This window comes from Orbicella faveolata, unplaced genomic scaffold (genome assembly GCF_042242905.1).
Source record: "Orbicella faveolata isolate gen_17 unplaced genomic scaffold, um_ofav_v1 contig_4, whole genome shotgun sequence".
NCBI classification, from domain to species: Eukaryota; Metazoa; Cnidaria; class Anthozoa; order Scleractinia; family Merulinidae; genus Orbicella; species Orbicella faveolata.
In genome coordinates this window covers 11,343,105-11,567,500 of record NW_028301569.1, presented here as the reverse complement: position 1 = coordinate 11,567,500, position 224,396 = coordinate 11,343,105, and the positions used below count along the sequence as shown (strand labels likewise).

The following is a 224,396-nucleotide window of genomic DNA, read 5'->3' as shown; positions in this document are numbered from 1 at the left end:
GGTACCCGAGTTGGCAAATTTCTAGGGGACGTAAGGCATCCTCCCAGACACCCCTAGAAGCCGAGGGATATCAACTGTGGCCCTAAATAGTCTAAACATTATTCCATATTTTCCATCTTATGGGTTGGAATCTCAACATGTTTAAAATAAACCTTGAATAATCTTGGGAAAGGGATAAGTAGCAGGAATCAGCAATCACAAGGAGACACTGCTAGATAAGAGTATTCTATCACATATGCAATTCATGCATTTGTGTGTGTGTTGTAACGTTGTCGAATTACCATAAAAAATAGAACCAACAATCAATCATGGTAACCTAACCCAAGATTCAACTATGAAGCCCATTTCTTCGCTTGGCTCTTGTTCTGGAGTCAATCAGACCCTGTTTCGACAGACGTCACAATAATTACTGCAGTCTAACTACGCTGCAACCCAGCATGGTAAATAACAATTACAGACAGTTGATATGAACACTACAGAAAATATACATGCTAAAGAGAAAGCATAGCATGGTCTATAAATAGATTCAGGGGTTTCAATAAGCAGGAAGACAATTGGTTTTTGCAAGTAGCTATAGACAACACTTTTTAAACTTGACTTCTTATTAAGAAAAACGTTTCGCTATATGGTCAAACCAGGCAGGCAAAATCGACCTCACAGTCTTCGCCTGGTACCTGGCCCTGAAACCCCAGACAGCATGACAAGGTATCTGTATGATGATACGGAAGTGGGTGTCCCTATAACAGGATTAGTCTGCAATTTAAACTAGAACTTTAATCATTTATGATACGTATGTCACAAAAGACAAGACATTTTCAGTTACGTAATTAACCAGTGCAAAGATCAGAGTAAGTATTTTAATTAGAAAGGGCTGATCATCACCTGGTCATACTCTTTTTGGTAATTCTAAATAATGGTTTTAAATGATTGAACAACAGAAAACACACAAAAAGCCATAGAGGAACGTTATTAGGTTTTGTTACTCAGATCAATTAGCCTTAAGCTCGTTTACACTATGTAGCTGGCGTACGGAAGCTTGAGAGATACGCAAACAGCTTTAAGGGTGCAGAGGCGCAGAATGGATCAATAACCAAATATGAACTTAAAAGATATTCTAATGCAGAGTACGAATTGCAAATCATACCTTTGTCGAATGAAATCAAGTGCACATAGATTTCAAATCAGCATAATGAGGTCTAATTATCCTTTGTTAATATGTAACTGTGATTTCACTATTGAATACATTTTTTTCAAAATCATCAATTTGGAACCCACAAGTAAAGAACTCAAGATAAGATCATGGATCCACAATCTTGAATGGAATTTAAAAAAAAATACTCAGGGGGTGGAGGGCAGGGCAGTAGATGCACCCCATCCCCCATATCCTATTTCCTACGTAGTCGTGCCCTTCAAGATGGCCGCTTTGACTTCTTCCTAATGGTCTAGTTGGAGAGACACTGGGGAGGGGGTGGGGGGGGGGGGGAGGGGGTATTTTGATGACATCCAGTCATTAGTGCTGGTGACCGACTGCCAGCAGTCATGAATGACTCCGCTTGCCACCCTGTTGATAGCTTAGCTTAGCCAGGAGTCAAAAATTCATGTGACGGACTGAAGTCCCACAACTTCACAGTTTTGTCATATGACCCTGAGACTATGCTGTAGTCATTAAACTGTAGACACGTCACGCCATCTGTGTGACAGCGTAGAGTCAGCAAACGCTGCCCACTTTCCAAGCTCCACATCTGTTTCAAATTAATAGCAAAATAACAAAAAAAAATTAGGGATTAGGATCACTCTTAAATTATTCATACTTTGGGAAATTTATTATGGGTATTCAGCCCATGAAAGCAGCAGAGTTCTAATAATTTTTTTTAGGGGGGATGGGAGAATTTGTCTTTGAAAGTCCTGTCAAGTCCAATTACGGACTTCATGAAAAAAATCAAACTTTGACAAGGATCATTTACTTTTTACTATTACTACTTCTAGGACTGGTTCTTGCTAACGATACGCAGTAAATCTTACAACCAATAAATCTAACCAATAATGACAGTCTGAGGCATTGAAAGTAAAGCTTACTTAAATTAGTCTTGAAGACTTTGTTCTGCACACAGATGGGGGGAGGGGGGCACCAGTAAATAATGGGGTTGAAACTCTAGGGGAAAGGGCAGAGAGTACGATTTTTAAGATGTTGAAGGATGGAAAGAAGGGAGATCAGGACTGGGATCTAGAAGCGTTCAGGTGCTGCAGGTAACTAACTTTTTCCTTTTGGCAACTAGAAAAACTTAGTAGTTTCTTTCATATAAGCTTAAAGGAGCTCAGTCACGGTTTGCACATTTTGAAAAGTTTAGCCTAAATTTTTCAAATTCGTTGTTTGCAATCCGTGTCAATTTTCGCCATCCTCAACCATCCTTGTTCCTTTATGGTTTATTGTTATCTCTTTGTGTTTTTCTATCTTAGTAAACTATTATTTTCAGGTTTCCTTCCATTTAAAGGATATTTTGTACGTGGCCGAAAAAAAAAGAAAAAACACCGTGGGCATCCAGGATTTCATGGTGAGGAACCTTTGTGCTCTCTTAATTTTTCTTACACCAAGGCATTGGAGATTTTTTCAACATTTCATACATTTTACAATAGACAAAGCATTAAGAGGTAGGAAACTCTAAGTAAGAGGCAAAAGCTAGAAATGAAATGCTTGTGGTGTGAGAATTAAACAACCTCACTGATGACCCCCATGTAATGATAGGTCTTGAGACCTTGCATAAATTATTTCTTAAGCCTACGTGCTTAGGAGGGTAGGTCACATTGGAGATAGTCATTCATGTTGTGCACTTGTTCTGTTGTGTTCAATACAACTTGGAGAACTTTATCTGAATTGTGTTGTCAAGTCATTTGCACTACACCTACAATCAGCCTAACTTAACACCCCAGTAATCTTACCTTGAGTGTCTTGTCATCTCCAGCACTCACTATCCTCCAGCTGTCTGTCTGAAGACATCTGACAAGTGAACACAAACATACTTGCATTTTATTTTGGTGCATATTTTTTTCTTTATTCAGAACAATATCGCAAATAACATGAGAAACAAGAACAAGCTAAACACATGGTATTTACTTACCTGATGACACCAGTATGACCCTCAGATCTGATCCAATCTAATGTACCAATGCACTAGAACAAATCACAAGTTGCACTTAGTCAAGAGAGATCAATACCTCCCAACTCAAACGTGTGAAAAATCACAAAGTTTTTAGGAAAACAACAACTTGAACTTTCAGCTCGCAAGTGATCAGGTTGTGCACCTTGAAACCGCAGATACTCTGTGCACCAGCCAGTGTCAAGCAACTCTTTTTTCTAACAGATTGTTTTATTTTTGAATTTGAAGGTATAGCAAAACACTTAATGAGTGGCCCTGGGAGAAACAACAAGTTTTGTTTCCCTTCAACCCTCAATGTTCCCCAAGGTGAAGCTCATTGCAGTAGAGAGCTAGTTTCAAAACAAATAAGCAGCATGTTAGTCTGTACTTACCTTTCCATTTAACAGATCCCAGAATTTCAGATTATGATCCAGAGAGCCACTAATGACTTTTCTGCTATCAAATGTTAAATTCAAACAGGTGACAGCGTCATGATGGCCTGTCAGTGTCATCAAACATGATCCCTCTGTCAGACTCCACACCTGTTTTACAGAATACCACAATGTCATATTGAGTAAAAAATAAACAAAAGCTTGTTCAAAAGCTTTGTCATCAATTTAGCTAATTGATCTCAGTTTTTCATGTAATATATCAAACATGAAAGACCGTGTTTGACCACATTTCCAAACATTTCCAAACACCGAGAAGAAAGTTGAAAATACAACACGCAACGAAAAGGCAGAAGGGACAAAATTATAAATTTGTGTTTCTGTTCCCTTAATGACAATGAAAATTAGCCAGTGAGTGTGCCGGAATTTCTGTAGTTATTGCCAAAATGGAATTTTTCCCATACAACATCACAAATCTCTTGAGCTGAGGAATGAATGTACATTAAGACTTGTCAGTAATCTTGTACAAATAGCTTGCAACCAACTTTCTTATTCACTATCATTTAGTGTCATGTTATCTGGTTACCTTAATAGTCTTGTCATATGACCCAGAGACAATTTTTCTATCATCAAACTGAACACACAGGACAGCAGCATTATGGCCCCTAAATAATTATGATAATTGACAAATTTAATATATTGTGTTGTTTTGGAAAATATCCATACCCCTCCCATAGAAGGTTTTTAAATTTGAACTCCCCCCCAACCCCTCTGGAAATTATGGCTTATCAACATACTTTCTATTAAAAATTTGGGTTTTTAAAACCCACCTCCCCCTTGGAATTTCCATTCACCTTCACTGGGATGGGTATGGATATTTCCTGGAACTGTACATATTAACATCTTTTTGATCTGAACAACTTGCAACACCATTGACTGACAAACACTGTCTACTTGACTCTGAAGATGACTCAGGTTGTCAAAACTTCAGTCAGCAACAACATTTTTGGTCAGAACTACCCTCACCCAGACCTTAACACTACACAAACTTCTGTATACATAAATAAACTCTATGCACAATACTATAAGTGGTGAATAGGAGGGTGAAACATTTGAAAACAGATATCGAAATATAATTGTAAAATTTCAATAATACATAATATCATTATTGAAGGTTACTAAAAATTTCTGGAATACCTGAGAGTTAGCTGACAATTCCCAGTTTTGATGTCCCAGACTTTGAGGGTTTTATCATAAGATCCACTAACTACCTTCTTGTCATCAACCTTTAAGTACAAAATAATGAGGTATAAATATTGTTATTTATACCAATGTCTTCCTTTGCTAAAACTAAAGAACTGCTGCATTAGATAATATTGAACTAGACCATAGTTTACCTGGAGACAGCGTACTGTGTGCATATGGCCCACCATGGTGACCTTACATGAAGCGCCACTCCAATACGACTCAAATGATAAGTCCCACACCTGAAAAACAACTCCGTAATTAAAACGACATGTACTGACATAGACTCAATCACTCAATCTTGATCTTTTTTCCAATTTACATTACTTATTACAGTTATACTGGCCTGCAAATAGCTAGTGCTAGTCTAGGTGGGCCAGTCTATGAAGATCTTATTACAACTGTTTTTATTAATAAATTATAATAGAAAATTGGGTGGGAAAAGAATGAAAAACGAAGTGACAGGTTATCAGATTAATTAGATAATAGAGGATGGACCCTAGAAGTAAAAAGGTCAAATGCAAGTCAGGAGGAAGGAAAGTGCAACCAAAACAAGAACTGTTTTTATTTTTTTAATTTTGTGCCTTTTTTAGCACTGTAAATAGTTATCATTTTTTACCAATGAATATAGTTGTCACTTCTGTTGAAAAATTTTGGAGGGGGAGGAAATTTTAATCTTTAAATTTTAGTTTGAGCTTATTATAATAACAAAATATTATTACTTTATTTAATTTTACTGAAGTCGAATTTTGTGTCCTTACTTAGAGGAAACCATTGTTTTAACATGACACTCAAATACTACACATACCTTTATTGATCGATCCACAGAACCACTAACCAGTCGATTGCCGTTCAGATTGAGACATCGCACTGTACCAGAGTGGCCAGCTAGAGTCAGCACGGCATCACAGTCCCCACTCCTAATATCCCACACTCGTATAGTCTTGTCATATGAACCACTCGCAATCCTTGTATCATCAAACTGAACACATGAGATACCTGAAGAATAACGTTTGTTATCATTTAAACACATGAAAAGGAAGAGTTAGGTGGGGGAGGGGGGAAGACTTTTCTCTGTTTTAGTGTCAGGAGCCCCAAAATTTAAGTACAGTAGGCCCAGTCATTTGCCTGACAGCTTACTGACAGAGCTGCTGACCATCAACCATTGACTTTTAGAAAACAGTCCTAGGAAAATACGCGCACTGATTGGTTAAAAATCGTGTTTCTATAACTCAGTGGAAACACAGAACTAGCACGAGCTGTTGATGTAATGATGGCATGTGCACAGAGAATTAACATTTTGATGAACAAAGTAAACAAGTTGTTTTCCTTTTTTCGTCGTGGTGTTTTCTAAAAGAAATAGAAAACATGTTCTCCATGTTTCTATCGAGTTATAGAAACACTCGTGAAAGTTTGGCAGAACTTGAAAAAGCTGTTGAAACACTCGCCTGTGGCACGTGTTCCCACAGCATTTCTCGTTCTCCCAAACTTCCACTTGTGTTTCTATAACTCGATAGAAACATGGTACATGTTTTCTATTTCTTAAATGATACAGTCCAACTTTCCAAAGAGTCTTTCACTCCTATGATGCTCACAAGTTGAGGATGGGAAGTACTGTATGTTAAGGAGACTGAAGTAGTTTTAAATTAAAACTCTGAAAAAATATTTACCTTGCGTGTGCCCTTCAAATGTTCTCACATCACATTTTCCTTTCAACCAGTTCTGATGCAAAAGGAATCTTGATGCAAACATCCTCTTCCACTGAAAATATAATGATATGTTTGCTCAACAAGTAATACAATACATGCACACCACCAAGTAATAGGTATTTTCAGTGCAATTTTCACTAGTTGCACAAACTAATAAAAGCTAAACATATGGTAATGATTCTAATTTTTACCTTGTGAAGCATTATAGACTGACACAAAGATGAAGGCAATTAGGATTTGCATTTTCAGTAGGAGGTCAACTGGGTTTTACAGCAGGGCAAAAAAATTTGAACTGAACTTCTTTAAAAGAAGAATTTTCCTCAATGTGGTCACACCAGGTGGGCAAAGTCATCCTCACAGCTGGTCAATTTGTCTGGTGCCCAGCCCTTATTAAAACAATAGATTTGTAAGGTATGCGGAAGAGACAGTATATAAGGTTGCAAAATGTTATCTAGAAAATCATGAGTTTTGCATACATTTAATCAGATTTTGAAATCTTATAATCCTTTGTGACAAGTCATGAAGTCACACTTTTATGTTTTTGTTTCTGTCTCATTTAAGTTGCAGTCTCAGATTTTACCGAGTCTCAGATTCTCACCTTTTGTCACCCCTACTGTTTAGCTATTCTTAATCTGGGCCAGATCGTTCAAAAACTGGTTTCTTGCATAAAAGTTTTTCACAACTTATGTTTTGTGTAGTTTGAGAAATCTATTCAAATTTAAAACTGAAGGACACACAAAATAAACAGAAAACTTCATTGAAAAATTAAAAACTGCAAAACTGACAATCTTGGGTTAGCTTAATCAGGCTTTGAATGACCTGGCGCAGAGGATTTGATGAAAATTCCTTTCACACCTGCACTGTTCCATCTTCCAAAGTGTACTTCTTTCTTTCCTTCTCCTCTCCAATTCTTGACAATTGCCAGTTAGGGCGTCTGATCATCAAGAAGAAAAAAATTACTCATTGGAAAGTTTTATGCCATCTTGTAGTTTACTCAGGGAAGCGGGGATGGCACAGTGTATAGAGGGCTCGCCTTCCACCAAAGTGGCCTGGGTTGAATCCTGGACTCAGCGTTATAAGTGGGTTGTGTTTATTGTTGGTTCTCATATTGCTCCGAGGCTTCCTCTCCAAGTTCTCTGATTTTCATCCCTCTTCAAAAACTAACACCTCTTAAGTCCAGTTCCACATTGATGAAGAGCTTTTCCATGTAATGTGGCACTGCAGATTCCTATTTCAGTCTCTATATTTATTATTGTAGTACTATTTTATTTATTTTCTAACTCTTTGTAATTTGTAAGAGAAAATGAACTTTGGTTTGGCCAGGTTTTGATTTAAAAGTTACTGGCTTAGCTGGTACCTAGTAGATTTGCCTCTTTATAGAATGTAATTCAACCTACACCTTGCCCTAAAGGTGTCATCCTGGACAAATGTTTTAATATTAGCTCTAGATCACCATTTGACAAGAATCAAGATAAGTTTGGGTTGTGTGGGTCAATATAAGTTAAACAAGTCTCATAACTTGCCTTGCATAACACCACCATGAATAAAAGCACTTTTGTAGTACCAATTTACAGTACCTACCTGCAGAGATTCTGCCACAAGGAAGTACTGTTAGCTAGATTGTTCCATGTCTGATTGACTTGACTACAGCGGCACAAACTCACTGAAAGGAACAGAATCATAAATGGAACAAGCTTTGTATCTTGCCTATATGGTGGAAATTATGAATAAACATTGTATGTTGTACCCGAATCAAGAAAGGACAGAACATGTAACGCAACATGGTTTGGTAACCACGCTAACATATCCTGGCAGTTTGGCGGACAGCTTTTGTGAAGCACGGGTTCCATTGCAACAGACAGCATATGCATCTGGGGTAACTCACATTCATCCTGTAATTGCAATGGAAACAAACACTTTAACAACTCAACATATACAAAGTGTTCTGGAAAAGATTGGCTAAAAGAATTAGAAAACAGCCCCCCAAAAATGCACATGCTAATTGGTTAACTAATTGGAACTTGCATGAGCTGTTGACCAAATGATGGCATGAGCAAAGAGAATTTACATTTTGATGATCAAAGTATATGGCTAGTTTTCTTTTCTTTTTGTCGCGGAATTTCCTGTGTTTCTATCGAGTTACAGAAACACTTGTAAAAGTTCAGGAGATCTTAAAAAAGCTGTAGAAACCCTCACCCATTGGCTCATGTTCCACAGGATTTCTCGTTCTCCCAAACTTCCACTCGTGTTTCTATAATGCGATAGAAACATGATACATGTTTTCTTTTTTAACTAATAAATACGTGGGCTTCTTTCATGCTGACATGGCTAAGTTTAATGTTGGATTGGAACTTACACAGATTTATACTGGCTTATTAATCCCAATAAGAGCAGCAGTTTTGGTTTTTTCTGCAAAGTAACTCAAAACTCCAAAAATCTTGACCACCACAGATCACCTAGTGAGCTTGCTACCTGTACTGTTCATAATAAATATTTTTGTTTTGAGTTCTATTTTTGTTGTTGCTGAAAACAATAATTGGTGTTGACTATAACTGTTAACTATAACTGTTTATTTGTTTCTATTTTTCACATGCATGGCTAGTTAATTGCATTTACATACAATAAAAACAGTCAAGCGGTAATAAAATATAAATAAATTTAATACACGTGTACTACTATAATTAGATTTACAGGCCATGTAATCAATCAGTCACAAGTAATTAAGTACAAATAAATATAATATTACATAGCCTAAAATTATATTTTCTCTAGCTGTAAAAAAAGAAACAGCTACCCTGTGGCAAACAACATAAGGATAAAGTAAAAAACAAAATTGACTTAACACTGTGACAGTGGGACATTTTAGGTATGTCAACAAGATCTAACTGTTTGAATTCTTATACATAAATTTTTCAGTCTGAGCTATTACACTGTTAATTAATTTGAGCTAAGTAAATGAACAGATTTAGCAGTTCATTACATTTTCACACAAACAGCAAAAATGCAAATAAAAAAAAAAGCTATATCTATGTACAGGACGTGCAATCTGTTACAAGTAAGTACACACAAATCAATTATTGTATTACATAACCTACAATAACATATTTTTTTAACATACAAAAAAACAACAATATTGTAGCAAAAAATAGTGAGAAAGTAAAAAAATATATTTTGTACTTATCACTGTTCATGATAAACAGATTACAGGCCATACAAACTTTCACAAGAAATATCATAAAAATAATCCGATGGCCCAAAATCACAATTATTTTTTCAAGTAAAAAAGAACAACACCAGAAAACAATAACAGGGCAAAGTAAAATAATATTAGTACTAATAATCTCTGATTAACACTGTCAGGTCATAAACAGATGAAAGTTATGATGGGAGAAAGTAGGTCAATTTTTAATGATAATCTGATCTACATGTGTTAAGCTGACATTATTGCTAATTAGCCATATTAACATATGATAGAAACAGTTATTAGCAATAATTACATTAGCAATTCAAATTAATTCTCATTACACTCACAGGCCATACAATCTATCACAAACATTCCACACACCAATTCACTACAACAATAACAAGACAAAGTGGACAAATATATTCAAGTAATTGGACCAATCACTTCCTTATGATAAACAGATTAACATTTACAGTGACACAAATAACATCCACAAGGTCTTACATTTTATTTGAATTATGTTAAATAATCTCTGGTTTTAAGCTGGTATAATTAGCTGTTAATGGAATGTACCTACAAATCACATGTATACAAAGTAATTAATAAAATCTAATTTAACTGTCTAGCATTGTTAGATTAGCCTGCACCGCAGATGGAAATTTCCTCATTTTGGTTGTTGGTAGCATCTGCAACGCAGGCCATGTTAGATCTGAAAGCCATTCAAGCTACAACTACAAATTATTACGTACAAATTATAACATTGTGGCATAAAATTACATCAAACATCAAACAACAACATGAGGACACTGCAAAAAATAGATTGTTTTAACACTACTCATGATGAACACTCATTTACAGTCTTGTGGTAAAAGGTATATCAACATCCTTTATCTGATTGAGTTCCAATTAATGTTAATTAAATGTAAGCTATTTTAAGCTTGCATTGAATTGTTTCATAATTTGCTCACCAGAAGTCGTCTGATTAATATGTTCCTTTGTTCATCATTGAACTCCCTAAACCAGTGCAAAATATCCTATAAACAGAACATCAAGTAGAGAAAACTGAAATTCTAAACACACAAAACATAAATAATTTATTGCTTCAAGAAGTCCTCAAAGAGGGCTTTAATTTTTTCTGTCCAAAATTCAAAATTTTCATTTGTCTGTCTCAAGACAAAATTATTTTAATTAATAATATTGGTGTTTCACTTTCAATACTCTTAGCTGCTGCATTGTGATATTGTTCTATTCTTTCAGAGATATATTTAATTCAATGTTTTTTTTCCTTTCCTGTTTGTCCCTATTCAAAGACTTAAAAATTCTCATTTGAAATATTGGAGTCTTGATTTACACACTATGATTGACAAATATTTTTACTTAGCTTATACAAAGAGATACTGTAGGGATGCTGAAAGGGCCCAACACCAGGGCTCCCAATACTCTCATATCAAAGGTAATAATTTTTTTGGTTAGCACCAAGAAATATGGCCTTTAGCCCATTCCAATCAGTCTGATCAGTCTTAAGAGAATGATAAGTTTACAACAAATTTGCCTACTTCATTTAATAAGGAAAAATATCATTGAGATCCCAATGGAGTTACAATGCCAATTTTCCTTACTCAGAACAAAATTCCCAGACTTTTCCATGGCCTTGAAGATTTTTCCCCTGAGCATTTCCTGGCCTGGGAAAACCTTGCAAAGATTCCATCACATTCCCCAAAAGCTACCATTATTCCCAAAGCAATGAATTTAAAAAACAAAGTAAAACACAGCAGTTAGCTTTTACCTCAGTGTGCTTTTTAAACTGTGTTCCATTGACCTTCGGCTTTCTCTGCCAAATCATGTCATTTCCTGTCAGCAAAGTTTGCAGGTTGTCATTGGTACTGAGAATTGAAGGTGTGACATCAACTTTACTGAGTTCTAAATCATCCACTGATGGTAAGCTGCATGACGAAAGAGCCACAGTTCTTGGCATGTTACACTGAGTTGTACCAAAAATGGCCACATTTATTTTGTCATCAGTTGATGCCACTTCAGAAACATTTGCAGAGTGAGAGCTTTCCTGGTAACTATCTGATGGATGTATTGCACTTTCATTACTCTGGAAGTCAGGAACTTTGTCATAACATTCTGGAATGTCCATAGCTTCAACAGATCCATTGCTGGTTCTCCTTATGGGCCCATCCTCACAAGTTGTCGTTGACTTCAGCATGGTATAAGTAATGTTACTATCTCTCGTGAGAATATTTTCTTCTGTACAATGGACTGAAGTCATGTCTTTAGGAGCACTGGATGAGAGTAATGGCTTCTCCTTGACTAAATCCTCATCAGAAGAATCAACTGGACTGGTTGTTATACAGCTACTTGAACATTCTCCCTCTAACAGAAAAGCAGAGATGGTAGCATTTTGCATGTCGCTGTTTTTGACATGGAAAGAAATGCAGTTATTCGTACAATTGCTACTAACACTGGCACTGTCAATCTGTTCCTTGCAAGTCAAGTTACTTTCAAAGTTGTGTTCACTTGAGAAACTACAGTTGGAATGAACATTTGCCTCATGTTTTTCAGTTGTTTCTGGAATTTCGCAGGTAATCTTGTCAGATTCTCTGGATAGTAAGGTAGATAGTTCTCCATCCTTTTCCCCAACCGACCCATGAGTTAAGCAGTAGACACCTGTTGCAGACTCACCATCTGTTTGTTTTGGCTGTGTCCTTCTTTGGAAAAGTTTTAGAGCTGTGTCATCTTTTTGAAAAATAGCTGGACTTTTGTAGAAATGAATAGCACCGATAGTTAGACCATTCTGATTCCTGATTTGGCCTCCTTGTGGTAAATGAGGGGTGCTTTTAACCCCTTTAAACCGTGACAAATAAGAATTTTTTACATTTATTTTTGAAGAGTCAAATCCATTGAACGATGCCCTTTTCCTTATCGCAGACACGCATTTCTGCTTCATAGGGGGTGATAGGAGTTCCACTGAACTTTTCAAATATGTTCGCTTTTTCCTTGGCCAGCTGTTGTAAGCTGGCCCGGAGAAACTTACACTCCTTCTCACGCGAGGAAAGCTTGGAGATAAACTGTCAGAAATTGGACCCTCGTTTAATGACAAGTCATCTAACGGTAGTGATAACACGCTTTTAACATTTTCTTTGACTTTTTGCTGTGACGAATTCATCCCTCTTGCGATCTCATTCAGCAGGCTGTTGTTGCTTGTTGTTCTTTCGTGGCGGGATATTCGTCGTTCGGACTTAAAATCATGAAAGGTCCCTGTTGCTGTACCGCAATCCTGTAAGTTAACGTCTTCTTCGACTGCTACTGAGCACAAGTCGTCTCCAAATTGCCTTACTTTTCGTCGTTTCAGATACTTGAAACTTCGTGTCTTTCGCACTTTTTGCTTGCAATCGGATTTTCCTACTCCAAGCGTTTTACAGTCACCACAGTTCGTCCTAGTATTATTATTATTGCTCTTTTGCACTTCAGGAGAGCTATTTTTACTGTCTTTTGCTCCCTTTGCCTTTCTGGTAAACCAAACAACCTTTTCCCAGACACGAGAACGAGAGGACCTCTTCTCCGAACCACAGCTTGTTGATGGCTCTTGTACCTCTCGAAATAGATTGTTTTCGTTTGGTTCCATCGTAGCCAATTAGTTGTAGGGACAATTATTTTTGAAAAGAGAAGAGCGGCTAATTTGGTCCCACATGAAAGGTTTCAGGTAATCCGTAAACCGACCAGAGACCAAAACAAGAATATTCGAAAGAACGCCATTTTCCTTCCATGTTTGCAAGTGTTGCTGGGAAACTGAATAACTCCACTTGAAAAGGAACAATGCTAGCTTGACGCAAAGTCTCGCTTGATGCGTTGAAAAGTTCCTTCTTAAAAATGAAATGATTCATTTTAAAGAATCGGATATAAAAAAGTAATCAAATATTGTTCAGCTATGTCTTTAATTACTCTGAGTTCCGAGAACGTCAGAGCCACTGCAAGTACCGCATGCCCGTCCAAGGGTGACTAAGTGCTTTGTTCTACTACCCGGTCAGTGCCAAAAATAGCTGATTGAAAGCGAGGCTATATAAGACAGTTTTTGTCCGGCAGTGACGTACACACCCGTTTGTATTGCTCCGAGGTAGCGAAGGAGCGTCCCAGCTTGTGTATATTGTATTCTTCTGAAAAATCGACCGCAACTACAGCGTTTTAAAGGTAACATAACGTCCTTAAACAGTCGTACTTTTCTCTGTTCGTTGCGATTTCTGTTGATATGTCGATGGCATGCGAACTGTTGCCAGTTGTAGACTTGCAACCTTTCGCTATGGCGTTGTCTTGTCTAATGCATGTTCATGTTGCCGTAGGTGTCGAAGTTAAGTCTCTTACCCAAGATGCGTGAATACAAGCTCGTTGTTCTTGGTTCTGGAGGAGTTGGCAAGAGTGCTTTGGTAATTATAGCGTTATTTAGCTCCTTTCACTTTAAAAGTTGGTGAAACGAAAAATGATTTTGTATATTGATTTCTCTCGGTCGGAAAAAGAGGAACGCAGCAATATTTTGAACTACAACATTCGCTTCGATCTCATCGTTTTCTCATCTTTATTTATTTCTTGTTTTCTTATCCAGACTGTCCAGTTTGTGCAAGGAATTTTCGTCGAGAAATATGACCCAACGATCGAAGATTCGTATCGAAAAGTGAGTTTAACCTGTCGAAGTTTCTTCCAAGACCGGCGCCCTATTTGCTCACTCGAACATTCTTTCAAATTTCTCATGACGTTATATCTTTTATTTCCTTTAGCAAGTAGAAGTCGACGGGCAGCAGTGTATGCTGGAGATATTGGACACAGCAGGAACGGTAAGTTGCACCACTATTTTGGGTAAACTGGGTGGGAAAAATCCTATATCATTTTCACGAACTGGTTTTCCTGCTCATGTTTTATATGTAGATTTTCTTGTCAAATGAACAGCTCGCTATACCAAAGTTATTACAACTTTCTATTTCACCTATTACTATTTATCACTTCTTCAGGGTTAAGCAATCAAATAGCAACTTTTTGGAATTGACTAATTTTCTGTTAATCGTAGTATAATATTGTTGGCTATTAATGTTGCTCGACTTTGACAAATCTCGATTTTATTTACTTTTCGGTTTGGTTTAAAAAATTGAATATTTAATTCACTGTCAGAAATTTCACCCAGCCGCTGATAATTTTTCTTCTTCTGGGCCATAGCCATTAATTAGCGTATGGTTGTTGTTTTTTTTTTACGAGAAGATTTACGTGTGAAGTAATTATAGGAACTAATTGAGAATTAGAAAACTAATCTTTGTTCTGTATTATTCATGATCTGTGGTCTAATTACCTAATTCTGAGTGTCTTCTGAAAAATAAATATTTATATATTTGGATACATCAAAGTGATGCTAAAATAATATTTCTCCCAATTATTTGTTTCATTTTCTGTTTCATGTTGTCTCTCAATCTCCATTCTCACTGTCCTGGCAGTCATTTGCAGAATGCACACACCAAAACAAAACAAAAACTATTCCAGATTTGATGTCGCAAGTGGGAAAATCTGCTTGTTAAAAGGAACCAACCCAGGCAGTAAACCTTGAGCATAAACAACTGAAATATATTTCTGTTTTCTTTTTCTTTTTTTTTGAAATATACTGTTTGTCTAGGCACGTAGTAACTTGAGCCTTACGTTGAGAACAGTTGAGGTTATGATTGGCTCATCACAGTGAAATTTACTAGGTTGTGGTTTGTTTTACCTAAAAAATATCACGTATTTGTATTGGAATTGTAAATGAAACATGTAATATTAGGAACCAGAAATAAAAACATATACCATTTAAAAGCAATCTCAAATAGAATCTCTTTTGTTTTAATTTTCAATCAAAGCTTTAGGCAACACCTCTCTGTAGGAAGGTCTTATCAGGTTGAAGGTCTTATCAGGTTTAACGTCACTGCACTCAAATAATGTTCTGTTGATCAAGAGATTTAAATAAAATTTGAAGCTACAATCAAAATGCTTGTCATGTGCCAATTTTGAAATTCCAAACATAACCAGCTGTTTGTCACCTTCTAAAATGTTTGATATCTACTTTCAAGCAGAGATTTTATCAATATTATTGTTCATGTATAATATTTCAGGCACAGTTGGTGCCCATACTCCTCCAAAATGTACTTCATTACTATCAGTATCTTAGCAACAGCATGTTAAACATGCAGAAGCATTGTGAAACCAGCATTGTCAGAACATTCTAGAACAGGTTGCAATAATTAGTTCAGAATGACATAATAATTACATATAATTCTGAAATAATAATTATTGTAACCCTGTCCTAGAATGTTCTGAAATTGCACAACTGTAAGGCAACTGAGAAACTGTATTTCCTCTATGTCATGAAAGTTTATTTAGAGTTGGATGCTGACATTCCAGGACCAGATTGTTTGAAAACCAGTTAATGCTAACCCAGGGTTACAAGTTAACCGAAACATTATAATTTTTCTTGTATAAAAGTGTTTTTCACTGCTTATATTTGTGTAGTTTGAGGTTATTCAAGTTCAAAACTGAAGGACAAACAATATAAACAGAAAACCTCACCAAAAAGTTACAAAAGTGAAATAAAAATTCTTGCTTATCCCAGGTTAATTTTACTTAAGGTCCTGAATGGTAACAGGAAACTAATTTGGTGCTCTGGGGTGCTCTGTGTTCCTAGTTTGCCCTTTGATGTACTTAATGAACTCTAAATATTTTATTGTTTTTCAATCTACAGGAACAGTTTACAGCAATGCGTGATTTATACATGAAAAATGGCCAAGGCTTTGTTTTGGTTTACTCAATCACAGCACAGTCCACCTTCAATGACCTCCAGGACTTGAGGGATCAAATTTTAAGAGTGAAGGACACAGAGGATGTAAGTGATCGTAGTCTTACAATAGAACCTCTCCATAAGGACCACCCTGGGGACAGAGGAAAGTCGTTGTTGTAGAGAGGTGGTCATTATGGGGAGGTAGGGGTGTAATATGACAACTGGTTTCTTTTGTGAAGGTGAATTAATCAACATGACGTGAGCGTGGGACAAAGAAAAATTCTGAGTCCCCGACAGGAATCGAACCCATGACCTCCCGAACACCGGGCGGGCGCTCTATCCACTGAGCTACGAGAACTCATGGAGAGCAAGGTCATTTAACTGAGTTCATATATGATAGGTGTCCTGCATACTGCTAGGATCAATGCTATCGAATTCATCGTGGGTAGTGATAAGTTAATAAAGATGGTGAATTTTTTTTTGAATTAACTTATCACTACCCACGATGAATTCGATAGCGTTGATCCTAGCAGCATGCAGGACACCTATCATATATGAACTCAGTTAAATGACCTTGCTCTCCATGAGTTCTCGTAGCTCAGTGGATAGAGCGCCCGCCCGGTGTTCGGGAGGTCATGGGTTCGATTCCTGTCGGGGACTCAGAATTTTTCTTTGTCCCACGCTCGTGTCATGTTGATTAATTCACCTTCACATTTCATTACCGAGCTTAAAAATTCACCATCTTTATTAACTTATCATGGTTTCTTTTGTTTTTGTATTGTTGTTTTTTCTGAGGTTGCAACATGTTTATTTTTGAAAAATGCTTATTGTAGCATACAACTAAGTAAAGCAATCAAGATATATCAATAAAACAGAAACAGAGACTAACAACACAGTACTGATCAAGTTTCATAACCTTTAAATAAATAAATAGTAACAACTTTATTTAAGTGTCAAATGTATTTAGCACTATTAAATGTGCTAACTGGGGACACTGTAAATAAATAAACAAATATTTCAAATATAACATAAACTATTAAGAATCCCAACTGGTTGGAGCCTGACCAGTTGGTTATTTACACTACGCAGTTGAGGAGTTGAACTCGGGGCTACCGAGAACAAATGCAGATAGTGGTAGTGTGGAGGATTTGAACCAGCAACCTCCAGATTTCAAATCCAGCACCCTAAACCACTCGGCCACGCCGCCTCTACTCCTTTTCCAATAAAAAGGGGGTTTTGTAGAGAGGTGGCCACCATAGAGGTGGCTGCTGGTACAGGTTTGACTGTATTTTTCCCTAGATTATCAACACAATGTGCCTCACACAGGTATTGAGAACAAAGAAAGTCACCTGTATGTACTAGGGGATATTTTCTTGATAAAAATCGCCAGACTTTCAGAACTGACATTGAAAGAAATTCTTTATTCAGGCTTTTAGCCAGGATTTGAAAAGTGGGTGGCCAAAATGTGCTATAGGGTCTGCTTAAATGAACTATTTATAAGACAACATACCAAAATTAAAACAATTTTGTTTAGTAAGTGGCCGTCCACAGGACACCTGGACACCCATCTGGCTAAACCAGTCGATATTACTTTGGGACTGAAAGGGTTAATTGTGTACGTTCATCATCAGGTGCCGATGGTTCTTGTTGGGAACAAATGCGACTTGGAAGACGAAAGAGTTGTTGGAAAAGACCAAGGACAAAATTTAGCGAAACAATTCAGTAACTGGTGAGCCTCCTTTTAAAAGTGATGCTGATTTTTATTAAATTAACAAGTTCCAGTAGAATGCACTCCCCAAACATTCAGTAGTGTTCTTTTTTTTCCCTGCATTTTTTCCATTGTTTCCAAAAAGACACACTAAGGACAATACAAGTTTGCCTCATTTGACAAGTTCACGACAGGTGCACAGCACAAATAGTGTTGTGAACATCAAACCTACAACTTTGTTTTCATGAAACAGTTCATGTCATACACTTGCTGTTAGCTTGTCACACATGGTAAAGTTGTACTGTTTAAATCAACAATTGAAAAGGGAAGGAGGAGGACCAAAAATGTTTAGGCCCATCAACCAGCCCTACATTCTTTCAACAAACGATGGGTGTGGACAGTGATAAAGATAATGCTGATCTAATTAAATAACCAACACCAAGTTTATGGAGCTCTCCATATTATAGAGTTAGAGATTACATGTACATGAATTTGTTTCTCTGCGGCCAATTTCACTGCTTGTAGTATTGAGGTGTTCAGTGTGAGGAGCTGTTCACATAATAGAGGGTTCTATGTTGATGTTAATGTTATCCAGTAATATTAAGTTATTTGGGTAATGATAGTGGTGATATTAATTAGAATCATAATAGTGTTGGTAGTTGTAATGGTTACTGCAGTAATTGTGGTAGTGGTGTGAATTATGTTTAAGGTAAAAATAGAATATTGTAATAGGTATGGTGAAGGTAATGGTGTTAAATATGTAATGGTAATGATTGGTAAGGTTAATGGTAATGATTACAGTAACTGTAATGGAAAAATTAATGGCAAAGGTTAAAGGTAATGATGGCATTAACTATGTTTAGAGGTAATGGTGATGGTAGTGATTATGGTAAAGATAATGGTAATGGTATAAATTATGGTAAAGGTAATGGTATTAATGTTTATGGTAGGGTAATGGTAATAGTATAAATCGTGGTATTGAAGGAAAGGTAATGGGATTAATTATGATAATTAATGATAATAGTATTGATTATGGTTAAAGTAATAGTAATGGTAATGATTGTGTTAAGGTAATGGTATTGATCTGCTTATGGTAATATTATTTCTTGGATATGTAAATCTGTGATTCTTGCTATGTAAAAGAAATATAGCCTGACTGAAGTATTACATGTAAGTTTACAATGTATCAACAAATGGAATGAAAATCAAATTTTCAATGAATTCAAACAACAGCTTCATTGTGCTACATGTAGTTACTCTTGAAGTGTTGCAACATTTTGAAAAATTTACAGCAACATTGCACAAAAAATTGTGTTAATAGACCGTGTTGATTTTACTTGTCTAATCGGTGGGTGGTATTTATTTCAGTGCTTTCCTGGAAACATCAGCGAAATCAAAGATCAACGTCAATGAAATCTTTTACGACTTGGTCAGGCAAATAAACAGAAAAACACCAGAAGCGAAGAAACCACAAAATGACAGTTGTTGCTCATGTGTTCTATTGTAATGATGCCACTAGAACATTTAACATCAAAGACTGAATATACTCTACTGATGTTTGTACCTGAATGTTACCATCATTCAAAGGACAAAACATCAAAAATTATTTGTAAATTATTTCAGCACCACTGGCAGATAAGAAGAAAGAGAGCCCACACAGCTCGAGTTAACCAGCTCAAAAAGGATAGATAAACAATATTTCTTAATTGCTTCGCAGAGTGATTTTTTAGAATGTCTTGGGGACCTACTTTTACTTTAATCTAGAATATTTTTTTTATGTTGTACATTAATGTATATGATATCTGAAAACATAACATAGGGTGTCATTCATAACAGCAATTACCAGCAGCTTTTGGAGAATAAAATGTAGAGTGACCGCCAAATAAGCAGAGTCTTATTCATGAAGTCTACACCTTTCTGTTATGTACAGTGTTCTGTGCACCCCTGTTGGCTTATAGTGAGGATAAACAGTTTGTCAGCCTCTTGAGATTCACCATCTTCCAATATGAATGGCTCAAGGTGTGTTTGTGCAATGAGATGAAGCAGCTATTGTGAACCTAGTCCTAACAGTTATTGCCAACCTCTCTACATATGCATATGGAAGAGTTTGAAGAACAAGCTGTTATAGCATACTGTGCATCATAAACTTTAGTACTATGTAGATGATGTTGTTTCTATCTTGAGTCGAAGTAATGTGCTTACAGCAACTTCATGATCAACAACTGACCAGTGACTTTACCATCAAAGTTGAGTAAGACAGTGTGATCATATCACCTTCTTCAAAGTTTGTAACATTGGATTCTGGAAGCTGCCTTATGAGTGCATTAAAATCTATGCGACAGATTGGAGATCTATTTAATGCAAGGGTAAAGGAATTTTGAAAATGATGGTGGCATATTTTTGGCTTGCTTGTACTCAGACCCATGCTGTTTCAGTGCATGCTAATGAAACCAGGCATTACCCTCTCTGGGAAAAGGTTACATTTACTGACCAGATGCAATTTTCAGACCCGTGCAGGTCTCAAAAAAAAAAAAAATAAATTCCAGCTTGCCCTTAGGACACATCTCTTTTGAATTTTGCTTGCCCTGGGCAAGTCTCAGTTTGAATTTTAATGATTTATTTGGCAGACGACCGCCTGATCCCTTGCCCATTGGGCAAGTGAGAATGAAAAGGTACTTGCCCAGAAGGAGAATCTACTTGTCCTGGACAACTGGACAGCACTTTGTTCGAGCCCTGCCATGGAGGGCTGAAGAGGCCATTCACATAAAGCTTCACACTAGCAACATAAACCAGTGCAATGGAATTGAAATTCCCAAGTATGGATACCTTTAATCAAGCATTTAGCATCACTCATTGAAAGCTGACCTATATGGAAACAGTTCAAAGTTGTAACAGCAAGGATCTAAATACACCAATCACTGACAATCAGGGTCAAACAACCATTACAGTTAAACTTAAGATGAAGACCAGAAGTAAACAGTCAAGAGATTATCATTCAGTTCCTATCATTTTGAAGAGTGATTTTCAACCACATCTTTCATACAATGGTTTAACGTCACAAGTGTTCTCCCAAACAAAAACACCAATAACTTTTCAGGATTTTCAAGATTGTCACATCAATAATAATATTACAATGATTACAATAGTTTGTGATCTGTGTTTCTTGGTAGTTTACAATGGTTAATGGCATGATAATATACATTTAATGATAGTCCAAGAATTGAAAATTTGATTCTTCATTCCATTTCATTTATAGATACATGTACATTGTGAACCATTCTTTCATTGTAATCAGGAAAATTCATCATGAAATTACATGAAATTTGATCTGTGTTTCTTGGTAGTTTACAATGGTTAATGGCATGATGATATACATTTAATGATAGTCCAAGAATTGAAAATTTGATTCTTCATTCCATTTCATTTATAGATACATGTACATTGTGAACCATTCTTTCATTGTAATCAGGAAAATTCATCATGAAATTACATGAAATTTAGCGTGGAATCTAAGATTGGTACATCAGAAGGTTTTGGACTCAATTCAGGCAGGCTGTGAATTTAAACCTGCCTAATTGTTATTAACCCTGTCTAATTATTATCATTAGTAAAAATAGAAATTTGCATTGTGCAAATTTTATTACTATCAGTGATCAAACGCACTTCACTAAATATGGTTAAAAAGTAAAAACTTTTTGTTATTTGAAATAGGAACATCTATCCACACTGTAGATTGAAATAAAAGTAACTAATAATCATTGGGTGGTATTTATTTCAGTGCCTTCCTGGAAACATCAGCAAAATCAAAGATCAACGTCAATGAAATCTTTTACGACTTGGTCAGGCAAATAAACAGAAAAACACCAGAAGCAAAAAAGAAAGGGAAAAAGGGAAAATGTGTGCTCTTGTAATAATGCCACAAGAATATTTTAAGTTACAGACTGATGCACTTCAGATGTGTGCCTGAATTTTGTCATCGTTTGACGGACAGAACATCAAATATTATTTGTAAATTATTGGCGAGCACTGACAGAGAACAAGAAAGGGATGATAGTTTGTAACATATAGTAACCCAGAGGTGGTAAAGTTATTAATATACAGATGTTCAGGTTGTTTTGCATAGTACTTTGTAGGACATATGGACCTATTTTGATATATAGCATTGTACACATCAAGTCATTTTTTTTATGTTGTACATTTTAATTAATACCTTTGTTTGAGAGTCATTGATAACAGCAACATTGACTCATAGAAGCAGTTTTTGGAACATAAAATGTGGAATGAAGTTGAGTAAGTTTTAAGCTCTTGTTGTCCACAACTTCTACTACCTGTGTGTTTACCTCTTGCATTGCACATTCACAACATCCAGGCGGTATTGCAGTTCATTTGTTTGTTTTACAACATAACAAGAAACAATTGTAGAATAAGAATGGTTAAAAAATCACTTCAAGACCCAGTATTGACCATTATGCTTTTCGTGCATCTGTTATGATCTGTTTTGTTTTAAATGATAACAAGGTTGCTATTGTTTTCCATGCAGCACAGTGTGTAAAGCATCATGGCCAAAACTGGGTTTTAAGTAGAGCTTAACTTATGCTTACAATCACAGCATTGAAATGATGTTGACTACTGCACAATTGTTGATGAGTTAACCTACGCCATAGGTTATTGCACAAGTTTACAGACTGCCATCTATACAAAGAGTGAAGACAACATTCAAGTTGTTTCACAGCATTTAATTTATGCATATTACTAGAATTTTGAACCCAATAGGTTATTTCCGAGTTACCTTGTGCCTCTGTTTCAAAATGAGTCCTTGCATAAAACCTTTCTTATGAAAATTAGTTTGATTTGCATGAAAATGAACCTGTAGGCAGAACACATTTTCATATGAATGGTTTTGCACAAAGACTCATTTTGACACAGAGGCAAAAGGCAATTCGGAAATAGCCTATAGTGAGAACTCTGTGTGTGTGTGTTGATGCCTTCACTCCCTGAGCCAAAGTTTCAAGGCAAAAATATTAATTTGGCTCTAACTGTTAAATATTGAGAGCGTATGTTAAATGGTATATATGCTCGTTGCTTTTTAACAGATTGTGCAACATGATTTAGTCTCCTTTGCAGTCAGTATTTTTTCATCATGCATTGCTTCTCCCTTCTGTCAGTTGCTTAAACTCTAATGACATTCGATTCCATAGTTTAACCAATCACAGCTTCACTCATTTAATCAACTGCCACTTATGCCAAAAAGGTGTCAAAAGTGACTTGCCAAAACAAAACGAAAAATGTATGTCAGTGGGGCGAAGCAATGCACACATGGAAATTGGCTGCGAAAGAGATTACCAAATGGTAGTTTGATATAGATTTGGTTTAATTTGTTCAATCATTTTTAATTACAAATAACGCAAATAAGTGGTGCAAATAAAATTCACTCATTAAGAGAAATGTGAGCTTTTTATGTCCTTTATTTATCATAGTAATTTTTGGAAGGTTGCTTTAAACAAATTTTTCAAAAGAAAAAATTATCAATTGAAAGCGACCGAACAAGGTTGGGATTTAAAGGTGAAACAAGTTCTTTTACTCTTTGATATTTAAAAAACTTTTACTACCAGCAATATTAAATATATGTCATCGAACTTGCATGAGGTCTGTGTTGGAGAAATATTGGTCAAGTTATGGACTGAGCCGCAGACGAGGTAAATAGATTCTTTTCATAAATGGCTGCCAATATAAATTCTTCTGTAAGTAATAACTAAAATTAGCCATACTAACCTTGTTTTTGATTTGATAATGAAAAAAAAAATTTAAGTGGGCTAATTTAATTGCATACAAAAGAATTTTTAATTGGCAGCCATTTATGACAGGGGTAAAAAAACTTGCGAAAAAATACAAGACCAATATTCCCCAATATGGACCAAACAAGCTAGTTCCAAAAAGTATTTATTGCAATGGTTCTTTTGAAATTCTGCTGATAAATTAAGCTTAATGTGGTAAGAAAAAAGATAAACATGTTGAATGAACTTTCCTGACCTTTCCTATGGTCCCTTCTCAAGAGATATCTGTAGCCCGTTGGTTAAACTATTTGGAATAAAGACGACTAAGAAATACTCAACCATAACTAAAGTTATACTTGCCAACTGGGACGTAAAGACACTTCGAAAGAACATTGAACTCTGAACTCCTAATTCCTTTAGAGCACTTCCTATGTCTTGTAATCTGGCATGTGCATTCACTGTTCCGCGTCACGTGGTACGTTCGTTTTGCCAAGAGGCCACTCCGACCACGTGACCCTACACGATTGACCGCGACGAAATATCGAGGCCTAGGAACTGGGCAACGTGCCTTTATGGTTTAGGACGGTTTAGACAGGTTGTGGTTAATCCATGAACCTACCTACCAACTCCCAGAGTACAAAAACCTGGAGACGGCTAGAAATCTTTGCATTGTAAGAATATAATTGTCGACAATGTCTGAATACTCTCCGACAATCACCCAAAGGCCTTCCGAACGTTCCCGACGTCTTGAAAATAACAAAATTAATGAAAAAAAAAATTAACAAGAGCCACAGTAGGTAGTTCCCGGGAGATTTGGTGCTCTAACCGGGAGACCGGGAGATTTGATGAAAAACTTGGAGACTCCCGGGAAAACCGGGAGAGTTGGCAGGTCTGCATGAACTATCTTCCCTTCAGCCCCATTTTATTTCCTCTTGAACAATCCAAGCCTGCCAATCGAGTGGCTTCCAAGGTGTGCCTATCGAGATCTTAATGTTAAGAAACCACCAACGTACTAAACAGCCCATTACTCATTTTTCCATGTATGTGGTCGGCTTCGCAGCGACCCAGGTAACGGCCGCGAAACAGACAGAGTGTGTAAGTACGACGCATGAGGGAGTTGAGAAACCCTTCGACCGTGACTCGATCCAAACTTGGTTTCCCTTGAGACTATTTGAAAAAAAAAACAGTCAGCAGGTGTTATACGGATGTTAGACATATAGTGAGACACCAGGGCTAGGCTGACAGGCTTTTGGGCTTTTTCCGGACCAACTAATGTTATTCTGTAAAAACCGGACCTATCATACAAGCACATAGAACTGTTTTCTGCGTAAGGGCGTGCGTGGAGTCGCGGGTCACGGATGTAATCAGAAATTTGGCACTTGTCTTTCTTATTCTCTATTGATTTTCGATGATGACGGTTTCCAAAAATTATCTTCAGTGGTGCAACACAGATATTTTTTGTGGACCAAGTCAGTGCTTTGGCACTGTTACCATGATTATCAGTTGAGTACTTTGGTGACGAGATTTTGGACAAAAAATTACGGTGTTGCCACGGGCAACTTTCCTCGTTTCCAATGGTAACAATATTAACAGCCGTGCGCCCGTCGCCTTTAATTTCGCGCGCTTTACTGTGACGTCAAAGACCAGCAAGTTGCCACTAGAAATGGAGACAGTTGCCCGTGACAACAACACGATTTTAACGTTAAAACTCGGTTACCAAACTTCCGTCGCGCCTTATTCAACTGATAATCGTATTGAGTTTCATCAAAAGTTATAAGAAGCTAAAAATCTTAATATGTGAAAGACTGAGTGTTTTCAATTAAGGTAGCAAAGTGACGCTTGTAAAGATCACGCAGCTGAAGTTATAATAAAAAAAGATATTGCACACTGGCAAGGAGATTAGTATAGATAATCGTATGAATGCGAGTGCAATGAAGGATTTACACTACGAATGATATTTGAAAATTCTCTCAAGATTGCACGATCCTTCAGGCGAGAGCAATTTTAAAAAATTTTCAAATATCACGAGTAGTGTAAATCCTTAATTGCTCGAGCTTTCATACGATTACTCATTTATCATATGACTGAGAAAACTGCGAACGCGTGCGCGTTAATTCGCACTGCATTGCAAATTAAATATTGACGATAAGTTGGCCTGCTCTAAGCCAATCACAATGAAGTAATTTTCTCAGTCATATAATACAGTCAGTTATTTTCTAAGTGGGAGGGCCGGAAGAAATGTTTTTAACTGGAAAGTTCGGCCCTTCTACTAAGTCAACAAATCACATCGCCAATGCTTGATTTGAGAAATCTTGGGTAAATACAAAAAACGTGATCAGCTGCAAGACGATAAGTATATATCTTGTGTGGTTGTTCGCGTAGCCGTACGAGCTGGGGGCGGGGAGGGGGGCTCAGACCCCAGCTACGGAAATTATGTAATTTTTCGGGCAAAAATTGGCAAAAAATCGGACAAAAATTGAGACTGTTAATTGAGGTCATTGAGTATGCAAGCTTTCAATATACCTATCTTTGGAATTATAGCAGTTTCATTAGATGTGAGAATTGTGAACGTTTTTGTCTTTTTATGCAATTTGAGTGCGTTTGCATTCCGATGTCTACTCTCACACATTCGGACATTGCGTAATTTTTTCGGGCAAGAAGGTCACCGCCCCCGCCCAAGTCCGAGGGTGTTCGTACGCCTATGGTTGTTCGTGGACAATCTTACAGTTATTCAGAGCACGCTTAACTTTGTTGCATAGTCATGAGCGCAATGAAGTGTTTCTAATGCTGTCGTTTCACCATTTTCCGTCGTCTTGGCAGTTTTTGTCAACATCATGACAGCTCATCAACCTAGGGACGCTACGGACGTGTGTAAATATCAAGTCAAAATTATCTCATTACAGGAACGGAGGAAACATTAAGACCATATTTTCCCATTCTTGAAGAAATATTGTTTCTGTAAACTGTGTTCGTATAAGTTATACTTCCTTTAAAAGTGAGCTTTTCATCTTCAGACCACGACCAAAATTCTTTTCTTGTTGTTATGTTGAACAACAAAGAGAAGGCTCGGGTTGACGAAAGAAATATATCCGGATATTGCTAGCGGACGTAGTTCTTAGTCAAACACTTTCGGCCCTTTTTTGTGACGACATCGGCTGCACGGTTGTAAAACACGTGACTTGTTTCCTACCAAATTAGAAGTTGTCGTTTTAACCAATCACCGAACTTCATCCAACCAAACATGCATGGCTTAGCGGGCGAGACCCTTTTGGCACCTTTCCTTGTTATATGTTTTTATCACTACCGTAGTTTCGCTAGGTGAATTACAGTTTTGTGTCATTTTTGCATTTGTTTCTTATTATTAGTAAAAATTACCTTGAATAAACGCGCTAACATTTCGGTTAAATTGTGTCCTTACCCGCTTCAAAAAACACAAGGTTTCAAACTACATATCCCACCTTGGTACAGTCTGCTTAATTACTTGATCTATGCGGCATAAGGCCAAGGAAAAGTTCTAAACGACATTTTTAATGCAAGTATTCCCCAGTAAATTACATTGGAACTGGTAAATTGCCCGTAATGATCCAAAATTGCCTCAAAAAAGAAATTATTTAACACAGAACCATAATTACGCCTAAAATGACAAAGTAATTTTTCTTAAGAAATGTAATTACTGCCAAAAGAGAAAAACGGCCTGTCAAACGTTCAGGTAAAAAAAATAGACTTCTTGTGGCACTGATTGCATCTTTTGATAAAATACAACTCCGACAACCAATGATAAAACTAAGATTTTAAGTCACTTTACTCCACCCAAGTTGATTAATACTTTTTGTTTAGACATTGGCTTGCGAATTTGCCAAAGGAAACGAGTTTACGAGCTATTTATAGCTCGCTTATAGGAATATTTTCCACCTGACAGCTGCTGAAGTGTCCGTGTTACAGATCACAAGGAAACGCAGTAAAAATGGGCTCAAAGACTGACATTATAAAATTAACAGGCCGCATTCAGTGCCAGAAGATTACTAGTTTTTGAAGCTTATATTAATTTTTTTCTTTCTTAGAGTCTATTTCGCCCAAAAGTCTCTTGGACTAACAATAAGAATTAAAAAAAATTAAAAAATTCTTCTTCTAAGAATCTTACTGTTCAAGTTAATAAAAACCGAAAAAGAAAAAAGAAATCGCCAATTTACAGAAGTAATTTGACAACTGGTCATCTTGTCAATTATGAAGCTTACGAGTCATCGGCAGATGGTGTCAAAAACCTCATAAAACTAATGTGTTTTTATCCTGAGATACCAAAAAAGTCACCTGACTTGTTACAATACATTAAGGGTCAGTAAAACAGGAGATTATTCTGTGCTGTACAGCGAGTAACAAAAGGCGCGCCTATCTCAACACCGGCCTTATATTGTATTGGGTTTCACTTGAAGAAGGCCGATTTCAGGTAGGTTTATTGTACTGGTTTTGCTGTTACTTTTTGATATTTTACATTGAAAGTAAATAGAAATGTAATCAGATAACTTAGACATAATACTCCCCTTCTTTTGTTGGGAAAAACAGCGTGAGCTTAAGGTGTACTTACAAATATTGAAATCAGTCGAGAAAGGCAAGAAAAGTTCCAGATTATCTTTAGCAGCTACACATGCTAGTCAGTCGTCATGAAAGAAAAGTTTGGTTTTGTAATAAATAGAAAATGTACACTGAGGACAGAGGAAAATATCACGCCATTTACTTTATCAGCGGATACGTAGGTAAAATGCGTCATAAGGCAAATTATTTTGTTTGATTTTAAACTGTTAACAGGGTTTGTTGGGCGGAAATGTCTAATTTCACGAGCCCATTCGGTCGCGGTTTACTTACGGTAAACTCATGCGGGTTTCATTTTACAATCTCGAGTTTTTATGATTAGGGAGAGGCTAGTGATTACACCCAACTTGGAAAACAACAGTAATAATAAACCTTTTTTTTTTTAGGTTTCGCTTCAGATTTTCGCCAAAATTTCTTGCGGTTTTAAAATGTAGCGTTATTGTTGAAGAATCTAGAGCCTCGTAAAATACAACGAAAATTAGACAGGACGCCGACGATTTTTTTTTTCTGCACAAAACGTTATCTTGGCATCAAACCGACTACGTTGCACTGGCTAAAATTTTTTCCGTGTCCGGAAATCGAAGCGAAGTTCTATTTTAATATTCTACATAAACTCCGCTTGGACGTCCACAGGCCAGCTGAGTGTTTTTGAACGGTTTCAAAGTAAACAAATGGCCTTTTTTGGCATATCTACACGGCGTGAATGCAAACACAACAGTATTGCACGAAATTGAATTTTGAGACTTTTGGTAAATAAATTTGTAATTCAATTTTTTTTTGTGCGGAAAGTATGTACGATAATACTAGTAAAACCAATGATAATGATGATTACAAGCCTTACAGTTGAAGAATTTCTACGCATGCGCAAACGACTATCAGCTTTGCGTTAAATGAGCAAAGAAATATAACCAGGGGTAAGAGGAGAATCTAGAAGCTAAAAATATCTCTGTGTTCTTTCAGACAAAGCACAACACTGGAACACTCAACACAAGCTTGACAGTCAAGCAAATGTTTGACGACCTCCTCAATCAAATTCATCACTCCTTATGAGGTTGTTGGCGGATGACGCAAAGACGACGAAAATAAGCAAGGAAACGTGTGTTCAAGCAGAAAAAAAAAGGATTTAAAATTTTTGCCATCGCCAGCAGCTGGAATATCGAAATATGAAGATGGTGGCCGTGGCTTTGTTCTCAATTCTCGATGCGGTCGCGGCTTTGAGCAATTTCGCTGTTCTGTGCCTCATTCTAACAAGAACGTCCATGCGAACAGTCAGCAATTTATTCCTCGTTGGTTTGACATTGACACAGCTTTTCATGACAGCCTTGGTTATTCCATTCTCGATTGTCACTTTCTCGCAACAGTCGTGGCAGTTTAGCGACGGATTTTGTCAATTTCAGGGGTTTTTAACCATTTTTCTTTCAATTTCATCTGCTACCTTCATTTCTGTTATTTCAGTGGACAGATTCTTTTCCTTAGCAAACCCGATGAGTCATGCAGCAAATATCACAGCAAGACATGTCCTTTTCGCGTCTATATTCAACTGGTTACACTCTTTATTTTGGGCCGCGTTTCCTCTCTTCGGACTTGAAGGACTTAAATATAACTACGTTCCTGCGAAAAATGGCTGCCGATTCCGCTGGGATCTAAAAGGCTCCTACTTCATTTATTATTATTTCGTCGCCATGGAAAGCTTTCTCCTCACATTCTTCACGATGTGTTTAATGTACTTCAAAAGTTTCCAAACTGCTCGAAAAAGCGCGCTGCAGGTCCGACCGGGCAATATTCAAATCCAGGTCTTACAGAACGGCGAGTTCACCTCCGTAGCGCAAACAAACAACAACTTTCAAAGTTTGAAAGCAAACTTAACCTTAACGTTGATCATTGGGTCGTTTATGATCTCTAGAGGTCCACTGGCGATTTTTAACATTGTAACCAGCTTTACCAGTGAAGGATATTTTTCAACACTGACAGAGACAATTGTGTCGTTCATGCTGTTTCTTGGTCCATTGTTCGACGCGCTCGTTTACGTTTTTTTAAATCGAAAGCTTCGTAAAGAGGTTTTTCTAATTCTGCGGAAATGTTTCAAGAAAATTGATGAAGAAGAAGAGCCTAAAGATATTGTGGACTACTTGAGGACGCTCACAGATAATTACGTATCTAAGCGAAATTCATCGACAGACATCGAGGAGCATTGACAGGAAAATTCTGAACACTTTATATTCACGACGAAAATAACGATTACGCAAAAAGGCAAGATGACGAGGTGAATTCATCTCGTTTGACGAAAAAAAAAATGTATATTCTTCTGTAAATTTTTCTGATTAGCATGGCTATTACGGATAAACTGAAAAACAGCCGATGAGATATAATTCTATTACCATGATAAGGGACAAAATAGAGTAGGATTACTGTCGATTCTTGATATGTTTGTAATAATATTTCTCAATACCAGAATATAACTAATTTCCATCTTTTTCTCGTAATCATAATTCCTTCGAATTTTTATTTCAAAAGGGGTGAAAATCCACTTTTGTAAAGAGTATTGTAATTATGGTAAAATTAAAATCCTGTCTTCAAATGCGGGAAGGCGTCATACTCCAAAATATGCATATTATGTAAAAATTCGACTTACTATTTCAAGACTATTACCGAGAAAATCTATGTTCATAAATATTTGCATTTTTTAGTTTCTTCCTGGAATAAAATAGCAACTAAAAATAACGAAGTTTTCAATTCTATACCTTACTTCTGAAATCTTGAAGGCAAAATATAGATCGAAGAAAAAGAATAAAAAGTACAAGTTTTTCAGTGCGTGGGGTTTTCTAAGTTGATAATTCCGCCTTTTAGTCTAAAACAAAAATAAAACAAACAGCTGGGCATGACTTGTTTTATTTGGGAAAATTACGAATAAATCTTGAATTTTCAAGACGCTGGCATATTCCAGTTCAAATCACTAATATTTTCTCGGCAAACCGAGAATTTTTTTTCATTTTTTATTTTTATTTTAGACTATTCCAACTGTTTGTCAAATCTATACTTGAGGATTCTTAGACCGCAAAAATTTTCACAAGAAACATTCACAGAGATACCTGGGGTAGATGTTTGTACATGTATTCGACGGTTTAATTAAAAGCCAACAAAATGTTGCAGAAAAGCGCCAAATGTAAACAGTCACTTATTTCAAGATGTATGGAACAAATGATCGCATACCAATTATTAGAACAGGTAATCGCCAATGTGTCGTGGTGTGTTCACCGATCTTAAGGTTACCTTGGACCTTCGCGGGTGTCCTTACTAAAAAAAATTGTCAGATGTTGCTTCCAGCGAATTGTCGGGTATCGATTTTGGCCATACAAAAAAATTAATTTCAACTCGCTGGGGCTCTATTCTTAGTGGTTGCTTTGCTCTGTCAAATTAAGTTATCAAAAATTTACTGATGCGAGTTATACGTCAAAGGCCCCTTGCGGGAGATCGTTTGCAAAAAACGAAAATCCCTCACAAGGTTTTTTTCAAGATGTCTTAGCAATCCTCTGGCGTAATTTTGTGGCAATCCGTCATATTTGCATACTCCATAAATTCAGTCATAGAGGAGACCCTCGCGTAAAAACAATGTCCGTCCTTTTTTTTCTTTGCTTCAAAATGTTTATGAACATTTCTCTGACCGCACGAGCAATTTGTTGCTTAGTTACTCAGGACACCCATAAGTTGATTGTCGAAAATATGACGGATAATTTTATACGCAATCTGCTAATGGCGTGAGAATCTTGCATCTGGAAATGCAAATTCCAGTCTCTTCTTTAACGAAATAACTGCAACAGAAAAGCTATATTCAAATGTGTATTCCATGAAGTTTTCAAGAAACGCCTCGTTTGGTTTACAATGCACAAAGTATACTTCTTGTCATGATAAAAAACGTTTATGGAGGAAATCGGGTGTAATGAAGCTGTCATTTTTTTTTTTTTTTGCAATTTGCTAAAAATTGCTCCCAGTTGGGTCAAAATAAACCAGAAAGCATAAAGAAATCGTTTAAAAGAAAGAGCCGGCTGGCAAAGATACTTGAGCCTGATTCGCTGTCACTAACATGCGATCAGACGTTCTTTATTATCGGGCGAACGTTCGCCCGAAAAAGAACACCTGATCGAAGGCTAAACTGCCAAGCGCATCGTTCTCATAAAACAGAGAAATTAAACCTTTGCCAAACGATTACCTTTATGATAAGGTACTGCGGCGTAATCTGTTGCTCGACAAATACGCCGAAGTGAAACAACAAACGTTTTCCATGGGAATAGCGAACTGTTTCCTTGGAAGAATCGGCGCTGAACATTGTCTAAGGGAGGCTGGGACAGAGTTTTTCATTCCGACCTTTTCAAATCTTGAACTTCTTGTAAATATGTATTTTTGACAACTTGGTAACATTTTGTCAAATCATTAAAATATGAGAGTAGAAAATTTTATTTTCAGTAAGTCTGCGCTTGCTACGGCAATTAATATTGTTAATATTGTAAGAGGAAGTATGTCTTTGCTTTGAACTGCATACGTTTGGTCTGTCCCTAACCTACGTGGGAACCAATATAAGATGGAGTTAAAAATGAATCTTATAGGTTACGTAATATATCAAACACGAAAGACCGTGTTTGACCACATTTCCAAACACCGAGAGGAGAGTTGAAAATACGACGCGTAGCGGAGTATTTTTGATGAATTTCGAGGTGTTTGGAAATGTGGTCAAACACGGTCTTCATTGTTTGATATATCTTCTCAATTGAAACCAAAACGAAGGAGAAAACGGAGAAATAAAATCGTAAAAATCTATGCTAATTAAGATCAGATATCCAAACACCGTCACGGTCATGATTTCCTTTGTTTTAACATTATGAATAAATTAATGAGTTTGAGAAGTGATTTCAAACGAACTTGACTGTGTTTTCCTTTGTTCTAGATCAGGAGCCATAATCGGTATCTAGATTTATTAACATAAAACTAGGAAAAGAAAGCCAGACATGAGCCCAATTCCATCTCATTTTGAATAAAAATCATTTTAAAACACGTGTTAACCCATAAGAGCCTCTCAAGGATTTTGTAGTACAAGGTAATATGATCATTTGTTTCAAGCAAACAAAACATATATTTTGGATTAATTTCCCTAGGGAACAAGAATATCTCCTATAAGCTGTATTATTATATGGCCAGCTCCACGAGCGGGCAAGATAAATCAAATCCTGCGCAGTGATTGGCTACGCGAGCGGGCAAGTGGGGCTATCTAGCCCGCTCGGGACTACCCGCCGTGTCCCGCAAGAAATTTTCTCCGAAAGCCATATAATAAATCCTTTATCAACGGGAGCTTCGACGAGAAACTTAAGGGAACAACGGAAACTATGAAAAGAGCTTCGTCACGGTTCGCGCATCTTGAAAAGTTTAGCCTAATTTTTTCAAGTTCGCCATTTGTAATCCGTGTTAATCTTCTCTATTCTTAACCATCCTTGTTCCTTTATAGTTTATTATTGTCCCTTTGGTGTTTTTCTATCCTAGTAAACTATTATTTCAGGTTTCCTTCACTTTAAAGGTAATTTTGTACGCGGCAAAAATACCATGACTGAGCTCCTTAAACGGAATCTTCCACGAAAAATTTAAGGGGAAAATGGTAATTTTTAATAGGCAAAGGGAGGAAAAAAAACGAAATTTTCAAGGGCCAGTGAAACATGGGAAGCCTTCATTCGTGCAACAGAAGTTTCGCTGAAATTTCTCCTCGCGCCATGCAGCATGAAATCGCAATAACTGATAGATTTTGATAATAAAATGTGTATTTATTCAGTGAAATCTCGTACAATCTCGAATTTAAGAAGTGTTTAAATACAATATGTATATACTTTTTGTAACCTTTACAAAATTTGGTCAGCGATCTAAGCAGAACCATGTTCTGAACACAACCAAACATTGTGTCTTCGTGCAATCAACCATCAATCGTCCTATGTACATGTTTCGTGAGGTCTGTGAAAGTGGGGAGCTTCACCTTAAGCTCTGCGCTATACTCAAGCTTCTTAACCGCATCATAACACAAGGAATTCACCGTGAGCGTAGTAGACTGCGAGCGGTCTCTCTTTTCCTCGAAAAACCGCAGCAAAAATCGGGGAAGAACGCAAACGAACAGCGAGCAGCGAAGCTGCGAGCCGCGTGTAGCGCGCGCGTTTCTCGTCTTACGACGCCCGCACTACTCGCGGCTCGCGGTTTCAACGCTCACCTCTGGTTCTGGTTTGCGTTCTTCCCTCGCCGATCTTCGAGCCAAAGAGCGACTGCTCCCAGACTGAGAGAGTTGTAGTTCCTTCTCGATCCCGCACTGGGTGATTAACTTTTGTTTTGATCACATTGAATTACTCGCCAACAATAGCTCCCCAAACATCCCAGTTACGACAAAAAAAATCCCAGTTGGCAATGTGCCAAATAGGAACGCATCTTTCAGCGTGAAAAACTATCGCAAGAAAAGAAAAGTACCCTACGGAGATGGATTTTTTTGCATATCCTACGCTACTGTAACGAAACAAGTAACAGGCAGCGATAGTTACGTTGCAGGATCAGGGCCGTAGCCAGAGGAAAAAAAAAACTTATGACTGAGGCAATACCCATCACAAAAGTACGACAGAGGCAATGTCCATAGTTAAATTTTCTTCCTAGGTGTTTAGGATGTTTACGATGACCAAGAACAACAAAAACGAAAAACAATGACTGAGGCAAGCGCCTCGGCTTGCCTCTTACTAGCTACGGCCCTGAGGATATTTTCCTTTCGATAGATTGTATTCACCAAAGCCGGCAATATTGGTTTTCATATTATGCTGATTAAGCAGTGATTTCCGTGGGGGAAAATAAGTAGAAAATCGACAAATTTCAACTGGTTTCCTATTATTTCTGATACTTTTAACATAACCATGCTATGCTTTCAGTACACTAGAATAAAATTCTCTAAACTTTTAGCCATTCTCAGTGCATTTCTAGAAAACAAATGGCTTGCAAAGTTGTCAAGTGAAGATATTAATTAGCTAATCCAAAGTAACCATATATTATTATGAAATCAATATTCCATAATTTGGCTCTCAAAAAAAAAAAATAGTAATTTTCGCACAAATGATTCACTGCTGGAATGAGTTAGTCTCCTTCACAGCCGTTATTAGGGTCGTCACGTCAAGCAACGCTTCTTCCAACTAAGTAGAGATAAAGCGTTGCGTGACGACCCTAATAACGGCTGCGAAGGAGACTAGGGACAAGTTTTCAAAGGACTGTCCTCTTTCCAATGTTTGTCCCCTGTAAGACCATGCACCTAATTTGCATCATAAATGAAAACCCATCAAGAAAACTATCAGAAACAGCACCAGTGGCTATTGGGAGTAAAGTCTATTGGGGCATCCTCGATTTGTAACTCACAATGTCCTACACAAAACCTACCGGAATTTAAATTTCTACTAGTCTTCCACCTGCAGTCTCTCTTTTTCTGTCGAATGGCAGAGCTCATGTGAAGCACCCAATGTTTTCCATACTTTTTTTCCAACTTTCTTAGCTAATCAAAAGGCGAACTATTAAAGTGAATTTCCTGGAAATTGTTCATCTGGACAGACCCATCACCTGACTTGCCATAACAAAGTAACTTCCCGTCCAAGGTTCTAAACTATTCCACGTCGAATAGTCCAAAAAAATGTTTTCTGTTTTTAAGTTTGTTTCAACTTGTAACATCCGTACCGCACCGCAAAAGGTCAGCCTCTAGATTTCTCTTTGGACCTCGTTCAGTCTTTACCACTCTCCCCCTGAGGGAAAAAGACTGCTGTGGAGTGCTTTTACCGTGGGAGGGATGAGTAAAGTTGATCCGGATCAGTTGTCAACACTTGTACCACGAGAGGGGTGGGTGATGATTGTACATCAGTTTTTCTCCTCTTGAACTGAATCGCTAGGTTGATTCGAAGCGGTTGAAACCTCCTCCTCTATGGGAGGGGTGCTTGAAGTTTGCACCTCTGTTGGGCTCTTAGCCAGTAGTGTTCTCAACGTGGAATTTTCAGCGGCACTCGCGTTATTCGACGGAATGTTATCCGCACTAGCAACCTTCTCGTCAGTTGATTCACCTTCAGTGTCTACAGCCTGGGTGCTTTCTTTAGGGCTTGCCTGGTGACCATGAACATTCAGAGCCTGGGAACCATGTGCGTTCCCTTGTTTTAAGAGCAAGTCAATGAATCCAGGAGAAATATTGGGAAACGCATTGCGAGCCATCCTAAACAAGTCATTGTTTGAATGCGATTGGTGCGTCTGATGTGAAAATGGTTCTTGCATTGGCTTTGTAGGTGATGGCAACTCGTCCAAGTCTATCATAACCACATCATCTTTAGACGAGGTCGCCTGCTGATTCCCCCGCGACTGCGCACACGTGGTTGTCGACGAAGTGCTGGGGACAGACTGGGTACCCTGTGTACCTCCCTGAAGTGACGGCACAGCAACACCAGCGCGTATCAAGGAAGCGAGCGGCAGATGCAGGACAGAGTTAGGGAGATGTAGAGGGGTTTGGTGATGAGTGCAGTTCGCAGCTGAGCTATACGGTTGTTTCGCAACTGATCCATCTGGATAAACCGGTTTGGGCACGAAGGGTTGTTGTGTCCTGAAAAATCAAACCAGGCGTATTTATTACTATTTTATTTCTTTTTGTTTTGGAAAAGTAAGTGACGTCTTTACAAAGATATAGACATGTCTAAAATAGCTCCGAAGGTTACCTGCCAATCCTTACAAGATAACCCAGCTATCGTGCAGAAACCTATACCATTACCTAGACGGGAAATCTGTAGCTATCGCCAAGGTCTTGCAGCTATCGTAAGCTTTGATTTTACTTGTCGTCAGAGTGTAGCAGCTGTTATTTTTTTAAGCGGGCTGGAGGCATTGCTGCTGCTGTTTGTTCTAATGTTCTCTCGATGGGTATCGCGACATTCATGTGAGACCTTGAGAGAGCTGCTACCAAACTTTCGAAAAACTATAGCTGTTACACCTGTTTAACCAGTGACACCTGTTATACATACCTGTTATAAACTGGTTGAATCACACCAGGACAGTACCGGTTACCCTGCATTGCAGCTCTTTTCTCCATTTCATAACCTGCAAGAACACAAGCAAGCACAACGTTGAAACTACCACACAGAAGTCTCGGTAAATATATGTTACGTTTTAAACCCTTATAGTCCTACTTTTCCAATTCTCATTTGTTTCTTTTAATGTTTGTCCACAACATACGGGTGAGTACCATTGTCAAGTGGCTGTCACGTAACTATGTGTTTTGTGTTTGGTTAGCGTTTGCCAAGCTCAGAGATTGGTTACATGGGTCTATGGCTATGTTCACACTTGGTACCCAAGCACGGTGCCCGAGCACGATCCTCGCTGGGCACTAATGTGAACGCAACTTTTTTCCAAGTACTCGCACCAGAATGTCCCGGGTAGGACCTTGTACTTGGGCACACCAGAATGCCCCGGCTAGGACCTTGTACCAGGGCACTAGATGGTACCATGGTACTTCGAATACCCAGTGTCTGAACGCAACACTATTTTGTACTGGGTGGCCAGGCACCAGTGCTCCGGTACAAAGCGCAAACACAGCCTATGAACTGTTTCACGAGTTTCATCATTGAAACAGAGGATCGATATAAGTACCTCTCTTTGCTTCTCTCTTTTCTGCCTTGGTCAGCTTTAATTCTTTCTTATCCACTAGCAACGAGTCGTGTTTGAACGGAACCTACAGGACATCAAATATTAAGCAAGCAAAAGCAAACACAATAAGCTATTGCAACAAACTGTGACGCTGCAAAATGTTGTGCCTCTCTGAGAATAAGCCGCTAAAGCGTGTTACACAAGAATACAACCCAGACGGACTGAATTTATAATGAAACAATACTCAACTGGTCCTGCCGCGCGTACATAACTAACAATTAAAATGATATTAACAAATAAAAGGTGGCCTCCCCTATAAGTGTTTCTTGTGTTCTCCTCGCCTATTTAAGTTGATGTTAATATTACTTTTTCATAGAGCGGTTTTCAATTGAGTGTTGTAAAACCAAAGCCAAAACAATTACTTACCAATTAGACTACTCAGCCAATCTCAAACCACAGTAAAACCAAAACCAAAACCAAACTAATTGCCTGATTACTTTCGACACTCAATTGAAAACCGCTCTAAGGCAGATAAAACATGACGATATGTCACAGCTCACCAATATCTGCTCCTAATAATGGTTTTGTAGTATTATTTAGTGATACATCAAAGGCAATCAAAACAAAGTGACTAGATGACTAACCTTGGATATCCACGGAGTGCTCTGCCTACACAACCTGACCAACACAGGGTCACTGAACTGGTCAGCGGCTGCTGCCAAATCTGGCGCAGGCGACGCTGCTTCCTACAAAATCAAATAAATCACGTGACAATTTGCCTAGTTTCCAGGGCTCCCTTTTCTCTGCACGAACAATTCGCTACCGGTCACATGTTGCAATGACAGAAGAAACAACGTCCAGGCATAGTTAGTGGGGAGTCCCCTCCACTAACTATGGTCCAGGTATCAAGATTAAAGTAGTTCAGTCACGGCATTTTGAGCAATTTGGTCGCGAACAAAACTCCTTTTAAATTGAAGGAAACCTCAAAATGATGGTTTTCTAAGATAGAAAAACATCAAAGAGATAATGATAAACCATAAAGGAACAAGGATTGCTACGGAAGGAGAAGATTAACACGGATTACAAACGAGTTAAGGCTTGGGAAAATGTGATACAGAAACAAAGCAAAGTGACAATGAGTGATAAGCAGTTCAAAGACGGAGACACAGCTGGTCTAAAGTAAACGTACCTTTTCACAAATAAGTTTCATTATTTCTTGCTTGGTGAAATTAGCTTCTGGGTTGAGTTCGTCCACAATTCGATCTGTAAAAGAAATTGGTTTAGTTTAGTTCACACTGAAATGATAATCACTTTGAGTCACTGACCCATGACTAACCTGCGTAGCAAGCATTCCCCAACGAAGAACCTTTATCCGCATTCTGGCCGCGCGCAAATGGGAGCGAGAGCAAAAAATCGACGAAGCAGGGGGTGGTGGGGCGAACCAGCGAGCGAGCGAGCGATTTTAAACTCTCGCTCCAATTTGCGCGCGGCCAGCTCTTCGCACGGAATCCGAATGTTTGCCACGAAGGCTAACCAATGACTAACTCACATACAGTCGATACCAAGAGCAGGAAACGTATAACCAAAGAGAAGCGCGGAAAGAGACGTTACAACCAAGAGCAAAGGCGAAAATGACTTCCAATAGATTGGTACGTCGCACATCTTTTCTGGAGAGGTCCCAATAATATAACAGCCTATCATAAACCTTCACACACTAAAAATCTTGTGACATAAGAGCAATTACAGAATTGCTTACTCGCCATGCCCTGCTTGGAGATCTGTCGATCATAAATCTTCTTTTCCATCGTCCCTGTACTTATTAGACGGTAAATATGAACTGGCTTCACTTGGCCATAACGATAAACCCTGCAATACATGACATAAAAGTACATCCATTAACTCGCAAGAGTGATCAGATTATAAATTATCCTTACCATATCAGAGCGTTACAAGCAGACAAGTGACGAGAATTAAGAAAATTATCAACTTGGGGATACTGTCTTGATGTAACGTCGAATTCGAAGGAAAATATATAAGAGAAATCTCTGGTAATCAGTAAAAAAAATAGTCTTTCATGGCTGGGAATAAAAAGGTTAAGACTCGTTGTCGCCTTTCTCCGATCCATGGTGGTCACAAGGCAGTCCTCTATTACAAAAGCATGTTATACATAAAGACACAAAGGATTGAACATGGCAGCCAAATTAGATCGGTACCAGACTTCCTCTCTCTCTCTATCGTGTGATAAAAAATGGCAAAAAGGACTTATTATCTCAGACAGTCAATTTATGCAGATGCTTAAAAATTTTGCAGGACCCCTGAAATTTTGAAGCTGAGGGGCTCAGGACGCTGTTCTTGCAATACTTTGTGCGAACACTGGTTGTTCATATAAAACACTAATCCAAGAACTGATTTATTTATAAACAATTATGACTAGGGGGAGTGGGTTTGACGAATGTTACACATTGTAACTAAAGAAATACTGTCTTCAATGGATGGCAGACAAACTAGTTTACTTTTAACATAAAGGAATAAAAAAGCCTAGAATACTCTGTAACAAGTAACAACGTCCAAAGAACTAATAAGTATTTACAACTTGTCACAACAGTGTCTGCAGCCGTTCCCGCTTAAGAGTTTGATGCCTGCAGTTAGTTACAAAGTTCACTTGTGAATGCAATCTGTCATGCAATGAATCCAGTTTCGCTGAAAACCTCACATGAAAAGGACTAAGAAAACTGTGATGGTCTGGTTGCTTCATAAGAAAAAGCCACAGTTGATGAAAGTGTACACATTATTGTACCTGCAAACTGCTTGCACGTCGTGACAAGGATTCCACGAGGCATCAAACACAACAACACGGCTTGCACCGACCAGGTTAATACCAAGACACCCCGCCCTAAGAGAAACAATTTGTTGAAAATTAGACCTTTTTTTCTATTTTGGCCACACAGGCCGATCTGCCATCGGGCATTCATCTACCAATGCAAATGAAAGATTGCCTGATCACAGCTTACATGCGAGCTGGCAAAGCATTTAAGAGTGTCAGAACCTTTGTCAGAACTCAGGTTTCTTTTTTGTACAGGGTAAAAAAAGGTTAAGTCTGTATATGAACCACGTGGTTCATCAGGCTGGAGCTTATCCCAGTTACCATAGCATGAAGCGACTAGGAGTATTTCTACTCCCCCCTGGATGGGATGCTACTCCATCACATGGTTACACCGAGCATTAAGTTTGCCGGTACCCATTTATACACCTGTGTGGAGAGAGGCACTGTAAGAGTAGAGTGTCTGGCCCAAGAACACAACACAATGTCCCTGGCCAGGGCTTGAACCCAGAACACTTGATCCAGAGTCAAGCGCACTAACCATGGGGCCATAGCACTGCACAATTTTTTGTGCAGCTAGGTGGTTAATACCCAGACCAGTGTAACTAAGGTAACTACTTTGATCATTTGAGCAGACACGCTAGCCACAAAACTGTCAGCAGGTCCACTGCTAGCACATTTTATTTCTGGCACAATGCAAGTTTCTTTTACTTTTAATTCTTCTGTTGTCTTTTCATTCCTTTGGTAGATACAATTTATGTGAAATTTGGCGAGCAAACTACCAAAATAGTTATGAAGATATTGCATACCTTGTTGATAACATAAATAACAAGACCTCAGTGTTTTCTGGAGCATTAAAGCGATTGATAAGTCTTTCTCTTTCTTGGGCAGACGTGTTTCCATCTAGCCCTGCAGATAGAACAAGTACATATCACTACAACAACACATACTTCCCAGTAATTATCTACCATATTCTAAATATATAGCACAATCTGGTTAAAGTTGTCTGACTGACTTGTACATGTATATAACATTTAGATCTACAGTCAAACCTCCCATAAGTGACCACCCAAAATATCAAGCCTAGGTGGTTGCTTACGGGAGGTGGCAAAAGAAAACATTAGTACCACAAGAAGAATCTTGGAAGCTTTAATAAATAGACAGAGGTTCAGATGGAAATCTGTAACAGGAATAAACACACAGTTTTGGGTCTTGAGTGTTGGGGAACAGGAAAGGAATGGTGCATTGGTGAGAGCAGAATTCAGGCAAATGAAATGAATTAGAAGAACGAACACAAACCTGCCAAATTGATTGTTCTATATCGACGCCAAAGTTCCTTAAATGCGCTGTGCCTCAAGGCACAATTCTAGGCCCGCTTTTATTCTTACTCTATATTAATGATTCACTGCAGAGCCTTCATTTTTCCCATCCTCAAATGTATGCTGACAATACCAGCATTACTTATGCAGGCAAAGATTTAAACGAAATTAATGGTTGTCTCAACAAAGATTTAAAATCTGTCAACACCTGGTCGTCTTCTAATAAGCTCACATTGAACCTAAGACCGAATTCTTAATATTAACCCCAAGGCAAAAGCAAGTTTACTAGTCAGACAATCCATCTCTTACCATTAATAATTTTCCCATTGAGCAGGTGTCTTCAACAAAATCTCTTGGTGTATACATCGATGAAAACTTAAGCTGGAATACCCACATTGAAAGTGTTTGTAAGAAAATTTCTTCAGCTTTAGGCTTAATTAAGCGCATTAGAAATTTTGTACCACTATACACTCTTTTTTGAACATCTTCAATGGTTTGGTAATGCCCCAGTTTGACTACTGCAGCTTAGTATGGGGATGCTGTAGTACAAGTTGCGCCGAAAAACTTCAGAAGCTGCAAAACCGTGCGTATATTGTTGTCTGCCCCTTATGATTCTAGTGCTACAGACCTGTTCCGAAGACTTAGTTGGAAAAACTTAAGGAATCAGAGGCTTTTTACCAAAGCCACTATGATGTTCAAAGCTTTAAATGGAGAGACACCTGATTATTTATCAAATAAATTCATATTTCATAATGATACAACTAGTTAGATGAAGAAATATAGTGAAATGAGGCTGGCTCTTCCTCAACCTTGCACCAACTATGTTCGTGGAAGTTTCTCTTATGGCGGTGTCGCGTGGAGTAGCCTTCCAACTGATATTAGAGTATCTAAAACATTAGGTGAATTTAAGACAAAGCTAAGTAACTTCAGTTTTGAGTGAATTAATGACACGGCATCACTGAAAAGCAGTACTTTTGTTTTCATTTACATCTATTGAAATAGGTAGTTAGCTCAGTTTGTTTAGATTAGGCTAGTTTCTTTAGATTAGGCTTTTATTCTTTGTGATTACTTTTATAAGGATTATATTGTTTAATTTTTACATTTGTAGATATTTTTGCTTGTATGCAATTGAGTGGAATTTACTGTGTATAAATAAAGTGATCTATCTATCTACCCTTATACCCTTATACCCATTATACCCTTATACACCTTATACCCTTATACACCTTATACCATTATACCTTTATACCCTCATATCCCTTATACCCTTATACCCCTTATACCCTTTACACACCTTATACCCTTATACCCTTATACCCCTTACACCATTACACCCCATATACCCTTATACATCTTATACCCCTTATACCCTTACTTTATTTAATGTGGAGTTAGGTTTAGCTAGTCAGCTAGTTTATAGGTAATCCACGGCCCTAGTTTATTCTAAAAATTAAAACTAAGAATGTACAATAATTGATCGTATAAAACTATGAAGACCTATAAAAGCAGAGAATTAAAAATCTAAAGAATCAAATCACAATAAATTCCAACATCAGTTGAACTTGAGCGATCAAATTTTGTTGTTCACTTAATTAGTGCCTACTTTAGTTTTAATATCACTTTTTTGTTAGCTCGTTCCATTTCTGCATGTAGAATTGTAGGATTCCATTTCCGCATGTAGAATTGTAAGTGTTGCACGGAAATTTGACCATGTCACACCCATACTAAAAGAATTAGAATGGCTGCCAGTATCAAGCCAGCTTTACTATCGAAGTGCCACTTTAGCCTTCAAGTGCATGACGGGCTGTGCTCCCGACTATTTGACCTCTATTTTAATCAAACGTGCAGATATAAGCACGCGTACCACTAGGGAGCTCTCAACAATTAAACATTCCTCTATTCAGAACTGCCACTGGCCAAAGAACATTTTATTATAGGACAACTACCATCTGGAACTCATTGGACCTTACTTTAAAACTCAGTAGAACTATTTCAATTTTTAAAAAAGCATTGAAACATAAATTAATTGTAGAGTTTTTAAATTCGTGATTATCTAAATTAGAATGTAATATTATTAATTTTAGTATATTAGTATTTAATTGCAGTATTTACCATGTTGTCTTCGAAAAGCCCCCATGGGGAAAGATAATAAAGGTGTATGTATGTATGTATGTATTTCTATGCGGCAAAATATCTCCATGATTTGAGACCACATTTAGTTGTGTTAATTTCCGCAAAGAAAGGATATAGTCATGCCGAAGGTTATCCTTGGATGAGCGTAAGGTGATAAGATCTCTAATTGTGGATGGAGCTTTGTCCAATATACAATTGTTTATTGTCAACAGCATGTCCTGGATTCTTCGAGTTTCCATGAATGGGAGTCTGATTCTCTGCAAGAGATCTTGATAAGATGCACTTTTGTTTTTGAAGACGTTTCTTAAAGCCCTTTTGTTGACTTTCTCGATTTTAGCAGTGTTTCTTTTTCCACAGTGGTGCCAGACGTGGTTACAATAGTTAACATATGGTAGTATAAATGCACGGTATAGCGATTCCTTAGTATTAGGTGGTAAAATATTCTTCAGTCTGTTCAGAGCACTTATCTGGGCACTAACTTTGCCCCTAATAGCCCTAAGATCACTAATACCTTTAATATCCTTAATACCCCTGCTTACTAGTAATACCCCTCATACCCATAATAACCCCTATTACCCCTAATACCCCTAATACTCCTGATTACCCCTAATACCCCTAATACTTTTAATATCCCTAATACCCCTACTACCCCTAATAAAGTGATCTATCTATCTTTCTGCCCAGAATACTCGGGTTCACCTCTGGAGGTGGTCCACTTATTTCGGTCAGAAAATTGTGACCGAAATTTCGCCGTTCCATTTTTGACAAACTGGTTATTTGCCCTAATTAGGGAATTCGGGAAAGGAATGAAAAATGGCAAGGGCCATTCTCATTGGTCAGAGTTTAATTGGAAAATGTCATTCCTTTTTCCTCAGGCATTTCCACTGATCGCTGACTGGTCGGTTTGGCATAATGAAAGCACCCCAGGTTCTCACTTTTAAATTCCAATTTGATCTTGAAACAGAGGACAAAGAACATTTCTGTGGTACATGTATGTGCCTTTGCAAATTTCTAATATATACTTTATTATATATATATTATATAGATAATATATTATTATATATAATAATATATTACTATTTAATATATATATTACTATTTAATATATATATTACTATTTAATATATATATTATTTACTATATATATATTTTATTTTAGTTTTTTTCCTTACTAAAATAGCTCTTGTTCTTGGCCCATCTAACTGGCTTCAGTGGATCAGCGACCCGCCCAGGATAGAATGGTATATCACACTTTGAAAGGAATTCCTCTATCACACTCAAGGTGGACAAGCTTTGACTGGAAAACAATAAAAACCGATTCAAAAAAAAATCTCTAAGATTAAGAACAGTAGGTCTGAAACAACTGTAGAACATTGATTAAAAGAGAACAAGCGCTGGCTTTAGCAAATGTTTTCTATGTGGAGGTACTGGCGACAGGAACTTCATTATGGTCTGAGCATCAGGCAAAATTGACTGGCTGTGAAGATGGTTTTGTCCACCTAGTATGACCATTTGGAGGAAAGTTTTTTCCCTATAAAGAAGTTTAGTTCGAAACAATCAGCTTGCCTGTGAAAACCAATTGCCATCCTGAAACCCCCATGGAGAGTTAACAAGATTTACCTTGCACTAAAACTAACTTATCATGGCTGTTAGTTTGTCAAATATTTACTAAGAAGGGTTTGTGAATGTTTGCACACCATGATGCAGTTAAAATTTGAAACATCTGTTACACATTTTGTGTAACATCTCTGCTAGTCTCACCTAAATATGAGGATTTTCTCTCCTTGTTTTAAACTCTCCTCAATGATCTCCATAAGCACAACAAGCTTGCCACCATTTTTCATCACTCCAGGTTGATAATCCTTGAACACATTCTTGGCCTGAACATCAAGAAATTACAGAGCTTATTTCAAAGAAAGCCTTGCTTTCTTGAACAGCTTTTCATTTGCATTGAGTGTTAAACATTTAGAATCAAATGTATTCCGAAATTGCTCAACTGATAAAGTGATCAACTCACCCATGCCATATCTTCAACAAAAGCAGAACTGCGGTCAGCCGGCATGACCACTTGTTGAGTGACAAGTGCAGGACAATCACTTGTGCTTGTGGTAGCTTGCGTTGTTGTTGTTGACATGGTTACAGTCTGTCCTGCGAGTTGATAGGACACCATTTGCTGTAACTGCATCGTCGACCTCACCACTGCCTGGGTAGCAAGTTGGGAACATGCAGGTACAGGTTGTACATTTGCCGTCTGTGTATTTGTTGATGATGGAAAGTAAGGAGATCGCTGGGATGCAGAAGACTGATTCTGTGAGATGACGGCAGTTGCACTTGAAGGAGAACCACCTCTGTCAGCTGATATGGAATTTTGTGTTGTTCCATTTGAGTCATCAGTGATTGTCTGAAGGAAATCAGTAATAAGCTGTTTAGACAATTTTCAAGATTGGCTAAGATTCCTTTATGGACTCCAATATTTTGCTCTTTGTCCATAACATTGTGAAGGTTGGAAACATGACAGTTATATGTGAGAAACATGTAACCATTAAACACATAAGATGGACAGCTGTAAAACATGTTCTCACCTAACCTGTCCTTCCATAAAAACACAAAGAATTTTGTTTCAATTTATAGAATAAAAGGGACATTCAGTCGGAATACAGATACTGTACAGGATTGAGTGCAAGCATGCTTCTTGAATTTCAAACCAGTGACGTTTCCAGAGCCCTCACTGTTCATGTTGGTTTTAGGAAGAGTGGGTACATGTAGCTCATGGGATGAGATGGGTATGATGTGATAATGTGACTCATGCAGACTAGAGCTGAAGAGTTGTTCTCTTACTCAATCTTGTACCCAAACTCAAAGCTTAAATCCAGTAAAAACTTATTGAAAACTACAGGATAATTTGTCAAAGCAGTGAAGTCATCTTATTGAAGATATATTTTGTAACGTTTCGCTAATTACACTGGAGTATGTTCATTATGTATGGTTCGTGTTAACTGTAGAAGTACTTTAGGCGTGAATCCCTAAGGGGCTAGTAGGCTATTTAAGAATTTGTAAGTTATGCAAGAGCCACTCGAAGGCATCTCTTTCAACTTTGCTTTTGTTGTTATGTTGTCGGATACTGAACGAGCGAGCGTTCCCGCTTCGATCGCGCAATCCTTCACTGAGGGAGATCCTGTTCATAAGACTGCTTCACGAACATTGTTTCCTCGTCTTTTGGACGTTACGTTTGATCAGAGGTTCGCTGCATTCAAACGTGATCTCGACGAGAAACAAGCCGCCACTCAGTCTCAACTGTAGAAGCTAAAAACGGTATCCAAAGCTTCGAGTTCTTTCAACTCTAAAGTACAATACGAGTCTAGCAACTCTCTGCTTGATGCAACAGATGGGACCATCAAGACCATCTCAAAAGGAAACCTTTCAGCAGCCAAGTTATTTCGTTCCGTGGACAAGAACCCCGCTGTTTGGGCAGCAGTGCAAGTACGAGTCGGACGAACTCGCCGAAGATTCAGAGGAAGAGAAAAAGCTCTGATCAGCCGAAAGACGAGCGCTAGCCAAGATCCGGGAGAAAAAGCGGAAAAATGCGTCTAGCTGGCCAACTCTACAGCTACCCGCTCTACATCCAGTGAAGCTCCATGTACTCATGCTCTGTCCACTGGCAATTGTTTCTTCTAATCAGCCTTTTTGTTTTTTCCGCATGCAGTCCTTTCGTGGACGTCAGCCTCAACTAGCAGACAAGTGTTTCAGCTGCGGCCAAAGAAGCCTCTGAGCAAATCCATCTTCCTGCCCAAGCCGTTTTAGAGGAGCCGCTGCAGCCCCTCCAAGCAGTAAAAATACATACTTATGGCAAATACCAAGCTACATTGAAGAGAATGGGATAAGATGAGTATATAATTTATTCAATATAATCAAATGATTGGGAGACTTTGACCCAGTTGAACTTATTGATAATTTTGTTGAACCATGTGATTCAAGGTTTTTTGGAAGTCTTGGAAAGACAATTTACTCTAAGGGGCTGAAAAATTTCTGTAGCTGTTCATTTATCGTTCGCGTAAATTTTGGATATGTCAACTGCGTCCATTACTTTTGACTTTGTCATGACAACCACAAACTTCGTATAGGTTTGGACAAAAATCAACTTTTTCGACATACTTGTGTATTTTTTTTTCAGCTTTGTTCATCATTTTGCTAATTTTACCAAATTGTACATTTCATAAGCATTCTAGGTTATTTTTTGACTTTTTTAAGAAAATAGTAAAATCCAAGATGACGGATCCAAAATGGCGGGTCAAATGACATCATGCTACTTCACAGCCAAAAATTATCTCATTATTTTATAGAGCAAGCTCAGGGCTTTCTATTTAATGAATGTAAATTTATTTTCTGTGCCTTAATAGAACGAAAACCCAAGGAGGGGGTTTCATCCCCCTTGTACCATGATGGGGGCATTAGTCCGAGGGTTAAAGATTGTATTAGCCCTGATGACTGAATGAATGAATAAAAGACTGATTATCAGGACGGAACGCATTATATTTAAGTTAAAGGCAACCTTAAGGTTAATGTAGAGTTTTGAAATCATATAAGTGCTTCTTGCTTTATTCGCGATACTATTTTTGTTGGGTATCAGATTCTCTTTATTTACATTCTACCCTCAGCTAAGTTTTCTAATAATCACTCAGCCATCCAGTCCAGTATAGTGATTTGTCGAGCAGGTTATTTCTGATCTTCTGGCCACAGGTTTAGTGGTCGAGTGCGCGTGTGCTCCTGCTGTTGTTAACCCGTTGTCAGTTTCCATACAGTTAGAGTTCTGGAAGAATAATGTTTCTTATCTCAATTCAAGTGTTTTGCAGACGTTGCGTGCAGACTATCTCGTATTGTATACTCGGATGTTAGCGCTATTGGATTGGCTGCTTTCATTGCCATTGGTAACATGCCTGTTTTCGCGCAAAAACTGAGATTCTATGTAGACGAATACCAGATCGAGTACCACGTGGAGAGAACTCCACTGTGTTTGTTCTGCTTTGAAAAGTTTGCAAATCTTCTTTCAGGGTGCTCTGGTAAGTGGTTTACTGACAACCAAACTGTACCTTTGATCGTCGATTCTGGTAGTATGAAACTGTGTTCGCTTCAACTCGCCGGTGATATATTTGATACCGCCAAAGAAAGTAATATCAAAATCGAGGCTGAGTTGATACCTCGTTCAGCTGATTACTTATGCAAGATCGTCGATTGATGACTGGTCAGTTAAAGATAGCTATTTTCATGAAGTAACCCCTCATTGGGGTCCCTGTTCAATTGATTACTTTCCCAGTTAAAAAAAAAAAAAAAAGATTCAAGTTTTCCCAGTTTCTATTCGAATATTCCCTGGCATTTAGTTGGGTAGGAGAAACCTGTTGGCTGGTGCCACCTGTTTCGTTAGTTAAAAATGTCATCCGCCACATATGTTTTTGTCAATAGAACTGGTTACTCCTTATTGGCCTTTCAGCTCCCTTTTGGCCTTTTTTGGTGGATCGTAGGTGGGGTTTCAGATCTTTTGTTATTGATTTTCTCTTCGTTGAGAACGGTAAAGATGTTTATCTCCATGGGGCAAATAACAGTTCCCTTTTGGCTCGGAGAATTTTAGTTGCTTGTCGGGGCTGCACAGTACAGTATCCAGTAGAACCTGTCTATGGAGAAGTCATGCCGCGCGGTCACGATTACGCTGTTTTAGGCCGTTGGGCCATGTCATCTTTGTGCGGGACTGCCCGTTTATCATGTGTTAATCTTAGGTGATTGCACTGTTTTAGGCCATTGGGCCATGTCATTTTTGTACGGGACTGCCCATTTATCATGTGTTGATCTTAGGTGATTGCACTGTTTTAGGCCATTGGGCCATGTCATTTTTGTACGGGACTGCCCGTTTATCATGTGTTGATCTTAGGTGATTGCACTGTTTTAGGCCGTTGGACCATGTCATCTTTGTGCGGGACCGCCCGTTTATCACGTGTTGATCTTAGGTGATTACATTGTTTAAGGCCGTTGAGCCATGCCGTTTTTGTGCAGAACTGCCAGTATATAATGTGCTGAATGCAAGATTTAGGCCTCTCGGCCTTCCTTATGTTCTGATCTGCGTGTTGTTGCTTTTTTGTTTTTTCTAATTGTTCTCACATTTCTTTTGTTATCTTTCAAGTCTACAAAGTGGATGTGTGTTTACTTCAAAGGTTGCCCACTCAAGAGATCCAGACGGCTTCGCAAGTCAACGGAAGGTCTTCCCTTGCGTTCCTCTAAAGCAAAGGCCCCTTCAACAACAGAGCGTTACTCAAGTGACTTTCAAACCTTTAGAGAATGGTCTTCGCGCTTTGAGGAAGTCGCTTGTTTGCCGTCTGATGAGACGTCATTTGCTCCTTATTTGGAGTATTTTGCTGCAGCAGAGTTCCCTCTACTCCACACTTGAGTCTGTCTGTTATGGCATAAATTGGGCACACCATCGGTATGGCTTTCTGATTTGTGATTTGACTTGTGATAGAAGTGTTCTCGAGGCGGCTAAAATTGAGCTTGCAAAACCTGTTTCCATAAAAAGGGGGGCGCTGTTACTCCTGAGATGATTTTGAGGACATATAATAGGTTTGCGCGCCCCAAGGCTAATCCCTCTAATCATCGCTTAGCTGCAATTTGCGTGACTGCCTAATCGGCTTTTCTCCGCGTCAACGAGTTAGCTAGCCTTCGTTGTTGTGACGTTAGTTTTTGCGATGCATTTGTCAGAATTTATACATGTGAGAGCAAAACAGATGTTTATTATATGTAATTTTTAGTTTTAATTTTATGAATTTATTTTCTTCAAAGATAGAGCATATTTTGCTCTCAAAAAATTCGTAGTAAAATAAAGTTTTAGACTTGGCATGCGTTTGCGGAACTAGGATATCTTATACACTTGTTTGATCTACATAGCTTAAGAACAGGGGCCGCTAAGGAGCAGGCATCAGTAATCTACACTCTTTATGTCACGGCAGATGGGAGACTGATCGAGCCAAGGACGGCTAGCTACGGCTATGTTACGATAAGTTAGAATCTTTACTTTCAGTTTCTTGAAGTTTGCACACTTAGATTCCTTTGTTCTCTTTCTTTATTTTCGAAAGCGGGCATCAATAAACGAGATGCCCGCCCCTGATGCTGTGTTTGTGTTTATTAAGATTAGTTACAAAATATTTTATAATCGTTTCAGGGTGATTAGAGTATAAAAAAGGTTTTTCTTGGGGTTGGGGTTATTTTTTCATACACAAAAGACATTCTTACCAATGGTGACTCATTCCTGTCACTATTTTTCATATTCAAAGAGTGATAAAAAATGTCAGGATGGTTCCAGATCTGTAAAGGAATGGAAAAGATACAAAGTGTATGATAAATATATGTTGTCTCCTGGGCATAATAGACACCAGACAAAACAAAAATGACATAACAGTGTAATAAAATACCGCGTCTTTTTACAAGTGACAATGAGTCTAGACTCAAACTGGCTACAACTAAGAAAAGCTAAACATAAGGCTGAAAAAAAAGCTCTTGAAACTGTCAAATAGTTAGCCTAAACTAGACATTTTGGGCTTTTCAGTTTTTTGTCATAATGTCACACATCACCTGAGTTTTTTGCTCATTTCTACAACTAGAAAAACTGTTTAAAAGAAACTGACGCACCTTGGTACATGTGTGGAAACCCTTTATAGGGTTGATGTAACCGACTGAGCCCAACAGCCGTTCAACAAATGTGTTGTAGAGTTCTCTCTGAATAGGAGACATGTTCACTAAAATGATATGCTCTTCTTTGGATGGAAGGCACTTCTTCAGGACCACTTGACTGCGTCTAAATTGATACAAACAAAGAGGTTTTCAATACAGACATTCCACCACAAGCAGGTAAAGGTAAGGTAAGGTAAAGTCTGCATATGAGCCAAGTGGCCCATCAGACTGGTGCTTATCACAGTTTCTGTAGCATGAAGTGACTAGGAGTATTTCTACCCCCCCCCCCCCCCCCACCCCACATGGATGGTATGCTAGTCCATTGCATGTTTACCACCAGCATTAAATTCACTGATACCCATTTGTACACCTAGGTGGAGAGAGGCATTGTGACGGTGAAGTGTCTTGCCAAAGAACACAACACAATGCCCCTGGCCATGGCTTGCACCCAGACCACTAAGATGAAGCCACCACCCCTCCAAATGCAGACACCTTTGTTATCGCTTGTGAATAAGACAATAAACTGAATAATTTCTACCTACAGTGTACTCTACATATAATGACAATAGTCATAAAGCAACTACTGAATAGTGTCTGTTACAGTCTAACTCACCTCTGTACAAAACCTTCTAGCAAGCTGTGAAGTACATGGGCTCTATATCTCATCACCCTCACATCCTAAACAGGATGAAAACAAGTACAATTGTAGGTAGGTGGCTGTATTGTTGGAGTAGACAGGAGTTTCATTGACATTTTCAGCAAGAGGGCAACTGGCTTTCACAGATGGGAAAAACTGTTTGAACTGAACTTCTTTGTAAGAAAAACTTTCCTCTAGATAGGTTAAACCAAGTGGGCAAAATCATTCCTACAGCCAGTCAGTTTGCCCAGTGCCTGGCCCTTAGTGAAACCATGAGTACAGCTGTAGGTGACTCATTCTGCAGAGTGAGCACTTCCCTCCAGGCATAGATTTCTTGGTAAAATTGGGGTGCCTTATTTCCATGAATTTGCAAGTTAGAAAATAAATTCTTATGAAACTTTGCATGCCAGTATTTACTAAATTTGGCATGACAAATTGAGTAGTGAGGCTTAATTCTTGCTTGAATGAAAACGATCTGAAAAGGATGACATCGTGGAAATGGTCCAGGGAAAAATGTTCAATTAAGATATTTCTTTGGTTAAAGCTTTTACATGAATGGTCATCCACAGATTACATAAAAAGAAAAATATTAATTTACATAATTTTTGACTCTGGAAGTAAGCTAAATGACGAAAATTATTCACAGAGTAAAACAATGCTTTTTTTACTTACAGACGGTGTGCTGTCAGAGCACTGTCCATTGAGTATTGGCCTTTCAAACATGTTGCAAAACTCCTGTTTGGTTCCTAGAAAGTTGGGTCGCACAAAGTCAACCATGCACCAGTACTCTTGAAGGTTGTTTTGTAGAGGGTAACCAGTTAACACCACTCGACGTCTGGAAAAAAAAAAATCATACAGTTATGCAGTTGATGAGGATCACACTGTAAACATTTTAGCATTCTGGCACATGAAGTAAGTTCGTACCTTGTATGGATTTTTTTCAAGGCCTGTGAAATATTTGCCTGGTCATTTTTAATCCTATGCCCTTCATCACAAATGACAAGATCAGCTCCTGGTCTGCAAAGAGCCTTCTGGACTCCTGAGGAAACAAACAATGAAGTTAAGGGGAAAGAGCCACAGGGCTAATGTCACTGCTATTTCCATGAGATTTCTGACTTGTATTTATCATAAAGTACTATTCAAATGACTTTGAGTTTACAAGGCTTAGTCAAGAGATGGGATGGGGAAAAAATAGCAATTATTAACAAGAATTATGTGAATTCATCACACTTGTATGCAGTACATAATTTTCTACAACATATTATTTTGAAATAAAGGTTAAAGGGTTAAAGGGGAAAGGTGATAAGAGTAAAGAAAACCATCAAGTAAGTAATTATATTGTCTTGATAGGTCACCAAATTCTCAGTAGTGACATTAAAAGAACTGTATGGCTGTCAGCAAGGAGAATTGATACACTGATCTACCATCTTCGTCAGAATAAAATAAGAAATAAAACCACCCCTCCCCCCAATCAATGATGCAGAGCTCGAAAAACACGTGAGTACCAGCATGCCCTTAATCTAAGCAGCTCATGAATTTTGCTTGCCCTGGGCAAGACTTAGTTTATGTTGTTATTATTTACTTGGCAGATGATTTGCCTCAGCCCTTGCCCATCGGGCAAGTGAGAATGAAAAGTTACTTGCCCGGGAGGAAATTCTACTTGTCCGGGATGACTGCACAGCAGTTTTTCGAGCCCTGTGATGAACTGGCACTAAACCCAAAACCATCATTGAAATGGGGGGAGGGGTAGTCTTAATTTTTCATTTAAATTGTCCAAAATTGTAGGGAATGTAAGGACTAATAAAATCATTTCCTTCTCCCATGAACATTTCATCAGTAAAATACTAACCAATTAACAGTTCCATGTGCTTTTCCTCTTCATCCAGATCAATCACTTCTGGTTCACCATTCATTTTGTCAGGTGCTGGTGATTTCTTCTTTTTAGTCGGCATGCTCTTGATGCTGGACATGGAAGGCGTCACGGTGGAGAGAAGCCGGTAAAGCTCGTAACCCATAAGAAGGACACCACCATTTTGATTCCACTCACCTAAAGGTTTACAGTCAAGTCAGTTGATCTTCATTTAAAGATGAAATTGTACATTATCATATTTACATGTACATGGTCTTCCTAGGAGTCATATTAATTCACCTGGAATACATTAACTACAGAACTATGAAACTAGAAAAAATAAAATGCAATAAAAACTTATATGATCAAGGTTTTTAATAATCTATGAATAATGTGTTCAAAATAATCTTTCCGCCACAATGTAGTTATATATTACTGTTCAAATCAGGCCAATGTCTGATCCCTAAGGAGATCTCGTTCAACAGAACAGATCCCTTGTAGCATATGCTATCTATCTTACAAATCAGACATTCAGTCAATAGAGAACAAAGACAATCAAATGGAAACAAGAGGCTGCAGGTTACAAAAATCCGGACTAGACTGAAAAAAAAAAAAAAAAAAAAATTACCAAATCAGTACTTCAAGACTTCCTTAGCCTTGCCAAAACGCGAGACTGCGTGACAGCTTTGTGAAAAAATTGACACTGTGATACACACATAACTGCTAAAAAAAATCGAGACTGTGAGACCTGTCAAATTCAAAACAAACTTTGTGAGACCCATGGTTTTTGAAGCACCATTTGCCATCTCTACTTAAGTAAAAGAAAGACCAAAGGCAATATTCCCCCAGTACAGGATATATGTACTGCATTGCCTTGATGCATTACCAGATTCTCAAAACTAACATTAAAGAAATGTCTGCCAATCAGTAAGGAGACTTATTTACTATGGTTGGCGAAATGGTGCAAAATTCACAAAGTTTATATTCATTCACATTTAATGTTGTTATTATTATTCACGAATATATTTATTCACATTCAACAACTAAATTTATATTCAAGAAATATATTAATTCACATTTAACGACGTATTTCGTATTCAGGAATATATTTACTCACATTTACGGGATGTATTCATTCACATTCACGATCGAAATATTGGTTCAACATGGTGCAATATTCATTCAACATTTTCTGCGCACCGCCTTCGCGCATCATTAGGTCCCAGCTCACGCTCTATAATTTCCGAACGCAATATGGCAGACGAAGGAAGCCTTATTATATGAACGGGTAGAACAAAGACCCAAGACCCCAAACACAAATGTTACATTGGCAGGAGCTTTCGATCTCCTACAAGAGTGCGAACGGGAATGGAACACCGCGGAAGTAGGATTGAGAGAGAACATCCAAATAAGGCTCGAGTGTAGCTCTCCAGCAATTACTACCTTTTGTCAGTATCACTGCGCAGTACTGAATGAAATAGTGGGAAATATATGTCTTTTACATGGAGAATGGATACGACACGACTCATCAAACTGCACAAACCTTGCAGTGTATTCTGTGACCAGCCCTGAGGTCTTCTTAACTCGATATTCAATATCAGAGGTAGTTCTTGGGGAGCGGGGATGGCGCAGTGGTGAGAGCCCTCGCCTACCACCAGTTTGACCCGGAGATGAGTTTGTTGTTGGTTCTCGCCGTGCTCCGAGGGTTTTCCTCCGGGTTCTCCAGTTTTCCTCCCCCCACAAAAAAACAGCATCTCCAAATACCAATTCAACCAGGATAGAGGGTCTGAATGAAAACCCGCTCTTTCTCTCTAAGTAATTTATTTCTAATTTTTATTTTTCCTTCTGCAACAAAGATTGTCGGGTTTCACGTGGACAAAAAAAGTTCAAATACTTCTTGAAACGTCGTATTGTGGAGTACGGGCTTCTCGTTGATTTCGGATGAGCAACTAGACAATCTTGTAGAACGTTTCATGATGAGTGATCAGTCAACGGGATGAGAGAGGGAGAGTATTGGCCACGTTGACCGTGGAGACTCTAGGATCAGCTGGGCTGTCGTAAGACACCCTCACATTTTCACCCCTATGATCACTTCGCACCCTTGATGGCCACTAAAACCTTTGCGTTGCTGAGGGGAGCAAATCTAGGACAATACTACAGTTCTGTTATTAGTAGAACATTTAAACAAAAAAAACAACAACAACGTTAATATAGTTTTTTTACATTGTTTTAGGAGTACCTTTTTAAAGATTAAAGATTAAAGGAAAATCATCAATACCCCCGTGCATGACAGTAACCAGGCTATGGTGTCCGTCAATATGCCACAAGCTATTTGGAGCAGCCACAGAATACGCTCTCCTAGAAATTACGACAGCCTAGCGGATTCTAGAGTTTCCAGGGTCAACGCGGTCAATACTCTCCCTGATTCCTTCCCGTTGAACTCTGAGACCTATAATGATCGAAGATGTCCGGTCACCAAGGAATACCCGAACAAAGTCCCATGATCACTCATAAAACGTTGTACGAGATTATCTACTTACTCATCCGAAATCATCGAGCAGTCTGTTATCTCCTCTAGCCCATGTAATGTTTATGTTCAGTTGTGTATGTTTGGGGTCTTTTGTCTTTGTTCTACCCCTTCATATAATAGGCCCTCCTTCGTTCAGAATAGAGCGGGAGCTGGGACCTAATGATGCGTGAAGGCGGTGCGCAGAAAATGTTGAATGAATATTGCACCGTGTTGAGCCAATATTTCGATCATGAATGTGAATGAATATAAACCGTTGAATGTGAATGAATACATCCCTTAAATGTGAGTAAATATATTCGTGAATACGAAATACGTCGTTAAATGTGAATTAATATATTTCTTGAATATAAATTTAGTCGTTGAATGTGAATAAATATATTCATGAATAATAATAACAACATTAAATGTGAATGAATATAAACTTTGTGAATTTTGCACCATTTCGCCAACCATAATTTACAACCTTGGATATAAAAAAGGTCCATTTGATACTACTTACCTATAACCTTAGCTCGTGCCATTGTAGTTTTGTGATTGTCACTTAACAAGTGCACTTTAAAATCCCTGTAACGAACTGTACTTGAATCTGATGCTTCCACAACAATGCCATTACTATCTGTGATAAGATCAGGCTTAGATGGCAACCACATGTTAAACTCTGCTAGCCAGTTTTGTATCGTATTAATTGGTACAATACACAAGACTTTCTTAGCTGTGGTATATCTCAGGAGGATATCAACAAAGCTAGCCACTTGAAGAGTTTTTCCAAGGCCCATTGAGTGGGCCAGGATACATCCAAATCCTGTGCTGACTTTGTAACGGTTAAGTGTCTCTACAAGGTTATCATAAAGGAACCTTATTCCTCCGATCTGTTAAAAAAATAAATAAATAAAATTGTACAATGAACTTATCAGCAGTGCTGCTACTAAACAGAAAGACATGAACTGCCGAAATGATTTTGTTTGGCACGCTATATCTGATAAGTGCCATATCCAATATTACAGTAAATGCCCCATTTAAAGAAGCACTCATATAGAAGCAAATACATTCTAGTTATGCAATGCTTTCGATTGATATACCATGGAATATCCCACTGGTCACTTGAATTTTTTCGGCACACACATGAGCCTTTAGGCGAGTGTCTATACCAAGAAAATACAAGTGACAAGTAAGACTTATTTCTTGGTACATCATAAGAGAGCGTTGCATAACTATTTTATACCATGCCATAGAAAAATACAATAGCCAACACAATCATAGACTGTTCACAGTCCCCCATTTTTCAGTGAGATCGTAGATGTTGATCGTTGAATTTGACAGGCCGCCATCTTAGTCTCTTGATGCAACCGAAACTGGGGAGAGTACCAAATGCCGATGGGTAGAGGCGGGCATTTTGTATTTTACTCTCCCCAGTTTCGCTCACATCAAGAGACCAAGATGGCTGCCCATCGAACTCAACAATCGACATCTATGATGTATACAAAAATAGGGGACTGTGAACAGTCTAACACAATCATTGTGACATAGTAACATATGGCACATGATGGGAAGCTTGGATGCAATAAATGCTGTCAAATATACTACAGCTTTAGTATATCATGATTGCCTTTGTTTTCTATGGCATGGTATAAATATGCCTCATTCCAATACACAAAAAGACCCCTATTACAAAGGAAGTGCCCTGTTTCTAATAAAATGCTCCTCATAGAGCTAACATAATTTTAGTATCTCTGGTGTTAAATCAAACTGTTTTAGTATAAGCATTCATCGTACCTGATGTGCCTTGATAACTTTGGCAATCTGCGGAGCAAGGAAAATGTCCTCTTCATCAAGGGGATGATTAACATTAACAAGAACCCGCCCCTGCGGATCAACTTGATTGGCACTGTCATCGGCATGTAAGCCACTATTGTCATAGTCAACATCATTGTGTTTACAAGCATCAAGACCACTACTCCCATCATCATCGTCATCATCACTATCGTCTACTTCAACCTCAGAATCAGAACTGATGATTTCAATTAAATCCCCATTTAAATTTTCAGCGGAATTTTGTGAATCACACTGACAGTAGTTAACAGTTGAACAGTGAGATTCCGTGTCACCTTCATCATCACTGTCAATGACAATAATATGTGGTTCATTATCCTTTTTCTCTCGGACATCAACAGCAACTGGGGAAGACGGTTTTGAGGTACTAACTGGCGACTCAGACCTCAAATTTTCGACGACTTTTGAGCTTGGTAGTGAACTAGAAGCTGCGGCTGCTAAGCTTTTTTGGAGCTCAAGGCGCCGCAAACGTTCTCGTTCTTCTTTCTGCGCCGAAATCGTTACGTCAGTCAGTTCATCTTCACGAAGAATTCGCCGAATACGTTTTCGTTTGCTAGGATCAATCTTTTTTCTTTTCCTTTTAGCTGGAACTTCTCCATTACTTTTTGAAGTCGCATTGGAAGTCGTTGGCTCGCCAATGTCAACATCTTCGTCGTCTCCTTCGAAATCGTCCTCAAAACCTAGAAGACTATCCTCGTCACTGTCCAAAACATGGTTTGACGAGTTACCAGTGACTGAAATGTCGTCTTCACCATCGCTTGGCACGTGAACATCTGCCATAGTTTACTAAACAAGATATTGACACAAACTACGATATCAAACCTCTGATTAAGCCGTTAACTTTTTTCGCAGAAGTAGAAGAACAATCATCAGCCTGCCAACGAGGATCTGTGAGAACACTGCCACCCAAGCTGAGTAAGCATAAATCTTCGCTTGAATTTTCCTGTCGGGACCGCTTAATTTAAATTCGTCAGTTGCTGAAACCGAAAAAAGCGACATATGGTGCTTAATTGACCTAATGAAGCGTGCGATGAGTCTTTAGGGTAAGTACTTGCACCGTTTCGTTCCCATCCAAGGTCTCTGAAGCGATAAAAGCGAAATACTCGTTCTGGTTCTGCTCTTCACCCCGCGAAAATCATCCGCCATATTTGTACCGGAACAATGGGGAATGGCAACCAGGCCACCCGCGCTTTTCTGTGTTGTTGTTCTCGGGGCCGGGTGGGTTGGTGTCAATCGGAAATAACAATAATAATAGACCAATTTCGATATATTAAAATTCAGCCTAAAACAATGGACCTCAGCACGAGGCTCTGGGGAATAAACCCCACAAACTCTGTAGTTATTCCCCAGAGCCTCGTACTGAGGTCTATTGTTTAAGGCTGAATTTTAATGTACGAAATTGGTCTATTCTGTCTACTTTTTGGCTTTTTGCCACCATGACCCAAATCGAGTAAAAAAAAACGTCTGAAAAATTCCCAAAGAAAGATCAATATAAAGAAAGATGTAATAATTTCAGTTATGTTGCGTTATTTACAGGTAATTTTTGAATTAAAAATACAGGTGAATAGCTGGTTTTCACATGACGTCACTAAAATTCGAACTACAAAACTATTGATCTTCCTGAGATTTTACTTAAATGATGTATAAGAGCAGCTGGAAACTAATATTCATACAAATTTTCACTCCGAATGGGTTCTTGGTTTTGTGATACACTATGCTTGAATTTCTAAGCTTTTGCGTGACGCGGCATTTACATGACTGCCTGGAGACCTGTCATGATGGTTAAAAAAGTGACTTATTTCGGGGAACTTGGCTATCTGAACAGTTCAGGTCTTAGAAAAAGTATTACTTTCATGTTTTAGAGTTCCTCGAGGGATAAATTCACGCTTTTGTAGCAAAACTCAGTGACAGATGTTTCTGTTGGTTTCCAGCCGCCATGTTGGTGCCCATACGGATGGACACCAGCATGGCGACTCCATACAAATCTCTATAAATTTGGGTAAAAAATTTATCCGCATATCTCACATAAGAAAAATTGCTCTGACCAGAATTTTGGTGAGAGTCTTTGCATATTTACCTTCTTTCATTTCCCAGATTCTGGACTTTATCTATTGACCGGATTTGATTTTTATTTTGATCTATTTTGAATTGCGTGACACTGAAAACCAGGAATTACATGCTAACAGACCCTGGGAAGTAGCCAGAAAAAATATTACAGAGGCAATGTTCATAGTTAGATTCTCTTTCTAGGTGTTTAGGGTGTTTATGGTAATGATAACCAACAAAAGCCCCCCCAAAAAAAAGACTAAAGCAAGCACCTCAGTTTGCCTGTTTCTATCTAGGGCCATGAAAACCTCCTGTAGTAGGGAGACACCTCCAGCAGCCCCTGCGGTCACATACATAAGGATACTCTCAGCCATAAATGGTCCCAGTCACAAACAAACAGTTCATTTACAACCTCCCATTCCCAGAAGCAAAACCATTCTAAATGAAATTATCTTTTCTCAGGTGTTGTGTGTATCCAGTTACTAGAAGTTCTACTGGATTCATTTTAAGTTTCATACACTTGCCAGGAAAACCTACTCCCATTCAAGTTAAAAGAAATTATAATGATAAAATGTTGTAGCTGATAGTAACAAACATTTAGATAATTAAACCTACTACCACTTGATTAAAAAAAATAGTCTACTTGTTTGAGCATAATTTATATCGTGATTGTGTTGAATCCTTTGAGCCCCATGTAGCAATGTCATTACCCAGGCTGTTTCTCTTTCAGAAAGTACCAAAATGATTGATACACAGTAAAAATAATAGATGAAAAAATTGCACAAAGTTAAGCCGTGAAGAAGAAATACATAGAACAAGTTCTTCCCCCCTCCCTCTGAAATATGTCTTTGCACAAATCTGAAGTTGGACAGAAAAATTCCCCAACCCCATTAACTTGGTTCTACCCCTAGCTGAAAAATATTATAGTCCCTCTTTTACAACCACCAGTTCTATAAAACAGCAAGAGTCTAGTCCAAATAACTGCAAGGAAATTTATTTTTTCCTTCAGGGTTATCACTTTGACAGGCTGGACAAATATAAATAAATTACAATATTTAGAGAGGACGCCACACATCAGCTTTAGCTGGTTTTCAAATGGGTACTCTATCCTGTTCAAATTGGAAATTTGGAATGTTCTTTTTTTGTAGGCAGGAAAACCAGAGAACCCAGAGAAAAACCCTCGGAGCAAGGCGAGAACCAACAGCAAACTCAACCCACATATGGCACCAGGCCAGAATGGAACCATGACCACATTGGTGAGAGGTGAGTGCTCTCACCACTGCACCATCTCTACTCCCCAAGAGTGATTGGAAAAAAAAGCGCAAAAATAAGTTTGCTTCACTTATTTTTTCTTGTACAGTTGTAGGGCCTCGTAGGTAAAGTCTGCATATGAGCCAAGTGGCCCACCTAGGCTGGAGCTTACATCCCAGTTTCAGTAGCGTGAAGCAACTAAGAGTATTTCTACTCCTGACTGGATGGGATGCTAGTCCATCACAGGGTTAACCCCAGCATTATATTTGCCGGTACCCATTTATATACTTGGGTGGAGTGAGGCACTGTGAGAGTAAAGTGTCTTGCCCAAGAACACAACACAATGTCCCCGGCCAGGGCTCGAGCCCGGACCACTCGATCTGGAGACGAGCACACTAACCATGAGTGCCACTGCGCCTCCGTAGGGTCTCGTAGGGTGGATCAGAAATCAGGCTTATTCCAATCATGGTACAATCTTGTGACAAACCACTTCATCATTTCCACATAGTTCTGAAACTATCATGGCACCACTCAGATGCTCTAGTCTCATTTCTCGTCATCTCACAACACTTTTAAGTGCCGTGATCAAATAAGAACAAGTGTATCTTGTAAAATCCTAAAACTATCACATAAAGTATGAATGACACACAAACAACAACACATTTAGACATGGAAAGACAGAAACAGCTATAACACCGACATTTTGATTTCACTAGTTAACAACTCACCCACAGTCACAGTACAAAACATAAACATAACATGGGTAACTTTACAAAATGACTGAAGTACAGCACAATTACACGCGAAGACAACCATTACAACCAAACCAACAGACACACGCTGAACGAGACGCCAGACACAAAGAGAAATCCCGGATGATTAACACCGAGTGGATACTGGGGAGAGCGTCTACCATCGTAAAAAGACTGGACACTAGTATTTGACGAAATCAAAATGGCGGATGAGTCGGCAGAAACGAACGAAGAAATTTCGTCCAAAAAGCGTACTTGCGCTTTCTTTAAGAAGGCAAACAAGAACAGAAATGTTCGTGAGAGAAAAGTAGAAAAGTCAGACAGCGAAGATGAGGATGTCATAACGGTGATTAAGAAGGAAAATAAGTCCATTTCCAACCCATTGTTCCAGAAGACAGAGGGATTCGATCGATTCCAAGTCAAAACACAAAGTAGAAGAGGATGAATTCGACGCTTCATTTAAATCAACGCGTTTTGCTATGCGAGCTGGTCCAGAAGACCTCGGAGCAACAGCAACTGTAGAGATCGATACAGAGTTCGATCGAGATGCACAAGCTTTGTTTGAAAAGAGTTTGTAAACCAACGAAGAGCTGAAAAACATGGAGAAAGATGATAAGCAGTATAAAGAATTAAACAATTACATGACGTTCTACGAGAAAAAAGGAAATGCGTAAGGAAATGCTGCTAGTGGAATGGTCAGGTAACTGATTTATAACTGGTGAACTATGTCAACTATACTGTGGGCTAGACATTCAGGAGAGGGGTCAGGTTTGTTACCTTTCTTCTTGGAATGTAGTCAAACAAACACAGTGAAACCGAATTTCGACATGAAAAACATGATCCAGTTTGGAAATTTGGCTTTAGCTGAATAGACCTTTTTCGACTGGGTGGTTTGTTGCCCCATTTCAGACCATGCGATGATGCTCTTGAGAATTCTTCCTTTCAAATTTTCAGATAGTCATGTGCACATGAATAAATAATTTTAAGATGGATAAAAGAACAATTCTGTGGAGAATATCACATGGTCTGTAATGGGAAAACAAACTACCCAAGCGAAAAAGGTCAATTGGACATACCTGGGTGCAAAAATATTTGTTATAACTAAAGCCTGTTCCTCACTCATTAGTATAAAAGAAGCTTATGTGCTAGTGGGTACAGTCGGACATATGCATAAGCATAAGCATAAGAATATCAAACCTTGCAATTGTCTTATGCTTATGTCGCTGTTATGTCCAGAGGGGACATGATTGGCATAAGTATAAGCATTAGCATAAGCAAAAGACTTTCAGCCAATCAGCGGGTGCTTTATACCTATGCTGACCTTGTCCTCACTGGGCATAACAGCGATATAAGCATAGGCAGAAGGCTGATGCTTACGTTGCACCTGTTCCCACTAGCGCATATGCATTTTATGTTTATGCTTGTGCTTGTGCTTATGCCTGTGTTGCAAGTGAGGACCTGGCTTAACTAACTAACTGACTGGCCAACCAACCAACTGACCGACCGACTGAACTAATAACTAAAGTTGTCACCCAAAACTTAATGAATTTTTTTTTAGGTTGTATCTGTAGATGGGATTTAAAGCTAAAAAGCTTGTGGGGTCATTTTTACTACAACTAACTATTTATAAAAAATTTAGCAGTAAGAAATCTACACTAAGAATTTAAAATCATGTATATATGAATTCAAGTCTAAAGTTGACTATGAAGGAAAGTGACCAGATACCAATAGGCTGTCGCTTAGATACTTGACAATAGTTCTGTAACTTGAGAAAGCTGTGCTTGGTCACGCATGATATTTTGACAACCTGTGTAATACTTTTGTTTCAGTGTATGAGACCAAACTTTGAAGAAAATCTGTGATTTTGGAAGGAATCTCTAATTTTTTTACACTTTGCTTTTAGACAAGGACCTACCAGGTTGTCAGCTAATCTGCGTGCAACAATTCAGTGGGATTACCAACCAGACATATGCAAGGACTACAAGGAAACTGGTTTTTGCGGCTTTGGAGATAGCTGCAAATTTTTTGCATGATCGCAGTGATTACAAGCATGGATGGCAGCTGGAGCATAAACTGAAAGAAGGAAACTACAGCAAACAAGATCCACATGCATATGAAATAGACAGTCACAATGACGATGACCTTCCATTTGCCTGTTTTATTTGCCGGGAATCATTTAAGAATCCGGTTGTTACCAAGTGTAAACATTACTTTGGGGAAGCATGTGCTCTAGAACATTACAAAAAAAGCAAAAGGTGTCTGTCTTTCTGAACAAAAAAAAAAATGATAAGTAAGCGAAAAAGTATGAATGTATCCACCCCATCTCGTTCTTTGAACTGGTGTGTGTAATGGACTCTAGAAAATGTCTGTTTCTCTTTATTTTTACAATGGCGAGTTAATCGTCCAAACAAAAAAATCTGCGATAGAAGAAAAGTTATAAAGTTATGAAAAAACAAAACAAAACAAAACTTTACTGAATCCGACATTTCGATGTTAGCTCAATAAACGTCTTGTACAACCCGCCATTGAAATGGTGGGGTTTCGAAATAACCGGGTTTCAGCAGCTTTATTTTATAAAATGTATCTATTTGTTGAAAGGGAGAGAGGGAGCCTTGTGTTCTGAAACAGCTGGAGGTCCAGCGTGAAGTGCTGATGAGGCCATCCCCTTATATTTTCGTTCAGCGTCGAATGCGTTTCCTGACATTGGGTCGGTCGGTCGGATTGAAAAAAAAACCTAAAAAAAAGAACCCAAAATCAATATGGTGGAAAATTTGGTTGATGTTATTGTAAAATTAAGACAACGTGGGACTAATTTTAGACAGCCGTTTTTCTCTATGCTGTTACTTTGCTCGTTTTTCTGACTAAAAGAATTATTTAAAATGAACAATGGTTTGACTACGTCGTTAACTTTCTTTTTTGAAAATGCCAAAAATTTGGGTCGGTCGGACGACGCCAAACGGAGAAAAAAAGAGGATGGCCTGAAAGAAATTCTGATACCTTTTTAAGCCTATGCGTTGAAATTGTACGAGTTTGTTAGCATCGCGAAGAAGACTAACGTACTAAACGTTTCCTCTATCCAGCTGGCTGCTGCCACTTCAAAGGTTTAAATGGAAATTCTACATCTAAATCCTCTTCACAGACACTTGGGAAACGCCAAGAAGCGGCCGACATTTTGTTAACAAGCGCATACTGCTACGCTACTCACTATCTATCACAGAATAGATAGTGTGTAGCGTAGCCAATCAGAGAACAGCATTCGCGATAGAACGCAGGTAGATTTATACTAAAACTCGATAGAAACACGGACAACATGTTTCCTATTTCTTAAATATTACCCTTTCTATTTAGACACCCCTCTCCACCTTCCTAATGACCCTCTGTCACAAATCTGTTTCCAAGAGGATTAGTAGGATTGGAAAATAAAGAAAGGTTTATTCATTAACTGCTGCTCATAGTGAGAACTATCCCTTAACTAAACATGTATACATTCGGAAAACGTAGTGACACAGTTTATCTTGATTATTTTACGACTCGGTTTTGCACACGACGCCTGGTGAGATCTTCTGCTTTCTACCCATCGCCGATAATTGCCGTTGTATTTCTTCATCGGCCCATATTTCAACTAGACATTTGGCCTCATAATAGCCCCAATTTTGGTTCTTTTGGGCACTCGCCTCCTCTCCGCATCCATCCGCCATTTTGAACGTGTTTGGTCTGATCATGATCAGAATAATGTTTCAACCATGATTCGGGCAATGCACTGTCTGATGTAAACAATTGTCATAACAAAACATGTTTCATTCGTGATCAGACTATTCATGTTTCGGCCTAGTGTGAACACAAGTTATGTTGATTAAACAAACAGTTTTGCCGAAGAAATGACGCTTTTTGAGTTATTTTTTTGTAAAAAAAATACCTCTTAGTCGGCGCGTCGGGTATGTTATGGACGGGTCAATGGGTGAGTGAGTGAGTGAGTGAGTGAGAGATGTATGTATGTCACACCAATCAGATTGGATCTACTATGAACAGCCAATCAAATTTCTTGTTGTAACGGTAAATGCTTCGTGAGAAACACAAGGTATGTATAAACACAAGGACTTTGGTAATTGAAAAATAAAGAGTGACGTGTATGTTGCCGGTTTGTGATTTTTAGTCCGGTTTGGAGGGGAGTGTGACAGTTACACACGTACATTGGGTTGTTTTAGAGTGCATAATTTTCAGTGTAATGGTGGCTAGTTATGAACGAGATGAGTCTCGAGTTTTGAAGCAGTTCATGATTAGTAGGCAAATGACACGAGATATTTTTATTTTTAATTACAAAGGGTAACTTGATACTTTTGTTTTTCACAAGGAGTTAATTCAATTAGAGGTCACGAATCGTCGGTTCTAGTTCTTAAGACATGTTTTAGAGGAGACGAGACTATTTAGATTTGAAGCAGTTCTAACGTTTACAATAGTAAGTGCAGGTAACGATTGTTTTGTTCTTATTGCATGCAAATGTAACGAGATATTTTTATTTTTTAGTTACAATGGGTAATTTGACACTCTTGTTTTTCACAAGGTAGTAAAGTCAATTAGAGCTGACGAATCGTCACCACTTGTTCCCACGAGATGTTTGTTATTTTTAGTTACAAATGGTAACTAGACACTTTTGTTTTTCATATGGGAGTAAATTCAATTAGAGCTTACAAGTTATGTTTTTCACAAGGAGTAAATTCAATTAGAGGTCACGAATCGTCGGTTCTAGCTCTTAGGGGATGTTTTAGAGGAGACGAGACTATTTAGATTTGAAACAGTTCTAACGTTTACGATAGTAAGTGCAGGTAGTGATTGTTTTGTTTTTATTGCATGCAAATATAGCGATATATTTTTATTTTTCAGTTACAAAGTGTAATTTGACACTCTTGTTTTTCACAAGGAGTAAATTCAATTAGAGGTCACGAATCGTCGGTTCTAGTTCTTAGGGGATGTTTTAGAGGAGACGAGAATATTTAGATTTGAAACAGTTCTAACGTTTACGATAGTAAGTGCAGGTAGTGATTGTTTTGTTTTTATTGCATGCAAATATAGCGATATATTTTTATTTTTCAGTTACAAAGTGTAATTTGACACTCTTGTTTTTCACAAGGTAGTAAATTCAATTAGAGCTGACGAATCGTCACCACTTGTTCCCACGAGATGTTTGCTATTTTTAGTTACAAATGGTAACTCGACACTTGTTTTTCATATGGGAGTAAATTCAATTAGAGCTTACAAGTTATCGGCTATTGTTTCCAGGATATTAAACAAAAAAGAAGCTTTCATTTCTAGAGTGTTTTTACGTGTGTGCAACAGTAGTTTAATAGTTTTATTTGATGACGTTCATTTTAGTCTGATATTTTTAAAGGTAAAATGTATGAAAACTGTTCAAATGTTCTTTGAAGACTTCGTGGCGTCAAGTTAAAGTGCATTTAATTAAATCAGACTTTCAACGTGTCAGAGAGGTTTTTTCTTTCTTTCTATTTTTGGTGAAGTAGTGTTGTTGCGTTGTGTTGTGTAAAAAGGGTAAACTTACGACTCGTCTAAAATGCGAAAAGTTCTCTTGAGTATTTTTGAGCAAAAGTTCCCCTTAGGGGTTGGAAGGGCTATGTGATCGGTGAGAAAGGGAGTTATGCATGTGCTCGTGTCACACGAATCACAGTGTGGGTTGTATCAAAGAACGAATCAAATTGTCTGTTAGAAAGTAGGATGATATCTACATTAATCTGGAGACGTGTCAGATTACATTAGTATGTTCAGTCGAACATTTTACATGTCAATCGATTTAGCTTTATGGAGGGAGAATTACATAAGGAAAGTATTTTCTGTGACGCTCAGCTGCTTACAACGCACACGCTGTCAGCAAAAGGCCAACACTAAATTGTGATTCGAGCGTTTGTTTTGGACGGGCTAGTTTTGTTGACCGAAGTAAAAATTGTAGGACGGATATTGTTGTTATGAAGTTGTTTGTGTGGTTATTACAAAGAGTTGCAGAAATGTTAAGAAATCTCGTTGTGATTGCGTCATGGCCTACTTTGCGTCGAAGGTGGCTGGGAATATTTCGTATAGTAAGTGTGGTGTCATTGAAAATTTTTGCTATGATAGTCACACTGTGTAAGAAACAGGAACAGAGAGAAACAATTGTAGACGATCAGCGAGACATGGATATCAGTAAAGCTGCAGATCCTGTCGTCGAAAGTGAGTATGTGCGCGGAGAGTTATCAATAAAGACTTTAAGCGTTAGTTCCTTGAAATTTAGAGAAAGAACACTGTGTACTAAATGTAAAACGAGTGAAGGATTGCGCGCAAAAGCTAGGGATTTCAAGCTTATGTGTTGGATCGATGGCAATAATTATTTGGAGGGAACGAGTGCTCTGAAAACGATTTAAAAAGTGTAAGATCGAGATATTGTATTTTCGAGTGTAGCGGAGGATACAAAAGCGTGACTGGAAGACGTAAGTTTAGATGTCGAGAACCTTCAAGAATTAGTTCCAGGGTTAAGATTGGTATGCAAAAAAATAGAAAGATAAGATGCTTATTTAAGAGAAAAGTACTGGGAGCTGTTCCAAGGTCGTCTATACTTTACAAGTTCAGAAAAAGCAGCATTCGAAAGGAGCACGTCTGTTTCAAGTATTTCTTTGGGATATCAGCTAAAAAGGAGAGAAAGAAGAAGAAACAAAAGGCACATAGTATGCTTAATAAGGGTAGGAAAAGAGTTGTTCTTAAAAATTGTTGCGAAGTATTTACGGATAAAAATCATCAAAGTTTGTACAAGAGTATTAAACTCTATAATGACATTGAAAGTAATCCTGGACCAGTATACATGAATGAGTTACGTACAGTAACAGGAAGTTTTCATCAAGGTAACGAGGAGTTATTTGGGATAAATGCTGGGAAACAATGTGTTGTAAATAGTCTGGTAGCGATTATATTTAATGCAACTGCTAGCTGTTTTACAGAAGCATGGAACAGTACAAAAATGGTCAATATTCTTAGTGTGGGAAATGGCCTTTACTCATATATTCATTTGTCAATAAAAGAAGATTTGCTTTTACTAAGTGAAATACCCAGTGCATTGTCCTTGGATGACGAAACATACAGATTATCTTATAGTGAAAGCATTGTCGGTGATGTGAACATGTTAGAGTCAAGAGGCTGCTATTTTTCTTTGTTGGAAGCATTACGTTTTTTGAAAAGGCGATATAATGCTTGTCTGCTAACAATATTTTGTAACACTGTGGCGATATTTTTTGCTGAAGATAAAATAAAATTGTTTGATGCTCATTCTAGAGATAAGTGGGGCAATGCATGCAGTGAAGGAACTTCCGTTTTGCTTGAGTTTTCAAGGTTAGAAAAATTAATCGACTATTTGCAAAGGTTTTATTCATGTAATAAAGTCGTACCTTTTGAAGTGATAGGTGTACATGTTACCAAGTTAATGTTTGAAGAATGTGATGTGAATATTATTAATAGTAAAAAAATGGAGGGTAATTTTAGTGAAAGTACAAAAGTCCATAATAGAGTGCCGGTCATAGAAAAGGATTCAGCGGGTCATAGCAAAACAAGGAGGCTGGATAAGATGCGAGAGCAGAGGCGTCGAGAGAGAAAAATGGAAACATGTGAACAAAGAGTTTTGAGGCTTCAGAAGATGAGAGAAAGGAACAAAGCAAAAAGGCAAAATGAATCTGAAGGTGAAAAGAAGATGAGGCTGGACAAAGCTAAAGAAAGAAATCGAAAGGCAAGAAATATTGAGACGGAAGAAAGTAGAAAATCAAGATTAGAGAAATCGAAAAAATGTAGAGAGCAAAGGAAAGATCGGGAGACAATCGAACAAAGGAAGATTAAATTAAAAAAATTGAAAGAAAGTTTTAAGCAAAGGAAAAATCAAGAAACATTTGAGCAAAGGGAGGTTAGATTAAAGAAATTGAAAGAGGGTTTTCAGCAAAGAAAAAACCAAGAAACAGTTGAGCAAAGGGAGGTTAGATTAAAGAAATTGAAAGAGGGTTTTCAGCAAAGAAAAAACCAAGAAACAGTTGCGCAAAGGGAGGTTAGATTAAAGAAATTGAAAGAGGGTTTTCAGCAAAGAAAAAATCAAGAAACAGTTGCGCAAAGGGAGGTTAGAAAAAAGAAATTAAAAGAGGGTTTTCAGCAAAGACAAAATCAAGAAACGGTTGAGCAAAGGGAGGTTAGATTAAAGAAATTGAAAGAGGGTTTTCAGCAAAGAAAAAACCAAGAAACAGTTGAGCAAAGGGAGGTTAGATTAAAGAAATTGAATAAGGGTTTTCAGCAAAGAAAAAATCAAGAAACAGTTGCGCAAAGGGAGGTTAGATTAAAGAAATTGAAAGAGGGTTTTCAGCAAAGAAAAAATCAAGAAACAGCTGAGCAAAGGGAGGTTAGATTAAAGAAATTGAAAGAGGGTTTTCAGCAGAGGAAAAATCAGGAAACGGTTGAACAAAGAGAGACGAGATTAAAAAAGAGAAGAGATAGTTTTACGCAGATAAAACGACAGGAAACATTTGAGGAAAGGGAGGTTAGATTAAAGAGATGGAAAGAGGGTTTTAAACAAAGGAAAAATCAAGAAACGGTTGCAAAAAGGGAAACAAGATTAAAAAAGAGAAGAGATAGTCTTAAGCAAAGAAAACAACAGGAAACAGTTGAAGAAAGGGATGTTAGATTAAAAAGAAAGAAAGACAGTTTTCAGCTAAGGAAAACACAGGAAACAGTGGAGCAAAGAACGTCTAGATTACTCAAAGTAAGGAGAAGTATGCAAGTTAAAAGAAGTAGTGAAAAAAAGGGAGAGAGAAGATTACTTAGATTGGAAACTATAAGAAAGAGGATGGAGCGTAAGAGAAAAAGTGAGACAGAAGTTGATAGAGTTGCGAGGCTTAAAAGAAAGAAACAGAGAAAAAGTGAAACTAACGGCTCAATAGGTGAATTAAGGTTACCGTATACCTTCAGGGGTGTCTCGCATCCAAGCGATGTAGCGCGTCCAGTTTAAGCTGTAGATACCTAAGCCCCATATCAAATTAAAGCTTATAGAGCTGGCTATCAAACCATACCAAAAATTTTTAAATAAAATGAATTGCCAATTTTTTCACGGTCACCAAATGCAAGCGTCCTAATCACCTTTTGGAAGCTACAAGTCAAAGCGAATTTTGTTTTTCGCCAATTTATTTTTTTCCTCGGTTTCAGGACAAAAAGCGCTAAAAAAGCGTGTCTGCGTTTTTCCATATTCAATTGTAGTAAAAAGTTACAGAACATTTTCGAAATAGGATTAAAAAAATGTGAAGTGATCGTACAAAAATCGCTCTCGGAGAAAAAATATTTCGAAATAAACAATTCGCAGACACGTTTTTGTTTTTCATATGTTAATCTAGCTACTGTCCAAATTTGAGGGCAAACAAACAAATTCCGTTTGAGTTGTAACTCTTTAAAGTGGCTGCTTCAAGTGAAAAAATTTATCCGAGAAAACAGCGCTAAGAAAAATATCTTACTTCGCAAACAAACTCCACCCACAAACGCCTTCAACTGGGTTCTCAGATCACTGAGCCAATCAGCGCTTGGAAAATTTACTACCATTAACTCGTGGTGAAATTTACGCGTGAATCTGCAAAAAAAACCTTGCGTTTCGCAATGCGCTCAAGGCGGAGAGATAATTTTTCTGCAGCTGGGTTTTTCGTGAAGCTGGTTTGGCAAAATGGGGAAGACGAAAAAGGATACGAACGTTAGAGTAGCTGGGCGACGAGAACAAACAAAAGAAAGCGCGGCAGAGCAAATGTGCATGGATAATATTACAATGGATCTCAATGAGTTGGACGATTCATCGGTATCGAACTCAACAAAAGAGTCACTGTAAACATCACTGTTATCGCTGTCGAGTTCCCAAATTTTACACAACCTTTCTCTTCTCTTGACTCGATCTTTTTGCCCGCTTGATACGTCCGTAGCTTCATCCGCGAGGTCAACTTTCGCTTCTTCACTCATTGATGTATTTTTATCCATTCTTCGCTCTTTCGAACTGGTAAACGGAGTTTTCCGTGGTCCATGTTTACTTATAACTTAATAGAATTACATCTTACACGAAAAATGCTTGGATTAACAATGCTGATTAAACTGAGTAGCCAGCCAATTCGTGGTATCAACATCGGTAATATTCCCGCGAAAGTAGTCTCGGTTGATTGCATACACGTTATAGGGCTGTCAATCAAGAGGGAACTTTTACTTCCGGCCATAACGTAAAACATCCCTTTCTCCGCCAATATTAGGTTTTTTTCAATTTTGTTTTCAGAAATTAGAGATTACTCTTCGACCATTAGTTTGAACCAAAAATCCAAATTTGAAGAAAATTGCCGATCTGAAGGTATACTGTAACCTTAATTTCAAAATTCCACCAGGTCATTGCAGAGGGGCCGACATTTGTGTGCATTTGTTGAGTTATTTTTTTGTAAAAAAAATACCTCTTAGTCGGCGCGTCGGGTATGTTATGGACGGGTCAATGGGTGAGTGAGTAAGTGAGTGAGTGAGTGAGTGAGTGAGAGATGTATGTATGTCACACCAATCAGATTGGATCTACTATGAACAGCCAATCAAATTTCTTGTCGTAAAGGTAAATGGTACGTGAGAAACACAAGGTATGTATAAACACAAAGACTTTGGTAATTGAAAAATAAAGAGTGACGTGTATGTTGCCGGTTTGTGATTTTTAGTCCGGTTTGGAGGGGAGTGTGACAGTTACATACGTACATTGGGTAGTAAATTCAATTAGAGCTGACGAATCGTCACCATTTGTTCCCACGAGATGTTTGCTATTTTTAGTTACAAATGGTAACTCGACACTTTTGTTTTTCATATGGGAGTAAATTCAATTAAAGCTTACAAGTTATCGGCTATTGTTCCCACGATATTAAACAAAAAAGAAGCTTTCATTTCTAGAGTGTTTTTACGTCTCTGCGGTAGCAGTTTGATATTTTTATTTGATGGGCATTTTATGACATTCTTTTCAGTCCGATATATTTAAAGGTAAAAAGTATGAAAACTGTTCAAATGTTCTTTGAAGACTGTGTGGCACCAAGTTAAAGTGCAATTTAATTAAATCAGACTTTCAACGTGTCAGAGAGGTTTTTTCTCTTTCTTTCAATTTTCGGTGAAGTAGTGTTGTTGCGTTGTGTTGTGTAAAAAGGGTAAACTTACGACTCGTATAAAATGCGAAAAGTTCTCTTAACTTGAGTATTTTTGAGCAAAAATTCCTCTTGGGGGCTGGAAGGGCTCCCGAGGGGGTACTCCCAGAAAAATTGGTTGGGGGTGTGCGGCCCGCTTCCCAAAACCCTTACCCTATTTATGACCAAAATCTGCGATATTCCTTACCCTATTTATGACCTGACCAAAAATTCGAAACCCTATTTACGACCTGACCCTCAAATCAAAACCCTGTTTCAGACCTGCGTTATAACTAGCTCGCTAGTTCAAACCAATGTTAAATTACCGTAAACATATAAATTTGTCAAGGGCTTTTGTTGATTTTCTTTTCGATAATGATGAAAAAAGTGGCTTCTTCTTAAAGCATACCCATATCAAGGCTAGAGTGCAAAAACCGTACCCTATTTATGACCAAAATGACCAAAATCAGCTAAAATCGATACCCTATTTATGACCAAAACGGCTGAAAAACCATACCCTTCGGGGCCGCACAGGCCTATATAGCCCATATAAGGAAGTCCCCGGTGATCGGTGAGTGAGGGGAGTTATGCATGTGCGCGTGTCAGACCAATCACAGTGTGGGTTGTATCAAAGAACGAATAAAATTGCCTGTTAGAAAATAAGATGGTATCTACATTAATCTGGAGGCGTGTCAGATTACTGTAGTTTGTTCAGTCAAACATTTTAGGGCTTACTATTTAGTTATCTTACCATTACCGATGTAACATCGTATGTACATCATAAACACCCAGTTTCTTTCTTGCTGTACATCGCAACCAAAAAAATTTGTCAAATCAACCAAATCATTACTGTAAACAGTTCCATGAATGCTCCTATCTCCGAGACTTATAGTTCACAAAAAAATAACTCTTGCACGCCTTGCGTGCCTATGTTTTAAACTGAAAGCTGATATTCGAGTTTGGAATATTTACTGATTGCGGAAAAATGGGCTGAAATTATGACTGATAGCTGAGAAATCGCAGAAAATTTAACTGAAAACGGAAATTTCCCGGGAAAGATTCCGGAAAAACCAAAAATTGTTGAATTTCCACGATTCAAAAGAATCGAGTGGGAAATTCAAATGCACCGGAAATACCCGGTCAGAAATTGTCAAAAATTTGCCTAGTAGGTTTTCCTCTTCTCTGGAAAATCAGGAAAATTCCGGTTTGCATTTCCGGAAATTTCCCGAGGTGACTGGAACAGCATTTTCCGGAACTCCAGGAAAAGAGGACAACCTAAGCGAGGTATACCAAAATTTTCGGAAATTTCTAAACGGGAATTTTAGTTTCATTTGACTTTTCCGGAATTTTCGGTTGAATAGCTTGCTTTCCCAGAAAATTCCTATACCATTTGTCTCCGTTTCAAAATTTTCAGAATTGTTGGGTTGAATGGATAGCGCCCTTTGTGTCGTTGAAGTCAGAGCATTTAAAGCCAGTTGAAAGCAGTGTAATGAAAGGAGCTAATCAGAAATCAGGAGTAACCCACGAGGGTCAGCGTCATTCTGATTGACAGGTCTTCCACGTCTCTTGAATAATGTCGCTAAAAACACTTAAAGTAAGAGAAATGGCGCATTGTCAAAGAACGTGTAGTTACTTTGCTTAAAGGAACGCTGTTTTGCACTCAAAACTTCAAAATTAGTTCCAAAAATGTTTTATTCAATAGTTGTTTACCAAGTTACAGTCAATGACGTAAGATGGAAATGCCCGTGCCAGGGAGCAAACCAATCAGAGAAGAGTATTAGCCCACGTGGTACCAGGAAGAAGTAGGCGCCGATCTGCACAAGTTGCATTCTCGACAAACATTTTCCCCTCGAAACATTTTCGTTAAGAGAAGCTCGTAACTTTTCGTTCTTCGCCAACTACAGCCAGGGAGGTAACATTTCTCAAATTAATGAAGCGAATAAAGGTAAACAGGTGAGTACCTTTGCTGTTGAAAGCTTCAAAGTGTCTACAAAATGACTTGTTCTTAGCCGGTGAACTCTGTGGAAGAAACACGTGGTTTAATTTATGCTAAAGCAAATTCAATTTGCACAGGTGAAAATGTTCTATTGATGACCTGTTATGCACAAATTGGGTATTCTTTATCAAATTCATTTAATTTTAATTTTGTTTACAGAAATTTGCAAGGAGAAATGAGGAAACATTTACCTTGAGCACATTGAGAAACATTTACGCTTTTGCAGTTGCCCGCACACCGCAGTGGAAAAAGACGCTCGCATTTTGAATGGTAAGAATCACTTCACTGTAATTCTTGAAGCAAAACATATGATTTAATAGCTTTTTTATCATTCTGCACAAAAATTGTAAAAAAGTTCTCTTCGTAATTCAGGAAATGAAGACAAGCAAGCTTCCCGCGCAAACTGAAGAGACAATTTTTGCTGTGGTGCAAAATAAAACTACCACGTTTCCAAAATGCTTTTTTCCCTGATCATCTTAGTCTGTGCGCTAACTATATCTTTGTTTACAGGATTTGCTGGAGGACATGAAAAATTTTTTTCCTGCGACTTCGTCAGAAACGCTGCCGTCAACATGTTTTGCAGTTGCACACATCCGTGAAGTGGAAAGACCCGGCAGTTAAAACGTTTGAAAGGTAAGTCTACTTGAAATAAAATAATTATTAATTGCCTATTTTTATCATTCGACACAAAAAAAATTTCTTAGTTCTTTTCATAACACAATAAATGCAGACAAGAAAGGTTTCCGCGTAAACCGATCAGGCAGTTTTTGACCAGACTAAACTAACATGTTTGCAAAATGTTTTATTTCTCCTGTTTCTTTGGAAATAAAAGCATCCGATTCAATTTTTAAAATATTTCATCTCTGTAAGCTCTGTCTGTGTAAAAACAAACCAGTAATTTTAAGTAAGGAAAAGGTGTCGGAACTCAATTGTATTCACAATGTTTTATTGGTGTGGGTTTCATTATGGATGTGCAGCACTTCTCCTACGCTGCTATTGATCTATTGTAGCAGCTGTTATTGTTTTGGTCTAGAGGCACTGTAGTGGTGGATCTAGGGGATGGGCCCGGGGGACCTGCCCCCCCTTATTTTGGGTAAGAAAAGAAAAAATCACAGAGGGAAGAAAAGCTGGCAGGGCAAGCAAAACAAAACTGCCTCCCCCTTTAGCTCAAGTTCTGGAGCTGTCACTGCATTGTTTATTGTTTGTTCTATTGTTCCCTTAAAGAATATCAAACCAGTCATGTGAGACCTTACAAGAGCTGCTTCATGACTCTTTCATTATCAGAATTTGAGATGACAATATTAAGGGATGGACTGGTTGACTTTTGAGGGCAAGCTGGTTGATTTTTTTAAAAAATTCAAGCACATTCAGTGAGTTGAAAAAAGCATATTATACCAAGGAAAAATATCGTGCATACACACATCCTGAGAAAAGTTTTCTAGTTCATGTTACCAAATCACCCACAACCCCCTCTAAAGTCAAATGGTTCACCCGAAAACAGTGGCAGATCCAGAGCTTGAGCTAAGGGGGGCGGGAGGTTGTTTTTGTTGCCCTGCTGGCTTTTCTTCTTTCTGTGATTTTTTCTTTTTTTACCCAAAATAAGGGGGGCCTGCCCCCCCCTAGATCCACCACTGCTAAAGCAAATTATTTAAACTGGTATAAGAAACATATTTTATGAAGTACACACTTTCTCTCGTGACGACCTTCATGTTCATATACCTTTTTTCATTTTTCTTAGTTCCTGATGAGCAGACTGTAACTGGTTGTATCTTCAGCTTTACCAATACAAGATATCAGCTCCATCCGATAAAGACAAGATCTGACTCGGACCCGATCAACACGAATGGGGACATTGTAAGATGCAGAAGTAATGGTAGGGTTGGGAAGAAGAGAAATCTTCTCTTTCCTCCTTCCCATTATCTACTGCTAACTACAATTTACTCAGATGAGAAGAGTGGCAATGAGTCAGAAAGAAGATTCTGAAGGAAGACTTGAATACAATGTTGGTTGGTGAAATTACTTGTGGGTTGGGTGGGGAGGGTTAAATAGAGCTCTGGTTGAACCTTAAATCAAATTTCGGCTAGAAGTCAATTTGCTTCTGATTCGGCTTAACTTAAGGTAACTAATGTAGTTAGATTAGTTAGCTGGGCCCAAGGTTTGGGATGGCTCCTCCCCCCAGGTTTTTCCATTGGGTTTCTTTTCAGGCTTTTCGGCTTTTCAAGTTTTGGCTCTACTTCACATTACTTTGGCTCAGCTTTGACCATACTTCAACACTGCATCTGCATTATTTCAGCACTACCGCGGCTCTACTTCGGCTCTACTTTGGCTCTACTTCGGCTCTACTTCGGCTCTACTTCGGCTCTACTTCGGCTCTGCTTCAGCTCTACTTCGGCTCAACCTCGGCTCTACTTCGGCTTTGCTGCATCTCCCTGCTTAGTTGCGCAGTACAATGAAACTAATTGATATGTACAAGTTTCACTCAATGGCAGTGAATCTAAGCTCTGTGATTGAGTGAAACTATTTCGACCAAAATCATGTCTTAAAACTGTTTCTGAAAATCATTTTGGCACTGAAGGTTCAACCAGACATTTACTTAAATGTAGGTTACTGGAGAATTTAGCCTTTGAACTGTTAGTGGTTTATCTCCAGTTGTAGCCATTAAGGCTTGGGCAAATGAGCAGTTAGAAGGGACTAGACACACACCTTTGCTAGGATCATTCACAAAAACACTTAAACCAATTGTCTGATGTCATATTTTGGCAGTTTGATGGTTGCCAGTCAAAATTTTGGGCCATTATTTGTGTTTTCATTTTGTTTTAATATCTGTGTTCATTTGTTTGCTAAATTTTCAGAAAGTCAGTAATTTTTCCAGAGTGCTTTGCAAGCTCTCAGTTTCAACACTGGCCCACATGTTTGTTTTCATTTCAAACTCTTAAGCCAATTGTCTGTCATGACAGCTTGTCAGCTGTTGCCAAATTTTTTGACAATATCAAATCTATATCATAATTATAAGCTTGTACAAGCCATCAACCCACACAAGGAAAGGAGGGTCTACACCATGGAATGAGGTATGTGGAACGTAGTTACCATAATGTGTTGTTTTACACTGGAATACACCATTCACTTCTAATCTCAGCTTTTGCCAATTTTAACACAGGTGAAATGCTTGTAAAAATCATTTGAACTATTTTTGCCAAATTGCTATCCAGACAATTTTAATAGTGTTTGGGATACATGGCTTAGTTTGGAATGAGTGATGTATTCAGGTTCTGAACAACAGATCTCTATTTTCGGCTTTCGAATCGGCTTTCAGTTCGGCTATTGGTTCAGCTTTTGGTTTGGCTTTCGGTTCAGAACACAATTGGCTCAAATTTGGTGCACAAAGGCTTGGTTGCGACTATGAATTGTTAGCAGGCCACTTAATATGCTCATATATCATCTAGGACACCCTGAGTGTTCCAATTGCAGTGCCAGCTGGCACAGGAACACTTGAGGTTTCTATGGATGCTAAATTTTTCAAATAGGAATGCGCCCCCTCCTTGATACTTACTTAGGTCCTGTGGATTAATGTAGAAATGATGTAATGGATACACACTAAGAATAAAACAAAAAAGCCTGTGTCTGTGTGTCATTTACTTTAAATTTAGTTTTAACTTAATAATTATTATTGCTGTGTGTTTGTGTCAATTACTTCCACATGAGAGAAATAGAAAAGTCTATAATATTTTTTCTATACTTCTGATGGAGCCCATTTTCGGGGGCATATGCACTTATATGTAGGTCCTGTGGATTATTGTAGAAATGATGGAATATAATGTAACTTTCATTAACTATACAAAACCAATGTTTCATTCATTAATTTTAAGGCTGTGTGTTTGTGTCAATTAATTCCACATGAGAGAAATAGAAAAGTCTATAATTTTTTCTATACATCTGATGGAGCCCATTTTCGGGGGCATACAAAACATATGCACTTATATGTAGGTCCTGTGGGTTATTGTAGAAATGATGGAATATAATGTAACTTTCAATAAAACTATACAAAACCAATGTCTCATTCATTAATTTTAAGGTGTCCCTACTAGAAATATTTAACAAAATCATATTCAGGAACACTCTGTGTTCTTAAAAACTGGAAAAATTCAGGCAGCGCTGTTCAAAATGTGCTTCTGCTTTCGAAATTAATATTCTGTAGAATAATTAATGTCACAATAATGCCATATTTGGTAACAATAAAATACCCCCACACTTGTTGTCTGTGTCATTTTCTTTAATTTTAACACAATACTGCTGTTTGCTAACAATTTTTATTTCAGGATCTACAACTTGACCATATCTATTTTTGATACCGCAAGTCACATTTGCATGTTCAGCACTATAAAATATTCGGCCAGTTAAAGACAAAGTCAAATACGTGTATCATATTGTTAACAGACCAGTCCATTTTCGGGCACCAGCTCATTTTCGGGAGCATTATCATAAATCTTTGTTTTTCGCAACTGCTAAAATCTTAAACAATGATGCAGTTACTAACTGAAACTTTTAGTGCAGTTGTTGCAGGTATTGTCACCAGCATAACGTCATGAAATCTAACCTAAGGAGAAACTGAGCAGACAAGAGGTCTAAAAACATGTCCTTCTTCAAGCATGGTAAGTCATATGCTTTATACAATGTGGCCACAAAATAACATTTTTTGTTTTAGTATGCAGACCACCTACTCAGTGTCAGTCAAATCCAGGAATGAAGAAACAGACCCTCTGATCTAAGAGGAAAGAAAAGGTAAATTATTGTCATGATACTAACTTAACAATAATGATAGGAGTTTTGGCAACAAGAGTTTGCAAAATACTTCAGCTTTCTATTGAGAATTCAATCCACGGTAAAATTGTCTCTGTGGAAACATAAGAAGTACATTTTACTTTTTGGTTGATCTAGAGTATATATGATGCAAACATAAGTGAAATGTCTAGAGAAGATTAAAGAATGATTGTGCTAATCAAAAGTTTTAGTAATGTATAAGGAATAATTTTGCAAACAAGAGTCAATTGTCTGCCGAAGAGTTGAAATTTTTTATCAAACACCATTTTCAGCAGAGCATTAACTATGCACTTGTGAATCAATTGTCTCTGAAGGAATAAAAAATTAAATACCATTTTTAGCAGTAATGAAAACATAAGTCAATTGCCTTACTAGGAGTTAAGCACAATTTTCATTGTTTTGTTGCGGGTTTAACAATCAAAGTTTTTATACAAGTTAGCTCACATTAACCTTGAATGTGGTTTGAGAACAGTTAGTGAGTTATGAAGACTACAGAAGACCTTCACAAGCCATAATGGAACCTATGACAATCTCAAACAAGGCTAACCACTAGTACAATGTGAGAAGACATAGAAACTAGAAGAAAGCTGTCCTACAAAAGAAGGGGAGGGCCACAGCCTTGTCAAGTCTGTCCAGACTTTAGCACCTACTCAAACTGCAGACCTCGTAGGTTTCCCTTTCAGGTGGACATAGATTCACTATGAGGCAGAATGCATCCTTGTTTCCTCACTTATCATGCATGTATTTGAAGAAAAGGCAATATCTTCTGCAACCTGCAAACCCAAGATGTACATTGCATTGCGACAAACCACCAGGCAGATGATACCTTCACTATTCATTCTCCAGGGAGAACTGTTACATGCACCACCTCACCTCCTCCCCAGCCAAAATGTCCCTGTGACACCAACAAAAATGACGCATAAAAACCAAGAAGGGAAAAATCTGTGGCAAGGGACGTCGATTCACCTTAAATGAACATTGTCCTTCTCAAGTAGTCTTAAAATTATTTGCCCACTAAAGATCTATGTCCTTGATGTGGTTGGAGGTTTCTGCAAGGGAAAGCCTACCTCTTAGGAGGATGCAGGTGGCCGGGGATGAGGGAGCTATGATGAATGCTCTGACTCGCATTTTAAAAACCCTGCACCAATGTGAGTCCAACTTTACCCTTTGGAGTAAACGGTATAGCTCGACTCAACACCTTCGGGAGAGTATGTGGTTTTCTCATTTCATGTTCTCTTGAAGGAACAAATGATTGGTCCAGGCAAATTGTACAGCAGCTAATTGCAAAGACTTACATCTTATGCAAGTCCATCAAGATCTGCCGTTCTTGATTGACCCCATGAGACTGGCCACATTTTCCTTTGGAACAACACAAGTTTACTGATTTAGGCTTTCACTGGTACACACCCAGAGTCATAAGACTTCACTCTAAAAGCACCAACAAAGATGATGGAATCAAAATGTCTAAAACATCTGCACCAGGGTAATACAAGACCAGTACATTCATGGACTATTGATGAAGGCAGCCAGAAAATGTAGCATCAAAGGTGAACGTCATGCATCTCCTGATGATTACCAACAGTTAGCAGTTGTAGCATCCCATGTTACTACCTCACAAGACAAAGGATCATGCTTCAGTACCCCCGTTTCACCACCATGACAAATAACCATCTTATGAAAAAACAGGAGTGATTACTTACTTATCAGACAGCCATGTTCGGCAGTGTCGTTGCTAAAAAGTATTAAGAGAACTACAAGTCTGTTGGTGTCTGGAACACATCTTGCTTGAATTATGCTTGCCAAAACTTCTCCTTTTCTTCTTGTATGTTTCTGTGTCAAATTCCAGAGGTAGGCAAGGAGTGTCTGCGTTAAACTTAGCATCACAAAAACTATTGGTTATAGGACTGACCTTTTCAAAAGAAAACATTACCTGCATTGCTGTGCATGTGGGCTAAGTTCTTTGTGGAACTTTGTGTTATCACTCATTCTTTGTGGTTGGCTTGGTTTTGGTTGACATCTTTCTGAAATCTTCTCCAGAAGTCCAAGCTTACATCTCCAACCCTTACTGCTTGTGACTTTGACCTTAAAAAGTCATTCTAAACATTAGTCTGGAGATGCCGACTGAAATAGCCCTGGCTAGAAAAATAAGTAATGGTCCTCAATGCAGTGTATGGTGGAACATGTCCTGAATGTGTTTGGAGATCTACAACAGTTTGTTATAATTTTAAAGCAGGTAAACAGGATGCCTTGGTGAGGCTGTAATGACCAGAATCACAGGTGGCAAGATTCATCATTCAATATTGCAAGGTGTAACTGGTTAACATTGTGTTCATCAAAACTCAAGATTGACTGAGGCTTCAGTACAACCTACTTCAATTACACTAGTGTACACCAGTGGACTTTTTCTCATTCTCTTAGAGACTGCAGTCAGCTCTGTCAACAAAATGGTAGACCAAACTGCAAATCTTTAAGCACATCGCTTCTGTAAATCAATGTGGACACATGCAACTCACAGTTATTTCAAAAAACAAACTCGAAACATCTTTGTGGCACCCTGGTTATCCACTGGTGGGAAAAAATGTCTGCTAAAAACCTGTGAAGTTCACAGCTCAGAATATAATGCACCTAACTAGACGAGGTGAACACTATGTCCTAATAAGGAAAAAGAAGCAGAAGTTGCACAGACACCCAAAAAAATAAAAGAGCAAAGCAAGATTTGACACATAGATGCTGGAAAACAAAAGTTTCAAGTGAAAGTTCAGCATGAAACGATTACACCTATCACCAAACCTTCTCCCAGAGCAAAATGACGCCAAGGACACTTACTGGTGCAAAAGCAAGCAGGGGAAAATCTGTGGCAAGGTGCATGGTTCCGCTTTGTATGAACTTTGTTCTTCTCAACTACAAAGTTATGAAATGATTTGTTCACTAGAGACCTATGTCCTTGATGTGGTTGGAGGTTCCTGCGAGGGGAAGCCTACCTCTTCGGAGGGCACTGGTGTCAGGGGTGAGTTATGACGAATGCTCTGGCTCACATTTTAAAAACCCTGCAGCAGTGTGAGTCCAACTTTACCCTTCGGGGTAAAGGGTATAGCTCGAGTCAACTCCTTCGGGAGGGTATATGGACAACGAAAGAGCGATGACGACGGGTCTGACCTCCCCATACCGAGCATTTGTTTTTTGTGGACTTGTCATTTCATGTTGTGTTGAAAGAACAAATCATTGGTCCAGCCAAAATTATATTCCAACTAGATTTCCATGAATGCAGTGATGAAAGCCTCTACAACATCTTAGCAGTCAGAAGCCTTCAAACCACTGCATCCCAGCCATGATAAAGTCTTAAGTGATGTTTAGGTCACATACATCTGTGGGAACGAAGAACACCAGCAATCTAGCCCAACAAGATGGCATCATTGGCAGGAATCCTTGGGAGTGCAGCAAAGTATACATAAGGAAGAGTTATGCAGGAAAGAATGAAGCAGCTTGGCAAGGATTTACATCTTATGCAAGTCCAGCAAGCTCTGCCATTTCTGATTATCCCCATGAGAATGGCTTCATTTTGCTTTGGAAAAACTCAAGCTTACTGATTTAGGCTTTCACTGGTACACCCGCAGAGTCATAAGACTTCACTCTAAAACCACCAACGAAGATGCTGGAATCAAAATGTCTAAAAATTCTGCACCAGGGTAATAGAGGACCAGTACATTCATGGACTATTGAAGAAAGCAGCGAAAAAATTTAGGATCAAAGCTGAACGTCACGCATCTCCTGATAATTTCCAACAGTTAGCAGTTGTAGCATTCCATGTTAGTACCTCACAAGACAAAGGAATATGCTTGAGTACCCCTATTTGACCACCATGATAAATAGCCATCTTATGAAAAACAGGAGTGATTACTTAGTTATCAGACAGCCATGTTCGGCAGTGTTGTTCCTGAGAATTATTAAGAGAACTACAAGTCTATTGGTGTCTGGAACACATCTTGCTTGAATTATGGTTGCCAAAACTTTTCCTTTTCTTCTTGTATGTTTCTGTGTAAAATTCCACAGGACGGCAAGGAGTGTCTGTATTAAACTTAGCATCACCACAAAAATTATTAGGAAAAGGAGTGACCTTTTCAAAAGAAAACATTACCTGGATCGGTGTGCATGTGGGCTAAGTTCTTTGTGGAACTTTGTGTGTTATCACTCATTCTTTGTGGTTTGTTTGGTTTTGGTTGACATCTTTCTGAAATCTTCTCCAGAAGTCCAGGCTTACATCCCCAACCCTAACTGCTTGTGACTTTGACCTTAAAAAGTTATTCTAAACATTAGTCTGGAGATACCAAGTGAAGTAGCCCTGGCTAGAAAAATAAAGAATTGTCCTCAATGCAGTGTATGGTGGAGCATGTCCTGAATGTGTTTGGAGATCTACAACAGTTTGGTATAATTTGAAAACAGCTAAACAGGATGCCTTGGTGAGGCTGTAATGACCAGAATCACAGGTGATGAGATTCGTCATTCAATATTGCAAGGTGTAACTGGTTAACATTGTGTTCATCAAAACTCAAGATTGACTGAGGCTTCAGTACAACCTACTTCAATTACACCAACGTACACCAGTGGACTTTTTCTCATTCTCTTAGAGACGGCAGGCAGCTCTGTCAAAAAAATGGTACACCAAACTGCAAATCTTTAAACACGGTGCTTCTGTAAATGAATGTGGACACATGCAACTCACAGTTATTTCAAAAAACAAACTCCAAACATCTTTGACAAGGTGACAACTATGTCTTAATAAGGAAAAAGAAGCGGAAGTTGCACAGACACCCAAAAAGATAAAAGAGCAAAGCAAGATTTGACACAGATGCTGGAAAACAAAAGTTTCAAATCAAAGTTCAGCGTCAAGCGATTACATGCATCACCACACCTCCTCCCAGAGCAAAATGACACCAAGGACACTTACTGGTACAAAAGTGAGCAGGGGAAAATCTGTGGCAAGGTGTATGGTTCCACTTTGTATGAACTTTGTTCTTCTCAACTACAAAGTTATGAAATGATTTGTTCACTAGAGACCTATGTCCTTGATGTGGTTGGGGGTTCCTGCGAGGGGAAGCCTACCTCTTCGGAGGGCGCTGGTGTCAGGGGTGAGTTATGACGAATGCTCTGGCTCACATTTTAAAAACCCTGCAGCAGTGTGAGTCCAACTTTACCCTTCGGGGTAAAGGGTATAGCTCGAGTCAACTCCTTCGGGAGGGTATATGGACAACGAAAGAGCGATGACGACGGGTCTGACCTCCCCATACCAAGCATTTGTTTTTTTGTGGACTTGTCATTTCATGTTGTGTTGAAAGAACAAATCATTGGTCCAGCCAAATTATATTCCAACTAGATTTCCATGAATGTGGTGATGAAAGCCTCTACAACATCTTAGCAGTCAGAAGCCTTCAACCTACTGCAACCCAGCCATGATCAAGTCATAAGTGATGTTTAGGTCACATACATCTGTGCAAATGAAGAACACCAGCGATCTAGCCCAACAAGATGGCATCATTGGCAGGAATCCTTGGGAGTGCAGCAAAGTAAACATAAGGAAGAGTTATGCAAGAAAGAATGAAGCAGCTTGGCAAGGATTTACATCTTATGCAAGACCAGGAAGCTCTGCCATTTCTGATTATCCCCATGAGACTGGCCACATTTTGCTTTGGACCAACTCGAGTTTACTGATTTAGGCTTTCACTGGTACACCCGCAGAGTCATAAGACTTCACTCTAAAAGCACCAACAAAGATGATGGAATCAAAATGTCTAAAACATCTGCACCAGCGTAATACAAAACCAGTACATTCATGGACTCTGGGGAAAGCAGCCTGAAAATTTAGGATCAAAGCTGAACGTCATGCATCTCCTGATGATTACCAACAGTTAGCAGTTGTAGCATCCCATATTACTGCCTCACAAGACAAAGGATTATGCTTCAGTACCCCCGTTTGACCACTATGACAAATAACAATCTTATGAGAAAACAGGAGTGATTACTTACTGATCAGACAGCCATGTTCGGCAGTGTCATTGTTAAGAAGTATTAAGAGAACTACAAGTCTATTGGTGTCTCGAAGACATCTTGCTTGAATTATGCTTGCCAAAACTTCTCCTTTTTGTCTTGTATGTTTCTGTGTAAAATTCCACAGGTAGGCAAGGAGTGTCTGCATTACACTTAGCATCACAACAAAAATTATTAATAAAAGGAGTGGCCTTTTCAAAAGTAAACATTACCTGCATTGCTGTGCATGTACGCTAAATTCTTTGTGGAGCTTTGTGTTATCACTCATTCTTTGTGGTTGGTTTGGTCTTGGTTGACATCTTTCTGAAATCTTCTCCAGAAGTCCAAGCTTACATCCCCAGCCCTAACTGGCCTTGACTTTGACCTTAAAAAGTGAATTAGCTAGAAAAATAAGTGTAATGGTCCTGAATGTAGTGTATGGTGGAGCGTGTCCTGAATGTGTTTGGAGATCTACAACAGTTTGTTATGATGTTAAAACAGCTAAACAGGATGCCTTGGTGAGGCTGTAATGACCAGAATCACAGGTGATGAGATTCGTCATTCAATATTGCAAGGTGTAACTGGTTAACATTGTGTTCATCAAAACTCAAGATTGACTGAGGCTTCAGTACAACCTACTTCAATCACACTAATGTACACCAGTGGACTTTTTCTCATTCTCTTAGAGACGGCAGGCAGCTCTGTCAAAAAAATGGTAGACCAAACTGCAAATCTTTAAGCACAGCGCTGTTGATTACTAGCCCTGATAGGCCAGTAATGCTTTAGCAGGGTCTTTTTCCTTTGTTAGAAGATTCCTCATAGTTCTAACTCCACGCTCAACTTCTCCATTTGCTTGGGGAAATCGAGGACTACTTGTGCTATGCTTGAATCCCCATTCCTTGGCAAAGTAAGAGAATTCTGCACTGTCAAACTGAGGACCATTGTCAGATCGCACTTGCTCTGGGATCCCATGTCTTGCAAATATCGACTTAAGTGCTCTAATGACCTCACTTGACTTTGTAGTCTTCTGCATGGCTGCTACTTCGACGTATCTTGAGAAATAGTTTATAACAGTAAGGTAGTCAGCACCTTTCAGCTCGAAGAGGTCTGTGGCTACGATTTGCCAGGGACGGTCAGGTAAGGGTGTCGTGATAAGCAGTTCAGGCTTGTTGTCCCTTTGAAGAGCGCAAACTCTGCATTGTTGCACCAGATCCTGGATTTCTCAGCTGAGTCCTGGCCACCAGACAGAGTTTTTGGCCCACTCATGACACTTAGTGATTCCCTGGTGTCCTTCGTGGATCTTATCCAGTATCTCAAGACGCATGGAAGAAGGGATCACGATCCTGAATGCTTTGAGCAGAATGTTCTGCACCACAGACAGTTCACCCCTGCTTGACCAATAAGGTTTCATTGCATCGTTTAATGAATACTTGTCAGGCCATCCCTCACAGCAGTACACTTTGATCTGCCTGCAGACAGGATCCTCCTCCTGTGCTTCTATGATCACCTGTAATTGTGCATCTGAGGCAGGCAGTGATGAGATCATGCTTCCAATGTGTGCATGCATTTCGTCATCGTCAATTGTTGACTTCACTGTTTGGCTTCGGGGTTGGAGTCTTGAAAGCTCATCGGCTATGTATATCTTCTTTCCAGGAACATGCTTGATCTCCTTGAAGTGGAATCTCATCAGTTGCATTCTAAATCTTTGAATTCTTGGTGGAAGTTGATCCAGTGTGTGAGTACTCAGGAGTGGCACCAGGGGTTTATGGTCTGTTTCCACGGAGATTGATTTTCCCACAATGTACTCCCAGGATCGTCCGCATGCCCATGTGAGCGCTAGGGCTTCTTTTTCGATTTGTGTTTATCTGGTTTCAGTGGGCATCATCGCTCGCGATATGAATGAGACTGGTTGCCAGGAGTTGTCAGGTTGGAGTTGAAGAATTACCCCACCTAGGCCAAAGGATGAAGCGTCAGCTGCCACTTTGGTTTCCTTGTTTGGATCGTACAGAGCCAGTACTGGAGCTCGTGTGAGGTCAGATTTGATCTGCTCAAATGCTTTCTGTTGGTCACTTCCCCATGTCCATTGGTTCCCTTTGTGAAGAAGGTCTCTGATGCTCTTTGTCTTGTCAGTGAGGTGCTCAGAAAACTTGCTTGTAGCTTTTCAGGATCTGCCTCAATTCCACTGAAGCTTATAACATGTCCAAGGAACTTGACTCTGTGCTGAACTGGCATTTGTCTAGGTTGAGTGTCACGCCAGCTTCAACCAGACGCTTGAGTACTGCTTCTAACCTCTGATCATGTTCAGTCTCATCTTTGCCATGGACTAAAACGTCATCTATGTTGGATTCCACGCCATCTAATCCCTGGAGGATCTGACTCATATTCTTCTGGAATTTCTCAGAACCAGAACTGATTCCGAAGGGCAACACATTGAAACAGAAACGGCCCCATGGAGTGATGAATGTTGTCAGTGGTCTTGATTCCCACGCTAGCTTTATCTGCCAGAATCCGGAGTTGGCGTCAAGTTTAGAGAACACTCTGGAACCTGCCAATCTTCCGAGAGTTGTGTCTACTGCTGGAAGTGGATGGTTCTCCCTCTTGATGTACTCATTCAGCTTGCTCAGGTCGACGCAGACCCTGACCTTGCCATTGCTCTTCGGGGTCACCACCATGGGAGCGCACCAATCAGTGGGTTGGTCAACTCTGGATATGACTCCTGTCTCCAACATCCTGTCTGACTCTTCTTTTGTTTTCTGATACAAGGGGAAGGGTACTTTCCTTGGAACTGACACTTGGAAAGGTTTAGCATCCTCTTTGAGTGTGATACAGTAACTGTCCTTCATGACACCTAGTCCTTTGAACAACTTGGGGTACTTGTCTGCTACTTTATTCTTGTAGTCATCACTGCTCAGGCTGTCAAGTCTGCTTATCAGCTTTAGAAGTTCAGCTGGCTTTCTTCCTAGCAAAGGTCGTTCCAAATCTTCTATTACATACACTTGCTCCTTAGCAATCTTGTCTTGCACTTGCAACTCTGCTATGAAAGTTCCTAGACAGCTCAGTTTCTGTTTACATGGTCCCATGAGGAGCCTGGTGGTCCTGCTAAGTGATGGAACTGGTTGCAAACTGTGATACAGGCTGGGTGGAATTACTGTTACATCCGCATCGGTATCCAATTTAAATTCTGCTTGCAGTCCATTCAATGAAACTTTAGCTTTCTGTGAATCTTCTGTACTTCTTTGGGCAGCAGATAGTTCAGTGAGTTCACCTAGGAAGAACTCTCTTTCTTCTTGTCTCCCAGGAAAATTCACTTCACCCACTCTCTTGTCTGATGGAGATCTGCAGGCCTTTGCCCAATGTCCTACTTTGGAGCACTTATTACATTTCAATTCTCTGGCTGGACAGTCTCTTTGGGTGTGGTTGACCCATGCACCTTGAGCATTGTGCTTCAGGAGTCTTCCCATTTTTAGACTTGGGTGGTTTCTTCTTCTTCTTCATATCTTCTTTAGAATCTTTTCCCTTTCCTTTGGACAAACGATCAACATGCACTGGTGGTGGGTCAGATTTGGTTTCCTGTAGGAACGTTTGCTGCTTCTTAACTGTCTCCGACTGCCTGGTTTTTGTAATTGCTTTCTCTAAAGTCAGCTTGGAATCCAGTTGCAGTTGTTCAGAGAGCTTCTTGTCTTTTATCCCTACCACGATTCTATCTTGGATGAGATCGTCTCTTAGTGTTCCAAATTCGCAGTATTCAGCAAGACAATACAAATCTGTTATGAAATTATCCACTGACTCACCATCTTGTTGACTTCTCAGGTTGAACTTGGCTCTTTCAAATATTACATTTCTCTTTACCACAAAATGAGCTTCAAACTTGCCTTTCACCACGTTGTACTGCTTTGCTTCTTCAGTTGTCAATCCAAATGACACTACGATGTTGTCAGCTTCTTCGCCCATCAAATAAATCAAAGTATTCGCTTGGCTCTCGCCGTCCTTTTGGTCGAGTCCAGTCGCTTTTCGAATTCGTTTGAAACGCTTGATCAAATGGGACCATTCTTCGGGTTTGAAGTTGAACTTTTCAGGTGGTGGAACTTGGTAACTTGCCATGGGTATTTGTTGAACCATGGGCTGCTGTACAGCTGCAGCAACTTGTGGTTGTGCGGCTGGTTGTGGGGCGTGAGCGACAGCTTTGTTCGGCTCTTCAACTACTTGAGGTTGTTCAGCTTGAATTCCAGCCTCGTGTGCACCTTGGTCTCCCATATTTCTGTTTTGTCTGATTCTTCTTCAGTTTAAAGGCTATTCGGAACTTCCCGCTGCCACCATGTCGAGTTATCTGGGTTTACGATAGTCTTCAGTGAACAACACATGTTTACTTCAAGACGCCATCTTTAATAACCAACATGCATCTCGCACGTGACTAACTTGAACAATACTTCATGTAAGCTAACACAACAAGCGCTTCTGTAAATCAATGTGGACGCATGCAACTCACAGTTATTTCAAAAAACAAACTCCAAACATCTTTGTAGCACCCTGGATATCCACGGGTGGGAAAAAAATGTCCACTAAAGACCTATGAAGATCACAGCACAGAATATACTGCACCTAATTAGACCAGGTGACAACTATGTCCTAATAAGGAAAAAGAAGCGGAAGTTGCACAGACACCCAAAAAGATAAAAGAGCAAAGCAAGATTTCACGCATAGATGCTGGAAAACAAAAGTTTCAAATCAAAGTTCAGTGTCAAGCGATTACACGCATCACCACACCTCCTCCCAGAGCAAAATGACACCAAGGACACTTACTGGTACAAAAGTGAGCAGGGGAAAATCTGTGGCAAGGTGCATGGTTCCGCTTTGTATGAACTTTGTTCTTCTCAACTACAAAGTTATGAAATGATTTGTTCACTAGAGACCTATGTCCTTGATGTGGTTGGGGGTTCCTGCGAGGGGAAGCCTACCTCTTCGGAGGGCGCTGGTGTCAGGGGTGAATTATGACGAATGCTCTGGCTCACATTTTAAAAACCCTGCAGCAGTGTGAGTCCAACTTTACCCTTCGGGGTAAAGGGTATAGCTCGAGTCAACTCCTTCGGGAGGGTATATGGACAACGAAAGAGCGATGACGACGGGTCTGACCTCCCCATACCAAGCATTTGTTTTTTGTGGACTTGTCATTTCATGTTGTGTTGAAAGAACAAATCATTGGTCCAGCCAAATTATATTCCAACTAGATTTCCATGAATGCAGTGATGAAAGCCTCTACAGCATCTTAGCAGTCAGAAGCCTTCAACCCACTGCAACTCAGCTATGATCAAGTCATAAGTGATGTTTAGGTCACATACATCTGTGGAAATGAAGAACACCAGCAATCTAGCCCAACAAGATGGCATCATTGGCAGGAATCCTTGGGAGTGCAGCAAAGTAAACATAAGAAAGAGTTATACAGGAAAAAATGAAGCAGCTTAGCAAGGATTTACATCTTATGCAAGTCCAGCAAGCTCTGCCATTTCTGATTATCCCCATGAGACTGGCCACATTTTGCTTTGGAACAACTCAAGTTTACTGATTTAGGCTTTTACTGGTACACCCGCAGAGTCATAAGACTTCACTCTAAAAGCACTAACAAAGATGATGGAATCAAAATGTCTAACACATGTGCACCAGGGTAATATACAAGACCAGTACATTCATGGACTATTGAAGAAAGTAGCCAGAAAGTTTAGGATCAAAGCTGAACGTCATGCATCTCCTGATGATTACCAACAGTTAGCAGTTGTAGCATCCCATGTTACTACCTCACAAGACAAAGGATTATGCTTCAATACCCCCGTTTGACCACCATGACAAATAACCATCTTATGAAAAAACAGGAGTGATTACTTACTGATCAGACAGCCATATTCGGCGGTGTCGTTGCTAAGAAGTATTAAGAGAACTTCAAGTCTATTGGTGTCTGAAACACATCCAGCTTGAATTATGCTTGCCAAAACTTCTCCTTTTTGTCTTGTATGTTTCTGTGTAAAATTGCACAGGAAGGCAAGTAGTGTCTGCGTTAAACTTAACATCACCACAAAAACTATTGGTAAAAGGAGTGACCTTTTCAAAAGAAAACATTACCTGCATTGCTGTGCATGTGGGCTAAGTTCTTTGTGAAACTTTGTGTGGTATCACTCATTCTTTGTGGTTGGCTTGGTTTTGGTTGACATCTTTTTTAATTTTCTCCAGAAGTCCAAGCTTACATCCCCAACCCTAACTGCTTGTGACTTTGACCTTAAAAAGTGATTCTATACATTAGTCTGGAGATACTGAGTGAAATAGCCCTGGCTAGAAAAATAAGTAATGGTCCTCAATGCAGTGTATGGTGGAACATGTCCTGAATGTGTTTGGAGATCTACAACAGTTTGTTATAATTTTAAAACAGCTAAACAGGATGCCTTGGTGAGGCTGTAATGACCAGAATCACAGGTGGCGAGATTCGTCATTCAATATTACAAGGTGTAACTGGTTAACATTGTGTTCATCAAAACTCAAGATTAACTGAGCCTTCAGTACAACCTACTTCAATTACACTAGCGTACATCAGTGGACTTTTTCTCATTCTCTTAGAGACTGCAGTCAGCTCTTTCAACCAAATGGTAGACCTCAAACTACAAATCTTTAAGCACATCGCTTCTGTAAAGGAATGTGAATGCATGCAACTCACAGTTATTTCAAAAAACAAACTCCAAAGGTCTTTGTGGCACCCTGGTTATCCACTGGTGGGGAAAAATGTCCACTAAAGACCTATGAAGATCACAGCACAGAATATACTGCACCTAATTAGACCAGGTGAAAACTATGTCCTAATAAGGAAAAAGAAGCGGAAGTTGCACAGACACCCAAAAAGATAAAAGAGCAAAGCAAGATTTGACACATAGATGCTGGAAAACAAAAGTTTCAAATCAAAGTTTACGTCAAGCGATTACATGCATCACCACACCTCCTCCCAGAGAAAAATGACACCAAGGACACTTACTGGTGCAAAAGCAAGCACGAGAAAATCTGTGGCAGGGTGCATGGTTCCACTTTGTATGAACTTTGTTCTTCTCAACTACAAAGTTATGAAATGATTTGTTCACTAGAGACCTATGTCCTTGATGTGGTTGGGGGTTCCTGTGAGGGGAAGCCTACCTCTTCGGAGGGCGCTGGTGTCAGGGGTGAGTTATGACGAATGCTCTGGCTCACATTTTAAAAACCCTGCAGCAGTGTGAGTCCAACTTTACCCTTCGGGGTAAAGGGTATAGCTCGAGTCAACTCCTTCGGGAGGGTATATGGACAACGAAAGAGCGATGACGACGGGTCTGACCTCCCCATACCAAGCATTTGTTTTTCGTGGACTTGTCATTTCATGTTGTGTTGAAAGAACAAATCATTGGTCCAGCCAAATTACATCCCAACTAGATTTCCATGAATGTGGTGATGAAAGCCTCTACAACATCTTAGCAGTCAGAAGCCTTCAACCTACTGCAACCCAGCCATGATCAAGTCATAAGTGATGTTTAGGTCACATACATCTGTGCAAATGAAGAACACCAACAATCTAGCCCAACAAGATGGCATCATTGGCAGGAATCCTTGGGAGTGCAGCAAAGTGAACATAAGGAAGAGTTATGCAAGAAAGAATGAAGTAGCTTGGCAAAGATTTACATATTATGCAATACCAGGAAGCTCTGCCATTTCTGATTATCCCCATGAGACTGGCCACATTTTGCTTTGGAACAACTCAAGTTTACTGATTTAGGCTTTCACTGGTACACCCGCAGAGTCATAAGACTTCACTCTAAAAGCACCAACAAAGATGCTGGAATCAAAATGTCTAAAACATCTGCACCAGGGTAATACAAGACCAGTGCATTCATGGTAGTATTGAAGAAAGTAGGCAGAAAATTTATGATCAAAGCTGATTGTCATGCATCTCCTGATGATTACCAACAGTTAGCAGTTGTAGCATCCCATGTTACTACCTCACAAGACAAAGGATTATGCTTCAGTATCCCGTTTGAACACCGTGACAAATAACCATCTTATGAAAAAACAGGAGTGATTACTTACCAATCAGACAGCCATATTCGGCGGTGTCGTTGCTAAGAAGTATTAAGAGAACTTCAAGTCTATTGGTGTCTGAAACACATCCAGCTTGAATTATGCTTGCCAAAACTTCTCCTTTTTGTCTGGTATGTTTCTGCGTAAAATTGTACAGGAAGGCAAGTAGTGTCTGTGTTAAACTTAACATCACCACAAAAACTATTGGTAAAAGGAGTGACCTTTTCGAAAGAAAACATTACCTGCATTGCTGTGCATGTGGGCTAAGTTCTTTGTGAAACTTTGTGTGGTATCACTCATTCTTTGTGGTTGGCTTGGTTCTTGTTGACATCTTTCTGAAATCTTCTCCAGAAGTCCAAGCTTACATCCCCAACCCTAACTGCTTGTGACTTTGACCTCAAAAAGTGATTCTAAACATTAGTCTGGAGATACCAAGTGAAATAGCCCTGGCTAGAAAAATAAGTAATGGTCCTCAATACAGTGTATGGGGGAACATGTCCTGAATGTGTTTGGAGATCTACAACAGTTTGTTATAATTTTAAAGCAGGTAAACAGGATGCCTTGGTGAGGCTGTAATGACCAGAATCACAGGTGGCGAGATTCGTCATTCAATATTACAAGGTGTAACTGGTTAACATTGTGTTCATCAAAACTCAAGATTAACTGAGGCTTCAGTACAACCTTCTTCAATTACACTAGTGTACACCAGTGGACTTTTTCTCATTCTCTTAGAGACGGCAATCATCTCTGTCAAGAAAATGGTAGACCAAACTGCAAATCTTTAAGCACAGCACTTCTGTAAATGAATGTGGACACATGCAACTCACAGTTATTTCAAAAAACAAACTCTAAACATCTTTGTGGCACCCTGGTTATCCACTGGTGGGAAAAAATGTCCACTAAAGACCTGCGAAGATCACAGCGGAGAATATACTGCACGTAATTGGACGAGGTGAAAACTATGTCCTAATAAGGAAAAAGAAGCGGAAGTTGCACAGACACCCAAAAAAATAAAAGAGCAACGCAAGATTTAACACATAGATGCTGGAAAACAAAAGTTTCAAATCAAAGTTCAGCATCAAGCGATTACACGCATCACCTCACCTCCTCCCAGAGAAAAATGACACCAAGGACACTTATGGGACAAAAGCAAGCTTGGGAAAATCTGTAGGAAGGTGCATGGTTCCACTTTGTGTGATCTTTGTTCTTTTTAACTACAATTGATGAAATGATTTGTTCACTGGAGACCTATGTCCTTGATGTGGTTGGAGGTTCCTGCGAGGGGAAGCCTACCTCTTCGGAGGGCGCTGGTGTCAGGGGTGAGTTATGACGAATGCTCTGGCTCACATTTTAAAAACCCTGCAGCAGTGTGAGTCCAACTTTACCCTTCGGGGTAAAGGGTATAGCTCGAGTCAACTCCTTCGGGAGGGTATATGGACAACGAAAGAGCGATGACGACGGGTCTGACCTCCCCATACCGAGCATTTGTTTTTTGTGGACTTGTCATTTCATGTTGTGTTGAAAGAACAAATCATTGGTCCAGCCAAAATTATATTCCAACTAGATTTCCATGAATGCAGTGATGAAAGCCTTTAGAGCATCTTAACAGTCAGAAGCCTTCAACCCACTGCAACTCAGCCATGATCAAGTCATAAGTGATGTTTAGGTCACATACATCTGTGTGAACGAAGAACACCAGCAATCTAGAGCAACAAGATGGCATCATTGGCAGGAATCCTTGGGAGTGCAGCAAAGTATACGTAAGGAAGAGTTATGCAGGAAAGAATGAAGCATCTTGGCAAGGATTTACATCTTATGCAAGTCCAGGAAGCTCTGCCATTTCTGATTATCCCCATGAGACTGGCCCCATTTTGCTTTGGAACAACTGAAGTTTACTGATTTAGGCTTTCACTGGTACACCTGCAGAGTCATAAGACTTCACTCTAAAAGCACTAACAAAGATGATGGAATCAAAATGTCTAAAACATCTGCACCAGGGTAATAGAAGACCAGTACATTTATGGACTATTGAAGAAAGTAGCCAGAAAGTTTAGGATCAAAGCTGAACGTCATGCATCTCCTGATGATTACCAACAGTTAGCAGTTGTAGCATCCCATGTTACTACCTCACAAGACAAAGGATTATGCTTCAGTACCCCCGTTTCACCACCATGACAAATAACCATCTTATAAAAAAACAGGAGTGATTACTTACCAATCAGACAGCCATATTCGGCGGTGTCATTGCTAAGAAGTATTAAGAGAACTTCAAGTGTATTGGTGTCTGGAACACATCTTGCTTGAATTTTGCTTGCCAAAACTTCTCCTTTTTTTCTTGTATGTTTCTGTGTAAAATTCCACAGGAAGGCTAGGAGTGTCTGCATTAAACTTTGCATCACCACAAAAATTATTTGTAAATGGAGTGACCTTTTCAAAAGAAAACATTAGCTGCATTGCTGTGCATGTGGGCTGAGTTGTTTGTGGAATTTTGTGTGTTATTACTCATTCTTTGTGGTTGGTTTGGTTTTGGTTAACATCTTTCTGAAATCTTCTCCAGAAGTCCAAGCTTACATCCCCAACCCCAACTGCTTGTGACTTTGACCTTAAAAAGTGATTCTAAACATTAGTCTGGAGATACCGAGTGAAATAGCCCTGTTTAGAAAAGTGAGTAATTGTCCTCAATGCACTGTATGGTTGAGCATGTCCTTAACTATTTGGAGATCTACAACAGTTTGTTATAACTTGAAAACAGCTAAACAGGATGCCTTGGTGAGGCTGCAATGACCAGAATCACAGGCGGCAAGGTTTTTCATTCAATATTGCAAGGTGTAACTGGTCAACGTTGTGTACATCAAAACTCAAGATTGACTGAGGCTTCAGTACAACCTACTTCAATTACACTAGTGTGCCCTAGTGGACTTTTGCTCAATCTCTTAGAGATGGTAATCAACTCTGTCAACAAAATGGTAGACTGAAAGAGCAATTACGACGGGTCTGATCTCTCCATTCTGAGGCATGTTTTTTTCATGTACTTGTTGTTTCATGTTGTGTTGAAGGAAGAAATGATTGGTCAAGCCAAATTATATTCCAACTAGATTTCCATGAATGCAGTGATGAAAGCCTTTACAAGATCTTAACAGTCAGCAGCCTTCAATCCAGTTCATGGTAGTCAAAGCAAGATCAAGTCATAAGCGATGTTTAGGTCAGCTTTGTACGAACGAAGGACACCATTAGTCTAGCGAAACAAGATGGCATGATCTTCAGAGTGTAGCAAACTATACATGAGGAAGAGTTTGTGAGCAGAGCAAGAGAGGACAAGAGAGTCTTGATTGCGAGAACAGCCAGGGAGTTAAGCAGAAACAACAGCTTGGAAGGGAGTTCTGGAGAATAGTGCAAGGCAGTGAGGAAAATCTCAGAGAAGAAGAAATGACAAGTTGCAGTAATCAAAAAGGAGAATGGTGGGGTAAGTAAACAAAAAGATGCCTGACTCTAATAGGGCTGAATCAACAATGTGGAGGTATTTGTTACAGAGGGTGTGACGACCCAATTGAAGAGCACAATGTGGAGACAGATAAAATTGGCAAGATGAGCGCGACCCATTTAAGAGAAGCAGAGGTGAGGCCAGTGCTGAAGAAAAATAGTGGAAAGGCACCCAGAAATTGATGGGCACCTCATGATGAGTTGGGAGCTGTAAGTGAAAGGCCAAAAGGTTGGCACAAGACCCACATAAATGGAAGACAATAATGGATGCCCTATTCTCCCATGGGACAGAGGATTAGATGACGAGAAATTGATGAGATCACAACTGGGTTGTAGAAAACAGATAGCAGTGTGGTAGTAAAAGAACTGACAAGATTATTTAACAAGATATGACATGAGCAGGTACCAGACAAATGGAAGAAAGGATGGATACTGAAGCCACTTCAAAAAGATCTGAAGGAGTGTAAAAACTGGCAGGTGTAATGCAGCTAACTGCAGATAGGAAAGTAACGGTGGTAGTCATTAAGAGGATCCAACACTGAGAAGATAGTGCCCTTGAAAAGAAACGAACTGGTTTTTGAAAGCACAGTCAAACAAACATTTATCCTCCACAAAATCATGGAGCAGGTCAATGAATTTTGTCAATGCACTGCCAAGGGCCATGGAGAATCATGAACGCCAGTGGCATCTTTTATAAGAATGGTAAAGATCAGGCACAATGACTTAGAGTGCACAGTACTTGTTGAAGGAGAACAGACAAGATGGCTCAAGATCACCACTGGTGTTTGAAAAGGTTGCATTCATGTCAGGGTCCCTGTTGTTGCTTGAGGTTGACTACATGATTTCAAGAACAACCGAAGCCCAAAGAAATGACTCAAAACAACTCTTAAAGATCTTGATTTTTCTGACAGTATAGTCTTTGCTTCATTAAAGTACAGAGCAAGACTGGCTGGTAGAATATGCAGGAAGAGTGGGACTGAAGCTGAATGGTGGAAACTGGAAAGTGATGAGAGTGAATGAACAGAGAGAAGGCAGAAGATTGAAAATGAGGAAAGTGGAAGACATGAAAGAGTTTGTGTAACTAGGTGCGACTGTGACCAAGGATGGCGGAGGCATGGATGAGATCAAGAAACATCTAAACAAGGCACATTTTTTTTTTCAACCTGACTCACATCTGGAAAACACAGAGTATTGGTTGGAACAGGAGAATTAAACTGTGTAGCCAGTACTTTTGTACGGATGTGAAGACTGGAAAATAACAATAAGGAAAGAGAAGAGGCTGGATAGATTCCATTTGACGTGCCTGACAAAGATCCTAAGAGTATGGTGGCCAAAACTTGTTAGAAGGAGTACCATATCTTAAATAACAGGCATGAAAAGATCAGTCATGAGGTCAAAGGGGAAGATGGAACTGGACTGGACATTTGCTCACATTGAAGAGGAGCCAGAACTGCAATGTGGCAATGGAGCTGTGTCAGCGTGTCGAAGCAAAGAGGAAAGTGGGTGACCAAACAAAACACTTGGGTTTTATCAATTTACAGATGTGCTGATGCTTTGCATCATGATGCTGCATAAAACTGGAGTTGCAAGAATTGCCTCTAGTTACCATGCTGTAGTAGACTTGTTGAGACCTGTTCCTCTGACTCATTTCCTCCGTGACTCTCTGCTTTATACTCAACTTGCAGCTTCCTCTTCCTTGCAGCTTACTAGTGTGTTCCAAATCCCTGACTCATCAATCTCATTTTCAGGTGAAATTCTGTTGAGCAATGGATTAAGTGGAAAGTTTGATTTTCATGCATTTGCAATTTATAAAGCAATTAAAAAGGAAGGTGGCTGTATAATTCAAACTTCAATGGGATGCAAACCTGGGATAATGAGCTTCAGTCACTTAGGGAGGCTGGAAACTGAATTGAATTAGAAAGGAAATACTTCTACATCAAATGAAACAAGACTACCTGAATCAAGAAAAGGTTAGTGTTTTCACTGATAAGCAAAAATTGAGAAAAAGACTAGGCTTCAGTGTGATTCAAACACATGACCTTTGTAATAACCTTGTAAGGGTTGTCAAGATCTTTCCATGTATACATTAAGGTTTCAATTATTTCTTTACCATTGAGAGGCTGAAGTTAACTAGAAACAAGAGGATTGAATGGGATTCAAACCCATGAAGGTTTTCAGAGTCCTCAGGAATTCAAAGCCTTAATTCTTTTCTTCTGAAAAATTGGACAATTTGGTTTTAAAAAATTAATATGCAAACATCTTGTGAAACCAGGAGGTGAATTAAGTTATTATTGAGAAGACCTTGTGAAGTGAAGCAAGATATTCACTAAATGGTAAGTATTGGGAAAAACGTCAGTGAATAAAACACTCTGGAAACCATGTAAAGCATAAAAAATGGTTTATGAAAGTATAGAGAGTGATGGAATATTTCTCTAAGCAGGAAGGGGGCCTGTAAAGTTCAGGCTCCTGTGGGATTCAAACCATTGACCTTTGACTACTCAAGAACTCTCAACAATGTAATTTGTTTTAAGAAATTTGAATATCTTAATTCAAAAAGAAATTTCTTTCACCAAGAGGGAATCAACACATTTATGAGAAGTATTTGAAACTGAAGTCATTTCAGATATGTGAACTCAAGTTTCAGTGGAATTCAAACCCATTACCTTAGCAATTACCTGCAATCTGCAGGGAAGATCAGTATGATTAATTTGCATCTTTCTGATCAAAATTAACGTTATGCATCTTCTAGAAAGTTTGTTCTAGTCCTTTAGTGTACCAGAAATGTCAGCAGGTACCACAAAAAAGAATACAATCCTTGTCCAACCAAGGAAAAGACAGTTTCGAAACCACAGTTACTGACATGATCAGTCATGTTGGACAAGAGGCCTTAAGGTTTCCAGAACCATGTCGTGAAAAGTGAGTCATGCCACACATTGGACAAGCAGACCTCGCTGAATTCTAAACCAGTGTTGGACAAGTCAGGTAAATTACACTCAGCAAGGTACTTATCTATGAAGTAGTTTAAAACTAGGAAAAGTGGAGTGGAACATCAGCCTGTATTTCTTATTAAAGTTTTTAATTATCATAGATTCCATTATCAGAATTCAAGACCATAATGTCAAAAGAATTTGGTGTCATAACTCTAGCTCTGTGTTTCAGTCAATCAAATTAATGAAAAAACCTTTTATGTTTTACATTCCACCTGAAGTGGTCCTTCATGTTCCAATCCATTTTAGTTTTTTTCCTTAGTTCCTGATGGGCAAGCAGACAAGTTTGGTTTTATAGTCAGCTTCAGCTATACAAGATATTAGCTCCATCCACTAAATGCAAGATTTGACTCCGACCACTGATGTAATTGATTACTTGGCGAATTCCAGGAAAAGAATGATTTACTCAGACGAGAAGAGTGGAAACAAGTCAGTAAGAATCTGATGGAGGATGTTGGTCAGTGAAATTTCTTGTGGGTTGGGTGGGGAGGGTTACATAGAGCTCTGGTTGAACCTTAAATCAAATTTCGGCCAGAAGTCAGTGTACTTCTGATTCGGCTTAATTAAATGTAGTTAATGTAGTCAGATTAGTTAGTTGGGACCCAGGTTTGGGATGGCTCCTCCCTTTAGCTTTTTTCATTGGGTTTCTTTTCAGGCTTTTCGGACAAGTTTTGGCCTTGCTTCACAGAACTTCGGCTGAACTTCGACTCTACTTCAACACTACATCTGCTCTACTTTGACACTACATGTACTTCAGCTCTATTTCGGCACAATTTCGGCTCTACTTTGGCATAACTCTTGCTTTAATTTGGCTTTGCTGCATCTCCCTGCTTAGTTGCGCAATACAAAGAAACTAATTGATATGCACAAGTTTCCCTCAATGGCAGTGAGTCTAAGCTCTGTGATTGAGTGAAACTATTTAGACCAAAATCATTTCTTCAAACCATTTTGGCACTGAAGGTTCAACCAGACATTTACTTAATAAATGTAGGTAATACTGGAGAATTTAAGTCTTTCAGCTGTTAGAGGGGACTATACATACACCTTTTTGCTAGGATCGTTCACAAAACCACTTAGGCCAATTGTCTGATGTCATAGTTTGGCAGTTTGATGGTTGCCAGTTAAAATTTTGGGCCATTATCTGTGTTTGCATTTTATGTTTTAAGTCAATATTGTCTTGCCACAGCAGTGTTTCATCTGTCAGCTAAATTTTCAGAAAGTCCTTAATTTTTTCAGAGTGTTTTGTAAGCTCTCAGTGTCAACGCTGGCCCACATGTTTGTTTTCATTTCAAACTCTTATTATAAGCCAATTGTCTGTCATGACAGTTGGTCAGCTGTCACCAAATTTTTGATAATATAAAATCTACATTGTGACAAGTTTGGAGAGGAGTTCCAGTGTGTACAAGCCATTGACCCACAGAAGAAAGGAAACAGGCTACACCATGGCATGAGGTATGTGGAACCTAGTTAGCACAGTATGTTGTATTACACTGGAATACACCATTTGTTTTCAATCTTAGCTTTGGCCAAAATATCATTTGAACTATTTTTACCAAATCACCATACAGACTATATTAACAGTGTTTGGGATATATGGCTGAGAATGGAATGAGTGGTGTATTGAAGTGTTGAACAACATATCTCTATTTTTAGCTTTCGGTTCGGCTCAGTTCGGCGTTAAGTTCGGCTATTCATTCGGCTTTTGGCTTAGAACACAATAATTGGCTCAAATTTGGTGCACAAAGGCTTGGTTGCGACTATGAATCGTTAGCAGGCCACTTAATATGCTCATGTATCATCTGGGACACCCTGAGTGTTCCAATTGCAGTGCCAACTGGCACAGGAACACTTGAGGTTTCTATGGATGCTAAATTTTTCAAATAGGAATGCGCCCCCTCCTTGATACTTACTTAGGTCCTGTGGATTAATGTAGAAATGATGTAATGGATACTTACTTACAATAAAACAAAAAAGCTTGTGTCTCTGTCATTTTCTTTAAATTTAGCTTCAACTTTAAATTACCATGTGTTTCTGTCAATTACTTTTAGACGAGAAATATTTAATAAGTTTATTATTTTTTCTGTAATTTGACCAAGCCCATTTTCGGGGGCGTACTAAACAGTCAATGCAAACATTCAAAAGCACTTTGCGCTATTTAAAACTGGAAAATTTCAGGCAGTGTTGTTCAAAATGTGTGCAAGTTTTTGAAATGAATGTCCTGAAGAATAATAATGATGTAACAAGAATGCCATAACTGGTAACAATAAAACCCAAAAAACTTGTTGTCTGTGTCATTTTCTTTAATGCTAACACATAGTGCTGTTTGCTAACAATTTTTATTTCAGGATCTTCAACTCAACAAGGTCTATTTTTGATGGTTACTTTTGTGTGTTCAGTGCTACAACAAAGAATTAATTTGGCCAAAAAAGACAACGTCAAAATATAATATATTTTTAGCAGACTGGTCCATTTTGGGGGACTAGCTCATTTTCGGGAGCAATAACTTAACATTATCATAACTTAATGTTCACACATCGTGCTGTTTGCTGACAATGTTTATTTCAGGATCTTTAACTCAACAAGGTCTATTTTTGATAGCTACTTTTGCTTGTCCAGTGCTATAACAAAAAAAAATTTGGCCAAAAAAGACAACGTCAAAATATAATATATTTTTAGCAGACCGGTCCATTTTCGGGGACTAGCTCATTTTCGGGAGCAATAACATAACATTATCATAACCTAATGTTCACACATCGTGCTGTTTGCTAACAATTTTTATTTCAGGATCTTTAACTCAACAAGGTCTATTTTTGATAGTTACTTTTGTGCATTCAGTGCTACAACAAAAAATTAATTTGGCCGAAAAACAGACAGCATCAACATATAATATATTTTTAGCAGACCGGTCCATTTTCGGGGACTAGCTCATTTTCGGGAGCACTATCGTAACAATATTATCATAACTTAATGTTCACACATGAGTGCTGTTTGCTAACAATTTTTGTTTCAGGATTTTCAACTCAACAAGGTCTATTTTTGATAGCTACTTTTGCTTATTCAGTGCTATAACAAAAAATTAATTTGGCCAATAACAGACAACGTCAAGATATAATATATTTTTAGCAGACTGGTCCATTTTCGGGGACTAGCTCATTTTCGGGAGCATTATCATAACTTTTTGCCATGTATACGCTAAAATCTGAAACAATTATACAGGTACTAACTGAAACTTTTAACAGAGATGTTGTAGGTAGACATGGTCACCAGCATGATGTCATTAAAGCTAATATATGAAGAGACAGAGAGAGGACAAGAGGTATAAAAACACCATATTTCCTTCTTCAGACATGGTAAGTCATAAGAAAAAAAAATTGTGACAACTCAATAACATTTTTGTTTAAGTTTGCAGACCTGCACCTACTTAATGTCAGACAAATCCAGGCATGAAGAAACAGATCCTCTGATCTAAAGGGAAAGAAAAGGTAAATTATCAATAGTGATAGGAATTTAGGTGAGCAGAATTAGCATGATAAGTCAACTGTCTGTTTAGAATTCAAGTAAAGTCATACCATTTTTCAGCAGTGCATAAATCGGGCTGATGTGGTTCAATTGTCTCTGAAAACAGGAAAAAAACAACTTAACTTTTCAGTAGAGTATTATGATTGAAACATAAATCAAATGTCTATGGAGGATCAAAAAATGTTTTTCAGTAGTGCATAACCCTATGCACTGTGAGTCAATTGATAGAAAGATTGTATTATGAGGGATTTGATAATCAGAGGTATTTCAAACACTAACCTTGAACAGTTTACTACAATAGTTAATCAGCCATGAAGACTACAGTGTACCTCCACAAGCCTTGCTTGTACTTTGATCAGCATCACAGGAAAGATCCATTGTGACCAAACAGGTGTAGTACAACAAAACAGAGGGCATCTTATCAACCTAGTAGTTAAAAAAATTCAAAAAAGGGTTAATTGCCTGCTGAGAAGGGAAAATTATACACCCTTTTAAAAATAATGCAAGTAGGCTAAGTGCATTGTCTGTTGTGGGAGTCAAAATTAATGCAGTCACCCATTTTTTACCAGTATAAAAATGATGCAATTGTGATCAGTTAATTGTCTGGTATGGAGGAAAAATAACACAGAAAAAAACCCAACAGTGTACAGAAAATACAAACATGATTGACTGTTAAGAAAGTAAAATAACACACCAATTTCAATTAATTACACACATTTACATTATCATTTGAGTGTTTTATAGTATTTACAGGTAGCTCACATTAACCTTGAATGACACTTGAGAACAGTTGGAGAGCTGTGCAGACTTCAGCTAGCAGACCTCTGCGAGCAATGCTGGTACAAATCACAGACTTCGAAGCTCAAACCATCCTAACCACTGGACCAATGTGACAGGATATTAAACAACCTTAACCAAGCTGTCGTACAGAAGCCAGAAGGAGCAGATCATGTGCACTAAAGGCATCCACCTTGGAGTGTTGATTGATATCCTCGATTGATATCCTCAATTGATACCCTCGATCGACCCTCGGTTGACACTCGATTGACACAACATCGACATCTCTGTCAACAGTCAGTCGAGAGTCGACTAACTTTCAATTGATTGATATGAGTCAGTTGATAGAGTGTTGACCGAGTACCAATTGGGATGTTGATCGAGTATCGATCGAGATGTCAATCAAAAGCATAGATCGACAATCAACCACAGATGCCTTTAGTGCACATGAATATGGCCTAGTTGAATCTGTCCAGCAGTTAAAACCTACTCAAAATGCAGACCTCTTAGGTTTTACATTCAGATGAACATGGATTTGCTATGGGTCAAGGTGCATCCCTTTTCGTCAGCTAATGGATGCAATTGAAGAACAGTCAACATCTGCAATTAACCTGCAAATCCAAGATGTACCTATAAGGAAGCACCATGTAGATGATACCTACAGGGAGAACTTTTACAAGCACTGCCTTACTTAAATGTCTACCTGTGACACCAGTGATGGATGCAATAAGGAGCACAACAAGGAAGTACATGTACATCACCGTCTGCCATTTCTGAGTATCCCCACTGACACTGGCAACTATCTGCTTTGGAACATCTCAAGATATTTCAGAAAAGTGTAAGTATTTGCACCTTACGTAATTAAATTATTTATTTATAACTTCCTAGTGGAAAGGAGGTCACGTCTTTAAAATTCTGACTTTGATAGGATTGAAACCAATGACCTAAGTGTGAGTGCTTGGTAGGATTGTTTTCTTTCCCTTGAGAAACTGGAAGACTTAAGTTAAAAAACCATTTGGGACAACGGGAAAACATAAAGGGGACCTAACCCTAATTCTTTTTAACAAACAGGAACAAGGCATGTAAAATTCAGGCTTTTGTGAGACTCTGTGAAGGCCATGACCAATCAGCATTTTGCATGAGAAAGTTATTTAATATTTGCATCACATGTCATCAAAAAGTAAACTACTACATGTTCTAGAAAGTTTGCATGTTCTAGTCTCTCAGTGCCTCTGTGTAGCAGAAACATCAGCTGGTAGTATGAGTACTAACACTTTTGAGTTGTATACCATGGAATATCACGCGAGTCACCCGTTTTTTCTTGGAATACACATAAGCCTTTAGACAAGTGTGTACACCAAGAAAACACAAGTGACAATAAGTGGGATATTCCATGGTCTACCACTCAAAACCTTGCACAACTATTTTATACCATGCCCTAGAAAATACAGAGGCCAAAACAATCAATATGACATATGCGCAGCGCACAAGGGGAAGGTTGGGTGTAATACCATTGAATATACAATGGCTGGACTTTCCTGTATCGTGTTTGGCTGTATTTTCTACAGCATGGTATAGAAAAGAAGGATCATGTTTACTGTAGGTGGTATTGACTGACACTATGAACCAATATATCGACCAACAGTTGGTTGAGTGTTGCTTGAGTATCCGTCAAGTATCAGTCGAATGTCAGTCAAGTATTGGTCAAATGTTTGTCAAGTATTGGTTGAGTATTTGGTCAATAAGTGAGCCATTACTTGACCGATACTCGACTGATGCCCAACCAACACTCGACCGATACTCAACTGACACTCAACCAACTGTCAGCCGATATATTGGCTGTGTATTGCTCAACACTCGTTCAATACTTGGATCAGCTATCAACAGACTGTTGGTCGATATATCAATCGGTAGTGTTGACTAACACTACCTACAGTAAACATGATCCAAAAAGAATACAGTAAACACTGTGCGGTCAGTCACATCGGACAGGCAACCAGAGAAAAGACAAGGAATCTACACCACAGTTATTGAGCTGATCAATCATGTTGGACAAGCAGGCTGAAGGCTTAACTGAGTTGTGAGTCATGTCACCCATTGAACAAGCAGCTTTGAGTCAGATCAACAACTTTATTGGCTGGATTCTAAATCCCATGCAGAGCACTCAAGATGGACAAAATCATGGTTATGACAGTCAACAAGGTACTGTTCTGTACATGATGCAGTTTAAATGTAGAAAATGTGAATTGGATTGCCTAGTCTCCTTCCTTTTGGAGCTCAGCCCTTGTTATTAAAATGAAAACCAAAACATCAATTAATTGACATGGTCCCAACAATTAGCTCTGTAACAATTAGCTGAAACTTAAAATAATAATCTACATCCATTTTTCATTTATATAGATATATCATACACTGTTTGCAAATTTATTCATTTCTGGACTTAGAAATCTGTAACAAATTTCTGATTACAAAAAACGACATTGCTTTCCAGACATTAATTTTTAGCACCTTTTTTTTTTACCCCATCCACAGTTGACAAGTTGCATCAGTGGATAACATTGCAAGCTTTCATCAAGCCTGTCATCAAGCTGATGGTGTTTTCTTCTATTGCCATCTTCACAAGAGATGATTAACCACAACAGACCAGTCAGATCAACCTGAAAGTGATATGAAAGCAATAAACTCGAGCAGGCTATTGTTCAATGAAGGTACAAAAATGTTGTGTCATGCTCGAACCATTTCATAATTGAGATTCTTGATGAGCACCTTGCATTGTGTAGTTCCAGGGAATTTTTGTACCCACCTCAAAGAAGGTAATTGGAGATGGTTGGAGGGTGGGGTTTCAAAACCCAAAGTAAGAAAAAATAGTAACAATGAAGCAAAATTAGAATTTCCAGACAGGCGGGGGTTAAACCTACAGTGGAAGACTATGAAATATTTCCTGAAACAACAAATTCAATAACACTATTTCTGCCCCAAAGTGCAAAATTGATCTCGTGAACTCTTTTAGTCATGTTATCACATACGTTACTTAAGTTAAGGCAGCTTATAGGACTTGCAACATTTATTTTCAACTGCCAAAACAGCCCACTGCCATCTCAATGTTGCCTTGTATCTGTGCAGTGCAGGTTTCTTGAATTAACCATTACTGAGAAAAGGGAAGGAGCTATCTATTCCAAATGCACTCACCTCAGATCGGATATAAAGGTATTACTTAGACTTGTGGTAAAGAAACCAATCTGATCCCATTGAGGCATTGCTCAATTAACTTTGGCTAACATGTCATCTGGCACACACTGCTAATGCATTAGCTGACGACAAGACACTGATACACTAGCAATGAGAACAAAAATAATGTCAGCCAGTTTGTTAACAGTGATGATGAGATCATAGAACTTGCAAGTTTTCTAGGCAAATTAATTAACCAGATTTCTTTCATCATGTTTTTTCCCCAGACGTGACCACAGATAATGGCAAACAGTCAAGGGGCACATTACTGGCTTGATCTGGTATGATGATCAAGTTACTGAGCTGTCTTGAATGGAACATACAGGCCTGTGGAAAAGGAGACAATACAAAACTTCCAGGGAACTGCTTTAAAATTATTGTATTGGATATAAGTCGTGGACATTGTTGATGGTAACAAATACTGTTCAATTTAATTTGAAGGGAGTTGAGGTGGACAAGATGAATATTTTGAGATTTTGTTTCAGATCTACTGATAGGTCTATTTATTCATTCTAAGGTTCCAGTGGAAATCAAGGTCTGTTAAGTCTGTACAGGTGTTGTCTAGGTTTGGCTGCAAGTTCTAGTGTCTTGTTATTTTTTTCAGTAAAACTATCAAATCACAAACAGTCTCAGGTCATAACATCAAATGAAACTTCTAAATAATATCCTAATGCCAAGAAATCAAAGCTAAATAATTGGAAATGATAGTTTCAATACTATTATTTACAAAAAATAGTTTGATTTTAAAGACAATGTGAAAGCTTATTTTTTAATTTAAATAATAGTTTGAAAGCTATTATTTAAAATTGAAATAGCTTGTACTGAAAGCTACTAATTTTGAGAAATAGTCTTTGAAGCTATTGTTTACAAATAATAGCTTTTCAACAGGCGTTTCTTAAAATTATGATTGCTTAAATGATGCTCTTATTTAGAAAACTCATTTAATATTATACCTGAGTATCTAGGTGATTAGATTGCCCTACTGAAAAAAGAACACGACACAGATGAGCTTATAAGCCAAATCTGGGCAAGACTGAAACAGATTGAAGTTGAGTTTGATTTCTGCCTGAGCCCGAGAGTTTTTAGACTTCAATTCCAAATTTTAATTGAGCTATGATCATTATTACATAGTTATTTTCAAAATACATATAGTGAACTGATGTAGTTCCAACTCTCAAGAATATCAAACTACAATTAATAATTGAAAATTCTGAACTTGGGACATTATGAGTTCTCCTTCATTTACTTATTAAGCTGAACTAATCTTGACACATAACCCTAATCAGTAACTTAACAGACTAACTACAAATGATTATAGTAACCACTATAATAATTTATTAAATATATGGGGACTTCCTGGTGTTCCTGAGTTCAGATTAAAGGAACTGAAGAAACCTACAAACCTTAAGATCCATGTAAATCAAATCAAAAATGATGATTTTTTTAATCCAAGTAGAATAACATCAAAAGTCAGTAATTTTTTTATGAGTTGTATTTTGTATTTTTAGAATTTGAAATGATGTAAACTAAAATATAACAATCAGAATGTATGTATAGCACTAGAATTTGTGTGTACATGTTCATGTTTAAATTGCTGGACACAAACGCAAGATTAAGTTTGAAAAACTTATCATTTAGGCCTGAGGGGGCAAGTGTTTGGAGTTGGGAGACAGGGGCTTGGATTTGGGAAACAGGGCTTTGGGGAACAGGGGTTTGGATTAGGGAGATGGAGGCTTGGATTTGGGGAACAAGGGTTTGGAGTTGGGGGATAGGGGTTTGGATTTTGTTGGCAGGTTTGGAGTTACGTTGGGGGAAAGGGGCTTGAATCTGGACAGAGGTTTGGATTTGGAGGACAGGGACTGGGTCAGAGGTTCAATCAGGTTCAGTTGGGTTTAATGGTTTTGGGGTTGTCCTTTCAGATAAGTTTTTTCAAACTCAATTGAGTGTTTGTATCAAGCTATAAAAACACAGCATGGCCAGTTTCTGCTTCTCCTGTGAAATAAGAAAAAAAAAGAATTAATGTGATGTTGAATAACCATACTTTGTTTACTTAGCCTTGAACAAATAGTGAATCAAAATAGTGGTTGTATGTATTAAATCTATTGTTTTCTTAATTGGCAATACATCATTGGATCATCGTTGCTAGAGACATCTCTCTGTTATGATCTGTATAATCTGTGCGAATAAAAATAGTCTACTTGTCCAAATTTACTATAGTGTGTGAACCTGATTCAATGGGAAAGATGACCAATCATCTGTTAACTCAATTCGCTGACAGACTGCAAATTTGGTTTCATTTTGCATGATTATTTAGCAATAATATTAAATAAGTCACAGCACTTCTAAAACACAGCTGATTTATACAGATATTTGGTCATTTTTTCTGAGCAGTTGAATGTAAACGAGCTCTGTCAAAATAAAATCATTATGTTGCTACATATTATTGCGTTTTTGTTTTTTGTTTTTTTTTCTTCAAGTTATGTTAGAATAAAGTGAGCAATGGCATCAATTTTGTTGTCTTAATTTCAATTTTGTGGACAAATATGCACCCATTAATGGGGTCAAGCCAGAGGAGGACGAGAATGGCAGGCCAATCATATGCGGGGAGAATTGACAGCAATTAACTGCCTTTGACCATTTTAGTGGACATATGCTAACATATGGAGCATTTAATGAGCAGTTAGCCATCTGCAAATTCCTGGGAATGGGGTGTTTAAACAAATAAAATTTGACCGAGGTTCCCATGCGCCCCTTCCACTCTAACTTAACATTTACAGGCTAAAGGGATTTCCGTGAAAGATTGGCTCGGGGCTACCCTTCAAGACACATTCCTTTCTCTTTCTGCTCGCTTAGAGACGAGAAGGGAATCTCTCTCGCAGGGTAACTCGGGGCTTCTTTATGTGCAAATTATGTGATTTCCAGTTTAGTCACCCGCATACAGACCCGGGCATACAGACGTCTCTTATTTAGGAACACGAGACGACTGTACGCAGATACCTAGTAGCTTATATATAGATTGCTGTTTTTTTGTCAGCAATAATCCCAGAAATAAGCTTATCTTTAATACGAGGCTGTCCCAAACGAGTAACCTGGAAAGCAGTGAAGTTTACCTTCATTAACATGGTTTCGTCATTTTCACATGCACGATTTGCGTGCCTCGATTACGTCTTCGCGCTATCTGGGGGCCATCGTTCGTTGATGGGTCATAAAACCTTCTTGTACTCATGCATTCCTGCAGCAGCACGCTCACCAACCGGGGCTATGCACAGGCTAGGAGATCGAAGGGACCTTAACCTGCAGAATAGGCGAAAAAATTTTAGGCGAACAGAGGCGAAAGCGAGGCGAGTCGCGCGCAAGGGGAAGAGCGGCGTTATTTTTTTCGTGCTCCTCCCCTAGCGCGCGACTCGCGCTTCGCGCTCGCCTTGCTTTCGCCTCAGTTCGCCTAAAATACGCAAAAAAAAAATTACGCCTGTTCCGCAGGGTAAAGGGACCTCTGCTAACAGTGTACGGTTGGTTGCCGCCATTTTAATGATTTTGAACGTTGCCGCAAAAACGATCCCAGAAAGGCTCGCGAGACTAGATGACCAACAGGAGCTTGGTAACCAAATTGGGTATTCCCGCGTTCCCGCGCTGCTTCTAACCTCGTCCCCAGGGCCTTCTCCACTTTTCAAAATGGCGGGGACCAGGGTTGGCGCTGCTTCCACGTTTTCTTACCGCGTCAGTAGTGGCGACCAAAAAATCGGTATATACTTCATGGGTGTAGTTTACATGAGGTAGAATACTTGGTGCACTTGACTTACAGCATTCACCCCGTGAAGTATATACCGCACTGGACACAACGAGATATCCCGGATGAGTTGAACCGAGAATACTGGACACTAGTTTGAACAAATCAAAATGGCGGATGAGTCGGGAGAAACGAACGAAGACATTCTTTCCAAAAAACCTACTTGCACTTTCTTTAAGAAGGTAAACAGGAACAGAAATGTGCGTAAGAGAAAGGTAGAAAAGTCAGATAGCGAAGATGAGGATGTCACGACGGTGATTAAGAAGGAAAAGAAGCCCATTTCCAACCCATTGTTCCAGAAGACAGATGGATTCGATTCCAAGTCGAAACTTAAAGTAGAAGAGGATGAAATCGACGTTTCATTCAAATCAACGCGCTCTGCTATGCGAGCTGGTCCAGAAGACCTCGGAGCAACAGCCATTGTAGAGATCGATACAGAGTTCGATCGAGATGCACAAGCTTTGTTTGAAAAGAGTTTGAAAACGAACGAAGAGTTGAAAAACGTGGAGAAAGATGATAAACAGTATAAAGGATTAAACAATTACATGACGTTCTACGAGAAAAAGGGAAATGCGCAAGGAAATGCTGCTAGTGGAATGGTCAGGTAATTGGTTTATAACTATGGTGAACTTTCCTGGACATACAGGGGAGGGGTGGGGTTTGTCACCTCTCTTCTTGGAATCTAGTCAAACAAACACAGTGAAACTGAATTTCAATATGAAAAACATGATCCAGTTTGAAAATTTGGCTTTAGCTGAATTGGATATGCCTGGGTGCAAAAATATTTCTTAGAACGAAAGTACAGAAAGTACAGAAGAAGCTTTTGTGCTAGTGGGGACAGCTGGACATAAGCATAAGCATAAAAATATCAAAACCTCGCATTCTTCTTATGCTTATGTCGCTGTCCAGAGGAGACATGGTTGACATAAGTATAAGCATAAGCATAAGCAAAAGACTTTCAGCCAATCAGCTGGTGCTTTATACCTATGCTGACCTTGTCCTCACTGGGCATAACAGCGATATAAGCATAGGCAGAAGGCTGATGCTTATGTCGCAGCTGTTCCCACTAGCGCATACGCTTTTTACATTTATGCTTGTGCTTATGCTTGTGTTGCAAGTGAGGACCTGGCTTAACTAACTGACTGACTGGCCAACCAACCAACTGACTGATCGACTGAACTAATTACTAGTTTGTCACACAAATATGATGATTTTTTTATAGGCTGTATCTGTAGATGGGATTTAAAGCTAAAAGGCTTGTGGGGTCGTTTTTACTACAACTAACTATTTATAAAAACTTTAACAGTAAGAAACCTACCCTAAGAATCTAAAATCATGTACATATGAATTCTTCAAGTCTAAAGTTGACTATGGAGCAAAGTGACCAGATGCTAATAGGCTGTCACTTAGATACTTGAAAATAGTTTTGTAACTTGAGAAAGCTGTGCTTGGTCATGCATGATACTTTCTGAAAAGAAGTATTGCTGGTGAATGACGTTTTGACAACCTGTGTAATACTTTCGTTTCAGTGTATGAGACCAAACTTTTGAAGAAAATCTGTGATTTTGGACGGAATCTCTAATTATTTTGACACTTTGCTTTTAGACAAGGACCTATCAGGGCGCCAGCTAATCTGCGTGCAACAATTCGTTGGGATTACCAACCAGACATATGCAAGGACTACAAGGAAACTGGTTTTTGCGGCTTTGGAGATAGCTGCAAATTTTTGCATGATCGCAGTGATTACAAGCATGGATGGCAGCTGGAGCGTGAATGGAAAGAAGGAAACTACAGCAAACAAGATCCGCATGCGTATGAAATAGACAGTGATAGTGACGATGACCTTCCATTTGCCTGTTTTATTTGCCGGGAATCATTTAAGAATCCGGTTGTTACCAAGTGTAAACATTACTTTTGTGAAGCATGTGCTCTAAAACATTACAGAAAAAGCAAAAGGTGTTATGTCTGTGGTGTTCAGACTAATGGAATGTTTAATCCTGCAAAAGAACTTATAAAGAAGATGAAGGCCTTGAAAGATGATGAGAAGGAGAAAGTGCAGGAGGAGGAGGATGATTCAAACTGAGCAGAAAGAGAAATCATTAAAAGTTTTTTTTTGTTGACCTTTCAGGGTGTAAAAAAAATAGATTTGCCTTGCAGAATTGTTTAAGTTAGTGCACACTTCGTTTTCTCTATGGCGTCAATTTACCTGCCAAGGATTACCTACCAGCCTTTTGGGCAAGTGTTAGATAAAAGCTCAGAGGGATCCACAAGCCCTGGGGTATTAGACAGTATTTTCTTTACCCACAGCTGCCCTTGTATCATTTGTATTGAATGCTCCATTCATTTGGTAGAAATCACAGGCCACAGAGAAGCATTTTGAGTTCTAACAAGTGAATGTTTTGAAATGGCTGTGGTTGAAAAAGGTAGCCATTAGCCTATTCAAAACTTTGTCACAAGAAAGAATGTTCATTTATAGTCAAAACGGCCGAAGGGTTTCACCATGCAATAAAAACCAATGCTTAAACCAATTATATTACTTTGAGTCTTTAATGAAGGAATTTAAACTTCAGCTGATAATACACTCATTCAATTATCATTCAAATATCAAATAGTTGTGAAATGTTATTGATGAAAAAGTATTTCTTTCAATGGCTGTGATGGAGGTTACAGCATGTCAAGAAAACAATGTGGAAATTTGAGTCATTGGATTAAAATTCAGGGTTTACTACTCTGGTGTTGACAGAAATTTTCATAACCAGATCTTTTATGAGTTTGTGCTTTTACCAGGCTGTCAATCGAGGTCATAGAGTATGCAAGCTTTCAAACTAACTGCTTTTGGAATTGTAACAGTTTCATTAGATGTGAGAATTGTGAAAATTTTATTTTGCGTGTGTATCCCAATTTCAACTCTCACCCATTTGTGTATTGTGTATTTTTTTCTGGGCAAGGTCACCATGCCCCTCCCCCTTCTGGAATGAAGGTGCTTGTAAGTCTATGGTGGGATGACAAGTCCATTATCGAGGAGCCTGAGACTTTTGTTGCCTTTTTGTTAATTGAGGTTCCAGAGATGGGTGTGTAAAAGAAATTTGAGATGGCAAGACCAAGATGAAAGACCATTTGGCACCCTTTTGATAGCGTGGGAGCTCAAAAACTGTTTGAGAATCCGACAAAAGTTTGGGGAAATGCTTTCTGTTGTTGCTAATAGTAATTAGTAATTACTGGTAAGTTTTATTAGTTACAACGGAAAGCATTTTCCTAAACCTTTTGACAGATTCTCAAACAGTGTTTGAGCTTCCTGTCTATCAAAAGGGTGCCAAAAATTTAATGGTCTTTCAAAAACATTTCTCTATATTATTGTTGACTGACAGGTACCTGGCAGAAAACACTGGGATGTATCAAAGGGTTTTTTATTACTGCTCTTTTCATGTTCCAAAGACACTGACATCTGAAGGTTAATGTTGAACATTACTCTCTCTGATAGGCCATTTCCGAGTTGCCTTGTGGCCGAGCCTTGGTGCAAAACCTATTATGTGAAAAATGAGTTTGATTTACATGAAAATGAACACGTAGGCAGAACACATTTCCATATGAATAGTTTTGCACAAAGACTTGTTTTGACACAGAGGCAAAAGCCAACCCAGAAGTGGCCTATTGACTGTTGCTAAGCATCAAACAATGAGGGACATTTGATGGGTCCCTGAAGTTCTCAAAAAGAGCTTTGCCATGAGAATATAATTTTTGGACTCCTGGTGTCAAATCCTAGACCTTGACTATTGAAGAGGATGAACTGAGAGTATCGAGAGAACAATTTACTTCAAATTTCGTGTTATAGTTTAGCAGAACAAAAATAGGTTGAGAATTTAAAAATAACTTTTGAGCTTGGGAATGATATTGCCTTGAATTAAGCTGCAAAATTCCAAACATTACATCAAGCAAATCTGATGATACATACAACCACAGTAAAGAAGATTACATTTTCAACTAAAAGCTTGATTTCAGGAAAACTCAGAAAGCGATATATTTTAGTATATTGATGTTTTGTTTCAACTTGGAAATGTTTATAATGATATAAAAACAAGGATTCAGTTTGAATTCTGCTTGTGCAGATGTCTTGTCATAGGATTAAAGAATAGAACGATATCCCTTAGTGTCCTCTTTTCAAATGAAATATCTAAATTTAGGTTCACTTTGATTAACTATTTGTTCTTTGTGGGTAATTAAAATATTTACTGGTGCTGTGTTATTTATTTGTTGCGACAGTTTCCCGCAAAAATTAAGCGTGATTGAGAATCGTGAAATGTGATTGGCTAACCCCATGTCGGGCGATGTTGTTCGTGGCTTGTGTCTCACGTCAACTCCAGCCGCTTCATTCTTCAGACAATCGCGAACACCTCTCTCGCAGGGGTTGTTTTTAACTGTGCCCAGCTGTGTTTAGAAAACATGAGGCAAACAGATGATTGATAAGCGGCTATAAACGATTAAGAAGAGGAGAAGAAAACGTAAATCAGAAAATTAGTCATCGGAGAGCGCTTAATTCATTTGGTATGCGAAATCTGTTCGTGATCGCCGCGTTGTGGTACTTCTCCACTACCACTTTCCACGGAGGAGAAACAACATATTAGGAATTCTAAAGGCTATCAAATGATAGCTTATAAGAAGGTAAGAGTATGCTTCTTTTCTAACACTGTAGCAATAAGGTTTCTTGTTTTAATAAGGCAGTTTGTTTCCCTCTTGAATTTTGTGTTAAATCAATATTTTGCGGTTTGATCTTCGCTATGCAGCAAAGACGAAAGGTTGACCCAGTCAAGCAAATTTTGGCTCGACTTGACGAAAAGCAAAGGAAGGTAAAACATGAAAAATCCTATAATTACGCCCTTTAGATGTTGTTTTCTTTATTTTTATCGTCATAATCAATTATAATCCCTGTTGAGCGCTTTCTTTGTTCTGCAATCTCGCTGTGCTACTTTCATTTTGCTGGTTTGTTTCCTTCAGACGTCCTAAATAATTTACCCTTCCCAAGAGAAATAAGCTTAACTCGGCAAAATCCTAAAACCAAATAAATCCTTTAGATTTTTGCAATGGTTCGTATAATTTTTGCATGTTTATACCTTGGACAACCGGGCAGTTTCGCTTCGTAAGAAAATTACAGGGTATTAGATTACGTTTAGTAGCCATAGAAACATGATACTCCTGAGCATTTTGCATATAAGCTTATTTGCATATATTGTGGGAATCAAGCATAAAACACTTTCTAATTATTTTAAAAACTGTTTCAGCAGCAAAGAAGTAATGTTGCTTGTAGACTGGGTTATTTTTTGTCTCTAGTTATTTTACAAAAAAAAAAACACAAAAATGTGGGTAAAAGATAAAAATTTAAAGAAAAAATGAAAATCTCTTCAAGCCTCAGTAAACAACAATACCAAAAATATTTACCACATTGCATTACATTCGGTGATTTTCTATTTGTATTTTGTTATGTATCTCTAGTCAGGATTGTCTTTATACTCAAGAAATGACATCCATAAATCAGCAAAAGAGGAAGCTCTGCCAATGGTACATCCATTTAATGGTAGGAAGTATGCATATTAATCATGTAACTGTTCTTAGCTTGAGCTGTTCATAGAACTTACCATAACCAGATGCCAACCTGGGAGATCACTAAGTCTAAAAAAATATGTTGTTAAAAGCAGAAGAGCTCTGCCGATAATTTAAACCTCTTTTGCTCCTTAGCTCAAATGTGGCCATAAAACCTTAGGGAGCTACCTTTAGTGCTTCACTTTGTTCTGGGTGATTTGGTGACTCGTCTGGAGACTGGTACATGTTGATAATGTTGGTCTGCGTCGTGCTTATGACATTTTTGCTCGGGCATGTACAGAAATCAAAATTTTGAGATGGTTTTTGGATGAGAAAGTGACCTACATCTTACATTTTTTTTTTTTTTTACTTTTTTTTCGCTTTTCCTTTTTCTCCTTTTCTTATCTTTTTGCTGCAGTGATTGACCCTCTATTGGGCTTGCTTCCAGTTCAAAAAATTCTGAGAAAGTACTATCAAGATGGGCAATCTTTACCATGGAATAGCCATGTGTAGTCACAGGAAATTTTGCTCTGATTTTTTCACTCAAATTTCTGAGCCGATCACTCTGATCTGGGTATCATTAGAACTTGAGTATAGATAATGCCAAATCTGGTCACAGGTGATGATGTCAGAAGTGGAACAAAGGCCAATGTTCGTCATGGTCGGTTACAGACGGCACAAGAGTCAGCAGGTTAAAAGGATGCAAAAATCCTTTGATAGGGATATATTTAGTTTATATTATATTTGTAAAACACAAATCAAGTTCTTCAGACCCTTTATGTACATCAAAATGTTTGAGCATACCATGTTTCTATTGAGTTTTAGTGTGAATCTACTAGCGTTCTATCATGAATGCCGTTCTCTGATTGGCTACGCTAATCACTATATATTCCATTCTGTGATAGATAGTGAGTAGCGTAGCAGTGTGCCCTTGCTAGCAAAATGACGGCCGCTTCTTGGCATTTTCAAAGTGCCTGTGAAGAGGATTTAGACGAAGTTTTGAACGACTCGTAGATTCACACTAAACCAATTAGATTATTCGCTCTCAATTTCTATGCATGACAGCTGTCTCAGGCTGCGCCCTCGTCAACTATCATTCGATAGAAATCTTAAGCTCATAATCTAATTGTTTAAAAAAGTACACAATGGGAAGTTTGGGAGAATAAGAAATGCTGTGGGGACACAAGCTACCAAAGCTTTTCCAAAGTCTCCCAAACTTCCACTTTCTGTTAAACAATTAGCTTATGAGCTCGAGATTTCTATCGCCTTATCCCATTATTGTGTCTGTGTTTTATGTCTTAGTCTGTTATTCTGTAGTCCTCTTTGTTCAGCTCTAAAAATTATACTAAAACAATAATTATTCACCTTCGGTGAATAATTGATAAATAATATTACTAGCCTAGCCTCTCTAATCATGTAGCAGTTAAATTTTGTATTTCTTTCTATATTTTCAGTTTCTTGTTAAAGTATGTTAAGTAATATATGACCTTTTTTCTCTAATTTGTTTATTCAGAAGCAAACTCTGCATCAAGCAAAAGCTCTCCATTTTTCCAAGACCTGTCAGCTGCTCGTCGAAAGGCTCACAGAAGGTTAGGTTCCACATTATTGTCACAATTCAAAAATAGAAAATAGAACATGATTGCCTTACATGGGATCAGCACAAAGGAGTTCTGAAATCATTTAGTTGTGCATAAGCAGTTGTGTTCTCTAATTTGAGTTTTGGGGTTGTTTAGTTTAAACTTAGAAAACTTCAGTCAAATATCATTAGAAATGAATAATTCGTTTCTGGTGATGTTGGACTTATTTTTCCAAGAAAGCATCTCTCTGTATGGTAACACTAAATCAACAACTCAGATCAGAAGGCAAACAGAGATTTAAAAAAAGGCACAGTGACACTCTTGTAAGTATGGAGCATGAAATACTGAGCCCAGATAATTTTGCTTCCTGAAAGGGCACACAAATCTGACTCCTATATTGAAAATTAACACTTGAGCTAGAGAGACCTTTAATTAGAACTTTTTAGAGAGAAAAGTTTGCATCAAGCTAACTTTTTTATTTATCATTTTGCATAAATTTGTGTCTTTTGCAGGTTAAATGTAGGGTTGCAGCATGCTATTGATGACAGTGAGCACAAGACAGCACTGTACATGCAGGCCAAGGCCGACAAACGGCTAAACCTGACCTTTCCTCCAGTCAAGTCACAAGGGACGAATGCTGCCGTAAATCAAGACAGACTGGGTTATTCATTTAGTGGCTGGTCTGATAGCCCTGTAAGTACCCATAATGACAAATCACTTGGCACAATCTTACTGACAAGTTTTGTCACTTGTTCATTAGTACATGACATTTGGGGTCAAACCTGAACTGCAGAATTTGTAATGAACAAAATCAAAAGCTTCTGATAATATATTTTATGGGAGAAGTTGGCTAAGTTGCAGAGTTGTACAGTCGTGAAAACATATAGGCTTGATTTCTGCCACTTTCTTAGGTCCAGCTGCATTTCTCCTGAACCAGTGGCTGGTAATCGAGCAGAGAAAACATGTCAAGACTCTCCAACATTCAAAACGTGGAAGTGAAGATAGTTAACTTTTTTCTTTCCATTTGTCATCTTGAATTTACTTATGTCATGCTAAACTTGGAGGTATTCTAAAAATTCATCCCTTGAGAAAGGCTACTGGGGAGTTAAGTGATCTTGGATCTTGTAAAGCTTTTCAAGTAAAGATTTCACATTCTTGCAGACAAAAGATTGTCATCATCTTCTTTCTTTAGTCAGCAGGAGTGGAGAATCTTCGTCACAATCATAACATGAGCATGAATCCCTTTGGATACAACAGACGAACCTTAGCATTCCAACCAACTTCTCTAAACTATGTTGTGGAGTGGCCTGAGACCTGGCCACTGAAGATCATGTAAGTTACTTTGTTGACATTTAGGCATTGTACAGTTGTCTTTTTAATCATTAAGATTTCAGCAGTCACATTGCAAGGTATGAGATTGTAGTGTATATTGAGGCAATAATTTATCCTTTGGTTGATGGTTTTGTACTGTTTTTTCTTGTCACCTATCCTGTATAATAAATAGAGGATATAACATAGCCGCGGACATACAAAATTTCTCTTTGAGTGTTGCAGAATATTTCATGAGTGAGTACAGCGAATGAGTGAAACATTTTTCAACACTCAAAGAGAAATTTTGTATCTCCAAGTGGCCATGTAATGTGCTATTTGTTATATCAACACCAATGAAATCCCAATCCCTTCCACTTTTGCTGCAAAAGGTGCCATTTATTATGCAACCATGGCAATGGTGATCTTTTCACATGTGATCATATGTTATTTTCGTGTGTGAAGATATGCTTTCAGGTGGAAGCTCAGCTGGTACTTCATTGGTTTTTGTTTCATAACTGATCCTTTACCAGACACTTGGTACCTAATAACAAAAAAGTGGATTCCTGATTGGCGGTGTTAGAAAAGACATCTCTTTGTATGCAACACAAAAAAGAAAAATCCTCTTTTAGTTGTTGTGTCTGTACAGCAGGTTATGTTTATTGAGTTGTTGATGTTCCTTTGTTTACATTTTATATAGGAGTCTTGGCAAAGGAACTGCAGTGCCCCATAAGAAGAAAACAAAAACCAAGTAGGATTCCTGATTGGCAGTGTTAGCAAAGACATCTCTTCGTATGCAATACAAAAAAAAAAAAAAGAAATGAAAAAAAACGTTAAATCCTCTTTTAGTTGTTGTGTCTGTACAGCTGGTTATGTTTACTGAGTTGTTGATGTTCCTTTGTTTACATTTTATATAGGAGTCTTGGCAAAGGAAATACAGTGCCCCATAAGAAGAAAACCAAGACCAGGTAGGTGATTTTTCTTTATATCTTATCATAATTAAATGAGCTCAGTTGTGGTATTTTGGAGTTATTTTGGCCATGTATAGGCTCAATTTCCAATCGCTGTTCGGGAAACAAGCCCGTGCTCTTCCCCAGAAGCAAGGAATGCAGACCGAACGTGAAGGATCAGTGGAAATTGAGCTTAGGCCATGTACAGAACTATTTTTATACTGAAGTAAGGCTGAAAATAGTAGTAGAAAGGCACCAAAGAGATAATGATAAACCATAAAGGAACAAGGATGGTTAAGGATGAGGAAGATTGACACGGAATGACGAACTTGAAATATTTAGGCTAAACTTTCAAGTCACACAAACCGTGAAGTAGCTCCTTGAAGCATGTGGTATAAACACATGCTCATTTGTGACCATAATGTGTCTCTTACTCCCTATTGAGTGTTGTTTCATTTTTCAACAGACCCAAAGTAAATCGCAAAGTACATTTTGAGAAATCTCCAGCTCCTCCTACATCACCTCTTGGAGAATCCAGAAATATAAAAAAACAAGCACCTACTGAAGCTGTAGCATATGACCAGTCTAAACAGGTTTTACGTCAAATGAAAAATCCTGCAGCAACAGGAACAGCCCTCCCACACTCACCCATCATTGAAGAACCCATGGATAAAAGAGAAGTCGAGGAATCCCCTTTGACGGGGCAAGCTTTAGAAGGAAATGCTAGCAGTAACATACTTGACATTGAAGAAAGACGCAGTTCAGAAATTCCAGTTGAGTACTCTGAGACAAGCTCCTTATCAGAAAGTACTTATGTGGACTCCTTTCAGGACAAGCTGAAGGTGAGTGGGTTTGTTTCTTTGCCTGGTTAAGTTTGTCATTCAGCAGATGCTTGAAGTGGCTTACTGCAGTTATGTGATGTTTAATACGGTGAGTTTTGTCCGTCTAAGGTCGTGCTCTTTTGGGATCAACTGCTTCTGGCTGGTTGGATTGGTTGGGATTGAGGAAAAATCCTTTTTGGATACTTTGGTTGATCAACTCTTTCAACCGGCCTCAAACCAGGTTGCAAAAACATTTGCGTGATTATAGCTCGCGTAAGGACTTTTCCCAGGAGTTACCTCATTTTGACCAAAAACGATTAGAAAAGTGTTCTATTGGGAACGTCAACCGTATCAACCCAAGCCGGTTGCGGTTTTCAACCATATCACAGTCCTTGAACCAACAGCTTTTTTGTCCAGTTAAAACTGAGCCCATGATGTTGTTGAGTATTTGACTTGACAACTTTCTAAAGCACTTGTACTGTTCTCTGATAAGACAATCGGAGAGTTCTAATCGTTTTAAGTTATCGGCACTTGTTTTCCTATCTGTTCTAATACGGCCAGATTATTGTTTTTGTGGCCCTTTGGCGACCGGATTAATGGGGTTCCACTGTATCCTTGCCGGTGTTTCTCTCGAAAAAGTTTGAAAACAAAAAAAAACTGAACGAAATTTTAACGTTTCGTTTCGCGTTATTGAATGCACAGACAATTGAGGTACCAGATGATACAGGGAAACAACAAGATGACAGCACGACTAGGCTCTCTAGTGTTCCCCCCTGCACCCCCACCCCTGTCCCCATCAAAACAGAAGGCACAGACGTGGACAATGAACCCGAGAGTGGTGTGGATGAGGGTGGGGTGGGAGAGGAAGATTCACAAAGTCTATTGATGGATGTCGTGTCCCAGATAGCTTCAGATCCGGCAGCAGATTATATGAAGGACATTTGACAGTTGCAGCTACGCGACCTAAGAAAGGCATGCCTGGAATGCATCCGCTGGCCAGAAACAAAGCAGGCACCTCGTGTGGAAAGTCAGACCTCTACTGAAAGTATTTGAATAGTTTTATTTTATCATCAACCTATTCCGGCAAATTGATTTCTAAGTCGATCTTGAAACTAATAACTTCAAGCTTGAGTTTACCTGGATTGATAATAATCTTTGTTCAGGCCGTGATTGTTCGCTCTTCTTATTTCAGAACTGCAACGTTGCCGTAAAATCAGTTTAAGTTTTCTTTTTTTCATTTGCTCAGGATCGAATAGGGTATTAAAAAGCCGTAGAGTGAATGTGCATGAAGGATTTTGTCGTGTGCCCGAGCATTTTATGATTGTTAACCAATCAGCAATGTCTTTCTCGATTGTCCAGTCACAGCCCTGGTTGACGCGTGGCTTACACTGAACATAAACTTCTTAAAACCTTGTAAATGGTATCAAACGTTTAAGCCAACTTTAACACAGCAAAGTAGAGCGTAAGCGAAAGATTTAGGGAAAAGGCTTGAGAGTTAAATTTAGAAGCAACCGGCTTTGGTATTGAAATAAGAGCGGCGAGCAATTATAAAGTTTTAAATTTATTAGTGATATGTCTGTGTTGTTACATTTACTCCTTTTCTTTGACCAATCAAAGGCCACGTTTTTAAGACAAGTCAAGAGTTTTAAATGCACGTGCCGTTGTTTGCTCTGTGATTGGTTAAGAAGTTCTGAAAACCAACAAAAAGCCGTCCAGTATCAATCAAAACTGCTAGCCAATGGCAACGCTACAATATGTTACCCTGTTCGAAAATGTTTTGAAACGATATCATTTACTGATGAATTTATTTTATATATTTTAAAGATAATACCGAACGAAAGTTACCAAAGAGTGTTTTATAACAAAAAATATATTTACATGAAAAATCTATAGAAACCCACAATTTCAGACTCAAAACGATGATATTTACGTTTATATGCGATTAACTTGGTTTAACGGATTTTTTTTTTGAAAAGATGAACGAGGATTAAAACGCAATCAGACGAAGAAATTTTCGTAAACAGTTTGCGGTGTGTTCTTTTATGATATTGGTGCCAAAAAAGTGCCTTGCAAAACGCGAGGGATAAGTTATTACTGCTGCAGTAAAAAACCCACGTATAAGAACCTAGGTTTCTTCAAGTTAGCCTCCATAGGTTCTTATATAAATGGTGCTTACTGTGAAATTAGGTTACCTAGGTTCTTAATCAGGTTCTTAATTTTTGTTTTAAAAAAACAACTTGTACTCATGGGTGTGACGTTTATATTGAATCATTCACAGTGCAGTAATATTTAGGTCTTATAACACTGCCAGTGCTCTGGCTAGTTTTTGTTACCTTTTTGTGTCGCATGTATTGTACTGTATTATATTTGAAAAAAACTATATTTTGAAATTAAGAACCTGTATTGAGATTTTAGCCTAGAATGTGAAGGGTACTTAACTGAGAAATTTTAGCGTAACAGGTTTTTAAATTTTAGGTTCTTATACGCGGGTTTTTACTGCATTGCTTGTGTTAAGTCGAGCGTCTGATCGCAGTTACAGACTTAGGGCGCTCCTCCAGAAGCGTTACTTTACGATCCACTGGCTTAAAAGAAACTAGATTTTTATTATCTTTACCTTCATGCGAAAGTTTCTTCGTAAAATGGCGTTTTAGGGTTAGTTTTTTTGGTGAAATAAAATAATCAGCAAGGTCCGAAGCATTCAGTAGTGAGTATTCATGATTTCTTTTTTTAGGTGGCGTAGCGCAGAGAAAGAAACATACCTTGTCGAGGAAACAAAACCGTACACAGATCAAACTTGTTTGTATTTTCCGCAAGCGAAATATTTTGTCCAAAATGGTTTATGACATTCGCCAAAAATCGATTAAACCAAGGTTTGCCCATATTTTTGGTCAGCATTGTTGCTTAGCGACAAGTAAGATCGACTTAAGCTAATGTGAATCGATTGAGTTCAAGGGTTTTGTGTTTCTTGGTCAGAAGGTTACTAAGCATCTGGTGAGATGAACCTTTTGGGGCGTTCTCTGATAGGGCAGTTAACCTTTAACAAACGGCGAGAGTCGTTACTTACCATAACTGTATTTGTTCCCTTTGGAATATATGAAGTGTCTTTTACATCCAGATAAGTTGATAACCGTGGTAATATCATGGGTGACAAGTTACTCCTTAATTTTGGCGCGAAATTTCAGCGTTAATTTGTAATTTCACATGTGAAATTACAAAATTGCCATGGCAACGTTTGGCGCGAAATTTCTCGATAAAATAAACAAGTCAAGAACCCACGATTGTAAGCGTAATTTGTCACCCATGATATTAAGAGGTAATCAAATGGTTTACTCGTGAAATTAAGAAATAATTTCACGTGTCACCATTTGATTACCGTGCGCTTACTAATTTGTCGATTATTGGCGTTAAAAACGCTCAGTTTTGAAGATTTGCTCAACTAAGATTTATTGCAGAAATTTAACTTTCTATATTAAATAGAGTTTTATTATATATTTGTACAGAACATTTCGTTTTAAAAAATATTATTGCTTCGAGTTTCAGCGACATTTATACAAAGATATTTGTTTGTCTTATCATTTCTCAGGCTATTGTAATAAAGTTTAGTATAACAGATGCAGTCGATTTAACTTATTATCATGATTGTCTTTTATGAGAGGTTGGAGCGCGCCGAACAGTTTCTTCAGTTGTAGTTTAAAGGAGCTACGTCACTGTTTGCGCATCTTCAGCCTAAAGTTTTCAAGTTCGTCGATTGTAATCCGTGTTAATCTTCTCCATCCTTAACCATCCTTGTCCGGTTATGGTTTATCATTATCTCCTTGGTGTTTTTCTATCTTAGTAAACTTTTATTTTCAGGTTTCCTTTAATTAACAGGTACTTTAGTACCTGGCCAAAATAACTCAAAATATAATACCGCGACAGAGCTTCTTTAAGGACGTTTTGACTTTACATCTGACTACTTTTCAAGGTTTGGACTTACGAAGAACAGTCCCTCAGCGGAAAGTGAAGAATGATCATCGCAGTAGATTTTCAAGCAATGGGAAAGAAGAAGCCTGAAAAAACCAGGGCTGATTTTTTTCAGGCTTCTTTTATTCCAGTTACTTAAATTGGAAAATCTACTGCGATGATCATTCTTCACTTTCATCTACAACCGCAGTTCAAATATGAATTATTCCATATATACTTCACAGTCTCTCAGCTATAGATCAAAACATTCTTGTGTGGTATCCCACACTATTGTCATCGGATCGTGTTCGTTAATACAAATGAGGTATCCCACACATGTACCCTTCGGGACCCATTTTTGTTAATTATTCACGTTGCTGCGAAGGCTTACGTGAAATTGACGAAAACAGACCAAAATCCATGCCTTTGCAACCTTTCCAGCTGACAAAACAAAACAAAGTGGAACATGTTTTAAAATCCCAAGAGAAGCCCAACTGCAAGAGAATTTTTATTGTAAATTCAAATTTTGGGGAAATAAATTACCGACGTTCATTATCGCGCCTACTCACATGGGAAAACGCGCGAAAATTGAAATTGGCGAACGTCAACAATGGATAATTTGATAATTAGCGCATGTTGTGGAATTTTCACGTGCGTGCATTTGCGCGTGGAAGAACTGAAATTTGCAAATATGAAGAAGCCGATCATGTGTTCCAGAAGCTGCAGAAGTTGAATTAGAAGAAACTGAAGCAGATGATACTTGGGTAAGAACAACTTGTTTTCCCTTTGGTAAAAGCTATAAAACACGGGAAAATATTCTACTCATGAATTCCTGGGCCTTTCATGCAGGCTGCAAATTACAAACGTTTTGGTTCCAAAGCATTTTTGGCGTCAAAGCATGAGGACATCTGGGTAAAACGAAAGAATGGTTGGGCAATTTTACCGGCCTCGCCCTAGAAAGCAAACTGTAGTTAAACCTCTGCTTTAGAAATGCGTCTGAAACAATACTAAAACCATTTTAGTGTAGGGAGCTTAAACAACGACGACGGCGACCCCGAGGACAACGTCCAGTAAAAAATGAATTTATCTTTTACCGTCGAATTTCGTAATTGTCTAGATCTGTTCAGTGCGCCTATGGGCCTCAGAACTTGCTCAAGCTAAATAGGTAATGTCAGCCGTCGTTCGCGTTCTCTAAAATACGCAGAACTTGGTCGTTTGACGTTGTTGATGTGCAGAGGACTGCAAATTTATAACGCTCGTGTACAGCCATTGTTCTACTCATTAAATCTTTTGTCTGGTAGCGTTCTCGTTGCCGTGACTGTCGTGGTTTGCTACAGCTCTCTAATATCGATGACTAACCTTCGTGTTCATATTTTCAGAGTTTATACAATGTCTATACAGCGAACGTTACTCGTTTGCACACTAGTGTGCATTTTGGTTGTACACGTGAATGCCTGGTGGCCGTTTTCCAGTTCGTCTTCCGAAGAGGCTAATACAGAACAAGGTAGTCATTTAAAGGATAGTTCAGTGCCGTTTGAAATGACCACAGCTGAGGAGAAATTTCTGGCCCAAGCAAGGAAATACATGGGGGACCTCACCCCGCTGGACTCGTGTCATCAGATTGTAAGTACTGAAGTATTTCATTAAAACTAAGGCCCCCTCCACACTACACCGGAGGAATTCGAAAACGGAAGTTTCACTAGATCCGAAAACGCATCAATTGCTTTCCGTCCACACTACTTCGGAGAAATTTGAAAACGCAACAATCACCGGTCGTTTTGGATTTGTGTTGAGGTAAAAGCAGGGGAAAATAATGATCATCGTTCTCGAAAAGCTTCGTTCACACAATGTTCTCTGTCCACACTAAAACGCAAAGCCGGCGTTTTCCAATTCCTCCGGTTTGATAAGTGTTTTCGAAAACCTCCGTTTTCGTGACGGATAAGTGACCTCATTAGTGTGGACGGTAGGCCTAACGGGAGAGATAAATCTCCGTTTTCAAATTATTCAGGTGTAGTCTGGTCGGGGCTTGAACTGGGAGGTAAACGAGTGTCACAAATTAACAAAACCAGCGTAAAATAGGTTCGAAATGAAAAGAAAATCCACGTTACCACGTTGCGAAATCCAAACTCAAATTAATCAAGACAAGTTTGGAATAGGGCATGTCAGTAACTTGATGAAGTCATAACCTTATCTATAGACACCATTCTTCCGCCCACTCCATCCTGCCTCCCCCAAAGGAAAAAACTTGCTTAATGCGTCTGCCAAGTGGTGTAACTAGAGTTCCAGTCGTATAAAGTGACCGTAGGTATTCCCACCGATCGAGCATGGAATGCCAGCCCATTACAATTTCTTCCCTACTACTTATTCTGTTGTCAAGTTTTGTAAATGATGTTTATTATTCCTTAGGTCATCAACCGAATCAAGAAATCCTGTGGCGATATCAATGAAGTTGAACTAGCTAAGCTGGGCGTGGCACTCTTAAACTGTCAATCAAAATCCGAGGGAAGGAAAACATACGAGTGCACGGATGAGATGGTAAGTTTATTCAATGACAAAAGGCCCTTTGCACGATCCTGTCACATGGCACAAAATCACACATGCTGGGACGCAAGTTGCACAGTGGGACTTCCAAAAAAAGGCAGGTCAAGGTGGACTGGTACGAGTTGCTTTGTTTTGGAAGTTCCACTTTGCAAGTTGCGTCCCAGAATGTGTGATTTTGTACCATGTGACCGGATCGTGCAAAGGGCCTATTATTGTCTTTGTTGTGTCCAATTTTGATTTAGTCCTTCATTCCGGCAATCATTTGGCAAGCAACGGATCAGTTCCTGTTTTAATAAATCAAATTACCAGTTATCAAGTGTATCTGTGAGTCGGACAGTCGGCGTTCAGGTGGTAAGACACTCAGCCAGTCAGTCAGCCGGCCAGCAAGCGAGACAGACAGTCAGTCAGTCAGTCAGTCAGTCAGTCAGTCACTGTAAGTAAGTCAGTTTGTCAGCCAGTCAGTCAGCCAGTCAGTCAGCCAGTCAGTCAGTCAGTCAGTCAGCCAGTCAGTCAGTCAGTCAGTCCATCAGACAGGCAGACGATCAGTCTGTCAGTCAGGCAGTGAATTATTGATTACAAATCGTGGAGGTGTTCATAGGCATACCCCTAAAACATAATCCTTTGCTGATAAATAGTTTTGATCTTAATTTTTTAAGGAATTAAGACAATGCACAGCTGAAATGGACGCCAACACGTGGAACAGTTATCACATCATTAGTAACAGGGCGCGATCCATCTGCTACGCCACAAGACAACAGCAGTTCAGAATGAAGACAGAATTCACGGTCAATCAACTGGCTAACCAAGCGGAAAACCAGATGAATCTAATGAATAACTTACAGGTCAGGCAACCCTTTATTTGGAGTTTAGATCATGTCAAATACTGGGGGCGGATCAAAGCGCGAAACGAGAGCTATTGTCGCGTGTTCAGATTGGTCGATCTTTCGCATCGTTCTCTGACCAATCGGAGTAAACATGCTGTTTTTCTCAACCTATCAGTGTAGAGGTACGTGCAATTTCCCGCGCTTAATTGGCACCGGTTACACACTTTCCCGCCCTTGGCACCGGCTGTATGCATTTGTGTCAAGTTATTGGTTCATAACATTTTTTGCGTTTTTAGTGATTGGCTAGGTGCGACATTACGTTTTGGTTTCAAATTTTAAAGGGGCTACGTCAAGGTTTTCGAGCTTGACAAGTTTAGCCTTAAGTTCTCAAGTTCGTCATTTTGTAATGCCTATCGATGTTCTCCATCCTTAACCATCCTTGTTCCTTTATGGTTTATTATTATCTCTATGGTGTTTTTCTATCTTAGTAAACTATTATTTTCAGGTTTCCTTCAATTTAACGTAATTTTGTACGTTGCCAATATAATTACCGTGAATTGGGAAACCGCTGTAGCAGCAACCTTGGTTTACTCTTTTAACACAGGAGAGTCAAAGGCGGATGACAGAAGTGGCAGAGGATACCGTGATTAAAGTAGCCGCTGGACAGGAACGCCTCAACTGGCAGCAGCAGCAACTGCACTCCAACTATGAAGATGTCCAGCGGTCTATCTCATTCTCTCTCAAAGGAAATGTGAAAGCGTTACATCACGAGAAGGTGTTGATAGATAGCGGTCGACGACAGCTCAAGGAGATGGCGAAAACGGTCAAGGAAAAGCTAGGTTGGTGATAAAATTCTGCTTGGTGTGTTTCAACAATCTCAATTTCTTAAAAACAATATCCTGCCACATGTTTGAAAAGTTTAAAGGAATTTAGGCCACCCTTACAAGAAAACGCGAACCTCGCATTTTTAAGTTTGTCCAGATTGCAGTCAGTTACCATACTTGCCTTCGTTTGTCAGCCTCACTTCCTAATGGGTTCTGCCATTTTTCAAATGCTGTTCTACAAAATCAAACCAGTATTGTCAATGAACCTTTTTGAAATCATACGGCTGAAAGAGAAGACGGTGTCAGTTTGACATTGCAAGAATTGAGAAATGGCCCGTGAATGGGTAATAGCTATTAAAACTAAGAGTTCTTTCAAAAACTGACTTTGCAATTTGATATCTCACAGAAAACGCAACAATAGAAATTCAGAAGCAGGATGTGGACCGTAAAAAGAGCCACAGAAGAATATTAGAAGACTTAAACAACATTCGCAACAAGGCGGAAGAAGTATGGAATAAAATTGGTGAGCAGTCGTTACATGAAAACAAAATTACTGGTTTTGCAGAAAGTAGTAGTAACGGAACCAATCATAACACTTGCCAAAAGGATAATAAACCAATCAAAATTGTTCTAGATTAATATAAGAAGTATGTATATAAGTTTTTTGTTTTTCCCAATAGACCACAGTACTCTGCAGATGATGTCATTCCACAGTGAGACCACGCAACACTACAACGAAACTATGGAAAATCTAAAGATCATTAACGACACCATCACATATCTACTTCAGGTATCTTGAAATAATGTGGCGACGGCGTACGGTGTTTTGTTGTAATATGTTATTGAGGTTACGTAAGGCAAAATTCTTGAAATCGAAAACTTCCTCTTCTTCCTAGGTAACCAATCAGATGCAAGAAAAGATCGATGACAGACTAAGTTGGTTGACGCAGTACCTGGGAGGAACTGAGGACAAACTAGCGCTGGTCGCCACGTGTTTGTTGCATGCCGGATACTTCTTCTCAGCGACCCTGTGTATTTTGTTCCTCAATGCTCCTCTATTCACGCGGCTTGTTCTGTTGGTCATGGTGCCGATTAACGCTTGGACCGAAATACATTTCAACTCCAGTTTATCTTACAGCTCACTGTCGTGTCTACTCACTTTGGCTTTACTTGGTAAGTTACTAAAAATCGCAATGTCTTTTTCCTCATCTGAATTCGCTGCTTTTACCTCGTCCTCATTTCCTCGCAAATGTGTATCAAGTGTCGAGAGTAAATAAACCGATGTTGTTGTTGTTGTTGACAATAGGCCACTTCCGGGTTGCTTTTGCCTCTATGTCAAAACGAGTCTTCGTGCGAAACCATTTATGTGAAATTGTGTTCCCACAACAGATTTATTTTCAAACAAATCAGACTCATTTTCATATAAAACGTTTTGAAACAGAGGCACAAGGTAACTCGAAAATGGCCTTGGTTCTTCCTAGGTTGGACCGCGGTGCGCTTGGAGTTGCGGACCTGTTGCACGCAAACCCCGCGTTTCCTTTTTCTCGCCTATTTTCCAATGAAATGCAACGGGCGGAATCTGGTGATGAGGCAGATTAATTGAATCAAAGATTGTACAGCCAATCAAAAGAAAAATTTTTTTCTTACCCGTCCAGATTCGTGGTGTGGCTCATACAAAAAAATTAGTTGGAAGCTAACACCGTTTACTATGTTTTCTTTCAGGAAACTGGCTGTACTTTTACCTAAGAACAAAATATTTTCGCTCCCACGGGAATCTTCCCTGTGCCCCTCCTTCATCGCCTCTTGCACTGAATTCACAGCCTCTTGGCAGCAATGTAATACATTGTTATCAACATAAAACCTCCAGTGACGCGGAAGATGAGTTAAATTTAACAAGTATGTATTTTTTTATCGAATTTTGAATCAGTCAATCAAAAATGTAACCATTGTATATAGACTACTGCCCGGCCACATGTGACTTACTAATTGGGAGCACCTAACCATCTATTTAAAAAATATGAATCATTTTTATCCTACACACTCGCTTTCTCCATCGAAAGCTGCCGGGTATTTTTTTTTTAAAGAATGAATAAATTAATCTCAGTGGTGTTTGAAGGATTTTCGACTCCTGCCCGATCGTGAACAACCGACGGGCACTCCAAAAGCCTTGATGATTCAATTTGTTCAGTGCTTAGGACTTGCCATTAAGTTAAAACTGCGGTCTCAATGAATTATCAAAGACGACTTTGTCAACAAGTAATCCTTGACCAACCCAAACTATCATGGGTAACCAACGATCAGGCGCTCTTGTTCTCGGGGAAGAAAGCGCAGACTGGTCTATCATCCCGACTCCCGATTCACGCATAACACGCACCCACTCATCCACGCACGCACGTTTGTACCCACCCACGCATGCTTTCATTTTCTATTGCTCATGTGGAACAATTCTAAATTTCTTTTTTAATTTGTTTTCCGATAACAGACAGTATTGAGAATCTGGACAATTCAGTCGTACCTTCAACACCTCAAGGCCATGTTGGAAACACCAAACGCCAGCTGAACCTATCCCTTCCAGAAGCAGCCTCGACCCCAAGTAGAAAAGTGACCACTCCACGTAGGCGCTGTGGTGCTCAAACAAAAACAGGTTCAGCTTGTAAGAGAGTGATCGCTAATGGAAGCTTAAGATGCAACTCACATTCCCGGATAGAAGCTAGTTACATCCCGGATGAGTGTTAGAAACAGGAACGGATAGAAACACTGTTAGACATGATTTAGAGGAATAAGTTTGTACAATGCAGATCAAAGTGATATATTTTTATTCGTAAAGGATGCAAAATTATTTATGTAAGACAGGTGTGAAGCATACATGAACAGATGAAGTGTATTCATTCAGTCACGCGATTCAGGTCACAGGAGTCGAGTCACGCAAGTGATTTCAACAGAAAATTGCATAACGCTATCGTAATCTAACGGGAAATATCGAAATGGCACTCTAATGAACCAATGGGAGAGAACCAGTGTTTGAAAAACGCGCAGAAAGGGAGTATCTCCTTGGCAGCTTCAAAACCCAGGCAATGCTTACAAAACAAGGATTCAATTTCGAGCTGGAATGAACACAACCTTCATTGCAGACCTATGACTTCGGTGACAGCTACTGAAATAACTTGCATCTTGGAGTTGGATCGCGTAACTGGAAAACACCGCACTTTTTTAAAGCGTTTATTTATTGGAGATTTCGTAATATATATCTTAAGTTGGAGCAAAGTTTAAGGTTTATTTCAATAAAATACCGCATATACAAATGTCTGATATGATCTCCACATGCTCGCTTGGAGATAGGGTGGTTATATGGTCGATCAAAAGACATAACATCCATGGCGGGAACGTTATCAAGGGACCAACAGTGGTATACAATAAGGGCCCTATAAAAGTGCTTTAATTGAAAAAATGAGAACCTATTGAAACGAATAGTTGCTCGTCGCACGACAAGGAGGTTCGGGTACGGACTAGTATTTGCTGGAGTGGGAAGCGAATGTTTAGCTCGGTTAGGAGCAAGAATAAAAACTTTATTTTAACAACAAATTTAAGGCTAATATCTCGTTCACAAATGATTAGCAAATGAACAGTGGCCTGTTCTGTACTAGAAACCCATTTTTATACAAAACTCGTAACTCCCCTTATGTTACTTTTCCATACTTGGAGATAATTCAAAGCGTGACTCATGCTGTTCTCCTTCGGAGCCGGTACTTGGGTGTAACGCAACGCTTCTCCAAATAACGGTCCAGAAGGGACTATTGAACTGCAATTCCTTGCTGAGAACAAGTCAAATTTATTACATTACTTTAAAATAGCCAAAAGCAGTTCATACTGAACCCAGCATGACTTGAGCTCACAGCTTACACAACATTGACACTATAAAAAATTTTCGCACGTTTCTAGGAACATTAAGTTATACAAAGACTAAGAGTGCTAGGTCACGTAATTTTTACAAGTGCTCTGAAATCAAATTGAACTTTACAGTAAGTGACATAAATTATTGAAAAGAACGGGGGGGACGTTTCGGAGTATGCAATTCAAAAAATAGCTGCTATTTCATTATTATGCATCCTCGTTGTGCCAAGGGACGCGTGAGGCCTCTACTGCGATGTAGTCCTGTTAAAATTACGTGACCTAGCCTCTTACCGAGGACCCTCCTGAAAACCACCTTATGGTGATTTGAGGTCTCTTCCTCTTAAAATATTATGTATTATAAACATACAAACGGCATTTTTTTTTCGGCCTGCTGGCATGAGAGATTTCCAAACGAGCGAATGAGCTTAATTTCGATTCGCTTTGTTTAACAAATAAAGAAATCTAAACAATTATTATACTGTCATAAAACAACTGAGATTTAAGAACGAGAGACAGTTTTTTTCTTATTATGAATGGTTTAGGCTTCTTAATTAAACACGCTTTACTGTGAAACATAGTTTAGCCTATGTGAGCGCTTGCAGAATTCAAACTGTATCATAATTCGTGATATAAATACTTATTTTCGATTACAATTCCATAACGGCAGAAAATGTTTGTTAGTTTTTGGTAATTTGTGCTATTGGTGAATTCTTTTTTTTTTTTCAGTACTGTACATGCAGATTAGCAGACGGATTGTTTGTAACCTCGCTGTTACAAGAGCAGCAGAAATTGAAAAATGACTAGTCTAAACAGCGAAGGAACGAGAACGGAACGGAGCCGAGACAGAACTATACTTTCGACACGCTTCGTATCATGCCCGAGGAGCTTCAGATTCTAATTAACCAATCACGAAATTTCCCGAGCATGTCACGTACGACAACGTCATATTCCGAGCAGAAAACGGATTTGATTCCACCTGGCTTGATATGGAGTAGATTTCTTAAGCTAATCTGTTTCTTGACCTATTTCAGATCATGTGATGATAGACAGTCTTTAGCATGATTCCTTAAAATTTAATAAATCCTATTTAGGGGCCGGGGGCTGGGGGGGGGGGGGGGGGCGGGGGGCGGCGAATGTATTGTTTTTAGACAAGAATAGGAACACTGATTCTTCAGAGAGGGTCACATGATCTAAAATGGGTAAACGAAGCCAAACAGTGCTACTGGAATTAGAATGAAGTTGTCCTTTTGAGTAAGACATTAAGGATCTATATCAGTAACGCGAGAAAATTCACTACCTGCAACTTTGATTAGTTCTCGTTGAAGTTTAAAAGCATCCTCGCAATTTCTCGCGAAGACAACAACGCAAGCCTTGCGTTGGATGTCTACAGAAAGTTCGCCATGTGCCAATAGAATCACCCTTCCCTTCGCCTGAAGATTAAGATGGTCTATAGCTTCCAGTAAATGCTTTATGTTAGTAGGAAGAATTTCCATGACGTATGAAACGGGGTAATTCAAAGCAGCCATGTGCGGGGCTATTAGCAGAAGATTCGTTGAGGATGCAATTTTAAGATTTACGTCGATAACGAAGCTGCCTTTGTCGTTGACTAAGACTTCTACGCCAGTGAAACCGAAGTAGCCATTTTGGTGAAGGTATTGCGTGACGGGTAGTACAACGTCACACAGTAGTGCTTTCAGCTCCTCCTGTTCATTCCAATCAACGTCAGGGGTCGGGATAAATCCCGCGGGTCGCTTAGCGAACGGCATGTTCGTTTTGCATTTCACACCCAGCCAATGAAAGTGTCCGTTTTGAAAGAGATATAGCTGAGTTATAAGACATTTCGAAATATTTTCTATGACTTCCGTCACTACAAGTTCTGCTTCGCAGTGATTGCTAAGCTCTTCGAAGGCTTGTTTAGCTTCTTCTTCTGTCCTTACAAGAAATGTTCCTCTTTTTCCATGGCCTTGTGCTGCCTTTATCATACAAGGGAGTGTATAATTATCACGTGACATGTACCGAGGGCATGGCGCTCCCATCTCCGGGATTCTGGTCTTGGAGCTAAGCTTGTAGTGAATGTCGGGATTGACGGCGTGCTTTTTGGCGGGAAAACTTTGAAAAGGAAAGTTCACAATCAAAGGTTTCTCTCCGGTGTCTTCCTTGTCGAAAATACGTATGTCGGGTTTAGGAAAGAACGGAAGCCACTTTAACCAATGCTAAACAATGCAAACAGAAAAGAAACATAAAAATTAGATTGACAACAAAATCTATCTGGACGATGTTTCATGAAACCTCAACATAATTTGCACGTGATCAAATCGTGCGTTGGAAAAGCGCGCGAAATTTCGGGACGAGGTGAGCAAGTGCAACTAGGATTCACAATTCATATAGCTTGAGTTTTGCTAGTTCGTTTTGTAGCTTTTTCTCTTGTCATTCAATTCTAAATGGCATATTTTCGAGTATCATGAGTGATACTTGTGGAGAGGATACAAAGAACATTACCATGAAAACAAGGATGGCCCATTAAATGGTAAGTTTACAAATTCAGTTGGTTGAGCGTGCTTTGTGTTCGCCGCCATTTTCTCGCGCAAATAAAGTAAGAAATATTTTCAAATGAGATCATTTGCACATAACTAACAGCGAATTATTGGTCAAAGTAACTGATAGTTGATCACAAAATCAAGCAAAAAGCTTCATCCATGCTGTTTCACTAATGTAAACACAGTGTATTAAATTTGAATTTTGCGTACTTTGTCAGCTAAGGTTTGCGGGAAGCAAGACAGTTCCCCCAAACAAGAAATTTCTCAGCAAATTGAGTGCTGCTATAGCGGGAAAACATTGAATAGACCATTTTACAGTTGTCTGCTATGTGACCTGGCCTTTGTATGGCAGCAAGGCCAGAGTTGACCTTGTTTTGATACAGACCTCACTGCTTTTGTTGTGTAAAACAAGTTGATCTGATGCTAACTAGGTGCATTTACATGACAAAAGCAGTGAGGTCTGTATCAAAACAAGGTCAACTCTAGCCTCGCTGCCATACAAAGGCCAGGTCACTGAGCAGACAACTGTAAAATGGTCTATTGCTCTGTTAGAAAATGAAGAGAGCTCTCAAGAAGTAGTCAGGTCAAAAGAAAACTTGACAGTCTCAAATAATCAGGCTATATATGCACAGGTAACCAAAAGCCGGGCCACCCTTGCGAGGGGATTGTAAAAAGGGTGAAGTTTCCTAAGGCAAGGGAAATCTTATGCATTCCCTTTGTCCTCTAGTTCCTGGGGGGGAGGACTTCCTATAATGGTCTATACGGGGAGGCTCAATCTGAAAGGGGTGCCTTTTTCAGGCTTCAGATATACTAAAGGGTATGCATTTTACCAGCTGAGGTATATATAAACAATAGTCTCCATTTGGCGTGAAAATATGCTCGGATATTTGCCCTGCGGACATCATCTGTTCCCAGAAGTGAACAGTTTTCCGAGTTTCTTTTGCTCTAGTTTCCAAGGCCTTGGTGCCAAGAGACAAGATATCTAAGTTCACCTATTTACACAACTTTTTACAGGGGTACTCTCACCTCTCTTATTAGTGGGTTTATGTCCCGTGTTACTAGGATGGGAAATTTACTTCCAGCCACTGGACAAGACTTCATTGCCTTCAGGTGTTTGCTATCTTCTGTGAAGCTGGGTAAGTAGTCATAGACCACATACTTCTTATCATTGATAAATGCTGCCTTGCGGTTGAATGTCGAAGGTCTTTCAGTAAAGATGTATGCTTGGGGTATGTCTTGAGCCAGTAACCAGGAGAGAGTAACTACATTGTTGTTTGTCATTCCTATTACTGAAGGAACCTTAAAACCAGAAAAAAAAAGATCAACATAATTATAACCTATACATACCTACAGTATCAATTCAATGAATCACCAAGATTTTAGTGTAAACAGTCTAAAATCCACCTTCCCCTCACACTTGGTACAAACAAGACAACAACACTTCAGTTTATACAACAAACTATGACAAGCTAAATTTACTGTGAGCTTAACATTAAGAGCTCTGGATAACAACCCAGTTGTTACTTTATGGGGCAACTAGCCAGGGATCCACTGAGCTGTAGAGTTCTACAGTTTCAACTGTTCACTGGCACCCCAATATGCTGTTAAATTTCATTCTTATAACACTGACAGCAATTTAAAATATATACTAGAAAAGCATACAATTTAATTCAACAATTTAACTCTTACCACTTTCATTTTAGTTAGTGTTGTCATTTTTTATTTGTCCATTCATTCACACAAATAGACGCACAACTGCTACAAAAGATTGTATATAATGGCTTGATGTTCAGATAGTCTGTTTCAATGCTTTGCATCCCCTCCACTATGGCTACTTGCTCCAAATATCTACAACCAGTATCTCTTAATTCTCATTTAAAGAATAACTTGATGTTTTGATTTTTTAGACCATGGTATAACCTTGTGATACTGTGTTTGTATGCAAACACACTTGAGAACTTTGATCACTTGAAGTGCCTCACGAGTAACTCTCTAGGTTTTGCCAGATACACGCGCGTTTTCCTTCTCTGATTGGTACAATTTCTCATATTTCTTGTTGTAGAAGTTAGAGCTGAGTGTTACATTTTGAATATACTTAGTTTTAGACTCATTAAATTGTATTTAGTTAATAATTAATGATTTTAACACTTTGCAAATAAATGTAACTGAAGTAGTCCAATTCAAAACAACAGGAATGTCTCTGGAATAATATGATGTCTGAATGCCTAAAAGCATAATCAAAAAACAATGAGGTTTCATAAAAAATATATATACATAACAGAAAAAATTACAGTAATATGAATGGATATATGTATATATCTCTAACTGCTGTTGACAAAACTACATTTCCTGTTGCTATAACTGCATTTTTAGTACATTTTGTTACAGCATGAATGCTTAGAGAAAATTTCACTAATAAAAACAATGGTTTGTGAAAATAATCCCAACGAGGGCTAAAATTTGTTGCAAAGAGGTTACTAGCAAAGAAAATTGGGCAGTTAAAACAAATAAATCCAAAAGCTCTTCAATTCCATAGTTCACATCAATACAGAGACCTATTTGAAGGTTTTGGGAACATCATTGAATGGGAAAGGGAAGTTCTGATTTACACTTTTAATTTATCATTAATCTGACTACCTCATTCATGAGACCCTGAAAACCAGGATGCTACTAGTACATCACTTTTCTGAATTTTAAAATGTCTCTCTATGTCTTTCTTGTTCTAATTTTATCAACAATTATGTCAGAAAATGAAAGAATATATTGTTTCTTGCAATTTCATCTGATATTAACTGTGGCTTCCTTTGGCACCATAGCAAGGCTTGGAAAAGTGCTGTCCAGTCGTCCAGGACAAGTAGATTTTCCTTTTGGGCAAGTAATTTTTCATTCACTTGCCTGATGGGCAATGGATTGGCAAGTTCTCTACCAGCTAAATTATAAAAAGAGCAAACTAAGACTTGCCCAGGACAAGCAGAATTTGAGAGCTACTTGTCCCGAGGGCAAGTGGGAATTCAAGTGTTTTTTTTCAAGCCCTGTATAAGGCTTCATTATTCAACCAACAACAGCCTTTTGGAACAACAACCTCATAGAATTCAAAGTGTTACTTTGTTTCCAAATTTATCTGTATGGTTAACATGACCACTGAAAATTGTGCATGACAAGCAAACATAAATTGAACAACAATTTTACGTCAAAAAATGGATTAGCTGCATTTCTTGTGCTGTGAACAAGAGTTGATGAGAAGTCAGAAGTAAATAGAGCAAGGAGCACCAGTATCCTAATTTAAACCAACTCTTTGAATACAACCACACCATTTGAAAGGATACATTTTTATGCCCACAGTAGTCATAGGTAATTATGAGCTTCAACCCTATTTTGCTGTTGAAAGGAATCCAATACAAATACTTGACAAAAACCACCATACACATGTGACAGCCCACCAGAATTATTGTTGATTGATAAACGGTATATATATATTTTTCTTACATAACCCAAGATAATAATAAAGGAAAAAAAATTCTAAACCGCATGATTGTTTTGCTAATGTACTTCTGCCTAAGAATTATAAGGATTTTATATTACCTGTTGTCATAATATTTTTGTCCAGTGGCAATGAATTTAACAGTTGAGGAAATGAATTATTATTATCAGGCAGAACTGTTTCTAAAAGGATTGAGTCTTGATCAGTGATAAATACTTTTCAAACCTTCACTTACACAGTTTTTCCTTCCAAACTTCGTGCAGATTAGTCAGACATTTCTTGGCTATTCTATACCTCTTCCACGTTAAAGTAATTTCTGCTCGGATGAAGAAATTTAAGTCTAGCACCAAAGTCGATTTTGGAAGCGAAAGGACTTCCGGTATGACGTGTGCGGAAGACACGTCCTTTCAGGACTTAAAACGGGCTTGATCCACGCACAAAATACAACTTATAACACAGAGCTGTGGCTTTCAAGATCAGATAAACTGAACTTTAGCAAGCTTTACATGTAATTCAATCTGTACATTTAGCCCCAGTTAGCCGCCATCTTCTACTCTTTGTCACGCAATCGACTTCACCTTCCAGTGTAACGATCGAGGAATAAAAGGTAAACATAATCCTTACTGCAATATTTTTTGAAGAGAATATGCAGACATAAGAAAACTTGTATAACTAATAATAATAATTTAAGCACCGACACCAACCCCATCTTACAACGCATGCAATATTAATGCAGCTCTTCAATCGGAGTTTGCGAAGCAATTTAACAAACGCAAACAATTCGTATACTTTACATAAATAGGCCATGAGCAGTGGCTTTGTTTCGATCATAGACACTATCGAACCTCGTCAAATATCGTCTTATAACATGGAGCGATTTCGACTCCGATGGCGTTCCTATTTGCGTATTAAAAAGTCACTACTAGCTTATCACAGAAATTACTCATTGCAAATTAGCAGTTAGAAAGTGCCTCTCGTTTCTTAGGATCTCGATCGAACGAAAAACACGGTTAAAAATTAAATGCATCCGTAGACTGAACACAAACAAGACCTGGGAAGCTAACACTTGTTACGAACAAGTTGAAATGCAAATGATCTTTTACTGCACTGTTTTAGCCATGAATTCCCAACACTTTTAGCGACGTTTAGCGTCGAATACGTCGAACCAGCGACAAGCCTATAAACACTTATATTGAACTTGTTCACGACATCAAGGGCTCGCTACTCCATTAGGGCCAACACTTTAAATTCCGTGACCAACTCTCGAAATGCAAGCTGGAGGGGTTTTCAACCGCGGACAACTCGACGAATCTGACCTCAGAATTTCCATCTCAATTTAAATATTAAAGAATAATGGATTACCTTGCGATCGAGTTCCTTATGTCTTGTGTAGCTTCCTTTCCGTATTCTTTCCTTCCTTAAAATCACTTATTGAAGAAGCCGATCGCCTCTCATGTTTGTTGTATGTGCGGGGACAATGATCACTGGGTTTGGGTACGTGCTATGACGAAATCACCGTAAACCAAAATACGACCCACCCGCATGCGTGCGTGACTAGGCAAGCTATTTGCATAAACACTTTACAACATTTGAGACGTTCAACCGCACATCTGTAAAATAATGTAATTGCGGTCAAAATTAACTTCAGTTTTTTTGAATTGATGGTGAGAACTAGAGGACAAAGATTCAACCATCGTATTGAACTCGTAAATAATTTTGTGTAAATTTCAATTTCCTCAAATTGTATTCAATTAAAATTCCGTCCCTTCCCACTCTGCACTGCAACATCGACGCAAAAAAAAGGAAGTAATCAACGGCAAAGGTACACTGCTCCCAGAGGTTTTCTTTTCCATTTTCCCGCTCAAGCGAAAACGCTGTCACATGCCGGTCAAAGCGCGCGTCGATAATATAAATCACAGAGCTTTACAGGTCTCTCGATCTTCGATTTTCAACGATTTCCGGTTAAAATCGATCAATTATTCTCGAATGCTCTCTATTTCGATTACCGATTGGGAACACGGGGCATCCAACAAGAAAAGCCCATATTGGTTGACTGGATATCCTGCGGCGTTCTTCCTCTGTCACACACATCCAAGCCACCGCGCTGCGTGACCTGGAACGGAAAAAAACATACTATGTTCGTTATCAACAGTGCGTTGTGTGACACCTATTGATAGCTGTTTCCCTTCCAACGATTCCGATTTTTGTTTTAATAAGCCGCACCACACATAATAGGTTGTGTGTCCCCCAGAACACAAGACTAATTTTCAGATCTTGTCACGTTATGACGTTTGAAATTTCGCATTACGTAATGGACAATCACACGTGACAATATGAATAATGTGCGAGCTGTCTGCTTTCAATAGAGCTGAAGAAGTAGAGAACGATTTCAACAGCTGAGGCAACTGCGATCGCATTTAACTGATCCCACGGCGAATTCAGGTAAGCAGTTTCTTTTCGACATACGAACCGCAAAGATCGACATCTGGTTATTTCTTTCTACATTCAAATATTGCATGAGCTTGGTTAGACGATGATTATTTTATCGGCAATTATTATTACCATTGTAAGGTAACGGTTTGCTCGTGTCCGTGTGATATGGCGAAGCAGAATGTCTGGCCCTATACCCACTTAGGGTTATGGTCAAAATCAATCAATCAACTAAGGTAACGGTTTGACACTGACTATTTTTTGATGTTTCGTTCAAGACTTTTCGGGTGGTGCTTGAGCCTTCTTCAGTTGAAATTTTAACGTTATTAACGTTAATAACCAAAAATGTATGAAATCCTTCATCGAGCCAAATTTTGCTCGTTAGAGACTAAGAATGGTCAATTGGACCGATCTATGGCGAAAAAGAAAGTTTTGGAGAAAATGTGTGCATTTCTTTAACGTAGAGCTCGGAAATGATACCACTGGGCTACAGGAGGACTCCTTGAATTGGGTAATAAATTTAACGGTACCTATATACACATGAAGAGTCTTTTTGAAATCCCCTATTAAATCTTTCCCAAGAAAAAAAAATTACATTTCCATCAAGATACGTTCTTTTGCAAGTGTTCGCTTATTGGATAAAAGCTAATAAAGAGAGCTTAAATCAAAAAAGACATAATAAGTCGGATATATTTTACGGTCAGCCAGGTTTGTTGTCCTTCCTTAAAAAGTCTTTTCATCCCTAACTTGGTTGAAACAAAAAAAAAAGATTGTAAGGAAAAAAACAATGGAGTCCAACACAAATATTAAACAAAGGAGTCCCCCTGCGGGGGCTGCACGCCATGCCCTTCCGAACTTTCCGTCGTGTTTTATCGCAGTGTAATACGTACTCGGCTTAGGCTTTTTTATTGAAGAAATAGAAAACATGTACCGTGTTTCTATCGAGTTATAGAAATACGAGTACGGCTCGTTTTCCCAGAGCATTTCTCGCTCTCCCAAACTTTCACGAGTGTTTCTATAACTCGATAGAAACACGGAGAACATGTTTTCTGTTTCTTTTAGAAAACACCGCGACGAAAATCAGGAAAACAACTTGTTAACTTTGATAATCAAAATGTAAATTCTCTTTGCTCGCGCCATCATTACGTCAACAGCTCATGCTAGTTCTGTGAGCTGTGTTTCCATCGAGTTATAGAAACACGATTTTTAACCAATCAGTGCGCGTATTTTCTTTGGGCTGTTTTCTAATTGTTAAATAGCAACACGATTTTTAACCAATCAGCGCGCGTATTTTCTTACGACTTTTTAAAAAGAAAATAGTTCAACTCCCAGAGGATTGGCTTGATACACCAACATGGCCGCCGTTTGATTGTTTCGGAACACCAATATGGCTGTCATGACGTCATATGAAAACGCTCTATTGAGCGTTTTCACATGACGTCACGGCAGCCACGTCATGATTACTTGTTGCACGACTTTCTTAACAACAACAGAGCTCAGCGCATGTTAGGGCATGGACAAGCATTTGCTGGAGTAGGAAGTAAATGTTTAGCACGGTTTGGAACAAGAATGAAACTTTATTTTAACTAACAAATTTTAAGCTAATATATCGTTCGCCAATGATTAATGAACAGTGGCATGTTCTGTACTAGAAACCCATTTTTATATAAAACTTATAATTCCCCTTATGTTACTTTTCCATACTTGGAAATAATTCATAGCGTGACTCATGCTGTTCTCCTTTGCAGCCGCTACTTGGGTGTAACGCAACGTTTCTCCAAATAACGGTCCAGAAGGGACTATTGAACTGCACTTTCTTGTTGAGAACAAGTCAAATTTATTACATTACATTTGATTAAAAATGGCCAATAGCAGTTCATACTGAAACCAGCATGACTTGAGCTCGCAGCTTAAAATGTTGACACTAGAAAAAATGTTTACACGTTCCTACAGAAACATTAAATATAAAGCCTAACTGGAAGAGGGCTAGGTCACGCAATTTTATACAATCTGCTCTAAAAACAAATTTAACTTCGTAGTAACTAACATAAATTATTGAAAAAAACGCAAACATGGTGCGAAAAATATAGCACCCTAGTATACACTCTAAAACAATTCTGTGATGTTTAATTTCTGAAATCAGCCGTTATTTTTATGACACCTACCAAAAAATTGACTTCAATGGTTCCCCAACCATTTTGTGGAGGTTTAGAGTATGTTAACTATAAATGCACTTTCATCATCATTTGTACTCGTTGGGCCATGGGACGCATAAGGCTTCAATTGCGATGTAGTCCTATTAAAATTACTTGACCTAGCTTTCTTTTTACCAAGCAATTTCAACGCAGTAAACATTATACAAATCGCAATTTTTTGGCTTGCCGACATGACAAACACCAATCAAGCGAACGAAATGAATTTTTCCTCGCTTTAGCTAGCAAATAAAGAAATCTAAACCATTATTACACTGTCATAAAACAACTGGCATTTGAGAACGAGAGAAATTTTTTTTCGCATAATGAATGGTTTAGGCTTCTTAATTAAACACGCTTTTCTGTGTTTATACCCTGATAAAACATAGTTTAGCGTATCAGAAAAAGTGCGCAGAATTCAAACCGTATCATAAATAAACAATAGCCTCCATTTTGCGCGGAAATATGCTTGGATATTTGTCCGCGGACATTATCTGTTCCGAGAAGCAAACAGTTCCGAGAGCGTAGCTCAAGGAGAAATGTGAGCTTCCAGGAACAGATAATATCCAAGGACAAATATCCGCGCATATGTTCGCGCCAAATGGAGCCTCTTGTGTTTATTATCCTTCAAATATCTTTCGCAACACGCGCAGTTTTGAAAATTGGGGAATATCACCCGGGGAATATCCAGTCACGTGACGCGTTTAGACCAATCATGCGCGCGCGAAAATATTTTAATGGATTATAATTCGCGATATAAATACTTATTTTTGGATTACAACTCTATAACGGTAGAAAATATTTGTTAGTTTTTGGCAATTTGTATTATTGGTGAATTCTTTTTCCCAGCACAGGCAGATTAGTAAACGAAGTGTTTATAACCTCACTGTTGCCTCTGATGATTGTTTGGAAAAATTTTCACCCGTTACACGAGCAGCGAAAATTGTAAAACGAATAGTCTAAACAGCGAAGGAACGAGAATGGAACAGAGCAGAGTCAGAAGTACTTTCGCCACACTTCGTTTCGTGCCCGAAGGACTTCCGATTCTAATTGACCAATCACAAAATTTCGCGAACATATCACGTACGAAAACGTCATATTTCGAGCAGAAAACGGACTTGATTCCACCTGGCTTGAAATGGAGTAGATTTCTTTAGCTAATCTGTTTCTTGGCCTATTTCAGATCATGTGATGATAGTCTTCAACACGATTCTTTAAAATTTAATAAATAATGGGGGACTTTAGATTTGAGTACGAGATCGAGTACGAGAACGACAATTCAATTCTAGCTTGCAGGCTTCACACTAATAAATCACATACCCATTTCATCCCATGAGCTACCCTCTCCACCTAAAACTAAAACGTCACTGGTTTGAAAATCGAAAATCGTACTCGCACTCAATCTCGTACTCGTCGTCCAATCTAAAGGTCCCCAATTAATATTCAGGGTTGGGGGTGGGTGGGGGAGGGGGGCGCTGAATCACAGGCATAGGAACACTGATTCTTCAGAGAACGTCACATGATCTAAAAAGGGTAAATGAATCCAAGCAGTGCTACTGGAATTAGAATAAAGTTGTCCTTGTGTGAGACGCTAAGGATCTATATCAGTAACGCGAGAAAATTCACTACCTGCAACTTTGATTAGTTCTCGTTGAAGTTTAAAAGCGTCTTCGCAATTTCTCGCGAAGACAACAACACAAGCCTTGCGTTGGATTTCTACAGAGAGTTCGCCATGTCCCCATAGAATCACCCTTCCCATCGCCTGAAGATTGAGATGGTCTATAGCGTCCAGTAAATGTTTGATATTAGTAGGCAAAATTTCCATGACGTATGAAACGGGGTAATTCAAAGCAGCCATGTGTGGTGCTATTAGAAGAAGATTTGTTGCTGATGCAATTTTAAGATTTACGTCGATAACGAAACTGCCTTTGTCGTTGACTAAGACTTCTACGGCAGTGAAACCGAAGTAGCCATTTCGGTGAAGGTATTGCGTGACGGGTAGTACAAGGTCACCCAATTGTTCTTTCAGCTCCTCCTGTTCATTCCAATCAACGTCGGGAGTCGGGATAAATCCCGCGGGTCGCTTAGCAAACGGCATGTTCGTTTTGCATTTCACACCCAGCCAATGAAAGTGTCCGTTTTTAAAGAGATATAGCTGAGTACTAAGACATTTGGAAATATTTTCTATGACTTCCGTCACTACAAGTTCAACTTCGCAGTGACTGCTCAGCTCGTCGAAGGCTTGTTTTGCTTCTTCTTCTGTCCTTACAAGAAATATTCCTCTGTTTCCATGGCCTTGTGCTGCCTTTATCATACAAGGAAGTGTATAATTATCACGTGACATGTGCCGAGGGCATGGCACTCCCATCTCGGGGATTCTGGTCTTAGAGCTAAGCTTGTAGTGAATGTCGGGATTGACAGCGTGCTTTTCGGCGGGAAGACTTTGAAAAGGAAAGTTCACAATCAAAGGTTTCTCTCCGGTGTCTTCCTTGTCGAAAATACGTATGTCGGGTTTAGGAAAGAACGGAAGCCACTTTAACCAATGCTAAAAAGAATTGCAAACAGAAAAAAAACAGAAAAAATTAGATTGAAAACTGAACAAAATCTATCTAGACGAACAAGTTGCATGAAAACTCAACATGATTTGTACGTGATCAAATCATGCGTTGGAAAAGCGCGCGAACTTTCGGGACGAGGTGTGCAAATGCAACGAGGTTTGAGTTTTGCTAGTTCGTAAATTTGTAGCTTTTTCCGTTGTCATTCAATACTTAATAGCACATTTTCGAGGAGACAAAACACATTACCATGAAAACAAGGCTGGCCCCATCAACTGGTACGTTTACAAATTCAATTGTTTGAGCGCGCTTTGTCTTTGCCGCCATTTTCTCGTGCAAATAAAGTCAGATTAAATTGTTTCAAATGATATCATTTTCACATAACTAACAGCGAATTATTGGTCAAAGTAAATGCTACTTGATCACAAAACTAAGCAAAAAGCTTCATCCATGCTGTTTCGTTTATGTAAACAGTGTATTAAATTTGAATTTTCTTCGTCAGGGTTTGCCAGAAACAAGACAGTTCCCCCAAACAGAAGAAATTTCTCCGCAAATTGAGTGCTGCGTGAAAACTTTGAATTGGTCTGTTAGAAAATGAAGAGAGCTCTCAAGAAGTAGTCAGGTCAAAAGAAAACTTGACAGTCTCATATAATCCGGCTGGACCACCTTTGCAAGGGGATTGTAAAAAGGGTGAAGTTTCCTAAAGGAAGGGAAATCTTATGCATTCCCTTTGTCCCCTAGTTTCCCCCACCCGGGGGGGGGGTTACTCCCTACAATGGCCTATACAGGGAGGCTCCACCTGAAAGGGGTGCCTTTTTCAAGCTTCAGATGTATTAAAGGGTAGGGATTTTACAAGCTGAGGTATATGAAAGGGTAGGGAAATCTGTCATTTAGGTATTAAAAGGGACTTTAATACCTAACGGGTATATCATTAAATGACATGGCTGTATCATTTAATTTATTAAGCTCTATATTACTAACTTCATTTCAAAGGTTTAGAAAAGACGTGCAATATTCTTAAATAGGTACGTGAAAAGGGTACTCTTCTAAAAAGTATACAAACGGGGTACCTTTTCTGTCAAAATGGTATACAAAAGGGTAAGGGGTTGGACCCCGGGGCAGAGCCTCCCCGTATAAAACTTTGTAGAGTACTGGTCTAATTCACACCTTCACTTGCATTTCCATTTAATTCCCAGTATGAAGTATGGGGTGTTTCAATAAGAAAACTTTCTTTTCCCCACTTTTTTGTCGAAAGGGTATGGATATCATCTGGAACAACACGGTCCACCTTCTCCTATCCATCAAATTCCAAACAAAGTATAGAATTTTCCCCTGCCCAGGGATTATGATTCCATGTAATTCCCCTGTATTTCCCAATGCATTGGGGTCAGTCTTACTTACTTGTGACAGCCTCAGCTACAAAAGGCTTATTTCAAAATACAGGGAATATTACATGGTGGCATGAAGACATCAATATTTATTTCATTTTTGAGTGGGAAAGACAATATTTGAATTACACAAGGGAGCTCAGCAAGTGAGGAAATAAAATTCATATCTTCAACGACTTCAAGCCACTGTGTAATTTTCTTTTTATTATTAAGGTAAAGGTAGGTTTATTATTATTATTATATGGATACAAATCTATCGCTTGAAAAAGCAGGAAATGATGTAATTAATATCCTCACTAGTCAGGATGTGGAAAATATGCCACTCGTTTCCCGGATGTAGTTTCATAAGAATTTTACAAATGGTGTATTTTCACAGTAAAAGATCTATCTATATAATAAATTAAAATTCTAACATTGCCCCGAGATAAAGGGGAATGAAACAAAAGAAATCACTTTGAAGCTGGTGTAAGAACAAACAGTTTCATTTGTTCTAGTTTCGAAGGCCTCAGTGCCAAGAGATAAGATATCAAAGTTCACCTACTTACACAACTTTTTACAGGCCGGGGGTACTCTCACCTCTCTTATTAGTGGGTTTATGTCTTGTGTTACTAGGATGGGAAATTCACTTCCAGCCACTGGACAAGACTTCATTGCCTTCAGGTGTTTGCTATGTTCTGTGAAGCTGGGTAAGTAGTCATAGATGACATACTTCTTATCATTGATAAACGCTGCCTTGCGGTTGAATGTAGAAGGTCTTTCAGTAAAGATGTATGCTTGGGGTATGTCTTGAGCCAGTAACCAGGAGAGAGTAACTACATTGTTTGCCATTCCAATTAGTGAAGGAACCTTAAAACCAGAAAAAAAACATGATCAACATACAACCTATGCATCCATACACTATCAATCAAGGCTCAAAAAAAACTTAAATTCAAGCTTGCCCTTCGGACAATCAGCTCTCAAATTTTGCTTGCCCTGGTCAAGTCTTCAGTGGTTTACTTATTTAGTTGGAGGACGACTTGCCCAGGCCCTTGCCCATTGGGTGAGTGAGAATGAAAAGTAACTTGCCTGGTAGCAAAATCTACTTGTCCCAGACAACTGGACAGCACTTTTTGCAAGCCCTGATCAATGCAATGAATCACCAAGATTTTAGAGTAACAGTCTAAAATCCACCTTACCCTCACATTTGGTACACACAATCAAACAACACATCAGTTTATACAACAAACTATGACAAGCTAAATTTACTATGAGCTTAACATTGAAAGCTCACAATAACATCCCAGTTGTTACTTTATGGGACAGCTAGCCAGGGATCCACTGAGCTGTAGAGTTCCACAGTTTTAACTGTGCCCAATCTGTTGTTAAATTACATACTTATACATGTAACACTGACAGCAATTTAAAATATATACTAGAAAAGCATACAATTTAATTCATTATCAAGAAAACATATATCAGATCATGCAAATTACAGCATATAAAAGTGATTTTGGTGCGAAGAATTAACATAAAAGGGTGCAAAGATTATGAAATACTTTCACACAAATGGAGTCTGATTGCACATTGAGATGTGGCTTTAAAGCTCTTATAAAAAGCATTTTGTACACTAAACAGTCAGATTTGTTTCTGCATTTCTTAAGCACTTTGAATTCCTTTAGCAGGTCCTGAGGCATTGTCCTGTGCACGTTCTTGTAGTGCTTGGCAATGGCAGAGGATTGTTGTTTATGTCCTTTTACAGGATTATGTAAATGTCTGTGTGTGTAACCTACATAACCCGCATCATAAAGGTCACATTGAAAACTATAAACAACACAGTACTGATCTATAATTGGTGGCTTTGTTTCTTTCACATTTAGTTCGCATTCAGATTTTCAGTTCACAAACGCAGGCTGGATGGTGATGTCTACTTTTAGGCTTAGATCCTTTTAAGTTGTTTCTTCACAATATCTGCCAAGATTTGGTCTTTAAATGGTAAAATTACTCAGACCATGTCATCTGTCTCTTTAGATGGTGATAAAAGCTGCTGTTGGTCACAAACCTTTGAGTCGACAAAACTTTTGGTGGTAGAGTTAACGAGGTGTTTGGGGTACTTCAAACATGAGAATACTGTCTTCAAATGGTCACATTTGTCGGAAAAATGTGACCAAGACGAAGATAAACGATGTGCTCGATCAAGCATAGTTCTCAGTAAACCCTTTTTGTACTCATTGTCAACATGACTCTGATTGTGCAAGAGTAGACCTGAATTAGTAAGTGTCACGTACACCTTTGTCTCTGTTTGAAGCGATCGGTTCAGTAACTGGATACCCAGAAATGGGCAACTGTACCAGCCATAAATAGGGTATCAAATTTTTGATCAGGTCATAAATAGGATTGGGAAAATTGCAGATTTAGGTCATAACTAGGGAAAGGGTTTTATGGGGCGGGCCGCACACCCCCACCCAATCTTTCTGGGAGTACCCCGCAGGTAAAGACCTCATACAGTATGGTGATACTGCCGTAGTAAAGCAATAATGGATATGTTTGACAGAGCTGACAGGGCACAGAGCCGTTGCTATTCATTACTTGAAACCTGACACAGCCATACCCACAAAAGGTTCGTTTCTGCCAGCTTACGGTCTTTGCCCTGGTCAATTTATGAGGTCACATAAGAACTGAAATCCCGAACTGTTCCCTTTCGCAGCTAATAATTTAGACACCGACGCCAACCCCCCGGCCCCCAACCCCCCCCCCCCCGATCTTTGCAAACATGCAATATGAATGCAGCTCTACAACCAGAGTTTGCGAAGCAATTTAACAAACGCAAACAACTCGTATTAACTTAACATAAATAGGCCATGACCAGTGGCTTTGTTTCGATCATAGACACTATCGAACCTATTGTCTTATAACATGAAGCGATTTCGACTCCGATGGCGTACCTATTCCTTATTAAAAAGTCCCTACTAGCTTATAACAAAAATTACTCATAGCAAATTAGCAGTTAGACAGTGCCTCCTGTTTCTTATGATCCCAATCGAACGAAAAATACGGCTAAAAATTAAAATGCATCCGTAGACTGAACACAAACAAGACCTGAGAAGCCAGCACTTGTTAAATTCAAATGATCTTTTACTGCACTGTTAATCCATGAATTCCCAACACTTTTAGCGACGTTTGGCGTCGAATATGTCGAACCAGCGACAAGCCTATAAACACTTATATTGAACTTGTTCACGACATCAAGGGCTCGCTACTCCATTAGCGCCAAGACCAACTTTCGAAATGCAAGCTACAACTCGACGAATCTGACCTCAGAATTTCAATTTCAATTCAAATATTAAAGAATAATGGTTTACCTTGCGATCGAGTTCCTAATGTCTTGTGTAGCTTCCTTTGCCGTATTGTTTCCTTCTTTAAAAACACTTATTGCTATGACGAAATCAAACCCACCCGCACGCGTGCGTGACTGGGCAAACTATTTGCATAAACGCTTAACAATATTTGATACGTTCGTTTAACCATATTTCAATCTGTAAAATAATATAATTGCGGTCAAAATTACTTCAGGTTTTTTTTTTTCAATTGATAAGAACAACTGGAGGACGAAGATTGAGCCATCGTGACTCGTAAATAATTTTGTGCAAATTTCAATTTAATTCAAATTGTATTCAGTTAAAATTTCGTCCCTTCCCACTCTGCATCATCGACGCAAAACCGGAGGAAATAATCAGCGGCAAAGGTACACTGGTCCCAGAGGTTTTCTTTTTCCTTTTGCTACCGAAGCGGAAAAGCTGTCCCATGGCGGTCAAAGCGCGCTTCGATAATTATCACAGAGCTTTACAGGTCTCTCGATCTTCTATTTTCATCTACTTCCGGTTAAACTCGATCGAATAATATCGACATCCAACAAGAAAAGCTCACAAGGTTCTTTGCCTCTGTCACAGACAATCCGAACAACTGCGTTGCGTGACTAGAAATGTAAAATATACTGTGTTTGCCATCAACACAGCGTTTTGAAACACCTATTGATAGCTGTTTTCCTTCCAACGAATTTTTTGTTTTTATAAGCTGCAGCAAACGTAATAGGTTTGGTGTACTCCAGAAGACAGGAATAATTTTAGATCTTGTTACATTATGACGTTTGGAATTTGGCATCACGCAATCGATAATCACTCGTGACAATATGAATAATGTACTAACTGAATGCTTTCAATGGAGCTGAAGAACAAGAAGAGAACGATTTTAACAGCTGAGGCAGTAGTAATCGCACTTAACTGATCCCATGTTGACTTCAGGTAAGCAGAATCTTTTCGACATTCGAACCGCAAAGACCGAGATCTGGTTATTTCTTTCATTCAAATGTTACACGAGCAGAATCTTCAGACAGATTAGACGATTATTCCGTCGACAATACCGTCATAATATTTCACTTCCCGCGGCTCGATTTTGCCCAAAAAAGAAATACGATGCAAGCTTCAAATCAGTAGCAGTTTCTATATATTCATCAATGATCATTTTGTTTACATATTAAAATCGTTTTACCGTAAACACTGCAAAAAGATTTTGATTTGTAGGCTATTTGTTTTGAGTCGGTGATCGTAAAGTTCTTTGTGTTTCTCGCGAGACCAATTGCGCGAAGTTTACCACGGCGGGAGTTGAAGAAAACATCGCGATTCGAGGGAAAAAAACACTGGTGTGTGTTACAAATGAAAATTTTACAGTTTCTTTTAGTCTCTTTATCGTTTGGCGTTTACTCTCTTGAAAAATGTCCGGAGCATTAGCTTGCGTGACCCTGCGTTGCTGGCGGGATGTCGCGCGCGAGTGCTTTTGTTGCGAGTGGCGAAGCCGCGAGGGAATTGGTGAAGAGTCGAGTTGCATTTCAATTCACCGCTCGCGAGCGGAAAAAAATTGGCGGCACCACTACCAAGAAACACTAGCTCATGAATGCCTTCAGTTACACAGGCTACCGAGCCTTTATCCGCACTCGTAAGGAAAAGGGCCAAGGGACGCGGACGGACCTTTATATTTTTAATTCAGGGGGAAAGGTGCTGGGAAACTTTCTGAGACATAATTTTCTTTTCACCTTTTGGTTGTACATGAATTTTTTTTTGGGGGGGGGGGGGGAACTATAACTTGTACAATAATTTTTTAACATCAAAAGTGGGACCTGGATAGTAAAAAGCACTTACTCTTTTGCTCTCTTTTTTTCCCATGGTTCCCCTTACCTGATGTCTTTTATTTTTTGGCCGTTTTTGGTGTGCGGGAATTTTGTCTGGAAATTGCCCAACTCCCCCTAATGTAATGCTAATGTGAGCAAGTCATGCCACAGTGAAGTTTGTTCTTTCTCGATATGGACGGTAAGTAGGAGTGCCCCGCCCCTTTTCATCCCAAATCTCTTCTCGTCTGAAATGTCTCGTTCCATATTCCATGTCTGATTCAAGAGAAAATTCTAAGTGTTTTCCTGCAAAAGATGGCTCAGGGTGGAGCCAATAACCTTCTTAGCCGGGACAACTTTTCTTCTTATAAACTGGTCCCAAGTTATTCAAATTGTTGTTGGTTACCATAAAGATATTTTATCACAATTCTTGTCAACATTTTCAATGCCCCGCCAGAGCTCAACCTCTTACCCAAAAATTGTTGAAAGCATGAATTTCAAACCCAACAAAATCCAGAGTAGCCTTCCATTTCTTTTCTTAATGTTTTGACCAAGACTTGACTGCTGCAACTATGTAGTTGAAACCAATACCAAGGCAGGTTGATTAGTTAACAACTTTTGTGTACCTTCAGGAAGTTAACTTACAAGACAAGAAATGGCTTCCTTACCAACTCTGAAAAGCCGAAAACTTATGCAAGCAGACGCTGAGAATGACAGTGGAGAACATGACTTTTCTGTTGTCACATACAACATTCTTGCAGACTTTTACCTTCAGTCTGCTTTATCAAAGGGGAGATATAAAAATTGCCCTCAAGAGTTTGTTACACCAAAACAAGACAGAAACTGTCCAAGACACGAGCTACTAATGACTGAGGTAAGAACTAGATAGAGACCCAAGAGGCTAAGACATCTAATGTAGGCTATCCCCTCCCCTCCCAGGGGCTCCCTCCCCCTCCTTCACAAGCATTCTGTCAGGCTGTCCTACTAGTTCTCTATCCGGTAATTTATCCTCCTGGGGGAGGTACTTCTAGGTGAAGAGAGGTATTGTGAGAGTTACACACAGTGAACCTGGTGAGTAAAAAAAGGGTTAAGTCTGCATACAAGCCTTGTGGCTCATCAGGCTGGTGCTTATCTCAGCCCCGACCACACTGAGGGCCAGTTTACAAGGAGAGAGGGTTACCCTAGCAGATGGGTTACCCTAGCACTCACACATTTCCTCTTTTTTTGTTTGTCATGTTAACAAGGCAGCTAGGGCTACCCGGGTAGGCAGGTTACCCTGCATGCTGGGGTTACCCTGGCAGGCGGGTCAACTTTTTCCCTTTTAAATACTCCAGGTAGGGTTAACCCGCCTACCCAGGTCAACTTTCTACTTGTTTCCAGTCCCTTTGAGTATAACTGCGAATTAAGTTGTCCCAGGTTGTAGGGTTACTCTACCTGTGAAATTATGCTTGTAAACTTGGACTATCTTTTGCCCTCCAGCTAGGGTTAACCCGCGTGCTAGGGTAACCATCCCTTCTTGTAAACAGGCCCTAACACATTTTTAAAAGTATCTGTTTTTGTTTTGTTTTCACCTGTCAACACTAATTTGTTTTCATTCAAAAACGCATACTCTTGTGATGGATTTTTGCCTATCGTCCACCCTAAAACGTGCCAAAAACGCTGATGGAATCGACATTATATGGTGCTTTTTTTTGGCACCTTTTCAAAAGCCTCCAAAAGCCTCCTTCAGTCAATCAGACCTGTAAATTATGAAAAATATTAATTTTATTGTTGCACATTTATTAGCTTAAGTGGCTAGATGGTGATATTGTCTGTCTCCAAGAGGTGGATCCACCCTACTTTGCTGGGATCCTAAGTGAAGACATGTCATTACTGGGGTATGAAGGACTATTTGTCAAGAAGTCTCAGCACACAGGTCGACAAGAGGGTGTGGCCTTGTTTTATAAACAGGATAAGTTTGATCTTGAAGAATCAAAGACACTTGTTATAGATGAAATTGCAACAGATATCCTGGCAGAGGCTGAGTCCAACAAATTTGGAGAAGTTTTGTTACTCGCAGCATTAAGACACAAGAATAGCGGTACTATGGTGCTTACAGGTACAGATTTACCCTGGTGAGGGTTAGCCATGGGGGTAGTGGTGTACCAATATACCTGAAAAGAAAAACCCATTATACTAAAAAATTCCCCCTCAAATTTATGCAAAATACCAAAATTTGGGAAAACAAGGTATACTTTATACCCATAAAAGCTCCAAGTTTTGGCATCAAAATATCGTATACTTGATTTAAGGTGGCCGAACACAGTTTTCAAGAGCCTATGCCTAATTCACCATTACTTTTAAGCTATTTATGCTTTGGCGCTCGTTTTTTGCAAGAGTCAAGGTTAACCACAGAAAAGTTTATTCTCACATTTTGGCTAAGGTGTGTGCTGTTGCCATGGCAACGGGGCTGGTTAAAAACAAGGCTTAAAAAATGGTTTTTGTTTATTTAAAAATAATCCAGTCGTTAGATTTTTTTTATCTTTTGCCTACTACGAATTGACATTAAATCCCTTCTGTCAACACTGTTCTAATAAAATTTTGACACAGGCGATTTTCGTAATTCACCGTAAATCGTTTTCACCGCATGTTCTGTATTATTAAAAATTTCCTATGTCAAAATTCAAATTTTTTGCGATAGATCATTCACGTGGTTTCTAAACTATTTTTTTGCCAAATTTCTTGAAATTCTAACGACTGGATCATCAGAAATCCGCAAGTTTCTGCAAAAGCAATCAGTCTCAATTTTTCGAGCAACTGCGCATGCGCTGCATTTAACTGGGTTCTTTCGGTAGCAAAGAGAAAGCTGAGAATTGCTGGTTTCTTTGCGTCATTACCTTTTCTAACATATCTTCGTAATAAAAGACTAAAGCCAGCAATACACTGCGTTCAATAATAGAGAAAAATAGCATAGATAGTGCGGGTGTTGAGTAAATAAAATGATCGCTCTTTGCAATCCTTGTGCGCGCGCTGAATTGCATCAGCAAAAGCGCGCGCAAAAACTGTGTTCGGCCACCTTAAAATCCCCCTGTATATTGCATACCCAAAATCTTTGGCCGACCCTGCTATGTCATCAATCAGTAAATTCTCCTATTTATCAGTGTGGGAGGTGCAATGGCCTAATGTTATGTGCCCTGGACTCTGGATCAGCCAGTCCAAGTTTGATCCCTGCCTGTGGTCATTGTGTTATGTTCTTGGGCAAGACACTACTATCAAAATGCCTCTCCTAACCTAAGTGTATAAATGGGTACTTGTGAATTTAATGTTGGGTGTAACCTTGTAATTGACTAACATCACATCCAAAGGGGAGTAGAAATACCTCCAGTCACTTCATGGTACAAAAACCAGAAATAAGAACTGATCGTATGGGCCACAAGGCTTGAATAAAGGCTTTACCTTTAGCTGCCAGTAATCTCTGATTTCCTATATTAGTACTTAGAGGGGAATTAGGGAGCATTTCAATACGTGATAGTACTAATTGACAAAAACGTTTTCAACAGCATAAAATTATTATTTTAATTTGTTGTTTCTCCTCAGCTACCACTCATATTTTGTGGCAGGATCTCTTAGAACCTGTCACACAAGTGTGTGAAATTGCATTTGTCACACAAGCTGTATGTGACATGTTGACATCACTGAGGTCTAGAGCCAAGCATGTGGCTTACATTCTCTGTGGAGACTTTAATATTGACCCTCATTACCCTGCTTATCATCTTCTGAAGGATGGACAACTCAGTGAGAAACAGTTCTCTATACTCCAGACTGTTGATTATTTGCGATTTCCTGCAGACATTGAAAAACCTCCCCAGGTACCATAAGAATATTATAGTGTATTGAGTATATTATATAAGTACAGTATATTACGAGCTTACAATGACACCAGCTACCAGTTGGCTTGATAGCTTAGTTGTTAGAGCACTGCACCGGTATCGCAGAGGTCAGGTTCGAAGCCTGAATTTTTTTCAGCCTTTAATTTCACAACTGCTTAAGTTGTGAATATAATTGCGATAATCATTGATGTAATACTACCCCTTAATTATGATTCTCTGCACCAGGGTCAACTAGAGTTTTGGTTATACGGTATACAGTGGAGTTAACTGAAATTGGCCCTGGGGGATGGTGGTATACAATATTTTCATGCAAAAATGAGAGTATTTTCAGTTTTTTTAGTTGCTGATGTAAAGTAGTTGTTGTTTGGTTTCTTTTCTCAGGAAAGTGGTTTGATATTTTTGGAAAAATTGTTGGGTTGTTTTTGAGTAGTTCTTTTTTGAGATATATTGATACACCTCTATCCATGCTTCCCCCTTTTTGGAACAAACATCTTAAAAGTAAATTAATTCTCTATTGCCCATCAGCTGCCTATGAACATGCATGCAATCCACTTTCAAAACTCTTTGCCACACAAAAGCCGCTCAGAAACCATACAATTGGGCCGGGAGGGATTCCTTACGTTTCTTCTAGGAGAAGTTGTGACTTACAACCCAGAAGAGACGACGAGTATCAACTTTCCATCTCGGCTGATTTGTGTTTTTTAAATGCAGGTTTCGGCTGAACAGATATCACTTTTGAACAAACTCAAGAAGCGTCTTCACAATCCTCTGAAAACTACGCAAAGCGCTTACAAGGTTGCCATGGTATGTACAAGTGGTATCAAACGTTATGCATGTCTTCAGGCAAATGTGAGTCTTTTCCACATAGATTACGCCTCAGAGTAAAAACACCTTAAGAACTAAAATTTGTGAAATTTCTCATATTTACAAGAATAACAGATAAAATGAATCAGTGTACATACAGTTATTTAACAATTATTCTACGAGCGCGCGTAGGCGCGTTGGATATGAGATGGTAGATACAGCGAGATGCGTTGGCTATAATCATCTGATATCCAACAAGCGCGAGTGGAATAATTGTTTTATTAAAAAAGCACCCAAGGCTAAACTAAAATAAAAATAAGAACGCCCCAAGAAATCACGCGTACGCTTTCCATATTTGTAGAGCATGGTATAATGGCTCACAACCCATGATTGCTAAGCCAATGAAAACTCTCGAATTTCAGTATCAATGATCCAGTCTTTAAGAAAAATAAATGGACCTGTTACAACCACAACCAACTAAGTGCTTGTTTTATTTCAGGGTTCTGAGCCTGAGTGCACGGGTTTTGAGGACGATGCAAGTTGTGTTTGGACACTGGATTACATTTGGTTCGATTCAGAAAATTTAAAGGTCACAGCTGTGTTGGAAACTTTACCCGAGTCAGCTATTGCTGCGTACGGAGGATTTCCGAATGAGTGTTTTTCATCAGACCATTTTTCTTTGAAGGCAAATTTCAAGATCGTTGAAAAACTTTGATTGTTGCGACAGTAAACTAAGAACAGGGTTGCCACAAGTCCAAAAAATACAAAAGTTTCTTGCGTGTTGAAATTTGTCCTCCTCTTCAGTTTCTTTGTAACTGACGAATCGTTCCAGTTGGTAAATATAATGGCGCGCTATATAAACTGAGCTCTGGTCAGCCTCCAGCAGTACTCAGACGTTTTGGAGACATGTTGCGTGAGAATTCTATGACAAAAACAGGACAATGACAGAATGCTGTGTTAAGTCATATCTCAGAGTACACATCTTTCAAAAGATTTCATTAACTCGGCCCCGGGTCATCATTACACGAGAGTGCGGTTGTTCACGAAAACACGCATGTCTGGGATGTCTAGTCATCCCATAACAAGTCTACAGAGAAAGAAAGAAAACATTGCGGTCAAACACGCGATGCTTATTTAACACGACAATTTTTGTTATATTAGACTACAACACGGTGTGGCATATTGTGCGTATAATCAATGGGGCTTTGCCCGGCGTAAGTATTCAGTGTAAGATTGCATGATGCTCTCATCAATTAATTCCCTTTTATCCACAGGGTCAAGTTGTGGTTTGCGGTCAAACGAACACGCGTACGTATAACCCTTTCATGCCTGACTAACAACTACACAGGTTCTCCCTATCTCCATATGGCTTTTGTCTACTTTCTAGTTAGGAGAATTTGATTATCCATTAAGACATGGTTGACTCTGATCGCACTTGGATCTTACCGAGATCAAATCTCGGATAATCTTATCTGTGGTACGTTTCCTCAAAATAATTCAGTTTAATTTGCTCTCTTTTCCAGCGCCCTTAAATCCGGAAAATGTTGAAACACTTCTAGCTGGTATTCTAGAAACTAAGTCAAAAGTGCTATTACAATATTAATACACTGTCAGGCAGACTGGTGAGATGAATGAAGGAAAATGTCAAAGAGGTTAATTAAATCGGTCTAACGAAGAGTTGTTTAAACTCTATGACTTAAGTTTCTGACGCCGATCGTGATCCACATAATCTTAGACGGGATAGAATGTCTGAATAGAATGACCCTTCTCCCCTCAGCCTAAAGTCTGTAGTGAATTTGCGCGAAGCCCTACGCACGCTATTTTTCCACCATTGCAACTGGAACGTGATGGTCTTACCTACTTCATTGACAAAGATTGTAGCCCAAGTTTGGGCCAAAGATGCCTTGAACCCGTACTTGGCTGACAGGGGCAAGTAGAATTTTAGACTGAAAAGGCCGATCTTTTAAATGAAACTTAGAAAGCGCCGGTAACTTGAGAAAAAGTCACGAACTAAACTAGCTTACATCACGTCAAGTAAACGCGATCCACGTAGTGAAACAGGGTCGCAAAATTAGAATTTCTTAGTCTTGTACATCGTAAGGGTTTTCATGGCCGAGCGGCACACCCCCACCGAATGTTTTTGGCGAGTACCCCAGGGCAGATCAAAGGGAAAGACTTTTTAGTAAAAAGGCAGAAGGACTTCTCTCCCGCTTTAAAACAGTAAAAAAGCCTCATCTTCTTTATTACTCTCTTCCCCTTCCTTGCCGTTTTGAACACACTAGATCTGTCACTGCACGTTACTGGAGTACGTGGACTTTCTATGTGCAGTTTACCGTCTAAATCGGCGCTTAGATCCTGTTTTAGACACAGGAAATTGTTATATGTCCACTTGTCATTTAACTTCAACCAGCTGGGAACACTCAAGACTATCATTTTCGCTGGAAATGAAGTCATCAATGTTCTGATTCTACAAACAGACAGCGTTGAGTACTCAAATTTAGGGCGGGGATGCTTCGCCCACGTGAAAACAATTACTATTTTAAGAAACGTTCGAGCAGTGTTTTATGATTATGTCCTCAGTGCGGCAGTGAAATATAATCCATTCGTATGCACTCACGGAACATAGGCCTTGTTTGTTGAGTTCATCTCTTTGGTCTTAGAACTAAAATCATATGAACTGTACCTCCAGATTTACTATCAAGACCTCGTTGTAACAGATTGTTTGCCTGGTGCTGAACTCGTGTAAACTCTAGTTTTATCATTTAACACTAATGAACAAGCATAAACAAGATCAGGCCATGCTGGAGGAAACAAAACTACTATAAACTCGAGCTCATAACTGACCACTCGCTTCTATAGACAGTTTCCTTGGTCCGGAAAGGCCAAGATGCCATTTCTCAGGTTCTAAACTCCACAATAAGAACACCTTGTGTAGACCATAATTTCATCAAATTTTATCACTATTTTAGCAGTGATAAACGCTTGCGTGCAATCCATTTATACCTTCATACAGGCACTTTATGGAGCTGGAATGTACGTAATTAGAGCATGATTATAGATACCCCCATAAATGGCACTTGAGTTTGTCCCTTTCGGGTGTCCGTATTGTATCAGCAACGTGAGGATATGCAAACTGTTATCACAACATTGAACACCTCCTGACTACACGGGCACTTGACCATCTCGTGCTGCTGGATGTGTCAAACTGAAGTGAGGTCACGAAACTAACACGATTAGCGTTAATCCAAAAAGCTTGTGTCTAATGTGACTGCTTGTTTACAATCTGAAATTATTCTCTCAAGTTCCTGAAATCCATAATACCCTACCATAATCTCTTAGAAAAACGGGAATTTGTATTGATCGTTAGAGCCATCGTTGAAAACGTAAAACTGAAAGTGACATGGCTTTTAAAAACTGTGCGACAAAGTAAGAAAATGGTAATACAGGGTGGAGTTCCTGCATATGTTCATGCTTATGGTGTGAGCCATTTTGAGTTGATTACGAGACGGTTACGACCTCTCGATCTCTATACGGTACCCAGACTAACTAATGAAATCCGTGTCTCTTGTCCTTTAAGTGCTGGACACTTATCAAAGCAGAACTGATTAAGCCAAGCCCTACCCTGAATCGATATTGAAATGAAAGCGTACGAAAGAAAGGTTTTTACTCTTTAAGTTTTAGTATTCCGAACATTCTATTGGTTATTAAAAAACGTGACGGTGGTTGTAACAAATTACCGTTATTACATTTCATTCACATCCGGTTTTTCGTCACGCACGTCCATCTGTAACGTATCGAAAATTCCGGAAACTTCCAGGTTAGCAAGTTGTGGACAAAATCATGTTGCAAACGATTTGATTTATTTTTGGTGAGATTTTTTACAGGGAAGTATTTAGCCCAACTTTATTTTTTTAGAAGGTTTTTCTTAATGGGGGAGATAGTGAAACTAAACTGCGAAACATTTTCGGATTTTGTATTTCGCAGGGTGGGGGCGACATATTCGACAGGAGACGAAATGTCTTCTCAAATATCACAATCTATCAAAGATTAGAAAAATAAAAGCATTTAAATCGATATCCTGTTGGAAGCCACAGCAATCTCAAGTAGAAAAGCCGGATCTGTGGGCACGTTCGTTTAGACCAATAGTGTGGGATTGTGTCTTAAAACCAGCCACGCCGTGACTATGGGAAGCCATTATACTCTTGTCCTCTATCCGATCAAAATGTCACAAAAATTGGTCAACCTCTTGTTGAGATTATTTGTACTCGCGTTTGTTCTTCTGGCTGAAAGTGGAAGCGGTTCGTTTAACATCACGAGATACACAGCCGGTGATGTTTTTCAAAACATAAACTCTTCAAGATCTTGTAACGACAGTGGTGCAAAATGCGTTTTCGACGGAGAGAATTCGCCATTTTGTGGGGTCAACTGCTGTTTCTGTAGGTGCAACAGCCAAACACCGACATATCTTCAAAGAAACGGCAACTGCAGTTCAGAAGATCGATTGATGTCCATTTTGAAAGTCCAAAGTACTATTCAAGGTAAGCTCATTTTATTATCATGACTAAGACAGACTTCAGTGAAGTCTTGGATTAACAGATAATTTTTAGTGAATTTGGCATCGAGCGCGGGACGTGAGATATTCGTCGATATTCGGCGCCAAAAGGCGACCAACATTTGGAACCTTCCCAGTGAAGGGTTACAATTTATTCCGTTTTGTACACATGGGCGATGGCTAAACTGTACTCTGCGCTGACAGAAAATAAGAGGCGTTGATAGCACGCCTGCTATTTTAGCCATGGCATTGAATTTTAATGAAAGCAAGAAGATTTCGAGTTTTCAATCATCGCTCATATCTTCTTAGTGTCGCGATTCTTTTCAACCATGGAGGGCAAAATTAAACAAACAACAAACAAACTTCCTTTTTGTTCTCCTTCTAATATCTTACACTTAAAGTTGTTTTGAGGTAATTTTTTTAAGTAGCGTACCACGCGAGATCGTCCCATTGATGGATTATTTGATCTGCTTAAAAAAGTAAAGCCTATTAGGCAAACGATAGAACTGCTTTGTGCCTTCATTCTGTCGCTCACTATTATCCAAACGGTATGTTCATAAGGAAAACCGGCTGTGAAAGTTAAACGGCTATCTAGCTGGTGTGTTGTTGGTTACAACGAATGTTTGATCAATGCTTCGAAGAACCTTCTCTTCGCTTTCGTGATGAACTATGACAGCGACATGTTACGCCATGACTATGTCGAACTGTGGAGACCTGTGAAAGTCCAAGGTCAATGTTTCGTCTGTTGATTTAGCTGTAGATTATTATCACTAAAGCGTTGTGGTCGACAACTTTAGTGTAAAGAAAAAGAAAGAATTGTCTCGAATTAATTCTCAACATATTGTCGTCTAGGCGTTCGGAAGACTCGGAATCCTATGATACCACGGAAGCGCTGGCGGAAAAGTGATATATACGATTATGGTATTTATGTCACGGCTGAAATATGTTTATGATCATTACTGTAAACAACTTGGACAAACTATAATTAGTTTTCGGCCGTTTTCAGATCTTTCCCAGTTTTCACTTTCACTATGTTCCTCTTCGTGCATTCCGCGGGAAGAACGCGTTCACAAGTAGTCTCTTGCGTTATTTTGTTTGCATGCATCTTTGGCTCGTCACGCAATCTTTCCCTATTATGTTCTAGTTTGGCGGTTTTTAAGCTTATAAAATTAAACTGCCAAGCTATGCAGGCTAGTACGTAATAGTATAGTGATAAAACGCCCCTTTTACGGAAGTGTGGCCTGAGCGGAAGCGGAAACCACTGCTTAAAACCTACTTTTCTAGCTTTTGGAGTCCTTTTAAGATGAGAGAGAAGAGTAAGATTTTTGCGGTGGAAAAGTTAAGGGGCGTATGAACACTTCAAAAGTGAGGACGAAATGTTAATACAGTTATAGGATTTATCATACGGAACGTTCGATTCTTTAACGTAGGCTTTAGCGCCGGATTGTTAAGATTAGGCGAAAGTTCAGGGACGGAAATCTGGTGGAAGTAAACGGATGAGAACAAGAACAAGAAGAACAAGAACCCTAGGCGAAAAGACCGTTTCCAGCATTCTAACATGATGTTTACTATGACTCAAAATGTAGAAAACCGCACGAATTATAGCAACTGCGTAATAAGGTTTTCTAACGACTGCACTAATATATAGGCAAAAGCAATCGATGGGCAAATTTGTTTGCGCAAGAAGAGCTACAAATCACGTTGAACGTAAAAGCAAAAAAGAAAAAAAAAACGCATTCATTCATTCATGTAGCTTGATTGCATGTGGGGAATAACACCTAACCGATGCCAATCGCGGGAAAACATTTTAACTGATTGCAGGAGCGGGAAAACTTGTAGCCGGTTTTAAGCGAGGGAAAACATTTAGCCGGTGGCAAGCTGGGGAAAGCATGTAGCCAATGCCAAATACGGGAAAGTGTTTGGCTAGCGTAAAGCGCGGGAAAATATTTAACCAGCACAAAGCGCGGGAAATGGGAAGTGGCAAGTGTGGAGAAAGTGCAGCCAGCGGCAAGCGTGGGAAAACACGTAACTGTGTACCAGAGCATGCTGCATTCCTGCGCCAAGGAACAAGAATGTTCTAATTGGTTACATCTATCTTTGGTTTTGTTGACAAATGATCTTATGATTCCTAGGTTGTAATCATCGCACGGTTTTGGGTGTGGACCATTTTCAGTGTCTGAATGAGGTTCTTACCACACTGAGCACCGAAATTCCAGGCAACAATACCTTATACCTGTGTCCATGGAAGAAGGAGGTCGGCCTTATTCACTTCCAACTGGCTAAGAACTTGTTGAGATGCGAGATTCTCTCCAATGAATCGCTTTATCTCTTTAATGGCAGTTGGAAACTTTTTCCACCTGATGAACAAGTCCTGTCAAAGCTAAAGGTTGAAATTCGACCAGATCCCTTTCTTGAAGGTGTGAACAAGCTTTTTCTCAAAGTAAGTGCAAAGTAATGGTTTACGCTGTATAATATTATAAATGATACCGCAAAAGATCAGCGTTATTTTCTGTTCAAGGAGCCCAGTGGGAGGTTGTAGTGGATTAGCGAATAGGACGTTACTTTCGAGTGGTTAGGGCGCCGGACTTGAAATCCGGAGGTCGCGGGTTGAAGTCCCGCTCTGACCACTTAGCTGATGTTTTTTCTCGGTAGAACCTAGTTCAACTCCTCGGTCATTCTTGTAAATAACCAACTGGTCTGCCTCCTGCCAGTTGGAATTTTTAAGCCTATTTATATGTTTAGTTGATATATTTGTTTCTTTCAGTTTAAGTGGCATGCCTGTGAACTAGCTTGGTTTAGCTAAGCGCATTGACCACTATAAACAACAACAACATTTGAACATTTTTGAACTTTCGAGAGAGAAGGAAAGCAGGTAGCTGGTCAGAATTGATTTAAAGAGTCATGGGAAAAAATAAGCTGCAAAGAGATTCTTGAGGAATGGATTGGTGAAAAGAAACTTATAATTACAGCCTCTCCTAAGTGCCCCTTAATCTTAAAGGAGTTCAGTCACGGTATTTTGCGTTGTTTTGGCCACGTACAAAATTACCTTTAAAGTGAAGGAAACCTGAAAATAGTAGTTACTTAGATAGAAAAACACCACAAAGGTAATAATAAACCATAAAGGAACAAGGATGGTTAAGGATGGACAAGATTATAGATTACAAACGACGAACTTGAAGAATTTGGGCTAAACTTTTCAAGTCACGCAAACTGTGACGTAGCTCCTTTATTGGTAGCATCATCCTCGTATACATACTAACTGTTTCTTTTCCAAAGGGTACGTTAAGTCAGACTCAACTTCAAAATATGAGCTTTCAATTTTAACGTTTATCGTATATTTTCTACGTTTATTGCTCAGTGGACCACTAACTTTGGAAAGCAGTATGACGGTCGCATTTTGTCGCTCAAGTTGCAATGTCATGGCGAGCAAGGAAAACTTTTGAATTCTTGCGTGCATTTCAAGAAAAGTGGATCCCGTAAGTATAACGTTTTGTTTTAGAGACAACTGGAATTTTCGACGAGAACACGCACAATCCTAGCCTGGGGGGATTCCCGTTTGAAAAGGTTGAGGATGCTCATTGCCTCTTATAGGGGTATAAATCAAGGATATACTGGTCTCACTTAGGGTGTTGGTTATGAAACCCCGGTAGTTATAGTTTTCAAAGTATCTTGTGCACTCGAAGAAATAATAATAAAAAACCCGCTCATTTTTCCGTTTTCACGCTCGATTTCCAACGGTCTACTAGCCCGGGCTCCTTTCCCGAGCAGCGGCTGGTAATCGATGCTATTCCGTTGTAAGTGCTATCTTTTAGGGATCAAATAAAGCTTGAGCCATGCCCACATTGGTCTCCTTTAGGGGTTTAATTCAAATTTTCCAACAAGCATCCCTGACCTTTTCATATGAGAAACCCACTCACCACCACCCCCCCTCCCCCCCCGGAATCCTAGTTAAATCTGATCACAGGCGTCTCTCACTCTCGAGAGTAAGAGATACTTAAACATGAGTTAAAAGGGAACATGTTTTCAAATAGCAAAGCGGTCTAGTTTTGGCCCGCTGTCAAACTTGGACCCTGCAATCAAAATTTTGCTAGCAAATGCAGTATTTGTCCAAACATATATAATTTCGCCTTTCCTTGTTACCCTTAGTTACCGACATCAAGCCAACTTTAATACCATCAATGAAAAGCACCCGCGTAAGAAATTCTTCTGTCCAGAGGAATACACCGACAGAAGCAGCCACAACAACTTTCGCGTCTGTTGGAAGGGTCTCCATTTCAACGACTACACATGTGCTGATTGCTGATGATACGTCACTCGGAGACAAACCAAAGAAGTACAACGTAGTTGTTATTATTCTGGCAGTTTTAGGTGCGGCTTTGTTCGTCTCCCTTGCGTGTGTAGCGGTTATTTTTATTCTGTGGAGACGCAGCCGGTAAGCAATTTAACATTGTTAACTACGTGAATTCTGTTTATTATGCTGTACAAGGAGGTTCTAACTTTTGAGCCTGTTAATAAAAACCTAGAGTAAAACCATTTAAATGAAAGATAGTGAGCAGTATTTTCATGTGGTACTGTTTATTATGCTGTGCAAGGTGGTTCTAACTTTCAAGTCTGCGGATGAAACCCTAGTGTGTGACCATTCAAATGAAAGCTATTGAGTGGTACTTTTATGTGGTACCGCTCACTACACTGTACAAGGTGGTTCTAACCTTAACGTCTGTGGATAAAACCCTAGTGTGTGACCATTCAAATGAAAGGTATTGAGCAGTACTTTCATGTGATACTGTTTACTTTTTAACTTTGAAGTCTGGGGATGAAACCCGAGTGTGTGACCATTCAAATGAAAGCTATTGAGTAGTACTTTCATGTGGTACCGTTCCTACATTGTATAAGGTGGTTCCAACCTTTAAAATAAAACCTAGGATTCCACCATTTAAATGAAAGCTATTGAGCCCTACTTTCATGTGGTTCTGTTTATTATACGATAGGCTAGCGTGTGTCGTTCAAATGAAAAGCCATAGGCCATAACTTTTGGAAACCACTCTGAATGGTTCTTGTTTTGTTTTTTTCATACAGACGGTTTAATATGAGAAAAGAAGCCAAGAACGGTAAGTCTTCTTATGAGAAGTTTGATTTTAAAAAATCGTAAAGAACATCGTTTTTACGCCCGACAGGGTTGCCACAGGCCAGGAAACGCTCAGGACAAAATTCTTCATGGTCAAAGAAACGTCATCGAATTTTATCTGTGTCGGGGAAAAGTTACATTTTGAAGAACAATCGGCGAAATTGAAACACAACACCGCTGATTTAATACCATTGAAGGCTGGAAAAAACACATCTAGGGTCACTGTGATCTCAACGATGTTTTTCCTTAATGAAGAAGGTTGAGAACTCATCAGGCTAAAATGAATGGATGAAAAGAACAGCTGTAAGGACAGGCTAGAAGGCCACTACATGTACTATATCTGACATTTGGTAGTTATTGGTCAGAAAAATATTATTTTTATCAGGCAAAGTCAGGGAATATAAAACAAAATGTATTTTTACCACAATTGCTGCTAATCTCGCAATCTGATTGGCTAATTTGCTGTTGTCGATAAGAGTCCAGACAATGCTGCTCGCGTCAATATGTCGCGCAATGCCTTTTTCAGCTCGCGCTCTGAAAAAAAATTGCTGTGGACTCACGAGGCGCAGCCGAGTGAGTCCACAACATTTTGACCACTGTGATGACGCGTATCGTTGTCAATAAGAGTACAGACCACGCTAAACCACATTCGATTTGTTAAGTGGCAACTACTGCGAGACGTACGTTGAGTTTTTAACGCGGCGTAGACTGAGTTAAGTTCGCAGTCTAAACGCCAGTTAAGCTGTATACATTTATTCTCTGTCACATCTTTCCTCCTGACTTTCAGTGATATCAAGACTTCCTTATCACTTGCACATTCAAAGCAGCTAACAAGGTCTGTTTGTTTCCCAGCCTCTAATCCTGTTTACGAGCGAGGTGCCTCGGACACGTTAAAAATGGCGTCAATCACAAACAGAAGCGGAGAAAACGAGGAAGAATGGCCCGAGTATCAGCCATTGGTGGAGAATACGAAGCCCAATGAACAGTCAGACAGCCTGCCTGGTTACCGAGCGCTGTCTACTGGACAGAGGCCCACCCAAGGGGCCCGCTCGTCCAATTATCTTAGTTTAATAAAAGACGATACGGAAGAAGGGCGAAATTATCAGACTTTGGTAAAAGATGTTGACCCACAGGTTAGTCGGTTCACAGCTTGAAACATAAAATTCTCCTTTTCTGATTAACAGAGATTTATTTTGGTGTTAGTCGTGAGAATTAAGTAATGATCAGAGTCTTTATTCTCATCACTTGTGCTAACATTCCTGTAGGTATTACAGACTGTTAATGAAGAAAAGATTCCCGATTACCAGGAGCTAGAAGAACGGACCGATAGTGAAGGTGATTTACGTCATTTAAAAAGTTGCAGGATGTTTGTAGGACGCCTAGGCACGAGTCACCTTATTTCTATGTCATCTTGGGTTGCCCCTGTTAAACGCTTGTCTTGTGAACTAATATCGGGCAAATAATATGTTTTGATCTTTATATTCAATTGGTTAGTCTTTTTTATCACGTTTGTGTAATTTCTCTTTGCTGGGAGAATCACTTTTTTTCAATTGGAAGACACATAATTTACGATACTAACATTATTTACACTACTTACAACATTGACATCACTTACAATACTATCATTGCTTACAATAGTAACAATACTACCGTTTACTGCTTACTATCGCGAAATTTTTTTTATTTGTTATATCTGCGGTGATAGATTTATCCCTTTGCAGATTACAAATGTGGATGATATAGATCTACTGATCTACGTCTAAAGATCCAGCACTCTTCAGTGACTCTGTGGTTTTGTCTTTGTAATTAATTCATAGGGAAAACGTATTATTAATGCTAATATTTTCTCAAAACTTTAATTTCAGATTCGTTTGATTCTTCTCACGATCCTTCCATGGATTCCAATTTAGATTACGAAGATCCTCCCTTGGAGGCAATTATGAAGAAAATAAACCCTTCCAAACCAGGGAAACAAAAAATAAACGATTTATCTTCAGACATGCATGATTATGACGAGCCAGAAGGTATTATCGTCATATCAGACCATGAAGATAACAACGAGCAGGCGATAAAAGACAATATTGACTTTCACGATTACGCCGACCCGGATAATACTGATGAAGATAACACAAAATGTCACGTGGTAGTTAGTGAAGATGCTTCTTGTTACCATGATTACGATGATCCCGCTGAATGAGAATGGGACCCGTGACATTGAATGGGTTTATAGTGTGGTATAAGAATCATTTACTGGTCACGGCATCTATGATCGTGACTAGTTTTGAGCGTGACTAGTCATGAGCGTGACTTCCTGTAAGCGTAACTTTCTGTAAGCTTGACTCGCTATGCGTGACTTGCTATGGTTATGCTGGATTTATCACAGTCAAGCCTCAAACCCCGTCTATCCAATAGACGAACAAATCGAAGTGAAAAAGAGCTGGCGGGATTCAAGAATCTTTTTCGATCAGAATTCCATTCTCGAGAGTTAACTGAGCTCTCGGCACTGTAGTTGCCTAGCAACGCGACATAACCTGACGGTGACAAACTGACGACACAACTGTTGGAATGTTCGTGCTTTTTCTGATTTGTCAGTGAGAATATTGGGAATTCTTTGTCTCTTATAACTCCTGACGAATATAACAAGTATTTTTTTCCCTCACTTAAGCGAGCATTTCTCAAAAACGTCAGTGGTTCTCCTAGCTATTCCAGTGTTCTAGTCGACAAAGCAAAGGTGTCAAAGTTAGGTGTATGTTGCTCACTTTTCACGGACGCTCTGTACACAATCTGAAGTGGAGGGTGGAATCTCACTTGAGGGAGGGGAAAGACTGGGTATTACGAAAATGGTCACTTCTTCCTTGATATCTTCACCAAAAAACAGTCATTGACCAACAGTCATTGGTCACAATGAAGGCCTACTTCAAGTTATATATGCTGTGCTCAAGTATGAACCAAGTTATTTAATCGTTTAAGGAAAATCTATATATCTGGCGAAAAGGCTTTTCGTTTATTTTCGGTTTTGTAAATAGTGAAGATTTACCTCCAAGAGTAGAAATTTAGTGTACGGGCTAGAACTTGCTCTTCAAAAGAACAGAATGAAACTTCAATTTAGCGAAGACATCGTTTTAGGTGTGCTAAATAAGTTTAGTGCTAAGTTAGCATCTAGTGGTCTCTCGTTTTACGCATGCTCAGTTTCATCCTTTGCAAGACCCGCACTGATGACGTAACACTAAAGAGATCTGATTGGTCGTGGCTCGCGCGCGAAAATTTGTGACAGAGAGAAACGCCCGTCAGTGACCTACGTATCTGCGTGATAGTTACGTCATTAGAATTTGAGTCAGACGTTTCTGTAGCGGAACAGTACAGTGCACATTGAAAGACGGCTAGCTAAAATTTAAATATTGATAATTTAGAACTGTCAGTAAGCTGATTCCTCTCGGCTATCGTACACCTCCTTAGTATAAATTTCTTTGTCTCCCCGACGTTCCACTGCTTAAAACATAGATAGATAGATGGAGGGAGGGAGGGAGGGAGGGAGGGAGGGAGGGAGGGAGGGAGGGAGGGAGGGAGGGATAGATAGATAGAGACTTTATTAAGAATGTCATCAACCACCTAGCTGGGGAAAAACTCCCCTACTAATACGGGGACATAACAAAAACGAGTTAAATTAGAAGAAAATACTAACATTCAAGATAGCGGCCAAACATTTTGCGGAGAAATATTGACGGTCTTTTCTCGGTCACAAATTTTCGCGCTCGAGCCACGACCAATCAGATCTCTTTAGTGCTACGTCATCTAGCAGGCTTAGATTATCTAATGAAACGGAATAAGTAAGCCACTTGGGAGCTAAATTCAACTTTTACTGTGGGACCACACCGTATGTCTACCCTGTTAATACGACCACCTCTTCACTATGACACCATTTGTAGTCCATTTAGCTTAGTTCGACATGTTCGTATTTTATTAATGTTAGGGCAGCCACTATTTTATGACCCAAAGGTGGTCGCATTAGCGGGGTATGGTCTCGCCAACCATGAGTCTTTGAATGCAATATTTATTTCCTTCCATTGTTCTATTTCCATATGTATTGGTTGAGTCTGAAGTCTTTCCGGCCTTGGCTTTCGTAAGTTTTATTTTTGTACAAAGTAACCAAAGATTAGCTGTGACGTTTTTCTAAAAATAGCTTCGCTTGTATTACAAATTACGGGTAGCGAAGAAAATTACAATAGTGTAAGTTATATTGCTACTGAACTGAAATTCACTTCCCGTGGTTGACGATTTTCTTTATTGTCATCGACTGTCTGCATGACCAGGCATTGATAATGTAAGGAGAAATAAGAGGGTCCTAATGAAAGAGAAGGGGCCCAACCGAGTATCCCATATCCCGTAAAGTGGACTTAAGTTTTGGCCTAAATACCCTGTATCCCGTTATTTCCAGTTGAAAAAGTAAATGAGTTCCTACTCGATGTCCCGTTTTTATCTGATATAACCATCCCACATCCCATTAATTTTTCTTTAGATATCCCGAAAACCCCTAATAGGGCCTCGACATGGGGTGAGAGATTAATGGATGTCCGCTGACCAGCTGTGACGTCTTACAATCGTGATTAATATTAGTCGCTACAAATGCTGTGATCACGACTTAATTTTCTCCTCACAAAGGGAATCCTCTAGGTTCTAATTACATTAAGAGACAGAGCTCGAGAATTCTAACTGAACGTGGAGTCAGGGAATTCGCAAATACACAGGGAGAATTTGCCTCGCTACCTCGAGATTAAATTCCTTACAACTCGACGATTCCAGTATCAAATGATATATACTGTGCATGTTAAGATTTTAGCGTCAAACCTCCTTAATTTGGCGAGCGACAATACAGAGTTACGTACTTGAAGCTTTTCTTGCTGTGAGGCAGTGTTGGTTCCTGACAAACAAGGTCGAATATACTTACAATATACTGTAGAAATCTTGGAGTTGTAAAAATAAATTTATCTGATGAAAAATTTTCTAGCCAAATCAGAAGCCAATGAGATGAGATTGTGTTTGTTGTCACGTAGTCAGTTTGTTGTTTTCTTCGGAAAAGCAGCGGTCCGTAAATGAGAAAGTTGAAACATCGAGTAAACAATAACTTCACCAATAGATGTGTCAAGTGAAGTTTTCAATCAAATTGGCGATATTTAACGTATGAGTGATTTGTCGCGTCAAAGTGCGTCCATGTGCGCCAATCAGGTTGAAAGGACTTCATTCATTACGCCAGCATCACGGAAAGTATAACTTATTCACCGCTTTCTCATATCACACTACGTCAGTGCCTTTGAAACAGATCGAGCAGGACGATTCGCGTGGAAAGACCCTTCAACTGTGGAAATCAAACGCCAAATCTAATTAACGCTCGGATCATGAGGTCAGAAAGTGCCACAAAACTTAGCTGGCTGCTCTTTGTGATTTTATCCCAGGCAATAACAGTTACCTGTCAAAATGAAACTATTCCGACAACAAGTTCTGAAGGTAGGTTGCAAATGCACAGTATTTCAAAATCTGCATGTAAGTTTTAATATGTACTACATGTTTGCGTTTTAACTTGTCCTTGATTACGTAATTTATTTTTTCTGTTAACGTTCGCTCAAGTAAGTCATATGCAACCGAAAGTTGACTTTTGTTTGTACAAAATTAGCTGAGGCGCTTATAAGATCAATAAAAGGACAACACGGATACACTCGATAACTGGGTTGACATCTTTGTGAATGCAATTGCAATACTAATTACAACGAACTTATTAGGTTTATTCAATGCTGTAGCTTTGGTTTAGTCAAAAAAATTAAAATGGTTAAGTCAATGCATTTCTTTTTTTCAAACTTCTTCGTCAAACCTCTCTTTATAAATATTGGTTGAATAATTTAGAAAAGAGCCCTACACCAACGTTCTTGTTATATTTACAATATTACAACATAAAGTGCATTCTTTCAAGCTTAAGGTTGGCTATTGTTGTACCTTTAAGGGTCATTAAATCAACCGCAAACTTGTGCCAAAATAATTATTACTCAAAACCTTGAATAAAGCTTCTATGAGGAACATATTTTTACCATCTTTCACCTTAAATAATAAACTACAAGCAATCAACTGAGCATGCATATTTATAAAATCTCATAAAAACTGGAAATGATGTCATACAGCTTATTTGTTCTTCAAAAGAATACAAATAAAGAGGAACAATATTTAAAACAAGAACATTTTTTCTTACTTTCATTCAACAGTAGAAAGCGAAAAAATCACGCAAACTAGTCCTATAAAGTTACGGGATTTTCTTTGCTCTTTTCACACGGGCTGCTCACTAACAGCTACTTTCTTGTTGTATAAATTTTTAAATGTTTAAGACGAAATGTGTGATGCTCCTATCAGACAGTTTTCGAATTAATTTCTTAGGTCTCGTCCACATTACGTTGAAACGACTTCGTAACGACCGGGCACCGAATTGGTTGTTAATTCTTTCTCCTACGAAAAGTTCAAGAAAATTTTAAAACGGCTCTTTGTGGAGCCATTCAAAATGGCTCTTTTCAGAGCCACCGCAAAAACAAAAGTCTTGGTCTTCGTTTGCTCGAAGTTTTCAGAGGGAAACTGGTTATGAACCTCGGCAAACATGAAAGGAGCAAGCAAAGATGCCAAGATTTATGCTGAGAGGTCCAAGACCGGGCACAATCTTTTGGCTCAGAACGGAGTAAACAAATATTGTGTTTTATGCACGGTCAAGGCCAAAAAATTGAACAAAAACCTAAAACAAAGAAATTTGTCGGATTTCATAACCATTTCCCTCTATTAACTATGGTTTGCTTTGATTCTTTTGTCATTGTTTTTGCTGATGGAAATTATTTTCCACGATACACATTAAAAAGGATATATGGCTTTTCCAAAACAGAATACCTGGATCCTTTTATCATTTGACCTTAACTCCATTTTGACAAGGCAAACGTCACAGAAAGTAGCCTACAAGCCTGGCCTTGACAACCTTTTATATAATGATTTCTCCCGAGTACTTTTGCCCGAATCATCAGCGTTTTCTGAAACTGGTGGGGAATTGCACACCTCCCGCCCCCCCGGCTCGTACGCCTATGATCTTTTCAGTTTCTTCGATTACAAACAAAGCTACAGGCTTTGAATGTGCGTTTCACCGCCCTCTAAGATCTTTAGTCATTTATTTAAACCTTGCCAAAAAGAGCAAAATTAAACACCATTTAAAAATCTAGTTAATTATACCCATTAATGTATTCTAAGCACCGATCAATATTTATATCCTCGTTGTAATATCAAATGTCTCACAGACAGATTTATTATTCTTAATATTTTTGTTCTGAAGAGAAGTACAATGCATTATTATTTTAAAAAGAATTGCGTCGAGCGTTTTTTTGTGTGTGTGCAGGAAAATAAAGCGGAAACTTTTCAGTCCGAGCGCAATACCTAAATATTTCGTTTTCAAATGCAGTTATCTAGTATTATAAAATCTTGACAATTATGTAAAGGTAACAATTTTACGGGGGGGCGTTGGGATTTTCAGTTTTGCGGATTTTGCGAATTTTTGGTTCGGTTTTTCGCAATTAAAAACCGTGGTTTTTCGGTTTTGGTGTCTTGTGCCGGCGGTTTGCGAGTTTTCCCCAATTTAGTGTTTGTTTTTCGGTTTTTGTCAACAATAATGGCGGTTTTTCGGATTTTTCTGCCCTATGTATTTTATGGTTTAATTTTTCTGGTTTTGCCAAGGAAGTTACACCATGCAGTCGCGCGAAAACTGTAATTCCAAGGGACCTCTTGTATAACCTTCTACCCAGACTTTCTTTTAGAGGAATCCATGACAAGCGTAGTCTCTTTAGCAGCCGTTATTTGGGTCGTAACGGCTGCCAAGCAGACTAAGAAAAGCATAAGATAACATCAAAGCAAAAGACTATTTCTCAAATATCACGCAGCTGGGATAATATTTTGGGGACTTTGACCTTAGACTATGGACCATCGAGTTCAGTTCTATAGCTCACTGAATTGCGAGTTTTCTCTCTCCCCTTTTCGTTGCGGGAATAACATTGCGCTCACTCGCTCCGTTCACGTGAAATAACAGCAAAGGAGAGACTGTTTGTTTGGTTATAAAATAAAGAATTTTTGTTAAGTCCGGCTGCCATTGTGCCTACACAAATGAAATTCTGACAATGGCAATCAAAAAGCGACATCATAATGTGGCGTTTCTTTTAAACAAAAGTGAACTAAAATCATTTTATCGTGCAATTTTTTTCTAGCTTCCCATTGTTATAGGCCTGTGGAACCTATTTACAAAAGAAAAATAGGCAAGTTTTTAGGCTATGATGAGTTCTACACTAACGAGGGAATACGCAGAAAGAACTTCGGAAAGTAAAACAAGTTGACGCATAAAAAGTTAAATAACAGAAAGAGAGATTCTGAAGCCTACCAAAGCTTTGTCAGTGAGGGCTTTTATTTCGGTTTTTGGACGAAATTTATTGCGGTTTTTCGGTTTTAGGCGATGTTTGTGCGGTTTTAAAGACCTGGTCTGAGACTACAACATAACTTTTCATAACGAAGCCGGCAACGCTGTAATATTACTTTATGGACTTTATCGTAATTCACTGACACCCCTTTCACGCCAACTAAATATGTTTAATTAAACCAGGTTTTAAAAAATGAAAATCAGCAACAGAAAACTGGTAGACTGAATTTTACACATGGTTCTATTAAGCTCTGACGGGCTAATTTTATTTAATTTTAATTTAATTCATTTTCACTGCGCAAACATTTGTGCACAAATTATAAGCCATAATTAAGAAAACATACATTACTTTTACTACTAGGTCATTCATTATGCTAAATATTAAGTTGAGAAACCTCAGTTAGAAGGTTCTACGACGAAAAAGCTTTTAAACTGTGTTTAACTAAACACGTTTAGTTAAACACGTTTTTCACAACAACCGGCAACAAAATTACTTGACTAGTTACATGATTTATCGCCTGGGGTAACAGCACCTTTAATAGTCGATGTATTCAACACGCCATCATCCACTCAACTGGTCAATAAAATATCTCAGACGAAGTTTGAAGATCTTAAACTCTTCGATACATTAGAAATATTATAACTCTAGTACTAAGATACTAATCTAGCCGTAATTCCGGTGAAAGGTAAATTATCAACATGTACAGTGCACGTGCAAAACACGAAAAACGAACACGGATGACAAATATCTGTTTGTCATGGTTCTGTATCCTAAGGAGGTTAACCTAACCGGCATAGTTATAGAGGAGAATGTTATGAATCCCGACAAAGTTCTTTATTGTATGTCTTTATTAAGGAGCTTGAGCAAACCATGACGGCACTGGAACGAAAACGTCACTAAGCAAAATGTTTAATGAGCAGAACAATAAATATGCACCTCTGCAAAAGACAAGTTCTGTGTATTTTGGAGAACACAGGCCACGATGGCAAATTTCTGTTATTTCTTTTTGGAACTGACAGCTAGCATTACATTTTCAGTTTGAGCAAGTTTTCAGTTTGATTAGCGCAATAAGCACGGATTCAGACAGTTGCACAATGCAAAGGTACAATATAAATCCATTTTTCTCTAGACGTAGTCCCTGGGGTCGCAGTTGTCATTGCTTAAGGTTCCTATTCTCTTTATTGGCCTTGACCTTGCTCAAAACACAATTGTTGCTTACTATTCGGAGTGAGAAACAAACTAAAAGAAACGTTTTGGTTACGTAATTCATGACCACGAAGCAATAGATTGGAGACCTTCCAACGTATATGTTGGCATCTTTGTTTACTCCTTTGATGTTTGCCGGGCTTCATAACCATTGCACTCTATTAACTATGACCTAGCTTGCATGGCTATTACTGCAAAATACGTATAGAAACGTACTCTCAGGCTCCCGAAATGTAATGCCAATAACCTGTTTCGTCATATTTGTTCCAATGGATACCTCTTAAAGGAGCTCAGTCACGATTTGCGCATATTGAAAAGTTTAGCCTCAATTTTTCAAATTCGTCGTTTGTAATCCGTGTTATTCTTCTCCATCCTGAGCCATCCTTGTTCCTTTATGGTTTATCAATATCTCTTGGATGTTTTTCTATCTTATTAAACTGTTATTTTTAGGTTTCCTACCATTTAAAGGTAATTTTGTATGTGGCCAAAATAACTCAAAATACCGCGACTGAACTCCTTTAAACCCTTTGTAATCATAACCTTTGGTTAGTCACAGAATCATAGCATAAAAATCCTTCAAGCGACTGTCCGAGATGATTATCAAAAAATCCTTCTTCCCTTCTAAATTCCATATCATATCGCCAAGTGTCGCCAGCTAAGCAAATAAGATCCTACGGAGCCAAATGGAGCAGGAATTTTGGGGAAAAGTACACTGAACTGAAGAGGATCACAGTTCATCAAATTTGATTTTGTGACAGGATGTGTAGCATCAAAATTGCCATTCTGGTGAAGTTTTGTTTTTTCAGTCGTTATAGTTTCTTTTTACTTGCTATTTCTATGTTTTTCCCGTTTTTTTTCTTTCGGTAAGATATCGAAACACGTTTATAGCGAGCTCCATTTCCTCCAAGCTATACTTATTAAAACACGATATTTCCAGCCAGGACTTTGTCCCTTAATTCGACAGCTCAACATACTGCAGCCATTGTATTCAATTGTTGAAGCAATATAAATTACTAAGTGGGGCATTGAGAGCGATGTATGACATTTGCACACCGCAGATATTTTAACTAATATCGCATTCCCATTTCCATTACCGAGAGCGAAACATAAACAGGCTAACTGAAGCGCTATTCAGGGCTAACCTGAGTGATATTCATGTCAAGTGAGCGCGATTTAATCCTAAGTGCAGACTGCAATCTGCATATGTGATACAACGTCTCAAACCCATCTTTTTGGATAGTTTAAGAGTCGGTGTCGTACCTGCTGGGGTAGGGGACTAAGGGTTTTACTAAAAAGTTTGTTTTCAATTTGCAACATTCAGCTGAATATTTGTGTAAAGAACGAAATAAGAAACGCCTTCAATCCACCATGGTCTCACACTCGGCTAAGCTACCGCACCTCGCTTGGTAACCTTTACCACAAACTCGATATCAGCCCTACAGTCCCTTACAAACAACAAGCTATATTTTTGATCAAAAAGCTGACTTCAAAAACAACTGACAGCGTCTCTGATCTTCTAGTAAAATTAACGATTTTGATTTGACAGACAGTGCAATGCTGAAAACTGGTGTAATGCAAAGTTTGAAGTCTACCTTATTATGCAGTTACACAATTTATCTTTTCTTGAAATGAGTAAATGAATAAAGAAAGAACAAGCTCTCAAAGAAAAGTTCTTGCTTGAAGGGGCGCTTTTCGTTTTGAATTTCTAGCTTTCTGTCATCATTTTAGGATTTGAATCAACGGTTCCACCACACCATGGCACAAAACAACCAGCCTCGCAGCCACAGCCCATACTGATAAGCACAGATAATACCATTACTGCAGAAGTCTCAATAGCAGGCAGTAGCTCAGCGAAATTCAGACTAAAATCTGCTTCAACAACGAGAGCGACAGCAATACCAACGACAACTCAAGAGCATGAAATCGACGAAACAACAGGTCATTCAACAAGGTCACATACTACTTATTCTGAAACACGGGTGGTTGAACGTTTGCCGAATGAAAAGAGCTCAACACCAGTGCTGATTAAGATGTCACATCCGGTTGTTACGTCATCACCTATCGGAGAGATGACGTCACGGGAAGCCACTGAAGGTGTCCAGCAGGTGGAGACACCTAGAGATAAGTCCAGTTTGTCTACGTCATCTTTAATCAAAGACGTTATGAGATCGTCAGAGGCTTTGAAAATTGAGGCATCTTCTTTGCTCACTAAACAAGAAACAACATATACCTTACCATCATCTCAAGAAAAGCAAATTTTGTTTACTCAAACCAAGGAAAAATTGACAAGTTCCCTATTTACGGAAATCGAGTCATCCTCTGTCCTTGAACAAATTTTCTCTTCCGAGAACAAGGAAGAAATGACAACATTCAAAGTTTTAGAAATCACCGCATCCTCTATCGTTAAGGAAGAGGAAAGGTCCTCTCTGTCAGCAAAGCCAGTAAAGTCGACTTCGTCTTCAATTAAACGAACTTTGTCTACTCAAAGCATGGAAAAAATGACATCATCCAAAGTGTTAGAAATTGAGTCATCCCCTATTATAAAGGAAACTCCTTCTCTATTTATAAAACCAGCAGCGTCGAAAGAAAAAGAGTCTTCATCAAGACAAGTCTTGTCTTCTGAAGCCCAGGGGGAAATGACATCATCCAAACTAGTGACGTCACCTTCAATCGAGATGTCATCACATGACGAGAAAAGGACAGTACAAACTTTCACGTCCATAAAAATCAAACCTTCATCACTGGGACTGAAGGAAATGACGTCACTTCCTAAGACGATGATGACATCATCTCAGTTAGTGAAGACTACGACATCATCCAGAGCTCTCGAACCTGCATCAGTGAAAACTTTCTCCAACGCCTCAAAAGACGATAACCCATCAGAACATATAGACATTGCGACACCTCGAGATACTAAAACATTTACCTCTTCTAGAACTCTCATGCCCCAGGCTTTTGGAGCTTCAATTGTACGCAAACACCCATCGCAACAATTAGAATATATGAAGTCACCACCTCTAACGAAATTAATGTCATCATCACGGTTGCTGACGTCATCAGAAGCTATAAGATCTACACCACTCAAAACAACAACTGAACCCAAACATTTAGAGGATATGACGTCACTACAGTCAAAGAATACCATGACGTCATCACCAATGGGTACTCCAACACAAATCATGACGTCACCACAAGTCAACAAGGAAATGACATCATCTTTATCTCAGACTTCTTCACTTGAGAACACCAAGACATCATTACTGATAACTAATATTGTTACGTCATCTAAGTCAATAAATTTGACGTCATCTCAAACTATGATATCTACCTCCTTCAAAGAGGTGAATATCGCGATATCAGCTCTAATGTTATCTTCATCTCAAATTGCAGATATGATTACGTCATCTCATCCCAAGACTATGAAAGCCCTGACGTCGTCTGCTGCTGGGTCAACAGGGGAAAAACAGCCACCCACTACAGAAACGACGAAACACTTAGATATAGAAAAGACGACTACAACGACAAAACCTCTAACCACCCCTCAATTGCCTGAAGAAAAAACCACAACACCATCAGAAATGAACACTTCTGGAAAGAAATCAGTCGCCATGACAACGTCACACCCCACCCATCATCCTGTTCACCCTAGCGAACCCACGCACCATACTAAACCCGTCCACCCTGGCGATGCCACTCATCATGGAGACAAAAACGCCACAAACAAAACTCAAGATGGTCATGTGGTAAACCCCGGCTCGCATAGCACTATGGGATATCCCGATGAACCACCCGTGGTAGAAGCTTCCACCGATGAGAAAGATGATAACAGCTGGCAGATTTCAATTTATGTGGTTTGCGCATTGCTTATTGGGATGGTGTCGTTCGTGATAGTTATGGTTGTAAAAGGCAACCGTGAGTTGAAGAGGTAGGCCTTGTATTTGTCCTGAAACAAAATCATAAACCTCAAACTTTAAACTTCTTTCTTTTTACGCGTTATTTACAGAATTTACATCGGTATTATGAAATAAATATAAAAAGATAAAATGTACTTGGTAATGAGAGCACTGGCCTTGGCTTTCGAGCTGGTTACCACCATGTTAAGCTAAATGCAGTAGAATAAAGTGCAATACAAAAAAAAAAACATTACAGAAAATACATTACAGAAAAATATATATACATTACATAGCTATAAGTGACTATTATTAACTTATGCTGCTTCTTAGAGAAATTTCATCGTAAGTTTTTTAGAGAAGGCTGTGATGTGGGGTTCTTTCATAACTGATATTTCCGACTGGGTAGTGGCTGGGGTGAGGGGGGTGGGGTGAGTAACAAGTCATCACAACACTGAAGCATAGAACTCTGAAGCATATTCTTTCTTAGGTCAAGCGTTATTGATTCCTAAAGTCTTGAATACCAACGCTCTATCTATATCCTTAGCCTTACATTAGTTGCAGCACTCACAGTGTGTCAAACATTTAGATTACCAACTTATATGGCCTGCGCAACTGTTCAGTTATTTCAATTTTCAAAAAAAGCTAATTCGGTTTTGATCTGTTGACCACTAGAGCACTCAGAAGAATTCTTGAAATTAATTAAGAAGACACAATTTTACGTCAATTTTTATTTTTCAGAAGAGCAAGTCTCAGGAAGCGAAAACGTCCAGGTAAAGGCTATAAATTAGCCACTTAATATAAGTGTGGTGTACGAGGATTTATAAGAATGAAGATGTCCTTGGCCATTATTGACAACGTCAAATACGTCAGTTGAATGTTAATGCGCAGCAATGGCTTATCTGAACGGCAAACAGTCGAAACCTTCATCGCTGTTATTGACCTAAAATTTCAAGGGGGGGAGGGGACGGTATTCTACAATTTTGGCTCCAGGGTGGGGTCCAACCCATTACCCTTTTGTATACCATTTTGATGGAACAGGTACCCCTTTCGTATACCTGTAATTGAAAAAGGTATTCCATTCACGTGCTTTCATAACCTGCCAATATTATAAGTAGATGGCCTAAAAAGGACATCTTCTTCTCACTTTTATGTAATCCTCAATAAATGAAATCAAACAGCTATAAGATGCGTCTGTTCGAAATATTTTAATTAAAGGCCTTTTCAAATAACTAAATGACAGATTTCTCTACCCTTTCATACACCTCAGCTTGTGAAATCGCTACCCTTTTATATACCCGATGCCTGAAAAAGGTGCCCTTTATTTCGGGCGGAGCCTCCCCTCACAGGGAGTACCCCCGGGCCTAAAATGAGGGTAGGTTTACCTTAGCGACTCAAAGTTGTTGTTTTACTAGAGTCAGTTTTAATCCCAACGTCGTGTTATGTTTCCTGTGAACCATCGTAATCGAGAGGGTCTCAACGGGTGCCAAGGCTTGAATGAGAATTTAGCTGTTTACCAGCAAATGAGACCAACGGTAATACGCTCTCAAATAAGGGCTGCGGAGTCTCAGAAGCCTTAACAGTTAAAAACTTAGTCTTCTACTATAATAATAATAATAATAATAATAATAATAATAATCACTTTGTTTAAGTATCGATGTATTTAGCATGTATTTAGCACTACTCCTTCACATCCATCGTAAGCTTGTTTTGAAAAGACAAAACCGGCAAATCTCACTGTGTTTCAAAGTCGGTCTTTCTCTAAATAATTTATTTTCGGCCTGTGTCTTCCGTGACAGTTATTGTTTTGTACAACTACGTTACATTTTGTGATTTGCTTTTAGTTGCTCGAAAGGATAACGCTTTTGTGCTCAAAATGACCAAAACGGAGGAAGCAAAGACGACTCGTGGCGCAGAAAAGAAAAAGGAAGAAAAACGACTCAGCATGCATAGCCGAGCAGGCACTGAAGAATCGATTCCCCTTTTACAATTGCACATAGGAGATGGTGAACATCCTGTGCTTAGTAAAAAGAGCGAGGCACAGGAAACCCAGCCTGACGAGCCATCCACTTCTTACAAAGATTCAAAGCCACTTATTGAAGAAAACGCAAACACTGTGGATAGCCCTGGAACTTTTATTTAAAAAGCGAATTGATAAATAGGCCATTTTACAGTTGTGTGCTTAGTTACCTGGCCTACAAATGCAAGCGAGGCTGGAGGTGACCCTACCTTGCTTTGATACAGACCGCTCTTCTTTTCTCATTTAAATGCCAACTAATTAGCATAACGACAACTTGATCGAGGTGAGATCTTTATCAAAACAAGGTCACCTGCAGCCTCGTTGCCGTTCAAAGGCCAGGTCACTGATCAGACAACTGTAAAATGGTCTATTCTTAAGCTCTTTTCTTGTATCTATTGTTAATGACAACTACTGAGCATGCAGGTGTCCATGGAGCAGTTATGGTCTGTCTTTGTGATTTGCATATACTTACGAGTTGCCATGGCAGACCATAACTTGACGAGCTATTGTTTTTGATCTCAGCTATATTTAGCAACAAATTGAATGGTTCTGATTGGTCATTTCTGCTCCTGCTTTCTCCTGATTTTCGCTCTACTAGTCACTTGTAAAATTGTACAATGTTCAATTATCTGTTTTACCAAAGTTAAAGGATGACTGCACTGAGATGGTAATGAATATTCGGTTTCAATTGTTTGATTCAAAATTATGTTAAATTTTGTCTTGTGAACTGTTGGGAAATATTTGTAATAAGTAGCGCAACCCCTTCCAGGCGTTCAGTTAGTTGGGGCGCAGTGTAAAAAACGGCTAGCGAAAAAATAGAGGAGAAGCGCCGCAGTTCTCTCCTTTTTTTTTGCTCGCCGTTTTTCGCGCTGCGCCCCAACTAACTGAACGTCTGGAAGGCGCTATATGTAGTGATGATGATGTTGTTGTAACTTATTGTGTTTAATTATCGAGTTTCCTAGAACATACTTATTATTATTTTTTTCTTTTTAATTTTTTATCTGGTTTTAACTTAAAACGTAATCTACATACACTCCGTTGAATCTGATTTGTCCAAAAGGCGCGCGTATCGCGAAATATGAATTTGTCTAAATTCGACTGAATTAAATTTTGTATGAATTCCAGGGCAGAGAAGGCGTACACGGAAAAACCTTAATGGACCAACTGTTTTCTTTTCCACTAATAAATTTAGTCTTAGAATTAATGTGAAGTCTTCAATATGTTTGCGCAGACTCGTACAGAGCAATTTTCAAGTTAGCAATTTGGTGTTAAAGGAGCTACGTCACGGTTATCACATCTTGAAAAGTTTAGCCTAAATTTTTTTAAATTCGTCGTTTGTAATCCGTAATAATCTTCTTAATCCATCCTTGTTCTTTTATGCACATACCTATATGGCCCATACAGGAGCTTGGGCCCATATAAGGGAGTACTATCCTGAGCCCATATAAGGGAGTACTATCCCCCGGGAATGTATATCCGGGATCTTAGTATAGAAGTTCAGCTAGTCTTCAGCAAGCACTTATTTATCAATTCTCTGAACGAGTTCAGACTAAAACCTACATTACTCTAGCGAGCAGCTATTTTACTAATCAGTGAACTACAAGCTTCAATATTTCTAGGTAAAGAAATGATCTGTAGACTTGTTTGGGTTTACAAACCTAGCCCCCGACCTAACTTTGGAGTATGCCAGACAGGCATTAGCTGGCTTGACAAAGTCAATCTAACAACACTGAATATATGCACGCCAATACTTGAAAATTAAGATCGAAAGTCCAATGAAAGGTCTGCAAGGAAGAACCTAGAACAAGTTAAGTTTCACTGCGCCTTTCAGTAACATGCGGACTCTAAAATTTATAGCTCAACCAACAAATGCTTTTTTCGCTACCGTCAATCAAATGTTCGGCGGCTCCTCCCAGCTTCCGACTACTGCCGAGCGCGCGATAATCAAATCAAATCGTCGAGCACAGTTCAGACAACATAGTCGGAAGCTGGGAGGAGCCGCCGAGCATTTAATTGACGGTAGCGAAAAACGCATTTGTCGGTTGAGTCCGCATGTTATTGAAAGGCGCAGTAAGCAGCACGAAACCGGCTAAAACTGGAACTCTGAAGCTCAAACCAAGAATTCCCATGCATGCCTACTGTAGGAACTGTAACGAAAGGAGTTCCGTGCGGAACTGCGCGGTTAGGGACGGATATGGACCATCAGCTTGGGTGCTGTTGAATATACACGAATAACGGGTGGACGAACTTGACTTGGGGAAATCTCGGAAGAGCATAGGCTCGCTGCACGGCACTCATTACTCAATGCCAAAGGTATAGGGTCGTCTCTCTTCAGCCGGACGGTGAATGAGCAAGGACTCTCAAAGATCTGGAACTCTCTTGTCTTCTTTATCGTAGATTATAATATAGATAGGACCCTGCGCGTGCTCTGATTGGTCAAAAACCCATGTTTTATTTAACAAATGTAGAAAACATGAACTGCAGGCGAGTGTTTCCTACATTTCTCGTGTGTAATTAGCTTTATTTTTTCGCTTTTTTCTTTGTTGACACTGTAAATTATCCGTAGAAAAACACAAAACCATGCTATGAAATGCGACACCTCGAAAACCCCACCAAACGGAACAAACTTGATTCTTACTTTATTTTACGCCGGCAAGAAATTTCAAGTATAGCGATACTCTTTATAAATATCTAGTCCTGTATTAAGGTCAAAAATTAAGCAAAAAACAAATAGATGAAGGCTAACTGTCAGTTGTATGTAGCCAGATCGGTTATGATCTGTTGACAGCGAATCGACAATCTTCAAAAACGGCATAATATTATTCCTTTTAGGCGTTTAAAACAAATTCATGTTCATTGCTTTTATGGCCCGATTTAATCAGGGTTATATGGAGACCGAATCATTTGGATTGGGAGTAATCCAAATAATATGCTGTGTCATTTCCTGTTAGATTGGGACTATTTATCCAGGGGTGGGGGCGCTCCCTTATATGAGCTATAAAGGTATGTGTGGCTCTAAGGGGTATAGTTTTTGAACCACTTTGGTGTGTAATAGGGTATGGTTTGTGCACTCTGGACTTGGATTGGGGATGCTTTAAGAAGATGCTACTCAAACTATGCTTACGTCTACCGTGCACCTGCCGCAACGGCTTGTCACACTCTGAAATGGGGTATCGAAGTTTGGGTCGGGTGTGTCTGAAACAGGGAAGGGGAAATTGCACATTTTGGTTTTAAATAGGGCAAGGGTTTCACGAAGCTCGCCGCACAACCCCACCCAATTTTTCTAGGAGTATCCCCATGGTATTTTTACACCATCTAGGTCTAAGATCATTGAGCTCTTACTAACGGTATTGCCATCAAAGAGAGTGTGAGATGCGGTATTTGACTTACACCCGTTCTTGAGTTCCTTCCAGGGAGGAGTAGAAATACTCCTAGTCACTTCATGCTACAGAAACCGGGATAAGCTCCTGCTTGATGAGCTACTTGGCTCTTATGCAGACTTTGGTGGTTTCAGATCAGATATAGACTTCATTTTCAGTTTTTCTGCCTGAAAACCCCCATCTAAAATGCGCATTGTAGAAAACCTCCTACCCCGGAACCTTTTGAAATAGAACTACGATTCGGAGTACAGTTCGGCTACTTTTGAAAAAGATCCTAAATAGTACATGACATGAAGTTATTATAATCAAAATCTGATTTCTCTTGTCAACATCGATGCATTGTTAAGTATTCAGGTAATGAGAATAAAGAAAATCATCAACAAAGGAATATTGTCCTGATGAAACACAAAATCCTCAGAAGTAAGATCTAAGGTTTAGGTGCTTATCCCTTTTTCAAAAGGTCTTCCATGCATTCTTTATACTTGGACCTCAGCTCTGGGTCTCTTGGTAGGCGTCGTTTTAGCAGCTTGAGGCGGTGGTCGACCACCGACCTATTGTTCTCTAAACAAGGAGGGTCGTTCCTCCAGGGTAGGGCAAGCTCATAGTGGCCATTTTCCAGAGATGATAGAGTCCCTCATTAACTCCATGACGTGCTTATCGTTAGCGGACATCGATCTAGCTTCACTGTATGCAGAGTCGTTGAATTCCATATCACAGTAACTCTGAAACTGTTCATTTAGCCGCAGGTCGGCCTAAATGAAGTTAGCAGTGCGAGTGTTAGCGTTCGTAACCTTGCCTAGTGGACCATTAACCACCCAACCGAGGGTGGTTCTTGTAGCGTAAGGTCCTCCATTCTGACTTGGAATAACCTGCTTAGGCTCAAGGATTTCTGGGGCGTCGCTGCCAATGAGCAAGCCGACATCCGCATCTATATGGGGGATCTTCACTTCGGAGAGGTATCGCCACTTTTCGACATCTTGTTGGTTTGCGACACTTTCGGTAGCAACAGGCAGACTTGGTCTTGTGAACAGGACTGGGAGCTCGAAGAGATTCTTCTCATCCAAGTCCAGTACTTCTAAACTTACAACCCGACAATCGGTTTTGCTGTTCTCCCTTTCCATAGTCGTTAATGACACCGTGGTCTTTTTTCCTGACAAGTTCAGTTCTTTTGCTGTAGCTTCTCTGAACAGAAAGATGCGTTGGAGCCATTGTCCAGAAATGGGTAGGTTTGAATCATCCGATAAGAGCCCTTTGCTTTCACTTTAATTGGCAAGGTAGCGAGACCGGTTGCGGATGCTTGATTTTGTTTGCTGTGTGGTCCTAAAGCTTCACTTCTTTCATCAGCAAAGCCGTTGTGAACCCTCTGATTGTCCAGTAGCTGTGTAGCCCCTGTACCACTGGCTACCCTAGCTCCGGAAGCCGGAAGCGATATTAGCAGTTGTCAGTCATTCTTTGGCTGCAAGAAGGAGGAGTGTTTGGTGTAGACATTGCAACCAGTTACACGACAGAAGCTTTCTTTCGGACAAGAGTTGGAGAAGTAGCCAGGCACAAGGTAGTTATCGCAAATGTTTTTGGAGCGGACAAAGTTAAATCTGTCTTTCAAAGACCTCTATTTAAACTCATCGCAATGGGACAGTCAATGCTGGGCATTACAGAGAGGGCATTTTTGGTTATAACCGTTAACTGGTGTGTGGGTTCCTGCTGAAAGACCGCGTCAATGGCGAAGTTTGGACACCTTAGGGGGTGGCTTCTTTCTGAACTTCGATCCCCTGGGAGGTACTGGGTTGTCCTTTGTAACATTTCCAAAGATGGCGAGTGTGGCAGCACGAGCCTTTGAGGTAACGAAACCATCTATGTCTTCTATTGTAATTTCCCGTTCTTCCGCTTCGGTGATCCTGTCTGCGACGTCACGCCACTTCAGTTTCAATCCATATGGCAGCCTGTTAACGATCACTTTCAGGGTATCTGGATTCTCCTTTTTGCTAATATAGCCGATTTCCCTTTGAGTATTCTTGTAGCCAGTGAGCAGAAACGAGAACCGCCGTAGTGCAGAGTTGTCCTCTGCTTTAATGGGTGGTCCCTTTTTTAACTTGTTGACGTAAGCAGTAGCAATCCAGTAGCTTTGACCGTATCGTTTCTTAAGTAGACTTCTAGCTTCCTGATATCCTTCCTCAGGTTTCATAGATAAACAGCTGGACACCAACTCTTGCTCTTCTTCGGATGTATATTGTACCAGATGGTATAATCTTGCGCTATCACTGGTGGTTTTGCTTTCGATTACGTTTTGGAAGGTTCGTATGAATCCCCAGTACTCGATAGGGTCTCCGCTGAAAGTACGTACCTCTGGTTGAGGGAGTGTCAGGGCAAGTCTGCTCTCTTGTTGTCGCTGAAGTAACTGTTGCATCACGGAATTCAGCTGGTTTTAATGAGCTAACAAACTTTCGTGAAACGTGTCGGACGGACCACGTTCCTCTTTCGCACGTTCCTCTTTAACGAAGCAGATAAGAAAAGATGGCTTAACTACTGAGTTCAGGTCATCGCATGGCCAACTGTCGGCATTCGGAATAAGAGGTTTGCTAACTTTAGGAACTTCACTATCGCTATGGGAGTACGTAGGTCGGTTGACAGCTGGAGCTAAAGAGGTAGGGGTTGCCTCGCGATCTGCCTCTGCTTCTACGTTGACCAACTCCTCAGCTCGTGCCTTTCCAATTTCTGTTTGGAATTCCAAAGATGTTCTTCGTTGCTGGAGGCTTAGCTCTTCCTTTTGGAGGGCGTGGAACCTTTCAAGGCTGGCGGCTTCGGCTTGTAAAGCTGCTCGTGTAGCGGCGGTCTTCGTCTTAGCGGCTGAAATTGAACTCGCGCGGGAACCAACTGCAATCGACGAACGTTTTCTCGAGCGGCCTGATGACTTTCAATTGGCACGAGAACCGGCGTTGCTAATTGAATCCTTAGGATGGAACTCTTTTGAGGCTGTAGCAATCTTGTTTCGATAGCTGTCGACGAGATTCAGTTACCAACATCACGTGCCAAATCCGTTCCTAGACTTCCTAACGGAAAACTGCTGCGTTAAAATAATCATTGGACTCTCATTTCGTTTGCGTCACGAAGTTGAGAATGATAAGCGGCATGGGCATCCTCAGAGGAACTCTTGGAAGAATTGTTTGAATTCTTCGATTCTGCCCTTTACTAGATCGTAATAATTGTTAGACTTCAGCATCAACCTTTTTATTTCGTTTTGGGCCTTAGTAAGAATTCCCTTCTTAGAACTTCTGCTCCTTGTGAGCTGTAGGAGTTTTTCGGATCGAACCCCGTCCCAGTCGAGAGTAACATTTTCTTGCCTAGCCTGCAGAACAGGCGCATTAGCGGGGCAGAGGGCAAAACGCGATACGCGAGCGCGAAGCGCGAGAAGGAACAAAAAAAGGATTTTTTCGTCTTGCGCTTCGCGCTCGTGTATCGCGTTTGTCCACGCGCGTGTTGTGGAACGTGATAGCTTATTGCATAACTTGAACACGTGTCAGGTGACGTGTTTCAAGCCAGTCTTCGGAAAGGTGAAAATCCAAGGATAACTGATGAATAACGCGAGACTTCACGGCAAATTTGAACTGATGTGGCTTTCCGAAGGCTTTGGCTGGGCTACCTAACGTAACAATTCAAACACGTGTTGTTCACTTCAAGTTATGCAATAAGCTATTCCCTATGGGACCACATATAGCTATATAGCCAATAAAAGGGAATAGTACCTCCGGGAATGTATATGCGGATCATGCTAGAGAGGATGGGTCGTCGAGGGTTTCAAATAACAAGAATAACGATTATAGAGTACACTGTTCTGTCTGGCACGTCGAGACACGCATAATATCAACTTGCGCTGTCGCTGCACCATCAATAAAGTACTTCGTATTTCTGTTTTGTGAGTTTATACACTTCCAGTGTTCTGCAGAACTATTACTTAAGGCTGGTTTCCATATGATCGCAGACGATCGCAGACGATCGCGGATCGCAAATCGCAGATCGCAGACGATCGCAAAGAGAGTTGTTTCCATATAATCGCAGACGATCGCAAGCGATCGCAGAGTCGAATGTTGCATACATTTCGGACAGCGGAACTGTCAAAATTACACGCACGTTGTGCTGGCGGGAAAATCGCAGCAAACAATATGGCGGACGTCGAGGAGGAAATTTTGCTGCAAGCAAATTTATTTCTTCTTTTCATCAAGCTATTTTGAAATTCCCTTGGCAGTGGATCTCGCCCCGATCCAGAGGATAGCGTTTTCAATCGCTTCAGATAACGACCATACGCAGTTCTTATGTTGCGGAATTTGACCTCTGCCTCAGCCGCCGATAAATTAAATTTCTCTCCGATTTTTTCCCAGCAGTTAGCCTTTTTGTCTTTGTCTTTGAAATCTTTACTGTTACGGTGGTAAACGCACTGATATCGCACAACTTCCTCCATAAATTTCTCGTTACTAACGTTACCTTTTTCAACGCCAGCCATGTTTACAACAAATAAGCGGTTGCTTTGTTGCAAAGAAGCGTTGAATCATGGGTCGGAATTCAAAATATTATGGGATACGTTTCGATCGCAGATCGCAGAACTTTGGTTTCCATATGATCGCACGATCGCAATTGATCGCAGACGATCGCAGACGATCGCAGAATTTTTTGCGATCTGCGATCCGCGATCCGCGATCGTCTGCGATCATATGGAAACCAGCCTTTATAGTGAATCTTCAGTCTAAATTACAGCTTATGTTAACTTTAACACTATAGAAACAAGGTAACACGCTGGCTACCGGCTAGACTGCATTTGCTTGTACACAGTGTTATTCAGACTGTTCAGACAGTTCTTATTGTTTCTCTAGCTACATTCCATGTTTAACAAGTTCTTACAGTAAACATTTTCCTGTTATCAAAAGGTAGACTAAGGTAGCCATGATGAAATTGCCTTTAACATTCTATTAAAATTAGCTAAAGTTCATCAGATATTCTAAGATTCTAGGACTGCGTATACACGAGTAGAAAAAATCACCTTGAAGAGAACTTATTGGACAATCAGTTGTTTCCCTGAAGTTCATCGATCTTTTGGTTAACTATATCCATTTGTTGAATAGTTAGACCAGCCATTCGTTGGATGAGGTCAGCCACCCTATCCTGCTTGCGGTTCAAAGCCCGTAACTCTTCCCTTACATTACCCTGCTCGTTGTCGCCAAACCATGGATTGTCAAAATCGGTTGCATTGACCGCGTTGAATGCATTCCTGGTGGTCACCTGGTCGAATGCAATGACGAACGCTCCTTTGGGGACAGTTCTGTTCCTTCTGTTGTTGTTTTCCCAACACACGACACGAAGATTACTGCCGTTCTTGTAGCCGAAGCCGTAGTGAAATCCTAGACCTCTGTCCAGAAAACATACAAGCGTTCGGGACGCAATTTCTTCTTGGCCAGAGAGCCTAACGCCATTCCCTATTTCTTGAATAGCAGGGGCTAGGACATGGAACAGGTTCAGATCATCCATTACGTGCGCCTTTGAATGAGGACTAGTGAGCGATTTTCGATTTGACTCAGAGCCGAAACTAGTGAATTCATAATGTCTTTTATTTTGTGTAAGTTGATCTCTGATTGGTTAAAATGTCTCACACCACTTGCTCTATCCAATGAAATATCGAAATATCGAAACACAAACATTGCTGCTCACTTCATTATATTACTCAGTTTGTTCCCAGTCTACAAGTAACGTTCTTATTCTCCTCTCAAGAGAAACAGTGAAATCACCTGAACGTTCAGTTTATAAGTTCATCAGACATTACCAGATAGTCTGACAGCCCAGAAGCTCTCCGAAAGGAATCACAACTTTTGCTCGCCATTAACCGTAAAGGACAGTTGTTGTCTTCCAATTCAAGACTTTGAGCACGTGCTTCTTCTCGCTATATCTTCTTGCACTTGCAGGTGATATTTCCTCGGCTCTTTCAACAAGTATTTTTACTATCGAACGTTTTTTGTGGCGTTTGTTTGTATGCGACTGAGTATCAAACTTTTCGGTAGTGATATCTCGCATCTTCCTAGAAGTCCAGAGAGTCTTCAGCAAGCGCCTATTTATCAGTTTTAGAGTGAGTTCAGACTTGCATAGTTACTCTAGGAGACAGCTATTTTCTTAGTTACTGAACTACATGCTTCAATATTCTTCGGCCCAGTTCAGACGTCGTGCTTCCGCCGTGCCGAACTTAATTGCAATTTGGTTCGACTGTGGCACGGCAGGAAAACAACTCTGATTCGGACGTCGTGCCAAAGTCAAATCAAATTCAGAATTTACTGATACCTCGTAACAGTTCTCCTCCTAACTCCCCGTGGGAACGCAATCCCGCCAAATTATATTAATACAATTTATGAATTTTGTTTGGCGCGAGAGAAGCACGACGTTTGCATCGCCGCCGTGCCATAGTCGTATAGTAAGGCAGAGCTTGGGGAACTTAATTGCTTGCCGAACTTAATTCAGAAGTTTTGTCGAGAATATGATTACGTAATAAGGGTGTGACGCTGTTAATATTTACTTATAACTGACAAGAGACAAAAGAAGAGATCTTTTTTTGTACACGTGGGATCGAGTTGAACGAGCGAGTAATGAAAAGTGTATATCGAGAGTGATTAGTGTTGAGCTTGATGTAAGCCTGTATTGAGAAATTAATCAGAGCATTAAAGCAATTCACAACACAAGTGGCACCTCCGACGGGACAAGACGAAAGTGAGAGTGCTCGAACAAGAGCAAGAATCCGACCCGAGCAAATATGACGGAGGAGCAAATAGCAGAGTTGGACACCAAAGTTAAAATGCTTTACTTCAAACTCAACCAAACCGACGAGATAGTGGAGAAACGAGAACGACAATCTTTAGAGCGCCACCAATTATCGATTACAAGTATTGTTAGTGCAGTGGATACGCTTAAGTCCGAAGTAGAGGAAAAGAAGGTCACAAAGGGAGAGAGCGAGGACGCGATAAAAACATGGAGCGGAGAAATCGAAAAACACCTCGAGAAGGCCGACCAAGCAACAAACACAGTTCAATCCACAATCCAAGCGATAGATATGGAGGAGCAGGAGAAAAAAGCGTTGGAGAATCATAAACTGCAGATGGAGTTCGAGAGAGAGATTTTAGAGCAGAAAGCGGAGTTTGAGAAAAACCGTGAACAACAAAAAGCAGCCACCCAAGCGACCGAAGAATGTAAATCGTCTTCAGCTGCCAAGCTCCCCAAATTATCCATAACGGAAGTTCAATGGAAGGATAGAAGAATGGCTCCCTTTCTTGGGGAAATTTACATCCGCAATAGATTCCACTGACCTGGCACCCCTCACTAAATTTGGATATCTAAAAGAGCTGTTGGAGCGGCACGTGAGCAAAGATATTGATGGGCTACCATTTACAGAGGAAGGATACGAAAACGCGAAGGCTATTCTCGAAGCGGAATATGGACAACCGACAGAGATTTTAAATGCCTATATCAAGAACATAATGGAGCTGCCGATTATTACCGGAGCAAATCCAAGAAAGGTCAAAGAGTTTTATAAACAATTGCGCTTCAACGTACAAAGTTTGGACACGCTTGGACGGCTCGCAGATGTCAAGGGAAACGTGAGATGTACTTTGGACAAGCTTAAAGGAATTAAGGCCGATCTGGTGCGTGGAAATGAAGGCTGGAAGGATGGGGTTTCAAAGATCTTTTGACAGAGCTGCAGAAGTGGACCCAAATCAATCCGGTAGAAGAGTTTGCTGCAGAAAAGCCAGAGGAAGACCCAACAGGGAAAAGAAATCAACAATTTAAACCGCCCCTGCCTGCCTTCAATACACATCAATCAAAGCCGCGTTCCGAAAATCAGTGTGTCCACTGCGAGGATGACAAACACAGAGCAATTAATTGTACAAAGGTCACAAGTGTTTATGAGAGACAGAAAATCCTATCAGAGAAAAAACTGTGCTTCAATTGCACAGGTGCAAGACATCGCGCTGATGAGTGTAAAAGCAAGTTAAGGTGTCAGATCTGTGATCGCAAACATCACACGTCCACTTGTCACAAGCAAGAAAACAAGACCAATCCACTCCTTGTCGCCACAGGAATTCCAACCGGAAATGTGACATATCCAGTTGTTGTTGTCGAAGTGGAAGGAATTAAATGTGGTGCTTTGTTGGACACGGGTGCGGGGAGCTCGTACGCATCTGCCGCCCTTTTGGACCGCATTTCAAGCATTGGGCACAAGAAAGAAGTCCGAAAAATAGAGATGTTGCTAGGAGCGTCAACAAGAGAAGTAGAGCTGGCTACTATCACCATTTCTGATGTAAACAGAGAATTTTCAATGCCTGTGGAAGTCACTAAAGGGGACAAAGGAGAACTGCTTTTCCTGGAAAACCCAAAGTATCAAGAAGTGATCGCGAGAAATCCACACTTGTCCAGAGTTGTAATGAACGATGTGGACACAAAGAGCCGCCTACCAGTGCACATAATTCTAGGAGCCGGTGACTACGCTAAAGTGAAAACAGAGAGTGTACCGAAGATCGGTGAGCCTGGTCTGCCGGTGGCTGAGTTGACGAAATTCGGCTGGATTATCATGTCTCCAGGAAAAGAGCCTCTAGACTTAACAAACGTACTGTTAACTCAAACATCCCATGTAGATTACCAGGAACTTTGTCGTCTTGATGTACTTGGGTTGTCTGACACACACCCTAACGACCAGAGCAGCGTGTATGCCGAATTCAAAGAGCAACTTGTGCGACACGAGGAGGGCTGGTACGAGACTGACTTACCATGGCGAGGAAATCATCCTTTGCTACCAAACAATAAGGACGGAAGTCTTCGACGACTTGCAAGTCTAAACAAGAAGCTTGAGCGTCAGGAACTGACAAATCAATATGCAGAGATAATCGAAGATCAGAAGAAAGAAGGGGTTGTCAAGAGAGCAGACGAGTCATCTAGTAATTGCCGAGAATTCTACGTACCACACAAACCTGTCCTGAGAACCACAGCGGAGTCAACAAAACTGCGAATTGTGTACGACGCGTCAGCAATAGCCTTCAGCGGTGCTCCGTCGCTAAACGACTGTTTGCATACTGGTCCGCCCCTGCAGAACAAACTCTGGAGCGTGCTAGTAAGAGGGCGCTTTAACCCCGTGGCCATTACCGACGATTTACAGAAAGCATTTCTGCAAGTGAGAGTAAAAGAGTCTGACCGCGACGCAATGCGCTTTCACTGGCGCCGAGACGAACAATCCCCATTGCAGACCCTTAGATTCACCAGAGCCCTATTTGGACTTGCGCCGTCTCCTTTTCTACTGGGGGGAGTGATCGAGGTGCAGCTTAACCATTGGGAGGAGAAAGAGCCGGAACTAGTAGCCAAGATTCGCAAGGAACTGTACGTTGACGACTTAATCTCGGGATCAACTACAGTGTGCAAGAACTGAAACTCGAGAACTGAAAGATAAGACCTCAACAATCTCCCAAGACGCTTGTTTCAACCTTCATAAGTGGCACTCAAACGTCCCCGAGCTGGAATCAAAGCAGTCTCCTCAAGCAGAAGGAGAACCAACCTACGCAAAGCAGCAGTTAGGAGTCCCACAAGGAACATTTTCTATTATGCCCGGTCTCCCGTGGAACAAAGAACAAGATTCACTTAGCATCACAGTCCCACCAGAGAAAGCAACGCTGAGTAAGAGAGGTATCTTAGCTAAGCTAGCTAAGATATATGACCCCCTGGGACTTGTCTCGCCTGAGACACTTAGTGGCAAACTCATCTACCGCGCAGTTTGTGATACGAAAGGAGCCTGGGACGCAGACCTATCATGTGATCTTGCCAAGCTGTGGGCCAAGTGGGAAAGCAAACTGCCAGAAAGCTTTACCATACCGAGATCGCTAGTTGTTCATCGTTTGGAGACGCGTGCGCAAATGGAGTCGCAGCCTGCGTTTATGCAGTCATCCGACAAGCATCCGGAACTAGCCAGGGCCTAATTGCGGCTAGATCGAGACTGTCCAAACAAGGACTGACCATCCCGCGGTTGGAATTGGTCGCTGGTCACATGGCTGTGAACTTCGTTGACAATGTGAGAGACGCTCTGGACGGGCTTCCTGTAAGAAGCACACAATGCTGGTTGGACAGTTCAGTAGCCTTGTACTGGATTCGAGGGCAAGGAGAATATAAGCAGTTCGAAGCAAATCGCGTGCAGAAAATAATCAGTCACAAAGAGGTGGCATGGCGCCATGTTCCCACAGCAGATAATCCCGCTGATCTTGCAAGTCGTGGAGGGCACGTAGAGGAAGCTGATCTGTGGTGGCATGGACCAAGGTGGCTTTGAACTCCAGAACTTTGGCCAGCGGACGTACTAAACGAGCCGTCAGAAGAAAGCCAAACCGAAGCTAAACTTGTGCAGAAAGTGCTGGGAGTTGCAGTAAACTAGAAAACCGAGATTGAAGAAGTGCTACACAGGTTTCAGTTACAGAAAGCTGTACGTATCTGTGCGTGGATGCGGAGATTCGCACACAACTCGCTCCGTAGCCGAGGAACACCACGCGTCCTGGGACCACTGACAACTGAAGAGACAAACAGCCAGCGGCTCTTCTGGGAGAAACAGGCTCAGAAGAATTGTGACATTGAACGAGATCGCGTGGAGCTGAACCTACAGCCAAACCAGGACGGACTATTAGAATGCCGGGGCCGAATACAAGGAGAGTATCCAGTTTACATACCAGAAACCAGCATGCTTGGTCCCCGACTAGTAGAGGAAGCACACCAAGAAACACTGCACGGGGGAGTGGGGCTAACCATGGCCAAGGTGCGTACCCGTTACTGGATTCCAAAATTGAGACAGCTGGTGAAGAAAGTGCGCAAGAGCTGTCATGGGTGCAAGAGGTTCAAGCATCGGCGTATGCAGCTCCGCCGCCTGGAAACCTGCCAACTACCCGGACGCAAGGAACCAACCCATATCAAGTGATTGGAGTGGACTACGCTGGTCCAATCCGATATCGAGTGTCTAAACAACGAGAAGGAAAGGCCTATGTCTTGCTATATGCCTACAGTCTTACGCGGAGAATTTATCTTGACCTCCTACCAAACTTGGAAACGGCAGAGTACCTAAAGAGTTTGAAGCAGTTTATCGCGCGCCGAGGACGACCGGAACGAATCTATTCAGACAACGGCCGAACCTTTGTTGGCGCAGCAAGTTGGATTAGAGCTGTCATGGATGACGAACAACTGCAGACATACCTCTCCATCAATCAAATCAAATGGCAATTCAATCTGAGCCGCGCGCCGTGGTGGGGAGGGCAGTTTGAACGATTGATTGGTCGTGTCAAGGCAGCCCTAAACAAGACAATAGGGAATGGCCTACTACGGTGGAAAGAGTTACAAGAAGTCCTACTGGATGTGGAGATCACGCTTAACAACCGGCCGTTAAGCTACGTAGAGGATGACGTGTAGATGCCCCTTCTAACACCGAATGCTATGCTGTTTTTGAACAGCAATTTGCTTCCAGAATTGCAGCCGCACCACATTGAGACCGCTGACCTGCGTAAGCGAGCAAAGCACTTGCTGAAGTGCAAGGAAGCAATATGGAGCCGGTGGACCAAAGAGTACCTACGCAGTCTACGCGAGAGACACCATGCACAACGAGGGACTGGAGGAGAAACGCCTGCTATTGGTGACGTGGTGATCATCAAAACAGAAGACAAAAACAGATGGAAGTGGCCGCTAGGAATCATCGAAAATTTGATCGTTGGAAGTGGCGGAGTCGTTAGAGGAGCAAAATTGCGTGCAGGAAAGTCCTACGTGGAACGTGCTATTCAACAGCTTTACCCCCTGGAACTATCGTGTGACAGACAGCTGCCAGCATCGCAGGCGGGAATGAACCCAGAGGCTGCCCCATTTCGCCCAAGACGTGATGCTGCAGTTGCAGCGCACTTACGTTTACAAGAGATTAGCCAAGAGGAAGTCTGAAATGGACAATCTGAACGAAAAGTGCTATCAGCTTGCATTTAGCTGACGGACTGACACTATAGAGACAGTCGTTTTGTTTACCTTAAGAGAAATGATTATCAATGTGATGAGTGTGATTATTTTATTCGAGGCAGCTCGAACTTGAGTGGAAAAACATATATCTCCCCCGGAGATATATGTGGGGAGTGTGTCGAGAATATGATTACGTAATAAGGGTGTGACGCTGTTAATATTTACTTAAAACTGACGAGAGACAAAAGAAGAGATCTTTTTTGTACACGTGGGATCGAGTTGAACGAGCGAGTAATGAAAAGTGTATATCGAGAGTGATTAGCGTTGAGCTTGATGTAAGCCTGTATTGAGAAATTAATCAGAGCATTAAAGCAATTCACAACAGTTTGATTCAGACGACGTCCTTTCTGCCGTGCTTTTGTCGAACTTAATTCCTGAATTTAGGTCGGCGCGGCAGGAGCACGACGTCTGAACTGGGCCTTAGGGAAAAACTTGATCTGTAAATAGATGTAAAACTCGTTTGAGTTTACAAACCTAACCTTGGAGAATGCTAGGCAGGCATTCCTGGCTTGACAAACTGAATCTACCGACTGTTACTTAGCACTTCCACACGAATACTCTAAAACAAAGAACAGAGGATTCCAATGAAGAACCTGAAACATCTTTAAGCTTAAACAGCCCGAAACTACAACTGGAACTCTGAAGTTCACGCCAAGAATTTCCATGCATGCCTACCGTAGGAACTAACCCGTGATCACACACAAATTTGGTAAACAAGTTAACCAACATAATTTCACTGAATGGAATCAACAAACTCCCGCCATTTAGTGCGGGCTAATCTAAACGTAGGGCAGCCTTGACGGTCATAAACAATCGCTTAACGATATAAGATTACTGATTTGACTCTCAAAGTCACTAAGTAAAATAACACTCAGCTTCACAATTAACAAACGTAATTACTTCAGTTAAAAAGTACGGCATTACATAGTTTAGCCATTTCATACGCTAAGTACTCATTTCATAGACAGTTTAGCCATTTGAGAGGTTAGGTGGACCAATTCCATTTTCTGCCAAGCCATCAGCGCATTTCGTAAATTCATCTGAGCTGTGGGGTCAAACCAGGGAAACGTGAAATCGTTTGCATTAAAGTTGGGACTCGAAAATGGATATGGCGTGGTTACTTCGTTGAACACAAATATTGATGCCCATCTGGGTACAGTTCTGTTTACCCTTTGACCATTTTCCCAGCTTACGACGCGGTAATTACTGCCGTTCCTGTAAATGTATCCAAAGCGAAATGTTCCCGTCGCGTCCAAATAACATCCAAATGTTTTTGAAGGTATATTTCCTCGGAAAAAAAGCTGTATTCCGTGTCCAATGTCTTGAACACAAGGTGGTATCACGTAGTAAGAAATCATATTTCAGGCTTCTGTTGGTCTGGACAAACAGGTTGACGGCGAATTCAATGTGCACAACAGTTGATTTTGGCGTTGAACTTTTAACGACTCTCTCTGAAAGCGCAGTTTTCCATTCCATTCAATTGAATTCCTTGTTAAGTTCTGTGATTGGCTGAAATATATCACACCACGCATGAAGAAATTTTCTAAGAAAAACAGGGGGCGCTTTCCATTCGACCAAAAATTCCGAGATTTCCGGTCCGAAATTGAATGGAACGGTAAAATTTCCGGGAAAAGTTTTCGAAAATTTAGGAATACGTTTTGAGTGCACCCTCTTTGATGGAATTTCCGGAATTATCGAAAATTTTGTGTTCCATTCACAAGAGATGTCGGGTTTAGTCTCCCTACCGAGCGTGAGCTCACGTAGGCGGTCGAAACAGCGTAACAATGCTCAGCGTGTGGCTTTGTGTCGAACGATTTCAGTCTTTTTCTACAGCATCAATGCAGCAATTTGTTTCCTTCAACCAGCAACGGTATGTTACAGCTGTAGTTATACTTTTTTTTATCTTGCTCGAATTACGCTAACTTCGACTTTCGCTCATCAGTAGTTCTGTTCCCGCCGTTTTGTCATTTTGTTAAATCAAGTTAGCACAAAGCAGGCAACTGCAGCCAGAAGTATTACGTCGTCATTGCTATCGAGGATGGTACAACTTATTGTTTCTCAGTCATCCTGCTCTAAAGCCGCGAAAATGTTCAAAAAGTCCGCCATTTTCAAACACAACAAAGTTTCACCCAGCATGCCCTGTGTTGCAGAGCACGTGACCTCGAATTCTGGGAAGCGGTCGGACGCGTTCCATTCGACCAGCGAAAATTCCGAAAATTTGAACCGGTGATTTTTGTTGAATGGAAAGCGCCCAGGATGTCGATGCATGTCTGATGCACTCTGAGGGCGCTTTCCATTCAACAAAAATCATCGATTCAAATTTTCGGAATTTTCGCTGGTCGAATGGAACGCGTCCGACCGCTTCCCAGAACTCAAGGTCACGTGCTCTGCAACACAGGGCATGCTGAGTGACACTTTGTTGCGTTTGAAAATGGCGGACATTTTGAATATTTTCGCGGCTTTAGAGCAGGATGACTGTGAAACAATAAGTTGTACCATTCTCGATAGCAACGACGACGTAATACTTCTGGCTGCAGTTGTCTGCTTTATGCGGAGGGAATTAATTCTTGTAAATGGGTACATCGAAGTAACTATTCCAGCGAATTTGTCGGGGGAGTTCGAAAACCATTTCCGGATGACTAGGAAAATGTGTCCGTTATTGACACAAGAAATAATGCACCCTGGGTGGATTCCAACTGGCAATTCATTTGGGCGGCCCGCAATTTTGCCAGAAAAACAAATACTGCTGTTCCTTTGGAGTGTGGCAAACAGGGAACCGTATCGTACGATCGCCGACCGTTTTGGGGTGACTATGAGCAGTGCCTACAGAGCAATTCGTCGAGTGACGGAACGGGTTATTGACCTCTCTGGAGAATGGAAATTCCATCAAAGAGGGTGCACTCAAAACGTATTCTTAAATTTTCGAAAACTTTTCCCGGAATTTTTACCGTTCCATTCAATTTCGGACCGGAAATCTCGGAATTTTTGGTCGAATGGAAAGCGCCCTGAGAGTGCGAACCTTTTCGGCGTTAGATTTCACGTGTAGTTTCACGTGACTTATGATGTAAACAAACCGGGAAAGTTCGGACATTCTAGTCAACCACACGAGTTCGATAAGTAGTGTTCTAACAGAATGGTCACGACTAGAAGATGTGCTTTTGTTACATGTAAAAACGATTCCCGATACCCTGAATCATGGAAAAGAAACCCAAACGGCGATCCAGTGGAGTTCTTCCATTTTCCTGGCGCAGTTAGACAAAACGAGAGATGGTAAAAAGTGGCTAAAAGCATGTCACCGCGGTGACTCGTTCGTGTGCACGAAAGACAGTTACATTTGTAGTCTACATTTTGTCGGTGGAAATGGTCAAACAAAAGATCCTATATCTGCCGTTGCCAGTAAAGAAAGGGTGCGTTCATCAATATGTGCTTTTATGACATTTTTTGTCGTTTGAATTAATATTTTATACCGTGCATAGGTGTCGTGACTGAATCGTAAAAGAAAGGCATCTTGTGAACGGGAGGCAGACAAAGCGAGAAGCAAGAAATTTGTCTTGAACGATCAGTGGCTAAAACCCTACTGACGCTTAATCGCCATACTGGCAAATCTAAAGAAGAACGTGCCGCCCAGTGGCGAGTTCATGAGGAGAGCCTGATGAGGAAAGCATGCAGAAATCAGGGGCACCCAACGGTCGTTGGGTGCCTCTGAGAAATTCGAACCTGAAGAGCGAATCGACGAGTTTCCTGAACCGATCGAGTCTCAAATCAACAGAAAGACTGACTGTGACAAACTCTACAAATTACACGTGGATAACAATGGAAACCACGCAGACCTATCACTTCTAACGGCTCTACTCTTGTGAAATGTCCTCCTAAAAACAGGATTATTGCTTAGCGAAATATTCAAAGATCCCCCCTATCGTACCATACAAAAGGGGTAGATCCTCAAAAATATATTAGTTCGAGCAAAACTCTCAATGTAAGGGGGCGGACGCAGCGTTCTTCAGGCACGATGCAAGTGTAAAGGTGGTAGAGATGGGGGATGCAAGCACATTGCGGTCGCCATGTACTTTTTCATCAGGATGGCGGAAACTGAGATAAATACGACGAAACAAATCGCAATGCTATATAACATTCTGAAACGGACCAGGCGCAGCTAGAATGGCAGGAAGCTCATCAGAATGGACGGGGACTGGGAGTAAAAGTACAGGAAACGTGAAGTTCAAACCTCTCTGTTCCAATTCTGTTCATAAGAAAGACTGCTCTACCAATTAAGGTAATGATAAAAGAAAAAAAATAACAAGGATGGTTAAGACCAAGGAATATTTATAGTCCGATCGCGCCCATTCAACCAAACGGGATTTTCAAGATTGGTTGTCATTTATAATTAAATGATGTTTTGGAACACATTTTACTCGTGACAAAATCGCTCAAAATAGCTTGCACTTGCGTTGGAAGGTATCTTACCTTGGGAGTGAAAACCGACAAAACGTTAACATGTTAGGAAATCATTCCTAGTGCATGACAAGGCGTAGCACCTCATGTAATCTCTATAAAAGGTCATCGCTTGTTTTCATTCAAAGCTTGAGCCTCGCACATAGTTGTTTCTATAAATTAATAACACGACAGTGAAACTGCAATTCTCAAGAGAAGTTATCATGAAGGTGACCACACCACTGCTAGCTGTGGTTATCGTGCTTCTTTCAGGAAAGATGAACTCTGTTTCAAGTGTGAATGTGACCCGATTGCAAAACAACGACAGGTTTACTAATCCTAACCACACAGCAGTGTCCAGCTGTCTTGCAGGCGGTCAGTCATCCTCGCTTGTTGATTCCTGTAAGACTTTTCATTCGACTATCACCAGAGCAAAATGTTCGTCTTCGAGCACTTGTTGCGGATCGTGCCAGTGCGAGAAAGATTACCCGATATATCTGGCTCACTTGGGAAAATGCGTGAATCTTGTAGAGTTTAACTCGGATGTTTTTGGACCCGGGTCAACAGGTAGGTCAAGTCTTACATAAAGTCAAATCTCGAATCTCATTGCCTACAATGATGTGAAGGTAACTAGCTGGAGGTTTTGCACCCACATCGACTCAATCAGCGATCAAGTGCGTAAAATTCATCTTTCTCCTACCGAGCAAAAAAAAAGACAACATTGTGGGTATAATGAAACAAAATCACACAAAACATGTTTACTTCTTGTTCTTTAATCCATTGACGGTGAAGACGAACTCGAAATAGAAAGTTTATAATGAGGTGAGCGAACTCGGTGGGTGCGAGGTAGCATTCGATGTTATAGAAAGTGTTCGGAGGAGTAACTGCGCAGTTTATTACAATATGACAATTAATTACAGTTGATCTACACAGGACAACTCAGCTTAACTGTCAGTAGCATGTGACCACATCGGTACGTTATGATCCATTGACAACGAATTGACAGTCTTGAAAAATGGCATAATGTTATTCCTTTGAGGCGTGAAAACCATTTGCGTATCCATTGTTTTCAGGGTTATTTGTGGACCGGATTATTTGGTTTGGGAGTAATCCAAATGGTATGCTTTGTCATTTCCTGTTAGATTGGGACTATTTTTTCCTGGGGGTGGGGGTGCTCCCTTACCCGAGCTATAAAGGTACGGTATGTGCGGCTCTAAAAATTAAGGGGTATGGTTTCTGAACCGTTTTGGTCTGAAATGAGGGTAGGGTTTGGGCACTCTGGTCTTGAACTGGGTATGTTTTAAGAAGATGCTACTCAAACTATATGTTTACGCAAGCCATGTACCTGCCTTAACGGCTTAATTATCACTCTGCAATAGGCTATCGAAGTTTGGGTCTGGTGGGTCTGAAACAGGGAAGAGAAAATCGCACGTTTTGGTCTGAAATAAGGCAAGGGTTTCAAGAAGCTCGCCGCACCCACCCACCCACCCACCTATTGTTTTCTGGGGGTACCCCGATCTATTTTTATACCTTCTATGTCTAAGATCGTTGAGGTCTTAGTGACGGTTTTGCTATTAACGTGAACCAGAATGTATGATGGAATATTTAACATAGGTCCATTCCTGGGTCCAGACAATTTAGTGGTTTCAAACTGAATAAACCTTTTTTCAGATTTTTTCTTGCAAAAACTCCATCTAAAACCTCCAACCTCAGGACCCCTTGAAACAGAACTACGATTCGGAGCACAATTTGGCGACTTTTGAAAAAGATCCCAAAGAGTACATGACATTCATTAAAGTGCACCTAACCCCAAAAATTTTTTTTCGCTAGAACGAATCTACTTATTATTTGAAATAGTTCTGCGAAAAAAATTTTGGATTCCGTTAAATCCTCGATTTTCTGTGCCACGACGAAATCTCGAAAATAGCTCCAAAAGACCGCCATTTTGTTTCACGACCGAGTTTGAGGAGAATGGGTCCAGCGGCTCTTGTGACGTCTACCCAGGAAGGTTGGATATCTCATTTCCTCTCATCTCCTTCAGGATGGTGCAATACACATTCGAAAAGTGCGCAGAAACGCCTTCCAGAGGTGCTACCGGCTGTTGCAGCAATATTCCAGATTTAAAGAAAGGTATACTGTACAATTTACTGGCGATGATCGGCTAATGGTGCAATAAAGACGTAAACGATGGTTGATTTTGTCGAACCGAAACAAGCGAACTGAATCTGTGAGAACCATTGAAGAACTCTCACTGGAATTTGTTCCGCAGACTTTCGAACGCTGTTTTCATAAATTTTCTGCTTAAAGCTAACCAGCAATTTGTAGAAATACCACCGACAACCTATATCTTCCAATCCCGCAGTATTTATAACATAACCGGCAAAGTTGTGTGATCCGGTCATGATCAAGAAGCGTTATACTGATACGTAAATAGATCGCAACTGTACGCCGCTAACCAACACTTATTTCTCTTTCGATTTAGATGAAAGTCGAAGATTAATCCTCTAGAATTACATGATAACAAAATTATTAGACTCACAGAGTTTTTCGAAGGTTTGGAAATCAGCAGTGTGACAAAGATTCTGTGCAATAGCGTCGAAAATATGACCGCGTAACATTATCTGCGGACCGCTTAGGGAACACATCCTTTTCGCTTATCCGACGAATTTCACTGCAAACTTTGAGAACAATTTACATTGGTTATTTGGAGTTACGACTTAAAACGTGTGACAATGTGAAATCGGTAATTGTATGAAATGTTTCCTTCCGCCTTGCTTCCCGCAGCTTCAAAAATACAGGTCCAAACAATACGATTTTCAATCGATCGAAGCCAATGTTTTGGAGGTCGTCAAGTCTCGAAAACTGCAACACGTACGTCGCTCTTATAAACATGAAGCATTCAACTGAAAGTAAAACACAAACTGGATTTAACAGAACCTTGACAAAATACATTCTCGGTAAGGACAAATGTAAACGGGCTATAAACACGCGTGGGAATCTTATGTTTAGTTGACGAAATTACCATCCAAAGCAGTCCTTGAGTTTTCTTTTCTGCTGTTCGTTTGCCTGCTCCTCCACTTCGTATCTACCTTTCCATTCCTAATATACAAGCAGCTCGTCCGCAAAGACGTCTTCCCCGTCGTCGCTTGAAATATTGCAAATTGCTCTCAAAGCTCTAAGCAGTGAGTTCACAGTTGTCGAACGTGCTCGATCGAAGTTTATTTCGGAGCCTTCCGAATCGAAACTTAACTCTGACTCCAGTGACGAAAAAGAAATGATTCTGAGACAAAACTTGGACGTTTTAGTCCCAAAATACATCGGAACGATTAGTTTTGCATTCTATTTTCTCGAGCGAATACAGTGAGTTGACTGAGGCGCTATTGTGTTTGGTTCCTGGGTAGACGTCATCAGGTACCGCCGCCCCAGACTCCCTAAAACGCGGTCGTGAAACACTTAATCGCGACTTTGAAAGGGCATAGAAAATCGAGGATTCAACCAAATTCAAAAATTTCTTCGCCCAAATGCTTCAAATAAAGTCTAGATTTGTTTTAGCGAAAAAAAAATTTTGGGGTTAGGTGCACTTTAAGTTATTGGTGTGTCAAACCTTTTCAAGTTACATAAAATATATTTGTCAAATTCAGCCTCTTAAAGTGATCAAAATATTATTTCTCTTTAAAGCATCGATGCATTGTTAAGTAGACAGGTACTGAGAATAAAAAAAAATCATCAACAAAGGAATATTGCCCTGATGAAACACCAAATTCTCAGAAGTAAAGTCAGAAGATATGTACGCCAACAAGTAAAGAGAATTAAGAAGGAATCCACCAGAGGTTCGAGTAACAAGTAGACTCGGTACAAAACTTTGTACCAAGGTTATTATATTAGTATTGCAAACATCTGTTCTACTGTTTTAAACATCTTCTCATTTAAAAGAAATGATTTCTACTGTTAAAAACAAATTTTGAATTAGAACTCCGTATGAAAGACTTGAAAGAAATGGTGACATAAAACTGATGATGAAATTTTACCTGTGTTTGCACAATTTCTCTGAACTTTGAAAGTTATTTTCTCAAGTTTCCATGAGAAATTGTTTACGGTGTTATTTCAGGCAACTATTTATATCTTTAGCTTTAAGAAATTGCAAAATCACTGTAATATACTTGCAATTACTTCTGGTACAAGGTTTTTGCCCACTTAAAACTGAAATTCTATCGGATTTTGTTTTAACATTTCAATCTTGGTTGTCACTGTGTTAGATTGTGGTGGGCGTCTCGAAATAAAAGGTGGAGGTGGAGGTGACGATGACGATGATGATGATGATGATGATAGAGATGACAAACACGACAAAGATGTTTGTAAGGTTAAAAACTGGACTCCTCCACTTATCGATTTTCAAAAGTCATCCGATCCGAAAATTAAATTTTGCCGCGTGAAGCCTAAAGATACTGAAAGATGCGATATACAGACAGCCCGTTACTTGGGGTTTGACCAATGGAGAAACTTCACAAGCTTCCAGCAAAGGTTTTGGACTGCAAAAAATAAGAAAGACAGGTATTTAAAGGTAAATAATGTAATACAAGTGATGAGTGTGTAAGGAAGTTACATGTTGTGCTACATTCATTACGTTCATTGCATATTAAAGAGGGAATGAACGTTCATGCGGATGATTAAAGAGAGAATGAAATTTTTTTGAGAGGTCTCCTGTATGAAAAGGTTGGGAATGCTTGTCGTTTCGCTTAGGAGTTTAAATCAAGGATTCTGGTCTCACTTTGTGTGTTTAGAATGAAACCCCACTATTTTTAGCATTCGAAGTATGTTTTAGGGTGCACTCCAAGAAATAATGATAAAAGAATATTAAAAGAAACGCACTTATTTCCGTTTTAGGCTCGATTTCCGTCGCTCTTTCGAGTGCGGTCTACTAGCGTGGACTCCTTTCTTGAACAGCAGCTGGTAATCGAGCGTATTTCGTTTTAAGTGGTATCTTTTAAGGATCAAATAAAGCTCGAGCTACGCTCAGATTGGTCTCCTTTAGGGGTTTAGTTTAAATCTTCCGACGAGCATCCCGACCCTTTCATATGGGAACTCCCCCCCCGGGAAAATTTGATCCTGAGCAGAAGTGCATATGCAGGAGAGTTCTTCTCCGATCTTGTTCTTGGACCACTAGATTTCGTCAGGAGCCCATATAATGGGCTCCTGATTTCGTGAGTGCGTTATTTATAGACCAGAACATCATAGCCAGAAATTTCCATCACTAACTCATTGGATCTTGGCCACTTTGATCCACGTTAGCTATTTTTGAACGAAATTTTGCTGACTTCTTATAACACAGTAATAACCATATTAGCTTATTTTGATATTGTAAATAACTTATCAGGTCTCCAGTTAGCAAAAATGCTAAATCCCTCGACACGGAAATAAGTTTTTGTTCTTTTGCTTCTTTGTTTACTTCTCGCTGACCAGACTCTTTGGTTAGTCTTTCCTCCTCCAGCGTAATTAACAAAAACTATTATTTTTTATTTATTTATTTTTTTTCACGTTTGTTGATTTGCAGTGGAATGACTCGACAGTGTCGCATTTAACAGGAAATATCGTTGTTATTAACGTCTCGTGCAAAGAGAAAGGGTCGAAAGGAAAATACTTCACTTCATGCTTCATGTTTAAGACTGCTGGAACTCACGTAGGTAAGCAAAAGTAGAAACAAACAGAGATCACTGGAGTACAGAACATACCGATGGTATACTTAAGAACATTTATCAGCAAATACTAAGTTTAAAATTTTTGAGTTAGCCAAGGTGAATGAAAGAAAGAAGCCACCATATTGTCATATAAGCTAATCAGACTCTATAAGAGTTACGTTTATATATGTATATTGCTTCTTCCATGAAATCATGTTTTCGAGGCTGTGCACACGAGATAAATATAATGTACTTGTATACAAAAATACAGTTTACGGAAGAAGACAGTTAGCTGTTAGGGATTAAATAATTTTCTGTTTCAACCATCTTAAGAGACAAAAACATTGGCAACAACAACAAAACCAGCGACCACAAAACCAACAACAAGGAAACCAGCAACCGCAAAACCAACGACAGCAAAGCCAACACTGCCACCTACAACAACGAAAAAAACAACAACAAAGTCAGCGAAAACAAACCCAACAACGACAGCAAACCCGGCAACAACAAAACCATCAACAAAAACAACAACAGAACCAGCAATAACAACAACAATAGTAATAATAACAACAAAGCCAGTGACAGCTAAACTATGGACAACAGCAGCAGCGACAACGAAAGAATCGACAACAGAAATCTATTCACGAACGAAACCAATTACAAGAACAACGAACCCATTCAGCGGCACAACATCAAAAGAGATAGAAACCACGTCGTTAACTGAAACTGAACCTGAACAGAAATCCAGCGAAATCACCATGACAACCACGGAGTGGCGCAGCCCTGGTAAGGACAAGATCTTGGACACGTCACGTGATCATAGTAGCAGCAGAAGCACAATAGTTGTCGTTGTGTCCGTGCTGTGTACGCTTGTGGCGCTCGCTACCTTGTCCTTCATGACAGTATACCTCTTTAGAAAGTGGAAAAGACCGTACGTATACACACCTGCTACGCAACGCTTTCGAGTGGTATACCATGAAATATCACACGGGTCACTTGAATTTTCTCGGTATACATGCGGACCTCTTGGCGTGTGTACACCACGTATACCAAGAAAATACAAGTGGCAAGTGGGATATTTCATGGTATACCACGAGAGAGCGTTACATAACTATTTTATACCACGCCATAGAAAATACAGTGGCCAACACAATCAATGCGACATACGCGCGGCGCATGATGGGAAGGTTAGATGTGATACCGTTGAATATACAACGGCTTTCCTGTATTCTGATTGGCTGTATTTTCTATGACATGGTATAAACATAATTTTTTTTTTTACCTGAAGAGAGGAATGTACAGGGGAAATCGTCTTATAAGCACTGCAAATGAGCGCCTCAAAAGTTATGACGTTGTCATGATGTCACAAGGGTGCATCAGTTTACTATCAGTGGCTCACTCAGTTTTGTTAAATAAAAAGTCCGACAGACATAAATGGAAATGAAAATATTCCCAAAATGAGCCGGGTTGTTGCGGTAAAACAAAAGCCATTCCTAATCAGCAGAGCTATAACCTTGCGTTCAGATTCCTTTTGGAATTATGACATCGACGCTGTGGTTTTTATTTGTTCATAGTTGACAAACGGACGCTACAGAAATAACCGTTTCTCCCTTTTACCACCTCCACCTAAGGTTTACCGCGAAAACACTGAGACATCGAACAGTAGAAATTATTCCAGTGAAAAATTTGAGACTTGAGACTGGAGTGATTGATTATGAATGTCGAGGGCTGAGGGAGTTTAAAAAAATGCATATTTCCCTGTACTGATAATTTCCTTTTTCGCCAGGAAAAAAGCCATAATCAACAGTGTTAGTAACAATCAGAGTAAGTGTATCTTTTTGTCCCTAAGATATATATAATAAAACAACTTTATCTGCATAAAAAATACATAAATATCTACATGCAAATAGGGTGCCAGAACTTAATCCTCATATAAAGCTGACCCCCTTAATTTACATATATAAACGACATACATAATTCTAAAGAATTCTTTTAAGGTGTTGTCAGTATTGTCTGTTCAATATGAAAAATAGGCTTCTTTTTTGACGTTAACTAAGGCTTGGATGGGATACCGAGAAACCGCTCTGGACGTGTTTATAAAGGGTTGGACTGGACCAAGTATAAACAAACACACATAAAAGAAACTACTTTTAGTGCGCACGCTCCAAAACCGCTGACAATACACAACAGACTGAACCAAAAGTTAAGTCTCTCTGTTTTAAAGGAACTAAGGGACTGAAATCATATCTTGAGAAAATTGGCCAGCTGTTTGTGTCCTATAATCTATCTTAATCTTCCTTGGTTGTAACTATCCTCGTTGTGTTCTTTGTTATTGTCGGGTTCCTATTACATCTCTACCTTAATAGATCAGAAAAAATGGCTCAGGATATTGTGACATATATACTGCTTTATTGTCTGGAGATAGGGTATATGGTCATTATAAAAGCGAATTTTATACTTTGCTGCAGATCTTGATGGTAATAGTGTCAGCATCCTCTATGATTTCTCTCTTACAGTCGACAAACCGGAAAATCACGTTTATCAGACCCAAGACAATGTTTACCAACTCCTGAGGTATGACGGGAAATCAAATGCACAAGGACAATGGGAACCTCCTGCGTACCAGGGGCTCGCAAAGGGTACATTCGAGGGAAACTGGGACGAAGGAGAAGTTTATACCAACCCATCAATGTATCAAGACCTTAAGACAAATGACGCCGTTTCTAATGGAGAATACTTACCGGCTTATCACCCTCTAATGAAGTCTACGGTATGCGACTCCATTCTAATCAAATTCTGCTTAATTACGTCTATACATTTCTCACCGTACTATTTTAAAGGCTTTAGCCAATCGTCACAACTGTAAACAACACAACCAAGGCAGTAGCCAGAATAAATTATGACTGAGGCGATGTCCATGGTTTAATTCTCTTCCTAGGTGTTAATGGTGTTTATGACGACTTAAGCAACAACAAAAAAAACGAAAAACAATGACTGAGGCAAGTGCCTCGGTTTGCCTGTTACTAGCTACGGCCCTGACAGAACGAGCCAATGAGAACTAAACAAATGCACGTAACCAGCGTCAAGCGCGGGAAAATTGCGCGGGAAACCGCGATCGATCAATCACGCCAGTCACAAGTGGTTTTGATTTTTGTTATGGCTTCTGATTTTCTGAACAGAGACTTGAGGGTTTTTTAAACCAATAACAGTGCAGTGAAGTAAAGGCAGTTGAAAGAAGTTCCAGATAGACTTGAAAGGAAGAAAACAAACCAATGAGTTTGTTTGCTCCAATCGTAGATCTCAGAAAACGTAAAACCTAAGCATACCCAAGTGCATTGTACTTTCAGCTGTTGAGCAGTCAATTGAAATCGCTCATCTCTATATAATTTGTTTAAGACTAGGGTCACCCAAAACTTTTTCTATGATCTAATTTTTATCTTATTTGACTTCATATTAAGATGGAGAATGTCCCTGAATATGACTGCGGATACTTGGTGTTGGTTGGAGAGCATGACAAACAACAAGATACCGCTGACCTAGAGGACCCATATTATTTCAAAGTTGAACAGACAATTGAGTAAAGCACCAAAGCCAAGATTAAGAAAACAAAGAACTGGCCCACAGAATAATCAAAATAATAAGAACAACTATATTATTGTGTCAAATCATTTAGCGTACTGTTCAGTTACGCTAATTGAGGACACCTAATTATAACTACATTACAACAATCATATAATATTGCACAAATGGTAAAATATAAAATGTAAGAATAGATAAAATAATAGCATAAGTAACTAGTTGTTACATAGAAAAAAGTCTTGACAAATATTGAGAAAACTCGACTTCTTCAGCACACCTCTTAAGAATGCCTACGGATTCAAGAGATTTTATAAAGTGACTAAGTTTTGACAAAACAACGTGACCTAAATAGATTTTCTATTCTATTTCGCTTCGCTCAGCCGAATAGAAAACATTTCTATTATAGGTAGAGAAGACAAATAATATAACAAATAGTGGAGGGAGCCTCCTATTTGTCCTATGCTACTGTTCGAAACCTAGGTAAGACAAACTCTGAATTTCTAAAAGAATACTGGCTATTGTTATCACACGGTGACACCAGATCGTCTTTCCAAAATCGAACACTCCTTGTGTATCAGAAACACTAAATTAATTAGTTGTACTTAGTAAAACTGTTTTTTTTTAGTTTAGTTTCATTTGTCATAACAGAGGACGGAACAAGAACATTATGACCACATATATTTGCATCGTCACAATGATTGAGAAGACACGCAGTAGGGGATCCAGACCTTGAGCTAAGCGGGTGGAGGGGGGGGGGGGGTGGGGGGGTTGTTTTGCTTGCCCTGCCGCCTTTTCTTCCTTCTGCGATTTTTTTTCTTTTTGGGCCCCTCTCCTAGATCCACCAATGACACGTAATGATATTTTGGGGTATATTGGGATTTGCGTTAGCTAACCAAGTTCGGGAGCTAGATAAAAGTTTCTGTAACAAAAAGCAGCTAACACTAGTACCCATGTATGGGATGGTTAGCATGCCTATTCAGCACAACCGATGTAACGTCATAAAATGAATGTTCCAAGCTCGGGTGGCACTACAAGTTCATTGAAAATTCACTGGAGACTATGGAGACAGAAGGTAGTTTTGTGAATTAACAGTAGCACATTAACAAGGTAGTTATTCTTCTACTGTCTCCAGAACGAACTTGAACTTTTTTTAATCAATCAACTAATACATTTCACATGTAGCATTCGGGTTGAATGAGATTAAAACATATGGAAAAAAGGTCTTAAAGAATGTCAAGAAAATCCCAGACACTGTAATGGAGAAGTTCACGCTCTAAAAGGCATTATGGGTAATCAGGGCAAAATTGCAAAGAAACAAAGTAAAGAAAAATTGCAAAGAAACAAAGCGACAAAATATACGTTTTTCTTCATATTTCCGTTCCGAGTTTAATTTTCGAGAAGAAACTTTTACTGTAAATAGAGAAACCTCTTTTCTACATTTACTAGCGTTTTTGAGTCGATTGAGCTAGGCATTAGCCTACTTATCAGAGTGACGGAGATGTTATTTTTGTGGCGACTTGATCAAATCATTCGGTTTTAACAGTAAAAAAAAAATTCGTACGCCCACAACAATCACACGCTCGGCTCAAAAACGCTAATAACCTAGAAAAGGGGTTTTTGCGTCTACAGAACATGTTTCATCTCCAAATGTGAAATCAGGACGCAAACACAAAGATAAACATTTGTTTTATGACTTTTTTTGCCCTGATTACCCATAATGCCCCTTAGAGCGTGAACTCCTCTATTGCTCCTCAGGTTTCATTCTTCATTTGAAACACGAGGAAGATCTGCACTACATTGTAGACCTACGCTGAGTGGTCCAGCTGGGCTACCGAAGAAATAGCTTCCAAGGGCCGTTCCAAAAACTGTGCCGAGAAATCGCTCAAAGCTGCTTCCACCCGCACTCGCTTGAGCCTGCTGTAATTGAAGTTGGAAAATTTGCTGTGACTTCATTGCAGTTTCTTCTTCCAATCTTTTATTTAGCATTTGCAATTGTTCTCTTTTCTCAACTTCCTCACTGAGCTTTTCATCTTTGTCTTTCAAATCTTTTTGCCATTTGTCATGAGAGATTTTCATTTCTGTTGTTGTCTTCTTTAGTAACTCCTCCTGTTCGGCCGCTCTTTCTTTCATCTCTTTAATTTCAGCTGCCCTTTGCCTAGCTGCTAGCAGCTCTTTCTTCGCTGTCTCCACCTCTTCTGGTAAAGCGCACTTAATCTTGAACTCTGCCATCGTATTCTCCATATCAGCACCAAGTTCGCCCGCTGTTTTATCCAAAACAGGTCGGACAATCTTGCCATAAGCGTCTGCGCAAATTTGTCTTTCCAACATGAGGTAGGCGTCGTTAAAGTCCATCCAAGCATTATTGTTCATAGCGTGAAATAGTTCCTTCACAAACCTTGCAAGTGATTCCCCATCCATCAAGCGATTGCCCTTCAAAGATTTCTTTTGCGGGCTTTTTTTGAACTGCTCCACCAATGACAAGATCACTTTATGAAAATCAGTGTTCCTAAATTTGCGCATGTCTTTGAAAATCGTAATATCCTGAACGTACGGTATTTGATTTGCGGATATTTTGTCCCTCGAGAAATATTTCCCAATCGTTTTCCTCTCTTCCTCCATTCTGTCCTTGTTGTCCAAACTCAGGATAAAATCATGGATATATTCGTCCAGTGTGTATCCCGGTGGGGTTTCAAGTGCTCCACGCACCATTATACCCAGGTGTGGGAAATTGTCAAATCTCTCATCCGGGAATATCATTTCAGTGAGCCTCGAGATGAAATACAAAAAATCTAGAACATGATTTTGCATCGTATCACGAGTAAATATGTGAACTGCTGACGACACAAGGGCGGTAAACATGCTTAAATGAGTCGTGACAGCATCGTCACCCAGATTAAGACCTTCCACATCAAGCAGGATTGCGTTACTCTCATCCGGGGTCTTGGCTGGAATTATCACGGCCCAAACACCGTGCGTGACAGGAACCTTTGTATCGCCAGTCTCGAAGGTTTCCTGAAAGGCATGAAGGCTGTTTTCGTTCCAGAAATGACGAATAAGGTTTAACGTAGTCGATTTACCAATTCTTGCATCTCCAACGGCGCTTACAACAACAATTGGTCCACGAAGCTTTGATATTTCGACCAAACAACGTGAATCAAGTACAAACTGCTTCGTCGTGAAGTTGTATTCGAGAAGTTGTTGAGCCTTTTGAGGTTTGAAAATTGTTGCCAAAGAACTCTTAAGGACGCAAACGGCCAGAAGAGCTAAAATACAGGCTCGAAGGAAACTCATCTTCACTGATCAGCGGGAGAATCGAACTGACTGAAGCACACGAAAAAGGAAGTGATTTAACAGAAATAACTATGACAGCTGGGAAAAATCCCTTTTTCCGAGAAAGCCCAGCGGCGCGGTAAAACAATAATAGGCACTTGAGCAACAGACGTCGCCGGCCTGACGACGGCAACCGGAAACGTGACATTTCTTTCGAGACGTCACTGCGCATGTACAACACGTTGTGACCTGACGTTGCCCTGAGGTCGAGAACGTGAGAACGTGGAGTTTCACGTCGCGACGAAAACGTGAGTACTTAATCTTTTGTTTTGATCCCTTTTAGCTTACTTTTGTGCTACTTTGGTGCCGAACCAAGGTAAAGTTGCATAATGATTGCCTTTATGCTTAAAACAATGTTCTGGAAGTATTCCTGGACTGATTTTTTCTTAACTGAAAAATTGTTTTTGGCATGTCAAACTAGCCTTCAGCGAAGAGGTTGCTTTCATCCAACGTAATGCCGCTCAGTATAATTAGTTTTTTCAGATTTTCTCAACGTATAATCGGTAGATTGCTATAGCTTGAAATAATATTGATTTTATTTTGGCAATACCCTCGTCTTGGTATTTCGTTTAACGTAGAGGCTTTTTTAATCGACTCGATGAATTTTGTATTCGAACAGTGTGTACAAGTACATTTTTAATGTTTACAAGAGCTGGCAAACTTCGCGCTACCAAATTGTCTCGCCTGGATTTTATTTCTTGTAAATACAAGATTATTGCATCCTTCGCAGAATGCTGTTTACGATTCTTTATCAAAAGAGCTGGCGAAACTCCTGTATTTGAGCGGCCGATCAGTCTGTCGAATGAAAAACGCAGTGAGCTGAGATTTTGTTCAAAATCTATGATAATACACCTGTTTTTTTTTTCTCAATGAGCGGTGATACAAACTTTGGTTAAAAATCGCAATTAATTGCTTTAGCAATACACGTTTTACAAGTAAAATAATTTTTGCTATTTACGTTTGACATTTCAAAGCAGGCAAAGTTTATAAACTTGAATTGTTTCGTTATTTTTCGCAATGATTTTACATCTCTTAGTAAAACATGAATAGTATAAGGTTTAATTCCATCGAGTTATTTTTAAACTATAGTTTATCTTCAACTCGTAGACGGAGTGGACAAAACAAAAAGATGTGATGCTAGCCCGAGAAATCCTTCTTTAAGGATGGTAACTTGCTGTCGCGACCGCAACCTGAAGCCGTTCTAGCCCCAGTTTCTTATCGGTCGTCACGTCGCCGTCGTCAACGAAAACGTCTGTTGCTTAAGGTGCCTAATGTCAACAATGACTTTTACTTTATCGTCTCAGCTTGGAATATGTATATTTTCAGTTCCAAAAATCCGAGAACTAGTATTCATGATGTATTATACGATTTTTCTTGCTTTTTTCAAGTTTATACTCAATATTTCGTGACGCACATTGTGTGACATACCGTAATGTTCCTTTTTCTAACTGGGATAAATGCGCCTTTGGCGAATATTTTGCCATAAATATCGAACTGAGCAAAGGAAAAAGCATTAAACGTAGTAAGTGAATATGTAATGAAACCCACCAAATTTATGCATTTTCGGTTTCAATTTTTGTTTAAAGTTTATGACAGTTGCGAGCCATGGCGATTGAAGGGAAAAACCCCGCTCTTTTATGTCACTCATTCAATACCACAGCGTTCTAGAAACAGAAAGATCCGGCCAATGAATCCGCCATCCAAGGGAAAAGAAAAGAAGGAAGGAAAAGAAAATAACTGGGAGAGATTCCTCCTTCGAGTTGGCCGCTTTACTTATGTGTAATTTTAGGATCCCCCTATCCCCTACTTACCCCACCCCTCTGCCACTCACTCTTTTCCCGGATGCTACCCAGCATTCCACTCAAGGATCGGTTCATTCATCTTGGAAAGTTCATGCAGGTTACTTTCTTCGAATTGTTTTATCACCTTTTTGTATTACTGCATATAACTTAAATGCAGGTCAACCTTAGTAGATATCGGAGCTGTGTTCTATGGAAGAGTTAAAGGTTGTAAAGGAGCTGAAAGAGGAAAGGAAGAAAAGATAAGGTTCCCATTATGTAGCAACTTCAGAATACCCGTCTATTGGAAGGTAACGGTGTATCGTCGTCTTGTTGAATGTTTCCTTGAAAGTGTAGCCATTGTTATTCCAAGCATTTAGCGGTTCATTACTTTTTTAGTGGGGGTGGGTGAGCGAGGAGGAGGTGGTGGGGGGGGGGGGTTGAGAGGGCAAGAATTTAATGGGTGTAAGAAAAGAAAATCATTAACCGAAGAATAACGTAGCCTGTGTCACAGGCGCCTGAATGTATGAGCTCATTAGCTCTTTTGCCACCCAGAAATTTTACAGTTTTTGAAAGAGAATATCTCGTTGAATATTACACCCAAAGAGCTAAAACTTTCACCATGTATTAAGTTTCACTAGCTCTTTAGCTGCCTGGAGTCAATTTATATCTAACATGTTTCCTTCTGTACGCAAAGCCGTATGCAAATGAGAAAAAATGCAAGCAATGACATCAGCATGAATCACCCCCTGCCTTCCCAGGGTTATGGGCATGCAATGCATGCAAAACGTTATGGTGTAATATACCAAACACAAAAGACTGTGTTTGACCACATTTCCAAACACTGAGAAGAGAGTTGAAAATATGACATGCAGTGGACTATTTTTGATGAACTTTGAGGTGTTTGTAAATGTGGTCAAACACTGTCTTGAGTGTTTGATTTATCCTCTTAATAACATCATTAAAATCTATGCTAACTAAGATCAGATATCCAAACAACGTTTCATATTAAAGACAACAATTTGGGATGAATAGTGTGATAGTTTGTACTAGTATGTAAATATGTAAGAAAACATTTTTAGCAATAAAATATTGCAAATGACCTGTACGAATAATTATATCATTTCTTTGATTTTATAATAAATAATCACAAGGGAATGTCTAAGTCAGCTCTAAGGCTGCTTACTTAAAAAATGAATAGACAGTTCCACTTTGTTAAAATTCCCACTTAGGCACTGAGGCTTGGGGGAATAAAACAAAAGAGATTATCTCTCAACCCTGATGTTATTTCTTTTGTGTCATTCCCCTAAGCCTCAGTGCAAGGTTAGAATTTTAATATATTGAAATTTGCTGATTGCCTGTTAACAGCTAATCTTGAGCTAACACCCAGCCCATGCGTTGTGGGTACCTGGTGGGTTCCCCCCCTCCCCCCCCCCCACTTTTTCTGTACATTTGTTAAAGGTTAACCCATCCCACTGTCATGGGTCCCTGTGAGTTCCCTTGTGTACTTCCTCTTATGTGCACCAAAATCCAACATGCTCCCCGTGCAGGCCTTGTGTCTCGCAGGAATGCGTATTCAACTGCGTTTTCTGAGCATTCCTTACGCGTTCCCTTGCGTTTCTGACTTGCTAGTTACCAGTCCGCCATGTGCCCTCCGTACCGCTATCGGGGATTTTGCCGCGTTTTGTGCGTGTTTGCTGTCTGTTCTCCATTCGTATCGTCGTGCAATTTTATTACTTTCTCCCCTGCTTTGTCATGTGTCCCTCTGTATTCCCCGTACTTTCCATGTGCGTTCCCTTGTGTTACCCGTCCGTTCTTGCTAGTTGTACCTTCGTTCGTTTCTCGTGCATTACCCATGTAGAGTGGCTGAAGTACTTTGTTCCTCCATGCGGACGAATATAAGAGAGACCAGTGTAATTTGTATTAAAAAAGACTTCCTGCGACAGCCTCAGTTGCAAGCTAGTTCCAGTCTATAAATGGTCTGTTTGGGAAGGGCCAGTGAGACTATGTAGCTGGAGGTCTCGGGTTCACTCTCGCCCTCCCACCCTCTAACCCTCGTAAAAAACATCATATCGACAGAATCCTTTAGGACCTGTTTACAAGGAGGGAGGGTTACCGTAGCAAGCGGGTTAACCCTAGCTGGAGGGCAAAAGATAGCCCAGGTTTATATGCAAAATTTCACAGGTAGGGTAACCCTACAACCCGGAACAAGTTAATGCGCGGTTACACTCAAAGGGTCTGGAAACAATTAGAAAGTTAACCCGGGTAGGCGGGTTAACCCTACCTGGAGTGTATACAAGGGAAAAAGTTAACCCGCCTGCCAGGGCTAGCACGTAGATAGGGTAACCCGCCTACCCGGGTAACCCTAGCTGCCTTGTAAACACGACGAAGAAAAAAAGAGGAAATGTGTGAGTGCTAGGGTAACCCTCTCTCCTTGTAAACAGGCGCTTACACAGTGGGCTCTTGCTAGCCTCTTCCAGGCGTTCAGTCAGTTAGGGCGCAGCGCGAAAAATGGCCCACGAAAAAGTGGGGAGAAGGGTGGGGCGGGAAGGCGAGAGAATAAGAGAACGCTTTGTTCCCTCTTCTTACCAAGCCTCTCTTTCCTTTTCTCGCTCTACGCCCCAACTAACTGAACGCGTGGAAGAAACTAAGCTCTTGCTAAAGTCCGCTCCGGTTTCCTGGCCCGTGCAGATCGTGTGACAAATATGAACGCCAATTCCTGTTTCCTTCAGTCCTCAAAAAGTCGAACCCGTCACCTATTAAATGGTCACCCGTATTAGATTTTTACCTCTATTAAGCGGCTGCTATCCAATTCCTCGAGGGTGGCCGTTTAATAACGGTTGAACTGTAATTATATGACTTTTCACCGATCGAAGACATTTATTTTTTATCTCGGAATTATGTCTATTTTTCTCAAAGTCAACACGAGTAAGTCAAAAGGGTAGTCCAGTTTGGACACGCTTTTATTAAAAAGGACCAAAAAGGCTGTTTTCAAAATTATATTTTTTAATTCTGTCTTCTGATTTCGAAGCGATTAAAATCCTAACTCTGTTTTCTTCGCTGGGCCTTGGAACGAGGTTAAAATTAAATGGTCTATTGTATTTTTTGGGCGGTTTCCATGCTGAAAGCGAATGCAGAAATTTGGGCCGCCTGGAACCTCACAGAACAAGTCACACCATTGGTTCATTAGACAACGATTCACAACATTTCCCAAGCGCAGAAAAAAATAATAATTAAGATTCCAGAGAGGCGGTAGTACATTGAGAAAAATGGCGGGAAAAAGCGTGCGGTGACTAAAATTCGTGACGTACTTGTTCACCATTGGTTCAATCTTATTTTCCATATTCATGATGAATCTTGCTGATGTGAGGTGTTTGTTTGTCATTCAGAGATGTTCGCGGACTGGTAGGATGTGTATCGTTCCCTCCTTCACGAGAAGAAACTTTGAAGACGATTTGCTGAAGGCTTTTGGAGGAAAAATAGTTTCACATTGTGTAAATTAAAATCTATGGTAAGTTTCTATTTCCTGGCATTTTAATTCAAATTGGGGCGAAGTATTCTAACAAATGTTTCTCTAAATCTCACCACGTGCGTTTGATAACTCGGTTTACGTTTCGCGTCGAAGCTCAAAACGCCTCATGACTAAGCCAGGACTAAAACTTGTAATGAAATAACACTTGAATCATTCGAGACGGTTTGTTGAAGTTATTTTTTTCGTTGATTGAAAATAGTTTGACTTTCATTCGTGATTAGCGCAAGTTTTCCTTTGACTACTTAATTAAAACAAGTTCTTGAGCGTTTTTCGTTCGTCCAAGTTGTTTCAAGATGATAAATGATTCCGTTGAGAAATGGGGAAATATTACATTTGTACGAATTTATAGTTATTGTTGATCAAAGTTTGCACACTTGGATTTGTTTCTTACATTTTTAGCTATTCTACTTTCAGAGAAGAGAGCAAAGTCAGTGAACAACAAGGAAAGGAAGAATTCAGCCAGGAACAAGTCAACTTTACATAAACTAGATGAGAGGACACAAAGATAAGAACATTATTTGTAAATTTAGTTCAGTTTACAGTGAAACCTTTCCAATAGAAATAGCAGCGTTTTTATAGGGCAATTATTAGAGTTAATTTCAAAACTGATCAAAAGTTAAGTTCTCGCTCGCTTCTCGCAGGAAAAATTGTCCGACTTGCCAAATTGAATGCATTCACAATTTTTTGTTGTAAGGTTCTGATTCCTACATGGCTGATCAAAAGTAATGTTCTCGCTTTATTCTGACAGGAGAAATTGTCTGACTTGCCAAATTGAATGCATTCACAATTTTTTTGTGGTAAGGCTCTGATTCTTACATGGCTGATCAAAAGTAATGTTCTCATTTTATTCTGACAGGAAAAATTGTCTGACTTGGCAAATTGAATGCGTTTGCATTTTTTGCAGCAAGGTTCTGATAATTACATAGTTCAGTGATCACAAGCTAAGGTCTCGCTTCAATCTGCGAGAAGTTGTCTGACTTGTCAAATTAAATGCATTCGCCTATTTTTTTGTTGTAATGTTATGGTTGTTAAATGGCTGATCAGTCAATAGTTACGTTCTCGCTTTATTCTGACAGAAGAAATTGTCTGACTTGCCAAATCAAATGCGTTCGCACTGAAGCTTAAAAACAGTCACTTTCGGTGAATTCCGGTTTTTATTGGAAAGGTTTTACGAGTGTCATGTTTTCACAAAGGGCATTTATTTTCAAGTGATTCAGACATTTCGTTGATTCAAACTGAATTCTGTTTTGCTTTTGCATGCTTTACCATCTTGTTCAAATTCCAGTTTGTTTTCTATTCGTTAAAAACTTGCAAAACATATCGCGGCTAAAGCCCCTGGTTTGAAAACATGGCACACTACAGTTAAACTTATAAAGATGGCCTTGCATGTTCACTGAAGCAGTGATAGCAACAACTACCACAATGTTTGGATTGTTTTGCCTCCAAATCAAGTTTTGATTTTTTTTTCGTTGTTTTTCGGCGTTAGTTTGTTTTTCAACATCGTTAAATGCCGTAAACTCAACATGCAGAGCCATCTTAATATTAAGTTATTTGTTAGCGTGACTGACATATGTATTCAGTGAGGTTACAGAGAATTATTGTCTGGGTTTTCTGCAATTCTTCTCGACAAATTAGGATTGAAAAAGTTTCATTTATTTTTCGAGTAAAAATTGTCTTGAATTTTCAAATTGAACTAAGTCAGTTCTGATAATCGATGTTCAATTCTTATTGTCTTGGATCTCTAAAAAATTGTTTAAAACTCTTCATCTGCGGATATTTAATTCAAATCTCCCTAGATTTTTGAATTTTCTTTTAA

The 224,396-nt window shown here is 39.4% G+C and overlaps 17 protein-coding genes, 4 long non-coding RNA genes and 4 pseudogenes across 30 annotated transcripts; 15 read left to right on the top strand and 10 right to left on the bottom strand.

Moving 5' to 3' along the window:
• Positions 1-759: 759 nt before the first annotated feature.
• On the bottom strand, positions 760-13,667 carry LOC110049717 (uncharacterized). Its single transcript, XM_089276275.1, has 14 exons — positions 11,448-13,667; positions 10,630-10,695; positions 8,225-8,369; positions 8,059-8,140; positions 7,333-7,411; positions 6,439-6,529; positions 5,577-5,767; positions 4,921-5,010; positions 4,721-4,809; positions 4,110-4,188; positions 3,527-3,676; positions 3,117-3,169; positions 2,938-2,995; positions 760-1,742 (listed from the first exon to the last, which is right to left on the bottom strand). Exons 1-14 carry the CDS (start codon positions 13,290-13,292, stop codon positions 1,578-1,580), a joined length of 3,183 nt encoding a protein of 1,060 aa, XP_089132401.1. The 5' UTR covers positions 13,293-13,667; the 3' UTR covers positions 760-1,577.
• A 58-nt stretch (positions 13,668-13,725) lies between these two features.
• LOC110049718 (ras-related protein Rap-1A) lies at positions 13,726-23,604 on the top strand. 2 transcript variants are annotated; one of them, XM_020755529.2, is made up of 7 exons: positions 13,726-13,855; positions 14,005-14,088; positions 14,265-14,333; positions 14,437-14,493; positions 16,416-16,556; positions 18,083-18,180; positions 21,938-23,604. In XM_020755529.2, exons 2-7 carry the CDS (start codon positions 14,032-14,034, stop codon positions 22,068-22,070), a joined length of 555 nt encoding a protein of 184 aa, XP_020611188.1. In that variant the 5' UTR covers positions 13,726-13,855; positions 14,005-14,031; the 3' UTR covers positions 22,071-23,604. The 2 variants fall into 2 exon arrangements, with proteins under 2 accessions (XP_020611188.1, XP_020611187.1); XM_020755528.2 differs by lacking the exon at positions 21,938-23,604 and adding an exon at positions 19,528-20,045.
• LOC149101425 (uncharacterized) lies at positions 20,037-22,040 on the top strand. Its single transcript, XR_016203131.1, has 2 exons — positions 20,037-20,178; positions 20,787-22,040. It is a non-coding gene; the product is annotated as an uncharacterized LOC149101425 (long non-coding RNA).
• Positions 23,605-27,825: 4,221 nt separating the features above from the next.
• LOC110049727 (G protein-coupled receptor 161-like) lies at positions 27,826-31,331 on the top strand. Of its 2 annotated transcripts, none has more exons than XM_020755538.2 (2): positions 27,826-28,377; positions 29,481-31,331. In XM_020755538.2, exon 2 carries the CDS (start codon positions 29,684-29,686, stop codon positions 30,713-30,715), a length of 1,032 nt encoding a protein of 343 aa, XP_020611197.1. In that variant the 5' UTR covers positions 27,826-28,377; positions 29,481-29,683; the 3' UTR covers positions 30,716-31,331. The 2 variants fall into 2 exon arrangements, with proteins under 2 accessions (XP_020611197.1, XP_089132549.1); XM_089276423.1 differs by lacking the exon at positions 27,826-28,377 and adding an exon at positions 28,421-28,684.
• Positions 31,332-34,303: 2,972 nt separating this feature from the next.
• LOC110049740 (helicase ARIP4-like) lies at positions 34,304-60,416 on the bottom strand. Its single transcript, XM_020755558.2, has 19 exons — positions 58,956-60,416; positions 57,682-58,051; positions 54,653-54,850; positions 53,728-53,842; positions 53,476-53,638; positions 52,780-52,844; positions 52,125-52,290; positions 51,729-51,800; positions 46,474-46,857; positions 46,218-46,336; positions 45,629-45,753; positions 41,814-41,913; positions 40,981-41,076; positions 39,940-40,049; positions 39,373-39,446; positions 38,828-38,929; positions 38,187-38,268; positions 37,562-37,637; positions 34,304-37,149 (listed from the first exon to the last, which is right to left on the bottom strand). Exons 1-19 carry the CDS (start codon positions 59,790-59,792, stop codon positions 36,423-36,425), a joined length of 3,981 nt encoding a protein of 1,326 aa, XP_020611217.2. The 5' UTR covers positions 59,793-60,416; the 3' UTR covers positions 34,304-36,422.
• On the top strand, positions 47,724-48,479 carry LOC149101424 (uncharacterized). The gene is made up of 2 exons (XR_016203006.1): positions 47,724-48,081; positions 48,160-48,479. It is a non-coding gene; the product is annotated as an uncharacterized LOC149101424 (long non-coding RNA).
• A 2,549-nt stretch (positions 60,417-62,965) lies between the features above and the next one.
• On the top strand, positions 62,966-66,506 carry LOC110049716 (E3 ubiquitin-protein ligase RNF113A-like; annotated as a pseudogene). Its single transcript, XR_016203005.1, has 2 exons — positions 62,966-63,761; positions 64,965-66,506. The product of XR_016203005.1 is annotated as an E3 ubiquitin-protein ligase RNF113A-like (transcript).
• A 21,321-nt stretch (positions 66,507-87,827) lies between these two features.
• On the bottom strand, positions 87,828-88,766 carry LOC149101423 (uncharacterized). The gene is made up of 2 exons (XM_089275905.1): positions 88,333-88,766; positions 87,828-88,122 (listed from the first exon to the last, which is right to left on the bottom strand). Exons 1-2 carry the CDS (start codon positions 88,764-88,766, stop codon positions 87,828-87,830), a joined length of 729 nt encoding a protein of 242 aa, XP_089132031.1.
• Positions 88,767-104,482: 15,716 nt separating this feature from the next.
• Positions 104,483-106,750, bottom strand: LOC110049738 (uncharacterized). The gene is made up of 4 exons (XR_016202996.1): positions 106,613-106,750; positions 105,462-105,558; positions 105,183-105,228; positions 104,483-105,078 (listed from the first exon to the last, which is right to left on the bottom strand). It is a non-coding gene; the product is annotated as an uncharacterized LOC110049738 (long non-coding RNA).
• Positions 106,751-107,971: 1,221 nt separating this feature from the next.
• Positions 107,972-111,344, top strand: LOC110049739 (uncharacterized). Its single transcript, XR_002296797.2, has 3 exons — positions 107,972-108,111; positions 108,442-108,617; positions 109,365-111,344. It is a non-coding gene; the product is annotated as an uncharacterized LOC110049739 (long non-coding RNA).
• Positions 111,345-112,988: 1,644 nt separating this feature from the next.
• Positions 112,989-117,409, top strand: LOC149101422 (E3 ubiquitin-protein ligase RNF113A-like). The gene is made up of 2 exons (XM_089275868.1): positions 112,989-113,528; positions 114,530-117,409. Exons 1-2 carry the CDS (start codon positions 113,035-113,037, stop codon positions 115,005-115,007), a joined length of 972 nt encoding a protein of 323 aa, XP_089131994.1. The 5' UTR covers positions 112,989-113,034; the 3' UTR covers positions 115,008-117,409.
• LOC110049757 (uncharacterized) lies at positions 117,232-126,766 on the top strand. Of its 2 annotated transcripts, XM_089275864.1 has the most exons (10): positions 117,232-117,583; positions 117,706-117,768; positions 118,412-118,493; positions 120,012-120,087; positions 120,588-120,768; positions 121,268-121,407; positions 122,084-122,134; positions 122,301-122,351; positions 122,800-123,175; positions 123,857-126,766. In XM_089275864.1, exons 1-10 carry the CDS (start codon positions 117,566-117,568, stop codon positions 124,097-124,099), a joined length of 1,281 nt encoding a protein of 426 aa, XP_089131990.1. In that variant the 5' UTR covers positions 117,232-117,565; the 3' UTR covers positions 124,100-126,766. The 2 variants fall into 2 exon arrangements, with proteins under 2 accessions (XP_089131990.1, XP_089131991.1); XM_089275865.1 differs by lacking the exon at positions 122,084-122,134.
• Positions 126,767-127,295: 529 nt separating this feature from the next.
• On the top strand, positions 127,296-134,594 carry LOC110049750 (protein brambleberry-like). Of its 3 annotated transcripts, none has more exons than XM_089275862.1 (10): positions 127,296-127,860; positions 128,476-128,719; positions 129,503-129,631; positions 130,294-130,479; positions 131,066-131,300; positions 131,692-131,808; positions 131,966-132,075; positions 132,182-132,458; positions 133,008-133,181; positions 133,768-134,594. In XM_089275862.1, the coding sequence occupies exons 1-10, from the start codon at positions 127,850-127,852 to the stop codon at positions 134,019-134,021; spliced, it is 1,737 nt and encodes a 578-aa protein (XP_089131988.1). In that variant the 5' UTR covers positions 127,296-127,849; the 3' UTR covers positions 134,022-134,594. The 3 variants fall into 3 exon arrangements, with proteins under 3 accessions (XP_089131988.1, XP_089131987.1, XP_089131989.1); XM_089275861.1 differs by lacking the exon at positions 127,296-127,860 and adding an exon at positions 127,874-128,008; XM_089275863.1 differs by lacking the exon at positions 127,296-127,860 and adding an exon at positions 128,022-128,261.
• A 236-nt stretch (positions 134,595-134,830) lies between these two features.
• LOC110049754 (uncharacterized) lies at positions 134,831-142,744 on the bottom strand. 2 transcript variants are annotated; one of them, XM_089275866.1, is made up of 3 exons: positions 142,557-142,744; positions 138,740-139,012; positions 134,831-137,389 (listed from the first exon to the last, which is right to left on the bottom strand). In XM_089275866.1, the coding sequence occupies exons 2-3, from the start codon at positions 138,992-138,994 to the stop codon at positions 136,436-136,438; spliced, it is 1,209 nt and encodes a 402-aa protein (XP_089131992.1). In that variant the 5' UTR covers positions 138,995-139,012; positions 142,557-142,744; the 3' UTR covers positions 134,831-136,435. The 2 variants fall into 2 exon arrangements, with proteins under 2 accessions (XP_089131992.1, XP_089131993.1); XM_089275867.1 differs by lacking the exon at positions 142,557-142,744 and adding an exon at positions 141,420-141,865.
• A 2,437-nt stretch (positions 142,745-145,181) lies between these two features.
• LOC149101420 (uncharacterized) lies at positions 145,182-153,676 on the bottom strand. Of its 2 annotated transcripts, XM_089275929.1 has the most exons (3): positions 153,432-153,676; positions 150,336-150,609; positions 145,182-148,361 (listed from the first exon to the last, which is right to left on the bottom strand). In XM_089275929.1, exons 1-3 carry the CDS (start codon positions 153,539-153,541, stop codon positions 147,408-147,410), a joined length of 1,338 nt encoding a protein of 445 aa, XP_089132055.1. In that variant the 5' UTR covers positions 153,542-153,676; the 3' UTR covers positions 145,182-147,407. The 2 variants fall into 2 exon arrangements, with proteins under 2 accessions (XP_089132055.1, XP_089132054.1); XM_089275928.1 differs by lacking the exon at positions 153,432-153,676 and having other exon boundaries at positions 150,336-150,587.
• Positions 151,258-152,477, bottom strand: LOC149101421 (uncharacterized; annotated as a pseudogene).
• Positions 153,677-153,783: 107 nt separating the features above from the next.
• On the top strand, positions 153,784-161,256 carry LOC110049755 (uncharacterized). Of its 2 annotated transcripts, XR_016203016.1 has the most exons (7): positions 153,784-154,036; positions 155,529-155,770; positions 156,682-156,994; positions 158,473-158,744; positions 159,477-159,569; positions 160,069-160,783; positions 161,093-161,256. XR_016203016.1 is itself a non-coding variant. In XM_089275930.1 (6 exons), the coding sequence occupies exons 2-6, from the start codon at positions 155,552-155,554 to the stop codon at positions 160,282-160,284; spliced, it is 1,113 nt and encodes a 370-aa protein (XP_089132056.1). In that variant the 5' UTR covers positions 153,784-154,036; positions 155,529-155,551; the 3' UTR covers positions 160,285-161,256. The 2 variants fall into 2 exon arrangements, 1 of the variants encoding a protein (XP_089132056.1); XM_089275930.1 differs by having other exon boundaries at positions 160,069-161,256.
• Positions 161,257-163,380: 2,124 nt separating this feature from the next.
• On the top strand, positions 163,381-172,397 carry LOC110049734 (uncharacterized). The gene is made up of 8 exons (XM_020755554.2): positions 163,381-164,107; positions 166,254-166,561; positions 167,480-167,597; positions 168,268-168,553; positions 169,198-169,229; positions 170,099-170,379; positions 170,512-170,581; positions 171,112-172,397. Exons 1-8 carry the CDS (start codon positions 163,753-163,755, stop codon positions 171,441-171,443), a joined length of 1,782 nt encoding a protein of 593 aa, XP_020611213.2. The 5' UTR covers positions 163,381-163,752; the 3' UTR covers positions 171,444-172,397.
• Positions 172,398-172,813: 416 nt separating this feature from the next.
• Positions 172,814-186,040, top strand: LOC110049736 (uncharacterized). Its single transcript, XM_089276015.1, has 4 exons — positions 172,814-174,748; positions 180,655-182,851; positions 183,558-183,589; positions 184,661-186,040. Exons 1-4 carry the CDS (start codon positions 174,640-174,642, stop codon positions 184,957-184,959), a joined length of 2,637 nt encoding a protein of 878 aa, XP_089132141.1. The 5' UTR covers positions 172,814-174,639; the 3' UTR covers positions 184,960-186,040.
• A 3,890-nt stretch (positions 186,041-189,930) lies between these two features.
• Positions 189,931-190,620, bottom strand: LOC149101419 (uncharacterized). Its single transcript, XM_089275904.1, has one exon. The coding sequence runs from the start codon at positions 190,618-190,620 to the stop codon at positions 189,931-189,933; it is 690 nt and encodes a 229-aa protein (XP_089132030.1).
• A 1,763-nt stretch (positions 190,621-192,383) lies between these two features.
• On the bottom strand, positions 192,384-193,802 carry LOC149101418 (uncharacterized). The gene has a single exon (XM_089276305.1). The coding sequence runs from the start codon at positions 193,728-193,730 to the stop codon at positions 193,269-193,271; it is 462 nt and encodes a 153-aa protein (XP_089132431.1). The 5' UTR covers positions 193,731-193,802; the 3' UTR covers positions 192,384-193,268.
• A 2,143-nt stretch (positions 193,803-195,945) lies between these two features.
• On the top strand, positions 195,946-200,585 carry LOC149101417 (uncharacterized; annotated as a pseudogene).
• A 2,569-nt stretch (positions 200,586-203,154) lies between these two features.
• On the top strand, positions 203,155-204,108 carry LOC149101416 (uncharacterized; annotated as a pseudogene).
• Positions 204,109-204,724: 616 nt separating this feature from the next.
• On the top strand, positions 204,725-214,603 carry LOC110059553 (uncharacterized). The gene is made up of 7 exons (XM_020766263.2): positions 204,725-205,253; positions 208,943-209,247; positions 210,238-210,367; positions 210,695-211,292; positions 212,148-212,185; positions 212,878-213,131; positions 213,820-214,603. Exons 1-7 carry the CDS (start codon positions 204,911-204,913, stop codon positions 213,940-213,942), a joined length of 1,791 nt encoding a protein of 596 aa, XP_020621922.2. The 5' UTR covers positions 204,725-204,910; the 3' UTR covers positions 213,943-214,603.
• Positions 213,988-217,804, bottom strand: LOC110059489 (guanylate-binding protein 7-like). Its single transcript, XM_020766182.2, has one exon. It carries the CDS (start codon positions 217,229-217,231, stop codon positions 215,699-215,701), a length of 1,533 nt encoding a protein of 510 aa, XP_020621841.2. The 5' UTR covers positions 217,232-217,804; the 3' UTR covers positions 213,988-215,698.
• Positions 217,805-224,396: the final 6,592 nt, after the last annotated feature.

Coding starts and splice junctions, on each gene's coding strand:
- LOC110049736 (XM_089276015.1), top strand. CDS start 174,640: ATGAGGTCAGAAAGTGCCACAAAACTTAGCTGGCTGCTCTTTGTGATT. Junction 174,749..180,654: donor TCCGACAACAAGTTCTGAAG/GTAGGTTGCAAA, acceptor TCATCATTTTAG/GATTTGAATCAACGGTTCCA. Junction 182,852..183,557: donor GGCAACCGTGAGTTGAAGAG/GTAGGCCTTGTA, acceptor TTTATTTTTCAG/AAGAGCAAGTCTCAGGAAGC.
- LOC149101420 (XM_089275929.1), bottom strand. CDS start 153,541: ATGGGACAGCTTTTCCGCTTCGGTAGCAAAAGGAAAAAGAAAACCTCT. Junction 150,610..153,431: donor GCGTCGATGATGCAGAGTGG/GAAGGGACGAAA, acceptor TTTTTCTGGTTT/TAAGGTTCCTTCACTAATTG. Junction 148,362..150,335: donor TAAACCCACTAATAAGAGAG/GTGAGAGTACCC, acceptor AATTCTTTTTAG/CATTGGTTAAAGTGGCTTCC.
- LOC110049750 (XM_089275861.1), top strand. Junction 131,809..131,965: donor AGAAGTATGGAATAAAATTG/GTGAGCAGTCGT, acceptor TTTTCCCAATAG/ACCACAGTACTCTGCAGATG. Junction 132,459..133,007: donor ACTCACTTTGGCTTTACTTG/GTAAGTTACTAA, acceptor GTTTTCTTTCAG/GAAACTGGCTGTACTTTTAC.
- LOC110049717 (XM_089276275.1), bottom strand. CDS start 13,292: ATGGAACCAAACGAAAACAATCTATTTCGAGAGGTACAAGAGCCATCA. Junction 8,370..10,629: donor TATTAATCAGACGACTTCTG/GTGAGCAAATTA, acceptor TTGCAATTACAG/GATGAATGTGAGTTACCCCA. Junction 5,768..6,438: donor ATTTGAAGGGCACACGCAAG/GTAAATATTTTT, acceptor GTTATTCTTCAG/GTATCTCATGTGTTCAGTTT.
- LOC149101419 (XM_089275904.1), bottom strand. CDS start 190,620: ATGCAACAGTTACTTCAGCGACAACAAGAGAGCAGACTTGCCCTGACA.
- LOC110049727 (XM_020755538.2), top strand. CDS start 29,684: ATGAAGATGGTGGCCGTGGCTTTGTTCTCAATTCTCGATGCGGTCGCG.
- LOC110049754 (XM_089275866.1), bottom strand. CDS start 138,994: ATGACAAACAACAATGTAGTTACTCTCTCCTGGTTACTGGCTCAAGAC. Junction 137,390..138,739: donor TAAACCCACTAATAAGAGAG/GTGAGAGTACCC, acceptor TGCATTGTTTAG/CATTGGTTAAAGTGGCTTCC.
- LOC110049740 (XM_020755558.2), bottom strand. CDS start 59,792: ATGGCAGATGTTCACGTGCCAAGCGATGGTGAAGACGACATTTCAGTC. Junction 58,052..58,955: donor AAGTTATCAAGGCACATCAG/GTACGATGAATG, acceptor TTTTTTTAACAG/ATCGGAGGAATAAGGTTCCT. Junction 52,291..52,779: donor CTAGAAGGTTTTGTACAGAG/GTGAGTTAGACT, acceptor GTATCAATTTAG/ACGCAGTCAAGTGGTCCTGA.
- LOC110049757 (XM_089275864.1), top strand. Junction 122,135..122,300: donor AAGAAGAAAACAAAAACCAA/GTAGGATTCCTG, acceptor CATTTTATATAG/GAGTCTTGGCAAAGGAAATA. Junction 123,176..123,856: donor CCTTTCAGGACAAGCTGAAG/GTGAGTGGGTTT, acceptor TTGAATGCACAG/ACAATTGAGGTACCAGATGA.
- LOC149101418 (XM_089276305.1), bottom strand. CDS start 193,730: ATGGATGATCTGAACCTGTTCCATGTCCTAGCCCCTGCTATTCAAGAA.
- LOC110049734 (XM_020755554.2), top strand. CDS start 163,753: ATGGGAAGCCATTATACTCTTGTCCTCTATCCGATCAAAATGTCACAA. Junction 166,562..167,479: donor TGAACAAGCTTTTTCTCAAA/GTAAGTGCAAAG, acceptor TTTATTGCTCAG/TGGACCACTAACTTTGGAAA. Junction 167,598..168,267: donor TTTCAAGAAAAGTGGATCCC/GTAAGTATAACG, acceptor TGTTACCCTTAG/TTACCGACATCAAGCCAACT.
- LOC149101423 (XM_089275905.1), bottom strand. CDS start 88,766: ATGCAACTGATGAGATTCCACTTCAAGGAGATCAAGCATGTTCCTGGA. Junction 88,123..88,332: donor GGAATCACTAAGTGTCATGA/GTGGGCCAAAAA, acceptor CTATTTCTCAAG/ATACGTCGAAGTAGCAGCCA.
- LOC110049718 (XM_020755528.2), top strand. CDS start 14,032: ATGCGTGAATACAAGCTCGTTGTTCTTGGTTCTGGAGGAGTTGGCAAG. Junction 14,334..14,436: donor TCGAAGATTCGTATCGAAAA/GTGAGTTTAACC, acceptor TATTTCCTTTAG/CAAGTAGAAGTCGACGGGCA. Junction 18,181..19,527: donor GCGAAACAATTCAGTAACTG/GTGAGCCTCCTT, acceptor TATTTATTTCAG/TGCTTTCCTGGAAACATCAG.
- LOC110059489 (XM_020766182.2), bottom strand. CDS start 217,231: ATGAGTTTCCTTCGAGCCTGTATTTTAGCTCTTCTGGCCGTTTGCGTC.
- LOC110049755 (XM_089275930.1), top strand. CDS start 155,552: ATGGCTTCCTTACCAACTCTGAAAAGCCGAAAACTTATGCAAGCAGAC. Junction 155,771..156,681: donor ACGAGCTACTAATGACTGAG/GTAAGAACTAGA, acceptor CACATTTATTAG/CTTAAGTGGCTAGATGGTGA. Junction 158,745..159,476: donor ACATTGAAAAACCTCCCCAG/GTACCATAAGAA, acceptor TTTTAAATGCAG/GTTTCGGCTGAACAGATATC.
- LOC110059553 (XM_020766263.2), top strand. CDS start 204,911: ATGAAGGTGACCACACCACTGCTAGCTGTGGTTATCGTGCTTCTTTCA. Junction 211,293..212,147: donor TTTAGAAAGTGGAAAAGACC/GTACGTATACAC, acceptor CTTTTTCGCCAG/GAAAAAAGCCATAATCAACA. Junction 212,186..212,877: donor CAGTGTTAGTAACAATCAGA/GTAAGTGTATCT, acceptor TCTCTCTTACAG/TCGACAAACCGGAAAATCAC.
- LOC149101422 (XM_089275868.1), top strand. CDS start 113,035: ATGGCGGATGAGTCGGGAGAAACGAACGAAGACATTCTTTCCAAAAAA. Junction 113,529..114,529: donor GCTGCTAGTGGAATGGTCAG/GTAATTGGTTTA, acceptor CTTTGCTTTTAG/ACAAGGACCTATCAGGGCGC.